General features: G+C 40.1%; 6 protein-coding genes across 29 annotated transcripts; 4 read left to right on the top strand and 2 right to left on the bottom strand.

Moving 5' to 3' along the window:
- The first annotated feature begins 23,390 nt into the window (after positions 1–23,390).
- On the top strand, positions 23,391–50,421 carry GPR137B (G protein-coupled receptor 137B). Its single transcript, XM_030034640.2, has 7 exons — positions 23,391–23,837; positions 32,583–32,632; positions 38,815–39,037; positions 42,897–43,046; positions 45,097–45,225; positions 48,115–48,239; positions 49,822–50,421. The coding sequence occupies exons 1-7, from the start codon at positions 23,469–23,471 to the stop codon at positions 49,931–49,933; spliced, it is 1,158 nt and encodes a 385-aa protein (XP_029890500.1). The 5' UTR covers positions 23,391–23,468; the 3' UTR covers positions 49,934–50,421.
- A 2,090-nt stretch (positions 50,422–52,511) lies between these two features.
- On the bottom strand, positions 52,512–85,329 carry ERO1B (endoplasmic reticulum oxidoreductase 1 beta). Its single transcript, XM_030034639.2, has 16 exons — positions 84,935–85,329; positions 80,088–80,207; positions 74,825–74,908; positions 74,395–74,436; positions 69,833–69,915; positions 67,796–67,869; positions 65,018–65,138; positions 64,881–64,927; positions 63,790–63,801; positions 62,913–62,939; positions 61,364–61,456; positions 60,963–61,209; positions 59,982–60,051; positions 58,714–58,800; positions 57,105–57,238; positions 52,512–56,219 (listed from the first exon to the last, which is right to left on the bottom strand). The coding sequence occupies exons 1-16, from the start codon at positions 85,031–85,033 to the stop codon at positions 56,159–56,161; spliced, it is 1,401 nt and encodes a 466-aa protein (XP_029890499.1). The 5' UTR covers positions 85,034–85,329; the 3' UTR covers positions 52,512–56,158.
- A 272-nt stretch (positions 85,330–85,601) lies between these two features.
- Positions 85,602–113,344, top strand: EDARADD (EDAR associated death domain). 6 transcript variants are annotated; one of them, XM_041128177.1, is made up of 7 exons: positions 85,602–86,138; positions 86,337–86,420; positions 100,238–100,296; positions 101,935–101,974; positions 104,947–105,047; positions 107,883–107,928; positions 110,477–113,344. In XM_041128177.1, the coding sequence occupies exons 3-7, from the start codon at positions 100,294–100,296 to the stop codon at positions 110,851–110,853; spliced, it is 567 nt and encodes a 188-aa protein (XP_040984111.1). In that variant the 5' UTR covers positions 85,602–86,138; positions 86,337–86,420; positions 100,238–100,293; the 3' UTR covers positions 110,854–113,344. The 6 variants fall into 6 exon arrangements, with proteins under 6 accessions (XP_040984111.1, XP_040984112.1, XP_029891794.1 ...); XM_041128178.1 differs by having other exon boundaries at positions 100,235–100,296; XM_030035934.2 differs by lacking the exons at positions 85,602–86,138; positions 86,337–86,420 and adding an exon at positions 94,410–94,528.
- Positions 113,345–120,566: 7,222 nt separating this feature from the next.
- On the top strand, positions 120,567–135,398 carry LGALS8 (galectin 8). Of its 8 annotated transcripts, none has more exons than XM_030035929.1 (10): positions 120,567–120,674; positions 121,956–122,093; positions 126,699–126,787; positions 127,516–127,726; positions 128,384–128,500; positions 130,058–130,114; positions 130,194–130,220; positions 131,463–131,551; positions 133,477–133,642; positions 134,105–135,398. In XM_030035929.1, exons 2-10 carry the CDS (start codon positions 122,052–122,054, stop codon positions 134,252–134,254), a joined length of 948 nt encoding a protein of 315 aa, XP_029891789.1. In that variant the 5' UTR covers positions 120,567–120,674; positions 121,956–122,051; the 3' UTR covers positions 134,255–135,398. The 8 variants fall into 8 exon arrangements, with proteins under 8 accessions (XP_029891789.1, XP_029891788.1, XP_029891792.1 ...); XM_030035928.1 differs by having other exon boundaries at positions 120,604–120,674; positions 121,940–122,093; XM_041128231.1 differs by having other exon boundaries at positions 120,657–120,878; positions 121,940–122,093.
- A 1,087-nt stretch (positions 135,399–136,485) lies between these two features.
- HEATR1 (HEAT repeat containing 1) lies at positions 136,486–176,435 on the bottom strand. 5 transcript variants are annotated; one of them, XM_030035925.2, is made up of 45 exons: positions 176,364–176,435; positions 175,934–176,112; positions 173,728–173,944; positions 172,062–172,203; positions 171,432–171,533; positions 170,603–170,743; positions 169,811–170,022; positions 168,918–169,051; positions 167,985–168,093; positions 167,523–167,633; positions 166,952–167,069; positions 165,050–165,157; positions 164,537–164,632; positions 163,427–163,515; positions 162,917–163,128; positions 162,526–162,647; positions 161,790–161,987; positions 159,958–160,141; positions 159,539–159,687; positions 157,390–157,582; positions 156,681–156,853; positions 156,213–156,380; positions 155,116–155,358; positions 154,222–154,353; positions 153,701–153,807; positions 152,452–152,595; positions 151,558–151,676; positions 151,168–151,289; positions 149,590–149,718; positions 147,823–148,053; positions 146,946–147,072; positions 145,682–145,851; positions 144,995–145,041; positions 144,033–144,156; positions 143,040–143,180; positions 142,534–142,823; positions 141,599–141,749; positions 140,920–141,078; positions 140,045–140,179; positions 139,681–139,785; positions 139,418–139,586; positions 138,503–138,657; positions 137,969–138,127; positions 137,143–137,251; positions 136,486–136,705 (listed from the first exon to the last, which is right to left on the bottom strand). In XM_030035925.2, the coding sequence occupies exons 2-45, from the start codon at positions 176,073–176,075 to the stop codon at positions 136,617–136,619; spliced, it is 6,477 nt and encodes a 2,158-aa protein (XP_029891785.1). In that variant the 5' UTR covers positions 176,076–176,112; positions 176,364–176,435; the 3' UTR covers positions 136,486–136,616. The 5 variants fall into 5 exon arrangements, 4 of the variants coding, with proteins under 4 accessions (XP_029891785.1, XP_029891786.1, XP_040984164.1 ...); XM_030035926.2 differs by having other exon boundaries at positions 145,682–145,848; XR_005933795.1 differs by lacking the exons at positions 136,486–136,705; positions 137,143–137,251 and adding an exon at positions 139,160–139,263 and having other exon boundaries at positions 138,033–138,127.
- A 15,603-nt stretch (positions 176,436–192,038) lies between these two features.
- Positions 192,039–263,799, top strand: ACTN2 (actinin alpha 2). Of its 8 annotated transcripts, none has more exons than XM_030034957.1 (22): positions 192,039–192,447; positions 218,201–218,315; positions 219,613–219,732; positions 225,875–225,961; positions 227,012–227,099; positions 229,175–229,253; positions 232,697–232,778; positions 234,945–235,030; positions 237,739–237,831; positions 238,841–239,071; positions 240,845–240,992; positions 242,562–242,712; positions 248,401–248,509; positions 249,341–249,481; positions 249,876–250,058; positions 251,215–251,349; positions 251,855–252,034; positions 252,401–252,547; positions 258,728–258,805; positions 259,959–260,024; positions 260,929–261,087; positions 262,443–263,799. In XM_030034957.1, exons 1-22 carry the CDS (start codon positions 192,322–192,324, stop codon positions 262,599–262,601), a joined length of 2,763 nt encoding a protein of 920 aa, XP_029890817.1. In that variant the 5' UTR covers positions 192,039–192,321; the 3' UTR covers positions 262,602–263,799. The 8 variants fall into 8 exon arrangements, with proteins under 8 accessions (XP_029890817.1, XP_029890815.1, XP_029890812.1 ...); XM_030034956.1 differs by lacking the exons at positions 192,039–192,447; positions 234,945–235,030; positions 259,959–260,024 and adding exons at positions 198,731–198,736; positions 214,413–214,417; positions 236,169–236,254 and having other exon boundaries at positions 218,199–218,315; XM_030034955.1 differs by lacking the exons at positions 229,175–229,253; positions 258,728–258,805 and adding an exon at positions 230,913–230,991.
- Positions 263,800–264,737: the final 938 nt, after the last annotated feature.

Here is a 264,737-nt window from a genome sequence, read left to right as displayed (position 1 = left end):
GCGGGGCGGAGCTCGCTCCCGGCTCGGGGCTTCGCCCGCCGCCTCCGAGCCTGCGAGAGCAAAGCGGCGTTAGCTGCGGGACGGGGCGGGGAACGTCCCTCGGGAGCGCGGGGCCGGCGAGACTCGACGGCTTACGGGATCAGAGCGTGTCGCTCGTGGGGGGAGCAACTCGGGAAGCCAAATCGGTGCGGGCTTGTAGGCGCCGGACAGATGCTTTCAAAGGTATGGCTCTCTCCCAGGGCCGGTGGGGTCTCCGCGTTAGTTTGGGAAACGCGGACTCAAGGTTACTCCAGCAGCTGCAGCACCTTCCGCCAGTACGCCAACGGCTAACGCACTGAACCCAAGTACCGAAATCAACCTGAAACAACGACGTGAAACCCTGTGCCGTCCGCTGAAATAATTTTGCCACCAGGTGCCTGTTTATCGGGGGGGAGGGGGGATGAAGAAATACACAGGAATGCGTTTCATAAATTAACACCATCAATGTCAGAGCTGCGTTTGGTTGTAAAATAAAACTAAACAAACACGGGATATCTAAATACATTCTTTCTGGCTATGTCTTCTTGTTTTATAGCCTACTTCAGCTCCCAAGAAACACTCAGAAGCAACTGAAGAATGGGTATATTTCATATATTTTTCCTAAAGCTTCCAAGTGAAGACAGCAGTGTTTAAAGTTTAAATCTTGTCCAGTAAAGTGTACACTGTGATATTTCCACAGAACGTTTACAGCAGAAAATCACCTGAGTGAAGGCTGCTGAAATGCTACCCACATGCTTTTTCACATGGCTTTTTACTTTTCTTTAAACACCTGCTCATTTTTTTTGGTAAGAAAACATAATTTTGCATTTGGCAAACTGCAAGAGCACAAGACATTCCAGGCTAGAGCTACAACCATGCCTACCTACAAGACAGAAACACACCTGTATATCTAATCACCATTATTATCACTAGCAACTATTTACAATTGACTTCTGTATTTCAGTGAAGACAGCCACTGAGACAAGTGGCACAGTGGTCTGGGAGGAAGACAGGTCTCTCCGCACAATTCAGTTCTCGCTGTACTGTGACCTGCAACTTCGCTCCATATTTTCAGAGCCTGTAAGACAGTAACTTGGATTCAGGGATATCTGGCTAATCACTGCTACAAAAGCAGTCTTGGCTGGATCACCACCATATCTGATCATAGTCATATCCACAAAGATACCTCAAGATACCCAGCTGAGGCGTCTTTCTCCTCATTTGACAAATGGATACTCGAACTACAAGCAGTTAAGCAAACTGTAACTTCTTACCCACATTAAATGCGTACACTGGAACACTACCAACTGCCTTCACCACAAAAGCATCCTCCCATTACAACCTCTCCTCTCCAGCATAAGCCTATTTCCAAACCTGCAGAACCTAAAGGCAAGATGTGCAATGTAGCAATGCAGCTCCATAGCAAAGAGAAAGCCTATATTAAACCCCATAACACCTCCAGAACTCCATATATGCATTCACAACATAAAAGTGTCATTCCTGTTAGGCTTGAAGTTTTCCATAGCCACATTTTCCCTCAGTACGAAAGTCAACCTCAACAAGAAGAAGATATAAGCACAACAAGAAGAAGATATAAGCACAAGAAGAAAACTCTGAGAGGGTAATGTTTTCCTGACAGATCCACATGATTTCCTAGCATTATGTCCAGATTTTGGAGGATGAGGACCACTGGGAAGCCAGAAACCTACTGTAGTAAATTTGAAATTTATTTGAAGGCTGAAGAGTTAAATATCTACATCTGCATGCTTAAAACACAGAGTAAGAGCCATGTTATGGTAAATCCTTTGCCCATTAGTCAGTATACTGTGATTGTTTAGTCTGGTTTTTTACCTTAAGAGGATTGCAGTGTTTCTGCTGTAGTTCAGTAAGTTTACTTTGTATGCAACTCCCACTATGAGGAGCAATGAGAACTGTTAGTTCTAAGACTAAAAAAATATTTTCAGCTGTCCTTTCTAGCATCTTCAACAATGACCTGAAAAAGGGAAAGAAAAGCATGCTTACACACGATGCAATTAATTGGGAGAGATTAATTGCTAACATCAACCAGAATGGAGAACACAAAAGACTAGCAAGAATTAAGAAGGGAAGAAATGTATTCACATGCAAACTGGAATATCACCAGCTAACACACCATCGAGAAAAATCTTCCAGAACATAGCTAGTAAATGTCAAGAAGAACACTACCTTTTCAATGGACCATAAATCAGATATGACAGCAGTTTACAAAGCAACAGCATCCCCAGAGCAGCCACTGAGATCCTGTACAACAAATGAGCAGGTTTTATTGTGTTACAAGCGGGTAAAATGATATTTTCTAAAGGGACATAATGACACTGCTTTTCCAGAGGTTGCTTGTGAGATCAGGGTCTCACAGAAAATTCACCAGTAGAGAGAATTCAGAGTAAAACTATAAAAAAGATCAGAGGACCAGAGGGAGTGACGTACAGGGAATTGTTAAAGAACCAAACACATGTACTTGGCTAAATGATAATGGGGAGGAGTTTTGATTAACGTCTTCCGTCAAAGATATGGAGTGTCTTCAAGTCAAATATCTGAAGAGTGCTACCAAACAGACGGAGGAATTATATGGGTGAGTTTGAAGAGTACAGATAACTAGGAGATCAAAATAACTAAAAGAAACCATGAAACCAAGTATCAGAAAATGCTTCCTTACCATGGGGTCTATTTTCAGAAAAATCATAGATTATGTATAGTGGAAACAGAATGACAGAAAGCTTTGAGTAGTCCAACAGATTTTGACCTGAGTTTCTAAGTTCACACAGTACTAAAATAGCTCACAGGTATACATGCACATGTATTTGAAAAATTCCACTACCTGCAGGTGAGGAGATTTGGAAGAGGGGATTGCAGATACTGTGACTCTCCTGACCTTCTCAAGCTCCTCCCCAGGTTCTATTAACAGAGAAAAGGGAGTTAGTGTCCCTTTGCTGGCATGACTGGAGGAAGGAAAGCAATGCCCTGGGCCCCTCATGATGATCTTCTGCTGTCCAAAGATGACAAAGCACTCTAGTGGATGGATCATCAAAGGACAGAGCAACTATGTGGTAATAAACTGGAGACAATTGAGCATTTGGGATAATGACAGGAAAGAATAGGACTGAGGTCTGCTGAGAAGGAGCATTTTTTAGAGAGACAGGGTCATGGGAATCAGAGGGTCACAAGCAAAGGCAAGGCTTGCAGGAAGATCATGGAGTGAGCATCATAAATTTAAATCACTGTCTTGGAACTTAATGTTCATTGTTCATTAGAGTGGAACACGATGAGATTCCCTCTATAACTCTACATGAGCCTGTATCACTGTGGAGGTCACAAGACTCAGGAACAACTTCAAAAAAAAAGTGTATTTTGCAGCAGAACTCTCTAGAGAAAGAGACTAATTTTGAAGCACTGTTAGATGCTCTTGAGAAGAGATGCACATGGAGGGCAATATTGTATCTCGCCCTCTGCATTAGTGTAGGGTACAGACGATTGTAGAATCCTTTCTTTTTCTCTCATGCAAAGATCTTACAGGGCAACAAAAGGACAAGCTCCTTGGGAACTCATATCCTGTTCTGGAGAACAGCTGGGCAAGAATGGGGATGTGTTAACACTTGGCCAATGACCTGGTCAGTACAGAAGAGATACACTGCTGCCATATAATAGTACATAGCAGTAACAGATTAGTAACTGCCTAGAGCAGGGCAAGAAACATCGGAGAAACAGTATCTCTCAGGCCCTTCCTAGGGCTGGTGCTACAGGAAACTGTTTACATTTCTAGGGTTACCTTCATCTACTTCTGTATCTCATTTTTAGAACTGTTAACTATATTAATAAGGGACAGAAAAAAATTATCACAAAGTTATGCAGTGAAGTTATGCTTATGCAGAAGCATGAACACTTTTCTTCATCCCACTTTATACTTTGGGAAAAATGAGACGGAAAATGGAACAGAAAAATATCAGCATCACAGAAACTGGCTAGATAAAAAAAAAGCAGCCTCGCAATCCTCCCATCTGTCATGTAGCCACACGAAAATGGCCACATATCTTTTTTAATATGTTATCAAAAGATGCTTCTTGTATCCTAATGCTTGTTGTCTTTCAAGAATGGAGTCTCTAATCTGGTATGAATACTAGGAATTCTCTGTAATAACAGAGAGTTGTAATAGGGCAAGAAGGTATATAATTAGCCTTCTATTTAAATATTCAGCACAGCACTAACTACTACACCTACTCCAAGTCAGCTACTACACCTACTCCAAGTCTTACTGTTTTGTTATTATCTAAAAGTTTCAGCTTTGTGCAGCAAAAGACTCCAAGCAGACAATAACTGACCACGCTTTTAAAAAACACACAGGAGACAGGAAGACAAAATGTACGACCAGCTTCTCATATATGCAAAAAACAATTACAATATGAAGGACCATTGTTTTTTAAACAATGGGAATGGGATGTGGAAAAGCAATCTGAATGGGACAGGAAGACGGATATGGAAAAGGTATCCTTTACCTCCTATCTACTCTGAGACTAAAAAAATAACTACTCTGACCCACTGATATTTTACTGTGTCAGACTTCAGAACAGAGCTAATACACGCAGGGAAAATGCATCTCCTTGTAGTCTGGTGATGAGATGGTATTTAATGCATCTCAAGTTAAACCATCACTTTACATTGAATGTGCACCCAAACCAAAAGCATTGCTAAATGAAGTATTCTGTTTTACTTGGGATCCAGACTTTGACTGCAATGACTGTGAATTTCAGTTGTACAGAGAACACACAAAAAAGGTGTTGCACTGAGTCCCAGCAGCAAAGCTGCTAGATGATAATCAATAAGAAAAGAGAGGCCAAGCACTGGTCTGATGCTAGTGGTGGCTAGAAATTCAATAACAAATGATTACGAGAGAAGCCCAGGCTCAACTTTTCTACAAACATTCAAAAGGGCTAACAAAATCTGAAACATTGGTACAGTCTCTCCTGTGACAGCCAAGCTACTATCTCACATCTGCTCTTCGTGCCTATAGAGCCCCCAGCCTCAGGGAGCCTGGCCCTGCCTAGATTCTCTGCCTGCTAGAATAATACAACTTGCAACAATTGTTATTTAGAAAAAGAGTACATGATTTCTCAGATAAGTCTAAATAATCATGACAATTTAGAGAAGACACTTAACTAATTTTCCCCCATCATGACTGGATGATCTCTTTCACAAGGAAAAAGACTTATTTCTGAAGCTGATTTTCTGAAGTGGAATCCATTGCCTAAGCCAGTGAAATTCATCCAGGAGAATATATCATTACCTTGAGTAGCTGTGAGTAAACCAGAGAAACTGATTTTCATTCAGGGTAGATGATGCTGTGGTGCAGCCAAGGCCAATAATTTTTATTATTGGTTCTTACAACCTGACTGGCTAGGGGAAGAAATATTTAGTAAAGATAACATCTATTCTTATTAACTGTATGGTCTCAAAATTAGATTGTTTCATCTTTACATGTAGAGATAGTTGTGAAAGCCCTGCATAGAGGGAGAACAAAGTTCCCTATATAAGTCCATGCTTGGCCAGATTGAACACTAGGTATTAGTATTTCCTTTACTGAGGTTGCTCATAAACATTTTTTTTGTTGGACAATGTCTACTAAGCAAGAAAATTCCTCCATCCAAAAAAAGAAGATATAAGTGTTTCCTGACCTCTCCTGGTCAACTGCTTGAAGTTAGCTAGACCAAAGCCTTTCTGCCTTGAGGAATCCACTCAGCACACACCGAAGTTTCCTCCAAGTTACTGAAATTTATGTGTGAGCTTAAGATAATTTGCTGAGTGGGGTGGATGTAAGTGTGTGCTCAAAGGCTAAAATGTTTCTTCTCAAAAGCTTGCCTGAGGATGGCTGAATCATAACTTTACATTCCAAGAACATCATCAACAGGCAAAATTTTGGAATGACAATTCTACTGATCATTCCACACAAAATGCTAGTAAAAACCGGTGGGTAACAATTCAGTATTTTCACTGTTTTTTTTTTTCTTTGTAAGATTTCTAGTACTTTGTTGAAATTGTAGCTATGAGGTGCTATAAATATAATCATTTTTTCTTACATTAGATATGCATACGTTCAAGAACCTAATACACATTTTTAATCTGAAGGCCTAATTTGTGTGCTTGGAGATAAATTATGTTTAAAATGTTGGACAAATCCATATAGTTGGCTGTAACACATCATGCATCTATAATGCTGAAAGAAGATTTTTCTCTCCTCTTTTTTTAAAAACTGTGTAAAGACTGTGAACTTTCCCCTGGCCTGAAACAGTCCAGATCCAAAAACCCAGGAGTAATTCCATGAATTACAGCTATTTATTCTTCTTGACCCAAGGACTTATATTGCTGTTCACTTCACTTGGAATCTGCAGACTAATATAAACAGTGGCCCACTCATTTCTTCCCAAACAGAGTTTAGTGTTTTAGTCTAGGATGTAACACTGTAGTTTTGTCATAGAGCAACAATAAAACATGAGGATCTGCACTAAAGCAACTCTGCACAGAAACAATCACATTGCCCCTGGCAAAAAGAGACATTATTTGCAAACATTAGGATTGATGCAATAACTTATTCATTGGAGAAGTGACAGGGTAGGAGCAAGAAAAGCAGGAACTCTCTTTTTTTCTACAAGAGGCTGCTGAGAACAAACTCTGTGTGTAGTCTACACTCCCAATTAAGAGCGGGACAGGGTGCGATCCCTGAGGCCAAGTAGCAAGGACTGGATTGTGTCCAAACTGCTAGCCCCTAGATCTCACTGGCTGTGTCCACGCTACATAGCATGTAGCCCGTGACATCTGCTGGGTTACTGTAGCCCTAGGACAAAATTCACTCCCCCCCAGTTCATAGTGTCTGAAATAAAGTGAACCATTACACAGTGCAGCAATGGTTTAGTTACAGCACAAAACTAAGGGTATGTGTCACGTACCACTGCCTGTGACATGAGGGTATGTGCAGGTATTTGAAGTTGTAAAGCCTTTGGGCTAGCTTTGGAAGATTAGATAGGGCCAAGAATGAAGTCTTGTCCTGGCCTCTGACTGCCTTTTGAGTGTGGTCCTTGGAGCAAACTGTCCCCAGACCGCTCCTGTGCTTTGTCTTGTAAAGAGCTGTTTGGAACAGGCAGGAAATCAGCTAACACTTAAGCAGTTTGGATATTCAGGGGTCCAGTGCATGAAAGAGATCCCCAGCCCTCTCTCATTCAACAATACAGATGTACCAGTATATCTGCAGCCAAAGGTGTAAGTTTTTCAAGGAGGGGAGACAGAAAGACTGTTATAATTGAAAAAGTTACACTTGCAAATGAAAGGTTACCAAAACCCTTTTCAAGTAATTATTTGTTGCTGCTCTGCAGTCACTATTGGACTTCCACCTAAATAATCTTTCTTGTCATGGCTTCTCTCCCTTGAGCTCTCTGAACCCACCATTAACATCCTCCTCCTCTACCTTTTCCTCACAAGGGCCTTTAACTCTGTACCGGTTATGTTCATCCTAGTTTCCTTCCTTGCCTGTTTCCAGAAGAGGCTTTTTATTAACCTTTTGGGATCTTAGGGCTGACCCCCTTTATGGCTCATTGACCAGTTCTCATTCCTTGAGTTCTTTCTCAGAGAAACTCACGTCTGTTTTCCTTTAATTGCAAATCTTTTATGATTCTTTCAAACTTCCTGCATGAAAAACATTTGAATGTTTTCCAGCAGCACAGCTCTTTCAAAGCACAGTTCTGCCAGCATGCGTTATTCTCATTTACAAGTAAGGCCACAGAACTTAACGAATTACTTAAGAAAGAAAAGTATTATCCAAAATAAGACCATCTAAACCTGGTCCTTAATTCTCTATTTTTTTCTTGAAATATAATAATTCTTATTTTTGCATTTTATGTATTTAATGCATTTGTCCCTTAAAACAATGACCCGATCCAGCAATCCCACCCATCTTTAGAGCCATTAAATACAATATGAAATTGCCATTTAGGGATGCCTATTCACCATGTGTACACAGCTTATATAGTCTGAAAATATTTGGAGTTGCAATCATTGAAAACAAACAATGGGGGAAAATGTGTATTACATCGGACCTAAGTTCCAACAAAATGATTGATTTTTGTAGAGGTACTGATATTTACATTTTTATCATCTGAGGAGTGAATCTAACTTCTGAAGAATGAGCCACAACATTTGAACAAATGAGAGCATTGTGTTCTTCCTGAAGGGAATATACTGCCCTCTGCTTCTTCCATATTAGTAAATACAATTCAGTTATTCAAGTACTCAGAACAGGACTTTGCCTCATCCAAAATGTAATTATTTTCTGCAGCTTATTCCCTGCAGCAGTGCTAAAGCACAAAGCAGATTTTCATACAGCAATCATGCTATAATAGTCTCAACAGCATTTTCTGTTACTACTCTGACAAATCTCAAAACCTTTCCTGGTGATTTAAGAACATTTATTGTTATTCCACTTCAGAAATAGAAAAATGAAGGCACCAAAGAAATACAGCTTGTCCACCTGGCAAATCAGAAGACACACAGGAAACTCAGTGGAGATTTCCTGACAACCAGAAGTATCTTTCTGAAGTGGAGCAGATCATGTTTCTTCCCGAGACAAATGCCAGTTTCAACTAATAACTGTCTCTGTGGGTATCCAGAGTGTGAAGCTGTGTAGTTATTCCTAATGCTCACAAGCCTCAGGAAAGCTCACCAACTTGAGATATTCGGTGGGCTACCACATGGCAGAAATGAATAAAAAAATCACAAGGAAAAATTAAGAGTCAGGTTTTTAAGGTGAATATGTAACAAAGAATTCCGTTGCTGGCTGCCAAATTCAGCCTTATTGGGGGGCATATGACTGACAAATTACAATTCAGTAAGCAGAGAAAGATAGAAAACTTTTGCAACAATTTCCATTCTGTGTGGTGGAGGAATTAAAAGGTTGGTCTTAAATATCTGCAAGCTGTTTCTGATCTCCATAAATTGTGCCGTCACTTTGAAAACAGGATGTATGCTTCAAAGTAAAACAAACAGACTGATTTAACACAACAGCAGCAGAAAATCACCCCTGACAGTGCAGTGTTTTTCAAATAACCCTCTATCCAAAGACAGCAAAGTACAAAGATAGGAGGATTAGAGAGGAACTTCTGTTTGGAATGATTCTTGCTTGAGTAACACCTTACCTTTAAAGTTTCCACAGCATCATGTCAATTTTACATGGCAAACTATAACCAAGACTAACTTAATTTTCTTCTTTGCCGATGCTCATTTCCACATATTCATCAGCATGCCCTGCATGTTTCATGCATCTCGGTGTTCTCCAGAACTTGGGAACACTTCTGCCTGAGCATTTGCAACCTTGGGGCTTATATTTAGTATCATATATATTATACATACAGAAGAACTTACAAGTACATTACCCGTATTATTTCACTGCCACCAACTATGATAATTTTTCTAGTTTCTATGATTTCTAAACATTCCCTACAGTGTACTATAGTTTTCTCATGCTTTTCAGACTGAATTAAACAGAAATCCCCCCATAGTGCTCAGCCTTGCCTAAGGACACAACCTTTCTCATCTCCAAAGAGCCCATCTTCACCAAACATGCTTTATGCCTGTTGGTACCAGATATAAACAGTTGTTGCATGTGTTGCTTCAGCAGAGTAACAATTCAGTTACTGTCCCAGCATGCAAACCAGTTGCTTTCAGCTGCTCCTGGCTGTGGCGGAGCCAGACCCAGAACTGAGAAGCAGCAGCCTGCTGGACTTCCACTGGCCTCAGTAACCTCACTCCTTACTTGGAGGATGTCTTTTTTTCAATTGAGAAGGAATAACCAGGGAGGGAAAAAACTGGATTTCAAAAAGGAGTCAGATGAGAGAAGGATGGTGGGAAAGACAAAGAGAACCTGAGTCTTTTAAGTCAGAGGATACAAATACAAGCCCTGACATTACCAGCATTTGTGCATGCAAGTTGTCCCATTCACTTTAAGGGGAGTGATCACATAATAAAGGCAACCGGAAAAGAACAACTTGGGCTATCCAATTCTGCAGGCAAAGAAGTAAGAGGTGTACTGCTGCCTAACCATGCCTACACTCCCAGCCTTACCAAATGAAACCCAAGGTCTGCCGATCCTGCTGGTCTTGGCACCCTGCAAGAAAAAAAGGATGTCTTCTTTGACTGAAGATCTCCCTTATCTTCAGTAATGCTCAGCTAAGATGAGTGAATTCTCTAAATGAGTGCCTGCTGTGTTTGAATAAAGGAGAAATGCTGCCACTTAGTAATAAGGAAGGATGCTTAGAGAAAGGAAAGGAATAGGCACACCTGACTTGCTAGACACAAGAAAGGCACTGGTACTGGTCCAAAGAGCAAAAACTGGGTAAAGTTAGTGCCAACCAAAAAGACAGAGCAGCACACAGACTGTGTTTTTAGAAGTTACTTCTTGTTGAGATTGACTCCTGCTTCCTACGTCTAATAGTTCATTTCTGTCTTCAGACTCTATTCAGTGAGTATTAAAGACTTCTTGGCCTTGCAGGCTTTCTCTTTAGCATATCTGGTAAACTGCAGATACAATGAAGCAGAAACTGAAGGCTCCAGCAGGTTTTTCCCTGTCAGAGGTCCCATACCTGTGAAGTCAACCAGCAAAGATCCAAGCATATGCTATTCAACATGCGTGGGCTACAATACACAATTACTTTTAATACTGTGTACCTTGCAACCTCTAACAGGTGACTTTTCAAAGCTGGCATCAGGATTGCTTGAAAACAGCCAAGAAGCTACAATATCACAAGGGAAGCAAAACCTCACCAAAAAGGATGCACCTATTGCAGCCAAAGCTTCTGCTAAGGGAGGTAAACCTATGCTGCGCAGCTCCAGAGATATTTCAAAACAGAAATGGAGCTCAGATAAACTCGAACACCTAGCATGACAGACTAAGTCCAGTGACTGATGAGAACCTCTTGCCTGCCAATGTGTCAAGCCTTACACACTGAAAGTGAGACAAACAACTGACTCCTACGACAGAGCTTTTTGCAGCACCCTGCTGCAGGCTCCTCAAAGGAAGCTGTTCCCTTCCTGCTCCCCCACCTCTCCCCCTCACACTGTAGCTAACACACCCTGTCTTTCAGACTGGAGATGGTGCTCACTGTCAACCATTGTTAACGATTTCGTAGATTTTCGAGGCTGTGGTGGGTGGGAGTTTGCACAGGCCATGCTGGGAGGGGAACCGGAGGACCCCACGCTGGCACACTGTACTTCTCCCAGTATAACGTTACTCTGCTTTTTTCCACCACGCTCCGGTACAGAAAAGCAACAACAGCACCCTCCGCTGGCCCCTGCCAGGAAGACACGTGCAGCAAAGGGGCTGATTGGAGCTGCTGCTAGATCTGTTACATTTACAGAAATACATCTTTTTACTAAACATACTAATAGGTCTGTAAGTGACCTCCAGCTGCCTCCAGTCACTACACACATACATATCTTAAAAGCAGGGGCAATGACTATAAAGCTCATGCACAGAAAAAGCACTTAATTTTAGTGTTAATAACAAGATTCATAAACTATGTTACCATGTACAAAAAGATGTATTTCCCAAACAGACTAATCTTAATTAGCACTTTAGTTATAGTACCAACCTTACTTGGGAGCTTGTAATGAAAAGTCAAATTGGGTATTATCATCATCACATTTTTTCCTCCAAGATTTCTGGCCATTGGATATGTGCAAAAGTCAAGCAAAAAAAGGACAATCTAAGCCACTGTGCATGAGGAAGACAGGGTGTCTGTGTGCATGAGAGCTTGCAAAAAATGTCTTTCATTTGATCCAGAAGTAGTAAATAGTGACTCTCTGTGACTAAGCACATTCAGCATATTTTAACTTGTTCTTTTCTTTGAAGATTGCCTGTAATTTATTGATCTAAAAATCTTTATTTTGTTTAGTTATAGAAACTCTTTAGCCATATTGAGGTATCCAATAATAAAAACACAAAGGTCCATACTGAAAATAACGGTCTACCTATACCAGTTCATGATCTGACTACATATTTATTGGCAGGGATATTTTCTTTCTTTTTAGCATATGTGCATTCATGCAGATTAATACGGTTTATTTTCATTTTAGTGGCTGCTCCTGCAGAGTAGCAGTGATTCCAAGAGCTGGCTGATATGTATATTTGATTCTGATTACTCTTACCAATTACCTAACCAAAAATACCTAGACTGAAACAGGGAAAGGTCATTTATAGCCATAATGTTTGCTTACTGTAACTACATGGAATCTGGATATTTATGTGGAATTTAAATGGATAGGCTGCATTTGAAATATGCTCTCCAAGATCATGTGAGCCGGTAAGATACAGAATATATATGCGGTGACTAGATTAATTCTTACCACAAATTCCTGGACACCCTGACCATGTGTAAGAATTCACAGTGGATTAGATCTTCAGCCAGTATATTATACAAACTTGAGTGTAATCAATACGTACAGTGACTTCAACTAAGAAAGCAATCATAGTTTCTGAGACAGAAATATGGCCCTGAGCTGGGGGATAAAATCAACATTATCTGTCTCTGCCCAAAAAGACAAGTGGTGGCACTGTTGGGAAATTTACCTATTCCAATTCTGGTGACACTCAAGCTTCTTTCTAAGAATCTGGCAGTGTGGGTCCTCACAGAATTCAGAAATGCTCAGATTTTGTATTATCAAAGTGAATAAAAAAAATTCCTCGTAAAATTGCTTAAATGTAAAAAATTATGAAAAATGAGGTTGAAGGTAATGAAAGCAAAAAATAAATAATGAAAGTAACACACTCAGTCAGACTGTGAAGTCTGTATCAGTGGAATCCTCCTGAAAGGATGGAATTTGTTACTGCTGAGTTTTCAGGGTTTTTAACTGCTTTGCATACACAAGTATCTATCACAAAATGTGACCAAAACATTTGCATCTTCTCCTTATTAACCTCTGTATTTTACAGTGAATTAAAAAGCGTGAGAATTTTCCATGGTCTCTGTCAGTCACTGCGTTTTTAATAGAAAGCACAGAAGGAGAGGTAGTTGCTTTACTTTTTAATGAAAAGATTTTTTTTTTCCAAAATACACCTCATTTTTTCTAACATTAAATTCACTTTTGATATACCACTATAAGGCTTTTATAAAGAAGATATACTGTGCAAATAAACTAGCTTCATGTTTTCACATTTTTTTAATAAAAATCACTTTCTTTTTCCAAAGTCCTGCAAACTGAACAAATGAAAATTTACATTTAGTGTGTCTCATGAAAACATTTGGAAGACAGAATTTTTCCTGTGCAACTCATTTTTATAGAGCACTATGGGGGAAAATTACTGCCCCTTCTCTACTGACTTCTGACTACCAGATCACACTGTCTTTTATTGCAAACTTTCTCTGACATGACTATTTTGCTTCTCTTAATTAAAAATTATTGATAGGCATAAACACAATAAAATAGGTAGGCCATTAGAATAGATTTGATAAGATCCTAACTAAATTATAACCAAAGCTGTCTGAAGATACAGGTAACTTTGCATATCCTTGTATATCCTACCTTTGAAGACAGAATTTCCAGGACTGTTTCTCCTTCATATCTTTATATAACTTTATACTCTTTTGCCATGTCTTTGAACACAGGACACACTTTTAGCAAGATGCAATAAATGGCCTAGTGTTGTAGGCCTTGTAAGACTACAATTTTATACTTGCGGTTCTCAAAAAAACCCAGTACTTAGCATGACATATGTAATGGACAACTGATGTCACCAACCTGAGAAACAATTGTGACAAGCAGCCCCAAAACATGACAATCCCAACAAGCATTGTCAATTAGTTAAAATCACTTTTGATTTTAGCTTTGTCATTGATGCCACTGACTGAGGTCTCTTTAGTACATCTCTCACATTTAAACCGACAAATTAGGTTACGCATATCTCAAAACGTTTCATGCTGATTAATCAGACTCAAATTCAGCTCAGTTTCTTTCATTAAGGTAGTTTGAAATTCTGTATGTTTTTTCTATTCATTAATCAAGTGGCTGTACCACCTTTGCCTAGCTGAGATTCAGACACTCATTACTTTTTTAAAAAATCTGGGCCAACAAAATGTGAAAAATAAAACAAAAGACAGTAGTTTCTGATTAAACATTCTCTGCAATGGCATAGTTAGGACGAGGCAAATACAGCTGCACACAGGAACACACCTCTTAGAACGTTTTAATAGCAAAAATGATTGAAGTCTTTTCACTGCAACGTTGTCTGTTCTGTAAGAGGATTGGAAATCTGCCATTGTATTATACTGGACTTTGCTCCAAAATAAACTACAGCCAGCACAGCTGGAGGTGACAGAAGTATTTCCAGGATAAATACCTACTCCCTGCCCTCCATCCCAGCTGTTAAATCATTCTATCCCTTTTCCTTTCACAGCATGTAGCACTGGACAGTTTCTACCCTCTCCTCTCTGCAAAGCTTCTGAGCTCTCCTCATCCTGTTGTTACAAAGACCTGATATGCCCTTATGCAAACCCTTATTTTACCATACCCCAATTCACATATACCTTACACCTGACAACCAACCACATCACTTCCTAACAACTCTGATTCCTCCTAGAACACTTGTTGCACTACCACTCTGTCCTCTGAATGAAGCAAGGATCCTGGGGAAAAAAAACAATCACTAAAGGTAACACCAAAAAGCACCTGCAAAGGGGTTCAGAACGAACTTGCACTGACAACCTTAGTTCCACCATTTCCTAATCTTTAAATAGTTAATATCTTATTGCTTAATAATTATACATTATAATTTATTATCTAGTTAAAATTTAAATAATATTTATATTGAATACCATATTAACGTATAATATTAATATAGCTATATAGTGTATTTGTTTATTTTCACAATTATTATTTATTATAAATGTATGTCAAATATTAAGGAATTATAATTGCAGCTAACATGCTTATTTAATATAATAAACTTACATAGACACAGGTTTATGAAAAGAAATGAGAAAAGCAAAGTTTTTGCTATCCACATGATGATATCATCAAACAACTTGCTTGTGAGAATTTTGCAAAAATCCCCCAGAGGTTAAGAGATCTGTACAGTACTTACTTTCTCCAAGCAGAGTTTCTCTTTAATGTAGTTCCTGTAATAACATCTCCAGCCCTGTTTCTTCAACTGTTCTCCTTTCCTCCTTTTTCAGTATTCTCTTTTTTTACACTTTTACAGTTCTCTGCTGCTCCACCCACTAGGGCAATTTATTCAGCTGGGCCATTTGAAGTCTAATGCATTGAATGTTCTGTCACAGCATAAACAAACATAAAGTTGGCATGATTATTAAACTCATGAAACGATCATCTTTTCTTTTACTGTGTTAGAAGCAAAAGCAGTTCCATTTACAAACATACAATATATTCTTGGCACTTTCCCCCCAATAAACCCAACATTTTGTAAAGCCAGCTACTACTATTTTTCACATGAATGTATTTTAATGATGTTAAGGAGGAGGAGATAAAGCTCAGTTGATTTCCTCCACTGAGCCACAGTTCACGAATAAATACAATCCTGCAGAAGCAATCAGAACAAAGAGCGGGACAATGCCGGTTACTGCTTTGCAACAGGGGTAAATCTGGAAAAGCTGCTGGTCAGGACAGGAAACCGCCTGGCTCAGTGCAGCTGGCTGAAGGACACGAACCTACACAACACCTTCTGTTTCTCTTCCAGGGGAGTTTTATGAAGAAAACAGGCATCGTCACAGGCAGGCATTACAGAAGAGCAGATGCCCTCAGGACACACAGAGCTGGAGGGGAAAGAAAGCAGCTGCAACTTCTCCTCAGCCCGTCCTTCTCAGTTGGTCAGCAGAAAGGAGTCAATTGCCTGCCGAGCCTCCCCGGCTCCTACAGAACTGTGAATGCTGTACACACGCGAGTGGCAGCCTGAACAAATAACAAAATGAACCCCCCGCAGCACACGGGTTAGGTCCCCGCCACCCCCGGGCTCGGAGGCGGCCGCCGCACCACACGCTGAGGCAACTGCGCGGCACCGACCCTCGCGTGCCCGGGCGGACCCTCTGCCGCGCCGCCGCCTGCACCCAGCCCTGCTCTGCTTCTGCCCTACGGTTCCTAACTGGAAGCTGTTGCGAGTCTTACAATGATAACTTAAAAAACAAAACTAAACAACCAAAAAACCCCTAGAATGTAAACCCATCAACGAGCAGCTGGTAAAACCTTTCCCATTTCTCATTTTCTTCTCACAGAGCCGTGCCCAGCCTGCAGCACACAAAGCCACTCCGCCTGCAGAGCGGCAAGGCCGCAGCCAAGCCCCGCTTCCCCCGGCGGGCCCGCGCCGCCGCCCGCCGCCGGTTCCAGCCGGTCCCTGCCGGCGCTGCGGTCACGGCGCCGCGCCGCTAGGGGGCGCGGTGGTGCCGAAGAGACGGGGCCGGGCGGGGGCAGCCACGGCGCGGCCCGGCCCGCCCGGAGTGAGGGGAGCGGGCTGGTGTGGGCCCGCGTCGGTTGAGGGGAAGGGTCGCGCAGAACCCGCCTCCCTCTGACATTTCCTCGTCCTCCTCAGGGCCTGGGGCTGCCTTCGTGCCCCCACCTCCCCCCGGGCACTGCGCCTCGGGGAGAGAGGGGTGTCGGGTGGTGGTCGCTCCCGGAGCAGGGCAGCTGGGGGAGGCAATGATGAGCCCTACCTGTCCCTTGCTGTAGGCGGACAGGGATGGAGAGCCGGTGGCTGGAGGCAAGGGGTCCCAGACCACGTTGGCCTCCTTTCTGCTGACGGAGAGGCACCTCGGAGGGGGTGAGGACACAGCCCAGCCCGGTGGCTGTAGTTGATGACCTTCTGCCCCGCCAGGTCAGGCGCCAGCTCTCTCCCGTTCCTCTGCTTGAACCTGGAGGAGCTACCAGAGTTATTTGCCCTCAGGTGTAGGCTAACAGCTTGTAGAAGTCATAGCAGCAGGAAAGTAACGCCACAAATACACAGGTGCAAACATAGGATACAACATAGAAACGACACACACATAAAGGGCAAGGAAGGGTGCTGTTGGCTGAATCTTGTGTGTTAAATGTTGAATGCAAATTTGCTGTAAAGGTTTGTTTACTGTTTGGTTTTAGCCCAGGAGTTACATTTGTCTCTCAGGTCTTTGCAGGTGTCTTAAGTACAGATTCACTAATGATCAAAGAAACCTCATCCTGTGGGAATTCATCCCTAAGCCGGTGATTTGACATGTAGCTCAGGAATTTGCTGTTCCTCTGCAGAGCTACATCACCTTGCAGTCCCAGTCACAATCCTTTGCTTCCAACCACACTGGCTGCCCCTTTCCACCCTGTTTTTATATCCCAGAAAGGCTAGACTGGGGTTCTGTAGGCCCCTCACCAACAAAGATGTCTTCATCACTACTCCAAGGATGACCCTACAGCTGAAAAGTTTCTGCAGCGACCATTCAGAGGGCAGCCTTGCCAAATGGAGTTTAGGAAAAGTGAGGAAACATCAAGCTGCTCAGACTGTGAGCCCACTTCCTCACATTGCACAGTCCTCTGAATTAGTATGGATGTCAGCACCAACTGGAGTAGATTTAAGACACTGGAGTTAAAAACTCTCTCCAGGCCTTAACTTGGGAAGGATTCAGCAAGATTCAGGACTTTCTGCTTCCACAGCTGAATTCTCAGCTGCTCGAGCAAGCAGATAATCAGGGCTGAAGCAGATGATTTCTAACACATGGGGCTTTTATAGCTGTGAACGAGATTCTACCTATTGTCTAAGTATCAGAAGCCAAGGGAAGAAAATGAATTAACTCCCTTTACTGGATGTGGCTAAAATCATCCCTATTTAAATGGGCTTTTATTCTTTACTCATCAAGGTTCTTGTGAAGAGAAGACACGTTCCCTGCCAGGATGTGTCATAGATGATATGAAGCACCAGACAGTGGGACAAGTGATCTTTAGCACTCAAATCCACCTCCCTCTGTTGTCAGTCCACATCTAGTCCACCTCCTTTTCCAGTCAGCTCATGCCCAGCTGACTGATATATGTAAGGGAATCCCCACTGAAGGGAAATACCTAACTGCTTTAGTTCCTCTTTCATGGGTTTTTCCAGTGGGGGGTGGGGAGGGGTGGAAGGAAGGGGTAAACCCTAAGTCAAAGGAAGCAGAGAAGGCTAGCAAAGGAGAGAATATATTCTGCTTGAGCTAACATGGATTTAAAGTATCCTTTTGGGTTATGGAGGCATCTGGGAAACTGAAGGCTGCAAAGAACCATTTGAACAGTGAAAAGCAACAAATCCTTTTCAGTGCTTTTTACCCTTAGATCCACAGATTGCTGAGTCTTGTTTTAAACCCCAAGGAACGTGCAGCATGGACAGAAATTTCAGGGTGTTCAAGGCTTTCTTACCAGTCTGGAATGCAGACTGCATCTCCAAGCTTGAGTCTGCTCCTATTGCGCATTGTGCAATGGGGAAGTCTGCAGGAGAGCCTGAAATCTATGTATAAACACCCTAATAGAGGCAAAACTCCAAAATGAAACAAAGGCACTGATGTTCTGATGCTTCTGTTGCACAGAATCTGTCTCTTTCCATCTTCTATTAACTGAGTAACATACTTAATTCTTCTAGAAAATTTTCTTCTGGTCAAGTATTGGCTGGAATTATGAAACCACAATTTTCTTGCTTTAAAGCTACTTGCATTACTCCGATTAGTTTTTATGGCTGAGTTCCTGCCCTTGATGCATAGGCATTACTTTATTTGAAGCCAATGGAAGCTTTGGCTACCTTAAGGATTATGGGTTAAGGCCTTACATTCGTACTGTTGTACGCCACTATATGACCTAAATGAGATTACAATAATAAATCCTGATTTATTATGAGGGCTTTATTTAGACATGTTTTGAGTATGAGGTCTGTGTCAGGATTAATAGTGAAATCTAACATGCCCAGGCACAGAGAAAGCCCAACAATGAAAGGACATTTTTTCCCTTGAGAAAACTGGTTCCCAGCCCGCTGTTTGGCTTTTGCCAGAGTTGCTAAATGTTGAATGGCACAGAGACGCTGGATCCCAAAGATGGTGACGTAGTCCATGACTTGGAGATGAGCCCACACTGAGTGAAGGATGGAAGTGTCCCATCAGCAGTATTTTCCAAGGCTAAGTACTCATGCTCTGCAACGCAGTAGCATTCAAAACCTTCAACTATAAGGTTTTCAGAATCCAAAGACAAATGAAAAATTACAGTTTCATGATTTACTGGCTAATTCATTCATCATGTTGAGCAGGCACTAGTTTGGGTGCCTGCCCTGTAGTTAAATAAGATTCCTGAACTTGTTGCAAGGGAATGTCCATTCTTTTCAGCATCCTGGCCACCATGTCTCATCAGGAAACCTGCTATCTTGTCATGTAATGCACCAAATTGCAATGGCCTAAGTATTAGACGCAGAAGGTATGTGCTTACATTGCGTAGTTAAATTTCTCTTTTCTAATAGCCACATTACTAAAGGCTTCAGAGGAATTTGCCTTTCCAAAAAATTACTTAAATTGAAAAGAGTGGACTGCAAGGACGTGAGCTGGTATTTCTATGGGTCACAAAATGAAGAAAGAGTAGGTGTAAGTGTTGTGACAAACTCGGGTGAATTAAATCATCATGAATTCCACAGGATCTCTACCTTTTGTCTAATTCAAAGAGTCTTAATACTCCCACTCTCCACCAGCTAGTTGATGGATCTTGTTCAACAGCAGATTTCTGTCCCACTTGTTTTTTGAGTAGAAATAGCAAGAATTATTTCCTTCAAGATGTTGTGGAGTTTCGTAATTGTAGGCTTCATGGAGTGCAGAGCAAAAGAAAATCTTGAATCAGTACACCATTTTCTTTTTCTTTGGTTTGGCAAGCAGCCTGCCTACCTGGCAGCCTCTGCTTGTATGTCTCAGGTGGGGTGGAACTGGCCTCTCACAATTTTTCAGGTAACTTTAGGGAGAAGCAACTTTTGAAGGATAGACTTTAAGGTCCAGCTATGATACTTTACTCAGTACTTGAGGTTTAAACCATGAGAGCCAGGTATTTCTAAGAAACACAATCCAAGAAATCATGAAACCTCAAAAGAATGAAAAACCTGCCAGTGTAACTGAGGACAAACTCTTTGGACTACCATAGTATAAAATCAAATATGAAGATGGTTCGGTATCTAACAAAATCTTAAATTACTTTATTTTCTTCACTTTCTAGAAGTGTTCCTTTCTGCAAAACCCTTTCTAAAAGACTTTTTGAACTACACACTAGATACTGCAGGGTGCTTTAGCACACAGTGATTTGCTAACAGTCTTGCCAGCAAATTCATTAACTGCAAGTGACATCAAAGATGAGAACTGTAGACGTCTCCGCTCAGGAGCCGGGCAGCAGTTCAACTTGCAGAATCCAGATACTTTATGTTATCTACTTTAGTTCACTTCAAGTCAAATAGCAGTGGGACAGCCTAGCTAAGCAACTATTTGAACCCTCGAGCTCCACTGAAGTTTATTCCTTTGGACAATGACCTTTAGAAAGAAAACAGTAACACAAACAGATCTCCTGGAATTGTCCAACATCCCTAGACAGCAGCAGGAGTGTGCTGAAGGCCAAGCAGTGGCTGAACTTCTTAAGCACTGGAGAGCTGCATGGGAAGTTTGATCTATTAAGAAGTTTCTTGTAATGCTGCAATGCAGAGTTTCCCAACCAACCTTTGCTCACCTACTGGCAAGGACACATGTCTGTGATGCAGTCTGTGCTACCACTGTTCTTTGCTGTCCCTTGGCAACACCTGACCAAGGGAGCAGCAGCTTTTTTTGGCTGTTTACGACATGCTGCCCACAAAGTGTGAGTGGGCAATCACATCCACAGGGGCAGTAAGGGAAACCAGGAGTTTTCTGAGTAGAAATGGATTCCTGCTTCTCTGTACATTTTATAGTATACTTCAGGCATGTGGCAGTGGCCAAAATCCTGGTGTTTTTGCTGATGGCGTGTCATGGAAGCCTTTACCCTCATTTAACAGGTTAAAGTCTTATAGCACAAGCTGTGAAGAGTTGTTATAGGTCACTGAAAAAAACCAATAGAGTGCTTATGGCCACTGTGGGTTAATGTTAGCCACAAGCATAATCAGAAAGTTGTGCTGAGAGCAGAGAGGTGGTGTGCAACCCACTGAATTTATTATCACTGTACTCTGGCCTCTAGATAGTGCATGTGTGCACTGGGGTTGTGGAGATCGAGGGATGTATAAGGCAGGCGTATTAGTGGAACTGGGAAAGGCTAGGAAGAGGTTTTCCCTGTCTGCTAGAAGGAAGTATGTATCAATCTAGGGGAGACATTTTCCTGATCCGGGAGACGGAGCCTTCTGTAGTATGTATTGAAATATATTTTGTTGTATCTATTCTATTTGTTATACATATTGTCTAAACTCCTGTTCAGGGCCTTTATATTCCCCATCTTTGCCTAATGAATGTGATGGCCTGAGTACAGACAGCTTCTCTGATAAACTGCTTCAGCAACTGCTCAGTTTTCCATGTTCTACCCTGTATCACATAAATTTTACTTTTTTCCAGGAAATACGCAGGGTCTAGGAGCAGGTGCTAATTTAAAACTAGGTCCAAGTTTATTTGTGTTGCAGCCATAAAATTGTCTTTCTGTGCAAGCTATAACATACGTCCGTACATGTACATGATTTTTAGTGCTTGGACATTTCTTATCCTCTCTCTTCTTTCCCATCATTCGTTGTGTGTTCTGTGTATTTCGATACGTAGCCAAATTGACACAGCTACTTGGTGGTGTGTATCACCCTGCTTCTGTAAGCTGTTTATCCAGGATTTGCAAAGCTGACTGCTCCTGGTAAGGGTCTTAAAATCATATCTAGACACCTTAATACAAGTGACCTGATTTACAGAAGAACCCTGAGATCCCACAGATCCCTTTCCAGTCAGTGGGAGCTGAGTTTGCTTAGCACCTTAAAATCAAACTGCTTATGTTTCAGTACCTGAACATGGATTTTGGAACATAGCTTCAAGTGTTCAGTGGGTATTTTTAGGGCAGGATGGGCTTCACTTAGAGATCCTTTTAAGGAACTATCCAGACTTATGCTGTATTTATATTAATAGGCACAATTATAACAATTTTCTTTTTCAACAAAATAATAGCTCTGAACTCCTCTTGGGGTGAGGCATTAATAATGGAAATCATTATTTTAGTTCGTACTCTGTGTCAGTATCTGCATACCCTGAACACTATGTTAGTTCACTTACATGGACTCTTTCACTAAAGGAATCTTTTTTCATGCCTCACCAGACATGTGGGGTCCTCCCTCGGGATTATTCCATAATCAGCTTACTATAAACGATAGAACAAAACATGGCAGTGCTCAAGCCATAATCAAGGTATCTTTTAAAAACCGTGTTATTTGATGGTATATGACGCTATACATGACCTAAAGATATATGAAGCATTTCCACCACGCTACAAATGTCTAAACCACTCAGTTTCAGTTCTCACTTCTCACCCCCGTGAGTCAAACCCAGCAGCCTGCCATAGTACCTATTAATTTATAGATTTAATCCCAAGGGCACATCTGCACACTTGTGAGAAGGTGTGTCTGGTCAGCTGTTGCTACAGTGATGGCACAAATAGACAACAACCAAGAAGAAAAGAACCTGTAGCTGCATGTATGCATTGGTGAATTTGGGTATTTAGGGGGTTTTATTTGTTCCTGTATATGCTACGTTTGGAAGCCTTGATGTGCCTTTTCTCCCATTCTAATGAAATGTCTTATATTAGAAGAAAAAGAAGATACTGAATGTGTTAGATTTGCTGTGCAAATTGTGTATTTCCTTATAAACACAAAAGTTTCTGCAGTGCAGAGCTGAGCTGTTACGGCTTATTACAGTGGTTTGAATTTCATGAGAACTTTAAGGTGCTTAAAATTATTCCTAACAAAATGCAGCTAAATAAAGTACTTGCTAAATGGGAAAAAAGACAAAAAAAATCCTTCAAAGATACGATGTGGCTGCCACTGGGAGAATGTCAGGTACTTGCTTCTTGTAGAAAATAGAACATTACTTAACTGATTTAAAATCCAGATAATTTTCCTTAGGAAAAAAATCAGAAGTAAACCGTTTAGGGGCTGGTGGATTTCTTTGTTTCTTGTGGATGGTAAAGATTCGTGCACAAACATCAGCGAAGGGCAGCTTTCTGAGCTGTTCCCTGCCAATTGCTGACAAAGGCAGTCCTAATGAATCATTCTGAATTGTGATCATGTGCTACCAGCCCACAGTGAGCTGCCAAAGAGGAAGTGCAGCTTGTTTTCTTTCATTTTCTTGATTCCTATGCTGTAGGAAGATGAAAGGAGAAGGAGGAGGAGGCAACAGCGGCAGCCAAACTTAATAAATAATTCTGACGATTCCTGATATCAAATGGAGGCCTCTGAGTGGGACCCACTGAAAAATGACACCCTTCCGCCGACCCTGACGCCAGCTGTCCCTCCGTATGTGAAGTTGGGCCTGACCATTGTATATACTGTTTTTTATTCACTGCTTTTTGTGTTCATCTATGTCCAGCTCTGGCTGGTCCTTCACTACAGGCACAAGAGGTTCAGTTACCAAACTGTCTTTCTGTTTCTGTGCTTGTTTTGGGCCTCTCTTAGGACTGTGCTCTTTTCATTTTACTTCAAAGACTTTGTCACAGCAAATTCTCTCAGCCCCTTCATCTTCTGGCTTCTCTATTGCTTCCCAGTCTGCCTCCAGTTTTTTACCCTGACCCTGATGAATCTTTACTTCACACAGGTAAGCAACAAATATTTGATTGATTAAATCTGACAATGGTACAGCATTATTTTGTAAGAACCATGAGAAAAAATGTAATTAACAAATGTACCTTGGCAATGCAAAAAGCAAATTTCAGTTATTTAGTTGCGAATTTTAACTTTTGATGTATATGCAAGTGATCAGTGTTACAATGAAACTGGAGCCTGAAGTGGTCATTTCAGGAATGGCAAATAATATATCTACTGTCTATTAAATGGGTGTCATTTAATTTAAAGGTTGGGGAAAAATGTATAGAAGAGCTTGAAAGCTGGACACCCAAAATGCCATTCTATTATTATTCTTTATATTATTGTTGTTGTTGTTATTAGACTTCATAAACCTCCTGGCTTAGCAGACTTGATCTGTGTGTGTGTGCAGTCAGAATTGTAATTTCTAATTTTGCTGGCAAACACCCCCCCCCCAGTTTTTCATAAGTTGGCTGACATGTTTCTGAGTGAGATTTCTATTCTGTGTATCACAATCAAAACTGTTGATCGGGTCCTATGCGGACCCAATTCCTATAATCTGTATTAAAAATAGCAGTGACTCTGGACCCCACTAAGTGCTGTACAGAAATACATCCTCTATTTCAAGCACACTGTGATGTAAAGGTAAATTAGAAGTGCAGTGGGGTAAAGGAAATAGTATCTGCATTTCAGAAAGAGGTCTTAAGCGTGTATCTGTGCTACAGACAGCTAAGAAGCCAGATGAGTTAGGCTGAACAGCGCTCCAGGTTGCTGCAGTTAGACTTGCTTGGAAGTATTTATGGTGAGCTTGGGTATCTTGGCACTGGGCTGCAGGATGGGATATTGGCATGCTGAGGCAAAGAAAGGCTGCTGGGTTTGCCTAAGATCTCACAGGAAGCTTGCGGGAGGGCAGGGACTGGATTCTCTGTCTCCTCAATCCCACTACCATGCCTGGAGCAGGAAGCCAAGCCTGCACTCAGATGACCCTTGTCGAAGTCTGCTTTCCCAGTGCAGGAGTGGTTGGCCAGGAGAGCACCAGCCGGGCCTGGAGCACCCCCGGCGGCGCTCAGGATGCTTTGGGTGTTGCTGTGTGTCCCACTTGGAACCAGCTTGGTGCCTGGTTCTGGGTGCTTCTGTAGTGCCTACGGTGTTTAACAGTGCTCTGTAGTGGTTACAGGCCTGTCAATTCTGAACAGCCTGGCTGGAGAGATCAGGCTGCTTGTGAGAGCTGCCATCCCAGAGCTGAAAAAGCAGCAGTGGTAAGCATGACAGCTGTAAGAGGATCACTTGAGTTGTAGAGGGTATTACTTAGAACCACATACACAGTTTTGTGCTTAGGTTTACTTTTCTGGATTCAGTGTCTGAAACACTTGCTAACTCATCCTGCTCCACTCCCTGGGACTTGAGATATATTAAGGGATTACAGGAACCTTTCATCTACATGCTACTCAGGTCCAGCTCAGGCATATGGTGACCTATGCTTTATCCCATAGCTATTGCGAGAGTCATTTGATAATGGTGCGGCTCCCCAGGGGCAAACGTCCATCATTGCACAGTCCATGCCCATCACAGCAGCTGCGACTAAGTCATAGCCCCAGGTAAGATTCTTCCCTCAGACATACACGTAGGGCTGCCGTGGAAGTCTGGAGGCAGAATGCAGCATCCTGGCTCTTCGCCAAGAGAAGCTGAGGCTGGTGTGAGCACAGAGGGGGCACAGCAGCCTGCACTCTGTGCATTAGAGTGCCAGCACTCGGGAGCTTAGTGTTGCGGGTAACTGATTCCTTTAATCTAAGGAAGATCTAGGAAGAGAGCATACAGAATGCACACATGTGTCCTTTTAATTTATTTTTGGCATTGCTGTCTGATATAATTCAGGAAATACAAGTCAGTGGTTGGAAACAGAAAAAATGCTAAGGCTATTGGTTCTGCCTTTGAGAGAATTTCTGCTCTGTCATCATGAGTCCTCATGATCTTCCTCTGAGCCCCTCTGTAAAGGATTGTAATAGTTACCTGTCTTGAAGGGTGTTGTGAGGCTTTTGAAACAATATTTGCAAGGGACTTTCAGAGTTTGTGATGTGTGTCATAATCTTTAAAGATTGTGGGCCACTGTAGACAGGCATGTTATTAGTATTTTTTGCTTTCGAGCTGGTTGCTCCCAGTGAAATCTCATGTCAAATTTATCTCCCCAGCCAAAACAAAGCCTTAAGAAATACAAGCACAGCCATTGTATGAATATAACGTAAGACACAGAATAAGTGCACATATTTTTAATTCACTGTTATTAATTCTTTACTTCTAACCATTAAAAGGTGGTTTGGCTTGAAATTCAGCATCTTCTTGAGACTGTATATTTAATGCGCATCTAGCTTTCCACAGTAGGCAAGCAAGAACTAGTGTGAAAGGGGTGGGGAGAGAGAATTTTGTTTTCAGTAATGGCTTATAACTTCACAGACCTGTTCAGAAACAACTTGTAATCCTTTTTTCTCTAGAAGGCAGGCAAGAAGGGTCTGCAGCAGTGTCTCATTGCATGAAAACCATGCTACTGGTGCTTAGTTAGAGGGGAAGAAATGATCTATATATAGTATAGGGACAGAGGACTGGAAGAGACCTTATGGGTCTCTGGAATTTGCAGTTGTTTATTATCTGCTGTACAGCACCCACCATTTCTAAATGTGGCACTGCTAGGAAAACTTTTAGACATAGATGTGAGAAGACAAAAAAACTAATTTGGCAAGTGCCTGAGGGCATTTTTCAGAATAATAAGCACCTTTGAACTTGACAGAAAGTTACCCACAACTATTCACTTTTTAATAGGTATCCCAAAGCAATGGGGACGCAAATTTCTACTGTATTTTGTGTGTAGCAAGACAAATAAGCCATGATGATGTCGGCACAGCAGAGGTTGTTCCCAGACTTGAGCATCACCATCAGCAGATACAGCAGAAGGAGCTGTACTGTGTTGGGGCAGGTTCCTAAAGCAGGTGACCTGTGGGTGAAAGGGAAGTTAAAATCAAAATAGTTTTGACCCAGAACAAGGGATCTTTGGAATAAGAGTCAAGTTCGGGGTCCTTTGCTACGGTCTTGATGCCCTACTTAGGGCAGAATAGAAAGGGTGCTGCAGATAAGGCTTATATAATATTAGCTCCTCTCAGAAATCCCATACTGGAGAAAATACATGTGATTTTTAATGAAAACAATTTATTAGAATTTATTAATCCTGTGTCTGTATTAATTCTCTTCTAAAGAAAAAAATGTGACCTATACTCTCAGGATAAGCCTCTGTCTACTTAGAAATCATTAAAATAAATCTCAAGTGAAGATGAGATCCAGTAGCACTTCTGTAAAACAATAGTGCAACACTGGCAAATAACTGCATTGTACCAAGCCAGAGCAGATCCCTGATCCTCATCCATCAGATAGGGAGCTGAAGCGTGCATTTCCACCTACGAAGACCAAAAAGCCCATAGATATGTTTGCCTCACACCTGCAGCTCCCACGGGTTTATTTTGCTGCGTGATAAAGCAAAGATTGCAAATCAGCAAGTAACATATTTTCCCCTTTAAATGGTTCCAGACAGTGAGGATCCCAGGACTTGGGCACTCTTTTATTTATGTCCTGCCTAGCCAAATCTTCCCAGCCCCTGACAAGGGGAGACTGAGATGAGTCCTCAGGCTTTACAGTTAGTGCTGTGGGCAAAAGCGTAAAGAGGCTCAGCAAAATAAGATAAGAAGTTGCCTTTTTTGGTGTGTGAGAGGGGTGGGCAGAGAAGGGCTTGCTTCACTTTGTCCTGTTTGCTCAGACTTCACATTTCCCTGGGGAACAGGATAGAAATTAAGCAGGAGGCAGGCTAGGATGGAGGGTTACAGACTCAAAGAACAAGGTCAGGGCCAAAGACCGTGAGCCATAGGGGATGCTGGAAATCCCAGGCCTCCCCTGTGGCCAGGCACAGCAAACAATTTGGTGGGCTGTAGGTTTAATCGTCAGGTTGGGAACTCCTGCAGGACCTAGGGAACGTGGTGCTGAGCTAAAGAACTGTGAGGCTGTATGGGTGGAGAAGGGCTGGTAGACAGATTTACCTCTCCTTCCTCCTCCCTAACCATCTTCCCTTTTCTCTGGCATCCAGATTGAGAAGTTTACCCTGCCTCCCAGGCAGGACTGATAAAATCAGGGACTTTCAAATGAAGAGAAAATGTACAGAGTAAGACAGTTTAGAGGTGAGCTGGCCATGCTGGAAGTGCCTGGCAGGGTGGGGTAAAACCAGTACCAGGCTTTCAGAGAAGTTACGTGTATCTCAGTGGAACTGGGGTCTGTGTTAGCTCTGGGAGGAAAATGAAGAGAACTTCTCAGCCTCTAATTACTGGGGATAGCATTTCAAAAGTAATACCACCAGTGAGAGAACAGAGAGGGCTTTTTGTTTAGGAGAAATATTTATTTTTTAGTAGAAATGAATACACCATGTATTATAAAGCTTATTATTAATTTAAAGTGTGCTTTAGATGTACATAGAACTACACAGGACTCTAACTATGGATGGTAAAGCATCAGCAAATATGTTTGGCATAAATCATTGCCCTCAGTATTGGATCTATATGAGACAAATTGCGACTGGAGACTGGCTGGCTGTCAGCATCTGACATGAAGAATAGGGTCATTTAACTTAGAAAATAATTTGACAAGAAAGCTACACATGCAAGTTTACTGTGGCTGCCAGCCCCGCAATGGTCCCTGTCCTTTAAAGACTATTTTTACCAATTTACACAAGTCTGAGTATGGTAGTGAGTCATGTTGCCCATATCTGTAGGCCTTACAAACCATGTAGAGTTTAGAGAGTAGATGGAAAACTTGCATATTTTGAGGGAATCTGATCCAACTGAAAGTATGAACATGGGAGAAAGAGAGAAAGAGGAAGGTGGACCTGGGACTGGAAGATACACAGAAGAGGAAAGGTATATGTGCTGATGGTGAGGGGCTCTGGGCCTGCATGATGTTGTGGCATATTTTCAGGGTGCAAAGAGAAGTTTGCACAGAGTGTGACAGAGGAGGAGAGGGGCTGTAGTGAAAGGAACCGGGAAGGAAAAGTACACTCTCTGCTCCTTATAAAGATTTTGAAATGAGAACTGGTAAATAAAGCTGAACTTCATTCCTGTACAGAGGGCCAGCTTGAGACATATGCAAGCACTTAACACATACCTGAGGCTTTTTGGTAAGCTGGGCTGTGGCTCCTGTAAAAGTGAATTGATCAGGTAGTAGTAGAGGTACACTGGAGGTTTGTGCCATCCATTACACATCAGTTCAGCTAAATCAGAGCATGGACTGAAAGTTGCTCCAGTGAGATTTTCTTTTTCTTTTGCTCTGGGAATATGTGACTTGGCTTTAACACCTGATTCATTGATACTTGTAGGGTCAGAGTGGCTCCTGATTTAACTTTCATTAACTGTAGCTGGAATCCCCTTAAGCTACAGCAGCCTAACTCTGCCTTCTCTGCTGCCCAGCAGCCCTGCAGAACTCTCTGCAGCCGAGCTCTGATGGATTCCCATGCCATCCTCACTGCTTCTCTGCTGGGACCTGGTAAAATGTCTTTAAGGCCAGCTGTTTACATCAGTTCCTGCAACAGAAATTTTCCTTGGCTGTATGAAGGGCTTTTTGGACTCCTTTTGTACTGCTTCAGTTTTATATGCCAGACATATACCTCAGGGGAGTGGAGGAGGGAGTGTGAGAATCTCATTTGAGGTTTCCAGTCCTTCAGCAAAAACAAGGAGTCAAAACAGGATATTTCTCATTTAAAGAACAAGCAAAAGGGGAAATACTTTTAAGAAGAAAAAGTAACCCTTTAGACATTAGAAAATTAGCAAGGAGTTTCACTGAGTTTTCTGTGTTGCTGTTCATCTTGGGGCTCTCTGAAAGGTCTTTTTTAAAAAGTCTGCCTTCTGCTTGCTGTTTAGTCTATTCTTAGGAATAGCCTGGTTTGCTCTGGTTTGCTGGAAGACTTGCTTAGATGACTCAGATATTGACTGGAAGCTTTCTCAACACTGTTGCGGGGAGGGGCCATTGAGCAACCAGTCTCTTGAGCTAAATGACTGTTAAAAGCAAAAGCTGCACCCACGCATATAAGGTATATTGAGATCAGCTTCTGACATCCTTACTCCCACTGAACAGCCCTTTATTCTGTGACAATCACATTGCTTCCAGCAAGGCTACTCGTGAACTAAGGCCCCATCGGTGTTTAAGCAAAGATGGCAGAACTTGGCTGCCTGTATTTCTGTCTAGCAGTGAATTTTTAAGAGTGTCCATGCCTTATAGTGTAGCTTTCATTCTATGTAGCATCCATTTTTTATGCAGTGTTCATTTTCTTTCTTAATGGCCATTTTGCTCTGATACAATTCAGAAGCATTTATCAGCTGGGAGAGGCCCACCAAATGTGGAATCACAATAACAGCTGTTTTGGTGATCTCGCATCCGGAGATCCTGTTGGATCTGCAGCAGGAACGTCATGTTTGGTTTTAGCTAAGTTACCCATAGAGCTTTTGCTAGGTAGGGCAGCCTTGGACTGGTTTATGTGACAGGAGTGCTCTGTGACATTATAGCGGTGAGTGGATCCTTTCTGGGGAACCACAGGAGATGGTATTCAGGAACTTGTGAATTTTCTAGGTTTTGTGGATCCGGCACAACTCATTGCCCACTGCAAATTTCTTGTCTTTTGTATTTCTTTGCACAGACTCTGAATGATTCTGTTCAGTGCGACTCTGAAAGCTGTCAAAATTAACGGTACAATATGTGTGAGTAAGTGCTACTCAGAACAGGTGAGGATTGTGGAATGGCCCTAGAGACAAGTTTTACTTGTTTAGTTTCATTGAGGTCAGGAGTCTGTTCCTTCCCGCTGGCCCACAGTGTCTTTCAGAATAAGAAAAGTAAGCAACAAGTCTAGTGCAAAAAGTGTACAGGAGGTATTTTGAAGCCCATCTCTTCTCTAAAAACTGACAGCCCCTCTTTGTGCACCACAGAAACACAGAACATTCACAAGCATCTTGTACGTCTCCGTTCAGTAGCAAGTAAGTAAATTACCATAAAACTTCTTCCTGAACTCTTGTGAGAATTCATGATCCAGGAATTTGGAGAATCTTTGGATGAATCACAAATATCTTGTCTAAGGGATACTGCCAGAGATGTTAACTATTTGAAAACAGTATCAATGGTTGCAGAATATTTTTAGAGGTTTTTTCCCCCAACATTTTCAATTTTGTTCTCAGCTATTATTTTTCTAGGGCCTGCTGAAAAGCTCAGTGTTCTCTGCTGGTTCAGCTAGTGCTAAGCAGGCTGATGCGTCACAAAAATAATTTCCATGTCAAGGCAGCTGTTTATGGTGAATAGGAGTTAAATGACAAGTTGTTCCAGGAGTGCTGGAACAAGTGAAGCCTGATTTTCTCCAGATCTATGTCTCATGCTTGACTTCGAGCTGTTTCCATAACTGGGGCATTTCTTGTGATACTTTGCTATGCTGGGTCTCTCACACTGGGTGATGTGTAGGATCATTATGCAGGGTTCTTCTCACAGAGGTCACGTATCAGATGCATTTATAGGGTTCCTTACTTCTGTTGGGTCACTAATTTTTAGGAGGGTGATAAAGGATCATGTCTTTGATGCTTCAATTATTTTTCCATCAGTCCTCTGATTGGACTATTTTAGGATTAGTGTGGGGACAGATAAACAGGTTGACAGGCAGACATAGGCCTACACATACATAGTGCTCATGTAAGTCCTGTTTCCTTGGGAAAGCATGATAATCATAGCAAATATTATGCAAGCTATACTAAAGAGCATGCAAAACCAAGTGAAATGGATAAGGCTGGATAACTTGAGGAGAAAACAATTAGGAAACAACCCAGAATGAGTCATAGAGCATGGGGTTTTTTTTTGTAAAAATAGCAATCAGCATGGTTCTATGTTGGTTTAAATGAACATTTGTAAACTGAGTGTGTTTGGAAACCATGTTAGCTTATGAAAAAGCAGTGATGCTTCCCTGTAATTTTTTTAATAAATAAGATATAAAATATGCTAATGTATTTTTATATAATTTCTGATGGTGGTTAAACACCTGTGATTAATATTATCTAGCTACATTGCAGAAAACATGCCAGTATTTTGTCGTTTCCATTACAGCAAGGTAACTACTGGGCCTGAGCTATATCTCTGTAAAAATACATATTGTTGTAGAGTGAACAGACAGTCAGCAGAAGCCAAATATTCCTCAGAGTAAAACTTTGAGTTTGGTTCTTGATGGCATCCTTTTGGCAGTGTAACATGGATACAAACATATATATCCAATCTGAGGCCAGGGTACTATGATGGGCTCTTCATGGGAAGAGAGCATCTGACCCAATATGGTGGTATGAGCTGGTGTATGTGAGAGACATGTACTGTTAGGTCATGTAAGAGCCTAATAATTACTTGCCTCTATGATTATACTGGCATTGGTCCTTTTGTGAATACTGGTATAAAGGACCTTATTCCTGAGCCAGAGTAAGTGAAAATAATGGTGTAGACAATTTGTATAGAAGTACATCATGATCGCCTGCTGGGTGGTTTTAATACTTTGCTTAGAGCTTGCCTGCCATGGATAAGCAATAAATGCAAATCTGTTATGTAATGAAACCTATCATTACATTTCTTGTGACCTGTGAGACAGGATTCCTGTGGATCACAGTGACTTTCTCTGCTTACATGTATCCTATGTTTGATGCAATACTCTTCTGTTTTGCAGGTGATTTTCAAAGCTAAGTCAAAGTATTCCCCAGAGCTACTGAAATACAGGTAAGAACTATGCAAACGTTTAATGTGGTAAAGAAGAGTTGCCATGCTCTTTGAGAAACACTACATCTTTTATAATTTGTGATACTTATATCTCAACTATTCATATTTATATACCAGTGTTTTATGATGATGGTTCTGAGGCCAGCTTCTTCCAATGACATTTAGAAGTCTGTGTCATTTCCCAACACATGCACCATTTTTAGACATTCACATATTTCAAAGGCAAATATTTCAAATACAAGCAGAAAACACTCACCCTGGTAATTTGTTTGCAAGTTCCGAACATTTGTATTGCTAGCTGAATTCAGATCCGGTGCTTTGATAGAGGTAGCAGAGTGATGTATTTATTTTGACAGGAATGAGTGGGACTGGGTATGTATTAATCAGTGAGGTCAGTGGTAATAAAAACTCAAAAGTTTTGGGAAGGTGAAAGAAGAGTTGTGAAGGGAAGGAGCTAGAGAGAATGGATTCAACTTGGTGATGTGTTTGGGAGCTCACCAATAACCTCCCATGACATGTTGAGGTTATGGTAGCTTTGCATTTAGGTGGAGAGATTTGTTTAGGATCTTGTTGAGCAGGAGGAATTGTCAGGAACTACTTGAAAGCTCCCCAAAGGGCAGTAATGTCCAGAAAGCTGAGGAAGAGCTCAATAAATTACTGTTTATTGTGGCAATGCCTAAAAGCCTCAGTTGAGCAATGTTTTTTAGATGGGGTGAGAGAGAGAGAGGTTGTCTCCATTCTAAAGAAAGAACTTACAGTCTGAATTCAGGATAGGAAAACAGAGTAATCTGAAACTGAAATCTGACCTGTTACTTGCTGACTGTTAGGAGAACATAGTACTGTATCAACAGGTCAAATATTAACATTCTCTTTGCTGGGTGAAAAACTGGCTGGATGGAGGAGGCCAGAGGGTTGTGGTGAATGGAGTTAAATCCAGTTGGCGGCAGGTCACAAGTGGTGTTCCCCAGGGCTTGGAGTTGGGCCCCGTTCTGTTTAATATCTTTATCAATGATTTGGATGAGGGGATTGAGTGCACCCTCAGCAAGTTTGCAGATGACACCAAGTTGGGAGGCAGGGTCGATCTGCTCGAGGCTAGGGAGGCTCTACAGAGAGATCTGGACAGGCTGGATCGATGGGCTGAGGCCAATCATATGAAGTTCAACAAGGCCAAGTGCCGGGTCCTGCACTTGGGTCACAGCAACCCCATGCAGCGCTACAGGCTTGGGGAAGAGTGGCTGGAAAGCTGCCCAGCAGAAAAGGACCTGGGGATATTGGTCAATAGCTGGCTGAACATGAGCCGGCAGTGTGCCCAGGTGGCCAAGAAGGCCAATGGCATCCTAGCCTGTATCAGAAATAGTGTGGCCAGCAGGAGCAGGGAGGTGATTGTTCCCCTGTATTCGGCACTGGTGAGGCCGCGCCTCGAGTGCTGTGTTCAGTTTTGGGCCCCTCACTGCAGGAAAGACACTGAGTTGCTGGAGCGTGTCCAGAGAAGGGCAACCAAGTTGGTGAGGGGCCTGGAGCACAAGTCTGATGAGGAGCGGCTGAGGGAGCTGGGGCTGTTTAGTCTGGAGAAAAGGTGGCTGAGGGGAGACCTTATCGCTCTCTACAACTACCTGAAGGGGGGTTGTAGTGAGGTGGGTGTTGGTCTCTTCTGTCAGGTGGCTGGAGATAGAACGAGAGGAAATGGCCTCAAGTTGCTGCAAGGGAGGTTTAGGTTAGATATTAGGAAAAATTTTTTTACTGAGTGGGTTGTCAGACATTGGAATAGGCTGCCCAGGGAAGTGGTTGAGTCACCATCCCTGGAGGTATTCAAAAAGCACGTAGATGGGGTACTCCAGAACATGATTTAGTGGGCATGATTGATGGTTGGACTCGATGATCTTGAAGGTCTTTTCCAACCTAAATGATTCTATGATTGTCCTTGCCCTGGAAAGTTTGTCATCCAATTGGGTTTCAATACAGCTAGAGAGGCGATCATCTGGAGCAAGTGCTTCAGAAACCATGTTTGGTAGAATGGCAGTACAGTGAGAGCAGTCTTGGGGTGGGCTGTGCTTGGGCTGATGAGGGTATGGGACACGCAGGGTGTGATGGCTGACTGAGGGATGTGGACTCCATGCTGAACCACAGCTGATGCAGAAATTGTCAGGATGGGAACAGAGAGGCTGCATCTATTTTGGTGGCCTCAGGAATGCTTTCAAGTTAGTGTGTCTGTGTGCATACCTTAGCCACATCCCAAACTAGAAGGGGCAGGAGCTGGATGCTCCCTGGTAAACACCATGGCATACAAATACATTCGCCTCCCTTTGCACTCTGGTTTCTGTGGGAAGGAAATCCAGAAGTATGGGCTGGTAGACAAACACAGCACACACCAGTCAGGTCCCCAGCCAGCCCCCAATGCAAGTGTGCCTGCCTCTGATGGTACACATAGGCAAGAGGAACAGAGGATGGCTTTGCACAAAGCCTGGGCTGCAGGTCAGGGTGGTAAAGGGCGGGTCTGCGGGTCTATGAACATGTTCCTGGCTGGCTTTAAAGGTGAGAGGTAGAAGCTTTGAACCTCATCTGTTACTGATGTTTGTGGCAAGGCTTTATTGCTGAAAACTGCTTGAAAATGTCTTCCATCAAGCGAAGGGAGCTTGTGATATTTAGTCAATGGCTGTGGAGTGACTACATTAGCACCCTGCATGTAGCTCTTGGGGCGTTTCCGTTCCTAAACACTTTTGTATTGTGACTGGAATTACTCATGTACAGACTACCCTTCCCACAACAGCTCCATGTCCACCCTGACTCTTGCCTACTACACTTCTAACACAGATCAGTCTTGGATCTGGTCTAGCCTTTTCTCTCTTATTCAGCCCTGTTGGTAAATGACTTCAGTAGTATTTTGTTTTAATATCTAGATCTCTTAGCACAAATGTGGTTAGCCTGTGTAAGAGCCATATAAATAAAGCTGACCTAATTTCCTATCTTATACAGGGCAATTGAAGTGGTGCAATATGTGTACACCCACAGCTGAGCTCCTGAATCTTAATTGTAACAGGCTACTCAAAGACATAGAATGACAGAGTGGTTTGGGTTGGAAGGGACCTTTAAAGATCATCTAGCCCAACCCCTGTCCCATGGGCAGGGACGTCTTTCATTAGATCAGGTTGCTGAAATCCTGATGGAGAGATGGATGATGGATGGTAGAAAGATGGATGGCCTACAGACAGGGGCTGGAGTCTGCACTTACTGAATTTGATTTTTCTTCATTGCTGAATGTTCACTTTTTGATCCCCCCCGCCCCCCCCATTTTCTTTAATAAGTGTCAGACCTTATTGCCTGCTATTAGCATTTCTGCACTAGATAATGGCAACTTAAACAGGGCAACAGAGAGGTAGGAGTGTGGTCTGTGTATTGGCACAGGTCTCAGAAATCAGAATCATTTCAGATATGGAAAAAATTGATAAAATCCTATCAGAGATCCAGAATCTTAAGCAAACTTTACTCAGCACAGCCTTCATGATGTTAGTCACTGTAGCAAAAGAGCTCAAGGCGAAGCCCGTGCCAGCCCAACTTCATATTTAAACAGTCCTTCTGCACGTCTCCCTGGACTTGGGGATTTCTTACAGTCACTGGGTTTGGATGAGGCTTGCTGTGCTGTGTGTGCATGCCTTGTTACACACAAGCTTCAGACACTGTATGGTTTCTGAGGAAACCACGTACAAAATGCAGTAGTTTCAAACGCATTTTCCTGTTAAACAAGGCAAAGCTCACTGCATTCATCTGAAGTTTGATTTTAAGCTCAAAGAAAAACTTAGGGGTGCATTCAGCCTGACACAGAAAGAACAGAACACCCTGGCACATGCCTTCCCTGGCCAAGCCAGATTACACACAGCTCCTTTAAGGGACGAGACCCAAAGTGGGGATTAGGCACAATAGGCTTTTGAACAGTCGCTGGTGCAATCTGGAAGGACCTCTCCTGCCCTGCTTTTCTATTTTCTAAAAAACCCCATATGCTTATTCATGCCTAGTAGGTGCCCTTGTAGTTGAGATGTAAGGATACATTCTGCCTTTAAGTGAGTTAGGAACGCTTTCTGCAGCTGCAGAGACCCTAAAACTGCCCTGAGAGACACAGCCTGCATCTCCATCAGTGCTTATTCAGAAGCTCAGCAACAATGCTTCTATTGTCAAAACAGGCAGCCTTTTCCCCAGCCACATCATGTTAATAAGGGGGATGGAAGATCATTATGTGAAGAGCTGCACAACTGACTGGCCATGACAGCTCACCCTGGCACATATGGGAGTGTGTGGGCATGAGAGCATGACAGTGCTTTTTCTTTTTTTTTTTTTTTTTTTTTGCTGAACTCCATCAAGGAGGAGCCTGGCCTTGGAAGCCTCTAAGCCTTGCTGGTTGCAAGCCAGCATCAAGGGCATGCAGGCCGTGCTGAAGCAGAAGGTCCCTCTGACTAAGAGGAGCAAAAAGAGAGCATGTACTTACTGTCCTGCAAGCAGGCAGCACGTAAGAGCATACCTTTCCTTGTAAGCCCGAACACCACAAGAATATTTTACCTGCACTACAGTAGGGGAGCAGAGATGAGACTATTAAATAGACTTTGGGAGGAGAAGGAAAGGAAGACACGTGATCACCACTTTTGAGATATTAGTAAAAGCTGTAAATGTACCACCACTACAACTGGGAACTACATTCTCCAGAGGAAGCCATGTGAGAGAGGAGCTTCAGGACTGCAGTGCTTCTAGCATCAGACTGTGAGGTTTAAAGGAACTACCTCTAGCTGCTTATCCTAAAAACAGAGGCCTGCCCTGGAGGGTTAAGAATGAGCACAGTCTTCCCCGTGAGAAGGAATTTCCATGACTGGCAAGGAAAAGACAGCATCCTCGCTCACTGCCAGATATAGCTGGAAAGAAGGGCATTGATTCACAAGCAGGGACTTTTAGGCTTTCATATCTCCCTGTTACACATTTAAAAGGTCTCAAAGGTATACCCCTTCCTTTCTTGCCCTCTGAAAAGAAGCCAGCTATGCTTCAGCATTGTAGCTGTGTTGATGCTATCCCAAAAGGATATGAATGTGTGAAGGAAGATGATCACCATTGGGTAAAGTATTTTTAAACAATCAGAATTGGATTCCTCAGGGACAGTCTGGATGTTTGTTGTCAGTCAAATTCAAAGTTCCCAGCATGAAAAGCTTGGCCAAAACCTCTTGTTCAGTGACTGCAGATTATGACCCTTATCAGTAATTGCCTTGGTCAGCAATGATAATGAAGTAAGCAAACATCTGAAATGGAAAAATTACCTTTTTTTTTTTTTTTTTTTTTTAAACTGAAAAGCTCCACAGCTGTGTGTAGGAGTAAAGAGGAATTAGAAGCAGCTTTCCCTGAGTATGTGGTATACTTAGATTGCAGGTATGAGTGCTGGGTAGGTGGGAAAAAACACATGGAGAAAACTAGTCCAGCTCCTGGGCTTCTGTCTGTCACATTTGTGTTCCAGCTCTGCTTCTGTGGTTGTGCAAATGAACCTTTTGCCTGGCATAGGTGGCAAAATGCCAATCCAGAATCAATATGCATATTTACATTTCTTGATGTTTCTTTCAAGAGGTTGCCCATGACCAAGTTATTTAGGAAAAGGGACAGAGAAAGATGCTGGGGAACCAGTAACTCAGAGATTTTTCCTACTGTTGGACACCCCCCTAATTTAACATGAAATCTGATGGCAAACAACAGCAGTCAGTGATGCTTCTCATGGCAGTGGTGGTGTAGTAAAACCAGGGTCAAAACCAGTCCATTCCAGGCAACTCAATCTTTTGTGAAGTTTCTCCTGTCAGTGAGTAGTCAGAGGGTTTGTGCGGTATATGAAGTGCACACTCTAAGAAAGTACATGTGTATTCTAAGTAGTTTTTAAGAACTGTACTGTTGTATTTCTGCTGCAAAGTCTTCCATGTTTTGCTGCTTGATATTAGTTTCTTTACTTACAGCTTGTTGTGTAACTGTAAAAACAGGTTTGAAATGATCTGAGTTAATCTCTCCAGCAATCTGGAGCACTTTGATTTGGGCTCAGGCAGCTGGTCACTCTATCAGCTGTGGCAGCCCAACACATGCAGCTTTCATTGCTCAGAGTGCAACTTCCATCTCATGACTGACACTTGCTGAACGATGTCGTTAAAACTGTTTTCTCCTCACTCTCCCAGGTTGCCCCTCTACCTGGCTTCTCTTTTCATAAGTCTGCTCTTCCTCTTGGTGAATTTAACATGTGCAGTATTGGTGAGGACACAGAATTCAGAGAGAAAAGTCATTGTCTCTGTCCGGGTGGCAATTAATGACACGTTGTTTGTGCTGTGCGCTGTTTCACTCTCCATCTGCCTGTATAAGATTTCCAAGATGTCTTTAGCCAACATTTACTTGGAGTCCAAGGTAAGGTACATTTTCAGTTCTTTTCGAGTACCTTCTGAGAGACAAGGGCAGTGCGAGGCAAAGCCACAGTTCTTTAGATCCCCTGAGAGCTGGAGGCCTTGAACTTCACAGCTTGTGTTTGGCTGGCCATCCTGCTCAATATATGAATTAAATACTAAGTGCTAGCAAGGGTGCTTTTGGCTAACACCAGTGACCCCAAAATATGTATTTTTGAGGCAGAGTTTACAGAACTTATTGGCTGGAGTTTCTCACAGCTGTTTTTCAAGTGAATACTGCTTTCTCCAGATCCCCTTCTGAAGACCACCTCATTTCAGTACTGCTGCATAGAAGTGGTCTATACTTTGGGATCCTTCAGCTTGTCAAATTATTGACTGATTAAGTTAAATGTTTAAGGTAGCAGCATGCTGAAGATAAGCCCGGCAGAAGAATATGAATCTCCCTTTATACATTTGCATACTGTCCTATAGGTAATGAGAATGTGTTTTAAAAGACTTAATGCATTATAAATTCAGCCAAGTGGGGAGAAGGGTTAAAAGTCTCTCATATTACTCTACAAAATGTTCTTTAAAGAAATATTGTTAGGTTTACAGCTTTGGACACATTCAGTGGTCAAGGCGCTGGGTGGCATAATGTAAGCCTGCAGTGTTTATTATAAAATCAGTGAAGGCGTTTTGTATTTATAAATAATGAAACAAGGCTTTCAAAGGTCCTTGCATTTGCAGTAGATAGTTGAATCTTAAAGTAAATTATTAGTTTAACCAATAGCACATTACCTTTACCACAACAAACCTTTCCAAAATGTAAGTTTCAGCTACTATTTAGAAAATCTTATAATAAAATTCCTCTCTCTGTTTACTTAATCAGATGAAAGGAGTGCTTTTCCTGTTTAATCAAATCTGGCCATACTGCACAACAACGGAAAGTTCAGGGCTGCATAGAAGATTTAAAAACACAGCTTAGTTTTTGTTTCTTTCAAGCCTGTCACTTGCTGACCAAAGGGCATGGGGCAATGGATTATTTTTACTAGTAAGAAGAGTTTTTCTACTGCTGCAAATCACAGAAGCGTAAATCTCTGTAACAAAGCAGTGTTAACCTAAGGGAGGCTTTGGTAGATTACTTTGTTCCGTTTCCTCCTCCTGTAGGAAACCTGATCTTCTTCACTTCAAGCTATTTCACAAAACCACAACAAACTAACATTATTGCAGACAGGAAGGGACAGGACACTCAGCTGATGAAAGTTTGAATGTGGAAATGAGAATTAAAGAGCGCTTTGCTCCCTTGTGCTGACCTGAAATGGGAGTTCCTCTGGGGGCTTTCAGTAGGATTTGACTGCACATACGTAGGGATACAGATGGCTGGAGCTGGCAGTGAAAAAACATCCTGGTTTAATCTGCTACTGTTGGGCTGAAAAAGGTAGCTAAAGAAGAAAAACCCACTCTCTATAGTGATGTGATAGAAGCAACGTTGGAGATAATGCGTGCTCTGCGGTGCATGTAGATAGGCATCAGTACTGGCAGCCTTTTATTTGCATCGCCCATCTGCTGGCACGTACCTTCTGTGAAGGAAGCACACACCAGTGAAAGTGCACATGTGAAAAGGCATTCACCTCCATGACCTGGCGTGGAGGACCGGCCTGCTTCTCTGCACCAAGGCTACGGCAGCACCAAGGCGGTGCACAGCCCTGCCCGTAGGTGCTGACTTGGGCCAGTTCTGTGCTGGCCAGAAGCATCAGGCAGTGGGACATGCTACGAACTCAGGGCTCCCCCTCTCTTCCGTAGGGGCCTGTGACTGGAAAAGCATTCTTCTGGCTTTACTTTTACTGCTGTGCTCTCCCTTCACCAAGCCACTAAGTATATTTGACTGGCAGCAAAACCAGGACACTTTTACCCCCTTTTTTTGTATTGGGATTGAAGTTTGTTAAATCTCTAGCATATTTAACTATCAACTATTAAAGAATGACAGCTATGTAGGGAGACCTATATAGGGAAATACCGACCCCATTCTGCTCTTCACTTCTGCTATCCCCAGTCTGTAAATGCTACTGAGCTGGGATATGGTGTGTGCGAGTCAGCAGCTTCCTCTGCTCTCTCACCCTTGGTTTCCATGACAGCATCACTGACTTGCTAGTACCGAAGGAGAATAGAGAAGAGCCTAGCAACATTTCCTCTCTGTGGCATTTCCTGCTTGCTGGTCTCGCCACAGCTTTCACCACTGCCTACTATGTATCTGGCTTCAGTTCCTGTATAGCAGCAGGTTCTTGGCTCGCTCCTGACATGGCTGCAGGTTATGGCCTGGTGAACGGTGGTAGTTCCAGCGTGTTGTAAGCAAGAATTCGGTCAGAGAGGTTAACTGTACTGGGGATTTTGTAATACTCCTGAGCCTGACCGTTCCCTGAATCAATGTTATTTTGCTGGGAAAACAGGCAAGCTAGTTTTCTGCAAGCTTTTGTGACTACTCCCTGAGCTCCTCTTTACTGACACTCACCAGGGAGTGCAGACCGAGGAGCTGGGTTGACAGAGCCGCAGGGACAATAGCCACCAGCGTGGGTGAGCAGGAGAGGGGCCCTGGTAGTCTCCTGAAGGCCAGGGGTTCAGGACATGGTGACTTGGTGACTTTCCCTGATACTTCACTAGCTATTCTGTTATGCCTGTGCTCTACCTGCCACAGTGCTTCGGACCTCTGCTCCTTGGCTGCAAACCTGGAAGCAGAGTGTGTGAGTGGAGGGAACAGGGTGCAGACCTTCCTGTCTCCTGCATTGGTATGAAAGGTCCTGTGAGGGGAGGACCAGCTTCCCTTTTGGCCTCTCTCTCTCTCACGTAGATGAGAGGAGCCCATCCTCGCGGTGGGGTCTCTGCCAGGACGGGCAGAGGGCAGGGCTAGTGAAGCAAATGACTGCAAGGTATCTTGCTCTTCCAAAAGCACACAGAGCTTTAACCCATCTTTCCTCCTTCGGCTGTGCAAAGCACTGTTCCAGAGCCAAGTGCACGGAATTTGCTTTGAGCTCCCTTCAAAGGCAGTCCTGCTTTTGTACATCTGCCTGCCTCTGTGATCAGACTCACACTGATCCCTGTAGCCATGGCTCCTGGATTCCTTCCTTTCTTGCAGCTACAGCTCCTGTGCTGGTGTCCCAGCTGCCCACAGTGACCCTCCCCACCTGATACAGTGGTCAGGCATCCCACTTATTCCTCATGCTGGATTAGGCTCTTTCCCCTGCTCTGTCCTTTTTTTCTCTCTAGGGCTTAGGAACTGTTGTGATTTCACACATTCCTCCCCTTGTGCCCAAACTCCCACCGACAGACTGCCCTGCCACAGTCACTCTGCCCGTAAGCCATGCTTCCACTTTGTCTTCTCTGTGTTGACATTAGGTAAGGCAGGATGTTCTGTTCCTGTCTGTGCTGTGTTTAACTGCTGACTGTTATGACCTTCTCTGTACTTAGGAAATAGGTGCAGAGCAAGCAGTTGTAAAAAGATGCAAGGTTGCATCATGCTAGCTAGCCAGCATCTGATGCAGGATGCTCTATAGCTAATGCACAGCTGAAGGCTGAATCCTCTTGCTCCATCTGATACCAAATTTAGTTCTAATGTGTTTTCATTGCTCTGAAAATAGCACTTGTACAATAAGTTGTAGGAATTAGTCACAGCCATCTTGGTAAGGGCTGGAACTGCTACCATTGCCTGGAAACCACTGTACTGATAAAATACAGGAATAGACGTAGTGTAGGATATACTGATCAAAGAAGGAAAGAGAAAAAGTCAGTCACATTAGACAGAGTAGCATGACAACCCTCTAAGTCCATGCAAAGCAATGTTCTTCTCAGCTTCCCTTATGAATAATAACCTGTGCTTAAATCTCTTCCAGGGCTCATCTGTCTGTCAGGTGACAAGTATAGGAGTGACTGTTATACTACTTTATACCTCACGAGCCTGTTACAACTTGTTCATCTTATCGTTTTCCCAAACCAAGAAAGTAAATTCCTTTGATTATGATTGGTACAACGTATCAGATCAGGCAAGTATGAAAATATTTGCTAATGAGAAACACCCGTTCTGTATATGATGGCTGATTTCTTAAATGCTATGACAAGAGGAATTAATATATTAAAATCCCGTTATTTTTTTCTTTTATTCAATGCACTAAGATTGTTTTGCTCCAGGAATACAAATTTCTGGTAATTTCAGCATAAGGAACAGCTAAAAGAAAGAAGTAACCACTAGCCAAATAATTTAAAAAAAAAAAAATCAATCTTTTATTTACCATGATTTTATTGTTCAAAAAAAAAAAGTGCCTTTTATGAAAAAAGACAGGTGTTTTGTCCATTAGAAAGAATGTATTGTACTTGGAGAACCAGAAAACCAATACTTGATTCCACTGAAATGCAGTTATTTACCTTAATTCTGTCATTAGTGTGATAACTTCTGTAGTGTGAGCATAAGACTAAGATTCTTCCCAACCTTTAATTCCAAGGGACAATTCCAATTGAAAACTAACAATGATAAAAACACTAAAGGAAATAGCAGGGGATTCTTCATTGAATTTTATGAAATTTGGGCATCCAGCTCCTTTCTCTGCTTTGAAGCATGTAGTTAGGTCCCACTAGTTTTCCAGTTCTCTCAAGGCTAGGCAAAATGGCAGGCCTGGGTCTGGACCATGAGTACATTTTGTTTGGCCTCAAAATCCCAGACACTTGATGTCTCCCCACCCCCTCAGCAAGCACCTACAGACCAAAAGCAATGTTCCCAGCCGCGCAAGGGCTTTTGTATTGCTGGGGTGGCCAAGCAAACCTGGAGCCATTAACAATTTTCTGTTGAGCAGTAGATAAAACTGTAAATAAGAAGCAGGTAAACAGTAGGGTAGGATTACCCAGAGGACCTCATTATGAGTTAGTTGTGTAGGGTCTGTCAAGGGACCACTAATCAACCCTGCTGCGGTGCAGAGAAGAGGAGTGCAGCTAGGTGTTGCTGCTCCATGTAATTAGAACACACAGATTTAGGCAGAAGGGCACTAGTTTGTGACTCATCTCCCAGATCAAACATTTTCCCGCTTGTTGCTGGGGCCTGGAGTGTTGCTGCTGCTCCTGCTGACCCCTTGCAGGGGGCACTTCTTGTGCTGACTCCTACAGTCTGCAGTAACAGGGGCTGGAACTTTAGGGCCAGAATATTGGGTCCCGTTTTCCCCTGTGGAGGCAGAGGTTGTTCACAGGGAAGCTCACTGGAAAGCTTTAGGCCTGAGGTCTCTGTGACTGATTTTTGAACATCTCATCTGACTTGTGACATTGGGGTTGCCTGGGTTTTGGGGTAAATGATTTGAGCCGTATGTAAAGGGCCTGGAACTGAGGAGCGGGTAATCAATTTGGTACCAGAATCAAAAGTCACTTTTAAAAATATAGCCCAATGTTTGTACTGTGGTACTGCCTCAGGTCACTTGTCAGAAACATTACCCTTTTCTCTTCTGTACAAAACACATGAAAGGACAGGATTTGCCCTCTGTGACTGTGGTGAACGGTGGAGGGGAAATCTAGAGAGAAGTTCAAAGCTAATGCTAGAGTAACAGCATGGTTATTCAAGCTAACAATCTGCACTAATTTGAAGGGATCCAAGCCTTAATTTTTAAAAGCCAGATTGCCAGCAATGCTGTTGGAAGACCTGGGCATTGATTGTTCCTCTACATGTTATTCCCAGCTGGAAAAGGACTGGAAAACTAGTTTCTCATTATCTGGATTTGATCACTTGATCAAATGGTTGCTTGCCAGGATCTTAGACTAGGAAGACCCTTGCATTAAACTTTGCTTTTGCTGGAGGAAAGATAGCAGGAGGAGGAGGAGGGAGGGGGAAAGGTGGAAATAAAGGGAAGTCATGTACCCAATGAGATAGCCTATTGATTTTTTTTTTTACTATGCCTTTAATCATTAGCCAGGTTAATCTGGCTTTACTGAATGGAATTGCTGGCCGTGTTGTCAAGCATTTCAGCCACTTAAATATAGGTCTTCATAAGAAGACACATTGCGTCCTGCACCTGCCATCTTTATTTTTAAACACTTTTCTCTTTGACTTTTCAACAGGCAGATCTGAAATGTCAGCTGGGAGATGCAGGTTACATAGTGTTTGGAGTGATCCTTTTCATCTGGGAGCTCTTGCCTACTTCCTTGGTGGTGTATTTCTTCCGTGTCCGAAACCCTACAAAAGATCTAGTAAGTGGAATTTGTTAGTGTTTTTGTTAGTGTAATGTCCAGGCAGGTCTGGAGGGCTCACCTTCTGAAGGAGCTTTTGCTTCTTTACATTTTGACTTCTCTTTTTCAATATGTCCTTGGCAGAATAAAAGCAACCCAAACTTTCCACTTTTTATATTAACTCCTTGTGAAAGAAACGCATCATGTTTACCCAGAAGGAAGACAAGGTGTTTCTCAGGCAGTTTACCTTAAAAATCAGGAACCTTCTTAAATTTAAGGACATCTTCCCTTTGAGTTAATACAGTACTTTACTGGAGTCAATGCAAAATGAGTTTGCTATCCAAACTTGGGATCTTTCATCACATAGCAGTGAAAATGGTTGTGTGCTAACAGTTCAACGGCATGTATGAAATAACAGAGTGAATTCTTTCAGCTCTGTACCCATTGAATTGTTTCCATGTCAAAGATCAATAACCACAATAAGCACTTGCTGACATTTTTGTTTGCTATTTCAGCAGAGCCGAGATTAAGGTCTGAGTTGTAAGGATAATTCCCCATAAGCATCCTTAATATCTAGGTAGTTAATAGATGGACAAGCATCTTTTTATAGCTGTAGGCAACATCTCCGGGTTAGCAGAGGATGTGCTGGTTGACAGGCACATGGGGAGTATCAGCCCTGCGCTAGGATTACCGAAGTAATGTCTCTGTTTCTGTAGGCCAAACCAAACCAAAGCTAATATTCCCCAAGAAGGATGTGAATGGTAAATTCACAAGTAAGAGAAGCAATTAATAGAATCACTTTTTAGAGAAGGCAATGGTTTTTATTCTAACATGCAGATTTCAGAGACAATGATAAAGCCAAGCTGAACAAGGAAGTAATACCTGACATCACACTAAGAAACCCCAGGAACCGCAGTGTCCATCACAAAAAAAATCGCAGCCCCACTCCTGCTTAGGAGTTAGCCAGGATAACTGCAAAGAGAAGAAATGTTTTAAAGTACAGTCCGGTGGTGCTGCCCTTCTAAAAAGTGACCACAGAGAGATCTCATTTTATCTGAAGTGAGTTTAGTAAGGCTAGACCTGGTGGTCACATTCGGATAGTGTGGGAGAGATTCACAAGAGAATGAAAATAAGGGATGTGGTCTAATCTCTCCTTTCAAAAAGCTGATCACATGAAGACTTGGAATCCTACTCAAACAAGAGCTCAAATAGAGTCAAACAGGCAGTATTCTCTCACAAGTCACAGAGCACTTCAGTAACACATATAAGATTATATTTTTGCATTGTGATTTGCAGAAAGCCTTAAATCTCCAACTTCATAAAGATACAGTTCAGAAGAGCCAATCAGTGATATCACTTCTTTTATGAGTACCTTTTTTAGGGTAGACATTATCTGTCATAGTGGATAGGTCATGTATGGATTTTTTCTACAGAAGACAAATATTTATGCTAAACAATATCATGGTAAGAGGAAAACTGGAAACAACATTGTTAGAAAAAAGATGAAGAGACTGTAGCGAGGCAAAACTGAACTTCAGTGCAAGTATGCCACAAGAGGGAGACCAAGGGCCACAGGACTTTAATGTGTTCAGTAGGCTGCCAGAGCAGTTAAGTATCAAATGGTCCAGTGATTGAAAATACTCGGCCAGAAAGCATGGGATTAGAATTAAAACAAACCCTCTTTTAGTTAAAAAACCTTAACAACAACTCTGATTTAGTAAAAATCCAAAATGTTCTTTATTTTTAATAAGGAACAATCCCAAGAAATAGCTGTTCTTTGGTTGTACATTTCATTCAGGACTTCAGAAACAAAAAGTTTGAGTAGAGGCAGCCTGTGTTCAGCACTGTTGAAACGTAAAGCTCCACTCCACAGACGATTATAGCCTGGAACGAGCTGTCTGTCTGCTTTGGGGCTGACACAGTGTAACTGCATGCAGTGCGTGGTCCTTTGCCTGGCCATATCTTCAGCCAGACAAATGTTGGAAATGGGGAGATGACAGAGGTGGACCTATTTTTAGTTCATCTTTGTCAAAGTTATTTAACATTTAAAACATAGGGGGAGATTAAACTGCTCTCCTGCTTAAGGCCAAGGAGAAGATGTCATCCTGGCTTATCCACAGGTGCAGGGAACCCTGTTCCCTGGGGATGGAACCAGTGGATCAGTGGAAGAGGGTCAGCTGGGTCCTAGATGTCCCTCTGCACTGTTTCCAGAATCAAACTGACCTTTTGAATCTTGTATGTTTTCTGTTTTGATTCATAGAGAAATAAAAGCAAAATGCTTTGTAAATAAAGGAGTTACATGTACACCCCTTTCCCTCTTTTATCAAAGGACGTTTCCTTGGGATTTGACCTTCACAGCACTGTAGGGTAGATACTGAAATTGCTCAGAGAGGTCCTAAGGGGCTTTTCAGCTGTGGTTTCATTAAGCAGGGTGCCAAGGTTGATCAGCATGATCAATTCCTGAGGCAAGCGAGGTAACGCACCAGACAGGAGGGTTACAAATGTGGGAAGTAAAACCAAATCTCTTTAGGTGTCTCATGTCCTTCAGCTCCTCAGCCGCTTCCTTACTGCTCACTTCAAGTCAGCTGGCTAAAAGTGTAAAGTGTCCAGGATGGACAGGAATTCAGCAGACAGGTTAAATGCATGCTGGAGGGTGGTTTCAGAAATGGGTCATGTCTGTTAGCTAGAAGGAAGGAAAAGGAAAAGCCGTTGAGATCACTGGACTATGACTATGCTGGTAGAGAAAAACAGAAAAATGCAAAAAGATTTCTATTGTCTACAGCAAATGTAAAATTGCCTATTTTATTTTGGAAGGTAGGAAGTAAGTCTGCAGTGACTCCTTCTAGAAGTCAGGCACCAAGCAGTTTATCTATCTGTTGCAAGCACTGACTGAGGTTTCCCTTCCCTCAGGCCAACGCAGGAATGGTCCCAAGCCACGGCTTCAGTCCCAGATCTTACTTCTTTGACAACCCTCGCAGATACGACAGTGATGACGACCTAGCATGGAATATTGCACCCCAGGGGGCACAGGGCAGGTAAGATACAAGAAGGAACTGCTTGCTTCCCCTAAAAGAAACTGGAGGAGGAAGAACTCTCACACACTGTGGAAGAGTAATGTAAATTGTCTGGCTCCAATTGTTGCATAAATTCCAGGGGGCGAGGGGAAGCAAAGGGGGAAGCTGAAGTGGAAAGGCAGCGCTGTGTGACTGTAGGGATCGGAGAGCCCCATAGAGACTACAAAGACACAAGAATGCAAACGGTTATATAATTTCAGAATTGTAACAGTATGCCACTCTTTGAAAAACTCAGGTCAGACCTTTGGGTCGCATGTTTCACCCTCTGTTTCTTCCAAGAGTGGCTTAAGAAGTGCCATTTACTAGTTTTAAGTGTGTGAGCAAGGCAACCTAGAAAACCAGCTGTCTCCCTGCCTTCAGGGAGAGCAGGGAGAAGCCCGACAGAGCAGGGAGCAGCTTGCGATGGTGGTAGCGAGAAGCCTCTCGACTTCAGTTGCCCTGTAACATGGCTAAATGTCTTGGGGTTTACATGAAATAAAGGGGACTTTTGCTTTCCCACTTGCTGAAAGCTTATGCGAATCCACCCAACTGCCGAAATCCCACACAACCCACAACTGGGACAAAAAGCCTGTTTTCTCTGTGTAACTGCGAGCTTTAGGTAGGGATTCCCTTCCAGGAAGGAGCAGTTCACAGCAAGGATGATAGCACCCAATTTGGAGAAGGAAAGACAGAGCCGGGACACTATCCTGCCCTGAAAGGAGGCTCAGTCTTGTCTTACTCCTTTGCTGTTCCTGTATCTACACTAGGCTAGTAGTAGATAAGTGTAATCACTCATCTTAAAATGAAGACTAACTTGCTAATAGTCGCTAACATACCTTAACTCTAGTTCTTGTCAGTCATTTAGCTAAGATTGCGTAGTCACTGTCTCTGAGCCCAAACCACCTTTTAAGTGAAGTTGGACATTTGCTCTTCACAGTTATTAGTCATCCTCCCCCTGCGTTAGTTTCTTCACATAGTAACTGAACCCACTGCAGATGCTGGAGGTGGTGCGTGCCAGGCCGGTATGCAGCCTACAGCTAGAAGCACCCTCCCCTCCGCGCAGGGGCATAAGGGAACCAGCCGCACTGGTAATTCAGGCACGCTTCCCAGTGCAAACCAAACCAGCCACGCATGTTGTCTCACGCTGCTCGTGGGAGAAAAACCACCGTGCCAGAGCTGCTAACCAAGTACCTGTCCCTTGTACGTGGACACAGGAGGTTTAGGTCTGTCCCTGAGAGGCCCTTGCAGTGACAGGACTTGGCAGGGATTAGAAGCACCGCTTCTAGGATTTTCAAACGCCTTCTGGAATAGTGAATCGGAAAGGGGAGGGTCTCCGGTGAACTAGAAGAATCAGGAAACAGATGATGAGTTGAGAACACTTGGGCCAAAATAATTGACAGATCAGAAAAATAGTAGCTGCCTGAACCCTTGGTTGGGGTTTTATTTTATTTTTGCGCTTCAGGGTGAGAACTACCTCTCTGCGATTGCATTTTGCCCACATTCGCCAACCAGCTGTCTACAGAACCAACCTGCCAGTCGCTAATGCTTCTGTTTTCTTTTTAAGTTTCTCTCCAGACTACTACGACTGGGGCCATCAGAACAACAGCTTCATGGCTTACATAGGATCCCTCCAACAAGATCCAGCACTGGACACAGACCGGCCAAGCCCTATGTAACTTCAGTCAACTACAGCGTTCTAGGACATTCCACTATTAAAACAAATGTTCTGAAAAACAGCGCTTAGCAATTTTTCTTCACCTTTTGGTTTTTAGAAGTGTTCCTATACACAGATAAATGAAGAACTTGGCTTTGCCACGAGCTTTTCATAGTTCAAGGAGAAGTATAAGCTAATGATTTAAACTTTGAAGAATTCTAATTAATACCTTGTTCTAAGCCATGGTCTTTTTGGCTTTGAATAGAGTTGTTGGTATAATTTAATCATTTTATGCTCATTTTAAAAGAGCAAACTTCATGAAGTGAAATGGCATAATTATTTTCTAAGTATTTTTATTTTTACACTGTGTATTACGTTAGAAACACGATTATGATGAATATACTGTAAACACACAAATGGGTTGTTCAAATGCATGACAGTAGCGATTCTTACATGCACATAAAAGCCTGTAAGGGAAAAATTTCAACCCGATTAAATACTGTCAAGTTATTGCTGTATTCTCAGAGCACAATTTACTCTTTGGATGATCACAGCTTATTCAATGTGGCAAGATGGTTGGAGGCTAGAAGTCATCTATACCCTAGTTACAATCTCAAAACACATTTCATTCTTCTAAGTAAGAAAATCATATCTTCTCAGTGGCTATAGGGACAGTCTCAGAACAGTAGAGATGGGCATCTGCTCCGGCTGCTGGGGCATTGTGAACTGCAAAACAGGCTGAAAAGATGTAAGTTTGAAAAATTAAAGTTGTGTGATCATCTCTGTCAATCAGTTCTAGGTAAAGCATGTAAAAGAGCAAGTTGAATACTGAGCCAGGCAGATGGATACATACAACCGTACTTACTTTTTACTTATTTATTAAAAACTGAGGAAGTGCAGTCTGGGAATAGAACAAGAGCCAGGAATACATAACACAGAAAAACCTCAAGTGGACCTAGAGGATAAACTCTGCGTAACTAGCAGAAGGTCAGCAAAGCCGTGCTTCAGCCTTGTATGTTCAGGGATAAATTGGATGGTTTGTGGTGGAAATGGTGGATAAATACCATTCTAATATATGACATTTGCACATAGTAAGCCTAAAAATAATTATTACTAATCTAAGGTGAGCAGGAACCCTAACTCTTCTTCAGGTCTTTTTATTGTGCCCAGTACTGACTGGTATGGTCTACTCTGAAGAGCTCTGCACCCCCAGCCTTTCTTTCTCCTTCCCCCCATGAAGCACCGTAATTCAATCCACATTTCCCTAGAAGAAAAACATATTTGTTACAGTAATCTTTACTTCTAGAAAAGTAGTTCATTTTGAAGTGTACTACAGCATCCCCAGATGGTGGACAGCCTTGATGTTTTCCTTGTGTTTAACTTCAGGAAGTACAAGAGGTAGAGAATGCTTGTATACGTTTCACAGAGGACATACAGCAAAAAAAAAGGAGGGAAGGGAGTAGGTCTGATCAGGACTGCTTGGGAGTCAAAAGCATAGTAGTGCCACACACATATGCCAGGTCTTCCACAGGCTCTTTGGGTTTTGGGACCTTTGTGGTAAAATCAGAGCACAAGCCCTGCCTCTGGCAGAAGCACCCTGCCAAGTGTTTGCCCTCCAGAGCTTCCATTAGTTTCTTCACATCTTCCCAAATGTTCATTGAAGAAAAAGAGCCAGTTCAACTATCAGAGATTAAGAAAAGGTGCCACAGGGCTGGGAAACAAACAGAAATTTTATTAAACCCTTTGGAGTTCTACAATCATGTTTGTACAAAACTGCCTGAAGACCTAGTGCAAGAAAAGGCTGCAGGAATTACATTTTCTTCACAGTAGATAGAGCTGCACAGCACAAATTTAATTATGAGAATTCTGCGCCTAAAACAAGTTTAATCCCTGTGCCACAGTATGCGTGCAAAAGAGTTGGAATGACAAGTGACTATGACCAATCACAGTAATGAATTAAATACTTTCAAACACAGGAAGTTTAAACAATGGGAAAGGTAAGATCTTAAATTTAAATTAAATCACTATAATTATCATCACCTGGGTAACAGGTACTTACCTACCTAAACTGGGGATGAAATACATGTATCAAATTTCTAGTAAGGTAATTTGTTAAAAATGCATACAAGGAACGAAACAGAGCTGCAGAAACCCTTTAAGGGAAATAATTTCACATGAAGAGCCCCACTGGGTGAACCAACCAGAAAAAATATTTACAAAATTGATTTTATAAGCTATTCTGAGAAAGGAACAAAACAGACCAAGCTTCATTTCAAAATAAGCCTTTTTGCTTTTTAAAACAATTGGACTTAAACAGTGGCTAAATTTGGCTATATTCATACAGAAACATATTGTAATTCTGCCACATGAATTTCTGATGTGCTAACACACAACAAAGCACTGTAAACAGCAACAGATACACAGGTTTAATTCCATTCAAAAGATGAATGTAAGTGAGAATGAAAGCCTGCTCATAAGCTTAAATGACTGATGTGTAAATAATTCAAGTTACATAATCTCTACCAAGCGTAGCTGAAAGGTAAATGAAAAGTAAAAGATATTTCAAGTGAAACCCCAAAAATTACATTCACAAAAAGAAGTTGTAGCAGAAAATACTTTAATTCGCATTTCATAGATTCAAACATAGCAAAGATTCAGAAGTGTTTAGATCTCAGTAAGCAGTTCCAATATTGGTTTTGATTTTAATAAATATTATATCTTTAATAGGCTAGGTATATGGAGGAATTGTAGAGTGAGGAATTGCCGATTGCTACTTTATAAACATAAGCATTTAGATTATTTACAACATATTACAGGTCATTTCCCAGAAAAGCACAAAGCAAGGTCAGATAGTCGACCCAACCATCAAAACACAACTCAAGAAAGTGTGGCACAGTGTATTTCATGCACATACAATGACTGACAGCACAAGTCATCAGCTGAAGTAGGAAAACGCTTTTGTTGTTCCAGCTTACACAAGTCTCTGTATTTCACTGTTTTAAATCTGCATTCTCACCTCCCTCCTCAGGCACTGAAGAGCAAGTTGTTCAGCAACAGTGCCCTACATTTGACCCATGCAGTTTGCACCAAGTCTCCTTTACCATTTCACCTAAGTCTTCATGACTTGGGAAAAATGAAACATTTTTGTCTTTGTCTTCTCACTACCTCTGGGATTACAATCATTGTGTCATTTGTACAAGGAAATGCACTTTCTGAAATGAACAACAGACAGTGTTGACAAGCTGATCTCCCAACAGGGAGCTGGATTTTAAAATAGTTTACAGGTCGTGGACAGTGTAACTAACCTTATTCTTTAGTATAAAAATGGATCTGTAAATTTCTAAAGTTTAATTTAACATATAAAGAACTAAGTCATCCAACTCACATGGAAAAACTTCATAGGCAGCATAGTCACAGAATGTACATCAAATACAGTAAGAAAAATGGCGACAGGAAAATTGTTTCAACCAGATTTGTAACAGGAAAAAAATTTTATGTCCTATTTCTACAATGATAGTGAAGTGAAACGCCTTCCATATTTGATCACCAAACGAGATGTACCTTCAAATGCAACAGAACTTCCCCACACACGGAATTTGCTGTTCTGTTGCACTCCTGTGTTTTCATGAAACAAAGGAAAAGAAGAAAAGCTTCCCATCTTTTTACGTCCTTACCCAACAGTATTAACCTTGCCTGCATTGTGCCCATGAGGGTTGCAAGGAGCAGATGTCCAGGATCTGCGTGCCTGAATCTCTCACCTGTCCCATGAGCAAGTGCATGATGCTAGTATGTGACGCTCCTTCAGTGTCCATAGATCTTAGCCAGGCACAGGTGGAAAAAAAGAAAAAAAAGCAAGTTGCATCCCCAGGAGAAGGCTGGAAGCGATTCACTTTCCCCACAAAGCAAGGGGAAAAAGGGAAGAAACAATTCTGAGACTCAGGTCCTTCCTGGGGCAGCGCAGACAACACCATTTTAATTTTTTTTTTCAACTAGAAAATCCTGCCTAAAGCTTTAGGCACTGTAATATATAACAATACAGATAAATCCCAGCTACACAGCATTCTTCACACAGTAAGCCTACAGGTTCCGCCCTTGCAGGTCAATCCAAAAAGCAAGGAATTAATGGCCAACTGAAAACCACACTCTTTCAATATATACAATTATTCAGAAGAGTTAGATAGTCAGGGTGTAACTCATGTACCAAACACAGCTGTTCACATCTGGGCTAGTTACCTAGATTCCCACTTCAACTTAATGGAGAAAAATAAACTCTAGGGTGCAAATACAGAGCTTGGAATAGGCCAGATGAATCCACCTAGAAATCACCTGCTCTTCTCCATTAACTAGAAAAAGGAAGCCTGTGGTGACTTGCTCAGACATGGGTGCCCCCAGGCAAGAGAGGCTGCTAGGTAAGAATGTAACATCCCCAGACTAGCATCAGCTTTCTCTAACACCACATTAAATTATCTACTGGCTTAAACCAGAACTTCTGACTGGATACCAGTTCATTGCCAATTTGTGCAACTATCACCAAAACTCAGGGGGTGGGGGTGGTTTTGTTGTTGGTTTCCCCCCCCTTTTTTTTCTTTTCTTTCATTTAGCTTATCCCAGTTTGACTCAAGAGGGTTTACTTGAGAAACAGTATTTTTTTATAATAGGAAGTGTCAGCAGGATAGTCTATCTCATTTCCAGTCAGGTAGAAACTTGAGGCTAGTCTGGAAACAAAGGACATAGAGCGTATTCCAGCTTTCAGAAAATCTCAGCTGTAAAGGACCACATTATGGAAGCCGATACAGTTACAATCAATTATATAAACAGGTCACTAAATATCTGGTAGGCTGAAAAATGTTTAAGAGCACTTCATTTTGTGAAGACTTATTTTTAAAAACAAGAGATGTATCTACACTGTACCAGCACTTCCTACATTCATAACTCCTAACTTCATTTTGAAACAGGCTGGTTTAAAAAAAAAAAAAAAAAAATATTACTTCATTTTAAATTTAAACCAATATTTGGTTGCTACTAATCAGTAGTGCTGTTTCTGAATTCTTTTTTGGACAATGGTCAGTTATCATTGACATTTGTGGACAATGATACATGAGTAATTTCTTATTTCATGAAAGTTATGTTATTAACATACCCGTTTTTTTTTACATTGAATATGCTTTTAAAGGAGATACAGTTAGGGATTGCATAGATAGAGTATGCAGTATTAAATGTCAGTGTGATAATGAATTTTAAAAAGCATCTTTTTTTAAAAGCGACTATAAAACCAAGTTCTTATTTTTTTACACTGACCTTTTAACATAGCACTAAAACACAACCCATAAAGAACAAATCTATTTCCAGGGGTCAGAGATTGAAGTGTGCTATTTTAACATTTTAGACATTAAAAAGATGATTTCTGGAAACTGAACTTGTGATTACAATCTAGAAAATAAAATGGGGTACATGCAAATTTGATTGACTGAGGCTTTTCAGCTAGCAGCACTCCAGCACCACCTCACCCTACCCTGACCCCCACCCCCAAGCAAATGCAGGTCACCAAGGGGCTGCAGAAAAGTCACTTCCAACTGTGCTGCATCAGAGACAAAGTAGTTATTTCAAAGAAAAAAGAAAATTCTGAAAAGCAGCACAGAAGGAAAAAAATGTTGGTATCAGCATGATGCAAAGGAGCTCGGTATGAAATAAAATTTTCTGCTCAGTAAATTTCCTATTTTTAAGTAAGTTTCATTATCACAGTAAGAAGTCAGAATTCAACAAGTCCATTATTTCCTTTTCTGTTGGTTTGTTTGGGGTTTGTTAGTTTGTTTGTTTTTCTTTTAGACAGCCAGAATCAGCATACCCAATCCTCAGAATATACTGAAGCTCAGTACTGGGGAGAGGCAAGAGGTGAACCACCTCTCTCAGGACAGGCCAAGTCAGGGTGGAGGTACATATGTTTTCATATAAAACAACTGTCTCAGAAAGAGAAGGAAATAAAGAAAGTTTATGAAGCTTCAGTACAACAGAACTGTGAGCAGAGAAAAAATAAACAGATCAGCATAATTTACACATTTAAAAACTCTATATTTCATTCATAAATATCTTTTCTAATTAATAACCATTCCTAGTTTAAACATAAATATTCAAGTTGGTATTTGATTTTACTTTTTATCAGTTCATGTGAGTCCTGTAAGGATCAGTTCCTTCTGCTCAATGCAGCCACGTAAATGGTCTTCACTAATGGATTGTGCAAAGGCCTTCATTACCTAGTTTGTTGTAATAAAACTTTAAAATTCTGCAACTCTCTTATACTTGTGGAAAGCCTGTAAAACAAAAACCCCTTAGGTGTTAGTAAGTCAACTGCGAAAGAGAAGTACAAATCATCATCTTCCATGGGGGCTTTTTGTCTCGTGTTTTTTTCAAACACAATTCTGTTCCAAAGATGAACACGCTTAAGATACGACTTTCTCTCAAAAGATCTACTATCTGACTCTCCATTATACTTACATAACATATTACAGGGATTAAAGTTTACATATATGTTTAATTGTCCTGACTTCATTAAACATCTAAAAATCTCTAACCAGAGGTAATAATGTTTATTACATTCTTTTAAACAGGAACAGATTGTTATATTCAAGATCTGAAGAACTAGCATGATGAACAAAGCAAGTTCTACACATCTTTTAAAGCTGTTAAAACATTTTATTTCATCACTTGATTGGGCTAAATTTTCAAAAAATTAATCAAAACTAAAATCGTAACAAAAATAATCACATCATACACAAAAATCCAAAAGCCTAAGGGCTAAATGACAGTTAAGTGTTCAAAAAATCTCCAAGTATTTTTCTTCCTTTTCACTACTTTTTACATAGACACATTTAAAACAGAAATACCAAATGTAGAACAGCTGTAGTCAGTGTTCAAAAAGGAGACACACTCAAAGTCTAATGCTTACATCTGTTTAAGAGAAAGATGGAATTTATGAGATTTGAGATAAAGAGATGAATTAGATCCAAACACAGAATGATGACCAAGGCCAATAATCAACACTCCACATACTCAGTTTGATGGCATTAAGTTTATCAGTATCACTCATAGTAATTCAGCCTCTAAAAAGCTACAGCTACATGTACATCTTTCCACAGACCTTGAGTGTTGACACTGAAGTTGTACAGTTTTTCTACTACACAAATGATAACACTTACCTTCCAAAGGCATTTACAAGAGCAACTATTTCTTGACGCGTGAGTTGAAAACCTTTTGATGGGCTATTCTCAGGAAGGCTCTGTATTTCTTTCTCAGAAAACAAGATCTTCAGAGCAGTTCCTAAGCCTTGAGTCTACAAAAAAAGTCCAGTGTTTTAACATCAATAAGATTACTCCTCCGAACACTCAGAAAACTGTAAAAAAGTTTAAAAATTATCTAATCCAGGCAAACTGTAGTACCAATTCTTATATATTGACACTCCCTTAACCCAAAGAGCTGCACACAAACCAAGACACTAATGCAAATGCATGCCATCAATTGTGTATCAGGTTCAGTCACTTAAATAAGAACATTTACTTCCTCAGCTATACTTGCTCTTCATCCTCATGTTTTTCATCTCTTACTTTTCCATCTCTTTTCTTCTGAGCCACAGCACATACATATGAAAACATGCCTATTACAACACTTCCATCTCCATCCTGCCCCTTACCTTACAGATGCCTCACTGCTGCAGGAGCTGCAGTTGGATCAGGTCTCCCCTTTTCCTCTCCCCTCACCCCCCATTCAAAGTGAAACTAAGTTTTATTACAAGGTATCACAACACTTCTGCTTTTTTCATCTCCATCCCAATGGCAGACATGGCAGTTTCCGTTTCAACCCCTATTTTCTATTCAGAAATAGAACAGAAGAAGCTATTCTTATTTTCCCTTTTAATTGGGCTACAGAAACAACCACTGGATTTTGACAAAAAGTGGTTGAGGCTGGCTGCCAGTGACTTTTGTAGGTCAGGAAATCTGGCCCTATTTCATTTTGTGTGAGAAGGAAAAAACAGCAGTAGATCAGAAGCATTAACTAGGACAGGGCAGGCAGAACTCTGGAAATTCAGCAGAGACCACCAAATTTTTGATGTTATAAATTTCTTTGAAAACTGAACTCTGATAAGCTTAATGCTATGCAGCAGTATAGTATAGTAGGCACCCCAAAGTAACAACTATTCTCAGTCTGGACTTAACGTTAGTCTTGAGGTTTAAAATCTTGTTCTCGATAAAATAAAAATAGTAAGTGTCCAGAAACTGAAACTGTTTTTCAACTTTCAGCTTTACCATGCACCTTTGCATTCATTTGCTGCCTTCTGCATAAATTGTGAAAATCTGAATTACTTCTTTCTCTTATGCCTCAATTTGTGGAGTTAAATCTCATGCTGGATTTTCTAACAATTAAGCAAGTGCTGTACTTCCAGGAAGGCTTCCGACAGGTGATTCTACAAGGCTCATCTGATCACTGAATACAGATAAGATATTGATTGTCCGTAAGACTGACATAAAGCATCTGCTTTAAATACATTTTTTTCAGAGAATACAAACTATACCTTTTAGTAAACTAAACAGCTGTTGACTAAACAAAATAAAGATTTTTTTTAACAATTTTTTAAAAAAATTGTTTAACAGTGAATTAAACATAAGTCTATTTTTAATATATAGGTAAGGATATCAGAAACCAACCATATGCAAAAAGTCTGAATGCTAATGTAAGAGGCATCCTGCCAAACTGAAATAGACGCTTATCTTCTAACCCCCGCCCCGCCACACACACACACACAAACCGTACCTGCAGTTTGCCCCACAGCCTGCATTTGTCACATCCAACACAATCCATTATGCGGGATATGTTCTTGAAATGCAATCTGAATTCTTCCTATCAGTTAAACACAAAATAAAAAAGGTTTACTTAAAGTACCTCTTAGCTTTACAAAACCAGAAGGTTAACTAATATATACCACTAGAATATCAATTCTCTATTACTAAAACTGAGCAAAACCACTACCTTACGTGGTCAGGCCATAACAAAGGTCCACGTAAACCCAGAATCTTGTTTCCAAGCCACTGTTAACAGTGAATTCCTCGAAAAAAACCCCAAAAATACAGGACATGCAGGGTAACGCTTGGATTCTGTACACTGAGTTTCTACCAACCTTCTCAATATTTTCTGAGCTGTAAGTACTGTATCTGTGTCCCTGCCCAATTTTTCTTCCATTATTCAAATCCCTTTTGAACTAACCTACCTTTTTGACAAACAGGCAAACAAGTTACAACTCACAAAAGACATTTCCTGTCTAAAGCTACGGGTAGATTGTTGCTTTGCAGCTTCAGCGAGAGTGGAAGCAAGCGCAACACAGAACTAATTCAGATGATCTCAAATATTTAAGGTCAGAAAAACACTAGCTGGGCTGATAAACTACTGGCACCTTTGTAACAGCATTCTTTCTAATGCTAGTGAAATTACATACTACTACTGAAGTAAGTATTAAAAGTGTTAACAAGTATTAAAACAGACCTTTATTACTGAGCCACACTCTAACTGTGGAATTGTAGCACATACCAATCTGAACACCAGCATGTTAGCACTGGAGGTTGCTAGGTAGTAACAGCATTCGCATTAGGTTCCCATGTCTAGGAACTATGCTTTTCTAATGTTAAGTGTAATATTGTATTACATTATATTGTATCATACTATATAAGGCATCTGTTTCTTTAAGCAAACCACTTTTTTCAGATGCTTATGTGAAACAGATACTCTATTTAAAAACACTGTTACATCTACCGGTAATACCAATTCAACTCATTTGCCTAACCACAGTCCTGACAGCAGACCCAAGGCACTAAACCAGAGATTTCGGTCTGCTTGGCTCAGGACAACACCTTGCATTCATTTACTATAAAGTAGATTAAGAGGCCTCAGATACAATTGTGTAAGTTTTTATCCCTGCCTTTTCTACGCTCAGCAGTATGCTTCTGGTAGGTAGAGAGGTTTTCTACAATAACACAACTTAATTCCAAAATGAGTATTTTGGATGTCATTCAGAAAACTAGCTTTACCTTTAATGACTTGGCTCCTTTTTTATCTCCAGCAAACATGGACTTTTCATCAAAGTGCATATGGAAGGACCTAATAAAGACAAAATGCAAAGAAAAAAACCAAACACTGGCATAAACTACAGTGGAAGCATAAACTTCCATCAAGCTTGGTGAGCATGCCATCAGTGTAAAATACTTTTCAGAGTTCCTAGTCTTTGCAGAACAGCTCTTAGAAAAATTTACTGATTGTTATCAGTTTTACTATTCAATCACTGTAACATGAAATGTAATTTACAGTTTTGTTGAGAGTTTTCTTCACTCCATTTCCAATTATCAAGATTTCTTTCTAATATATATTTGAAATTATCTTAATTTGCCTTTCAGTTGACTGTTGTCTCACATCTCAAATACCTAGCAAGATTATGATTAGGGACAGCAATGAAGCCACACAGCACATCACCAATCACAAAAAATAGTGAGAAGGTGAGCAAAGGGACTGGACTAAATAACCTTACAGAGTAAACAGAAGGAAGAAGGGATGGCTAAAACCCCAGAGGTTAAGTCTATGATAAAAGCTGGATTACTCACTGGATTGTTAAAAGACTACATGTACTATTTTCCATTTCAAAATAGATCATGTGCATCTTACACTGAAGAATCAGAAAAAGCAACAAATAAGGAGTAGCCCAGGGTGTTGTGGGTGTGGGTGTTTTGTTTTGGTTTTTCTTTTTTTGTTGGGGGGGGGGGGGTGGGGTGGGGTGTGTGTGTGTGTGTGTATGTGTGTGTGTGTTTGTTTTTTAAAGATCGGTATATTCAAACCTCAAAAATATTCATTTCTTCCTGTCAAATGTACAAATGACTCTTGTTCTCTCCCATTACTTAATTTTATTTCTTCATTCCATTCTCCTCCTTGTGCTATACTATCAAGGAGTCATCTAGTCTCACTTGCGAATATAACTGAGAATTTCAAACTGTTGATAAAAAAAAATTCCTATGCCTTACTTTGTATCCCTGAAGATATCTAGTAAGAGAGCTTTAGATTCAGCATCCTCATGGCCATTTCCAGTGTAAAGGTCAACAACTGAACGCTCAAAGTACGGTGCAACCTTTGACAAAGCACGCAGCTCTATCAAATATAAGAAATACAAATTTTTGAGCCTCCTTGGTCCTTCTCCTTTTGTTTCAATAGGGTCAAAGCGGTGAGTGAACTCTTTCACATTTGGTCCCCAGCGAGGCTTCCCCCAGGTTTCTACACAGAGGAAAAAAAAAGGCAGGGGGAGTGAAACATACATATTTAGAAAAAGAAAGCAACTAAGTATACATCAAAAATTTTCAGAAAAAAACCAAACACGTTACAGATATTGTAGAATTCCATCTAGCAATTTTACCTAGACTTAAATTACCTTCAAGAAGATAATTTGCACACAGATGCAAGTTGATGCTAGCATGAAGTCCAGAAATGAGTTTATAAAACACTCTTTTCTCAAGGCAAAGACCTGTCCAGGAAAAAAGACAAACAGACCCCAAACTAAATACTGGAAATAATGTATTAAAATGAATATACCTTGACATTTCAGTGATGCAAGTCTGCACCGCTTACGTTTCAAGAGTTACAATTATAGTACTTCAGCATTGTTAATAAGCCCTTATATCCATCACAGGAAGAGTTTACCTCTTAATTTTTATATAAAGAAGTACTAAGAATGAAGCTTGACATTTCTTGGTATTTTAAGTGTTCTAATACATTCAGTCAAATAAGTACCTGGTCAATTAGTATAGATAAACTGCCACACAAAAATAAGATGCTTACATTGTTTGAGCAATAAATTTGAAATAGTCTTGAATTTTGACAGTCTGGAAACCAGAACTATACTCTGACCCATCCTAATTAGAATTAAAGCTACTACTGAATTAGAGAGCAGTGACCTTACAGAAAAACATCAAAAACCCCAGAAAACCTTATGGCATTGGAAAACAGCAAAAATATTTCTTCCCAGCTCTACTGTAAATTCACTGAAGATTTAAATGCGCAGAGCAAAACCTTGAAAAATATTACTTTGATAGATACAGACTTCTACAGTGTAAACAGAAATGCAATGGCATTGGGTGGCTAAAATATAAAATTTAAATGTAGAAATTACTTACAAAACCACTTAGACCCAGAGACAGAGACTACACTTGGAATTCAGGAGTTTGCTCCTTTCTCAAAGATAAGTTTGGGTGACTTCCCTGCCACTCCAATTTCCACAAACAGAAGCAGGAAGAGGTGATGGTGACGCCTATCTGTGAGGCTGAGATCTCGCCTCATTTACAGACATCACATCTTAAAAAGCATGTAAATTTGCATGCTTTCCTACAACAGCACCAGTTAGAGATTTCCAACTAGACAAGTAAAGGCTTATGAAAGTCAGAGTGAACTAAGTTTGAAATTAGGTACATTTAGCTCATTTACTTTTCTGCACACCTCCAAAATGCAATTTTGATTGCTACCACCATAATAATAATTTCCATTTAAATATTAATAAAAAGCAAATTGCCTTCTGAACACACATTACACTTATGTTAGCTTATATACTGGGAACAGAACCATCAAAAACTTTAATGTTTTTTAAAGCTGTTTTCAAATAAAAATGCTTAGCAATGTTACTAATAGTAATATCCCTGCTTAAATGCCTAAAATGAGCAGAAAATTCCAAGTAACTGGTTTGAAGTGAACTCCCCCTTTATAAAAGATGAAACACTGAAGGGTTTAAGGAGTATACCATCTAAGTGAATGAGAAGATTTCCAAAGACCCTCAAGAAAAAAAAATATTCTTTGAATGACACTCAGAAGTTCTGCACAACTTATTAAAAAGCCTACACTATGAAAAATACTTGGGGAGATGAAAAAAAGTACTACAGTGTTTCTTCTAGTGAATTTAACATTATATTAACCTATCCAAGAGCCTTTACCTTCTAGCCATGTGTAGAAAGATTCTCCTGTAAATACAAAGTATATAGTTAAATGAAGAGTATTCATTTTCAACATTACAGTATCTTTATATTACTATGCATACTAACATTAGCTGCCATCTGGACATAAAGCTAAATAATTTAGCTATTAAAGTAAGAATAGGCACTGAAGTGGCTGAACTTTGCAGTTAGTTTAAATCTGTTGGCGTCAGAACAGGAGAAATACAAGAACGAGCATGACTAAGCTACTGGTCAGGGCATTCAGAAGTGTACAGGAGCACAAGCCTGATTACATTGACTAGTGGTGAAAGATGTGACGGAAGAATGTAATTATATCTGATAGCCTTTAACTTGGCTGCTACTGTCTGAAGGTTTCCTGTAGGCTTAGATCTTTTGCCTGAGAGCTTTCAGTTGACTGAAAAACCTTAAAGTCTGTCTCACTGTAGACAGACCAAATGCTTTTTCTCCCCACTCTCTCCCCACCTTCCCAAAAATCAAGGATATTCAAGAAAGTACCCAAAAACCTGTCCCTCTTCTTTTAAGGGATCTGACATCACTATCAATGGGGCTCTAGAGGAGACCCAAGAATCTTTTAATTTATGCATCTCCAGTTATCTTGCCAATAACATTACCACAAGACATATTCTGTTACAAGGATAAGAACCAACAACAGAACTGTATTTTGCTCTTACCCACTCCTTCCCCTACTCCAAATGAAAGAATTATCCCAATAAAAACATTTTCTGATCAATCATCTGCATAAAAACATAGCCTTCCTGCCCTCTAATGCAACAGCAATAAAATGAATAAATCAGATGTCCAAAACTCCTTAATGCTTACTTCATTTCTGCAAGTCAAGCAAAATAAGATGACTTACCATCATCTCCTCCTGGCAGGGGGGGGAGAAAAAAAATCCATAAGCATTAAAAAGATAATTTCCACAGCAAAGTAGTAATAAAAGACAGGCTTTACTACAAACATTGAAAAAGTGCAAGAAACCTTACTTAAGCTACAAAAAAATAGGCTACTTCCCATCCTCTTCCTCAAGACCACCTGAGACTAAATACATTATAATAATGAAAGCCACAAAGAATTTGAAATCTTAGTAGCAGCTGATTTACACATTCTTGAAAGCTATGTTTTAGCTTCAGAAAGATAGTTAGGAAGTCTTCTTCAGTTCACATTATTCAACAATCTGACCAGTGTTCCTTTCTGAAATTCTGATCCCTGAGTTAAACTGCTCTTACAATTCTTTTTATTTGTGTGTACCAGCAATATATTATCTCAATATTTATAATTACTAAAAGCTATCTTGATTTTCTAATGAGTGGTGATGTTTTCCAACTCAATCTATTGGCTAATAGTTAATTTTTAAGGGAAATGAGACACACTGACAGGGGAAAGCTGATTAATTTGGAACACCAGGCTATAGTTTTCAGTTTAAATTTGAAAACTTAAAACCCAAGCCATTGGCATACTCTTTTTTTTTTTTTTTAACACTCTTGCAGATAACAGCCTTCCTAAGTATCCATTCTTTCTTCAAATAATGCAATTATTTGTACATTTGTAATACCCTAAACATTATGGATGGAAAATGTACAGCTACATTACACTAGGATGACTATGAGCTAAGGTGATTAAATTAAATGCTCTAGGAAAAAAAAAAAACAAAACACAAAGGAAGAATACACAAGTGCTAAAGTTTTTGTTGAACTTTAACTCCTTTCTATCCACATTGGAAAATTACTGTAACACTTACTAAACAGTTTGAGACTTACTTTAGTTTTCACGTTAGCTCCCCTGACATTAATAAGCCCACTCATGTGCATAAGATTAAGCATGTATGTAATCAAGTATCACAAAGCTTGCTCTAAATATTGAAATCGGACAACTACTTCTACAGAGGAAATTTTAAAAAGTCACTATGTTAAAAGAACTGCATTAGAAAATAAAACAGGCAAGACCCACCCCTACTAGGTGCCAGTGGATTTAAAGGACGATAGACAGATCGAGGCCTAGAAAATAAGTTAGAAAACACAAGAATCAGTTTTAAGCTAAATTGAAGCACAAGTATAAGAAATAGGCTTCCTCTCCCTCCAAATTACTTGAAGCAGTTTTCTTCGTAGATGCTGTTCCACACTCTCCAAGCAGAAGGCCCCTTGTATCCAGTGTAACGTTCTGGATTCAGCAGCAAATCCACATACTGTGCATCTGGAGATCTCTCATCTAAATAGGAAACCTTTTGTTACATTTTCTAACCAATCAGTTAAAAAAAGATTTAAAAACAGTCACGCAGAATTAAATACAAATAAAAGGTCTCATATAATACTATTCTGTCTTCCAGTTGGATTATAAATGCCTTGTACATAAAAATACAGCAATATACATACTAAATAGAAAGCTCAAAAGTATGCAATTTATTCCAAAGTCTCTCGTGTGGCCATAATTTCTACAATGTCTGACCACCTTCTATGTGGCTTCTTCAACTCCACCATAAACACTTGTCATACAATGTGTTCTCTCACCCTATGTTAAGAAATGAACAGTGTTTTGTTTTAAATGGGCTTCAAATTCAGGGTTTATTTGTCCAGCAGTATTTAGCTGGGGGAGTTGCTTTTTTGAAATGCATATACTGCTACAGGGGCTTCTTAATAAAGACAAGGTCAAAGAAGTACATCTTGTAGTTGGTACATATTGTATATTTATTAGCTAAATCCCTTTTTAACTAGATACCCTTGTATGCTGGCAGAAAGTCTAGATCACATTGCTTAATTGAACAAACTTTCAGCATAGTGCAGAACGCTCTGTTGGTTATGGCAAGACACAGGTTATTTAAGCAGCATTTCAACAAGTTATACCCTCATCTCTAAAGTTCACTACTAATTCAGGCAACATATCCAAAGAAAACTGTGAAACAGTACTCTTTCTGCTTAAAAACTCTGTACGAATAGAACACTTGAGTTTCAAGCTACAGCCAGTAAAAAGCAGGAAGAATTCCCTCCTCTGAAATTCTAGGTCAAGAGCAACTCATGCTTAAAAAAACCCACATACAATACAAGCCAGTAGTCCAGAGACTTATTCATAGGAATAGGCCAAGCAATGCCACTGAGTATTTCCTCAGATGTCGAAAAAAGCCACAGAAACAGAGAGTGAAAACTGCTCTAAAAAGAAGAGATGATTCTGCATGAGCAGTTAAGCATCGCTTCAGCAGTAGTAGCAAAAACAAAGAAAAGAGACAGACACAAGACGCACAACAACACAGTGAGTGCCAGATGAGACAAAGTCAAATTACAGCTTGCTTTATTTCTTTGACAGCATGGCTAACCTAAGCAGTTCCTACACTTCTGGTCACTTCTGGTCTCCACTTTTTCTTCTCATTATCCACATACAACTGAGTCTGTGGGGCAGTGCAACAGAAAGATGGAAAGCTGACCTGGGTTATGAAGTTTTTTTCAGCTAGATCAATTCCCTTATCTAGATTATCATTCAGCCCAACAAAAAGCTAGTAAAAAGTAAAACTGATGATATGGTTTTATGCTACAGTTGGGTGAATTAAGAGCTCTCTCACCACCAGGAAGAGAGAAGAGGAAGAGAAAAAGAGTTTCTACCTCCTCCCAGTCGTTATTCTCTCTCACCTCTCCCTGCTCCAGCTCACAAACTCACCTGATAAGCCAGTTCATCACAACAATCTGGGAGATGGGAGGAAGATGTCAACTTACCTTCCCGCTATTCAAGTAAGCTGAATCAGCTTACCATGCAGAAAGATGCACGCCAGAGCCAGTGCAAAAAAAGCACTGGAAGAACACAGCTGGGGGCAGTACATCGTCCTTCAGCAGGGCATGATGTAAGGAGAGATGGAGGTAGAATCAGGAACTACTTAAGTTAGTATTACTTCTAAAAGAAATGCTCCTAAACCATACCTTTCCCAACTGAGTCCTCTTAAAAATGTAAGTAGGCAGCTTGAAGATAGCAGAGACAACAGCAGCTTATTGCACATAACAGCTCAGATCTACAGTAATGCTCACCGACTGTTTATTACAGAAACAGCTTATATAGAAAATTTTCACAGATAAGATGCAGCAGAAATGCTGAAAGAGAACTGCAGTTGGTAAGTCCATTACAGCTGCTACTTTTCAGGTGACACCAAACATTAGCCTAAAGGTAGATTAAAACATCTTGCATTTTGCCCTAAGTCTTCCTAGCATAGAAAGCTTTCTAATGTATTTATTAAAAAGGCCTTTAGCAGTCATTCCTGAACTTGGCAATTCTCACGTTTATCTGAAAAAACACTCCTTTGAGCTTTGAATGTTACAAGCAAATAAAAAGACTCACATATGTGGAGCAGAGGGAAGACACAATCTAGTATCCTAATGTTTTAACAATAAGAAAGTCCTTACAATAAAGGGTGAATTTAGTGCAGAGATCATTTGGAAACATAGCAAGGCTGGAAGAGGAACAAACTTGGTCCAAGCATAAACAGTAGAGTGGCAACAAAAATAATACAGTAGTAAGAAACTGAATCAGCTGCAAGTAATGTGTCTTATATTTGTGCTAGATGCAACTCTTTTGTGAGAAGAAGCTTTTTAAAAAAAAGTATATATATGCTAACCCCCTCCCATTTACCTTCTTTTTTATTTCCATAAAAGTCGCCTGTTCACTATACTAATGGGAGGTAACAGTGAACGTGCCCTGTGTAGACTACCAAATGCTCATTGTAAAAAATTGCATTCTTTGCACGTAAGATGATATGAACCGTCACATCTCCATTTAGCACAAAATTAAAGCTTCTTAAAAATGGTTATTTGCAGAGAAACTATAATCTTCTGTGTTTTTTAAGAGACAGCAAATAAAACAAACACTCTGAAAAAGCTTAAACATTTTACCATCAAGTTCACAAAAATGATCCTGTGAATCATCGTATCTTGCCCAGTCAATGAAAGCCTCCTTACTTTGGTTACTGAGGGGGAAAAAAATACATTTGATTTTAAACTTTTAAATAAACAACATCGATAAGAGCTACCAAAAGAAATACAATCCACATATAGTAGTTAACTTGGAATGGAATTCTGAATTACTGTGTCTGAAACTCAAGAATATATGGAGTTACCGCTTGTTAGCTGCACAGAGATTAAAGCAGGCATCAACTGCGATACTTTAAAAAGTCATCTTAACGTCAGACAGCAAGAAAGATTTCACCATCATTATTTGAACAAACTGTGCAGCGACAGTGACTTCTCTTCCTTCAATAAGAGCTTGGCAAAATATTTTCATAGCATACATTTTAAACACTTTTCAAAGTACTACTTTAGCAGCTGTCAGTTGGGGGGGGGGCGGGGGTAAGGAATCATCATGTTTTTGTAACCTGTACTTTCAGTGAGATCTACAATAGTTAGCCTTGCTTTTTAGTGGGAGACTGGATGTCTAAACACCCCTTCCAAGCTAAATTACACTATGAATATGATTTGTCTTAAGCCTTTTAAATAATAATGGTATTCCACTCACCCTAGCATTTTCAAATGTGTACTGTACCAGACAAAGTACTTTGAAGTTCCCATACTATGAAACACAAACAGTGCCAAAAGCTGAATGCTTTCTTCTATGCATATGTGCAGCACAGAACTATTGATGCCACACTACTGACAGCAAAACATAAGCAAAGTTAAGACTGGGAACTCTGCTCCAGGGTGCAGTGAAGCACCTTGAAATAATGAAAACAACCTATTCTGTTTGATCAAATTACTACTAGCTCAATTCTACAAACAGAGGCAATTCTATAACAAGATCCATTTCTAACCTTCTGCCAAATCACAACAGGAGACTTTATACTTGGCATTAGGTGAGGAACTTCTCCAGTAATTACTAGCAGGCAAGATTTAATAATCACAAGAAATACAGTTGGTAAAGGAAAATAACCCAAAACCACGAGCATGATGCACTGCTAGGTAGAGAACATGGAGGTTTGCCTACAAAGCACAAACTCTTCCTGAACTCACAGGATACATTACCTGCCCTCTCCCAACTTTGTCTATCCTACTCTCACAAAAGGCACTCTCTTTAGCTTTCCATATGTGTACTCAATCTCATATTCTTTTGCCCTACAGGAGTGGATGAGAGTTAATAGTTTCTTATTTCCCCTAAAAAACCTTGGATAAGGGCTCTGCCCAGTTTGGTTTAAAATACTGCACACCAGGCAGAAGCAGTCGCTTTTTCATGGCAGTCCCATTTTGTCAGATGACAGGGAAGAGTTTCAACATCTCTATCAGGTAGAACGGCTGAAATCCAAGGCCAAAGACACCACACCTCTCCATCAACAGTGAAGAACTGATTTTTCTACTTCTGCTTTTTAAAGGTGGGGAATCTAGTAGAATGCAGGTTTTTCTAACTGCTGTTCCACACACTTTCCTACTCAGGGGCAACACCATTCTGCAGAATTCCTCCCACCCAACCTTGACTGTGCCATGCAATAAGCAAGATCAGGGAATTGATCCAAGCTAAAAATAACTTTGGCAACAAAAAAAGTAACTCACAAGCTCCCTGATCTGGTTCACTGAATTATCACAAACAGGCACATCAGTGTAACAGAGGGACAGAGCAGGACAGAATCCCTTAATCCAGCACAGTCATCAAGAACAAAGACTGATACTGGTAAAAGTAGAAAAAAGGTGGGTTTATTTGCAAGTTTCCTCCGACTTTTGAAGCTGTAAGATACCTCTTTCAAATAATATCAAAGCGTAATTAAAAAAAAAAAAAAAAGGAAAAAAGAAAGTCTACTTAACATCTTTACCTTCAGATGTTCTTGCATCATTTCACATTTACTTTCTAATGGGCTATGGAAAGAATGAAGAACAAAAACCAGCACATAGCAAAAACAAGACAGACAAAATGCTCCTTTGTTACTATTTTTGTAAATCACAGCATACCTTAAGGTACTGTTAACTGCTCCCAGTTTGCTAGCTTGCTCACAGTCTTCCAATTCTTTGGAATTATTTGCTGCTTTTGAATACTGTAAGAAAGTTCATATTAACATACAAATGAATTACCTAAAATTCTCTGAGAACAGGTGCTGTGAAAGGTATTTCTAGGTTTAGCAGTGAATTGGCTAGTATCAGGGAAAATCCTCAAATTCTAGAAGCAGTAATTCTGGAACATTTCTTATTTCTATTTTTCTTTACTTAATTTCATCAGGCCAATTCTGCTCTGTGGATTTAGCTACCATAGAAAATTCAGCTAAATATGTCAAAATTTTGTTTGTTTTGCCTTTTTTATTTTTGTTTGTTTCTTTAAGTTAAATGGAGTTCTGAAGTGTTTCAGATACTTATTTACATTTTTGTAAAAGGACCTTGGAAGACAAGCAGTGTCATACCTATAAACATACCTTGTCTTTTGCAAGCATAATCATATCTCAAGTTTCATTGGTCATTTCAGTAGGAAAAATGTATGTTTTGGCCATTTCCCCCTCCTGTTTCATTTAATTCTATTCATTGGCATGCTTTAGATGTGCACAGGACTGGGAGAGGATTTTCAAGCTGAACTCAAATTTTAATTATTTTAAAGCAAAAATTGAAGTACTTAAGCTGAATTCTGATTCTACAATATTTTAAAAAAGCAATCCACTAAAATAGACTTACTATTAGGGTACTTCTAAGGAAAACATTTGAAGAATTGAAGATTCAATTCCACTATTCTACAATAATATGGTTATGTCAGCAGAGAATTTGTGCAGTCTGTCAGTTTAAAGCTCAAAAAGTCCTTCTAACAGTTTTGGAACATAATAGATAGTATCAGTGCACTCTTAAAAGATAAACAAACCCAATTTCCTCTTTTGGGGGGGGTTTGGGTTGTGTTTTTTTTTTTGTGTGTGTGTGTGTTTTCTTTTGCAGACTGAGCCTTAGGTTTACACAGATTTCGACCTTATCACAGTCCTTAAGAAATACAGAAACTGATTTAATGTTGAGTAACCGATAGCTTATATAAAGCTAAACTGCTGGCTTTCCTTCACTTCAGGGCACATACATACTGACATGAAGGATTACTATCCAAAACCAGCTCAAAATAAAAACATAAGCTAAAGGCTTTGGTCAACCCTCCAGAAATAGCAAACAACAATAATAATTTGATAAATTTTAAAAGAAAAGCATAGTTCATTTCTGAGGACAGACTTGTGGTCAAGATGCCACAGGCAAAGTACCACCACAATACATATCACCATACTTCTCAAAAAAGAAAGGATTTAATTAAAAATGTTCAGATAAGTAAGCAAGACAACTTACTTGAAAAATGCATTTGCTAGAACCAAGACAAGGAAAAAATAGCAGAACCCACTGAAGACCAAAGTGAAGAAGATTAAAAAACCCAAATAATTTAAGCTTTGTTAGGGGCTTTGCCCATAACAAATATTTACTTGAGAAGGAACTTCTCACTCAATTTTCTTGGATTTGCCAGGTGTGTGGGCTCATTCTTTAGCATCATATGGACGTTAAATGGAAAGATCTGAACAAGGAATGGATCTGACCTAGAATGAAACAGATACTGCTGATGAAATAACATACTGAGATGCTGAAGTAAACATTCTGCATGTCTAGAGTTGCAAACCAATCCCTACCCTGAAGTGAAAAAAAATTACTGCCAAGAATATAATCCTAAATTTAAGGTTTCAAACAGAATAAACATTCAAGTCTCAAAACATGTTTCCAGGCTTCACTAGTCTCCAGTGTTTAACAGCAACAGCTATATCAGATCAGTGCTCTGTGACCACTGACTAGCTCAGAACAAAGTACCCATTCCTGCCAAAGCAGGATCTCCTAAGAGCAGTTTCTGGAAAACAGAAAAGAGGTGGGCAGGAAGTAAAATATTAAGTTAAATATTGGAACCTTGAGTTACTGCAACCTGTCCCTTGCTCCAAAGATCAACACAGCAACTGTCATGACAGTTCTTTAATGTCTAGCCCCCCAAAATGAGTTCACTACTCAAATGAAACAGGACTGTAGAAAGGGAAACTACTTTGTGCCTCTCCAGCACCATTTCAAAAAAAGCTTATGTTGGTGCCAAGAATTAAAAAGAGATCCTCTATTGCTAACTGCACTTCTGTGGGGAAGCAGTGCAAGTGTAACCCTGGTCTTTGTGGCTAGATGAGCTTTCAAAAGAAGAACTCTTCTCTCTATGGTTCAGCAAACAAACAAAAAATCCCCCATGAAAGCCTAAATAAAGCTAGACGTTTACAAGCTCATCTACATTAGGAGAGAAGGGCAACAGGAAACTGCACAGAAGCCAAGTGCTTAGACCACAGAAAACTTCACAGGATTCCATCCTGACTATATCTACTCAAAGATTATAGCTCTCATTATTAAAAAGATGCCTTCAGTTGTTTTCACCTTTCCAAGGCAGACACTATCAGGATGAAAGAGAAAAACTGGATACGTATGTCCCCAAAGGAAAAAAAAAAAATCCCTTTTTTTTTTTAAACCAATACTTTAAGGATAATCCATAAGATGCAGGACTTTTCCAAATGGACCAAGCACAGGATAATAGCACAGTACTTGCATAGTCCTTGAAACAAAACATTCATACTAAGATGAGTTTGTTGTTTCCTTAAAAGGGACATTAAATGAGATTGTCAGTTTTTAATTGGCTCCAAGAAAGATATTTAACTGAATCCTGAGAAGTAAGAAAATGGTGTAGGTAAGATTCACGTCAGTCCCGATGACAACTTTCCTGCAGAAGTATTTCATTTTCTGACAGGGAAGCAGCAGATATTAGTGACTTTGTTCTACTACAGATTAAAGGTGCAGAATTGCCCAACTTTCACTACTGTAGCTGGTTGCAACAACCCACAAGGCAATTCAAAGGAAACAACTGCAGCAAATATACCAGCAAGAGATAGCTTCCCAAAGAAGCTATCCCATTTTCTTTATTGTGGTGAAAGCAGAAGGTGGCTGATTTTCCACTTCCGAATTCTAATTCAATATGTTCATGTGAAGTATCTTAACAACATCTTACTTATGGCTCTCAAGATTAATCAATCAGGAAGCTCAAAGGCCTACTAGAAGAATCCTTTCTAAAACAGTCTTTAAAGTCTTAAAATGCCTCTTTAGGAGACTTTATGGCATTACCAGGAGTCAGTTTCTGAACAATCAAGCTTGTAAGATAACAGAGTCAATGAAAAAGAACTGGCAGCAGATTATCCAGCTAAAACTCAAGATCTTCTACCCAGAGATAGTGCCAAAGTTTTCCCAGAACAACTACTGCTGCTTGTGCTGAAACGGTGAATGACTGACATTAAAGTCATGTTAGTGAGAAACATGTTTCTTCTCTGATCACCAGAAACCTTTAAATGAAGTGGCACGCTTTACTTCAGAGTAAACTTAATGACATATTTATAAACAGGATGCAAGACTTCCTCTCGGAACCAAGCTAAATCTTGGACAGACTTGTCTGCACTGTTAACGCCAGCAGTACACAGAAGTCATAAATTCACGATGGAGTATTCCCCTCAGCTATCGTTGGTAATCTTTCTTGGCATAAAGTCTAAACCTAATGCCAATGGTCATTTATGATGTGGTGAACTACACTCAGGTGAGGCAAGCAGCAACTATGGCTGCCCTGTGAGTTGGAAAGTACTGGGGAAGATGGAGGTATGATAGTTAAGTAAGAGTAAGTATGAGTCTACAACAGAGCCAAGGCACTCAAGAGGAAGGTCTCTCATTTGGGCATCATTATCCCACCAACTGCTAAAAATCCTTATTCTTGGCCACTGTGTTTGGGATTTGGGGGTGGGGGAAGGTTGTTTGTCTTTCTGCTCTGACCTCTCTTCTAGGCATATATACCCTCTTTACTTTTTTGGCTTTGCTAAGATCACTTGCTGATCTAGGAAGGATGGCTTGGATAGAAGCAAGCAAAAGCCAACAGCACAGACTGACTACTTAAGCTTGCACTGACCACTTCAGCCTAAATTGTCTTTAGGCTAATGACCAAATCATCTTTAGACTCATGACCTGTTCAAGATTAGACATGGCAAAACTACATGTAATCATTCAGGTTCTTTTAATATTAGAGGTTGTGGTTATACATGATTCTTACAAAAGACTGTACTGCTACTGCATTTGTGCATCTTAGCCTATGGCTTTATAGAAGGTGGCCTGTACTCAGAAATGAACAAAGAATTTTGCATCAGGCATTCTAGGGCCAGGTACTGCTGTTCCTGGTCATTCACTGATTCAGTCTGCACCAGCTCTCAAGCTATGACAGATTCAGAATGATATGACTGTACCAGCTATGTCAGAAACACTATTATACATGAAAGTAAAAATGTAAAGCCACATACAGGAACTGATTAGTCACGTTAACAATTTCATCACTATGCCAAGACTGAGGGTTTGTAATAAAGAGTCACACAGCTACTGTAATGTTAAGACTTAAAAAAAGAGAAAAAAACAACAAAAACCAAAAACCCCAGAAATAACTTAGAAAATAAATAACTACTTACTTTATTAGAGCTCCCAGCCTTAATTCCAACAGGTATTTTGCTCTAAAAACAAGAAATAAAACACAGTTTTTACACTGTTCATAGAAATGATTATGCTTGATTAAAATCTACAAGTTAAATATAATTCCTACAGAGGTCAAAGCAAACTTATTTTTAAATAATTAACTTGCTCCTTTACCTTCTCAACATGTTATATCCAAAACAGTGGCAGAGGTTAGAAAAGTTATTTGTTTTATTTGTAAAATGACTAAGAACTTAAAACACTTTGGTTCTATTTCTGCTTTTGAAATGGAAAATAATTTTATCGTCACTCTTTTATTTAAATTTAAGTTCTCATTAGGAAATATTGTTAGTATAGTATTAGCCACTGCAAATTAGCAAACTTTTGAACCAAACAACCTTTTTCTATTTTATATTATTTGATCCATACCTCAGGACAAGGCTCTACATGACAATCTTTGATAGAACAATGGCCATCATCAGCCCAAAATGGGCATGGTCTCTTCAGGTTGACCTAAAATACAAACCCAAAAGTTATCAATCAACGCTTAGATAAGGCAACTTTAAAAGAAAGAGCTGTCAGTATCAGGAAATCATTTCAAATTAAAGGGGAGAGGATACGAAGGAAAAAGGGTTAAATTTAGTACTTTAAGTTTGAGGGGCTTTTGTCAGTCAGTTGGTTTCTTTTAACTACTCTCCTTCTGAGTATATAAGCTAAAGCTTGCTGCAGTGGAATTGTTAGTGATAATGGTCTCCAGTGGACATAAACACGTAGTGTATTAAAGCACAAATTAAATCTCTCACTACTCATACAACTTCAAAGCAGTAAATAAACTACCAAAAAGAAGGCAAATCAGACATATGCAGCTCTAAAATGGTTGTACTTACAGTTGTACTATACTGATCAAGAAAATACATTTGATGGAGGGCAGAGTAGTGCACAAGTTTACTAATTCAAGTAACTGCCTGGATGATTTCGGATTTCAAGCAATAAAAACAGGCAATCATTACTACACATCATAGCTAGCCAAGGAAGAATGAGTATCATAATGGCCTCAAATTAGAGAGCTGATATAGTACAAATATAAATAGTGAGAAAACCCACTTCAGAAACATGTACCAGCAAATCCTGGGATGATTAGTGCTCCTGTTTGTCATCAAATGACACAATAAAGGCAGGGAGTACCACATATATCGGTATACAGTACATGGCAAGAGATTCAAACATTTTACTACACTTCCCTTGGATTGTCAATGTGAAAGTCAGTGAAGAAAAACAATAAAAATCCTAGCTTTCCTTTACATTAGCCTTATACATACTAACAAACATTAGTGATAAAAACCACTCTGATCTCATCACTCCTAAACTGAAGACTACAGACTAAAGGTTTTCCTGCATGATTAACCAGAAATACTGCATAAGTACACCATCTTTGAAGTCTAACATTACAAATAAAATATGAAGCATTTATCCTCAGTAGCAACCACTATTTTCCAGATAAAAAGTCAGTTTTAAAAAAAACTTTCAAAGTAAAAAAAAAAACCACACAAACCAAAAATTACTTCTATTCTTTTACTTTGTTTTCCTTTAGCACAGCTTGTACTAGTTTTCTTCAGTTGATAAATACTACTCATGAAGATATTAAACTGAAGTCACTACTTATATCCAACAAAGTACACCTTGAATGGTCTGATGTATCACTACTTAGTTGAAACTGTTGCAGATACTGAATTTGATTCTGTAGTCAGACACAGCAAGAGTTCTATAAAATGCACTGTAATATTAAGCCTAATACCCCAAGGATGGCATCAGGCCTTAGAGCAGTTTCAACACAAAAATTTAAGAATTATAAATGTGCTTATAAAAATTATTTAAATCTATAAATCTTAAGTCAGAAAAATAATTCTTATGCTAGCTTATGGTAAAAAATACATACAAGCTGTACAGTAAATTAATAGTCACACATTATAAAGAACAGTATTCTTACCCAATAGCTTAAAAGATTGAGACTAAACACTTCAATTTAGTGTTCAGAAAAACATGTTTCCCCCTTATATGTAGGAACTTTTTTCCAATTCATTTGATTTATATCCTATACTTTCACTTTACAGAAGGAGAAACATAGACAGGAAACAAAGCTTAAGCACCTAGTACAGTAGTGCCAGAGCAGCCCCTTAGGCAAAGAATTGGCAACCGGACTCCTAAATCCCACGCTCTGATGAACTCGGAGTCCACTGCATGTGGTACCTGAAGGGTTCCTGCTATGATAAAAGAAACCTACTACTCAATCTTTTAATCTGGAGAAAACCCGAAATCACTGAGCCATCTTGAACAATTATTCCATTAAAAAAAGCCTTTATGCTTTGAACACATTTAACTGGCAGAATACATTTATACTGGATCAGTGATTTGCTTTAAGTGGCCTGTTTTTTGGGGGAATACAGTAATAGAAGCCCAATGGCTACATTCATTGAATGTCAAACCAGAGCCTCAGCAATAAAAAAAATTAATAAAATTCAATTTTTTTCCCCAGTTTTACACATAATATACTAAGCATAAGGAAAACTAGATCAATATGCCTCTGACACAAAGCAGGCACAATATGAAGAATCTGAGATGAATTATAGCCAGATTTTACTATCCCTCCAATCTATTCTCTTGATTTTGACAGCTAAGAAAAATCAAAACTATGTACCAGAAGTAAAGAAACAACCTTTAATACATGAAGGATAAATTGTTCTGTGGCACTACGTACCCAAATTAAAGCAAAACAAAAAGAATTCCCTCTTCAAATGTTCTGTCAATACCATAAAAGATCCCCAAAGAGAAAAACTTAATGTTTGACTTGCTCAACTGCCCTTTATTACACTAAATTCCACTACCAAACCTTTCAGCAAGTAAGTTCTTTCTGTATTTTCAAAACACACATACAAAGTTAACTGCTATATAACTTCCGAAGGAAAGACTGTTTTCCAGGTTTCCATTTTGATGTACTTATTCAGCATGACTGGGAATTATAAATTCAGCTTTAAAATGTTAGAGAGATTCCTCAGTCAAAAAAACTTAACAAGACATTAAGCAGATGGTATGACTTCTTAGGAGTGATGACAACTATCTTCCAGTTACAGTTCAAGCCATGCTAGCACAGATACATTAAAACCAGAGATTTTAGGTTGCCTTTACCCCCCCATTTCCTCTATTCAATCCACAAACACCATCCCTAGAAAAAGTGAAATTTTAGGGTCTTTTGTACTAGCTCACTCCTCCTTTTTTTTTTTTTTTTTTTTTTTTTTTAAATAAAGCACAGGGAAGGGTTACATTTTACATCACCTTCACAATAACACCTAGTATATAAAACATGCCCCTCCCACCAATTTCTACCAAAAAAAAGACCAGCTAACATAGTTAGATTACAAAGGTGGATTACTTAAAAGTAAACTCTAACAACAAAAAATGCTAACACACTTAGGAAGATACAAGTAACTAGGCAGTCACTGTTCTTACACAGAAGAACACTAAATAAAAGAATACTGCTGTCTAAACTGCAGATTAATTCAGAAAAAACATCTGCAAATCAAGATATGCTAGTCCCAGAATGATTCAAGAGCACTAAAAACCAGCACGCACACACACTTCTGCAACAAACTGAGGTTGTATTGCACTTGTACTTTAATCAATACCAATCATGCACTGACTACATAGAACATCCTTCTACTTTCTTCAGGGTCTGATGTATTAGATTTCATTATTATCGTTTAGAGTATTGAATAATACTCTAAACGACAGAGTTACAGATTAGAAGTTAGATTCCTTATCATGAAGCTTCCACAGTTTGTGTGTTTTGATGTATAAAACTATACAGAGACAAAACTTTTTATTCCTTTATTTCTTTCATTAAGAAGTGTTCCACTAGCCACCTAGAAACCACCTAGCACAATTTCAGCAAGACTTTAAAAAGACAGTTTTCTTTGGCCTTTAAATAAAAACTCTCTAATCCATTCAGTATTACACATTAAAGTTTGAGTTCTTTTATGGTCGTTGAACTAGTAACACAATGGGAATACTGCGACTGTAGTTACAAAAGTTCATGATCCAAATTCCTATTACAAATTAAATTACTTCAGAGTAGGAGTGTTTTCACTCCCAGAACAATTATACCCCCCCCCCCATGCTTATTCAGTATTTAGCTACACTGTAGTTGACCTAGATGATCATTGCCTACTCTCACAATTTTCATATCCATCTATGAGCTTAATAGCACTTCCATGATTCTGTGCAGGGACATCAGAAAAACTCTGTTGCTTTTTCAGAGGGTAAAGGGTGAAAAATATTCTGACTTATTCAGTTTGCTTGTTCAACACAAATTCTTCCCTGTCACAACTGGAAGTACTAAATAATGTGTGGTGATAGGTGGACTGCACACTGGCCTTTGTAATTACCCATCTATTGGGAAGATAAGTATTAAAGATGAGGTAGGATTGCAACACACCATTAAAGTATGATCTGCAGAACTGCTGTTGAAGATTAGCTCTAAATTTGCAGGATGAAATTACTGTTGTATAAAACCTTGTATACCTGTTGCTCCTCCTCTTCAAATACTTTGTTTTGTATCTTTCTGCTGCCTCTGGAGAATCTAATTACTGCTACTATGTGATGTATTATCACTGAAGTTGTAGGTATGTTGTTTCTCCTGAAAAGTGAAGCTACAACTGTATCATGTAGCAGGAGGAGATTCAGGGTGAAGTTACACATTACTGCTTGCTTAGACTAGAAAGGGAAGATTCTAGCGCTTTTTTTCTCCTTCCTCATATTCATAACCCCATCTTCCATGAGTTTAATACTTGTCTGATTCTAGGTCAGCTAGATAACTTACTACATCATGGGGAAAAACAAACAAAAAAATGCCACCCAAATCCAGCAACCAAACCCAAACATCCAAACTAAATATCTACCAGGTTAAAGAGATGCATTGGCCTAATGCACAGTCGGACAAGCCCAAGAGCTAAAAGTAGGGAAGGGGCAGGACAGTCTGCCCTAAAGGAGTACAACCTCCTTTTTCCAGTGGCAGGCAACCATCTGATTAGTTCAGTCACAATGCAACCTCATTTTCAAGCTAAGCATATCTGAAAACAGAAGTATCAGGCTTCCAAGTCTTATTTTGCTCCTCAGATTCTAACACAGAGAAAAAAGTGTTTAAAGTCATAAAAAAAGTGATATTACATACTACTTGAAAATTGAATATTTTTACCTATTTTTCAAAGGAATAATGGTTCTCTACATGGCAAACACTAAAATCAGAACTAAGACAGCAACTTGTAAGGAAATCATTGCAATATTTCCATTTCAAATTACGCACATTTCTTAGAAGACAAGTACTGCACGCTGTCAGAAAGTTGCTAATATACAATCCTTTTCTAGATGCAGCAGTACAAAGATACTGCCTTTAAAATTACCACTTATCAGTTGAATGAAAGCAGTCATGATTTACTGTCACTGACTCCAGGATTAACACAGCAAACATGACTTATTACTAACATATCTGTCAGGGACTGAAAACTTGCTACAACCAAATTAAAGAGCTGTGGACTTCTAAAAGACAACTTAATATACACAAGTTGAAGTGATATGTAATCCTCCCTATATTTTCTAGATTTTATTTAAATTATTCAGGAAAATACCATTCTAATTGTACCTTGTAATATCTGAAGTAATCACGTTCTTGCAGTTTCTGTATTTTGGGGAAGATCTTGAAAGTATTGAAGTCATCGATGCTTTCTATGTCACATAAACAATCATCTAGGACTCCTGTGAGCTATTAAAAAAATACATTAAAAATTTATTTTTAATCAAGAAATGCAATATTAACTACAGAAAAATCCTCTAAAGAGAAAAAGATGGCAGTCAAAAGAAATACTAGTGAAATGCAGTTCCATAGCAAATAATTTCTCTCATCATTAAAATACTCTACAACATACCTTACACACTCAGAGTTAGAAAATAACAGACCTTAGCACTCTTTTTGGGCGCAAGTCCACTTCCAAATGCAATGCTGTATCAATGTTAGCCAGATTAACACTTTCAGCCCTGAAATTTGTTGACAGATTCAGCATATAGAACTTTCTGCAGAATGAGCAGCAAGACTTTCCAAACTACGAACACATGGTATATTTGTACATTAGAGTTGCATACCAAGTATTCTCCCATCAAACACTCATTAGCTGAATTGCCTAAAAACCCCCACAATCATGCATTGTCAACTTATTTTTATAATTCTTCTCAAAGTGTAGGAACACTTCCACCTAGTTTCTTTAGAGGTGTGGAAGAAAGGGGAATAGGTACTTTTATGCCCAAGAAGTTAGTAACTTCACAGTTAAATTCTACAAATCAATACTAGGAACATCAGGTGCAGTCACTTATATTGTAAGACTGTAAATCTATTGCGAAACCAAGTCTGAACTTTCCAGGTCTCATCCCTCTTCTTGCACCAGGACAGCAAGCTGGTTCAAGGTACCGTGCTAGCTTAAGACCACCTCTACGAAAAGGAGTGCACACAAGTGCAGGAGCACTACTGCCAGCACAGGAGAGGAAAGCAGGACTGTCTGTGCAAGTAGCAGAGAGGCCAGGCCCAACTAACTTGGCAGACTAAGCTACGGCAACACTTTTGCTGAGACCCTGACGGCATCTTAGTGAAGGGTGGAAACACTGAAAGTGTGATTCTATGAACACTTGTATGATAGATTTCATTAAATGTAAACTACCTACTCCTAAGCATAGCTCCTTAAACAACTACAAACATGTTTGAAAGGCCTTTCAAAACTAAGTTTGAAGGCTTCAGACCATATCTAAGGGAATGGAACCAAACACTGCTGTTAACTACCAGGAAATTCATCGACATACATGATGGCCTTAGAAAGCATACAAAATAAGAAAGCCCGCACATCTTGTATCTCGCATGGGCTTAGAAGAACTTCTAACTACTAAAAGGTTATGTGCAAAAGCAGACAAAAAATATTTTGTGGCTTCTTTTTTTTCTCCACAGATTTCATGCAGATGAGATTATGAAATCATCTAATCTGTTTTATGCATGATAAATCACTCCACTACTTTACAGAACAGATACCCTTATATAACCAAGCTTGATGTAAAAGAGTAACTAGAAACCGAATTGTAGGCTTCTGCTCTTTTATGAAGCATAAAGGAGGCCTGGAAAATGGATTTCCTCCACCCCCCTGTGAGAATAAAGAGGTTAGGGTATGGCAATAAAGCATTTAAAGAGAAAATTCACTTTATGTACATCCTACTTTTCCTGAGGCACTAAAGAGACTGTCACAATTCTGCAGACTAGATATGGCAATGAAGTAAAACTCAAGGGAAGTTACTTTACCCTAAGTCTTCCATGCAGTTATGCTTGCCTTGTTAATGTTATCCAACTTCAAACCTGGGCGAACAGCTATGAAAGAGCCTATGTGCAATTACAGGTTTTTCACAACGCCAAGAAAGCTCACAGCCCACATGGCTGCCATTTCAAAGTCAGAAGACAAAAGTTGTCATTACTGATACTTACAGAAATAAAACCCCCATGCATTTTAATCTATAACTATTTCATTAAAAATTTCAAATTTTCTTATCGGTCACACATAGGCAGAAATTAATTTTGCAGTCTTTACAGGTAACACCATACCACAAAACAAACAGCAGTACACTTCATTATAATATAAAAAGGCAAAAAGATAACTCTGAACATTTTGCTCAAATATTATTAAACTGTATAAACAGGATAAACATTATGTGAAGAGCAATAATTTATCAAGCTGAAAGCGGTACGAAAGATCCAAGAAATTTTCTTTGTACTCAGAAAATAAAGTGTAGGAAACTATTTTGGTGACCACCTCATGAAGCTATCCACTGCTTACAAAAATACTTTTACCACCTATGCAGAACTGAAAGGGCTTTTTCGGGGGAAAATGTTCGAAATAAACACGCAGTAGTTACACTCAGTGTCAAATCCCCATGGAAAAATAAAAAGCTGCAGTCTCTATTCAACTAAGATGGCAAACTAACGGAGGTCACACCTTTGCCAGATGTCTCTGATAAAAATCTCGATTCTAAGAACATCTTTCAAAATGCAGTACAGTTTACTTAGAACATGAGGAAGTTTCAGAAATAAACCCTCCCCAAAAACTAGAGCTAGTCTAAGAAATTAAGAGAAAAATTAATATAGAGTAACAAGAGCAAGCAAATGAAATTCTCTATCTCTTTCTCACAACTTCTTTGAAACTGGAATGGTTAGCTCCCTGTATACATAAAATAGCAAAATCAATGTCTCCTTGGAAAGCATGCTCTAAAATTAAACTATGCTATATCTGTACCAAACCACAATTTATAAAATGGTTTGACAGCATGTATGAAACGCCAATACTGCACATCAGTGGAATCAGTTCATAGCACACTAATGCAACAGCAACACAGGCTTCAAGTACACCAGTTAGAGTTTTTTAATAAGTCCAGGTGTAATCTTCAGTGCTCTCACTTGTGTAATGATGAAACACTCTAAGAACATGCAGAAAATTCTTTCATTTTTATCAACACCTGGATCTTCCAGTAAATTCTTTTTCAAACTGGAGACATCAAAATAAGAACAGTGTTTTACACAGTTAAAATTGTATTGCAAGACCTACTTTCTTATTCACACAACAGGTATTCTGCCTTTTTTTAATTGAACTATACTAGTTATCTTAGTCTGCAAATATAGAGGCAAACTGTACTGTAAGTTATCACAACTTTTATTACAATGGCCAAGTATCAAGATTTCTTTTCATCTGTTAATTACTTTGAACTCTACGATAAACTCTAAGAGCATTAGCCTCCTATCATTTGTGTTCAAGAAGTCATCTGACATTGAATAGCTACTATTTCTTCTGTATTTCCAATATGCTTACCAAAGTATTTCCATCTATCGACAAACCTAGTTTAGTTCTTGTACAGATATCAGAGCTGTACTGGAGTTGTTAAACTTCTAACTTTTCTTCTCCAAGATAAATCAGCCTTTCAGAAGAAAAGGTCAATGTCCAACCTGCATCAATTTCTCCTTATGAAATCCGGAGAGAAATGTATTCAGCACTTAAGCATTAAGAAAAACCTGAATAAATGCATATACTAACAAGCAGTCTATTCATACAAACAACCTTATTAGTGTTATCAGGTTGTTGTACTTTAATTGCTTCAACAATTAGAAGACCACCTGGGACACCTTCTTTTGTTCCTTAATGTTTTACTTTGCCATAGCTACAGAATGAGAGAAGAACTATAGGTAATATGACTCCAAGAACTAATGGCTAGCTTATCTTTTCCCTGCCCACGTCAAACTGTAGGTATTTAAACTCCAAATACAACATGTTAACAATTTTATGAAACAGCAACAACCAATCTCTCTGCCAAGCGTCATAAGAAAACCATGCCAGTTTGTTAATGGCTTCTTTAAGAGTCCCAATTCAGTTAGCATTTAGTTACGCTAAAATGGCTACTAAAATAATGGCTTTTTAAACCTGAGAAAACCTCAACTTACAACAAAAAAAACCCCTGCAATAACAGCTATCTATGCTAGACTACTCTAGTCACTGCCTTGAACGGTCACTTACAATATAGCACGTTATACAAAGCAGAAATTCAGAAAATATAAGAAAAATAATAATCAGATACAGAAGACAAACTTTGCTTCATGTGGACATCATATTTCCATATAAACTCACTCTAATGTCTTTGGCCCAGCTGAAATCCTTCCCTACTTGACACCAGCTGTTACTTCAGTCACGGTCATACTGCTGATGAACAGCAAACTCCCAACTACAGACACTTGTCCTTCTGAAGCTGTGAAGGCAGTTTACAGAAAGAAGGAGCATTCTCATCCTTCTCTGTAATGTGGGCAAACAGACACCACCTAAACGCAAGCCAAGCCCGGGCAGCGATACTGCCATTCGAACATATGGCTTCTCATCGACTTCGTAAGGACACCGAAGTTTCTGCCTACAGCCAAGGGTACGATCCAGCCAGGAGCTCCTCAACGCGACACCCTACAGACACCAAGCAGTGTTACCTGGATTAAACAACTGCTCCGTGAGGCTGGACCGTTATATAAGGGTCCTACCGGTGGTTCCCAGGTCAAACAACTTCTCCCCTCACAGACCGGAGGCACCGGGCCCCGGGCCGGATCCCGGCAAGCAGCAACCGCAGGGTTCCGAATAGGCAGGACGCGGGCTACGGACTTCAGCGAGGGATCCCCAGACCTCCCCGCCGGGAAGGCTGCACAGGACACGGCCCGAAGCTGCCCTCGCTCTCCCCCACGACCCTCCGAAGCGCCCTCACCGCCTCCTCCAGCCCGCGACAGGGAGGTCCTCCGCTCTCCTTCCCCTCAGGCGGGGGTCCGAAGCCCTACCCGAAGCCGCTGGGGCATCCCTGCCCGGCCACCCTCTTCCCTCCCCACGCCTCCCCCGCGCCATGTGGGGAGCCAGCCGCATCGTCCCATCCGCCGCTGGCTCCTACCTGGGCCTCCGCTGTCAGGACGCAGCCGAGCACCGCCAGCAGCCGCGCCGCCAACCGTGCCCTCGCCGCGGTGCTCCGGCCGGCACCGCCGCCGCTCATGCTGCTGCTGCTGCCGCCGCTCCGCCCGCCGCGGCTGACGGGGGAGGGCGGCCCTCGCCCCGCCGCTCCGCCGCCGCCACAGGAAGGAGAGGGACGAATCGAGGGTCGGCGGCGGTGGCAGCGTCTCCTCCCGGCGCGGCCGCTCCTGCCTGCGGCGGGAGCCGTCGGGCGGGGGCGCCGCGCTCACCTCAACCTGCCCGCGCGCTGCCGCCGCCACAGCACCGACAAGGCGCGCGCGCGCACGGTCCTCTCTCGCGCAGCCGCCGCCCCCCCGCCCAAACGCCCGCTCCTCCGGCAGCCGCGCGGCATCCCGGGAGCCGTAGTCCGCGCGCGCGCCCAATGGGAGAAGACCACGCGCGCCTCCAAAACAAGCGGCGAGGGAGGGGCTGCTGGGCGCGTGCGCGCGGCGCCGGGGCGGGGCGGGGCGGGGGGGGGGAAGGGAGGTGGGCGCTGTAGTTGCGCGCCGACGCGTGAGGGGAGGCGCGAAGCTGTGTGAGGGGAGGCAGGAGCGGGGCGATGGCGGCCATGGGTCCTGCGGGGGGGGGGGGGGGGTGTCACCCGTGCAAGGCCGCCGTTGGGCAGGAGGGGGCTGCAGCCGGGAAGTTGAAGTGTCCGCTGTTTACCGGCGCCCGCCTCCAGCCTTCGGCCGGGTGTCTCACAGAAACCAAAAGTTCTTCTAGAGACTTCTCTTCCTGCTGCTGTGAAGTGCTGGGAGGTGCCTTAGAGGTGAATCGTGTTGGGTGTTTAGAAGTGGCCTTTTTTTTTGTCAGGTTAAACTGCCCTTTTCTGTCAGCATAGCTTCTTTTTATGAGAAGCTATTTATATGAAGGTGGGTACACCGATTTTTTTTTTTTTTTTCTACAGCAAGAACTACAGGAAAAATGGAAATATGGCTTTGCCTTGTCTGATTCTCTTCCCTGTTCCCTTTGAGAGCAAGGCTGAAAGTTAACGGAAAAGCGATAGATTCTCCATCCACTGACCTTTTTTCTTTTTTTAAATTCGTTTTCTTAGTTGTAAAGTCACACACCCCCCCCCCCCCCCCGTTTTTTTTCAGTGGAGCACAAACTACTGTGTAGCCAATTGAAGCCTACCAGACGGGAAGAAGGTGCTTTCAGATGTGGTTTCACATTACAGCTAAGATAATGAAGTACTGAGTTGTGTGGAAACAGGCAGTCCTATTTCTCCCTCTCATTCCTCCTCCAGGTTCCCCATCCCATGTATCTGAGCTAGCAGTCCTGATGTTGCATGTTAAATCCATTCAGCTACTTAAGGGATTTCCCCCCCCCCGCCCCCCCCCCCCCAGGGATATTTTCTGCCGGAGCAGCCAGCTGAACTGACTCACTATGCCTGCTTCATCACTCAACCTGATCCAGGGGAAGAGGCAAGGGTACATATCCTGGTAGGAATAATAGAGGGTAGGACCATCCCTTCCAGTGGCTGCTTGCTGTTAGATCAGTTTAGCTCCACCTAATTTTATTTTATTGTTTATTAATTTTTTACTGACCCTTTAGGGACACTGTTTGGCACCCAAGAGGTTGAAAGTTACAGTATAACATCAGTTGAATTTGTCTAGCTGTGCTTTGCCAATAGCTGTTGGAACTGGTCTAAGACTGTTCCTGCTGCTGCTTTTCAGTTCCTTTCAAAATCTTAAAAAAAAACCCAAAAACCAACAACAAAACAAAACCCCCAAAACAAAAACCAAGCAGCTCAGAAACAATCTTTTGCTCCCAACAGTTAAACATATATCTGTAATTCACTTCCAGAATTGCAAAAATTCATATTCCTGTGGGAAAACATGAGTGTTGCACTGATTTTATGTGCAGGGTTGCTGGAATTAGGATTTTACTTTCAATCCATCTGCTAACCCAGGTTCTTCTTACACTCTTTCAGTTAGAGGAGAATACTCCTTTACTGGAGTATGGTGACAAGCTTTAAGGTCGAGGTAACAATTTCAGAGAGCTTAAAAGTTTTTAGATTGGCCATTGTTATTTGCTTACAGCTTAATTCAAATTAGTTTTCCATTATATTTGTCCTTAAGTGTCAGTATGTCACAGATTTTGCATTGCTGAAAATGGCTTGAAAAGATGAAGGATTGATAGCTATGAATTACAGAGACCATGAAATGGAGTAGGCAGTAGTTTTATAGTTTGGTCCCAGAGAGATGATGCAATTGCTCCTTCCTTTCCTCTCTGGAGTACAGGCAGTACACCTATCATTTCGGAAGGATTAAATGAGAATCTGTTCCTACTTTCAGCATCAGTGGACCAATAAATTTGCTAGATATTTGAGAAGAAATGCAGAACAGCTAATGCTAATGTTTACATTGCCATGGTTTGCTCTCACTATCAGTATGCCATACTTTATCGCAAGTGGTTTGTACTTCTCACAAAGGAACTGTTTCTGTTCAGCAGATTCAGGTGAATTCACTGTATTTGTTTGCATTTTGTAGCTTTGATTCTGGAGCACAGTTTCTATCATGAGTGTTTAAAAAAGCCCCAAAACCTTGGAAGAATCAAGCACTTGCACTGCCACGCACTTGCACTGCATAAAGGGCTATGCAAATTAGATGTAAACTATCGTATTTTCTAAGTCAGTTGTCAGTTCTGAACATTCTGTGCTAGTTACAGAAAGTACTTTTTCTTCACCTCTGACAGTCTTATCCTGCTTGCATCAAAAGTCAGTAGCAGTTTAGTTTCTGACTGCCATGTTAGAAACATAAGGAATTGGCTGTAGAATTGTATAATGAATAATTCTAAGAGGAAAAAAAAAGAAATTAATTCCTTGTATACATAAGTATTATCTGCTGTACCAGAGCTGAATTTAGCTTAATACAGTTTTCTAAACTTTACGGTACTTTCAGTCTTATTTTATGTTTTAATGTTGACTTCAACCTATAAATGCTACTTTGGTAGTGGTATTAAAATGTTTAAAAAATGTAAAAATCCTAATATAGGATTTCTTTGTGAAATCAATTTCAGGAAGTAGCTGCAGAAGAAACAGTCCTACAATTGCAAACAAAACCTAACAGCATGTTACGAAGCTGGGAGTATCTACTAAGTCTGGTTTTTTTAAGGAAATTTGCCATGATATAATATTTTATCAGGGGCTGAGGACAAAGCCTTTACTGGGCAGAGGGATAATCATAGTTTACAGCTTGCTGGCATCATGAAAAGAGTCTGGCATATATATTTAATTTTTCAATGTACACGTACATTGTACCATGTACATGCTTGGCATAAAGAATAAATATTTTCTGTGATTTCATAATATGCATTGCTGTTAAAAACATTGACAGTTTTATTTGCAAGCCCTAACATTTTCTTTCTATGTGCAAGCAAAGCAAGCCTTGAACATGAGAACTAAAAACATTATTCTGTATTGGTAAATAAGAGTTAAATAATGCACATCAGAGTCACCTCTTCCCCATCACAACGTTGTTCTGTAGAGTGGACAGAGATCTGGGTGCACCGGAGAGTCACAGATGGTCTTTTAATGGATATAACAAATCTGCAGTTACCAAACTTGCCTCTGGCCTGCAGTGAGGACACAGTGGGAAGTGAAACTGATAAAGTCCTGCTACTTTTCTTGTCCTAGCTCCATCCATGCTTTTTAGCCAGCTCTTACTTGCCAGAACTGAGCTTATGCACTCTGGTTGTTGTCCTGGTTTCAACTGGGACAGAGTTAATTGTCTTCCTAGTAGCTGGTGCAGTGCTATGTTTTGAGTTCAGTATGCGAAGAATGTTGGTAACACTGATGTTTTTAGTTGTTGCTAAGTAGTGTTTAGTCTAAAGTCAAGGATTTTTCAGCTTCTCAAGCCCAGCCAGCAAGAAAGCTGGAGGGGCACAAGAAGTTGGCACTGGACACAGCCAGGGCAGCTGACCCAAACTGGCCAACGGGGTATTCCATACCATGTGACATCACATCTACTATAGGAACAGGGGGGAGTGGGGGCAGGGGGGATCACGGCTCAGGGACTAAGTGGGTGTCGATCGGCAGGTGATGAGCAATGGCACTGCGCATCATTTGTACATTCCAATCCTTTTATTATTGCTGTTGTCATTTTATTAGTGTTATCATTATCTTTATTAGTTTCTTCTTTTCTGTTCTATTAAACCGTTCTTATCTCAACCCACGAGTTTTACTTCTTTTCCCGATTTTCTCCCCCGTCCCACTGGGTTGAGGGGGACTGAGTGAGTGGCTGCGTGCTGCTTAGTTGCTGGCTGGGGTTAAACCATGACAGTTGTACACAGAAATAATGGTCTGTGGTCATCAACCATGTAAAAATGTATCTTAGAAGTTATTACAGACTAATTTAAGTGAACAAACAGGCAAAACAGGGTGGCTTCACATTTCATGTTAGGAAGCTGCTTTGCCAAGTTCATGAACTAGATTTCAGTAATCTGGAACGTGGATTTTTTGAAATTTTTTGCCCTTGAAACTTTTGCCTTTATTTATTTTTCCAGATTAACATTTGCATGAGTCCTCTCTAAACTTAGGAGAGTAAACCAGAGGAATCAATATGTCACAAACTTCTGTTTAAGTCTGGCAAACGGCAGTGGTGGGAGTGCAGTGCCTGTTGAGCAATGGAACATCTTGTGGTAGCCTAGTTGCAAAGATTTGATGATACAGCAAGGCAAAGCTTGGGTAAGAACTTTTAGTAAACCACCTGGCATTAAGTACAAAAAGCAGACAAGCAGTGGGACACGTGAGTTCTGTGGTCTGTCAGGCCTGCTACAACTGGAGAACTTGTATGCCCAAACTCCTGTTTTATTTTATCCAGCTGTCATTAGGCCTGATAAAAGTTATGTTTCCTTGCAAGTCATGCTTCACTGACATCCTGTTCTCACCTACTGATACCTGCTTTAAAACCACCATATATGCTCAAGTCTGAGGCAACTGTTGCAAAAAACTTTTGAAAAGCACCCACCCATGTCTAAACAAACAAGAGAAATGGCAGTGAGTATGGCCTGCAAATGGCAGAACAATAGGTCAAATTCAGTATAGTGAAAAAAAGGAAAATTTTTAATATGAAAATTGCATACAGCAATATCTTCACAATGAATATCAGGGAAAAGAGGACAAAGAAAGATAGAATGCAATAAAAAAATAAAGAATAGCAAAGTACAAGGGGGGAGTACATTTTTTAAAAAGTTTTTGTAGGTGGTGAAAAATTAACTACAAATATTAGCTATACACCTGTATCCTCATTCCTATGTTTTGTGTGTGTTATGGTTTAATGTTAACAAACTGCATTGTGTAGTGTATGACAGCATGGTCTGAATCAAGAGTACAGAAACAATCTAACCTCTGGAGTCTTACTGTCATTCCTGTAGTACCTATAATTTTTGAAGAAGGAATGCTAACAAAGAAATGAGTCTACTAACTCTGTCAAACTTCTGAATATAGCAGGTGCAGTTGAACATAAGTAATCTTGTTTAAAAAAAAAACCCAAGATTTATGCACTTGCACTTTCTGTGGGTGTGCTTATCTGTCAACAAATGTGATTGCGAGGTAGAGATCTCAACTAAATTATTATATGTTTAGGGAAACAAGCAGCCAGGCAGGGGGACCCTGCTAATGCCCCTGCAGAGGGATAAGCTGCAGCCTGAAACCAATCGTATTAGGCTCAGTTTCAAAATGTCAATCTAGAGAAAGCAAGGCTTCACTGTTTTTGTGGCGCATGTTTGACTTGGACACAGCACAGCTCCCGGAGTGGTGGGAACATTCCCATATCATGCAGTCCTATAAGGCAAACAAATTACCCACTGTCTTACGTAAGATGGTCTAGGTGTGTGTCATTTCTTATATTTTCTCCATATAATGTTGTTTCCGTCAAATAAATGTCAAAATTGTGACATTCCTGTACAACTGTAAAAGAACAGACCAATATCGTTATTGGCAAAGAAAGTAGTTTTAACTTTTTAGCTGCTGGTTAATTATTCCTACTCCAAAACAGTCTCAGAATTTTAAAGAACTGGTCTAGCAAGACACTGAAGCTGCCGACAGCTGAAAGCTATCATAGGATACCTGGGAAAGAAAATGCAGGAGGTGTTTCCTAACTCTGCTGAAAACATTAGAGCTGAAAAGCTATGTTGAAACAGAAGTATTTTACTCAATATGAACTTCTTTAAATAAAGATGTTTGAAATGTATAAAGCAAATGAACGAGGAAGCATAAACAAGGTTGCCAAGTGATACTGGCAGGCCCACAGTTACCGCGACTATTAGCAAGCCCTGTCATGGAGGGGAAGATTACTCTTCCACTGTGTTAGTGGCATTTGTGATCTGGAACAGAAGTTCTTTATTTCCATGGGGAAAAGACATAGATGATCAGTTAGAAAAAAAGTTTTCTATTTTTTTTGAGGGGAGATAGCAATAATAGTTTGCTGGACAGGAATATATCGTCCATGGGAGGAAAAAGGTTTCATCTGCAGCCTTGTGCTCAGAAGGTGGGAAACCTGTTGAGACTCTGGGTTAATTGCTATTTCAAACAATAAACTAACTGGCTATGTATTACGAGATAGTTTGTAGATCTTTGGGAAAAGTCTCTGTCTTCATAAAAAATTGCTGTTTTTTTGATGGGGCCAATAAAGGGGTGAGAAGAGGCAAGTGTAGACTTGATTTGTAAAAACTATTTGAAAATATTAATTCTGTATTTGAGTGGAAATTTACAAAGTCCTGAACTCTTCACATTATCATTAGTTACACTGAATTTAGCAGCTGGCAGGGTTACAGCAAGATAAGATACAGATTGTACTTAAGTATAGCAATTTGATGAGAAAGTTAATCCACTGTTTTAGAGAATGCCATTGCTTAAAGTTATCTTCTGGATTTAATTTTTATGATACAGTTATATTTAGTTTTGCCAAAATAATTGCTGGCTTTCTGGACTGGTCAGTTACTTAAGTAACAAAAGAAAGATTTCTATATCACTCGTTAAAGATTGGTACAAGAACAGGCATGCAACAGCCAAATTAATCTCTACTGTTGACAGTGCTCTAGAGATATTTATGTATAATTGCAGGCTCCTCCTTCAGTACTAGGAAAAAAATATTAAATTATGATGACTAACCTAAGTTTTGAGGCAGTAATGTTATCTAGAATATTTGCTTCTATTATTAAATTCCATTATTTTAAAGAGTTTTTTATGAATAATTTGTTTTAAAAAAAATCTTTCAGTTTGAAAAGCCAATGTAATTTACAGATACACTTTTAAAAATACATGATTTTTAACACCATTAACCAGTTCTGGCTGCTGGCACAGGTGTTGGTCCGCTAAAATTATTTTGTCATTGTTTACTAAAATAATTTTTTAATCCTAATGTAGGAAGATTTCAGGTTGTAAGTTATCAGAAGAGTAAATGCCACATTGATGGTAAAACCTGGCTTAGCCCCCAACACCAATGCTTTGTATGTTTCTGTAGGTTACAGCCACCTGTGTAACAACAGTACACTAGGGATATTTTGAAGGATGTTAATGGATACATTTTTACATAGATTATACATATATTTATCCAAAGTTTTTGTAGTCACTGTCTATATCTACTTCTGGAGTTAAACCCAGTAGTCTTCAAACAGCACATGGAGGCAATACACATGCACGTCCTCAGGGCAGATACAACATTCCTTTCATTGAGGCATAAATTTGGCAGTTTTAAAATCCAGAAAATTTTTAGCTCTGCTGTGGTTTTGTCATTCCTTACAGTTACAGGAGAGGCTCTAATTATTACTCTAGCATTTGTGCATATCTGCTTTGGTAAGAATACACTTTCTCCGCCCTCTTACTCTCAGCCTGATTACCCATCACCAAAAACATTGTGCCTCTAAGGAAATCTAGGGAAGCATAAAGAATCAGCAATTTTATTTCTAATTAGCCTTGGCATTACCCTTTTAAACTAAGAAATGCCTCCATTCTTTGAGAATGAGTTTCAATATTGATGTGGAAGCAATCAGAATCAACCCATACCTCAAACAGCTGGACTCCAATGATATGCCTAAAACCCCAATTCTTTGGTTTTTACACATCACGAATTACAGAAATGTTAGTGATCTGTTAGCTCTACCTTGGAGATTAAGATATAAAGAGATGTATGTATGTGTTTTTCTGTGTGTATAACTCAATGGAAAAACCTCTATTCATCTCAGGTGAAATAAGGGAGATGCTCTGAATCTTCTAAATACCATATCAGTACTCTTGCTGGTAGGATGATTTAGGGGTACACTGTAAGAGCTCTCCTCGCAAAGATGTGCTTTTTTACAAGAATTCACAAATTCAATAACAGAATAATTGAAAAACATTAATATTACTGATATTAAGGAAAAGCCAAATAGCAGGATGAGCCACTGTAGTCAATCTAAATTCTGAAAATAAGAGCAATTTAATAATTTTTTTTTTTAAGATTTGTAACATGCATAAGAGATGGAAAATAATCTGTGGAAAAGCACTCAATTTTTAATGCTTTATGGACCAAAGGCTACTTCTAGTTACTCCAGTGTAAGCCAGTTGACCGAATTGGAGCTCTCCCTGTGTAACAGAGTAGAATTTGGCCGTAAAGTTACCTCGTTAATAAATGAGTAAGGTGGCTAACACACAAGTGTGGTCTTTATAACAGCAAATTCAGTTATGCTGGTTTCTTTTGTTTGTGTTGTGCAATAAATAGCAATACATGGTATTTCTTATTCAGAAAGTGACTTCGTGCAGGGACCCCATTTAAGAAATCTGTATTACTTTAAGTCCATTGAAACCTTAAGTGAGAGAATTTGCAAGAGGTGACAGTGGGGACCCAAAGCAATTACATGCAAAGATTTGACATCATCGTGGTATTGGAAGTGCCTGTAGCGTAAGAGGATGGATTTTAAACATTTGGGGAAAACCAGGGTCGCATATGATGGTTGCTCTGCAATACTTGCGTCCTTAAACTCCGTCCCTGCAGCGTGAGCCATCTGCAGGTGCACCTTAGACGCTAACGGAGACCACCCCTCTGCACCTGAGGGCAGCTATTTACGCGCCTCAGTATCTGTAAGAGCAGGAGAGCGAGCACTTGATTTCGTATTGCTGAAGTAACTTACTTTAGGTCCACACTAGTCTTAGTTGAGGAGCCGTAACACGCATCCAGTGTCCGTGTTGCTGCTGAAACACGGAGCTTGCGGAGCGCCCCCCCGCCCGGAGCCGCTAACCCGGCGTAGCCGCGGGAGAACGGTATTTCCCGCTGAGAAAGGCGAGCTCCCGGGCGGCGGACGCGCTTTCTACCCCGGCGAGAGTCTCGCCGGGAATGAGACCTCCCCTCCGGCGGAGGGGAAGGCGAAGCCCCGCGCCCGGCCGTACCTGCGGCGGGGCTGCGGGCGGGGCGGCGGCAGCGGCAGGAAGGGGGCGGCGCGGCGGGGCGGCGGTTCCGGGCACGTCGGCGGGCGCCGCTCGTTCCTCGCGCTGGGACCCCGCCGCCGCCGCCGCCCCCACCCGCCCCCATGGCCGCTCCGCAGGACCCGCTGCCCCCAGGTGAGGACGCCGCCGCGGGAAGCTGCGCGGGCGGGCGGGGTGCCGGCAGGGGCGGCGGCGGCTGCTCCCTGGTCCCCCCCGCGGGTCCGGGGCGGGCGCTGGGCGGGGTGCGGCCCGCGGCGCCCTGCCGCCCCGCTACCCTCGCCGGGGGAGGGTATCTGTGTGTCTGCGTGACCCGCGGCCGTGGCTCGGAGGAGCCGGGTGAGGAGCCGAGCCCCGGCCGAGATGAAAAGGGTTTGTTAGTTGCTCCCTTCCCCCGCCGCACGCGCTAATTAAGCATGGTAATAATTTATCATGTGCTCTGCTGATGTGATTTCGCGCGACTTGTCTTGTCAAGCCTGCTGCAGTGTTTAGCGTCTAAGTTAGCTTGTGCTTGCTAACAGCACATTAAAAAGCCATTTTCTTAAAACCCCAGACTCCGGGTGCTTAGGAACCCCACGCTCTTTAACTTACAGGGCTAATGGTGCAAATGACTTTTGAGTACCTCATCTCAGGTGTGTCAGCATCACAGTTTTTCCCTGCCTGTCTGCTCAGACCATGACAAAGTTTTGAGTAGTTAACAGTAAACAAAAATGCACAAGTGCTCATGGACTTAGATTTTTCAGAGGACTGAACATTCTAATGTGATTTGCTGTATTTTCTCCTCTTACTCAAATCTGAATTACATGTGCCTCTGGTCAAAGCACCATTGTTGATTTGGGTTTAATCAAAGGATTAACCTCTATGAACAACATTAGTATTAGGGTGACCACTTTGTTTGAGTTGTACAAAGTTGTACTATTAATATGTATGCCCAGCCTTGCCGTGAAAGAGGTCTTATTATGTGTATGGATGAACTACATAGCCTCAGTAGACCTTACCTGCTTCACTCACTACTGGTGGTGTCAAGGCTATCTTGCAGGGAAAAAACTGTAACAGAGATGAATACCATCTCTGCTACATGTTGCTTTATAAGCCCCCTCCTGCTTAAAGGCCAAAACGTGGAGGTTTCCAAAACTCACCTTCAGACTTCCTTCTAACGCAAGGAAGAAGAGCAGATGTAGGATTAGAAGTTTGAATGTGTGTATACATATATACATTTGTGTATATATAAGATCGATAAACTGTTCGCACTGGTAAGTGCACAGCATTGCATCCCATTTAGAATAGCAGTATTGAACAGAGAGAAACGGTGGTGATGGGTACAAGTCTACTGCTCCTGCTGCAGACTGGTTATACTGGACAGGCTCAGGCAGAAGAGCCATGGCAGCTGCTAAGCAGTGTGCAGGTGCTGGGTGGCAGAAAGGAACTTTGGGAGCAACCATTGAACCTGACTTATGTCTGTCTGAGTCAATTTGCACGTGCTGATTATGTCCATCTGAGTCAACTCACGTGTGGTTCCTGGCAGAAGTGTGGGGAAGTAAATGTAGGCCAGTGGCTGTATGCTGTCAGTGGGGAATATGGTGATAGTGATTTTTTGAGGGATCCCAGATAATGTTATCAAGCTGTCTGTCAAAGTAACTGTGAAATCAGATGGTCTGCACTGAATAGTCAGTCAGATGATACCTGTACTTCCTGTCAGCCTTTCAACATGCAAAACTGGGTGTTTTACATTTGAGATAAACAGAACTTTCCTCCCTACTGTTTTGTGCACCTGCATGCAGCTGTATGACATGAGCTGCAGAATGCTGTGGGAGATACATGTGGGAAAGAGAGAGGGGACATGGTGGTTTAATTGCCTTATTCACAATTATATATTAAGTCTGTGGTTTTCAAATTATCTGCCTACTACCAGGGGTCAACAAGACCATGGTGAATCATCTGCAGCCAGTATGTGGAGCCTTTATTCTTAGGTACAAATATTTATACACATACATGCCGCTTACAGAAAACGTTGGGACTTGGTAGTGCTCTGCAACCTAAAAAACATGGAAATCACTGTTCTTTATAAAGAACTAGAAAAACAAAAGGGAAGAAATTGAGGTATAGGAAAAGAAATACAGTTTAAAAATATTTTTCAGGATGGATGCTAAGCAAGAAAGATGCAGAGTCACAGATGCACAGTGACTGTGTTTCTGTGTGAGACCTAGAAAGTAGGAGTCAAAGGCACCACCCTGTACCTGTCACCTCTTGTAGAGTCACCCTGAGGTCTGTCAAGTCCTTATTTCAAATGCCTGTATTCCTGGAGCTTCTCTCATTTTTTCAGTGGTTCCCTCTGGATTGTGGAAAGTAAATTACCTGTGTTGCAACGTACCTTGGCTGTATCTTGGAGATGTAACAGAAGATAGGGGATGAAGCCCTTACCGTAGCTACAGTAGCCACCAAGGTTCACCAGGGCTTGGAGCTTCTGTGGGGTTTGCTTTCATCTACCTCAAGGCTTCTTTTATATTACAAGGGCAAAAGAAAGAAAGACCATTTTTTAAATGCATCTAAGAATCCATAAGGAGGAGCTGTAAGGCCTCCAGAATAAACTGACGATAAGTTCAATGCTTTGCCACTGGGTTTGTTGGGTCTTTGCTGACAGTGGAGAAACAGTGCGACTAGGAATGCCTGGGCTGACTTTCTTCCATGGAGCCTTTCTTTGGCTCCCAGTACCTCCTTCTTTTTCAGCTTTCCTTTACAGGGTGGGCTTCTCTCCTTGCCCCTTTGCAGTTCCTTTGCAGCTCTCCACTACTGTTCCCACCTGGATCCTCCATTTTTGGCCCTACTCTCATGTAATGCAAACACCAGCTTACTGTATTTTCTCATATCCCAGTATGATTATCAGCCTCTCTGCGTTTGAGTTGGGAAGCTTATGGCAGTTTGTGCTCACCCTTGCCATCAGGGCAGGCTTTATCCAGAACATTCTGTTAATACCATGTTTCTGGAGCAGGGATTTCATATTTACCAAAAAGGGCATGTGACAACAATATGGGGGTTTGGTTTGGGTTTTCTTCCTCTTCTACATATGTATTCCTAAACTTTGTACTGCGGTGCGAACATGCTGATCTGAAATTTCATAGACCTCTGCCTTTTTAAAATATTCAGTGTGTCTGTGTGCCGAGGCTGCGCTCAAGCCTCGTAGATGTGACCCCTCTGATCATGTGCCACCTGCCTGGACAATGCGTGTGGTTTTCCTGTGGGCACTAGTGCTGAGAAAGGCTCTGCCTGACATTGCAGAGAGGGGCTGGGCACCACACTGGACACCCAGGAACTGCTGCTGATGGGGCTGCCTCACGAAGCAGGAGGAGAACAGGAGGGAGAAGGCTCTGTCCCGGAGCCCTGGGGCTGCTTCTATCCCACTGCTGCCACCTTTTTTGTGTTCAGGCTTGTTTGTTGTCCTGTCTTGCATTGTCTTACGCTTTAGAACATAGAATCATTTAGGTTGGAAAAGACCTTTAAGATCGAGTCCAACCGTTAACCTAGCACTGCCAAGTCCACCACTAAACCGTGTCCCTAAGCACCACATCTACACGTCTTTTAAATACCTCCAGGGATGGTGACTCAACCACTTCCCTGGGCAGCCTGTTCCGATGCTTGACAACCCTTTTGGTGAAGAGTTTTTTCCTAATATCCAATCTAAACCTCCCCTGGCACAACCTGAGGCCATTTCCTCTCACGATATCACTAGTTACCTGGGAGAAGAGACCGACCCCACCTCACTACAACCTCCTTTCAGGTAGTTGTAGAGAGCGATAAGCTCTCCCCCGAGTCTCCTTTTCTCCAGGCTAAGCAACCCCAGTTCCCTCAGCCACTCCTCATCAGATTTGTGCTCTAGGCCCTTCACCGGCTTTGTTGCCCTTCTCTGGACACGCTCCAGCACCTCAATGTCTTTCCTGCAGTGAGGGGCCCAAAACTGAACACAGTATTTGAGGTGTGGCCTCACCAGTGCCAAGTACAGGGGGACTATCGCTTCCCTGCTCCTGCTGGCCACACTATTTCTGATACAGGCCAGGATGCCATTGGCCTGCTTGGCCACCTGGGCACACTGCCGGCTCATGTTCAGCCAGCTATTGACCAATATCCCCAGGTCCTTTTCTGCTGGGCAGCTTTCCAGCTACTCTTCCCCAAGCCTGTAGTGTTGTGTGGGATTGCTGTGACCCAAGTGCAGGACCCGGCACTTGGCCTTGTTGAATCTCATACAACTGGCCTCAGCCCATCGATCCAGCATGTCCAGATCCCTCTGTAGAGCCTTCCTTTCCTCAAGCAGATCAAGACTCCCACCCAACTTGGTGTCATCTGCAAACTTACTGAGGGCTCACTCAATCCCCTCATCCAGGTCACTGATAAAGATATTAAAGAGAACTGACCCCAATACTGAGCCCTGAGGAACACCACTTGTGACCAGCCACCAACTGGATTTAACTCCATTCACCACAACTCTTCAGGCCTGGCCATCCAGCCAGTTTTTTACCCAGCAAAGAGTATGCCTGCCCAAGCCACGAGCAGCCAGTTTCTCCAGGAGAATGCTGTGGGAAACAGTGTCAAAGGCTTTACTAAAGTCTAGGTAGGCAACATCCATAGCCTTTCCCTCATCCACTAAGCGGGTCACCTTGTCATAGAAGGAGATCAAGTTAGTCAAGAAGGACCTGCCTTTCGTAAACCCATGCTGACTAGGCCTGATCACCTTATAGCTTGTTGTTCTATTGTATTGAGTAGATTTGTTAGAGTAGGTCCCAAAATAAACCATTATGCTACATTTGAGTTGGTTAGAATAGTGTCTGTGTAACTTCTGTGCTATTTTGGGGCTCAGTGTTTATACTGTGCATTTTGTAATTCATTTCTGGGACTGTGTTCTAATTGCACTGATTTCTATATTTGGGAGAAGGAAACCACCAAATATTGATTCCAATCACCTCTTACTGGTTGCAGCTGAAAACATTTAATGTGTGCTTGTAGTAAGTATAAAGACTTTTAGAATGAGAGTGACAAGAATGGAGTGAAAATCCTACTATATAATTTAAAATGCTTTTCACTTTTTGAAAACATGATACTTATCAACAGAAGAGATTCCTTGAGGAAATGTCAGGACAATGTTAAATTACAGGAGTGGTTTTGTGAATCCTGACTTCTTTATGAGATTTGTTTCAGATTCTCTGTGGACTTTTGGTCAGTATCCCACTATTATTTGTCAATTTAGCCATTGATGCAGAGGGGTTGACATTTAATGATTCACCTGCAAGTACTTTGAAGATTTATTTTTTTATCCTTTGATGTTAATATAATTGACGTTTATGATTCTACTGTATACAAATAATTAATGTTTACCTCAAATATGTTTTTTTATTAGGTTTTGTACTACAATCTGCTGTTTATTATAGTATTAATTTTTGTTGTAGTGGGTATGTTTGCTGTTTGAATTATTGCTTTGAGGAAGAAACAGAGTGCTGTTGCTAGGAGAACAAAACTTATCTTTTAGCAGATATGCTGGATTTTACTCTTTATTGCAGAATTGCTTTGTGATTTTTTTTTTTTTTTTTTACTAAAAATAATTTAGAATTTTCGTTTAAGTCTATCTTTTGTTTGCTTAGAACTGGATTTCCTTGTTGCATGTAGTTTCTCATCTATGTGCTAGTAGCTCTGACATTTTCTAGTTTGTCATATTTTCTTGTGAAAATGTAATTTAACATAATGCATGTAATGGCTGTATAGTTGTGCTTTATCTTGGTCAGACAAAGAAGCAAAATATGAATTGCCAGATAGAAATATTGTGAGGATTATGCAGTAATAACGCTTTCTTATTCTCAGCAGATCATGCAGCAAAAGAGCCAGTGGAGGATACAGATCCAAGCACTCTTTCCTTAACAATGGTATGTATTTCTGGTCTAATGCAGTTAAAATCATTATAGCTCTCTACAGTTATGTCGTGCAGAAGTGAAGTAAAACATTCAAGAATGTCAGTTCAAACCGTGCATATATATAGGGGTTTGCTTATCCCTATGATTGTATAAATAAATTTCAATTTACTAACCCTGTTCAATTAAAGTGTGAATAAAAATACCAATAGGTACTTAAGCTGAATTGGATGCTATCAGCTGAGCTGTCCATGGGAGAGCCTCTAGAGGCTGACATTCTTCTGTCCATATGGGTTGGAGGGATAAGGAATCCTACCTGAGGCTAAAAATTTCAATTGTACTAAGTTATTACTCCTTCCTGTACCTATGTTTGATGAGTTAAAGTCATGGAAAGGTAAGACCAAACAGCAGTGACTTACAGCAGGCATGGATGAACCTAGGGAGAGACCAAACAGCGCTCTCTAGTGCTTGCTGGCAAACAGAGTAACACTTGTTTATGACAAGTTTTTGTGTCTTTGGGTATTAAACATGCCAGTCTTACACTGAGACAAGGCGTATATCAGGTAAAAGTAATATGAAATTCTGTGAAGTCTTTTAAGAGTTTTTAATGTTGCTATGGATTGCTTACTCTGGGGAAAAGCTACAGTGCCATGTAGCCCAGAGAGGACTGTTGTCTAATGTAGTTATGTAAACAGCTTGAAATGCGTTGGTTTATTTTATGCATGGCAAGTGAGCAAGCTATTGCTTTGCCTTGGTGTTTTCATCCCATTTTGAAGCTTTGCAACAGGGAGTAGGAAATTGAAAATTTCACTCGTACTTTAAATGCTGATCCTTCACTGGCATCCATTATTGCAGCCTGTGTACCTGCATTTGTGTTAGCAGGTTTTAATAAAAGATACAGACTTTGTGATTGTTTTCGTGGACTGACTAAATTGGGTGCTGTGTTTTGCTAAGGGGGAGTTTTTTTAAAAGGTGAGGGAAAGTTGCTATGTCTGAGATGAATGAAAGTTTGTTTACCCCCTCCCCCCCTTAAATTAAGATGTCTTTAATCTGTTTGCTTGGTTACACGCTTCTATAAAAGCCACACCTACTTTTACATAAGGGTAGGGGTCATAGGGAAGGAGGTAGATTTCAGGTAAAATAAGTTATAACATGCCTGGAAATCAGCAGTTATCCCCTTAAACTCAGTAATAATAGTTTTCTATTGCATCTTAATCAGCTTCTTAATTTTAGAGCAGAAGGGAAAAATATTTTTTTCTTTCAGTACAGTAACGTTTTAGTAAAAGCTTATATCTGCTAAAAGAACTTCTGAAGTCATCTCTGTTCCTCCTGGTATGCATTACCTTTTCTAGATTATCTTACTACTTAAATGCAAAATTTCTTTCCCAATCTCTGCTTTTTCACTAAAAAGTAATACCTTTAAAAATACTGCAGCAAAGCAGCAATCTCTATTACTTTTGCATGTGCTAATCAGTAGTGTTAGTAGCATCTCAATTCCCACATAAGAAGAGTGTTACTGTATCTGATTGTAGACAGATCAACTAGTTGCAATTTAAGAGATGCAACTATAATTATGCAGTTTTATATACTCTTTCTCCAGCACAATTACATGCAAAATAATAAGCATCTGTTTCTCTTGCCTTTTTGTGACAGACTGAAAAATATCCTGTCCAAGACACAGGAGTACCTAAAGGTAAGTACTGTGAATTCTGTCTATTCAGGTGTCATAGATCTGTGTTGTTACGTGCAATAAAACCATTGGTGTTATCCAACAAACTGAAATACTCTTACTTTTTCCTAGATGTTTATGTTTTAAATGTAGTCTCGTCTTCTTTATATTTTTAAGGTCAATTTGGTGTGTATATATAACTTTTGAGATTTCCTTCCAAAGTTTAGTTTTGATCTAAAAGTCAGTCTAAAACTATCATCAGAAGATCTTGGGTCTCAATCTGGAAGGAAAATACAGTGGTGCCATTGAAAAACAGTGTTCAGAGAACAGATGGTAGAGACATGATAATGTTAGAAGGTGGCTTTGAAGAGATTACCAGTGCTTTCAGGTTGTCAGAAATATAATCCAGAAATACTTCCCAGGTCTCTTGCCTCTGATTGTATTCTCAGCCCTATAACCAATTAACTCTTCATGCCATCTTTTACCTTCAGCAGGTATTAATACCATCTACTTGGGAACCTAATATAGGTCCCCTCTGAACAAGTTCCTGCCTCTCCTCACTGAAAATGGAGTGAGTGCAGGTTCTGTATTGCACTGAAGTCAAATACTTGGATTGCTCAGTGTGAATATCCCCTTTATGGTTTCCTTGACATGTGGGGTGGGGTTTTTTGTTATCCCAGGCTTCACCGTTGGCTTTTGTCCAGGGAATGCACTGGCAGGGGCTTAGTTGAGGAGTGCTCTGCAGGCAGTGTATTCTCCATCCTGTGTGGCACAGCAGGTCTGGCACGGGGACAGACACAGGAAACTATGCAGAAGTTAGTCACAATGGAAACTTTTGCTGAGGAGTGTTAGCAATATACCCCTACGGTTAAAGAAAGGTTAGAGGCTGTTTTGGGGGCTTGAGGCAGCCAGCCAGAAGTGCTGCTCAGTAGGGAAGGAGAATGCAGGATGAAAACTATTTGAAATCGTAAACTACCTTCTGTTTATTTGCAGGCAAGTGGTTTGTTCCTTCAGAATTGTTTATTAACACTAAAGCAATTTCTCTAACATTCTTTTCCATGTCCTGTTTTTTATTTCACCCATGACATTAGGTCCTTCTCAAAATTAATTAGATGAATTCCTAAATTTCAAATTTGTCAAAATTGTTTGAAATCTGAGATTGCTTGTTTTAAATGCATTTAATTTAAAAATGAAGGCTGAGAGGAAGTAGAAATTTCATCACTTTTTGTAGAAGGGAAATGAACTTGGTTTATTTTTAATTTTAGTTTCTGCTTCCTCTTGCTAAGTGTAAAAAGATGTAAGTACTAATATAGCTTGACATTTCCCCTTTGGAGTTGAAAGTGATACAAATACCTCATAATATTCTGTTTGTTTCTGTGATTTGAATTTTTTTCAGCGAATGACTTTTCATAACTGTTTCTATAAGAATACAGACTTAGAAATATGAATCTGTGAGCTAAAAAGTGTTACAGATGTGCAGGTCTGATTCTGTGTAACACAAAATTATGTTTGCTTCAGATTCAATGTTTGAATAGACAGTACATTGGCTGGGGGAGGGCTGTTATGTTGCTTTTATAGGTCAATTAATGGACCATTTTGGGGCCATAACTTATTAAACTCCTTAGTACCCTCTACCAATTATGAATTAAAGGTGAGTTGAGGAAACTTTTCATCTTGCAGAACTACGCTTAATGTTTACATCATGTTTTGATTATAATTCTACCTCCACTTAAATATAGAACAAATTTCACACATAATGTTTCCACACAAATGAAGTGGAATTTTGATGCTCATACTCTGCATTTTCAGCCTGACTTTTTTTGGTTGTGGTTGGTTTTTTTTTTTTTTCCTTTCCTGTCTCTGGACCTACAGTCGTAAAGAATAAAGATGGTCCATATTAAACATTTACCCTGCTGGGGGTGGAATACTACTTCGCTTTAACAGTCTTATAAAACCAGAAAAAGAGGAAAATCATGATTTTGTTGTTTTTTTATTGCAAGTGTAAGGATGAAGTCTTTGATTCAGATCATTTTCTTGAGTGAGATAAGGAAATATGTCTTCTTTCTGTTATCTGATGATTCATAAAGATAATAGCTGTTCTTTAATGAGATCTTACCACTAAACAAACAGCAAATGGAAATGTACCAGCACTACAAACATAGGTACCACCATGGAGAGTTCTTGTGTGTAAAAATGTGGAGAATATAACCCCTTTTAAGCTTGTGTTAATGCTTGGTCAGCACCTGACCCAGAGGAGTTATGCAAATGGTTTGAGGATGAGGACCTTATTAATCATGCAAAGTGAAATTTGGCTGTTTGCACAAGGTTCACAAAGGGCTTATGTATCCCTTGTACCCCATTTTGAGGGCTGAGGTGAAGCTTGAAAGGTCAATAGAGTTTGTGCTGTACTGAGGAATGTTGTGCTTTTCAGTGGACTCCTGGGGCAGTTGATAAACAGACTTTGAAATGGATTATTTCAGTGCTTCAGAAAACTCCTGTGTAGTAGAGATAAGTAGGATGAGCCTAATTCACCAAGGGGCAGCATAAAAGGTAAATATTTGTGTAGTACATCTTTCAACAATTATCAGTGTAAGTGTGATGAGAAAAGCAAAGCAGAAATTAGTGACTTGCGAAAATTATAGTGACTTGCGACAGTCGTCTTCAGCCTACTTTGATGTATTGGTTCAGTTAATATTCTCTGGTCAGCTTTCTGAAAGAAGAACCTGACTCTTACTTCAAAAATAGTGTGGTGGTTGTTTAAAAAACAACTGCTACACTAATAGCTAAGTTCTGCAGGGATTATTTTTCTTCACACGGTCGTGCTCTGCTTGATTGTTGCAGTCTCTGCCAATTTAATATTTGGGGCTTTTAATCCAGCACTTCCCAGTGACTGATCATGTTATGGAGTTAAATTTTGTATGCTAGACACCAATAATTTATGTTTGATAGTCTTACTATTTAAATTTGTATTTGGGTGGAAGACTAGTGTTTCACAGTCTTTGTCTTAGATGAGGAATACCTAACAGATCAAGTTACATTGGAAATTGCATCTGTGAACATCAAGACCCTTACGTCAGATTCTGGCCTAATTCAACAGGTAAGAAAAATGATAACTGAATGTGAACTAAGTTATCGTTGTTGATTAAATAAGAACGTTAACAAATAAATATATTTTCAGACTATATCTGGAGAGCATGGAATTACTCAGTAAAACAGACCAGAAATAGGCTCTCTTTCCAGGAGTTCAATGAATTGAGCTTTTGTGGAGAAGAGCTGAAGAAAGGTCATTTCATCATTAATGTGTACTTTGTAATTTAAATAGGTTTTGATCAGTGTGTAGATGCTCTGAAGAAGAGCTGACAAAGAGTTAAGGCTTTGTCATGCATCAATAAGTGAAGAAGTAAGGAGTTCTAGGTTTTGGACTCCTTGTGTTTTGCCCTTAGGGAGGCATTTGGCTGTTCTGCTTTGACTCTGGGACACTGCTCTTCCTGTAGTGGAAGCACTCTCCACTGTTTGTGAAATCTCACATTGCCGTAGGGTGGGCAATGCTGAGCAACCCCCATGCTTCATGGTTACCATCTTTCAAGTGAATGTTATTTGCTGAATTTCAAATTGATTCTCTTTGGGTTGAGCGGAAAACTTGGAGAAGAGAAATGAATGGGCATTTTCCAGCCAGATGAAGAATTAAAAGGAGTTCCTTATGCCAGAGTCTGAGCTGAATTTCATCAGAAACAAACATGGGTTTGGTACGCATTTCACAGATGATGGAGGTAACAGTCTCATTCCCATCATCAAGAAGAGAGCATTTATTGCTAGCTTAGAATCAGTATAGTTATTTCAGTGTATTAGGGTGTTAATGGTTCTACAGAGCTGGAAAACTTTCTGCTTATCTTCTCACTGCATAGGCTTTGAAAAGACCTGTAGAGGTTGATTGCATTTTAGTTGTGGGCAAAAACCATTCTTGCTTAATGCCTTCATTTCATGGGGAGTAATACTGCATTGTCTTATTGCAATTACAATACAAGAAAATGATCTTGAATAAACCTAAGTGCATCTGACTTGATAAAAGTGGATAATAACTGATCAGTAAAAATACGAATTTTGAACACAGATGTATGGCACAGGTAAGTATCCCTGGTTTTCTTTGTACTTTTTGCAGTACTAGCCACTCTTGTTATTTTTTATCACAAGACATGAGTATAATGACATCTCTTAAAGGCATTTAGGTATTAGCTTTCACAATACAGTTTGAACTTTCATGAATTCATAAAGCCTGAGAAATATTACTAAGTTCAGGACAGCAACTTAGCTATTGCAAACTAAGTGAACAGTATCTACTTTCCCCCCCACCCCACCCCACCCCCCCCCACCCCCATTTTTATTTGTTTGTTTGTTTCTTTTGAAACTTATCTCTGGGGAGGCTGAGCTGTGATGGGCAGCTCCTCATTCTCCCAATGAGCTACCCTTCTGGGGATTTGCTCCTCAGGGCTCAGTAATAATGTTCTACCTTTTTAAGGAATTTGTGGGAATGGAGACTGATTACTATAATCAGGATATCCAGATTTAATTTTTCTTAAGCTTTAGGTGCTCACATGTTGCCATGAAGGCCAAGTTCATGTTTAAAAAGCTCTGTCCAGAGAAAGCTTACGTGGTGCCAGTGGAAAAGTAAACTACTAGAAAAGTAAACTACTACTAAAATGGCAAGGATTATTCTGTTGCAAGTGGCATGTGCAGTGTTAGATTTCTCTTGAGCAGAGAGCAGACATTTTGTGGGGTGAATTGATGTTGCATGTGCGATCTTGCAGTTTTCAGGGAATAAAGAAATGCTGAAAACAGCATGCAAATTTTTCCTTTCCTAACAAAGTCTTTAAATATTTTGGGGATAGTTTACCTTCTTTATAATTGGACTGTGAATGTATGCATGTTCATCACATCAACTGAAACTACCTATATTCTATTTTTAGTGGATTTCTTAGTATAGAAGGTCTAGCACGTTGGAATAGAGTATCTTATTACACTATATTGTTACTCAGTTGACTTGTGTTTGCATGCACAGCCTGCAAAACGTTAAGAAGCCTGCTGTGATAGTTTTGGAAGAATGACGCAATACAAAAAAATCAACAATACTTTATTGCAGCTATCTAAGGGGAAAATCCCCTTCTGCTTTCATCTTTAAATCCTCAGCAGAAGAAAGCTATTTCACCTGGCTGCACACCCGTGTAGTTAAAGGAAGGGCAGCTGCAGTTTCCCGCAGTTCTAGGATCAAGGTGCTGTCCTTCCAGTTTTTAGATGTTACTCTCTAAATAGTAGAATTGAAATGGTACAATGTGTGTTGCAGTCTCAAGCTGCTAAGTAATTTAATTATGTTTAATTAGCAGGCAAAAAGCCACTGAGGGAATGTTTACTTCAAACAGGAGGAGAGTTAGACGTGAACCAGCAGAAATGTTCAAGTCCACCTGTTGTCTAGAAAAGCTTCCTATGTATGTAAAGAAATTTGCAAAAAAAAGCTCATTCACTTTTCCTAGATCAATGAAACAGTCCCTTACTGCATGTTGTAGGCAAAATTCTAATTTTTTTCATTACAAAGCATTTAAAAAATCTTTTTAATCAAGCCATATAAATTGTTGAACAGCTGTTGAGGGATTAAGAACAAATTATTCAAAAGATGTAACCCCATAGCATGTCATTAATAAAGATGACATTGTTCAGTGGATACAACCAACAGGGCAGTTTTGTGAGCCAAAGCATGAAAATGCTGCCTGAAAAGACTGCAGATTGTCACTATTTCCTCAAAACCAGATATATTCCCTGTCTGACTTTACAGGTAGCTTGGGATTCTTCTGCAGTCTCCTGCTACTTGTAAATTAGCCACGTAGTTATTCTGGTGTTCAAATAACATTGTTTTGATTTATATTTGTTTTTTGCTTTGTAGCCAGAAGACAAAGACACGCAAAACCATAATGACAAATCACTTTCAGGTAATATGTCAGCTTTACTGTTCTACATATTTTATTCCTAGATTTTCTTTAAAGTACTTTATTAAAAACTGCTATTTGTCATAACCAAGAACTGTCTGGGTAGTCAATGGTTGTGCTCATTTAATTACCAGTGTCATTTACAGCTTCCTTTTTGTTCTAAAAGGGGCGGTGATCCATAATGCAGACCACGCTAAATGTGTAGATTGGGCTTTCCAAATACATCTAGTACATCCACCTTTGGAAGAAATCTGTAAACAGCTACCTGGAGAGAGTAGAAGCTGGCAGTGGGCTATGGGCAGGGGGCTTACCCCATAATTGTATGAGCTCACCTGGGGGTGGGGGGTGTGTGGATGATATACAGCCCTGTTAATCTAACAGTGAACAACTGAGAATTTCCTGTTAGTAAAGAAACTTGTCCTATCATGTAGCATTAGGATCATGCAATTAGGTGGGTAGATCATCATTTGCCCATCAGTATCTAACACAAGGCATCTTAGAAAAGCAGGATTCTTTATAATGCTTTTGATAGTCTGCACACGGTATAGCATAAGAAGCAGGTTGGTTTAGTTTTGTTTACCTATAACTGTGCCCTGTGTTTTCTTTACCCCTTCTTCCCTGCTTCTATTGGAGGACAAAACTTACTCTGGCATCCTTGCAAAGCAAAATAAGATGAAATTCAGATAAGGTGCTCTCCTGCCCTTTGAGCTCAGCCAGAACTTTGATTGGATTACGTTCATTTTGCCTTGTTTCTATAACTAAATCTTCATATAAGTGCAAATTTTGTCTCTCTTCAGCAAGAGTTTAGGGTGCACAAGAACAACAGAATATTTCACATACATATTTCTGTAGAGAACAGCTGCAAGGCCTGTGGAATACCTGTAAGCAAAGATGTCACCAGAACATGTTTCCCTTTAACAGGGAACCTAAGCATTTGTATGAAGTTATGTGTCTGTAGCAGTGTTGTTGCTGCACGTCCTAACTTGTTGAAAACTTCAGAAGATGTCTTTAGCCTGCTAAAAAAGCAAGCCGATGAGCAATGTTACAAAAATAACAATAGCCTGTTCTTCCCTTAAAAACAAGAAGCAAAGTGCATGCAGAAGCTACATTCAGCTGAGTTGCTTTTATCAGCACTAATATTCAGAATAAAAAAATCACAATTTGATGGACTTTCTGGAATTTTCACACAATCTGACAATAATTACTGCAAATAAAAAAAAAAAACAAAACCCAAAACCCAAAAAAAACCCCTTAACAAATGCTGTTGTCTGTATGAGTAGGTGGCACTGAGTACCAGATTTGCCCTTTGCCAGAGATACAGTTCAGGTCTTTTAGACCAGCACTGATCCAGCACTTGTAAATTGTGTGTCACTGTTTTCTGTTGTTGTTTTTAATCACTCTCTTGATTAATATCAGTTTTCTTATTGTAGTGTCCCTTTTTCAAAGAGTTTTACCCCAAATAGGACCAGTTACTTCCCTATTTCAAGCTGTACTATGACGCTGGAGGGCAGAAGCTTTAGAAAGTGCTTCTAGGCTGTGTCCATTATCTACTACTCTTTGGACATACCAAATTCTCCCTGCCTTCAAAAACGAGTAGGGAGTGTTAAGGTTCTATCTGCAGCCAAAATGCTCAAACAATGCCCTATACCACTGCAATGTTAAAGGTCTTAGCATTAGTATTTAACTAGAAACATGACTAGAACTGGTTCTACATGCTTTTACACGTTATTAATATATCATATAGTCTGATAGCACCACATTGTTCACAATGCTGGGGAGATATTGACTGTTGTGTGTGGGAGACCTCTAAATGGCAATTTTCAGTATTTGCTGCAGATTTTAGAACGTATCACCACCTACTTCCAGCAATTTGGTATTTTTATTTTTCTCACACATGGAGGAGTATGCACTTTATTCCTTTCTATAATGTACCTTAAACAGGCTTGCTTGGTAGAACAGGGACAGCTTTTATTGTAAGAGCCCTTACAAAGCAAAGGAACATTTCCACTTTTTCATTGTGTTAAAGTACTAGATGTTAGTTGTGTTTGCAGCTGTCAGCAGAGATTCTCCTGGTGCAAATATTTCACGTTGTTATGAAGGCAGCAGCCCAGAAGTGCAAAACCTTTTCCTTTGTGCTACACATATGTATACAAAATGCACATAATGCGCACATAATCCTGTTGGTGATGTAAGCTGGGGTTATGACAGATTCAAGGAAGCAACGTAGTTCCCAAAAACAAAAAAGGGGAATATCCCTGCTCACACACTGGATTGAATTGCATGCCTTTTCTATAAAAGTATGAATATGGTACTTTCAAAATTACTGTCCTTTTGATTATAGCCACTGAGTGTAGTGAAGAGAGAAGTCTTAGAAAGTTAATTTCATGAGTACTTCATAAGGAAAGGTATTATATCTCACTATTCTGACTTTTTCAGAAACGATTCACAGGAACATAATACTCGTCAACCCTTTGTGCTTTTAACTTTTTGTTCCTGGTGAAACCACAGCAATAGATCCTAACTTCTCCCCATGTAATGGTTTTCACTGCAGATCTCAAGAAAACCTGCAAGGAAAATGGCACCTGCTCCTTGTGCTTATTCCGTGCACCGACCATCAGTGATATGCTCAATGATGAGGACTTGTTGTACACAGTGAGGCTAAAGCTGGATCCCTGCCACCCAACAGTGAAAAACTGGAGAAATTTAGCAAGCAAGTGGGGGATGACTTATGATGAATTGTGTTTCCTTGAACAGAAGCCCCAAAGTCCCACCTTGGAGTTCTTGCTGCGGAATAGTGACAGGACTGTGGAGCAGCTGATTGATCTCTGTAAATTTTATAAGAGAATTGATGTTGTGAAAGTGCTGCTGAAATGGGTGGAGGAGGAATGGCCGAAGAGAGGGAACAGAACTTACCAGAATGACTTCTAGGTCAAAGAAAGTTGTTAGTTCATACACGTGAAACGCTGGAACTAGCTGCCACTAGTACATGGGAAGTTTCCCTTGCAAGAGGGAGAGAGCCTGTACTGATGGTTTGTATACTGTGTAAGCTTTATGTACTGTATACACATATATATGTTCTGTGCCCTCAGGGTTGCAAAGATAACCTTCCAAAAATGGATGGAGTAATGCAGGTTGTGTTCTAGAGTCTACAAATGCCTTCAGTTTCTTTGCTGCTGTTTGTAGCCTTCCTAAGCAGAAGAGGAATGAAAAAGCCAGACCACTGGTTTTACTGCAGCAGTTGTGAACCATGTCAGTTGTGTGCTGTTGCTATTGGGAAAGCCACAAGTAGAAGGCAAGTCTCTTGGCCTTTCTGGCAGCCCTTCCACAATTTTGTATGTTCTACCTTATAGAAGATGAGAGGGTTTTTTTTTTCTTTCTTTTTTTTTTTTTTTAATTTTTTTAAGCTTTATGACACTGTTTTTGGCACAGAAACACCTCAGTGTTCCAAGCAGCAGTTTGGACTTGCATGTTACAACTAATTCAATGTTTCAACATCACATTCAGGCAATTTAAGCTTTCAATCTCTTTTATGAGCAAGAATAGATGTTAAACAAAATAATTGCTTGCATAATTCTACGTCATAGGGCATATATTTGCTATAGAAGAAATCATGCAATTCAGAGAGACTTTCCAGCCCATAACCACTAGGGACCAAAAAAACCAATTCAAATGCTTTATACTTAAAATTACTTTCCAAAGTTTTGAAGACAATACACACTCTGAGTGCACTTATCTGTTCATCTCAAATGCCTCTCGCTTCGCAGTGTGAGGTGACGGCTAATGCCTCACGCACAGTATATTAGTAGTATTGAGTATAACTTCCCTTTTCACAGGCTGTGGTTTTCTTTACAGTTCTGTGTGTTGACCTACTTTCTGTCTCACACCAAAGTAGTTGCACACTTCTGTGAAACTAGCAAAAGTTTATGTATTGATTAAAGCCACTCCAATGGGAAATTAACAGGTGAATTCATCTACAGTCCAGGTGGATGGTTATTAAAGCACTTACAGTGGTTTAGACTGATATTTCTCAAAGAATTTTGATACTCTGAATTACACTGTTTACATTTTAAATACTCTAGAAATTGGTCTTTTTCCTACCATTCTTCTGTGTTCTAACGTTTTAAAAAAACTTCTGAAAAATCAGTTATACAATATGACCTATAAAGTTACTTACAGCTATAATGCCACACACAAAAATGTTGTGAGTTAAAAATACTTCTAGTTGTTACCCTTACTAAAAGTATCTCAGGCAATACTAGTATGTACATAGGTGTATATACCAAAGTACTGGTGAACAGTATGTCAAGACGTTGGGCAAAACTAGAATGGGGTACAGGTTGATGCACTGTTTACTTTTCTCAAGTAGAAATGACTAAGAATTAGTGGCAAAGCTGAGGGAAGTCTAATGCTGTATGCTGAGTTTCTTCCTGTAAGAGAATGAAAAGGGACCTCGAGTAATACTATGCTATAGATACCGAGCAATATGGTTACAGAGAAGCTAGAAGTAAAGACTAAAATTTTCAATGTCAGGCACTAGTTCTGGGGTGGCATAAATTAGCTTTAGTTTAGTGACTTCAGAAAGCTGAAGATCTAGTTTCAAGGTGAAAAGACTGACCTAAATTTGAGGTTTGAATTTTTTATTTTTTTTAAATCTTGTGGAAGACTGGAATTTTTAATAACTTTTTTTTTTTAACCATTCCTCAAACAAGCTGCTACTCTTTAGAACAGTAAGTTTTCTAGCCATATTTTAAAGAGGAAATTGTACTGCTGTATCTTGTTGGGGCTGCAGTTCAAATGTTTTGTGTTCCTCTTCTAGGAACAGGGGTTTCCCGATAGATGTCTGTCAAATCTAACTTTTGCAAATAATCTTCTGTCTTTAGTTAGGAGCTCTAGAATCAGCTTTGAGGACTACTGCTACAGCTGGGCTGCCTGCTATTTTCAATTTCTACAGAGGCATCCACTGTGTATGTGCAAATAGCTCATAATGTAGCTTGTCCAACATAATCCCCATACCTTGGGCCTACTATATGCACAATTTAGGATTATGTGTCTGTGTGTTAAATTGTTATGAGTGATGAGTGCTGGCATGTGTGCCAACAGCTTTTCTCTCCTATAACATACCACAGGTATATGTGTGTGGTGGTAGAGTATGCTCTGCTTTGGTAGATCCAGTCCAGCAAGGAGCTGGAGCCCTCACCTAAGACTCACAATGGGAACGTGAAATGATGCAGCAGCATTTCTGAATCAAGATGCTCAACTGAAATCTACCCCTTTTCCTGTTTTCTGGCTAAAACTTGTAAAATTTAGAAGAAACACTGTTGTCTTGTGGAAATGAGTTCTGATCCCTTGAAGCTCTTGAAAAGTCAATGTCAGCTGCAAGGATTCATGTCTGATGGAAATAAAGCTGCTTCTGAGAGTTCATATGTGGATTCTATATAAATTCAACGCTGAAGGTTGAAAATGTTAGCCTTAAACTTCATCACACACTGGATTACTCATTAGTATACTTGAAATATTTTTTTCCTCTTTGTATGGCATGAATTGAGATGTACACACTTTTTTTAGTTTTATATCTGTTTACAAGACACTGGGTCTAAGTGTTCAGTTTATTCTTATATCTTCTGTTATGATGTATACTATTTTTAGAAGAAATATAGATTGTCAATGTTTGACTTTATTGTATTTGTTTTTATTACAGCTAGGAAAACAACTGTTTTCCTTCTCATCAGTCACCTTGGAACCACTGAGCTATCAACTAGTTCTGCTGTGTAAAAAAAACATCTTGTATACAAAATTCATGGTGTCTTAAAGCACCTATGCTTGCGACAGATACTGCTGTTCAAGGAAGGAAGATGCACTTTTTTTAAATCTTTTCCATACGAAAAATGAGTTAATTTTGATAAGATGATGAACAAAGATGTTTATCTAGAAACTTGCAGTGGAATTACTAACTATAGGGAGGTATGAAACCTACACTGGGTGAACTCTTCCTGAATTAATAACCAATATGGTAATGAAGGTTAGAGTATCACATGGACACTGAAAATGCTCCACTAGACTATCAGTTTTGTTCCATTATATCTTTCTCCTATTCACATACAAGACCCACTTTCCCTTGAGGGATTTCCAGTTCTTTGGCTGCCATCTCTATGCCTGCAGGATAATCAGTGGCCCTTCCTACCCACTTCAGCTTCTATGAAGATGTCCAAACCAATACATTCTTTCATTCCTGCAGCTTTATCTACGACATGGTGAGCTTAATAACTGTTCTTCAACAGCAAAGGTACAGTCCTGTGCTCTAGGAGCCCCTAGTTTTGCTGTAAGGTCAACTACGGGGCATCCCCAACAGAATGGTGACAGTATCCAGTTGCCTTACTCGCTGCATGCACTTCCCTTTGATCTGTGGAGAGGAATGCAAGATGGATTTGTGGCTGCCCTTTGGAAGCCTACCATGAAGGATAGGGTAGACAGCATGGCCCCAGGTGCTTGCTTGGAAGTAAGGTGTACAGAAACTGCAAACCATACTTCTTCCTGAATCGCTGCTGAATAATGGAGAGTGGCAGCTCAGTCTGGGCTGTGCTTCATGCAAAAGACTGCATGTTTTTCACTGTCTCAAACTGACTGCCTCCCACAGTTCCAAGTCAAGCTGTTAGCAAGTGGAAAAAAATGTAAATTCTGCCTTATGGTGGTTTCAGTTAGGGTAACACTGTTGACTCGTGGCCAGACATAATTGGAAATTATTTGTAGGACAGCAGAATTGTTTAAAACAAGGTCAAAGAAAGTGCATGGCATTTATAATAATATAAAGAGCAGCCTACTTCTGTAATTTTTGCAGCATATCATGTGCTTTCTCCATGAAGGAAAAGCAATTAGTTATTCATAACTAATTTCAATATATCTTATAAGTGTTAAGTTTTGTGTCAGTTTTGGACAGTAGAGCAGAGTGGCATTAAATGAGGACTTGGGCTTGTTGCGTGTTTTGACAGAAAAGTGCTTTTCCTTGCCCCTGAGCTCAGCTAGTCCTGACTGCATGGTTATGGTCAGTTGCTAGCCTTAGCTGGGTAGGGAAGGTATGGATTTACTGGTCAGACAGGCTGAATATGAGGAGCACTAAGAAGAATTTATTTGGAAAGGTGGAGTCTGTAGTACTTGTAAGCCTGTACCTTGGCCAGGAACTGGGACTGGGTCATCTTAGAAGAAACTGGTGGCAAAGAGGAACTGACAGACCTGGGAAAGGGTTGCCTGTACCTTCTGTTGGGGCAGGGGCAATTAAAACAGCCAGGCAGACTTACTAGTTGGTTTGATCTCTGTATTTTGCCTTTGTAGGGTGGTGATTCTTGATTTCAAAGGCAGGTCATTGGGGTAAATGTATATTTGTTACTGTGGTAATCAGAGTTGCATCAAAGAATCTTAAATGTCAGAAAGATAAAGCAGTGCAAGTCTTGTTAGGATGGGATCAGCAAGGTCGGCTTTGGCCTTTTTGAACTCCGACAAGAAAATGTATTGGTGTGCTGGGTTTGTTCAGGCTTTGTTTACTGGCCCTCACAGTGCTATGAAGATGAGGATTAAAATTGGAGAAGAAATGAGAAAGAAGTAGCTTCTGTCAGAAATAATCAGTAAGACGTAATGTCTATGGTGTTAACTTTCTCTTTCCTCTGATTTATGTATAAAACAGTTTCCTTGACTGAAAATCTTAGTTACTTACAGCTGCATCTTTCTACTTTTTTTGAGAAAATTCCAAACAAAAGGCCAGATGTGCTAGTAACTTGGAGAATAATTGTGTTCTATGTATCTGTGTACAGCATGAGATGGCGTCGTGGTTTAGGCCCAGCCAGCAACAAAGCACCACCCAGGTGCTTGCTCACTCCTACCCCTGTGGGATGGGGAGGAGAAAATGTAACGAAAGGCTTGTGGGTTGAGACAAGGGCAGGCAGGGATCACTCACCAGTTATGGGTACGGGCAAAACAGACTCAACTTGGGGAAAAAAACCAAAATCAATTTAATTTGTTACCAGTCAAATCAGAGTAGGATAATGAGAAATAAAACCAAATCTTAAAAATGCCTTCCCCCCACCCCTCCCTCCTTCCCAGCTCAACTTCACTCCCGATTTTCTCTACTGGCTCCCCCCCAGCAGCGCAGGGCGATGGGGAATGGGGGTTGGGGTCAGTTCATCACACGTCGTCTCTGCCGTTCCTTCCTCCTCAGGGGGAGGACTCCTCACACTCTTCCCTGCTCCAGCGTGGGGTCCCTCCCACGGGAGACAGTTCTCCACAAACTTCTCCAATGTGAGTCCTTCCCATGGGCTGCAGTTCTTCTCGAACTTCTCCAGCGTGGGTCCCTTCTGTGCGCTGCAGTCCTTCAGGCACAGCCTGCTCCAGCGCGGGCTTTCCCATGGAGTCATGGCCATCTTCGGGGGCATCTGTTCCCCCGTTCACCTCCACGGGCTGGGGGGGGACAGCCTGCCATCTCACCACGGGCTGCAGGGGTATCCCCTGCTCCGGCACACCTCTTCCCCCTCCTTCTTCAGCGACCTTGCTGTCTGCAGAGTTGTTGCTCTTACCTCCCCCTCCTCTGTTTGCTGCAGGTTTTCCAGAAGTTTTTTTCTTCCTTCGCCAGCAGTGGGTCTGACTTGGACCTCGGGAAGATTCTAGCAGCTTCTCACAGGAGCCACCCCTGTAGCCCCCCTCTCCTGCTACCAAAACCCACCACACAAACCCAATACAGATAGATAACACAACCTTATGTATCCGCATAAAGGTGCTTTTTTTTTATTATGAGTTTGCTTCAGAATTACCCAATATTTAGTTTGGGGATGTTTTTTGCCTGTAAAAATAACCAAAGTTTCATGTTGTTGATGACATAAAACACATTTACACAACTAAAAAGTTTCTTAACAGGAAGAGCTAGGATAAGAATAAGAAAGGGGCACCCAAATCTTTACACTAGTATCTCGAGTCTAAGCTGAGGGTTTTTTTCATGTTTGTGCCCAGTATATGTGAGCTTCCCCCACTCCTCTCAAGCTTCAGTTCATTCACGATCCCATAAATAGTTTATTAGATTTTTTTTGTCCTAATTTACTTTTGTCTTTACTTTTCTCTGAAGCTGAGTTCACCAACTCAAAGGTCTATTAAAAGCCTGTTGCCGTCTAACCATCAGAAAACACCTACCATCTCGTGGTGAGAGGTGATACTACAGCCGTCTCATTTCTCCCTTGAAAATGGAGCAATGCTGAGGGCAAGAGAGCCCACCTGTAACTGCAGAGACACAACCGGGAGATCCAAAGGCAACTGCAGTGAGAATGACGGTGTAGCTAAGGCGTGAAGGTGTAGTCCTAAGGATCTTGGGTTTGGTCACAGTCTCTAGTTTGGAGAACATCACACAGTTTTTTGGTTTGCACAGATGCATGGTGTTTCTTGCTTTTTATCTCCATAGGTAGGTAGGGACTGAGGCACTATGTTTGTGTAGACTGTGGCATGATCATCTTTGGGGGGGGCAGACAGGGCAGGCATAGCACAGGTTTGCTCTGGTATCTGTTGCAATGAAAATGGAAAGTGATCCTGACTACTTTCAGAATCCTAGAGCATTGTATCACCGATTTAAAAAAGAAGGGGTGAGTTATGTTTTACGGGTTATATGGCCTATAATTGGTTTTCAAAAGGACCAGTGACTTCTTGTAACTCGTTTGTCCTTTGGCCCTCATACCTAATCTGTATCTTGTTTGCTTCTATGCTTCTCCTCAACCTTTTGATTTAAAAAGCAGGCATTGCAACAAAAAAATAGACTACTTACTAGTTTCTGAAGTAGCAGTAGCATTTTAAGCTTTTGAATGGGTAAGCCCATTATAAAAAAAAAAAAAAAGACTTTTTATTTTGTTCCCTGTGATTTGTAAGATTTGTGCATTTAGGCTTTAAAGTGAAAACTGGAAGATCTGAATGATCTCAGGCTAAATATTGACATATCAAGGAAGAGTTATAGAAGGCCACTGATTAACTTGTAACTAATTAAGAGCTATGGAAGACACAACACTGTCAGGTTTTTGAGGTCGTATGAAGTCCTTACACATAAAATTTCTGCTGAACAGTACGGTGTGTGAGAGGCTTTACTCCTGTGGCCTGTAGTACTGTATTAACTAAGGGAAGAAATTACAGTTATTCTGGTACCACACAACAATATAAAAAAGATTAGCTGAGAGTAACTTTCACTGGGCAGGTTTCTTAATGAGGACTAGCAGCCTACTTTGACTGCCTTGCTGCAACGCAGGCCAGTGCAGTGGAAGTTTGTAGAGCAATTGAATAGCAGGCTTTTTGCTATGACCCGACTATAGACAATAGTTCTTGGTCCTCTCTCAAAACCATGCCTGATTCTAAGGGATTGTGGTGGGTTGACCCTGGCTGGACACCAGGTGCCCACCAAAGCTGTTCTATCACTCCCCCTCCTCAGCTGGACAGGGGAGAGAAAATATAACAAAGGGCTTGTGGGTCGAGATAGGGGCAGGGGGAGATCACTCAACCAGTTACCGTCACGGGCAAAACAGACTCAACGTGGGGAGAATTAACTTAATTTATTGCCAATCAACCAGAGTAAGGTAATGTGAAATAAAACCAAAGCTCAAACACCTTCCCTCCACCCCTCCCTTCTTCCTGGGCACAGCTTCACTCTCAGATTCTCTACCTATCCCCCAGCAGCGCAGAGGGACGGGGAATGGGGTTTACGGTCAGTTCATCACACATTGTTTCTGCTGCTTCATCCTCTTCAGGGGCAGGACTCCTCACACTCTTCCCCTGCTCCAGCGTGGGGTCCCTCCCACAGGAGACAGTCCTCCACAAATTTCTCCAGTGTGGGTCCTTCCCACAGGCTGCAGTTCTTCACAAACTGCTCCAGCGTGGGTCCCTTCCATGGGCTGCAGTCTTTCAGGAGCACACTGCTCCAGTGTGGGTCCCCCATGGGGTCACAACTCCTGCCAGAAAACCTGCTCCAGCGTGGGCTCCTCTCTTGATGGGGCCACAGGTCCTGCCAGGAGCCTGCTCCAGCGCGGGCTTCCCACGGGGTCACAGCCTCCTTCGGGCATCCACCTGCTCCGGCGTGGGGTCCTCCCCGGGCTGCAGGTGGATATCTGCTCCACCGTGGACCTCCCTGGGCTGCAGGGGGACAGCCTGCCTCACCATGGTCTTCCCCACGGGCTGCAGGGGAATCTCTGCTCTGGCGCCTGGAGCATCTCCTCCCCCTCCTTCTGCACTGACCTTGGTGTCCGCAGGGTTGTTTCTCTTACATGTTCTCACTCCTCTCTCCGGCTAATGTTTCTGTGCCCCCTGCAACTTTTTTTCCTTCTTAAATATGTTATCCCAGCGGCGCTACCACTATCAGTGATGGGCTTGGCCTTGGCCAGTGGTGGGTCCGTCTTAGAGCTGGCTGGTATTGGCTCTGTCGGACATGGGGGAAGCTTCTAGCAGCTTCTCACAGAAGCCACCCCTGTAGCCCCCCCACTACCAAAACCTTGCCACACAAACCCAATACAGGTATCTTTCCCCAAGCAATCTGCTCTGCTGCTCTTTAATCTGAATAGCTCTTCTGCAGTTCTCCTCAAAAGAGATGTTATCATACCTTTCTGTGAATGAATCCTTCAAGTCCGATACAGCTAAGCTGATGTACCCTTTAAAGCAGCAATCCTACAACTATTAGCAGAACTCTAGCAACTAGATATGATTTGGTATGGGGGTTTTGTGCTGGTTCAATGTAGAATAGGAGACTGGGTATTATTTAGCCAAGATATTAAAATGGTCTTTGTGACGAGTGGCTGAGTGCCATTCTAACTTTGCTATAGCCATGTGCACTGCTTCCTGCAAGGCAAAGAAATACTGTAATGCCTGTAATTGAATGGGATACAGTGATGCAATTTTGTGGGCCTTTTCTATTGCAACCTTTATTTTTGTCCTCATCTTTTCCCATCCAGCGTATCTACAGGGGAGCTTTAAGTAGTTCCTCTCCGAGCAGCTTATTGCTACACATCGCAAGCAGTGAAACTACGAGGGACTTCATTGCCCTATCTGCTTACTAGCCCCAGACAGCCAAAACCACACTCGGTGAAGCCTGTGAGGGAAGGGGACGGTAAAAGCACAGCCTGGGGTCACCGGGTGTAAGATTTCCAGGTTTCAGAAACGCAACAAATGACGCAGTCGGCTTTGAAAACCGCGTGTGGGTCTGGTCCCCGGGGACGGGTCTCGCTGGGAGGAGACGGGGTTAGGCTGTAGCGAGGGACCTACGGAGGAAACACCGAGCACCGAGGAAGCGAAGGGTTCGCAGGGGAAGCCTGCGGTAGCGTTAAGGAGCTGAATGAACTTGGCGGCCAAGTCGCTCCTTCACCGCCGGTACATCGCAGCCGGCGGGGGACGTGCCGGAGCAGCGGGTCAGGGCCCCGCGGCTCCCGGACGGGCCCTGGCCGCGGGTGGGGAGCAGGCCCAGAAGCGGTGCGCTCCCCGCGCAGCCCTCGGCCACGGCAGGCGGGGACCGGCTGCTGGGGAGGGACTGAAGGACGGGCGGACGGACGGACGGACGGACGGGCGAGCAGACGGGCGGGCGAGCGGGCGGGCGGGCGGGCGCGGAGGAGCCCCCGGGGGCGGGGCGGGCGCGGGGGGCTCGCCGTGCGCGGTGACGTCGGCGGCGGCCGGAAGCCGCTGGGCGGGGCCGGGGCGGAGCGGGGGAGGATGGCAGCGGCGGCAGGCCTCAGCCCGCGGGGCTGCTAGTCACGGAGGTACGTTGTGCCGGTAAAGGGGGAGCGGGTAACGGCATCGGTAACCTTCCTCCCCACCCTCCCCATCCCCCCGCGTGTGTCTGCCTGTCGGGGAGGAGGGGCTGCTGCGGGGCGGGCCCGGCTGAGGGAGGCTCTCTGTGGAGCCGGGGCTTCCTCGGAGCACGTTACGGCTGAAGCGGTCGCGGTTTCGTGTTTTACTGCTTGGTGAGACTAGTCCCGTGTCCTTCTAGCGTGTTGTAGTGTTGGGTTTATAGCCCGGGGCGGGGGGACGCCGCTGGTGTTTTGTACTTTTAATTGCTTGCGGATACCCGGGAGGGACCTTGCTTATTGTCTTTGCGGGAGTCTTGTTTGCCTTGGTGTAAAATCTAGCTTTGATTATAAAGTCTAACCTCAGTTACCTTCGTGAAGGATATTTTCTGCCTGCCACAGTGGGACAGTGCAATAGCTGGTTGTTGGCCTTTCTGTTTTCGTGGGTTTTTATTGAAGAGGTTTTTCCGCTGTTTTGCAACGTGTGAGGTAACAGGAAAGCATACATACCTGTTTCAGTTCTACAAGTATAGTCAGGAAACCTTAACTTAACAGTGTTGCAGACTTAAGATTTGGCGCAACGTGTACTGGCAGTGGTTCTTCTGACAAGGTTACGGGAGAACCTTGCAGTTGCATGGCCATCTTCCGTCTTGTCAAACAGAGCCTGAATTGCAGCTTTCCTTTGTATTGTGACTTTTTCAATAAAAAACTAATAACCAAACAAAAAACCCCTCAACCTGTCACTTTGCCATAGTGCCACCTGGTCTGCCAAGACTGACAGTCGGCTCTGTTCCAGGATCCTCTTTCAGCAGGATCTAGGTTGCTGTTGCACACCCAGAGAAGTTCAGTTGGCAGGCTGCTGGACACTGGGTTGTAGGTCTGGGTTTCATTTTTTTGGGTCTGCTATTGGACTTTCTGATGCTAAAGGCAGAATTATTGTTTGCTTTGGTCTCGATTTCCCGTCAGTGTTCCCCTGTACAATGATGATTTTTATGTGGGTTTCTGTCTCAGTATATGTAATATCAGGAAGCTGCTGCTGACATTGTGTACCCTAGTGCACTGTCCCTTGTTAGAGTGGCACGTTATTTCTTTAAGCAAGCCTTTAATTTTCGTATTTCAAAACTCCAGCAAATTTCTTGGAAAGGAAAGATGTTTGCATTCTGTCTTGTGCTGTTTAAAGTTATACCTTGGATGGTTTCACTTCATGTAGTTTCACTTTCGTTTCTTTCTCATTAAAGTTTTGTTTTTCCAAAGGGATCCCTCCTTTGGTGCTGCCTAACCAGTGAGTCCTTTAAATACGCTCCAGCAGTGGTCACACAGAACTGACAAACTTAAACTGAAGGAGGGAAGATGATGTCCTTGGATGGACCACGGAAGACAATCAGTAACCCGGTAACTCCCCTATCACGTCAACAACTTCTTCCTTGGGAAATGGGACCCTGCTGTTTTATGTTGATAGTTAGGACTCGTACTGTTTTGCACAGTGAGGGATGTTACTGAGAACATGTTGTATCTATCGCTCAGGCATTTGAGGGAGAATGTCACAGGTGACACTAGGAGCTGGTGGTGTTCAGAAATTGTGCTGTAAGCAAATGGACACTCCCACAACACGACGAAGTTCTGTCGGCCTTGGAGGGTCCTCCTTTTTCATACAGCTCATGTGGATGTCTGGCACTTTTGCAGAATGTGCTGGATCAAAGGTGAAAATATGATAAGCAGTGTTTTCACTCCTGATTCTCTGTAAACACGAGTGGTGCCTGGCAGCCCTTGTGAAATGTTTTTTTTTTGTTGTGCTTGTACCTTCAGTCTGAGCAATTAAACTTGGAATCTTTTTCAATAGTTGATATCTTACCCTACAATAAATCCTGTTTTGTAGGAAAGACTTGAGCTAACGTGATTCAGCAATTGCAGAGAGCGGGTTTGGCGGAATGTTGTTTGCCTAGCTTAGAGTCTGGAGACTTTCTCGGAAAAACTCTAGTATTCTCATGATCTGGGGCAGCGGCCTGAAACTGGCGTGCGGCTAAAGGGGTGGGCTGGAGCTGTGTTTTTTGTTTTATCTTTAAAAAGGTGGTTCCTTTGAGTTTGCAGAAAATAGTATTTTTAACATTCTGTGCTAGAACTCTTTAAAAATATTAAAGTCTGTAGAGTATCTATGTGGATTGTACAGTAGCGCAGATCTGCACAGGACTTCCTTATCTCTTGCGACTTTGCACTGATACACACCTGTGCCCTCAGTGAATCTGATTGTTCAATCACACTATATGGTCACTGCTTGCAAAGTGGATAGAGTTAGGGATGATGGGGGAATAGCTTCAGCTTTCTTCACCAGAAAGAACCCAGCTGGGAGAGGAAGGAAAGCTGTGTGGAGATTAACTAGAAGGTGGAAGGACTGAACTGTAAAAGGAAAGGGAGGATGAAAGTTGGTAGGTGGGGATTTTGGTGGGAGAGGAGATGTGAAGAGGAGGATTAGGAGGTGTTTAGGACAAATAATCTGTGTAAGGGAGAGAGTAAGAGTTCGGCAAAACTGGGTGGCTGCAAGGGGACTGATGAGTATGATGGGTGACAAAACCAGGCTGGAGAATATAAAGGGGTAAACTAGGGCTTAGGCGTCAAGAGCCTAAGGTGGGAATATGAGCGAGTATTTGGGGTTGGAATATGGAGGCAGAGTTGGGAAAGATTGTGCTGATGACCTCAGGACAGCCTCCAGACAAGGCCATGAGCAACCTGTTCTATCTGACATTGCTTTGATCAAGGCACTGGGCTAGAGACACCAGAGGTGTCTTCCAACCTCAGCCCTTCTGTGATTCTATCACCTGGATGGAGGAGGGCAGGCTATGAAGATTTCACTGTTTCAGTGAATTGTTCCATGAGCAGTAAAACTTAAGAGCTTTATTACAGGTTTGAGTCTGAGATGTCCTGGTTTTGGCTGGGATAGAGTTACTTTTCTTTCTAGTAGCTGGTATAGTGTTATGTCTTGGATTTAGTATGAGAAGAATGTTGATAACACACTGATGTTTTCAGTTGCTGCTCAGTAGTGTTTAGACTAAGTCAAGGAGTTTTCAGCTTCTCATGCCCAGCCAGCGAGAAGGCTGGAGGGGCACAAGAAGTTGGGAAGGGACACAGCCAGGGCATCTGACCCAAACTGGCCAAAGGGGTATTCCATACCGTGTGATGTCATGCCCAGTATGTAAACTGGGGATGTTGGTTGGGTAGGGGGACGGATCACTGCTCGGGAACTAACTAGGCATTGGTTGGTGAGTGGTGAGCAATTGCATTGTTCATCACTTGTTTTGGATATTCCAATTCTGTAATTTTTATTATTGTCATTTTATTATTGTTATAATTATTATTTTCTTCCTTTCTGTCCTATTAAACTGTTCTTATCTCAACCCACAAGTTTTACTTTTTTTTCCCTGATTCTCTCCCCCATCCCACTGCGGGGTGGGGGGGAAGTGAGTGAGCGGCTGTGTGGTGCTTAGTTGCTGGCTGGGGTTAAACCACGACAGATGTGTTTCTTCATTACTGTACTGTTCTGAATCATCCATAAAATCCTGCTTCCCTCTTCATGCCCTTTACTCCACCCATCTGGCAAGAAATATTGTCATGCCCCACCTGATGGGGCAGCTGTCCGCTACCCAGCAAGCTGGATGAAAGCTGTGTTATCACAGTCCTTTCCTCTACAAGACTGTAATCTGTCCTCTTGTTTTATGAAAACTAGCAGATATTAGAAAGAACTTGGGTCTTCGAGACCTCTCAAATTCAGTTTGACATTGACCAATTGGCTTCAGAGGTAATTTTTGGAGGTCTGGAAGAGAGCTGGGATGCTTATAGATCATATGATGTCACAAGCATGACTCTTAATAAACGAGGAAAAATTAGTAGAAGAATGTCTTGAGATGGGAGGAAATTATAGGCACATTCTGTGATGACAAAACCTCATTAAGTCTGTAGTATTGCACCCAGGAAATGCTCTATTATGGCCTTGCAGATTCCATGTCTGAGCCTTTGAAGAGTTGATCTCAGAAGGCCAACCTTCTTTTCTCTTAAATAAATGCATCCTTTTGAATGTAAAGAAGTGTTTTTGCCACAGCTTCTCTTCCAGGGGTAAATAACTTTGATCCACTAGAGTGGTTAAGTCCCAGCGTCCCTGGCCTGTGTCTGTATGTTTCTCTGGTTTATCTTTGGAGACCAAACCTGTGATTTATTACTCTACTGCATTACTCAGAGCTACTACCCCTTAGGAGCAGTGTGTTAAAACTAAAATCAAGGTACATTTTTTCTAACTTATTATTACTGTTCTTATTCTTTGAATAAAAATGAGCCTCTTGTGTACAGCTTGTATATTAAGGAACCAAGCTACTACCAGTAAGCAAAGGGATTTCACCCTATTTATTCTTTCACTTTTAACACTTAATTTCACATTTTGGTCCTCCTCTACTGCAACTGCTTAAGCCAATAAAAATATATGAGACTTAAAACAACTCGACCATTTGTGAGCTTATGCTTGAGAAGCAAGTTCTTTAAGTCTGTTTTGCCTGATGTAGAAGACGACTGCAAATCAGGTTTTGTGCAATGTGTGGGTAGCTGAGAAGGGAATTGGTAAGAGGGCAGAAAAGGATGTGTATCTACTGGCAGAAATGATCAACACTGTGGATTTAGACAATTTTTGCTGTCATTCCCCCTTCCCTCCTCACAAATTCACAAGGTGTCAGCAAACACATCCCCTTTTTACATCTTCCTGTTTTGCATGATGATACATATATATTTAAAAAATAAAAATCTCAACTTGTCCTTTTATGGTCCATTATTCCATTTAAGAGTTGTATTTCCAGTCTGTTCATTTTTTGTTGTTAAATTACTGGAACTCTTGTTTGCAATTGATGTTTCATTTCAAAGGTGTCCTAAAATCTTATATGCAGTTCCATAGATCAGGGATTTTTGGGGAAAAAAAAAACAACAAAACAACCTTGGCAGAAATTTTTGTCTGTTAACCAGAGCAAATGTTGCATTTGCTACCATTTACTTCCTTTTTCAATCTAAAGCACATGTGATCAGATGCAGACTTATAGCTTTGCTTTCAGATCAGTCTCCTGTGAACTTCCACAGTTTTCTTTTAAGGTGCTCCCCTTCCCTCCCTGAAATGCTGGGTGTACCAGCTGATGGTCAGGGTAGGTCTTTTGTCAGCATATCTGAGCCTTTGTCAGAGAGCTGTGCTGGGGTGTTTGGGGCTTTTGTTTTAACTGACATGTCCCCTTATATAGTTTAACAACTCCTACCGTGTTGCCGTTTCAGTTTAGCATACCGTGCATGTGTTATCTTCTCCAGCTATTGATACGGAAAAAAAAATAGGCAGGCTTTGAGCCAGACTGCATACCATAGATACCATGAAGACCAAGACCACTGAACAGGGCTATTTCAGTGCACCTTGCAGTTCTTAGCACATTAGGATAAAGTATTTTGTGGCGTTTGTTGTGTAGTTTTTACTAACAAGACACTCTGTGACATAGTCTCTTCCCATCACCGTTTTCCAAAATGGAGCAAGAACAAGCAAAAAGGCAGCGGCTGTGATCTGGGGTTAGAAGGGTTGTGGAAGGTGCCTCCTGCTACCAGCAAAGGGCTGATAATAGTCAGCCCTTCGCAATGACCTAATTTGAAGTGAATCTTCTTTATACTCTATTAAAAGTGAGACAATAAGATATTACCACTCCTTGAGAGATAGGAATGGAGGCTGGAAATTTCAGTATTAATTTTGTCTGAGAAGCTTGGTTTTCATAGGTGAAAATCTGCTGGGTTTTTTCTTTCTGTTGTGGTGGGTATTTAGTGCTTTTCTACTCTTTCGTTTAAATGGAATGCTAGTTGTGTTTCTTTTAATGTGCTAGAGCACCACATAATTAAGTATTAGAATGTTATTTTTAGAACTGTTGTGGGCTTTTTTGCCTCCATCACAAAATGTTATTTGAATCTTTTTTTATTTCTTTTTTTTTTCCCCTCTTCTAGATTATTCCATATGTTGGCACAATACTTGGTGGCCTTGTACCTGGAGAGCTGATTATGATACATGGGACTGTTCCTGATGATGCAGACAGGTAGTGGCTACCGTGTCACTTTTTGCAGCGTCACCATGTGAACAAGAATGTAATGGATAAAATGTTTCCAGGGGTCCTGCTTAAGATGGCACACAAAGGCTTAATCTAAATCCTTGTGATAGTGTCAGAGTGAAGACAGGCTTAAGTGGTTAATGAAAGCTTTGTGATGAGCAGCAAAGGATGAATGGATTTTTTGCTTTCTGCGGATCCTTTCTTCTTCCTTTTTGCTTTGCCTGCTTTGGCAATTTTTTTCCCCTGTCATAGCGTATGTCTGCTTGTCTAAAGAGGTTATCTGAGACTAACAAAATTGATAACTGAACGTGTTGCATGAAGGAATTAACTTAGACAGGGATAAGGAGGTATGAACTAGTGCATATGCCCAGTATGGGGGTTCTGTTCCCTGACTGCCCAAGATTCATTTGGTTGTTCTACTAAAGATGCTGGGAAGGAAGGTGGTGAACACAGTAGGTGAGGAGCTTATATGATATGAATGATGGCCATTAAATAAATACTTAAATATTTTAATTCATTGCAATAAGTCATGGAAGAACCTTTCACAAATGTGTAGGAGTTGGACAAATACGTGTTTGGTTTTTTTTGCTTATCCAACAACAGGATAATTTGTCTGCCTGTTCTGAGGCTCCACAGTAAAACACAAGTGTATCAAACTTTTAGGTGATTTCTTAACAGACTGAGCTGAATGTGGTTTGTCTTATTTTTATGATTAGGTTCCAGGTGGATTTACAGTGTGGCAGCAGCACAAAGCCTCGAGCTGATGTAGCATTTCATTTCAACCCCCGCTTCAAAAGGTCTGGCTGCATTGTTTGCAACACACTGGAGAGGGAAAAATGGGGCTGGGAGGAGATCACTTACGAGATGCCCTTTCAAAAAGGGAAGTCATTTGAGATTGTCATCATGATTTTAAAGGATAAATTCCAGGTGAGTCTGAGTTGATTTGATTCTTTATCTGTAGCCAGTTGTCAGGCCAATAAAAGAGAGAGATTTTGTATACTTACAATAAATAGTTGGAAGCCTTGGTTTCTGTGTTACCTAAGTATAGTCTAACTACAGAAAAGTTTAGAAGTTTTCTTTAAAGAAGTGCTAAGTAAATCAGACCTTTAATTTTGTATTGCCATCCTCTAAGTTGGATGAGTAGGCAAGTAACTTCCTGCCATGGCTAATGGCTACTCCACCCTTCCCTTCCTAGTACAAAGGGCTGACCTTAGGGTGAACCTGTTGTGTGACTAGTGTAGGACAGTCCTCTTGGAGGAAACATGTGAGGTGTATTTGTCTTGCTCTGTTAGACTGCAATAATAGATTCTATTAGATTGGTAATACCACACTGGTAAATGATCAGGTGATAGAAACAAAAGGTGTGGAATGTGAATTTTATTGTAGGCAAATAAATCTCCCTCGTAGTGATGGAAAGAGACTGGATCATGGATGAGCTGAACTTAGTTGCTCTGAAATTGCTAGGACACTCCCTGCATGTGTACCAAAGCAGTGTAAACCAGAGTTACACGCATACAATTTGATACACAGCTGGTGTAGTGTATGTTTAATACAATTTTCCTATTTTGTTCCCTGTCTCTTTAGGTGACTGTAAACAAGAAGCACTTGCTGCTCTACAACCACAGAATTAGCCTTGGAAGAATAGATACTCTTGGAATATATGGCAAAGTGCAGATCAAAACAATAGATTTTGTTTCTAATGTAAGTTATATAGACAGCCGACTTGTTCAATTCCTTTTCTCTGTCTTAATAAAATACAGAGTAGGATTTATGGTTAAAAGGAAGTAAAGAAAAGCAGCTACACAGCCTAACGTCAGTAACAAGATTTTTTTCCCCACATTTCAATATGCGAGTCTCATGTGAGGATCTCTGTGTTTTATTCTTCAGGTACGGGCAAAAGGGTGACAAAGTTTACAGCTTACAAAATTAACAGGATAGATGGTATAAGAATTGATGGATACTGGATCTAGGAATGGATTAGACTTTTTCAAATATTGTAGGAGCTCCAAACTGAACTCTCAGTATTCCGTGCTTCTAAGTGACAAGTTCAACCACAGCTGTAACTTGTTGCTTGGCTTCCAAATGACAAGTTCAGCCACAGCTACAACTGCATAACCCTGTTTTTCCTGCTAAAATGACTGAATTGTTGGATGAAGTGATACGTAGAAGTATGTTTATTTCTGGGGGGTGAGAAGAGGTGTCCTTTCTTGAAGACTTTGTGGCTTGACTTGCACTTGGAGCAAACTGCAGTGAATTTAAAGCAAAGGCAGTGCTGTGCTCTCTCTCAGCTGCCAGCTCTGCTAGAGAAAGTAAACCAACAGGGAGGAGTTGAACAATGTTTTCCCCTGTACAGACAGAGATATCCTTCTGCTCTGAAAGGGTAGGACTTTTAGAGCAGAAACAGAAGGTGATAAATTCCAGGGAGATACAGAAGTTGAATGCCTTTTCCTTTCTTCCTGCCACTCGCTAAAGCAGCCTACCTACTCTGATGTAAGATTCTGGGTCTCTTCTGCCCCATCCTCACTACTCTGGGCAGAGCTTGGGTCTCTTGCTGCCAAAGGTCAGGTCTAACTCAGGTCAGCAGAGTAATTACTGTGTTGATAGAAGGTGGAGGTTTGGGCCTGAACGAAATGGGGTCTAAGCTTTTAAAAACACATCTAGTCACTGATCATTTGCAAAGCCTATGGACAGACTTTTATGGGCCCCATCACTTGGCCTTGGGCATGTTGCCAGAATAGTGTTACTTCCGAGCTGTCTGAGTCCTGGTCTTGGAGGACTGACTCCGAGAAGAGCTTGGGGGCAAGCAGGTGCTGTAGGTTGTTTTCTGTCCCAAACACAAACCAGAACAGAGTTGCTTTAGTATGTGGCTGCTGGTGCTGTATCTTTTGGGGAAGAAAGGAATGGAGAAGGGCGATTGTTTTCTTCTTGTCTTTGCTTCTAATATGCGCTTCTGAGGAGGAAGATGGAGGCTGGTATTGAAATAAACAAGCTGGAGACACAATCTGCCAGGGCTAGGCTGGAACTGTATTCCTGCATGGCCATGTTGCTCATCTGTCCTTCCCCTGAGAAGGGGCAGGGATGCAGGGGACTGCTTAGAATGCCAAGGCCCCCTGCATGGCTGTCTTTTTCTTTACCATAGCCCTAGATTTCCATGTTAACTGTTCACCCTTCAAAGCAGCGCAGATTCTTACATGGTTCTAAACCAACTTTATGTTCTATGATGTTAGCAATGACACCTAAATGTCTCTCTTTCTGCAGTCTTTACAAGGCTCTCAGCTATCATCTCTAGGAGTAACAAAGATAAACACAGAAAATGTACGTATGTTTGTAAAAGCTTGAATGAATCTCCCTGTTGTCTGATAAACTGGTTAATGCTGTTTGTTTTCTCTTGTAGGGGGAAATGCCAGATGGTTCACAATTTGTAAGTGTCTCGTGTAGACTTGTGGCAAATGCGAAGAGTAAAAAAAAATCAAAATAAAAACATCTCAGTTATTCATGAAAAAACATGCACAGAACAAGGGAATCGAGAATCTACTGGGAGATGATCATCAGTGAGGTTTTGTAGAGAGTAATCCTCTTTTCTGCTGCTAGTAAAAGTGAGGCTATTGTTAAATCATTTAGAAAACCCAAAAGACAAATACAGCATCCACAGCCATAAACAGAGAAATAAAAAGTGAGGTACCTGAAGTTTTAAAGGACCAATTCACATTAAAAACTTTTTTCAAATAAGCATACTTAGTTTTCTCCACCTTAGGGAATACCTACAAAACAAAAGTATTCTGCAGTGATATTATGCCAAATGGCCTTAGGTTCATGTGCGTATCTCAGAACCTATCTGGCTACATCTTCCTCTTGCTGACAGATGCATGCTTACCCTCTGTACACTTCAGGTGGCTGGGTGCAAGCATCGTACCTTAGGGTTGGAATTCGCACCCAGCTAGCATGAAGCATAGACAGAGTGAGTGCTCATCTTTTTGCAAAAAGCTCTAGAGGTGGACAGTATCCAGACTGGAATAAGGACCACGCTCAAACTGAAAAGGGGTTGGAAGCCAGGAATATATACAAATAGAATATGTGGACTTCATCGGTCTTCTTTTCAAAACCAAGTAACATGCAATATTGTCATTTGCAAGTGGTGAACTTCAACAAAAAAATAAAGGCGAAGTACTTCTCTGTTCACTGCTTTTCCCCAATCAAAATAACTTCTAACAATGAAAAAAAGGCAAAATACTTGCACTATCTATCATTATGAACGGTGTGTCAGGAGGACAGAATACTCAGTGACCCTTCTTCTAGTACTTATGCAACTGTGAGACTATACACCTAGCATGAGTCTTAGTTCTTTAAACCATAACTGAAGCTTTCAGAGGAGACGTTGGGATGTCTGTATCTGAATAATTATATGATATAAATTTAAATTAGTGCAGGGAGTTTTGTGCTTACCTTTTTTTTTTTTTTTTTTTTTATGTGCTCACCTTTTTTTTACCTTTATAGCTTTTCTCCTATAGTATTAGTATCCCAGAACATGTCGGTAGGAATAACTTTAGCTATAAGTGCAGATTAGCAATTGTAGGCCAAATTTCTTCCTGCCATAGTAACGCTCAGCTTGTATATTGAAAAAAGTAAGTCACAGTCAAAATTTTTATTGGTGGTGTACTTCCAGGGAGTTCCTTACGTTGGGAAACTTGATACTGCGCTTCGTCCAGGATGCACAGTTGCCATTAAAGGAGAAGTGAATAAAAACTCAAAGAGGTAAGTGTTACTGATTTTTTTCTGCTGTGTAACTGAGCTACTCTTGAGAATGAGTAGGCTTTTACATTGCCTCAGTATATTCTTACTTGCAACTTTGCATCTGGAATAATCTGAAACTACAGTGCAGTTTTCTCAGAAACCTGCAGCATACCGCTTTAGAGAGGACTTAAAAGAGCATCTTCATTGTGAAAAGCGAAGATAAAACCTGAGTGTCTTACCTACTAATCTGCATCATTCAGAATGTTGTGTGTCTGTTCAGGGTTTCCATTGTGCAAGGCATGTGACCATACATATTGTACAAAGACAGCTTTTATTCTGAAGAGGTCCAAGAGTAAGGGAACTGGCAGTAGTAGATGGAAAATGAGTGAGTTAGATGAGTTGCGGGTGTGCTCAAATCCTGCCTGTTACAACGTTAATCTGAATACTTCTGAGACAGCCTTCTTGCAGACTGTATAAGCTTGAAGGTGCCTAACTGATAACAACTGAGTGATGAAAGCTGGTAGGGGACTATGAGCTATAATTTTGATAGGAAATTAGGAACAATGGGTTGCAAAGCAGGCATTTATTTTCCCAACGTGATTTGAACGGGGGGAGGCGGAAAGGGAAGTGCAACACAGTCAAAATGGAGCTAAGGAAATGTCTGTGCTTCAGCATGCTCTTTGCTTGAAGGGTGGTTTTGGTTCTGCAGAAACATGCCTAAAAATGAAGCAATTAGCGCAAATGATGAGAAGCATGCTTTTTACGCTGTGTGAATGCATTGCACTCCTGCTTCCTCAGAGCCCATGCCTTCCCTGCAGCTGAACAGCACTTGGAGTTCACGTTAGTACCAGAACCCAAGGTTTTGACATCTCATAAATAAAGTTTGAATGCACTTTGAATTGGGTAGGATAATTAATACTTGGATAGTAGCATTTGTTTTCCTTCTTTTGGCTTGAAAAGCTTATAGCACATTTCAAGTGCTAGATGCACTGCTTAAGAGTGAAGAGGCTTTTGGGTATTAGTTAAAGCATTGCAGGTTGCCTGCTGTTTGTGCTTTTAAACGTGTAGATTTTTATAGAGTTTGTAACTCATTTAATGTCTTTCACTCAGTTCACACAGTTGTAGGTGTTCCTTTTTCTTGGTGAAAAAGAAGACTTCACACAGTTTGGAAGTGTGGCTGTTGCTGTATTTCGTTGCTGGACTAAGCAATTCTAGGCTTCTCAAAAGAGGGAAATAATCTGACAGCTGGAGCTGATTTGGGGGGAGGAATATTTCCTCAAATGCAGTGAGGTCTTTGCCACAGGTTGAAGCATTCATTCGAATTTGGATGAGTCTTGCCTCTCATGACTCTTCTCCAGAGCTCCCCTTTAGGAACCCTGTGCTGCGGACATGTCTGGAGATTGCAGAGTATTTGTTCAGCCTGGGCCAAGCTGCACTGCCTACAAAGCAACACTTTGTATGCGTGGTGTCCCACCAATCTTAAATGTAGGGAGGGAATCCTCAAACTTTTCCTTAGGGTCTAACCAGTTTGTTGGCAGAAAGAATAGGTAAAACAAAGCCTCCCACTCTCCACTGCCCGAGTTCAGAGAAAGAGATGGTGGAGCAAGTAGCACTGTCTGTTTCTGTGAGAACGCTGCTTCCTAGTGCTGTAGGGGAGCAGCACTTGGCCCACTTGGCTCAATACCTCCTTGCTGAGACATGAACAGAAAGGTGTGAGTGATGAAGCAGATCTAGCAGGGTCATGTCCTACATTTGCTGCCTCCAGCAAAGGTTTCTGTGCGAAGGAGACAAATGGATGTTAACTGCCTGCTTGGTCCTTCAGGTGAGTCATGGCCCTGGCTCCAGAACAGTTCTGAGTATTGGCTAAGGGCATGGTAAATAGCATGGACTACTGCATCACATTTATAAACCCTTGGTATAATGAACTTTTAAAAAATATCTTCCAGCTTTGTGATAAATCTGAAATCAAGTGACTCAAAGGACATTGCGTTACATCTGAATCCCCGAATGAAAAATAAAGTTTTTGTGAGAAACTCATACCTTCATGACAGCTGGGGAGAAGAAGAAAAGGAAGTTGCCAACTTCCCTTTCAGTCCAGGGATGTACTTTGAGGTAAGATTAACAGAAACATAGCATCAAACTGCTAATTCTGCCAAAAGGATTAGCAGTGGTGCTTAAATGTCATATCACTAATACAGGTTTAAATAAAACTGCCATTCCTGCATTTCAATGTCTTGAGAATATTTAGGATTAAATGAGACCATAGGGAGCAGAGATTTGACTTGGTTTTAATGACAGTTTTCTTTTTAAATAGTTGCAAGAATTCAGCCTGTGCTCAGAATGAACTTTAATTGAATTGAGTTGGACTCTATGATCCTTATTGGTCCCTTCCAACTTGAGTTATTCTATGATTCTATGAATTTTATTGAAGTTCCACTTTTTAAAATGTTTCTTTTGCATGAAACATTCTTTGTAACAGAAGCAGGGCTTGCCCAAGTCTAGGCTAGATCATCAGGTTGTATTTCATGTCTTACCTAAGCTTAAAACTTAACTGTTTCTCTTCTTGGTTTTCAGCTGATCATTTTCTGTGAGGCCCACCAGTTCAAAGTTGCTGTTAATGGTGTTCACACTCTGGAGTACAAGCATCGTTTTAAACAACTTGAAAAGATCAATGTAGTGGAAGTCATGGGAGATGTTCAATTGTTAGATGCGAGGAGCTGGTAGTTCTTTTCGATCCCTACTAAAAGAATTAAACCTCTTCTAATGACAGTGCCTCCTTGTCAAGTACAAACAGGCGCTGACTTGCGCTGAGCCTGCCTTTATCTATCTAGGCTTCTGCATCTGCCTCTCTGAGTTAGGTGAGTACCAGAACTGCTAACTGTGAGATTAAATCCTCCTCTAGTTTACAGTATCCTGGCAAGCTAAGTAAGTCTTTGCTCAGCTAAATCTCCTAGCAATATGAAAATGCTGCATCATACTGTGTTTAACAATTGCACTCAATATGTTTAACTACTCAGCATTTCTTGATAGCGTACATTCAGTATTGTGAAGTAGAAACAAGGCTGAAAGAGGATCTGAAGATATGGTTATCTACCCCAAAAGGGAAATTGATAGTTCATTAAAATTATGAAATACACTCTTCTGCTTCTTAGTTTATATTAGCAACTATAACCTTTTTACTGAGGCTGGATTAAGCAAACAGTGGATCCATCAGTTCTAGCAAAAAACAAGGAGGAATTTGATCTTGCTTCTTAGCCTGCAGCTGCAGCACTATCTTCTCTGACACTCATGTCACCTCCTGCTTATAAGTGGTTTAAATCAAACATACAGCAGCACTTCTAGCTTTTAGTTTTCCGAAGTGAAACAAATGAAAATAATTTAGCTGGTTCCAATTGTGTGAACTTTTGAAAGGTTGTATGATCTCAAACGGCTTCTAACCGAGTTGAGATTGCTCAGGGACTGAAGTAGATGTTTGTGTTTTTCTTTCTTTCTTTTTTTTTTTTTTTAAATCTGTGAACCCAGGTAGTCCAGGCAGGGTTTCAGCCAAGATGAGACTCGGATACTTACCAGTGGAATATAGAATGGATCCTTTTTCAGTCTTGTCTTGTATTAAAATACTACCTATCTGAAACAAGCTGTTCCTATTCAATGTTTTCCATACAAATGTCAGTCTTAATTTTTATACTCATTTTAAAAAATAAGTTGCTACTGGCTGTCAATACATGCCTGAGTGATGTTCCTGTTTATCTTAACAGCTGCTAAAAGAGTGAAGCAATTTCAAGAATAAGCTGTACCCTAAAAGACTGTTTAAGATAAATTACCAGATTTAATGTATAAAAAGCATAAATAAAAACATTTGTGAACTCTGCTTTTCTCCAGGTGTAACTAAGTAGCTATAATGCCTTTCTGGTCTATATTTTGTCTTGTTTTGCTTATTATCTTACCAGTATCTCCAAGGTGGCATAGTGAGCCTGACTGCAGGACCAGTTCTACATCAAGGAGTTAGCGATCCACAGACCAGTTAACCTGAGTAGGCCTATGCCTCGGCTGTGCTGGTGTGGCCTTCAGGACAGTATTGTGCTGTACATAGCCCTTGGCCACAGGATAAACTTAGCTGGCCAGTTGTAACAGAGGAGCTGGTAGGCAGCTCCCACTCAGTAATGGCAATTACACCACTTGTGTATCCTTGCCTTTACCTAAGAGTTCAGCAGGAAGTTCTCATGTGAACACCCTTTTTTTTTTTGACAGCAGCAGACAAGATTAATAGTTGTTTTCGTTTAAGAAAATCTTGTAAGAGCACGAATGAGCATGATGGGGTAACCTTTCTGCAGATGGGATCTGTGTGGCATGCTGCACCCTGAATAGAGGCCTGTTCCTAGCACCTGAGGGGACGTAAGATCATCCTCTTTATAGTGTTAACTCTAACCAGTTGCATTTTAAAACCATCGTTTACAGAGTCTGAGTGCCTTTCTTGCTAGCAGTGTAATGAACCAGCATCTCCTGGTGCAAAACAGGTGGTGAGTTTTTTGGTAAATTCATTAACATAGCAAAGAATTTATTCTTGATCTTCAGGTGAATAAGAAGCTAATCAGTAGCAGTCTTTAAAGACTAAAAACCAGCTTTAGCTCCTATAAGAATCCTAGTTTTTGTAACTTCCTTTTCAGTATCTTCAGTGAGTTTACTTTTACTTCCCTAAAAATGACAGAAAAGCAGACTGTCAGGATTGTGGTGCATGGGTCCAGTGAGTACCATGCTTACATTGTAGCATGACAGCCCTTCCTTGGGGACAGTAACTGCATACTCCAAGCACAGTGGAATTCAGCAAGTCTTGCATGTTGTCACTCTGTTTGTGCTCAGCTATCAGACTTTGCTTATAGCTTGCTCCAGTTTTGCACTGTTAAGAAAAGAGCAGTTAAGGAAAAGTCCCCTAACTATCCAGAAATGATAAAGCCAGATTCTTACAATATTTTATTAAAAAGTTAAGATCTTAGCTCTGATAAAAATTAGTATGACACAGTTTGCCTGTAACACTTGCATGTGTGAAGCTAACACAATCGGACAAAATACGAAAACAAAGGGGATAAATTTAGAAGTAGCTTTGGAGTGGTTCTCCCAAAATGACTTCCAGTTGTTGAATTGTCTTTTGACATTGCTGTTCAACTTCTTCACATTCATCTAGAAAAAGATTAGAAAGCAGGAATTAAGTGGAATAGTAATTACAAAGCTACTCTAAGAAGGCTTCATCACTTGTCAAGGCTAGAACTGTCTTCAAACACCAGGTATGAAATGGTTATTAAAAATATTTTGGCACTGACTCAGGACTTAGGCAAATTATTTCTACTGTAATACTGATCTAAAACATGCAACTGGGGAGATGTGCACAGGCTATAACACTGAAGAAACTACCATAATTTAACTGAACTTTAGGAGTGTGTTGGATACAATCCATTTCAGTTTGCATCCTGCACAGTTTAAGCTACCATATGCCAATTTGTAAGATTTATAGCAATTATAGCAATCATCCTCTCTGAATCTTTGAAATAAGTGCCCTTTCTTCTTTTTTGGTCATAGGCCAGTTGTCTGCCTTCACTAATGCCACTTTAGAACATTACCTTCCATGAGCTCAGCTAAGAACGGAATAGATTCTGGTAGCAGGACCAGGTAGTTCTCCTTCAGTTTCTGTGCAACTTCTACCAAAGCAAGCAGAGCAGCAAATCGGACCTAAACCAAAACAATAATCTTTTTAAGGAAATGAACATTACAGTATAGTTCCCTGTTTTCTCCCCGCTCCTGCCTTCTTTCCATATAAGTTTGTAAACTAGCTTTCCCTACTGAAGGGAACTAGTTTTAAGCTAATTTAAATCTCAACATCTGGGTTAAGGTAATATCAAAGCAAAAATAGGTTGGAAGAAGCAGGTATGTTGCTGGAAGTTACTTGATTATAACGGTCTTTTTAACTTCCTGTTACAATGCCACTCTGTTCTACTGTATCAGAAGGACTTAGCTCAGTACAATGAAAAACCAAGTACTCCCCCTGAATACATACAACCTGTCAAATAGGAGAGTCTTGACAAAACTCTATATAATAAACAGGTCTGAAGGTTGACAAAAAACCTAATCTTCCAGTTCCCCCTCTAAAGTGCCCCTTTCTTATTAATAAGTTTTTCTTATTCCAACAGCTACCAAATCTTTAAAAAACCCAAACCACACAGTATGGAAGATATCCACATGTGGAATATTGACTGCTTACAGTAAGAGCAGAAGGCCATGTAGTATACATCTCTCTAGAACTTGGGAGTAGCATATTACAATATCAGTATTTTAATTTAGGCTAGTATTTTAGCAATGACTTGGCTAATCCACTTCTGGTTTTTGAGGCACTGTTCCCATTTTCTAATGCAACAAAGAAAACCAGTTCAAATTCTCATAGTTCCCAACCTTAGGAGAGGTGTGCCTCATTTTCAGCAGGATGTGGTAGTTCAGTGGTTTCCAAAGAGAATCATCTGCCATTGCCACTGAAAACTGAGCTATGCAGGGTATCAGGCGTGCTGTCACTCTTTCCTGGAACTTCTCATCTCCTCCAAGCATATTTTCTAGCTGTGGAAGTAAAAAGCTTGTCAAACAGATCCAGGCTCAGATAAACCCAGCCAAAAGCACTTCTTCTAGCTTTGGCTTTCAGGTACTCAACAGTTACGTCAAAGAGCATCAGTGGGAGTGCACTGGCGCGCAAGAGCTCAACAACATGCATGAACCTTATGGAATGAAGATGTTTTAGAAAGAGGATAAAAAAATCAGTAATTCAGTGCCTTAGGCAAAGCAGTTAATACTGTCTGTAGGCCAAGGACAATGAATTAATTCCGCCCTTTTTGTTACGGTAGAGGATTGAGGCCTGATAGTTAAAAAAAAAAAAAAAATCTTTCAGATGAGGAAAAAAAAAATCAGCTATGAATTGTTTTTTGTGTTTGTCAATACCTGATCAACCAGAGGCATCATCAAGGTTTCTGCTCTTTCCTTACTGAGGAACTTCTGGGTGTCAAACAGGAAAAGCTTGTGCAGACAGTCTATGGTGAACTGCAACAGTAGACAGCTCTTTTCTGTGCTATTCTCAGAGTCAAAGAAAGCTTCATCTAAATATGAATCAAGAAGGAAAAAAAAAAAAAATTAAAAAAAAAAGAAAATACAAAGCTTCCCCACAAGACAGAAACATTGTTAGTTTGTGAATATAGCTAAAGGATGTACTACATAGCAGTTATGTACTCATCAGTCAGAAGAATAAAGTGGATGCAATATGTTATCTGGCTTTTAGCTAATGCCCTCACAGGTCGGCCACTGCTGTTCACAGTCAGCTAGGGACAAAAGAGAACAGCCACAGGCTATAGGAAAAGTGCTTGGCCATACCTGTGGATATGGAGAATTTCTTCAGGTCACTACAAATGGGATGGGCAAATAGTTCCCCATACAAAAAAGTAATACCTATTGTTGCTAAGAAAGCAGAGGAGTCTGAATACACTGGCAGCATATAAGAGAAGTCAGTGAATGGAAAAAAAAAAAAAAAAAGAAAAAAAGAAAAAAGCCCCAACAGAAACAAGTCACTCTCTTTCCACACAATTTCATTCTCATGGAACTCACTGGGACTGACATTGAAAATTTGCATGTGGTCTCAACTTTGTACTGGCAGCCCAGAGCCCATGGATGAAAAATGTCCTTTGGTTCCATCAGAATAAGAAAGATGCCTTATTTATGAGAGAAAAAGAAAGAGAGAAATGAGAGGTATGTGCTGTGAAGTAAATCCTGTAAGACTAAACTTTCAGCAATTATAATTAACCTCTTTCAGCAATTAGAGTTAGTCTGCCAGTGCCTCTCTGTAGTTCGTAATTAAAAACTTACCAGTTTTAGAAATGTTGACCTGGTTCAATGTCTCAGCAAATGGCTTCACTAAGTGACCAGCAAACAGGTTGAAGAGACCCTTGAGCTTGTCTGCAATGCAATCTGCTATTCGGTGGAATGTCAGCAGTCTGTCTTTTAGGGTAGACTCTGTTTTGGACCAATCAAAGAGCTGAAAGTGAAAGGCAGATTAGCTCTTTCCTGTGTCTGTGCACTGGAAAATACAAAATATGCTGATGCAGATGAATTATAGTTAAATTTCTTACCTTGAAGAAGAGGGGTCTAAAAGAAGCCTCGGAAAGTTTCATAATCATACTTATTAGACAATCAATAACATAAGCCTCTGTCTTACCAACTTCCTCTAAATCATCCTAGAAAAATGAGAAAACATAATTCCAAGTTTGAAATGTAAGAATTTGAGCTTTCAAAGCACATTTTCATTTTGTCTGTTTCAGACTAAATACCTAACCATAATGTTTTCTACACCAAGAACAATTCCAGAACAGAATATTTGATACCCAGAATTTCAGAGCACATGTGCAATGGAAACTACTAATATTTTTTAAAACAACAGACAGAATTAGCATGTAGCGGTTGAGCTGCTGCTGTTCATCCCCCTAAACAAGCCACCTCGGCATGCTCTGTTCGGAAGTCCAGGGCTTTCATGAAAAATGCCGTCAGCTCAGACTGATGGGAGATCAGGTGCTCCTTCTCCATACCAACAATGTGCTCCTTCAAAATGTTCATAAGGGGACGCAGGCAGTTCTGCCAAAACAAAAGCAAAGCAATGCAAAGGCAACTGTGATATTGACAGTAACCGAGAAACAGAAGGGAATTGGATTTTTGCACTTCACACATTCACTCATTAAAATATTGTCGATAAAATAAATAAACTTTTTCCTGTACTTTTTGGGGGCTTAAGTTAGTAGCATTCCTGAGAAGAGCTTGGTCTCACCTCTCCAATACTGGAGATACCAGTTAAGTCTGAAAGGTTTATGCCTATGAGACAGGAGCAAAGCCCAGATGAAAATTATGACTCAACTTGTGTTCCTAGCAGATAAATCAAGGCCTTTATGAATGGGATGATCTCTCAAGCATTCATCATCTAACACGCTAAGGACATTAAACTGGTGCATTCCTCCCAGGTCAACTTTCCTGAGCCACCACTGTGGTACAAAAGAAAACAGAGATAATATAAAGACTGTGCTAGGTTTGGCTGGGATGGAGTTAATTTTCTTCATAGCTGCTCAGAAGGTGCTGTTCTAGATTTGTGAACAAAACAATGCTGATAACACACCGGTGTTTTAGTTATTGCTGAACAGTGCTTGCACAGTGTAAGACTTTCTTTGTTTCTCACTCTGCTGCCCCAGTGAGTAGGCTGGCGGTGGGCAAGAGGTTGGGAGGGGACACAGCCGGGACAGTTGAGCCAGATTTTGCACTGCTTGTTTCTTTTTTTCCTTCCTTTCTTTTTAATCACAATGCAAACGAATGAATAAAATCCTTACCTTCCGGGTATTTGCCACTTCACTGTAACACTTTGTAATTGCAGGCAAGAGTATTCGAGGAGCCAGCCTTGTAGCTAGGATAGTTTTCAATGATGTTACGCGTAAGCTTATCTGGGAAGAAGGACCAAACTCGACCACAATCTTTTCCAAGCGGACAACCTATCAGGAAATCCAACACAAGTTAGGCATACTTAAAACAACTCAAGAACTTATTATACAGTAGTTGTCTGTTGCAAGTGTCAGATGAGAGTTTTGCTGTTTGCACCACTTGGAACACCTTACAATTAAGATGTCTGTGTACAGAGCTTCGCTGTCTTCAGAAGAAAAACACTGAAAAAATGCACATGTCAGCGGCAGGGGGTTAGAATTACCCTAACTAGAGCTGTTAGGTACACATTTGATGAGATCATGGATATTACAGAATGATCCTTCAGGATTCATCTCCCTTTTCAAAGAGGCAAACTAGAACCTATCAGAGGGAGGAGTAGGAGACAGCTCTTCTATTCTGTATCTTAGTTATCTGTGTAAGAAGGTGAGTAGAAGGGTAATACGTTACGACCTTCCACATGAACGGCACACACTCCTACTTGTTTGAGAGAGAAAAAACTACGTCTGTAGCTTCTAGGAACTGGGCAGATCCTGTTCCCCTTTCCATATCTGTAGGAGTCAGAGAGCTCACCTGCAGCAAGCAATCCAAAAGATAAGGACTAAGGAAGTGTGGTAATGTTTCTGCAACCTTCAGCAGAGCAGTGACAGCACTCAGCAAGTAAATCTCATTGGAGACCAGCTCCTTCTTATTTTTTAAAGTCTTCAACAGTGCTGGCATCAGCCTGTGAATAACCAAGCATAAATAGAGAAAGGTGAAACCACTGACCATTAGGAGGCACTTCTCCAATCACACAAATCCACCTGTTAAGCCTGCCCGGACAATTTTCACATCAATTTTTACATGTGTATTTGAGAAGACTCAGTATTCTGGGCTCTTCTGCTACATTTCGTTTTTTCGAAGCTAATGAAGGGTATTAGGTTTAGAATCACAGAATCATAGAATGATTTGGGTCAGAACGGATCTTTAAAGATCATCTAGTCCAACCACCCTGCCACAGGCAGGGACATCTTTCACTAGACCAGGTTGCTCAAAGCCTAGTAGTTTAAAGATTTAATGACAATAAGAAACTTGTATTTGTAATGAGATAAAGCAATCTTAAAAGCAACAAGTAAGATGCTTGAATTCTTGCATAGGGAGAATAAAATAATGTAGCATGCAGGGTTTCCAACTGTAGTGTTACAATGTTTTTACATGCAATCTATTCTACAGTAAAAACAGAGAACATGGTCTGACTTCCCTAAAGCCATCAAGATTGCCTCTCTGTTCACAGTAGCAGACTCCATAGGGAACTCTACTGATTATAAAACTTACAATTTCCGCACTAGCTTCTTTGTTCTACAACCAGGAAACACCTTCAAGCACAGCAAATACCATTATTCTTATCTACACGAAACACACACATGGGCAGAGTTCCACTGGGCCTTCATCACCATTCCTTCAGCAACGTACTTTAGTATAACTAATGCCTGCTGCAGCTGGTTCTGTTAAAAAGAACCCAACAGTACCTTGGAAGCTGAGGTATTGCTTGGGCTTTCAGTGTACAGGTGACCTCAGCTATACAAAGCAAAGCACTTCCCATCACATTCTTTTCCTCCTTCTCTGAAGAAATTAGATCGATGGCAGTTTTCAGAACAGGTACAAATGGCACTGGATTTTCCGTGCCAAAACCTTTGCAGAGTAGCTTGAGGCTGAACAAAGCAGTCTGCCTGTTGATAGCTTGCTCCTCCTCTTCCTCCTTTCTTTTACACTGCACAATAGCAATAAGCTCAGGAACTAGCTCCAAGAGCTGCAGGATCTAAGAGGTCAAGAGAACGCACACATTAGACATACAATTAGAAACTCAGAACCTGCAAGGTAACTAGGGGCAGGTAGCCTACGTCTCACAACTCAAGAGCTGCCTGCCAGGCTTGGCACCGGTACTTGACATCTTTACATAGAGCAAACCACTTCTACATCAATCTCTCTCCGGGTACTTCTGCTAAAGGAACCGTGTTTAACCACTTCGCCTCACCTGGCTCTTCTGCCACTTTGTGCGCTGCTGCACCTTATTGTTCAAAAGGTCCATTGCCTTACGTCTCACAGATGGGAGCTGATTCATCATTAGTCCCCTAATTACAGGGATGAAGGTTTCTGTTGGCAGTAAGGCATTGACCTACAAGAAAACGCAAACAAAACAATACTGTAAATGCTCTTCCATGCACTGTGACATAGTAGGCTCCAAATAAGACAGGCAAACTCTCTTCAACTTCCTACGTGGGTTTCAGGATCAAAGAAGAGAGGACAGGCTAGCAATGCTTTATCTGAGGCAAGCAAAAGAACGAAGCAGGTTCCAGTTACAGTACTTAATGTATGTCCACTGGCTGCTAACCAGCCATTATCCACTTGCTTTGAGATTTCCTCAGCAATTCCTTTTGTCTACACTGGTGAGCTATCCCTCCTTACCCTAAAATACTTCTGGTAGTGCCTGGTGCATGTACATCATGACAACTGGAATATGCTTCACAGGCACAAAAAAAAAACCCCAAACCAAGCTGTGAAAAGACGTCTGCTCCACAGCATGCAATGAGATAGCCAGTCCAGTTCTAGAAATATACTTCTGATCAGAAAGTGATTAGAAAGAAAAGCATCAGGGTTTTTTTTCTCCATGTAGAAATATACAACAGTTCCATTAGCATTATTTAAATCATTTTATGAGTTAACAGTGAGAAATGCTGCCAAGAGCCATTCTTCTCCACCAGACAGACAGTGAAATGACTGCTTCCAGCCAGCAGAATACTGACTAGAAGAAACAAGCATTCCTGACTTTTTTTTTCCCTCTGGTTGTTCTGTCTAAACTGTTAGCTGTATAAGTCATTAGATGAGTTAAAACAATGATGCACCAGGTTGCAGACCATCCAATAAAGATTAGTCCTAATCCAAGAAGAAATCCTACAAAGGTTATAATCATATTAATAAGCAAAAGCAGAAATGTCCCACTGCTAACATGACGGCTAATGAGACATACTTTATCCAGCATATCATAGGACTTGTTAAGCAGAACCCTCCAAAATTTGGCTGTTGGCTTGTCCACGTTTCCTTCCACTGAAGATGCCACAGTGTTTATATAGTGAAGAACTTCTTCTAATAGCCTAGATGGAAGGAAGCATCTTTTAGTAAGTAACAAGGACACTAAAGAAGTTGACTGTTACTGGAAAGCATAAAATTTCATGAAACAGCAACAATAAAAGAAAATGAAACACCTAATGGCGAGACTAGCAGATCACATCTACATACTAACAAAAAGCTATGGCAATAAGGACAATTGTGCACATTAAAGAAGTCTACCTGGTACCCCCAAAATTAGCATCTACATACAACAGTAGTTCTACTTAAGAACTCTACTTCACAACAAAAACAATCTGTAAAAATGAGCATTTAAGGAACACAAAATAAATCCTACACCCTTTTTCACTTAGAGCAAACATAAAAGTTAAGCCTCTGCAAAAGAAACCCTCATTTTTGCATCATTGGCTGTTATAGCCCAATGACTACAACTGTGATCTGTGATTACTGGTAATTTTCTTACACCAGTACAGGGGCACCTGTGAATAACGATTTTTTTTTCCTACAAATGAAGCGATATGTTTTTCTAAAAATCTGGAATTCTTTGAGAGACTTCTTCATCAATATCGTAATAGTTATGGCCACGTATGTAAATAAGCACTATCAGAAATACAGAAGGAGTGGATATTGGTTAGAGCAATCTTTCAGAAATAAAAAACTACATCATATATATATATATATATAAAAAAAAAAGCCAAACCATAACAAAACGCAAATAACTTGCATATAATAAATACAGCTTCTTGCCAAGGACTACGTTAAAAGTAACCTTGGCAAAAATACTCTAATGGGACTACACTTAAAAAATGTTCCCAGGTTGCAGTAAAGCTAGAAATAGGAGGAGTGAGCAGATGTAAATCATACCTCTGTTCCAACTTCTGCAGCTCTTCTGTTTTTTCACATTCAACTATCTGGTTTGAAAAGGAAGAATGAAAACTCTAAGTGTGAAACTTACATCCCCTCATTAAGTTAATATCCCAGTACACACAAATTTGTTTGTTCTGAATGAAAGTGTCCACTAACATGGTAATGATGAGTTCCCTGCAGTTGCACTTAAGCCATCATTCTAGAAGAAAATCCGAGAATCTTAGGCAATGCAGTAACAGTAGTGAACACATTTTATGCTGGTGGATGATGTTCAGTTGAAAAACTGGGAACTACTTCCAGCTAGACCTGCAGCCTGAAATTGGTAACATTTATTTTGTCTTTTCAGAGTTAACAGTATGAGTCCCACACCAAACTTGGAGTTATACAGACTGCGAGTGAAATCCCAGACTCCATAAAGCCAGTGGGAATCCACTGGGACCAGAATTTCAGTTTGTTACCTATTCATTGATCACACAAACAGAGTCTATCTGGAAAAGCCTTATTAAAAAATAATTAACATTACTGAGAGGTTTCAAAACTGTGTCAATAAAGGTGTCAGCAAGATACACTGGACAGATCCCCTTTGAATATAAAGCTGTACTAAAAAGCAAATTAAACCTCATCTATTACAGTATGGCACAATAACTTAATGTGATCAGTTTAAAAGCAATCTGCCATTATTACCTTTTTCACAAAACTCTGAGAAGATAAAAGTTGTGACATGAAGGAGACTGACAAGAATTTGAAATGCCGAAGTTGTTTGTCTGAGTGAGACTCCACATTAAAGAGCTGCCCATCCTGATTTTTTAGCTTTGTCTTGCATATTCTTGATGTTTTTGGCCCAGGATCATCTGTTGAAAACATTCACAAAACAAATTTGTAGCCAAGAGAAAAAGACATTTGATTTCTGATGACAGAAACAAAGGAAAATTACAGTCAGATGCCTATCAAGGATAGTCATTCTGCAGTATCCAAAATTGTGTCAAAGTTCCAAAAAAGATGCTCTGACATACCACAGGAAATAAATTTTTGATTTCAGCAGCCTCAAAAGAAGTAGTGCCATTTCACTGCCATTCCATCTGATCATTTTAATGTGAAGAATCTTCCTTTTTCTTGGTGCTAAAGCTATGGTGGTACACTGGCTACAAACACAAGAGACTTTTGAGGCAGGACCACATACACTGTGCGTCACATATTTGGGAAAACTGCTTTCAGTGTCATGACATGGTCCTTCCTGGCTGAGAAAATGTATTCAAACAACAAATACGGCAAGTCCTAACTTAAAAAGAAACAAACAACCCTCACACACCTTCCCCAATGCTCTTTGAAATAACAGACTGGGAAAGTATTAAAACATATTGTTTAATTATTGCTCCACTATACTGTAGTAGAAAGAAATGAAACCTTGAAAAAAAACCAGAAATGACTGGTAGTCCCTGTGATCTTGTCTGCTTTTTATTTCAACTAAATGATTTACTGTACCTTCTGAGAACTACTGTTTGATTCTAAGTGCTCAAATTAATCTATAATTAAAAGGATTTAAAAAAAAGTAATCACATATCTTAGCCATTTTATTAAAAAAAATATTCATTGGAGTAATTTGGTATCCCTTAGTCTTCTGTCTAGAGGAGTAATAGAATCACAGAATGGTTTGGGTTGGAAGTGACCTTTAGAGGTCATCTAGTCCAACCTTCCTGCAATGAGCAGGGACATCTTCAACTAGATCAGGTTGCTCAGAGCCCTGTCCAACCTCACCTTGAATATTTCCAGGGATGGGGCATCTACCACCTCTCCGGGCAACCTGTGCCAGAGTTTCACCACCCTCATCGTAAAAAATGTTTTCCTTATATCTTGTCTAAATCTACCTTCTTTTAGTTTAAAACCATTACCCCTTGTCCCTTGTAATAGGAAGGTTTACATGCATTTGCTGACTCTGTTTTGTGGTTACCTTCTTTGTTCTCTGGCAGCTCTGTCAAGTACTGGATTATTTTCATCATGCTCTGGAACTGAGAATGTACATTAAATTCACAACAGATGGAAATCCAAAATTCAGTGTCTGCTTCCAGAACAGCATCCTGTTTACGGTTTAGGAAAAAAAAAAAAAAAAATATCAAGAATTAAAAAAAATATAACTAGTAATGATAAAAAGACTCAAAAACTCCTTAGTGATTTTGTGAAAATGCTATGGTGAGCTGGATACTGCCAGGATTAACACCAAAGGTAATAGCAGCAAGCTCTTGGAGAGAACCTAGTTCCAAAGGGGTGTAGAAAGAGATTAAATTGCTACAGCAAAGACTGTGTCTTCTCACCAATGTTCCTTTAATAATTCTTCTAGTTTTCCCCATAAACCATGCTTTCACCTAATCCGAGGGCCTGTCTACACAAAAACATAATACGGTTTTTATCCTGGTCTGTACAGGAAGACCAGTATCATAGAATCACAGAATCGTTTACATTGGAAAAGACCTTTAAGATCATCGAGTCCAACCGTCAACCCAACACCACCATGCCCACTAAACCATGTCGTGTTTCACAAACAGTTAAAGGAAAGAAAAAACCAACCAACTTTAAAAATATTGAAGCACTTCATAATGAGATTATCAGCTCTTCAGGTCAAGGATTGCTGTACAATATGATCTCATTTATTGTTCAGGCTCTAGGACAAACCAGTATTGTATCTGCAATGCCAATCATAGTCGACATCACCATCAGGTTCTGCTGTAGTACAAGTTCAGAGCTCATTACTTTTTTTAGCATAACCTAGGGGCTTATCTTGCACCTTCTTAAAGGCAAGACCATGAAGTTGACCCCACTAGTCTTCTAACCTTGTCTGTGCTTGATGTCGCAGTCACAGTTTTGGTCACATACTGCTCAAACAGCAGCACCAGGAGAACCCAGAGGAACTTGTCTCCTCCCACCGTAGTGATCAGCTGGGCCAGGATCGGCAGGCGGCGGTGCTCCGGCACATGGGGCAAGGCATCCACAAACACACGGATGATCTTTATCACCACCTCTTCCACACTTCCCGAGGACTCTGACAAATCACTGTCTTCAGCCTGTGTACAAACAGGTACAGCAGTTCAAACAGATTATTGCAGATGGGTGTAAGTTCTTTCTTGTAAATTCAGAAAATGAGAGAAAGCACTACGTGCCTGATAACAGCATTACCAAAACATCATCTCAAGGAAAATATAAGTGCTCCAAAATAAACAGTTTTCAATCACACAGTTCCTTTTCAGTGTTTAAGGAAGATACTTCAAATAAAATTTAACAAAAAAAAGGAAAAAATAAAAGAAGAAAAAAATGAAAAAAGAAAAGAGAAAAAAGAGAAAAAAGAAAAAAGAAAAAGGCAAAAAGAAAAAGGCAAAAAGAAAAAGGCAAAAAGAAAAAGGCAAAAAGAAAAAGGCAAAAAGAAAAAGAAAAAGAAAAAAGAAAAAAGAAAAAAAAGAAAAAAAAAAAAAAAAAAGAAAAGGAAAAAAAAGAAAAAAAAAAAAAGAAAAAGAAAAGGAAAAAAGAAAAAAAGAAAAAAGAAAAAAAGAAAAAAGAAGAAAAGAAAAAAGTTACTTGGCATCAGCTGAAACAAGGAGGACATTTTCAAGGGAAAGCAATGCCACATCCTTCTGAAAACTTTGCCTGTAAGCCTGATAGTTAGGGTCTTGGATTCAAGGGCCTGGTAAAAATAAGACAAGTAGGCTACATGATCTCAGGTAAGTAACATTAGGCTCTCCTCACATGTAATGACTGTGTGTGCCAGAAATAATTTGTCACAGAAACTTATGATAGCTGCTATGAAAGGTTTTAAATAAAGAAAAAAAAGGAGAGAGAGACAACAACCTGGTTTCTCTAACAGAGATCTGCAAGAAGATATAAAATGTGTATACATATCATTAAAAAATCCCCAGCCCACTGTTAGAAGAAGAATTTTTTTTCCCCCCAATTCATTTTTATATAGGAAATCTGTATGGCATTTTTCATGTTTAAATCTACGAATGACTCTAGAATTTAAGATTTATTAGGTCCAAGTGAAATCTGACTGAAGAAAAAATGTCCCCTTTGAAAAACAATGATGTATTTTTATTTTGATTTATAACCATTTATCTAAGATGTCCAGACAAAAACAAGAAAACCCACACAAACACCAGCTGGAAGAATAAAAGCATTTGTCAAATATTTATTTTACCTTTCCACTTCCTTCAGACCATGTCTACTATGGATATGACCGTGACATACTATTATAGGACTAATAACCTCCTTCGTATTTCCAGTGGTGGTTCTACTGAACTTGCCTACTATTTTTATGATGAAAAACCTGAACTTAAAGTATGCTTCAGGTCCTCTTTAGGTCCAGTTGTGATACTGTTTTGGCTAAACCATTTATCAAGTGCAGAAGCTCATAAGATTAAAAAGAAGCAGTAGTGTGATGAACTCGGAGTTGGTCAGATGAGGAGTAGTCTGTTAATATAGTTATATATAATATAATATCCTAGAATAGGCTACAACTTATTCTACCACTGATATTCTACACCATTTACTCTACTTAATTAATAATCTTATTGTTCACTTGTTCCTTTCCATTAAGTAGACAAATTTACCTGTATAAGAGCAGGAATAACCATCTGCACTGTCTTATTAATTACTTGGAACGTGTAAGTATCATCCAGACGCAACACGTTTGCTCCCATGAATGTAAAAATGGGCATAATGTTATGGAGAACCTTATCCTGGGAAAAGAAGACAGATTAGATTAGTTTATTTTTTGAACTGTGCTGCTCTGCATATTACACCTTAAGGCATTTCTCCTTCCCACAAATGCCACTAGATTCCTATAAAAGAAAATGAGAATCATTAGTATCTTCCAAAATCTCCACTAAGCTAATTTTAAATGTATAGTGTCCTGTAGAGCTACTTACTATGGGATTGTTAGAGTTCTAAGTATTATTTAGAAACCAAGATACACTTCTAAGCAAGTAATTAAAGAGTGGAAATTGAGAGTTTAGTCTGATGAAGTACCTTGTATTCTTCAACTCAGTGCCATAGTAATATGACAAGTAAAATCAGCCATGGGGAGATTTGCAGAAACACAAATTTGAGCGTGGCAGATTCCAGTGATTTTCGTAACTTTCCCACCCACCCTTCTTATATCTGTAAAACATCTGCAATATCTACAATCATACAATGGAAACCAACCATGGTCATTTTAATTTGGGGCTTTTTTGGGGGCTAGACTGTAATCACAGTAATTAAGAGGGCTGGATTAGAGGTGTCACCTAGCTCAAGAGTTAGTTTCCTAGATTTTGCCAGAACTTAGAGCAAGAAGTTATGGGCACATTTTTTATTCAGTTTTAGTGAAGTGATGGAGTGTTCTAGATTTAAAAAGAGAGATGAGACTCATACAAAATATTTCCTTGTATTCTGACCTTGAAAATCTTGTAAGAACCAATATTAATGTAGAATAAAAGCTGAGTTCTATAGCAGGTGATGGCAGTAAGATGGCAACAAAGAAAAACAACCCCAACATTAAACAAGCCAAATCCTCCACAGATTTGTCAAAAAACATTCCAGTTTTGCCTTTTGGGAAAAATGCTATCTTTCCAAACATGAGGAGAAAGTACTGAGTTTGATACATCTGGATACATTTTGCAGCTTTTATAGTTTCAAAGCAAAATGATCTTAGAAGAGTGTGCATACAGTCAAATTTCAATCCATAGCAGAAAAGGTCTGTTTCTTGGTCGATTAAAATCAGACCAATCTCGTTTTATCATCAACTACAACTACACTTCTCAGTGTTGTACAAGATAGGAACTCGTAAGAATACATGTGCTATCGGGCTAGATGTTTTCTCTCATGTATATAAAAAAGCAGGGGAAAGAAGAAACAATGCATGAGAACTTTGACCACAGCGGGGAGGCGAGGCACGGCTGTTGTCAGAAAGCTTCTTTGGTTTCTAATACACTTCATTGCAAGTCATAAATGACTAGTGACCAAAGCATCAAGATAGAGGTTTGTTTTCAAGTAAAACAGAATAGAAAGCCCTAAAAGAGCAGGGAACCTATAAATTTTGCCTCTTGCTCCTTTCAGAAAGTTTCTCCTCACAGAAAGCTCTGTACGTTCTTCACAATATTTGGGACCTGAAGAGAAGAGCCGACACATACATTTCAGGTACTACTTACGGGAAACATGCCAGCAACAGCACCAAGGAGAAGCAGTGCATGGTGGTGTGTCTGGGGCATTTTAGAAATCCTGATGCACTGAACTATCACTTCCACGTTGAATTTTTCTTTGTCAAGGATATCTGCAAGTAAAAAATATTCGCTGCTTAACACTTTAACGGTCAACCATGTAGGAATAAACAGTACACTCAAGCACTGGTTTCAATTTGCAAACCATACCTAAGGGATTGACAAAAAATGATTAAGAAGGCAAACTTTTATACCCTATAGAGGAACGTATCTCTCCGCAACAATACAGCGTAGACTGAGAGAGAGAAAAAAGTTAAAGACCAGTGTTTTAATGCTGTACTGGTGACAGAAGTACCAAGAAACGAGTCTGGTAATTTTTACCTGCTGGGATCTTGCTACCACCTGAAGACAATTTCTGACAGATGCTTAGCAGGCAGCTGAGGATTAGCTGCTTTGTATATTCCATATTTTCTTCTTCTGATGCCGTAGGTTCCAGACACCTATACATTCAGGAAAAAAAATAGAGAATGAAAAAGGAGACAGAAAAACAAGTGACCAAACTGCATTTTAAGATACAAATAAAAAACTGCAATCTTCATTCTACAGAAGTTCTAAATTGAGGCTTCTAAAAAGCATTTGCCAAAAATTGTCTCTTCTTTTTTGTTTTCAAATACATCACCTGGTCTAATAAGAAACACTTATCAAAGCACTGTCAAAAGTATAAGATGATTACATGAAATATGATTGCCAGTCTATGTAAAGGCAAGTCATACGGAAAAAAGGAAAAATACCCAATCTATATGTAAACTTCCCTAAGTGCCTGCAGACAGGGCTGGCAGGAAAAGCGATAGTTTTCTTAGGTTGCACTGGATGAAGGCTGTTCCACAATGTTTTGGGAGGAATTTTAAAGCTTAGAGTATTATTATAATAGCTCTGCAGAAGACACAAGTCCTGTCAATTGTGCCAGTTTTAGCACAGGTGTCATCCTTCTTAGCAATCTCAAGCCCTCCACCTGAGAAACAAAGTCTTCACATAAGCTACACATCAGGTAATAATCTTAAAAAGCCCATCACATTGTTTAAAGGGCCAAAAAGTCGTAACAGCTTCCTGTTCCCCTCATCTGATTTACCTAAAAGAAGTTCAAGTAAAAAAGGCAAGCTAAGCTACAAAACGTGGCAACAAAGCAGAGAGAAAGTAGCCCCTATTTTAACGCTTTACAGTGTCTGCTGCTGAAGAGAACGCTCAAGGACTCATGTGTTATGGAGGCACGATTACCGGCTCAGCAGGTTAAAAAGCGCAGGTACCAATGCCTGTGGTCGTCTAAGTTTCTTCTTATGCTGCAGTAATTCCAGAATAAGCATAACCCTCTGCCAGCTGAATTGGCTTGTTTCCGGTGCCAATTCTGCATCTTGAGGCTTTCTGAAAAGATAAGACGAATAAACAGGATATGCATTTGCGAAGAAAATAGTACAGTGTTTCAAGGAACAAACACACACATAAGTAAAAAAAAGAAAAATTTTCTTCCACATAGTAGGATCTTTTACTGCTTCTCCTGGGAAAGATGGCAACGTGTGGGCTTTTGATTGAAGCAGCAACACATTTTAAGCAACCAACAGAAAATCCAGACCAAACTTGAAAAAACAAACAAGTATAGCATGCCTTCGGTGTATACAAAAATTCTACACAATGAAGCAGACTTCTGTGGAAAAATAATAAGATCTATTACCAAATAACTGTCCAAATGCTGATCTCCTTGCCATCCAGGAAACTTGCATCTTCAGAACTACTCATTGTCTAACCACTGACTATGCAGGTGATGGGGGGGGTGTGCAAGCATGTGTGTTTATAAACTCTGACAGACACAGTTTACAGATGGATCGATCTAATGGGTGATGATTGTTAAAAATGGTCAAGTGAAGGAAAATAAGAACAGCTATTCTAGGTCAAACCAAGAAAACCAACTCAATAACCTGTTTCAACAACGGCTGACAGCCGATGCTTAAAGAGAATAAGTAGACGACAAAACAGCTCCTTCCTTAGGAGAGTGGAGAGAAGAAACAAGATGAAGAGATCTAAAAATTAATTATTATATCAACATTTTAACTGAAAGAAAATACTGTTTATCAGTCAACTAACAGGAACATTTTGATGAGCATCTGTAGGCTTCAGCCACGTGTATGTAATTTGTCCATACATCTTTATTACTAACCAAGTTTAATACCTACAAAAATGAATCTTGTTCAACTGTGTCAAGGCAGATTCTATAAAAGCAAATGTCAACATTAACGCTACTGGGTTTTTTTTGTTGTTGTTGTGTTTTTTAAATTTTGACTATAGTTCCATCAGTTCTCAAACAGCAATATGAGCCGGCTTTCTCTTGCCAAAGTAGCTCAGAGTTATTTTACTGTGCAGGGGAAAAGAAGAAATAAATGCTTATGCTTTCAATACAAACTATGCAATGTAGTAAAACAAGTGGCGTTTTCCAGCTGTACAGATAATGTTTTTGGGTTTCTAGTTATTTTACCTCTGTTGCTGCATTTTCTGCCTTCTAGTTTGCTGAACAGTGGCCAGACTTTTGGTCTTCTCAGGAGGCTCCAGTTCTCTGACAATCTGCTCAGCACACACTGAAATCTGAAACAAAGAACAATAATGCAAGTACCAATAAAAAAAGTGTCATATCGCACATCTATGCACCCTCCTTTCTTTTAAAACGCATCCCTTTCATGCACATACGAGTACATAATCCACATATTCAAGTCATATCTCAGAAAATGAAAATCAGTGCAGCAGAAAGAAGTGACTTCTGCTGAATTCATTCACATAGTATAGTAAACAACTGATGCATGGCTTTTAAAGAAATACCTTCTAAAAGCAGTCATTTAACAAACTTTTCATGCCATTAGCACAATTATATTACATGACAAATAGTTTCCAATTCCTTTCATGCTACGAATGGTACAAATGACGAGTGTTACTGAATGTAGCAACATAGAACCACCGCAACAGGTTTGAAGATATTTCTGTGTTTTGGAGTTTGTTACTTACCCCTTTAAACACACTGCTAATTGTCTGGGCACAAAGTGGGTTCTTACAGTTTAACAGTAAGTCAAACAGTACTTTTAATAGCTTCTGTTGCACCATTCCATCTGACACAGCTGCAAAGAATGGTTTAGTAATCTACAAAAGGGAAAAAAGAAAGGATGCAGAGAGGTTTACTGTAAAAGGTTAACAAAATCACAAGCTATGGAACTTAGGTATGTCAGATTATGTGTGACACACCCAATCACACACACATGTTAGTATGAACATATATTGTAAAAATTTGCATGTTAACTATGTATTTGTAGATATCCAGGAATCCTTAGATGCAAAGCACATACTTCTGAAATATCCGTCAGACATACCAATTCCCAAAATTTTTCACACAGCTTGCCTGGTGGGGGGGACAAACTTGCTGTTGCTAGCCTTCGGTAAGTATATGCTAATACCTGGCTAATAGAAGGCCTGAATTTGTAGCCTCCTTCAGATGAGACTATTTCTCACCTGCTCTATTTTCTTGACAATTTTCCCTCAGAAGAAAAACATGAAGTAAAGCTCCTGCCTGACTGACAAAAACTAAGGACAGTGGAACAGTAGTATCTGCAGGTAATGATACAAGTATTCATCTGCATGCAAATACAACAATATTTCTATTCTGTACTTGTCAAAATGCAAAACCAAAGCAAGCAGCAATTTCTGCTTCTGGTAAGTTTAAGAAAGTTTTGCAGCCTGTTTAGATGTTTCAAAGACACTACAGAGACCTTGAAAACTTGTACTAAAAGAAAGACAGGTGAAAAGCTATGGGCTCCTTAACACAGAGAGTCCTTTTAAATCCAATCTTAAACACTGCTATTTGCTTTAAGCATAAAAATAAATTAAAGATCTTTCCTAAAGCCATACCTGCCCGAGTGCGGTGATCTGAAATGGTGGAATTTCTTCATAGATTTTCTTGGCAGCATGCAGACTTTTGATAAATAAATCTAGACTCTGCTGATTCTTGCACAAGAGGGTTGCTGAATATTCATTAAACTTTCCAAGGATGAGATGCAGGAGAACAACTTCATCTTTCAACATTGCCTCAGGTTTCTTAAAGACCTTCTCTAGCAACCGGTCTAGTACAGGCAAGAGGTGAGAAAGAATCATCTGCAAACAGAGGAAATCCATAACAGAAGTTTTTATCCATTCTCATTTTAACAAAATTCCAATAGCACAACTTCATTTCACTGCAACATCCCCTCTCTGGTAACATACTGCATACAGTATTTTATGCAATGACTATTCAAGAGGAAAAATACAAGACTTATTGTGAGATTGGCACGAGTACATGCTCATCCGCTGCCTTGCTATTCTCCTTTGCAGAGTAGTATTTCATATTTTTAAAGTACAGAAACAAGACAATTTTTTTCGCCAATTTATGACTACTGTCTTCTACAAAACCCAAATGTGGGGCAAGAACGCTCATCCTCTATGCAGTTCACAATCCTTTCAAGACACATACAACTGAACAGAGCATTATCATTCATAATTTCATTCATTTTTTGAACATTGAACTCATGTATTTTCCAGCATTTAGACAATTCTGAATATACTAGATAAGAGGAGGTTAATACATACAAATAAAATTGATAGTACTACCTAATACGTTACAATTCTGTACAGAAAACTCTATATTCACTGATACCTAACCAAGGTAATAAATTTCTTCTGGAAGAATCTTCTTCTGAAGCAGCCTTTTCAGTAACATCAAGGGAGTTTCCTTAAGAACTCCAGTGCAAAATTCTGCAGCCCTTACATTCCTGGATGGAGCATGCAAATATTTTGTGTTTCATTAAGTCATACTTTGCAGCACTACTGCATATTATTAGAGGTGTCAACTTAATGCCTAATAGTCTAAGACATTATGAAGTTATTTAACAGCATTATTACTAAATTAAATTTGATTTCAGCATTTCAATCAAGCGCAGAACCCATGAAACAACTAGAAAGGTGGCACTTACCTCACCATGGACTTCATGAAGAATTTTCATTAAGTTTCTTGCAATATATGATGGGAAAATAGGGTTCTGTACACAATCAAGTATGCTTTCCAAAGCTTCCAACAATTTCTTCTTCTGGGATTTCTGTTTTGGTTGTGTCTCAAGCTCCTCAAATAGAGTTTCCATAATCTAGTTCATTAACAAAGCAGAAATTAAGTTCTCTCCCTGCAATAAAAATGCTTTAAGTGCAAACAGAATTCTTCATCTGTAATTAAACCAGAAGTTAATACCTCTAATTTGACTGATATTCTCAATTCTCTGTATGTAATAAATCACTCGAATGTTTTTAGTCCTTTAAAAAAAAAAAAGTCTCCTATAGTATACAAAGACAATGAACTTTCCCAGTTAACTTGATTTCTTTTAGAAAAGATGGGAGCCCACAGCAGCAGACAAAACATGTATTAATGTACACCTTAATAACAAAAATACCTGTGTTATGTATGTAGGGTCAGATACTATCTCTTCTGTCTTTTGCTCCAAATGCTGAAGAACAGGATGAAATAGGGACTCCTTTATCCCTCTCAAGGAATGGAGGCAGTTGAGAGCAGCCCTTCGAACTTCACTCACAGGACTACCCAAGTTAATTAGCAAAGATATCACCACTGCAAAAAGAGGGAAGGAAGGAAGAAAAGATAACCGAATAAAGCGAGTGGTTAGAATTTTAGCATATCCGTCCCTGAAGAGGCATCAACTTTCCTTTGGAATTAAAAAGTCATCTATTTTCACTATAAACCTCTAGACGACACAAAACCAACATGAATCTCATAGATCCATGGCTCTGAACTTCACCACAGTCCTTGTATTTGTGTTTAAGCACAGAGAGTTCCTGTATCGCTACTGACTGCCATATCCTTATACTGCACAGAAAGTAAGGTGCTGTAACTGACTGACTTCTTCAGCATAGGAGCGTGTTTCTTCAAGACTTCTAAGATTTTAAAAAAGTGGTTTCACCTACTTTCAAGCTTGGGCTAGTAACTGCAACAGTGAATCAGCAAGAAAGACAGCTGTCAGCCTAGTGCAGCTGAACATAAATAACTATAGATACCCTTCATGGTATGAAGTATAGTAAAATTGCACAAAATTAAAAAATACTGTGATTTAAGTCTTAAGATGTAAGATAGATACTGATTTACTTTACCTGGAGATGATGGTGATAGCAGCTGTTTCTTTTTTTGGCACGTCTGTGATTCAAGCAGTGCATAGCCAATATATAGAGATTGAGTCTGTAGCATTGCATTGACTTCATAGTTCAGATGATTTGAAAGGTTATAACTGTAAGTCCATAAAATTGAAAGGAATTTGAAGAGAACCTCTGAATCTTTTAGATGTACCTTGAATTTAACAAAAAAAAAAAAAGAAAAAAACCACTTGTTTAATAACTGTCATTTGTTTGGCAAACTACTACTCACAACATCTGATAAACCACCCAAATCAAAGGAGTACACAGAAAGAGAACTAAAGAGTCAGAAACAGTGTCTTTTGGGACAAAAAAGTTACTGAGTAGATGCTTTTGAGTAAACAGTACTTGCATGTGTATACAAGTCCACATGTTGCTTAACAGTTGGCTTATTTAGTTTAATAGATAACTTGTCACCCAGAGGTAGGTAAATAAAAGGGATTTTTTTTTTAATCATAACAGACTGAAAACACATCTGTATGAACATTTGCATAGTATGTCAACTGCGCAAGAAAACTGTTATATGAAAAATAACGAACTTCTATTTCCTGTTTTGTGCAGCAGTAATCTTAACATTAAAAGTGCTCGAAGTAATCCCTGACTTTTTCATCAATCATACAAAGTAATTTTCAGAAGTCTATAAACTAGCATCTCAGAAGAGCTAGGCATCCGATTTCCTTGTACAGCACAGCTTTCTGTGATGAATATTCACGCTAAACTTTATTCTTAGAATTTGTCCCTGGATTGGCTGTATAGGCTTTATAATAGAGCATGGACCAAAATTAACAAACTCTGAATCATAAATGCATCACTGACCATCATAGACACAGGTCAGAGTGCCTTCTCCCACCCCCAGTAGTAATCAATTTAAAGTTCTTGCTTACTACATGGTCTGGCAATAGCTAGCATGCTTTCTGTCTGCAAGATGCTCTCCGGAATCCTAAGAGCTCTTCGTTCATCAAACAGGAGTGCCCACTCAACATCCCACAGACTGAACACAGCTTGCCAGAACAACTGATACAGCTTCTGACATACTCTTGTCTATTCTCTTTTCCACAAGTCCACCAAGATCTAGGTCTAGTTATATTAACTGTTCTGGACCTGGCAAAAATAACTGTCTTGTCCCTTTCAAATTAAACACCCTCAAAATTGCAGACCAGCAGTACTCCACAAGTGAAAGAAGCAAATTATTACTGCAGCTGTTGCCTTCACTAGGTCCTAGAACATTACTAACCCCATTCCACAAACTTTCTGTAGTCCCTCCTCCAACCTTCTTCTCTTCTTCTGTGCAGTACGACCCAGCTTGCTCAGTCACAAATCCCACCACAATAACATCCTTCCTCCCCTGCTGACAACCTTTAACTAGCCAAGCACTGAATCAATCTCTTTAACAGCTCAGCATCAGTACAATTTCACTAGATCTTGGAGTGACTTATAATTAGACAAAGTTATACACAAGAATTAACAGCAGAAACAAGTTTTGTTATGAAATCGTTGATATTCTTTTCTTCCCCTGTTTGTGTTTGTCATGTGCTGTGTTCTTGATGAAACAGCATCAAATTTCCAGTAGCAGTGGCTTTGTATCAATTACTTGCTTCTCTTCTCCTGAGAATGTGAAGTCACTACTCCCTGCCATCTAAAATCCAGACTGCCAAAGTCCCTTCTTCTCTTCACAACAATGTACCACTTGATGTGGGTGAGAGAACATGAGATGATGTTATAAGGAAACATGCAATGTCTTCTAAAAGTCTTCCTTTCAATTTTTGTATTTAAAAACTAAAAAATTTTACAGAGCAACTATTTGCTTTGCTCCCAGATAAGACCAAAACTTTTAGCTCAAACTTCCAAGCTCTTATCCTGCAAATCAGTGTTATGTTTTCACCTTTGCCTCAACTGGTCCATTTATTGTTTTTTTACTTTAGTTTTCTATTACATTTAATTAGGGTTAACTAACCAGCTGAAGCTTAGACTTTCATCTGCCTACAGTACTAGCATGCCACAAGCAGTGCTGCATGATCAGTTCTCCATTTTTCTCAGGTTTCCTTAAAATTATGTAACTGTGTAATAGTGGATGACTAATAATTCAGAGCAACAAATGCAAAGATAATACCTTGAGTAAGAGATTCATCAATGCTCTGTACTGAACAGCACTGCTTCCCTCACTTGCTCCACAGACAAGTAGGTCAAATAGCCCCAAAAGGAGGTGCAGGTAGTCTTGGCTATCTTGGTTCAGAGATTCGGGATTCCACCAAGTTTCCTCTAAAAAATAGAGGTTATAAATAAGACACAGTGGATGTATATGAACACCTTTGGAAACCAAGAGAAAACAGACATCTCTAGTTAAAAGAAGACAATACATGTGGCTGATTTCATGTTCACAAGTAAGTAATCTTTACAGACCCTCAACAACAAAAGGAAGAAGGTTAGGGAAACAAGGCTTGCTTGTTTCCAACAACTTCTGAAGACAGAAGAATTAACCTTTTGTCTTCACTTCATTGATATAAAGACAGTCAAAACCTTAACACCTACCTTTGGAAAAGGACAGAGGAGGTTTTAGGCCATTAATGAAGTTTTTCAATAAGAACAGGAACATAGCTGACTCCTCTGCATGAGCACTCTGATCACTGTTGAGCTTATCTATACATGCAGTTAACAAGTCCTTAGGCACCAAAGTGTCCTCTATTGTTTCAACAGACCAATTGAGGGGAGTCTCCTGTGAATGAAAATTCATTTTAATGTATACTGTCACAATTTCATGCAACAGAAGACAGAAAATTAGCACTAAAATTCAGCAATATTTAATTTCCAGCCTCAAAAGAGGTATCCTTATGAAGTGAATTACATTTCTGATTTTACACTTGCATCTGCAGTTTTAAAACCTATGCCAGCTCTTAGTACCATAACTAACAGTGTACCTAAGTAAGGTAACAGAAGAGTAAAATACCATTCTCTCTAAAATATCTCTTCAAAGGGATTAGGAGTTACTCACAGCACTTTGTGGATATTCAGTTTAATATCCCTTCATCTAGCTCTGTTCCAGCAACATAATCCATATCTTTCAGATATTTGTACATATAAAAACTCTTTAATGGAATAATCTGAGGTCTGAGTAACTAATTACCATGTATTGCTATGTGTGTGTGTGAGGGAATGCACGCACAGAAACACAGCCCTGCTCACGTGGGTTTCTTATGCGTGAAAAAAAGAACAAACTGTTTCAACAACAAAATAAATCAAGAAAATCCCAATGGGAAATATGCATAAAAGTAAAGCAAAAAAAGGTAGCAGAAAGATGCAGAAATACTCTTTCTGAACATTGTTCCTGCCCCTGTGATGGCTCCTCCTTCTGCCTCCATGTTACCCCGCTCAACAAGTCTCAATACAACTGCTTATGGAGCTGCACAATAAACCAAAACCCATCAAATTCAGGAACAACACTTTCAATATTGTTGCAAGGATTTGCTTGAGGTTGCAATTCATAGAATCATAGGATCACAGAATGGTTTGGATTGGAAGGGATCTTCAAAGCTCATCTAGTCCAACCCCCCTGCCATGGGCAGGGACACCTTTCACTAGACCAGGTTGCTCAAAACCTTGCTGAATCTGACCATGAACACTTCCAGGGATGGAGCATGCCACAACTTCTCTGGGCAACCTGTTCCAGTGCCTCACCACCCTCATAGTATAGAATTTCTTCCTTCTATCCAAGCTAAATTTACCCTCTTTTAGTTTAAAACCATTGGCCCTTGTCCTATCACTATAGCCCTCGGTAAAAAGTCTCTCTCCTTCTTTCTTATAGGCCCCCTGTAAGTACTGGAAGACTGCACTAAAGTCTCCCTGAAGCCTTCTCTTCACCAGGCTGAACAACCCCAATTCAGCCTTTCTTCATAGGAGAGGTGTTCCAGCTCTCTGACCATTTTCCTAGCCCTGCTCTGGAACTGCTCTTAGCATACTCAGCTGCATTTCTTCTTTCCCCTACTAAACAAGCCAGTGAAACCTTTACTCAATGAGTAAAAACCCTGATACTCCTAAGCCAAACAATGACACATGATGGCACAGGGTAGCTGGCAGAAAGGCTCCAAACTTTGTGCCAAGGCCACAGCACTGAAACATTGCATCAGTTGGTGGGATGCTAGCCTAAAGCTCTGGAATTCTTAATTTTTTAATGCAGACTCACTACAGTGGTAAAATGCTAATCTTAATGGCAGCTTCTAGTACTGCTGCCAAGTGTGTGGTTTTGCTCTGAAAAGAAATGAAGGCAAGATTCTCAGTCCTCAAGGTTTCTGAACTTCTTGTTCTCCAGTAAAACAAGATTTCTCTATTACAAAGAAAATGCCCCCTCCAAACTGTTTACATCTTACCTCTGCAGGATCACAAGCTCTGAGATTTTTTATTTTTTTATCCAAGAAACAGAAGACTTTGATAGCCACTGAAAAATAACTTTCCTTCATCTGTGTATTGCAGCAGCACTGAACAAGCACTGAACCAATTATATGAGTAGTTACTTTCTGTCTCACACTGTCAGATTCTGTTTCAGCAACGAGTATCAGCCCATCAACCTTAGAGAAGTGAATGGAGGAAAAACAACAACAAAAAGTCTGTAAGACAGTGGGACTTCACTATGACTTTACACCGTTTTTCATTTGCATATCCAGTTAAATCCTTGTTACCTTCTATCATCGGTAACAAGTTACTGTCTGCTGTAATGGTGCTCTTTGGAACCTGGGAACGCACAGACATCTGTTTCTATGAACTACCCACAGGTAAACTTGTTTATTCTCCAGAATTTTTTTTCAGTAAACTAAAAATTCCTGGAATTTAGTTACACCAATCATTTGTCCACGTAATAGTTTCACTTCTTTTCGTTATGTTAAGGTAGAAACCTGTTTTATCTAGATTGTATTGGGGTTTGTTATTCAATATATACATATTTGCCTAGCAGCTTGATGATAGCATACTAATGCTAAGAAGAACATATACAAAGTTTTTCTGTATCAGGTTCTTTTATTCTTCTATATCACATACCTACATCACAGCACTACAGTGACTGCCTGGAAAGTAAGATGTCTTAAGGTTAGGGTAGCATGGTACACATACCATTTGCAATAGTAAGGAAGGGTCCCCTGAAGTCATATTTTTAGAAAACAGCAGAATCATTTTCTTGTTGGCCACTCCAATCAACTCTGCAGACCTGCTAGATTTAATTGCCTCTTCAAGAGCTATTCCAAGAAAAAAAATAATCAGACAATTTAGGTATACAAATCACATATTAAAACACTGGTGGCTCAATAATATTTAGAAACAGTCAGAAACATACTAGACAATTTCTTCATCTTTTCAAAGAGATTTTTAAAGAACTCCATTCACACTCAAAGCACGATAGTTTGTTAATAACAGCCAGTCTCCTTCAATAAGTGTTTAGGTTCAATAAGGATGACGTCCTAAATTGTCACAATTTTTATCAAATTAGTTACGATTAATGCTTTACCTTCTGGCCAACCTTTCAGTAAAGGGTGTAAGGAGCAGAGATCAGATTCTGACAGACAAACAGCCATTTTCCAGTCTGAAGACTTTGAATTTGCATTAGTGATTACCATAAAAGGTAACAACTGCATTACTGCTTCATCTAGTAGTTCTTTTTTCTCTTTCAAAATCTCCTCTTTGACTATAATTTTTATTGCTCGCTCCAGAACCTTGTACCTAAAAGAGAACAAGTCATGCTGAAAACCCGTTGCTCAATGATACCAGCAACATTTCTTCCGATTTGTTCTCCATTTTCCATGGTGATTTTCCGAATCCAAATAGCAGCGAGAACAAATAAGAAATTCATGGGAAATGGTATGCAAATAATTGAACCTTTCTCTTGTAACTCAGCATAGATATAGCATAACAAAAAGTATTGAAGGGACAAGCAGTTTTGAAAGTATTCTTTAGAGTTACTTTTAAAAAATTTAATTTATACAGAAAGAATGTAGACTGAAAAAAGGCACAAACATACCACTTTCCATCCTTTGAAAGATCAACTCTCTGGAAGATGTTCAAAAGACTTGATACTACTACTTCTGGATTGACTTGTTTCCTGAAAATCTAAAAAGTAATCAAGAAAAAGAAATGAGAGCATAATAAAATACAATATAATTTACCATATCATAATGGAAAATGCAAATGCTATACCAAGTGGAAATGGGGATCAAACATCACTAATTGCATTCCTATTGATAATCATGTAATAAAAAGGTAATAAAAAATTATCAGAGGAAACAGAAGTTATAAGGCTGCCCAGTATGCCCTCTTCATATGCTGAAGTACGGAGAATTTATTGAATGCAGAAATATTTGGTAGAATTGATAACAATAAGCAAAACACTTTATAATTAAGTAAGAATTGCTTTTACTTTACATAGCATCTGTATGACAAAGATATAAGGCACATTAACAAAAGTTACTAAAGTTTAAAGAAGCACTCACGTGCTTCTATTCCTAATTTTTAGTGATTGAGAATGAATGAACACGCAAGACAAATTATACTACTGCTAATAATATTCTCCACTACTACTAGCAGAAGCAATAAAGAAAGACTGTTACTCTAGCTGGAAACAATCAGTACAATGCATACCAGAGCCCTATCCAGTAAACCTGAGCTGGAGTTTAGGACTTGGCCACTATCAACTGACCAAGTGACTCTCATACGGAAAAACTCAACTGAGCACTTCTCACTAGCGTAATGACTTGTCACTGCACCATTTTCCATCCAAAAGGCAGATAACATGGCTTGTGTTTTTATAGAAAAATGTACAGGATAAGCAGAAAGCACACTTCAAATAATAATCAAAGATTAAAATATGCTTTAGTAGCTACATAAAAAAACATCAGTAAGCTAGGGTTAACTGCAAACACTTTGGGAAAGATTAGGAAGCAGAAATCTGGGGAGGAATTGTGAGGTGGTAAACAATACAAGCCTCCTAAATTTGTGTTACTTCATCCTGTTAAAGGACAAAAGCCGTACACAAAGGACATGAGTAGAAGAAGGACAATTACAAACAATATGTTCCAGACACATATTCAAGACCAGCTAAAATCTCACCTAACATATCAAGATGCAGACTTACCTCCAAAGAACTGAGAGCAGACATTACAACATCTCTGTTGTCATCCCTGAGCCGACCAAAAATTGCTTCTTCTATGAAAGACTGATCAAAGCCTTCCTGAAAAAACAAAGGAAAAGAGCCAAAGGGAAAAGAAAAAAATAATTTGTTGGTAGCACAATTTACAGGCTTTTAATGAAATATCTGAATCGTAGTACAAGAAAAGCAGTTAACATCATCTAAATTAAACCTCACAGGCAGACTAACTTTCAACAACAAAAGAAGGAAAACCAGAAGAATCCATTAACTTAGATTTTATCTTAGACTACAAGCAGCTTAATAAACAAGAACTATATCCAGGCTCCAGAATACAGGAAAATGGTGACAGAAGCCTACTGAAAACACCATGAAAAACAGTGAGGATGACATAAATAGTTCAATGTACCACTCATCTTCAACTGATATGTCTGGCAAACAGCTTTTTGAAGACATTATGTGTTAAGTCAGTTCTGTAAGTGAGAGATTCAGGACACAAACCTTTGATGTTTCAATAACATCTTTCAAATGCTGAAGAGCCAGAACCCGCACAGCTGGCTGAGGATGATTCAAACTAAGCAGTAGGGAGGTATCAGAATCTTCCAGAAACTGAAATACAGATTTCAGAGTGACTCACTGCATGTTAAAAATACTTTAAGTATATATAAGGATAATGGGAGAAATTCTTTCAGCAATTTTTTGTACCAGAAGAAAATCTGTATAATTGAGACCCAAAAAGCATCAATTACAGAACAATGATGTTTTTTAACTGTTTCAAATTTGGTCATCTTCAATTTAGCAGACAGTTTTTGGAATATAGCTTGAAAAGTACAGTAAGCCACAGACACCTTTTTGTCCTAGAAAAGCACTACACTTATCTAAGGATTCTGAGAAAGCTCTAGTGACAATGTCAGTGTGACAGAGCACAGACAGAAACTGTTAAAAAGGCATCCCTGCCAGTCCAACTGTGTGCACTTATCTCAGGAACCTTAAAGGCTAGAAGAGTCATATGCCTTTGTTCTGCATGCCTTCTTTTTCTGGTAATCCACTTGTTATTCAGTCACAGAATCTGTGCCGTTGTTAAATCAGTACAAAAACACATGAAGCACTTCTTTATGTAGTTTATCATCTCCTAAGTGCTTTCGGTCTTTCGATCATTGCAAACAACAGCCATAATACTAACCATCTCTTAATAATAAATTCCTTGGACAGATCTGTTGCACTCATGGTTATTCTGTGTTAGGCTGAGTTTCAATTGCTCTTCAGAAATGGCACAGGAAGAACTCTGCAGTCACTCTATTCTTCCATGTTACCAACTGTAAACATTCATAAAATCAATGCAACAAAAACGACCAAGTCACCTTCACTCAACAGTGATAAAGTTGTTTGTCAACTTTCCTAAAACAGATGCCTCTGACACTGACAAAATCTTTAAGTAAGATGAGACCTTGCTGGGCACCACCATGTTGTCACTATCAACCACTACAGTATATGTAGTGGCCATGTTCCTAAGGAAAAAACGTATTGATAGAAATCGGGGCAGGTGGAAATGCATAAAATTTAACCATGAAAGAAAGCTCACAGTCATGACCCTTCATGATAAACATGAACTTGAAAGATCTGACAGCTTTTGATTTTACCACTGTTTTGATCAAGCCCCCCCCCCCCCCAATCACATTTACATAAGTTGGGTTGTTTTGGTTTGTTGGGGGTTTTTTTTTGTTTGTGGTTCAGGTGTTTTTTTTTGGTGGGAATGGTAGATATTTTGTTCATGTTGTGAGCTGGCAACTAAGCACCACACAGCCACTCACTCACTCCCTCTCTACCCAATGGGATGGGGGAGAGAATTGGTAAAAAGTAAAACTTATAGGTTGAAATAAAGACAGTTTATAAGGACAGAAAGGAAGAAACAAATAATGCTAATGCTAATGCTAGTAATAGAATTGGAATATACAAAACAAGTGATGCACAATGCAGTTGCTCACCACCCACTGACCGATGCCCAGTTAGTTCCCAAGCAGCGATCCCTCCCAGCCTCACTCCCCCCAGTTTATATACCAGGCATGACATCCCATGGTATGGAATATCCCTTTGGCCAGTTTGGGTCAGCTGTCCTGGCTGTGTCCCCTTCTTGCTGGCTGGGCAAGAGAGGCTGAAAACTCCTTGACTTAGTCTAAACACTACTTAGCAACAACTGAAAACATCAGTGTGTTATCAACATTCTTCTCATACTGAACGCAAAACATAACACTACACCAACTACTAGAAGGAAAAGTAACTCTATCCCAGCCAAAACCAGGACAGTTTAGAAAGAGGAAGAGAGAGCAGAATTTTCCCAAAATATCAGCCTTCTGACAGTATAACCAGGTAAGAGCTAGGATCACGGGCTGAGCTTCTACCTACCTTGTATTTGCCACAGCTTAATGAAAGAGAAATAAATTGGTGAAAAAGATTTTGGTCAGCCTCATCTGTGCAATCTTCCAGGTGCTTCTCCAACACAGAGTCTAAGGCTTTAGGATACCTGCCAACAGACAAAACCCCCAACGTTTTCCACAGAGCGTTACAGAAGAGCATGTATTTACTAGAGAAATACAGGGAAATACAAGGAAGGTGAATGCACACGCACTCATCTGAACCAGCTATTTTAAGTAGCTTTACAAAGGCAATCAACGATTATGTCTTAACACAGATGAACAATATGCAGACCACTAGGATAAATAATGAGCAGAAAAGGTCATGCTACACAGCAAACACCTGTACAAAGCCAGTAGGTCTGTGTCCATGTGTTACAGTCATAACAAAATATGTAAGGACAGATCAGTAAAATAAAATTTGCACAAAGATTAGGAGTCAGTTATTTTTACTCTATTTATTTGGGCAAGAATATTGTGCTTACTACACCCAATAAGCCAAGATCATAGTAAACATCATCACTCTACAGACTGTGGGTCTGTCATAGAAAAATGGAACTTACTTTCTTTCAAGAAGTCTGATAAGAGGAAGCATCTTTTGATTGAGTGCAGCCATTTTGGTGGGATTAGATTCAATCTCTGTACCACAGGAGATAAACTCTTCAAGAAACTTGCTAAAATTACAAACAATAGAAAAAGCCACCATTTTTTGGATAGTACAGTTTCCATTAACGTTACAAAGCACACTGCTAAACAGGTTAGGATTAATATGCATTACTTATTGCAAGTACAGATTTGCTCCCAGCCTGAAGTTTCACTCTGTCCCACAAGTACTCCCACAAGTGCTAAAAGCATGGCTCTTCTAGATTACTGAATGTTTCACTTTCAAAGTCCAGGTTTGGAGCTAACTTAGGAACTCAGAAAAAAATGCTCATACAATGCTAATACCATTGTCAGGAATTAGTTGTTATTAAACCAGAAATGACAGTAGTACTGCAGAAGAAAAATAATCAAAGTTAACTCACGAAGCCAACAGGTGCTCTAAATCCTTTTCCAGTGGTATACTCTGAAGAATAGCTTCAAGATGTTGGATGTAAATCTGATTCTGTGTCTCCTCAGGTTCTTCTTGTTCATCTAAGGACAACACATAATCATAAAAAATGAGCAATAGTTTGAGAATAACTCCTTCATACTGATTAAAGCTAATAGCTTGTACAGGCACCATCATTTGGTGAACCAAGCACATAACCTGAAGACCACAATGTTCATTGATTACTAGCACTAACTGTCTGTGAGCTGCTAGCAATGCTTTATACCAATGCCATTTAAATGCCAAAGGCTGTATTGCTACCAGTAAATTCAAGAATGCTTTGGAATGTTCCAGATGTGCTACCACAACCTGTGCCAGCAACTCCCTACAGCATTTCTTGGCGTGAATCCAGACCTTTTCAACAACAGAGCTTTCCCAGTCATGATTTGGCAGTTACAAGTCCACAGTGCAAACAGACTCAGTAGTGCAGACACAGGCTACTGCTGCATGCCAGTCAGCCTTGCTGTCCCAGACTGTTCCCAGGCACATTTAATTCCTCAGGTAAACACAGATCTCCACTACTTAAACTACATACAGAGTACACGTAATCTACCTAAAAATGATTTTGCAGTACTACAATACATCTCTAAGAGCCAGAAATTTCCTACATGAAAATTAAGTTACTGCTGAAATACAGCAAATCAACATTTAAATCAAAGCGATATAGATATAACAATGCCTAAAATATCCTCCTCTGTAGCGTCTGGGAAAAGAAAAAAAGCAACACACACACAAAAGCTCAATCAGGTCTTCACATGTATTGGCGCAGTTTTAATGGCAGAAGCAACTAAAACTACACAGCTACAACACTTATCACAGCCATTTGTCCTTAAGACTCAACAAAATTGTAAAAACGATGCTAACTTACCCGTATCACTTTTCATGACAGTGCAAACAAGGTGAGGCAACAGGTAACGCAGAAGAGGAGAGATATCATAGTCTGCTGAAAGGCCTTGCAAAAGTGTTACCAGTTCTGGGGTTTTGCACAGATAATTAAACGGCCTGCACAATGGAACAAGGAAATAATAATAAAAAAAATAAGTATGTATGTTCATCTGGGTTACCAACACTTTCAAACCACACAGACTTGATAAGAATTCAGCTGTCAGCATCAGGTAACAGCCACATTGTAAACAAATGCTGAAAAGATTCAAGGGTTTCCACTTCCTTATTGCCAGACGTTTATTGGTACATTTAATGTCCAAGAAGAAAAAGCACTAACTGTATCAGAGCAAGGCAGACAGATTGATGGGAACGAAATACTACATATACTTCCAGAAGAACACCTGACTTGTGAGACCAAAGAATTGGTGGTATAAAACCACTTATACTTCAAGTGTCAAACTATATGAACTCAAACCCCTTCCACTGAAGGAACAGAACTTCTTTTTTCCAAGCTATTCAAATAACCTCAAATTTGCACTACCATTATTACGCCAGCTTCTCTTCCAGGATTCCCACTTTCAAGAAAACCTCTTACTGGCAGGGTTCAGTTTTGCACAATGACAGCAATCCTTTACTGAGGGAAGTGGCAGGAGAGGCACCAAAAGATGACAGACTCACACCACTGAGACTCCTTAGCTGTAGTGAGCACACAAATTTTCGAAGTAAGCCAAAGAAACTTGGGAGCCCTTTGAAACGTCAAGTACCAAAATTTCAAATAAGAAAGTATCCCTTCAGTGAGAAGGATAAAAAAATCCAAACTATCAAAGTGTAGCCTGAGCTTTTAAAAAGTGGGAAACCCAATTCATGCAGACTTACTTCTTCCCAAGTTTGTCTCCTTTCTGAGTTTGTAGAAGTAGGTTCAAGCATGCCACGCCGTCCCTGACTAATGAGGGCACTTTAGATAATGTCTTGCTTATCTGTAACATCAAGGAATGCACCAAGGAAGTCTCCACTGTCACTTTTACTGTCATCTGGCAGATTATCATGTATGTTGCAGCTCTATAATCCTGTATAGAAGATTTCAAGCCCTAGGAAAAGAGATAAAGGTGGATTTTTAACACACACGAATTAAAAAAAAAAGTCCATTAACTTAAAAATAATTTCTTTCTCACATCCATGGAATTACACCACCTTCTTCTCCATGTGTTAATTTTTAAGGGATCTATAAATTCAACTTTGAAAAAGAAAAAGCTGTCATGCAGGGTGCACACACACAAAAGACACATTCACTAACTGTTGCTCTGACTGTTAACAGAGCAACAATCCTGGAGGAAAGAGGATATTAAAGCAGGCTGTACACCCTGACTCCATTTCCTCATTGTTTAGCACGACAAGTCTCTAAGGCAAAGAGGTTCATTCAAACTGTGTATCCAATTCTCACAGCTCCATTCCTCATGCAGAGTAGGAAACAGAGTTCTTAAAGTGCTCATCTGAGGTGTGAAAAATCATCATTATTCATGGACCTTCACCTGCCTGATGTTTCTAAGCATGCTAAGAGCGGTACAATACATTGCACATACAACGTCCCTCTTAAATGTTATCTGAAGACGCATGTCCGCAGAACACAGTACACTTCATCACACAGAAGGAAAACAAAGCTTCACGTACCTTTTGGATGTAAGGGAGCAGCATAGAGACTATACTGTCTGTTATCTTCTCTGCAGCTCCAAGAGCTGATACAATGGTGGAGGCATAAAACACAAGAAGAACTCTCAATTGAGCTGAGTTGCCAGGACACTCTGAAAAGACCTGGACCACAGAAAAATCAGTTGTTCAGACATCAGGAAAAGTGGAAACGCACATACGGCGTCCCCCCAAACCAGCAAAATCTCAGAACTCCAGCATGTAAGCTCTACCAGCTCCTGCTGGCACAACTCAAGTCATCACCTCCTCCTAGAAGCAACCCTCAGAGGTTACTGCTCCCCCTTGCAGACAAGGTAGAAGGAAATGGGTGCTGCTCCTCAGCTACTGTAGTTAATCATAATAAGGTAATCTAAATCACTTGTGATTCTGGTGTAATGCTCAAGACTGAGAACCGGACAGCCGAGAAGCTGACTGGTATATGTTTAATACCCCCCACTACATCTGTGAACAAACCCTGTTATTGTGCGTGCTTTGCTTAGTTTGACAGTACATGCATTCTAGTTCTCTAATGAAGTACTTTGAAGCAATACAGTATCTTTAAGTAATACAGTATTGCCAAATTGTTCTGTCATAGCTCATTGGTTCTCAGCCACTTCCTTGCAAGAATTTCTGACAGACTGTCATCTATACAAATAATAAGAAAAGAAATTGTCATTGTTTACTAATAAATTACTCCTTTTACTATTTGATATGTAATTCAAAATATTAGTAAATAGCATAATACTACACAAATACAAAGATGGGGAATACCAAGTGACAACAAACAAATAATTTTCTAGAATAAATGAACAACCTTCACGGATTTTGCCACCAGCCTGCAGATGAAATCCATGAAATCCAGGTCTTTGTAGCAGTGTGTAATGACAGTACCCCTTGCCAGTGGGACTCCAGGTTTCTTTACACGGTAAAAAAAAGTAAAATTAGAACACTCAAGGATAAAGTGAAGCACCCAAAGTAAAAATTAATATAATCTCTAAATTAATCCTACCGATCAGTTAACATCATTTAAACTGAAATAAGTAATGGAAACCCACACACTTCTCTGGAATTTTTTGTATCTACACCAAGACAGGCGATAAAGAGCATTACATATAATCTATATTCAAATAAACATATATTTTAGTAATTGACATATCTTCTCAGCAGTAGCAAATACTTGCACGTTAAAAGCATACTTTAACTTTGCCAAAACAAAGAGTAATTACAATCAAAGCTTTTTATAATTAGCTTTATATTTAAAGAAAGATGGCAGAAACAACAGGTGGGCATCCAGGCTCCACCCCTGCAATTAAATCTTTCAGTACAGTTCTACAACTAACCACATGAACAGGTGGGCCATATTCATAAACCTAGCAACAGAGTCAAGATATTATTAATAAAGTCCCTCATGTTTCTCCCAGCTTGCATCTGTTAAATACTTCACCCTTATTGGATCCATCCAATGCCATTTATGAGTTGGGCTGCTTATATTTAAAAGTTGAATAACTCTCACAAAGAGTTTAGTCTCATGATACGGCAGAACACAACCAATCAAACTATCTTGATTGTAGAGATGGATGTGAAATCTAAGGAAAAAGCATATATATACCGTTAAAAATTATCTGCAAGTCCAAAAAAAAGACCCAGCCATGTTGTCGTGGTTTAACCCCAGCCAGCAACTAAGCACCACGCAGCCGCTCACTCACTCCCCCCCACCCAGTGGGATGGGGGAGAAAATCGGGGAAAAAGAAGCAAAACCCACGGGTTGAGATAAGAACAGTTTAATAGAACAGAAAAGAAGAAACAAATAATGATAATGATAACACTATTAAAATGACAACAGCAATAATGAAAGGATTGGAATGTACAAATGATGCACAGTGCAATTGCTCACCACCCGCCGACCGGCACCCAGCTAGTCCCCCGAGCGGCGATTCCCCGCCCCCACTCCCCAGTTCCTATACTAGATGGGACGTCCCATGGTATGGAATACCCTGTTGGCCAGTTTGGGTCAGGTGCCCTGGCTGTGTCCTGTGCCAACTTCTTGTGCCCCTCCAGCTTTCTCGCTGGCTGGGCTTGAGAAGCTGAAAAATCCTTGACATTAGTCTAAACACTACTTAGCAACAACTGAAAACATCAGTGTTATCAACATTCTTCTCATACTGAACTCAAAACATAGCACCGTACCAGCTACTAGGAAGACAGTTAACTCTGTCCCAGCTGAAACTAGGACACACGTTCTTCTTAGAACACCTGGTTTACTTGCTTTTAAGCAAGATGAGATGATTGTCATACTGACTCAGACATACGGTCCACCTACAGTCGAGAATCCCAAGGTGGCTTCTAGCCTATATGTACTAGAGGAAAGAAACAGTGCTAGCTATTTTTTTCCTCACTCTCAATAATTTTAGGTCCCTATAGGACTTAAGATTATCTTAGTTTCTTCTGCATAGATTTCAATACTAAACCAGACATTACAATAATCTAGTATGAATTTCAGTATAATACATATATTAAAAAAATTTGATTCAAAGGTTTTATCAACAAAATCACCCACTCCTTCATGACATGAAATATTACACTTTCTGCATCTGGATAGGTTAATTTATATAAATAAATACAACATCATTTCACAAAATACTTCGTTTGTTTTTTCCTCACACCTTCCTACATAACCCTGAAATAAGAATACTCAGCTCATGTTATAATACAAGGGCATGCTATTCAAGGTTCACAGCTAATATTGAAAATTAGCTATTTTACACGGCCCATTTCTAAAAGCATATTACATAAATGTCTCTCTAGGTCCTCTGCAAGATGGCTAGAGCTGGGCAAACTTGGTGAAAGCCAGGCAAGGAAATAATTGCTTTTATACAGAATATCATGACAGATCAAATTTTTCACAGAAATTTATCAAAAGACAAAAATCTAATTGACAAAAAGGAACATCTGGCCCCATAAAGACTAAGCCCAAATGGATGTTTTTAACATTTTAACCTGTATTTTCAGAAAACTAAAGTAAAATTATTCAAAATGTCTTTCATTGGGGAAAAAAATCTGGCATTTCTAGTAGCCTTATCTATTGACATGTAGGATATTCAGTGGATTACCTGTGAATCAGCCATTCAAGGCACTTCTGGGCTGGCTTAAGCATAAAGTAAGGGGACAGGTGAATCAGGAACAATGAAATATTCTTATTCAGCTGCTGATTTACTGCTTTAGACTGAACACTGCGTTCCAGGCCTTTGGATGTGGAACTAAACAAACTGGACTGGAACACTTCAAATGAAGGATCAATCCCCATCAGCTCTTCTAAGCCAGTGCATCCTATGGAAAAAAATGGAAGAATGCTTTAAACGCAGCAGTTTTATTCAGCAGTCCTACTCATCTACCTCGTCACTGGCATATCCAACTTCTTTGCTGTACTGGTATATGTCATCCTCATTAAGCAAACCAAACCAAATAGTAAACAGGTCTAAGTCCAAAACTTTTGCTACACTTAAAGTATTTCTTCAGTGATGAAGAAAAAGAACATTAACAAGGATCAGCAGTGCGCTCTTGCAGCAATGAAGGCCAGCAGCATCCTGGGCTGTATTAGCGAGAGCGTAGCCAGCAGGCTGAGGGGAGGTGAGCTGTCCCCTCCATTTGTGAAATTGCATCTGGAGTACTGTGTACAATTTTGAGCTCATCAGTAGAAGAAAAACATTGCCATCTGGGTGTGAGTCCAGCAGAGGAACACCAAGACGTTCAGGGGACTTGAAAATAACATACAAGGAAAAGGAGGAACTGGGTTTGTTCCGTCTGGAGAAGAGAGAGTCAAAAGGAAATATTACTGCTGTCTGCAAGTACTTAATGGGACATAGTGTAGGTTACGAAGAAGATGGAGCCAGACTCTTCTCCGAGATGCACAATAGAAGGATGGGAAGCAACAGATGCAGTATGGATAGTTTTTTTTTTTTTTTTTTTTTGAACACTGGGGTGGTCAAACACTGGATCAGAGGCCCAATATTGGATCAGAGACCATAAAACCTCCATTCTCAAACTCAGCCGAACAAAGGCCTGAACAACCTGCGCTAACTAGCCCTGTGCTCAGCTGGGTTAGCACCAAATGACCTTCAGAGGTCCCTTCCAGCCAAAATTATTCTGTGATTTTACACAGATGAAGCAAGCAAAGGTACCTCTTTGAATAAATTAAAATACAATATTCCATGTACACCACTGGAAAACCATTGGAATGATTTCTTTCTTTTATACAAGCTTGTAAATATTAATGGCTAAGCACAAAGCAGACAAACTCAGCTGAAATAAAGAAACCAGGCAGCTGGCTGAAATATGGGAGAAATAAATGATTACAGGCAGCACTTCTATAGTAACTACTTGAGAAACTAAAAAATACTCTGTGTTGCATCAAAGACATATATATCTACAATCTTGTTACTTAAAACCGATATACGATATCAATCTTTCTGTTTTTAGAAAACAGCTTTCTTATTCAAGAAGTATCACATTCCTGGGTAAAGTTCTCTATCACAAACGGACAGAAATAAGCACAAAGGCTATGAAGTGTGCAAACACAGCAATGGTTTCTGCCACTTTACATTATTTGTGGCCATAATGTTACCAAAGAACGGGGTGTCAGCACATTTTCATTAAATCACAGCATTCAGGCTGGAAGGGACGTTGGGAGACCCTTTAGTCCAAGGGTCTGCTCAAAGCAGGGTTAGCCCTGAAATCAGACCAGGTTGCTCAGGGCATTATCCAACTGGGGTTTTCAAAAGGACAGAGAGCACAACCTCCCTGGACAACCTGTTCAACTGCTTGACTGTCCTCATGGTGAAAAAGCTTTTCCTTATATCCAGTTTGAACCTCTATTGTGTTAACCTATGTCCACTGTCTCCCATCCTCCAGCCATGCATTCCTCTGGACAGCGTGACCCATCTTCTTGAAACCTCCTCAGAGGTATTGGCAGGCTGCTGTTAGACCCCTCAAAACCATCTCTGCTCCAGACTGAAGGAGACCAGAGACATTCCTCCCACCAACCCCCTCTTACGGGGCAAATTCTCCAGCCCTTGACCACCTTGGGGCCCTCAACTCTTCCCAATCACCTGACCCTTCACGTGCCCAGAAATGGGCTCCAGCAGGACCTGCTCCCCGATTTTCCCATGGACTGGGGTGAGGCTGACCAGCCTGCAATTTCTTTAATTACCTTTTTGGCCTTTTTTTGCATACGGGTTTGCCTTTCCCGCCGATCTTTCTCCAGCAGTTTTTTGGATAGACGATTTTTAAAACCGCTGGCGTCTGAACGGCCAAACTCACCGATGGCAAAAAACGTGTCCCTGTCGATGCCAGCAGCCTCCTTGCCGCTGAAGAGCAGTGACGCGACCTCGCTGCGGTTGAGGAGGCTGGCATCGCTCTGGGGAAGCGCCAGCCGCTTCAGCTGCTCCGCCAGAGACGTCATAGCTTCGTGCTTCCAGGGAAGGAGCCTCCAAAGAAACCTAACGGAAGAAAACCAACGCAGGCCCGCGGATAAAGCAGTCGCACGGAGACACGCCGTCTCTCTCTCCGCCCCCGCTCCCGGTGCAGGCCCCGCTGCCAGCTGCCCCTCGGGGGTGCACACACGCGGGGATGGGCCGGACCCAGCCGAGCCGGGGAAGAAGAGGGAGAGCGGCAGGCGGTGGCACGGGCCCCCATCCCGATCCCGATCCCGATCCCGATCCCGATCCCGGTCCCGGTCCCGGACACCGACCTGCCTCCGCGCCGCTCCCCGCCGGGCCCCACGTGGGCTGCGCGCGCCGCTAACCCGGAAGCAGCGTCTCCAGCGGAACGGGAAGTTCCCGCCCCCTCTCCTCAGGGCGGTGAGGCGGGAGCGCCCCTGAGCCGGCGCCGCCTGCAGGCGGGTCTCCGTGAGGGAGGCGGGCGTTGGGGCCGGGGTCGGGCGTCCGGGCGGGTGCCTCGGAGCTCAGCCTCCGTGTGGAGGCTCGGTGCCGGTGTGGGGCGGGGGCCAGCCTGTCGGTGCCGGGGAAGCAACCGGTGGAGGCGAGCAGTCGAGGTGTGAAGGCCCGCGGCGCCGGCGGGAGAAGCCTCAGTGAGGTGTCTGTGGCGAGGCGTGCTGCTGGCTGTGTGCTGAGCCCAGCGAGGCAACAGCCCGGGCTGCGGGTGGGGGATCCACTGAACACGGTCAGCGTGTCTTAACAGTAAGGGCGCGCACAACTGGAGTTGTTCCACCTTGGGATTTTTCCCCATCTGGAATGAGTGGTGCTAGGGGAAGTGCAGGACTGCCATGACTTGAAAGCTACTGTGGTGTGTATGAGCTAGATGCCAGTTGCAGAACCACAGAACTATGTAGGTTGGAAGAGTCCTCTAAAAGTTGTCTGATCTAGCCCCAGAGCAGGGCCAGCTTAGAGCAAGTTGCCCAGAGTTTTGTCCAGTTGCGCTTGGAGTATCTCCAAGGATGGAAATTCCACAGCTTCACTGAGCCTCTCATCCAAGGTTTGCTTATTCTCAGATTAAAAAGAAATTCCCAGTATTAAAAACCATGATGTCTCCCACCAGTTTGCATTGAAGGCTGCAGGGTTCTGCACCTGGAAGTCGGTGCACAAAAGCCAGAAAGGGAACATGGCTTGTGACAAACCAGGAGGAGCCTCGGGGGAGCGGAAATATGATTTCAGTTGATGTCAGTGGATGGACAAGATAATACCAAATATAACAATTCCAGCACCAGATCCATAAAATTATTTCCATATATTGTTGAGAAGCTGTATGGCTATGGCAGAAATAACAAAATTGTTCACATAGTAAAGGTGCCTTATTTGACAATCATTTAGCATAAAGTAGAAATACAAAAAGCTGGCAAAAGCTTAGGGTTGCAGAGAATTGTTTGATTGCTTAATTTTATCCGTGAGGAGTATCCACTGATTTCAACAAGACTCTTTGCTTGTATTAAGTTAAAGATTTGTAGGAGTGGGAGCAGAGAGAGGAAATGAAGCTGGATGTCTGACTTTGTGCCTGATTATATTTGCTGGTGACTTGTCAGAGAGCATGTATTAACTATATATCGTGTTACTTGTGACATGGTATTATCTGGTTGTAATGATGGCAATTGCTGAGCTGTTAAGGGTTGCTACCACTGCAGTTACAACAGTGTTAAGGTGTTTGGAGGATATTACTGATTTAATGGGTTTGCTATTATTTTTCTGGTTGTTCTAATGCTGAGATTCTGATCATCTAGCAAATGAGCAGGCTAGGGGTGGTGCAGACCAATTTATTACACTTTTTTCACATTCCCCATGGCTTCTGTGCATCTTTTTGCTTTATGAAGCCTTCATGTGACCTTATTTTTAGCATAGTTTAAACCTGCATAGATATGCATGTTTGCATGTCTAAAAATACCTAACATTAAAATCTGTAGACTTTGGAAAGGACAGAAAGCTGTTTCTGAAAAAGAAAACTAGTCATTTTTTAGAAATGTGGTTCATTATTTGAATACTCTAGCTAGAAAGATAAACTAGAAGTTGTAAATGCTGAAATGTGTTCAGGTTTTCTAGTACTCCTATCCCACTCTATTCTTTCCCATGGAGAGCTGCAAGACAGAGGTTTTATACCTTTGTGCTTTTTGTTCCATCCTTGTTTGGTTTCAGAGTAAAGCTGGGATTCCCTCTTGAGGTTAATTGGAGGAACAGAGACACCTTCTGCAGAGGGAAAAATATTTCTTCTCAATTTAATTCTAAAAAAGCGTTTCCTGGGAAAAATATAAAAACAGAAAGTCTATTAGGAAATATGCTTAGTTGGCTTTGTGATTCCCCAGAGGTAAGGCTGAATATCACAGAGATTTGCTCCATGCTGGACTACAAAGAGAAGCTTTCCTGAACTTAAATCCAAGCCTGTTTCAACCAGTCCCTTTAGCTTCTCAATGCCTACATCATCACATAGCTAGTCTGTATGGGTGGAATTCTCATAGCTGTACTACAGCTGAGATCACCTCTGCTGATGGCTGCTGTTAAAACTGCATTTGACAGATTAGACTGTCTGTTAAAAAATCTTGAAGTCTTAGAATATAAATTGTCATTTGCTAATTTTTTTTTATTATTATTTATTATCTATATATGGAAAAAAGTGCTTTGTTTCAAGTGTTTTCTGAAAGCCTATTCACTCGTAAGCATTGGTGTATTTGAAAAGATTTGATTGAGAAATGCAAACGCTATTAAACTTTTCATGTTCTTTATGTCTGGGTAAATTTGTGCTACTGCTGGAGCAAATACAACTGATGTCTTTGTATAAATACAGATCTGCTCTTTATATTCCTTTCCTTCCAGCTCACGTCACCAGCTGTGATATATACAGCTATATCTACCTTGGTAAGTAATGCAACCCACTAGGAGGAAATTTGTTGAATGAAGTGGTGCTGAGGAACCCTCGTCACACTGTGTGCATTTCAGAGGTTTTATGCAGACTAGATCTTGTTCTGCCCTGGAGACCAAATTCCCATTAGGTGCGTTCCTGGAATGCATGTTCTGGTTTGGTTTCATGTGTAGGCAACAGATGGGGAGGAATTTCATTTAAAGAGGAAAAGGGAATCACTTCTGAAACAAAAAAGGAGTGTTTGGTAGCATTCAATTGTAATATATGAAGATGAAGGTAAGGAATTGAGTACTACCTGTACAATTTACTGTTTACATACAAAGTTAGAGAGTGTATGTATTAAGTACTCTTAAGTACTCTCAAAAGCTTGTTAATTCATTTGCTAAGATGATGCTTCTTTTTCTGTCTTGTACCACCTCCCATAATCTAGTGAGCCACCATGATTTTGGATTGCTAAAACAGTTCTGAAGGAGATGAAAGAGAGCCACCTTCTGTGTGCTTCACCATCGCTTGCTAATAGTCTTTGTATGTTCGCTGACATTTCCCCATGCCATTTCTAATAGGGAATGTGACAGTGCCTGACATCTAAAATATGATCTGATTGCAGCATAATGAAGTAATATTAAAACCTTTCTAGGATATGCAAAGGAGACTGTAACTTCCTTAGAGTGTATCAAGTTCTCTAACTTTTTAAGTAAAAGTAGGTGTTAAGAGATGTGTGTGTTTAATGTGGGTATGTGCATGCTAAATGGCCTGTAAACTGATCTGTGTTCTGGAGCACTGGCTTGAACACCTTGTAAGCCAAGGTAGTCTTATTTTCAAGGGATATATTTTGTTTTGCTATTGGTTGTAGGAGGCATGCCAAAGTTTTGTAGTTTTGGAGGCTGTGCAGTTAAATCTGCTACTCTGAGCTAATCTGTGTCCTTTGTTCTTAATTAATGTACGTATCTGCTCCCTATTGGAAGTTTATAAGAATACATCTGTGGTCTCTGAATTTATAAAGTTACTGTAATTATCAGGAAGAACAGTGCTTGTTGTGTATTTTAAGGCTGCAGTAATGTATTTTTCTCTGTTTTCAATTCTTTCTGCTCTCTGTGACAATGCAGCAGTCACTGTTCACCTGTGGACATTGTGCAATAATGAGACAGTACTGTTCTGCAGTGTATACATTGATAAGGCCTTGAGGCCATTATTCCCTTGGCTAGGCTTTTGTTAGAAGCAAAGAGATTGGAGCCATTGTATCATGTCGCAACGCAAGAGAGTTAAGATTTGTTTTCCCTATCTACCCTTCCTCCCCTAAGGGCTTGATCTTTTTATGCTTACATTAGTGAAACTCAGGAGTAATTCTGATGAGGTCAGTGGAGTTACATGAGTGCACGGCTGATGTAACTGGAGGCAGAAACAATCAAGCATAATTCGGTGGTGGTTGATATTACAGAGAATTGCAGTTCTTATTGCTGGAACAGGACTGAAGAGGGAATAATTCTTCAGTTGAACTGAAGGGCTAGAAGAACCTTCCTTGCTAGGCAGTGTATCAAGCACATCATCAACTTACTGACCACTGTGGCAGGCAGTATCATGTTTCCTTGGCTTTTCTTGGAAAATCTATTGCAGCTTCCCCCAGCCATAAATTCTCATGTGTAGCTGCATTCCAGATCTAATAATAAATAGAAACCCTCTGGATGGGGTGGCAGGAAGCTATTTTGGGGGTTTTACTGTATTAAAGGCTTTCTGATGTGGTAATATAAACTGAGGACTTTTGAATCAAAATTGTTGTAAAGGAAGCTTTTTAATATATATTCTAGATAAGAAGAAATAAACCCCGAATAAACAAACTAGCTTCAGCTAGGCACATGCAGAGAAAGCATCGGCTTGAAAAGGGTAGGCAATAGTCATCTCTGTAATTCCATTTGTATCGTCTCAAGGTAGGTCTAGTTTGTCCCAAAAGCATCAGAGAGAGTAAGGAAGACAAATGGAGATGGTGAAAAATGGAAGAAAAAAGCAGTCCTTTCAGTGCTGAGCTACTTGATGAATTGTGATTTTGTTTATTGTATAAAAAGTCAACTAGAAAGTTGGATTTTAACAACTGCACAATTGTTGCAGTGAAAAATAGGAAACTGTCTCTCATGATTGCTGTGACTGTGATAGTCCTTTGTCATGATTTGATATTTATTAGGCTGGGAAATATGATACTGTGTGTATATGTTAGCTGTTTATTATTATGAAAAGATAGCTGTGCCAGACAATCTACTGAGAGAGTAGGTGTCATAGATCTACTGTGTGGTAGTTGTGAGTCACATTGTTTAATGCATTGGGAGAACTTGGTAATCGGAGTGTAGCAATGTCGCCATTAGGGACTTGGATGTAATAAGCAATAAGGAGAGTGTTGTGTACTAGACATGTCTCATCTTTCATAGCAGTGCTCTAAACAGTAAAAGAGACAATAAACTGAAGGATGGGGAGAAGGAAAAAGTGATCAATATGGAACATGGTTAACACAGCATGCTTTTCTTACTACAGTATACCGTCTTGCTATCGCCTCCCTCAATTGCCTGTTATTCAAGCAACTGACAGGCGTTGGAGTAGCAGTAGATCTCATATGGTGCAACTACCCATTCCTGACCTGCAGCTGTTCAAAAATCTATTTGTTTGTCAGCCAGCCATTTGCTGTTTTTTTTTTTTTAAATGCCGAGATGAATCGCAGCTCTTTCCCTGAAGGAGAAATAGTGTCATTCCTATCCAGATGCACTAAATACAAATTTCAGCCATTTGCCAGGCTGGCCGTTGAAGGCAGCGCTGCTTTCATTTTTTCATTTGCCCCAGTCACTGCCAGTCCATGGGCCTTTTCCATACCTGGTGAATACCTGGTTTGAACTAGAATGAGCTCACAACTTTATATGATAATGCCTGAAAACAGTATGATCCACATTCAGTAGCAGAGGGGAGAAAATATATCTGCCAGTTTTGCTGTTCAGTTATATTCAGTTACATATTTTTATTTATCCACTTTCTGAAGTTTATTGATTTTACATATTTTTGTGTAGGAATGAGTTATGCATTCATGTAATGCCTAGCACAGTGGCACTGTGAACACTGGGAACAACTGAACATATCTTAATGTATGTATATATGCATATATATGTGAGAGATATTAATACTATAATATTTAAAACGTATTAGGCTTTTGGATTTGCTTTCATTGTGCATTGGAAACTGTTCATGCTGTTATGTTGTTATGTATCTTGGGAATTCCTGGGGAAAAAAACTGTTATTAGAAGAAATAGTGTGTTTGATTTAGATGGTGAGGGCATGCAGCTGAGTTTTACTGATAAGCCTAGATCTCCAGCTTTGCTGATTTACTAGAGGTGCCATGTTTTCAGAGTTAAAATAGTGGCCCTGCTCCCTCAAGATGATGTAAAGACTCTGCTGCCTTTCATAAGACAGTCTTGACAACTGGAAATGTTCTTGATAACAGCTAATAACTCTTACTGACAAAAGTATATGTCAATGTTTTCTCCAGTGCATTTCTTACTCCCTGTCATTCTGCATGTATTGTGTATGCCAGTGACTTAAGAGAGTTCCCTGCAGAGAAATTACTGGAGAGAGACTTAGAGGCCCAGTGACATCAGAGGCAATTCCTTGGACACACTGAGAGGAGGGTGTGATTTCTGCAGAAGGCTTGACAGGCACTTAGTGTAGTGGGTAGGAAGGCAGTCTTGAACATGTGGTGAAGGGGAGTGTGTGGTGCTAAGAATCAGGTGATTCTGCCACTGATGCTGATACACCTCTTTTAAATAAGCCCGGTGGCCAGAGACAAAACAGTTCCTGCTGCGATGCTCTCAAATACTGCACAGGAAAGGTTACACTTCAAAATCTTTCTCCCTTTACTTGTGGTAGGATCCCTTTGGTTTGCAATACCTGCTGATTCTTAACAGTATGGTCATGTATGTGCCTTGTTTTAGTCTGTAGAGGGGAACAAAACATTTTAAACAATTTATGACTCATTTAATCTTTCCAATGTGCCCAGTCTGTCTGTGTCACTGTAACACATTTAAGACTCTTTTGTGTGAACCTACAACAGACAGATCTAAGATGCAAAACATGATGATCTTTTTTGAGCAGAAGCTGTAGTGGTTATGTAACTGTTAGGCTGCACTGGAAACCATTAGTGCTTTCCTTAACATTTTGTATGAACTGCCTTCCAATTCAGAACTCATTTATAATTACTTAATTCATAATGTATTTATAATTAGTTGCAGAGCAGATATCTTAGAAGGACATCGAGTTCACAAGTCAATTAATGGTGGACCGTGCCAGAGTTAAGTTTTCCAAGCAGTCTTAATTCAGCTGCTTTGTATGTATCACAATGCAGACTTTAATTGCATAGTCACAAGCTACTTTTTCTCCAGAAATCCTGCTTTGTTCAGTGTATTGTATAAGCAGTGCTCTACAACATTGATTTCTCTTTTTTATTCAATGCAGGTCTGTTGCACTCAGTTGAAGCATGTTCCCAAATACATAATTTATTATTTTCAGCTCTGGTCATCACACTATTTGTACTTGTCTTCAAATATTCCAAATCTGTTGGGTATTTGATTTTCACATACTTCCTTATACTTCACAGCATTAGTATTATTCCTGGTCTACAGAAAGAAAACTGAGGCACATGTTCCAAACTGTCCATAGTTCCATTTCCCCATCCAGTGGATAGTTTTAGGATAATGAATGCTGGTACTATGGAATTTGTCTTTTCCCTAAAGTGCTTTACAGAGTACAATTACATACTGTCTTTTTGCCCACTGAGTAGACCTGGTGGTTTGAACATTTAGGCCCAGCAGAATCCTATATTTGCCTGATATTTCCATCATGCATTGTTTTAAATATTCTCTTCTGCAATTGAAAGTGCAGTCTATGACCCTCCTGACTTCCACCACTGGTACTTCAACAGTAAAAAAATCAGGCCGTACAAATTTAGGGCCCAACCAGCCTCATTTTCCATAGGTCATCTGTGTGCCAGGGTTACTGATGAAGGAGGTATAAGGGGGATTGCTGAGCCATGGGGAACAAAGAAAAAGTGTCTTGGTGTTCTAGAAGCACATTCATAACTGAATAGTCTCCTGTAGAGAAGTCCAAGATATATTTGAATCCATCCGTTTGAACAGCAAAATAAACTTTCTGCCGAATACCTGTGGAGCCTTACAGCCTATAAGAGTTGGCTCACTTTGTCCTAGTTGCTGACTCTACCTCCAGTAACTATTGTCCATATGAACTGGAGAAATACCTAGAACAGCATCTGGCTTGGAAAAAAAACCCAAACAACACCCTCTTGAATTTGGTTCAGTTATGAAATTCTGGAAGATAACAGCTATTCCAGATTTAACTATGGGACACAACAGAGATCTAGACCGTACATTATCACAACTTGACTGCATTTATCCTGTAGACAAACTGGTTTCAAAGTGAAGAAACATGAAAATACTCTCCTCTCCTTCTTTGCTTATGCTAAACTGGACTTATGCAGGGAGAGAGGTGAGCCAATTAAGAAACAAAGGACTTGTCCACATTCAGAGGGATTGAGAGTATACAAGAGCCTTCACCATGGTAGGTTATTGCTGGTAGATCTCAAGAGCAACCAGTCTCGTACTGGAAAGTATGTCATGTAAAACTGATACCCGTTGCTCCTGAGATGAGAATACAGCCAAAGTTAGTGAGAGAGATCATAGTTGGACAGGGAACAACTGTCTTCAGAACAGGAATTGGAAAGTTCAGGCCTTGCTGCTTTCATGTCAGGCATGGCAGGAACATTGCTCATTTTCTCAGTGCTGATTCTTAGTACAGCTAAGTGTCAGAGTAAAGCTTTGTTGGACAGGATGTAAGGACAACAGTTCTGGAAAAGGAAAACTTGCACTATACATGTTGCAAAAAGAACATGTTATCCCTGTTTGGCAGTAATTCAGGCTGCACCTAACGCTGCCTTATACAGGGATGAATTTGCCCCTTTTACTAATCTTTGTATTGCTCCTGTGGCATGAATAATAAGTAGCTAGTATTCATTTTTACAGATTGGCAATTTATTCAAGCAGGTAGCCTTCTTGAGTGTGTAATTTCATTGATGTTAGTGAAATTACATTGGTGTATATGGAAAGAGAAATGAGGGGATTGAGACTGCAACTTGTCTAAGGTCATTCAGTCAATCTGTACAAATGCTGAGTTTAGAACACAGCAGTGTCTGGTATCTAGTGCCCATATCCTGTGCCTGTAATCTCTATCTCATACCTCAGTGATTTAAAACCTGCCAGGTCTCATCTGTGCCCCTTAGATAATTATTGTCTGGAAACTCTGACTTAGTTGATGGTGTATGTTTCTAGATAAATAAAGGCTATGCATTCCTTATCTCACACACACATCTCTGTTCTCTTTTCTCAGTGTGACCAAAACTATTGCTGAATAATGTTGTGCTTTTTTAGACAAGTAGTCTCAGGTAAATCAGTTATGGGTCACAGGCTGGCTCACTAAGGGATTCTTTTAACTGGTTGTATTCATGAAGTACAAATTGTATAGTCAGTTGCAGGCTTTCTCATTGCCCTAGTTGCACAGTTTCTTCCTTGCTTAGTATCTTTGCGTGATAAGGCTAAGCCAACATAAAACAGGAAGATGGCCAGGATTCTGAGAACACATGATGGTGTGCAGGTTTCTTCAGAAGGTTTGTAATAGGCCATGCTATATCCCTAGTCCTGCCCCTTGCATTCTCATGACTGAACCATTTTTAAAATCCTGAATCCGTCTCACCATTTTTTCCGATCTTATGCCAGCACTATTTGTAGTTTCCCCACCTGTTACTGTGTGTTATTACGTTGTAACTGTCTGTGTATTGCTCTACAATTTCAGTGTGCTAACAGACTGACTGCAGTGTTGTATATAAATTACGATATACATTTCCCAGTTTTTCCTTTGATGTTACATTTCTAACCTGCGCGAAGCACCTATCAAAGCTTCTGATATTATTTAGGTCCTGATCTAATCTGTCTTCATGAGTTGCATCTACCCAGACAAGAACCATTAAACACAAAAGGCACCCTCAAGAGGCTCAAGGGATAAAGGAGTTCGGGTATCATGGTTTCTTCTGAAATATTTAGTAGAAATATGTCAGAATGTGAGGTCTGAGGGCTCTTCTCATTCATGAAAGCTGTGATCTTGTGCAGTGCTGCCTGGCAGCAGCCATCCCTGGAGGGTTTGCCCTCTGCTACCCTACATCTTTCAGCGCTCACATTGCAGTTTGTGATTGTTATGTATCACGGTACTGCCTAGTGATACTGTGGCAGAGACCAGATGTTCAATGTTTCCTACTGATACCTGCCTTGAAGCCTCTCTGAGAACCAGGACCATCTGCTGTGCAGGCTACAAGGCTGCAAGTGTGGCCCTAAAAACAGTAGGGACATCCCCTCCAGACTATGAGGGACCCTGAATGCCTGAGCAAGCCTGACGTGCTAGAATAATGCTAGGCATTTTTGGGTGCAGGCTACATACAGACCTGAGAGACAAACATGGAGGTGAAGGGCGTATGGTAGGTAGGCTCCTCAGGGCTTTTAGACAGAAAAAGCCTCTGCTCCAGAGGATTTATGTTCTAGGTGGACATCAAGGATCAAAGGAAACACTGCTGACACTGTTTTAAAGACGGGAGAGTGCAGCACCACAAGCTTGTTTCTCTCAGTGAGAGTAGACTAATAGACCAACTTTTAGCTTTTGGGGAAAATTTTATCTGAACTGACTTGCTTAAGGTCACATAGGGCATCTTAAGCTGGTATGGATCACCCCATGTCTCAGCCCCGTGATTTTCCTTCCCCACAAAGGGTTGGCAAAAGCCAGTGATCTCAGTGCAGTCAGCATTTTCTCCATACTCCTGAAGCCCAAGCTATGCTTTGGTAGTATTTGTCTGTCCTATAAATGTTTCTTGCTACACTTCATCCATGGCTGAATTTCAGGGACAGAGTAAGTCGTCTCTATATATAGCTGATGATACACTTTGGGATCTTCTGACAATGTCAGTTGTTACTATGAAGCCAGTAATGCACTTTTTCAGCTCTTTCTCCATTTTTATTTCCAAACCTGTCATTTGAAATGGTATACTTTAAAAAAAAAAATTATAATGTATACTTAGCTTCTGTATAATTAATATCACCATGCATGAGTAGCATGGGGATTTTTCAGAGTCAAAGTTTGTGCCTCTTGGTGCTAGATGTGGGAGGGCTAATATGCTCAATGCCCATGGTGCTTTTCCTTAGCTCAGACAAAATCAGAATTTTGGTTCCCAGATGTATGCTTCTCTTTCTCTGCTCTCTTTCTGCCTCCCTTCTGTATGTGTTCATTTTGGGAATATGAAGCAAGTGTAATGTCTGTTCATTATTATCTTTACATATTGAATTTAATTCCTTGGCTTTTTCCTGAACTTACAAAATAGTGTGTTTCTAACATTGGAGAAGGTCAGTTGTGTTTATTGTATTGGAAAAAAAAAAGGGTTATTTCTCCCAAACTTTAATAAAAAATAAATACATTTTATAACACACTCTACCTTTCTGCTTAGCTTTGTTTGGGAAATTTCTGCATAATTTTTAACAGAATCCAAGATTTCGGCCCCAATCTATATTATCAATGTCTGCTTTAAATAATTCAAAATTTTGTTGGTTAAGCTTTAAAATAGTGGATATTTGCTACAAGCAAAAATACATATTAAGCAACAGTTATGACACACTTTGAAAATAAAAGGTCTTTTTATCCCCCTTTTAAGATTATGTTAACAGTATACACAAGGGAACAATCACTTTGAATTTATTTTCTTTGATCTTTCATTGACTTCTTTCTTGTGAAACCATCCTACTGTTTCTTTTTCACAAAGAAACAGGCTATGCCTATGGAAAGATGATTGCTTAAAGACTGACTTACTGAGCTCTCATAAGGTTCTTTATCTTCTGTGGCCTTTCTGAGGCAGTGTTGGGAGATGTGAACTATTGTGTTCCTACACAGAAGTGTCACAGCTGAAAACTAATGGTAATCATTTTCACATCAGTTGATTGTTTCACAGGAGATTATTTAAGTAGAGAAGTCTGGCTAATTTCTTCTAAATCTCACTAAGTTCAAATAGAAGAATGGTCTGGGGAAACATTGTTGCAGTGTTCCACATTTTTGAAGTTTTATTAAAAAGTTGGGGTTTTATTCTCATTCTAAGATTTTGTGAAAGGGAAGACTAAGAAGCAGGTTGAAGGGATTGAAAGTCTGATGAACGGTGAAAATACGGAGGAGTGAGTTCTTGAGGGAATGATATGACGGCTTTTGGGGAGCGAATGGATGTTAAATATAAACTGTGTGAAGCAATTTCCATTTCATTAAAAAAATGATAAAGGTTGACACAGGAGGTGAAAACTGTGCTTCCTTTAGTTAGAAAAGCTCTTTGATTCTCAAGGAGCTTAATGCAAAGTGTGCCAGGAGGCTTTTGCTTGGGTGGTATTAGATTCAAAGATCCTTCATAAGTTGGAACTGTGATAAGAAATTCTGAGTGAGTTCACCCACAGATCTGCTGCTCCTGTTAGGAAAGTTCCGGCCTTCTTTGGTGCTCCTCATGCATGGGAAATGGTATCTTGTTTCCACAGTGTTCTCCTGAGGTAAAGGCATTCTCCTGGGTAGGCCCTTACTAGCATTTATGTTAGCATGAACTACAACTGCACACATTTTGCGAAATAGAAGATAAAAATAGTTGACAAATCAGCTCTGCCATCTCCATTTCTGATCTCCCTGTGCCACCTTATTTCTTCTAATCTGTTTGGCAATCATGAGTATCAATCTGTTTGGCAATCATGAGTATCAGTCATGAATGAGTTTTTGTCTTACCACATTGTAAGCCATCTGTGTCATTTCTACCTCAAATATACCTGCTGGCTCTAAGGTATCTTGCCATGTCAGCTTAAAATTCTGTTTCTATATGGTTCACTCTGTTTCTTCCTCTTTCTGTGCTTGGGACTGTTGTCCTTTCTTTCCTGCTCAGCTTGCTTATTTCTGTTTTGATTTTATTTTCTTTCTCCTTAGGCACACATAGTTTGTAGCTGTGCAACTCTGCCAGCTTTAGTGGAGATAGTCCTAACCTACCTCTGATGTGGGAATAAGCTGATTAAAGCATACAGCTTTATTCACGCTACTCTGTTGGGCACAGCTTTCCTTTTCTCTAGGTGAGCTGGAAGAGGCAGCTCCCTTTCCACTTCAAGTTTGGCGTCAGAGTTCCATTTTGGCTCTCTTTCCACTACAGACCTCCATTCATATGCTTCTCATTACCATCTGCACAGTTCGTTTATAAAATTAAATTAAAGTAGTAAACAAAATACCAGATACTCCTCCTAAAGCTCCATCTATAAATATCTCCCCTGCCTACTCATGCTGTCTGATTAAGGGGCAGTAAGCACTTATTTAGAGAACCTAAAACAGGTCAGATTCCATCAAGATAGGCAGTTATTTTAAAATAGGGGTGTTCCATTTAGCTTCCTGTTTCATTGGTAAAAAGCCCAGCTCTCTCAAAGTGCACACTGACGAAGTTGAAGGCCCCTATTTTGACATTTTCAGAATTAAAAAATCAGATTTTTCATTCTGAAATATTTTTTTCATCCAAAATGAACTAACATAACCTACCCAAAGTAGATTCTGAAATACTTGCCCTTTATAGAAAAATGTGGGTTTATTCCTATTTGGAATTAACTTAAATGTTTTTGATCTCTTGGACTAGCTGAGAGATACTATGGTTCTAGCTGTTGGTTCCTTGGAACAATGATGGCATTTTTGTTTTATATGTTTTGTTATGACAGTACTAAGTTTACCTATGTACCAAGTAAACATGAAAAAATAAAAAGTACCTTTGCAGCAGTGGCTAGCTATGTTTTGAGCAAATCCAGTTATTTTATGAAAAAACTTAATAACCTTCTTTCAGAATTCTAGAAAATCTGGGTAGATTTCCCTTTGATTTTCAGAAATATAGGCATGACTGCATGACTCCGGTCCTAATCCGCAGTGTGATCGGATACTCTTTGTCATCCTAGTGCCTCAGTTTTTATATCATGACACAGGCACTTTGGCCCGTGTTACAGGATGAGGGCCAACAAATAAAATGTGGCTTTTAACTAATACCTCCCTGTATGAAGCCATCAGTACCCTTAAGGCTCACCTACCCTGCACAGCGGGGAGTGGTGCAGTTGCATCTGATTTGATCCACGTAGATCCCCAGACAAGGCAGTGCTGAGAAAAGGCACGAAGCTGGTTGCAATGGCTCACCTCAAATCAGGTGGTGCACAAAAGTTCACAGGTCTTGTCAGTGCAGGAGAGCTCTTTGCGCTGGAGACAGCTCTGGTTCAGAGCGTTACAGCTTTACATGTATACTTCTGGGACTTCTCTGACTTCTTCCTGCTTTTCCTCTAGAAACTTCTCCTGTGCTGTGTATAGTGAATAAGAAGAAATGGTTTTACTGACTTCAGAGGCTAAATAGTCATTCAGGTGATTGAAATTGGACATGTATCACAAACCACAGATGACTACCCAGCTATAAAAATAAACCACACAAATCACACCAGCATACACAGAATGTGTACATACATGAAATATTTTGTTTTGTAATTGCTGTTTGATATTGTTTGAGAGTATCCTAAGAGAATGCTCATCTGCACTTGAACAAAAAAAGTCTAGGCATAGCGTTCATCAACATTTGCTTCATTATATAGATGGAAGTGTAGCAACCTTGAGAATATTTGCATTGAGCAGGTGAAAAGCCCGTGGTTCTGACTTTGCTGCTTAGATTTGGAATTTGATTTTTAGACCGTTTGTCTTACAGCATGTACATCAGTCTTTGGAAGTTCAGCTTGCTTTGTCTGCATGAAACGTTGCAATCCTCTTCTGAATTCCAATTTGGAACCTTAGTGCTGCATTTATGAAGTTTTTTTGAGCTGATGGGTAGGTGTTAGCTGTGCATATATGCACGTTCCTCTAAATTGCATAGATATATGGCGTAGAAGGCGACTTGGCAGAAAGCAGAGCTTTAGTTAGCAATACAAAGCGGAGGACATACGCTGTGTAGCTGTTACTTGTTCTGGTTATTCATTCACGTTGGCTTAGAGACCTATGGCTGCCTTTAGTGAGCATAGGTCTCCCTTATATCTGAGTTTGGCTTTTATGGCTTCCAAAAGCGCAGCTTTGGTGAGCATTTTCTAAGTAAGGTTTGAATTGTACCCAGTGTGGACACTGCTAGAGAGGATGACCTTGGCTGATGAGAGGTGCGGGCATTAATGACAGGCTACATGAAGAACATAGTAAACTTGCCAATTCCCAGAAGAAACATTGTCACCAGAGCAACTGACATGATGTGACATGGGAGATAGGGGATGTGCTTGCCAGGATGCTCGATCTCAGTACTCTCTTTTCAGATTTTACCCTGTGGAAAGCACGGGTAAATGGTTCCTGTCACACGTTTATAAAGTTATTGGTTCCACAGACCTTTGTATGTGCTTCTTGGTGCCTGCTTTTGGGATGTACTGAGGGTGTTTCCTGGACGAAAAAGATACATGTGGCTTTTCTAAGTTGTGCTTCTATACCTTCTGGTTTAACTCCAGACCTGATCTCCACTGGAAGTTGTTTAATCTCTTGGGTCTGCGCTGGCTCTTGCGATCCTTAATCTGGAAAGCGTGAAGCGACTCGAGGGTCCGCACAGGCTTCAGACTAATGCTAGACAATGTCAAACCCCACTAGCAAGTCGCAGATGGGTCTTGAGAAGTGGGGGGGGGGGGAAGGCGCGGTATTTTATCAAGTTGGCAGGAAGGACAGGCACCCGGGCGAGCCGCGGTGGTTTTTGGCCGGACCTCTGGCGGGCGGTGAGCTCCCCCCGCCCGGCCTTACCCCGCGGCGGGCAGAACCGCTGCCCCCGCGCGGAAACGGCCCGGCGCCGCGCTCGCGCCGCCCTCCTGCCCCGCCCGCCCGAGGGCGCCGCGCCGCCGCCACGTGACAGCCCGGCGGGGATAATAAGCCGCAGCGATGAGCCGCGCCGGGCTTCTCCGGAGGGTCCGCCGCGGGGACCTGCAGCAGCAGAGAGCGAGAGAGAGGGGGAAGGAGGGTCACCACAGGTCAGCGCCTACCCGGCAGTTTCAGCCTCTGCTCTCGGCAACACGCTCGCTCCCTGACACCTTGGAAAAAGAAAAAAAAAAAAAAGAAAAAGACGCTGCTACCTACAACCCATCAGCAAGTAAACTAAGCTTAAAAATATATATCCGTTTAAAGGTAGTAGAAGCCACAGCAGCCGACGCTGATCCCCGGGTAGCGTGAACAGCATGAATCAGATAGACACAAACATGCAGTACACCTACAACTATGAAGAAGATGAGTACATGACCCAGGAGGAAGAATGGGACAGGGACCTGCTCCTGGACCCGGCATGGGAGAAACAGCAAAGGAAGGTCTGGAAATAGAGTAATGTGTGTCCGTCTATGTGCTTCTGTGTGGAATGATGTCCTCTCTTACTGCCACGCTGCATCTGGAATTGCCAGGGCTGTGCAGTAAGGGGCTCTGATTTTGTAAGAGGATCTACTTTACATCGTATAAAGCACATATATCATATATATATATTAGCTGTGCCATATCTTGAGGATAAAGCATTCACTTTTTGGATTCTTAAGTGAAACCTATGTAAGATGAAACTCATGAGAGTCAGGAGTTTCTTTTTATATTGCACTGGAAATACTCTGTCAATACCTCTAGATTTACGTATTAGCATTTCAGTAATTTTTTACTTCACTTCTTGGGTCTTCCTGTCGGAAAGCAGACTCTGGATTGATGCGTGTGCCTGATTGCTTTTCGAAAACAGTAAAATGGAATTATAAACAGGGAGATGAATGAGAAGGTTCAAAATCGGTGTGCAGAAAAAAGTTTGCAATATCTCTGAGAGCAGACTGAGAAATCTCTTTTGAAATTGTGATCTTGTGAGTCAGCTCTTATTAAAATTTACTTTTAATTCTCACTGAATCATCTGACAAGGAAAATATTGCCTAGAAATATATCCAGGCTAGTTTTGGAAAACTGTATTTCATGATTAGGTTCCCACATGCCAATTCACTGTCTGGGAAAAACGGCGTTTGTAAACTCCTTGGAGTATACCATTGTAGAGAAATGCTTCTTGCCTTTTAGGCATAAGAAAACTATTATGCCAGCAAGTACTGCCCATGCTCTTTTTCTGAACATAGTCAGAGATTATAATCCCATCAGCAGTCCTGTCAATGGTTTGGTACTTTAGTAATATTTGCAATATCTAATTTCAGAACACTGAGTTTCAAGCAGCATATGGGAAAGAGAAAGATGAAATATTGTAAAGGATTTGTTACTTCCTAATGTAAAAGCTGATGTTAAAGTCACAGCTAACAGATCTGGGATTAAAAGGTTATCTGCCGGTTACAGGAATGAAAAAAAAAGGCAGGGGACAGAGAGAAATGGCGCTCTGGACAATAAGGTTGAGTATACTTTGTGCTATAGGTGAGCAGCTCGCTTCAAAAATTTAAGTAGAAGTTGCCAATTTATATCTGATGACAGACTGGCCCACTCTTACAGTCGCAGCTTCTATAAAAGCTGTACTATAAAAGTATAGCTATAAAAGTAAGAGCTGTTAGAATCATTGGGGCCAATGGGTTTGCTTTTCCATTAGAACTGTAGAGTCAATAGTTTCCTCTCAGTTTTTATTTGTAGCTTTCCTCCTTCTGTGAGTTTTAGCTGGTTTTATTCATTTTGCTACATTCACACCTGTTCAGATCCTGCTGTATGAGTATAGTGGGAGAAGTCCTGGACTAAGTAGAAGTTCACTTTTCTTGATCTACCAGCTGCTGCAACTCCTAACCAATTATTAAGCTGTACTTATCAACACTGACATTTGTTTTTATTTGACACTCTTTAGATGGTGAACTATTCTTCTATGTTTTATAATGAGAATGGAAATTATTGTAGTGCTTAAGTGCTTCAGTGATTTGAAACTCCTCAGCTCTAACAGGTTGTGGTTCCATCTGATTAGGATTCAATTGTCCAGCGTTTCAGAGAATGTTGCTTTCAAAATAGAGAAATAATGGACAGGTTACTAGATAGTCAGCACTCTAAGGCAGTTTTCCTACAATGCAGATAAATGATAAAAAATAAAGAGAAACTGGATTCTGTAGGCTTTCTTATGTTTACAGTTAAGTCTCTTGACTTTTACAGAAGAGCAGGGAGTAGTTAGTATAAGACCCCACAGCAAATTGCTTGTTTCCATTCCTCCAAACAGACAGTGCTTCAGCAGAAAGTCAGGTTTCCACATCGATAAATTAAAGCAGACTCTGCTTTACTTCCATAGAGTAGAGAGATTGTGGTTTTGCTACTTTATGTTGCTAGTTCCCTGGGGCTTAGTTTTAATATTAAAGTGGTACCACATTTAAATAAAATTTAGGAGAGGGGATCTTCTTTCCTTGTCTTGGAAAGGAGTCTGAATTTATTATTACATGAAAAATAAGTACCCTTATGATAAAGGGCCTGATAAACTTTATAAAATTTCAAGGCTTCTATCTTTCTCTAATTGGTGCTAAGACAGTTGCAGAAAGTGCTTCCTTTATTTCCTTATTTATTAGGAGAAGATTGCAGATACATGGGCACAGATCTTTGTTCTAACTGGTAATATAATATTGAAAAGTGATCTCAGTGCAGCCTTGGCAGTTGGCAGCATGTATTTTCTATTAGACAGTCTTGGAACAAACCAAAAATAAATGCCATTGTTTCTATTGTGGGCTGCCCTCTCCAGACTTGCCATTTCAGTGATATGCCTGGTATGAGATCTGTCAACAGATGCTGGTAACACATGATGACGTCCATAGGATTACAATGGATGTGATGCCTAATTATAACCATGGTTCATAGAGTATTATGGTCTGCTGTAATCCAGGCTCCTTGGTGGTTGCAGGTGTCAGAATAAATATGAAGTACACTATAGGAAAAGAAGCTGAGTTGTAGCTTAGCTCTGTCTCTCTGAATGTGAACAACGATTTAAATGCTTTAGTTTGTGTAACATTTAGCCCCTGTCAAATCAGGAAATCAAGAAAATACGACAATTTGACTATTTGCTGCTTTAGACAGTATTGCTAAGAACTTAAACAGGATCATATGGTTGGAAATTTCAGGCAGCAACTTTAAAGAAAGACTAACAAAAGAAATTTTGGATGGGCATGCTTACTGGTCTTCAGTAAGAACTAATAAGAGAACTACAGCCACAGGTGCTGTGGCTACTCAAATCCCAGTGAAGGGTGAGCGAGTGGCTGTGTGGTGCTTAGTTTTCAGCTGGGCTTAAAACGACAATAGTCCCTTTTGAATGTATAGATGGGAACCATGAGATTGGAAACTTCTGAAATCTGCTCCTTGACCCAGTACACTTCTACTGGCCATGTGCGCTTAAACAGCATTTGAAAAATATATGAAAGTCACCCCTTGTTTCTTCAGTACTATGTGGAAATAAGAAAGTATTGGAAATCAAAAAGTCTGGCCAGAGCGGGTGGGATTCTCTTCTTCACCCTGCTCTGTAACTTTAGGCAAGTCAGCTCACCTCAGACCTTGGGTTTTCCCCCTGGTAAAAAGAGGACAGCAGTGATATTTGTAACAACTGGTAGGAGTGGTTGGTTCTATTGTATTGTGAGACTAGGTGGTGATTAGCTGTCTTTTGGTCCCTACCCTGCAGACTGGAGTGAAAGTAAAAATCATACTAGCTCATAGTGGAAGACTTAAAACCTGATTTTGCTTCTCTCCATGATAAATTTATTTCTTGAGTTTCCAAAAAAAGTTCAACAAACTTCACAAACGTTTTAGTTTTCACTAGCCTGTATCTCAATATAACTAAAAGGAACATAGGAAAATGCAGTGTCCCTTAGTTTAGGAACCAAGCACAACAATGCCACTCAAAATGCAAACATGTTGTTGTGATGGGTTGACCCTGGCTGGTTGCCAGGTGCCCACCAAAGCCGTTCTATCACTCCCCCTCCTCAACTGGACAGGGGAGAGAAAATATAACAAAGAGCTTGTGGGTCGAGATAAGGACAGGAGAGATCACTCACCAGTTACCGTCACGGGCAAAACAGACTCAACTTGGGGAAAATTAACTCACTTTATTACAAATCAACCAGAGTAGGGTAATGAGAAAGAAAACCGAATCTCAGAACACCTTCCCTCCACCCCTCCCTTCTTCCCGGGCACAACTTTACTCCCGGCTTCTCTACCAACCCCCCCCAGTGGCACAGAGGGACGGGGAATGGGGTTTACGGTCAGTTCATCACACGTTGTCTTCTGCCGCTTCATCCTCCTCAGGGGGAGGACTCATCACACTCTTCCCTGCTCCAGCGTGGGGTCCCACCCACAGGAGACAGTCCTCCACGAACTTCTCCAATGTGGGCCCTTCCCACGGGCTGCAGTTCTTCACGAACTGCTCCAGCATGGGTCCTTTCCACGGTGTGCAGTCCTTCAGGAGCACACTGCTCTAGCGTGGGTCCCCCACGGGGTCACAAGTCCTGCCAGAAAACCTGCTCCGTGGGCTCCTCTCTCCACAGATCCGCAGGTCCTGCCAGGAGCCTGCTCCAGCGCAGGGTTCCCACGGGGTCACAGCCTCCTTCGGGAAACCCACCTGCTCCGGCGTGGGGTCCTCCACGGGCTACAGGTGGAAATCTGCTCCACCGTGGACCTCCCTGGGCTGCAGGGGGACAGCCTGCCTCACCATGGTCTTCCCCACGGGCTGCAGGAGAATCTCTGCTCCGGCGCCTGGAGCATCTCCTCCCCCTCCTTCTGCACTGACCTTGGTGTCCACAGGGTTGTTTCTCTTACATATTCTCACTCCTCTCTCCGGCTGCCGAATCTGCCTGTCCCAACCTTTTTTTCCTTCTTAAAAATGTTATCACAGAGGCGTTACCACTATCACTGATTGGCTCGGCCTTGGCCAGCGGCGGGTCTATCTTAGAGCCGGCTGGTATTGGCTCTCTCTCTCTCGAACATAGGGGAAGCTTCCAGCAACTTCTTACAGAAGCCACCCCTGTAACACCCCCCCCACTACCAAAACCTTGCCACACAAAACCAATACAGTTGTATTGTTTGCAATGTGTTTGAACTACCAACACTACTTAGTGAGCTGTGTGTTAAATGGTGCTCTTTCTTATTTGTAACTTTTGCTATAAATACTTTATTATAGGAGTGTGCTTTTTTTAAACTTTGACATGAAATGTGGTTTGTTAGTTTTTCAAGGAAGTCTTAAGCCTTCAGGATAAAGATCTGAAGGTTGTGAAACAGGTGTGATCCTTTCTTCAGGACAGTTGTATCGTATTGTAAAGCACTAAACTGGCTCCACATATTTCATATGTGTCTTCTCCAGTCATTCACACATGTCTGACACTGTCGCACTAACACATGTAAGGCAAGAACTAGAAATGTACTCCTTGCTTTACTGGTATTATTATAGATGAATGATCATTCTAGCTTGCTGTATGGTTCTGATACCACCATGTTGTTAATGCAGAAAGGTTTTAATGTAGGTGTCAACGCAATTTCTGACCATGTTGATGGTTTTTTTTACAGTATAGAATAAACAGGAAGACTTAGAATGTTTATTTACCTTGATATTGCACTCTGTGAATGCAAATCTTCTTGATGACACTGAATGCTGTGCATGAGTGAGGACTTTGGAAAAGGTTCTTTAGGAAAGAAGCTGTGTCTTTCCAGTCTTCAGCAGTACATATCAGATTACATTTTCGGTGTGGTCTATAAGGAGTTATCTGCATTACCTCCTTTGGCTGGTAATACAACTCCTGTTGTCCTTGCAAATAAAAAAAAAAATGCATTTGGAAGCCACATGTATGGCAAGTTATTTGAAAGAAGCTACCAGGACTATGAATTATGGACAGCATCCTTCTTTTTCTAGTGTTGCTGCAACTTCATTAAGTTCAGCAGATTTGAGAGGTTCATTGCAGCCTGAAAGAGAAACTGACCTTGTGTTCAGTCTGACTTCAATGTCTATAAATAGAGTTACAGTCAGTGTCCCAGATTCACTCTGAAGTTTGTGTGGTCTTCTATGGATGGAATCTAATTTGATTTCTTATCAGAAACCTCTTCTGGAAGAAGTCTACTGGTGAGTGAGAAGACAGATGAAGTAGTGGAAGGAAACAGCTTCATTCTTCAACCAGGAATAGAAAGAGAGAAATAACCAAGCCTCAATGAATGAAAAAGAAATGCAAGGCAGAAAAACATTGCCAGGAGAGGCTGGATGCCACCAGCAAAATGCAGTACTGCAGAACCACTCCTCATGAATTTACAGGCTCCAGATTGAAATCCTTGTCATGGAGAATATGGCAATATCTACAGTGTGTACAGGGCATTCCGGCCTAGGTCTTGCTCTTTTACAGACATTATCTGGAAATATTCAAAGTTGGGGATTTGGGGGGGAAGTTGTTTTTTTCCCCCGTTTTGTTTGTTTTGTGGTTTTTGGGGGGGGTGGTTTTGGGGTTTTTTTGACAGTGCAAAATTCTTTCCATGAATTATCAGCCTTGGGGTTAAGCTCCCGTAGCACACAGAGAAACCATCCATCTCTTGAGAGTTTTTAATGAGGTAACACTTTTTACCCACGTGGAATACCAGTGGGATTGTTGAGGAGGCGTAGAGATTCCCCTCTGCAAGTGAGCAACATGAACAGGGTCTGGATGAGAACCAGCAGTGAGGCAAAAGGTACACTCCTTTCTAAGAGAGTATCGGCCTTCTCATTACTCATTCCTAATACTTACCTGTTAACAGTTGGATATTTCTTATAAAGGCAGGTGTCCTGGGTTGAGTAGCTTTAGGACTAATTTCAGGAGGGGATTTAATTTGTTGGGAGGAAAATCCTCTGGAGTTGAAAGCAGAATGATAGTCAGTGGAAAAATCATGTGCTATACTGAGTCCTACACTGCAATTCTCTGCCTCCCTTACCTTTTATGCACAGAATTAGGATGACATAGGTGTCTTGGGAATTCTGTAGGTTGAAATGCAGGACTTTCTATTACTGTTAGTAGTTAGAAAAGCAAACAATTTCACCTTCATAGACTTTTTTTTTTTCTAGTATTCAGCCAGTACTATGACTGTCTTCTATAGAAGAACAATGTCTTGCCAAATGATATATGCCACTATAGATGCAGAGCATGCCTTATGGTAAGATGAAGTTTCAGCACTCCAAGGCCAAATGCTTCTCCTCCAGGTGCATCAAGAATTTTCTTTTCAAACAGTGGATGACAAAACCTCTAGTATTAAGAACACACACATAAAAAAATCTCTCATTTACTTTTAAGTCCTGGGTGCTCTTTAAGTGACCTTCTCAGTGGTAAATGGCCCCATACAGGGTCTGACTCAGAACTTGGTAGTCAATGGACGGACTTCATTTTTTTTCTGCCGCAGCGTGTCTTGATTTTTCAGCATATACTATAACTGTCCTAAATATTAGACACTGATGCAATAGAAGGACATGGAGTTGCAGTTTCTCTAGTCCTGTGAAGAGTTGCCATGAGGGTAGAGGGACTCTGTATGGAAATATGGGATGTGTTTATGGCTTGTCCTGTACAATTGGCCTCTTAGAGATTAGTGCTTGTTAAAATAGTAACATGTTAAATTCCTCTTGCTGAAGTTACTTGCATGGAATGGTGCTTGAGAGGAGCATGCTGAAAGGATAGTGGAACCATCATATTTTGTCAGTGCTTCATATTCTGTCTTGGAAGCTGTCAATAAGGTGTACAGCTGAGGAGGGCCCTGAATACCGTGATGGTGGTGTATGAAGGAAAATTCAAAGAAAGCTATTATGAAATTCACTTAACTAGAAATGGTTATGGAGGTAATTTTTTTGAATGGGAGGGTTTTCTTTATCAATACTAAGTGCGAGAAATCAATATCTTACTCAATAGTGTGTTTTCTATTTAAACTCAAACGGCCCTCTCAATGTTGACCTATTCCAGGCTCTGTATGCTCTTGTTAGTGTTGTCAAATGGATAATTCCTACAGTCCCAATTCAGCTGTTAATTGCCACTCATCCCCAAATATCTGCCAGCAAAAGAAGTGTATGGTTATGAAAAGAAATTATAAGAACCATTTTCTAATGGGAAGCAAAGGTTACCTCCTACCTGCACCCACAGATACGCACCATGGCCTACCCTGACATTCGTATAGTAAAATGTCTGTAGACACGCTGATCCAATTAGTAAGACAATAAGGATTGGAAGAAAGTATGGATCTAAGTGGGTTTCCATAAGCTGCAACCGAGGTGCTTAAGAGCTAGAGAAAAGCTGTGTGTTAAGCAGTGGACTTTGCTATAATCTCTTGGGGGTGGGAGGTCTGCGTCTTGCTGTGGATCTGTGTTTGGGTCACTGGAGAGCTGAAGAGAGAGGCATGGGAGGTGTTTGCCTGGAAGAGCAATGAGGGTCTTCAGCCCTGAGACTGCAGTAAATAGGGAATCCATGCTCTTACAATCTGTAGCACTGTGCAAGCAAAAGCAGGGCTCAGGTATATTCTGTAAACTAATGAATCCCAGTAAGAAAGTATCATGATTATGTCACCAATTTCCAAATCAAACCAAGACAGCTCTGCAAGCTGGATTTTGACTGCTTTTTGCCAATGGGGTAACACAGTTCAAAATCTTCCACCAAAGCCCTTCCATTCTCTTACAAGTAAGACAAAAGGGGTTTCATCATTATGATAGAAAAATCAGATACCAAATGCCCAACATAAATTTAGTCACTGTTGCATAAATTCTGATCCATTTAATGATGTTTAGTTTAGGTAGTAATTTCTGTATTGCACTGTACAGTTCTACTGAATTAATTTCAGTGAGACTGAGCATTAGTATTTTCTTTAGTTGTGGATGGTGAATACTATATAGAATTATATTAGAAGTTGTACTGCAGAACCTTCTTACAGAAGAATGTGTTGGATTTGTATCTGGAATGTATCTGTAGGTGGACATGATGCACGAAGAAGCATGTCAGTGAAATAGAATTAGATGGGAATTTGTGCTGCTTAGCTTTGTCCCAAGTCAAAAGACGTCCCTCCTGCATGTTATATCCTTGCAAGCAAACAAAATGCTTACACAGTTGGCAAAGTTGACTTGTTTTGGATGGCTTTACTGCCAAGCATAATTTCTTCTGAGCCTTAATTGTACGGATAAACAATGTGTAACTGATGTGGTATTCCTCTACTGTGAGCAGTGAAAAGTTGCTGACTCTGAGTGAATATGTCTTTTATGGCTAGGCATTCTTTACTCTCACCTGATACCAGAAGGGGAATGTATTCACATCAGGCACTCCATTTCCTCCTAGATTAAATTTCATTCCTAGTAGTTTGGGGTGATTTTCAAGTCTTCAATGTATGAAGAATATCATTTAATGAAATGCTATGATAAGTGTGTGTGACATTTGTTCTTATTATATCACTGGATTTGTTGGTTTTAAATATGCGACATGTTGAGACACTTGAGGCTTAAAGCTGATTGTAACTATACAGCTGCTATACAATGCTCTTTTTCTACCTGATAAAATTGGGCATGTATTTAAAGGTAGAAGTTACCTCTTTCCACATCATTGAACCAGCAAACACAACGTTATGATCCCCTTCTGTGACTGTTTCTGTACAAATTCTCTAGTAGCTCTTCCTGCTGGCAGTGTAAATAACTCTTCATCACAGATCAAGATAGCATGGTCCTAATAATCATCAAACTACTGGTGTGAAGGGATTGCAGGGCAGGTGTTACTACTCTGCAGGAACAGAGCCTCTGCAGAGGTAAGAGGTAGAAGACTTTGAAATGCAATGTTCTCCTTTTAGGAAAGTGTCCCACTTGAAATGGTAGCTTGTAGAAATACACTTCATTCTTTAGAAGGCCTGTCCAGAGGGAAGCAGAAGCTGACAGTTGTCTAGCTAATGTTTAGTTAGTTTCTATATTTGGGCCTTAAATTTCCATGTGTACACACAGGTGAGAAAATTAGTCCTGAATTTGTGTCTTAAGTGCAAGAATGGGCACTGTGGCTCCTATGTCTGGTCCCAGTTTTCCCTGCTTTTGAGTTATAAGGACATATCACTTTGTCCACATCTTCATCTCCAAAATAGTGGTTGTAATACCTATATGCTGACTTTACAGATGAAAGTGCCAAGTGTTTACTGTACTTGGTACGAGTAAGATTTTCCATTTACTTCAAATGCTTCCTCTCAACTGCTCTTAACTGTCAGAATCCCTTCAACTTGAAATCTGATGCTTGTTCTTCTTTCTCTTCAAAAACCTGTGAGCAAAATCAGTCCAGCCATCCATTACTTCGATAACTAGCAGAACCTAGTTTAGAGCAGATGGCTTCTGCTCTGAACTGTCCTCTAGAAAAGCCTTGCTCAGCCTTGTTCACCCCCACTACCACAGCAGGAGTCTGCGAAAAGTGACTACCCTGGTCTAAAATTAGCATCTGTGGTTATTCCTTAAGTGTCTAAGGAAACACTCATATTTTTTATAGGTGTTGAACACCCAGGCATTTCCACTGACGTCAGGAGGAACTTCTGTCTATTTTGCACCTCTGAAAATCAGCCTGCTATTTTGGCACTCACAGAAAGGCTTAACCATCTAGCATTAAGCAGTATTTTTTTTTTAACTCCGGTTTATGTTTAAACTTGGCACCAGTGTAGCTTTTTACTGCTGCAAGACTTACGGCATTGCACTCTTTAATATGAAGAAAACTGGTACCCACCTGCACTAAATACAAATAAAAAAATACATAAATGATTGTGTAGCTCTGGGGTATTATTTCATCTAGAGGAGTTTCTTTAGGCTATGGAAAACCTCTGTAGTCCAAGTTCATCTCCAGCTGTACTCTGGAGCGTAGTTCCACCACACATTTTCTTTGGCAGAGCAGCTGACCACCTTTGACTCTACTCCTATCCATAGACTTCCAGTCCCCTTCATTTGCTGGTACAATGATCTTCTGCTATATACTAGATCATTGAAGAAATTTGAAGCAACCCTCCCTCTTCTAACCACTTCTTAATCCCAAGTCATTTCAGTAATGTAGTTTGCAGTGGAGCCCCACAAGCAGCTGTATCTGTACATGTACATATTATGTGTAATGCACTTATTATCCCTCTGGCATTAATATTAAAAGACAAACAAAACACCATACATGAAACTGAAGTTTGCTTGCTTTCCTTTTATCTGTGGCCTTCATTTCCATGACCAAGCACAGGTCCCAGCATGGCTCCTGTTAAGAATAGGTATGCTATAAACAAAGAACTGTGTGTTTAATTGACAAAGCAGTTTGCTTATCACAAACACTGTACTGTCTAAAACACAGGTGTTTATTCTTTCAGCAGTTACAGCCATCATTATTTGTTATTTACCCATCTATTCCTAGCTAAGTGCTTGAGAACAGGTTATTTAGTTAAATTTCGTATTTGTATATAATCAAGCCATCCAGAGATCCCAAGTACTGTTTTGCTTTTTATTCTGTTTTTAAGAAAAGCTCAGTAATTTAGGAACCTGACCGTCACTAAAAATTATTCAGGAACTCTGGAATTTTTCTGAAAGTCTGCTGGCTTACAGGATATTTTAAATGTTTTGAAAAATGTTACTCTATAGCTAATGCCTCATAAAACAACATTAGAGCTTAAAAAAGTCAATCCAATATGTTTAAGTAGTATCTTTAACGGTAGAAGTTACCAAATTCCTTAAAAAACAGATTCTTAAAACAGGCATGAAATCAAAATTGAATTTTTTATTTTTTATTCATCAGTTACAATAGTGAAGACATTAACATGGACAGATTATATGCTTTGTGTACTGAGAAATATTGCATTGAGTAACCTGGCATATATGCCACAGAGGAGCTTTTTGTTGCATAATTGGGAATTAATACATGAGGTTTTCCTTTCTCTGTAAGAATCTCAACTGAAACCTTAGTTTATATTACAAGTGAAACTAGGTGTAGTGATATTCAAATGTACTACATATCAGAGTGCAAAGACTGTGTAAATATCTCGGGGTCTGACTATTGACATACTTTTCCCATCATTCATTGGTGTCGGGGTCTTAAAAATCTGTATGTTAGTGTGTGTAGAATTGAAAAAACTTTCAAAATCTGTTTTAGCGTTATCAGTCAGAAGACATGCTTTTCTCATTGTGGAAGTGTTTTAAAGAATGTTGATAAATTGGGTAGGAACATACTTTTATCCCACTCTGACTATATTGACCGATGTATAATATATTTACTTACTCACCTGGCCATGTAGTGTATAATTACTGGATAAAGATAGCATGGTGAAGAAAATCAACAGAGAAAGCAAGGGAAAGACATTTGGAAATCCAGTCAACTAAATCCTAGATTAGCCTACTTCAATTAATCCTTCTATTTCCAGAGGGCATACCTTTAGTTCCTTGATACTATAACGTGTGAATGTTTCTTTCATCTCATCCTAAATAGTAGTTGGTCATTCAAATGCGTATCTACTGAAATAACGTTAGCCAGCACTATCTGTGATGGTTCAGGAGGTCTTGGGAAACCAGGAGGAGCGCTGTAGGGCACAGCTGGTGGAAGAAGGACCCGAGATTGGAAAGAAGAATAGGAGATAGGATCTCTTTATAAGAACGTTCCTTTGGCACTGATAGGGTAGTGGTAATGCATGTTCTTTGTTTAATACACTTGAGAGAAAGCTCCAGACGGTATAAAGGGCATAGACTTCACCTTTAAAGCACACCTGCAGATTTGTCCCTTGCAGACAGTATTCAAGACCCTTTTTGGATTACCTATACTTTGTTTTCAACTTTCCACAGGGGGAGGCAAATATAACAGGGATTATGCTTTTGTTCTGTAATAGCGAAGAAGTGGCTGGTTGGAAAAGAATACAGAGGGAGAGAAAAACAAGAAAAATGTCAGGTCTCAAACCTTTTTTCATTGCTGAAACAGTTCCCTCCAAACCTGTTGGCATTTTTACTATGAATCCTTTTCTGAAGATGCCTTCTAGTTTGTTGACACTCTTGTGAAGTAGAAATGCTGAGCATGGAGGGTGGTGCTCCAGAATTAACTCCGTCTGAGCCATGTAGAAATGAGGGAATTTCTTTTGACCCTATAACAGTTCAACATTTTGTTGGATATTTTGGCCCCATGGCATACTAAATAGCTTTTTTTTGTCCTTGTGTTTCTTAGTTTTTCAGTAGTTAGATCCAAAAAGTGTGCCTTAAATATAGCTCTCTGTCTAACTGGTGCTTACAGTGAGACCTCCCAAATATCACCTTGGTCAAAAGTGATCCAGAAAGCACCAGAATGCAAATAGCTCACTGTTCCATTAATTGAGTATGCCTTCAAAAGTATCAGGAGTTGCTCTTGTTCACCCAAGATCTGTATCTAAAAAGTTGCAGAGAGCAAGAGAGAGGGTGCAAGAAAGAGAGATGTTTGGGAGCATGCATCAGTACATTGGAGTTTCTAACAGAACCTACACACTTCATGCTCTGCAAGCTCTCTGCTTAGGACCCTAGTGTCCTACCTGATTGGTTGGGGAGAGGTATCTTTTGGACAGCACTTTGAGATATGAATATATATTTCTATATAAATGCAAAGATGCAATCCTTATTGCATGGGTGATAGAGTCCATTAAAGCTTTTATAAAAATGTGTACAACATCTCTTTTCTGCCCTCAACTTTGTGCAGTGTAGTGGCAAATCTATTTTAATGCTCTGACAGCTGGGCGTGAACTGATTTATTTGTAGGTATGTGCTGTAAAGTTTTGTGGTGTAAAGCGAACAGGAATGCTGTGTAAGATAGTAGTTGCTATAACCATACTGCTTCAGGTTGCAATGTCAGAATTACTTGTTTTTGTAGTGTAAATTCAAGCTCTGCAAAGTGGAGTGTATTGGAACAGAGAATGTTTGGTTAGTGTGCCTTAAAGTTAGGTTACCCTGTTAGAGGAAAATAGTGTTGTGCCATGCAAATAGTTCACAGTCCTCAGAGGTTCAGTCTGGATGCTGTACACTCCCAGTCATGCTGTGTGGGAGTACTGTGTCTCTGTCAAAACAGCACGGGTCCTTGTGGGCGATGCTTCTCTATTTCTGCAGATTTCAGGAGGAGACATTTTGAGGGGCAAAATTTGGCAGTGTTGTATGTGGGAAAAAAAAAAAAAAACAACAAACCCAAACCATGATCTATTAATTGTTAAATTATTAAATGCTAGAAAAAATATGGCCTATTGAAAGAGATCAACATGTCCATCAACTTTTCCTTTGAGGGAAATACAAAATCAATATCTGAAAATAAAACAAAAGCCACTGATGAAAAATAGATTATTCTAAACTTCACATTTCTGTTGTTACATTAGTCTCTTGTTTGTTTGTTTTTGTTTTGTTTTTAAAGCTTTATTCCCGTTTAAGAACTGTGTTCTGAATATGCTTGATTCACAGATACCTTTTTCACCAATATTTGTTTTTTGAGCCTTGTGAAATAAAAGTTCTTTCACTTGCTACAGCATTTTAAATTTGCAAAATGTACATGAGACTGTAAAATACGGCACAGTCACTCAATTTTAGAGATGAACAGAGCCCTCCTAATTCTGCATTTAGAACTCAGTCTGTGGGGCATATTTACATTTCACCTCTACTGAGGGGTGAAGATTTTGGACACACGTGTAAAGAGGTTTCACTGCTTGAAGTTGTACAAAAAGCTGTGGAAGAGCAAGGACTCAAATGCTGAGTCTTTACTTACTGTCTGTCTTTTCACTCTCATTGGAGAAAGCAATTTAATATGGGGGCTATTATAACTCAGAAATTTGTTAGTAATCTGAGAACTTAATGTTTACTTCACAGATTATACCATTTATTTACCATTCTGTAGTGCTAATCTTGTACCTTGAGCATTTTAATGCATGGAATAATGGTACGTAATAAAAAAAATTCAGAGGTATTAATTCTGTTACGACAAGGTATTAACATACTTGTTTTACATAAAAGGCAAAGAGAGTAGAATCATCAGAAAGGTAGTGTATAACTGTAAATGATGTCATGCATAGTGTTATTGAAGTAGAAGGGAAGATGAAGAAGTAAGATCATTGCAGACAGCAAGGGATTGCTCCCCATTACTCCATCTAGCTAGAATGAATTATCCAGGGCTGCTGTAAGACAGCCAGCTGGACATTGCCATTTGGACAAAGGGTTCTCAAAGAGTATTGCCTGGATGCTGTTTGTGACCATCTTTTTTCAAGGATTCATGCATATGATGTGAAAGAACAAACTATACTGCAAAAACAGTCATTCACATCCAAGAGAAAGCTGACTTGCAAAACCCTGAGCTCTGTCACCACTTAGCAAGGTGGTGACAATATTAATTAAAAGTCTCAGTATTGCAAAGCCTTCCGAGTGGAATATTCTAATAGCTCCTACACTCCAATTCACGATGAAAGATAACCTTGTACTGAAGATGGACTTTTAATTTATTGGTTGGGAATGCGTGGCTGGGGGGAACCTTTCACTTTTAGGTCAGTGTTTTGAACCCAGGCCAGGTGAATAAGTGTCAAGGTTGCTAACACATGCAGGCTGTTTGGTAATGTCTATGAAGTGAGTTGTACTCTCAGTTTAGCTCTTGGGGGGACAGGTGTCCCCATCACTTAAGCCACCAGAAATGGCAGCTTCGTTGGAGGTGCCCAAAACTGACCTTATTAGTGAGAGGTAGGGACAGTGACTTTTCATCCTAGAGGTGAAAGCTAAAACAATTTCTGTATGCGAAAATTCTTTCTCAGATTGCATCTGTGGGGTTATTCACAGTCATTGCTATTCTTAACAGTTCCCTGAGAGACTTCTTTCTCCATTCCTAAGTGGCTGGCACATTTCGTAATTCACTGAGTTTAAGGAGGGAAGGATAGCTAGCATGCAACTAGCTTTACAGTAGTAGGTAACTGGTTTATGCTAAACAGCTAACTTTGATTTTTAAATGTAGAGTTAACTTTGGATGACTGAGAACAGATGCTGAAGATGTTGGTAATTGTTATGTGTTGTTTTCCATCTGTTCACAGTAGGTTCTGGGTTTGATCAGTTTTACAGTTCTTTATTTATAGTTTTGTCAACTTTCTAATCTTTCTTGCTTCTATTTCTTTATTGGGCTTTTTTTCAGGGTAGAGTTTGAGCACCTCAAAAGCAATGGTTAATTTTCCCCCTCAATAGTGCTGTGGGATATGGTGCGTTTTTTATTCTCATTATCCTTGAATACAGAAGTGGGACACTTAAAAGTACTCAGCTATGGCTAACATCTGCTCCCATTGTTGTTGAAAGGCTTATAGTCCCATATGAGGAATCACGGGTCATAAAATGCTCAGCATTTAGGACAATAAAAACATTTTTTAAATTCCTGTCTTAAATGACTTAAAGGCTGTCGCAAAGTTGGGGAGAAAACACAAGCATCAGGATCTCTTCTCCAAGAACATAATACGGACCTTGGGAAATGTATGTACCCATAGAACAGATCATTGAATCCACTTTCATTTTAATTTGGTTTATGTTTAACTTTCTGTGAACACTCTTCTGCCTATTGACTTTGAATCTTCTTTCCCCTCCTGTTACGTTTCTTCAGCTTTGTTTCTTTATTATTCTCTGTCTTGACCCTTCTACTTTCTTTTTCTCTAATATCCCTGACAAATCTCCTCCAGTATTATATTTCATTTTGCTAAGGGAAATTAGGGGGTCATATGAAAGTAGGAGAGGGAAATGGGGATCATCACAGAAAGAACACGCTGACAGAAACAAAATTTACAGCTGTCTGTTGCATACGCAGTGCTTGGATTCCTAAAAGGGAGTTTTTTTCCGCTGAATGACTTCTTATTTTGTAGTCTTTGGATAACATATATACCTAAGCTTTAGGGCTTCTCAGCCACAGAATCTGGAAGGAAAAAGAGTTGTCTTGCCTATTCTCCCTTTTCAAGGCTGCAGCATAGATGTCAATTAGGGAATATGGGAATCTTCCATGAACATCATAGAAAGCATGACTGGGAGGATGTGGGAAATCATTTAGTCCATTCCTCTACTTTTGGGCAGAAGCAAATATGTTCATGCTGTTCTCGACACATTTATCCAACTTGTTCGTGATGATGTCCAAGAAGAAGGGTTCCACATTTACCCTGCCAATCTCTTCCAGTGCTTCACTGCTTCTAGAGTTAAAAATTAATCTAAATCTTCCTCATTGTTTAAGCTCATGACTATCTATCTTATTGAGAATAATCTACTGATTTATTCTCTTCTCTGTTGTGACTTCTTAAATGGTTGAGACAAGTATTGCTCTCTTTTCAAACTTCTCATGATTAAACCTGCCCAATGGATCTATATTTTTCATAGATGAAGTTTCCTAGACTTTTTTTCTTTTCATGGCTGTTTTGTGGATTCTCTCCAACTGGTCCATATTGTTCTTTAATTTTGTGCCCCAAAGAGGGGAAGATATTACAGCTAATCCCTTTCCAGCACTGAGGAGATTGGAAGAAATACTTCAGATATTAATACACCATTCTTCTGCTTAGACATCCCAATATTGTAGTTGCCTTTTATAACAGCACAATATTTTTTAATCAGGTTACGTTGTGATCCACTGTTGTTCCCAGATCCTTTTCTTCAGTGCTACTGCCCTGGCAGCTGTTCTCCATCCTGTGTTTTTGCAGTTGTGTATTACGGGAGGAAGGCCGTACTTCAGACTTCCTGCTAATCTGCATCCAGCTTTCTTCAAGTCATTTCACTGATTTGTCGAGATTAGTTTGAATTGTAGCTCTGTCATGAAACATGCTTACAGACCCATCATTTTGCTGTCATATTCAAATGTTATAAGCATACACTCTGTCATCTAAATGAGTAGTATAGGAAATGGTTCAGTGCAGATTCCTACAGAAGTATTCTTAAGCCCTTCCACTTAACAGTGAGCCATTACTCACCATTAGTAGGAATAAACTGACTTGCTAAACACTATTTTTTTTTTTTAAATTATTCTCATATGGTTTTGTGTTTAGTTTTCCTCTTAGATAAATAGCTCTCTGCTGTTGCAACCAGCTTAGCTATGTGACATAAAAGAGATCTGCTTCTGTAAAGTCCTGGTGGGAGGACCTTTAAAATACTCTAGCTTAACTAGTGGAACTAGGATGAATGTCTAGAGTTTAGATAGGCAAAATCATGAGGGGAGGACATGCATATATCTAAATGCAGGCTTAGAACGGTAGCACAACAGAAGTTTTCACTTTCTTGTCCTTGGAAGTTTAATTTTTTAAATATAAAATTGGGTTCTGCAAAAGTTGATGCTACTTGCTCCCTTTATTATTAAATTTGCCACATGTAAATTTACCACAGACCACTCTGGTCTGCTTAGTGATAGGAACGTGTTAAAAAATACTCAGAATTAAAAGAACATACCAGAAGTAGACCATAGTGTTGTTTTTTTTTTCCTGACAGTTTCTTTGTCTTTCTAGTCCTTCAACTTAACAAATTGAGTAGGTTGCAGTTACAATGTAAAGATAAGAATGGGTAAAGATATCTTGCAGTTTTTATAATGCAAGGTAAAACCATGCCCATGCTTTTACTGAAGATTTTTATTGGATTCTTGCCTCTTTTATTTCTGCATTATTTTTCTGAGCAGGGTTCTCTTATTTGAGTGAGTCTTGAAATTCCAAAAATGAAAAGTAGATTTAGACCAGAATTGTCCTACAGATCCTGAACACTTTTTGGTTTCAAATGGGATTTTAAACATTGCATGTGCTCCTACTTCTAAAATATCGATGTTTCTGATTGAAAATACATTTAAAATAGGCTGAATTATTTTAAACTGATAAACAAGCGGACAACCCTATGGTACTGCGTGTGTTTTGAGAAGTCACACATTTGGATCACACAGATGCCCGCTGCTGTAAAACTTTCATAAATGGGTGTCACCAACAATAATGAAAAAGGAAGGAGCTTCCTTCAGGAAACAGAGCTGTTGTAGCATTATACTGATGGTCTATCAAAATCTTGAGTTGTCTGAAGACTTACCTAAATTTTCATGCTCAAGAGTCTCTCATGATGGTTCTCTCTCACATGTAAAGATGGGCTTATGTGCCTGAAAACTTCTTTGTCTTTTCCAGCCATCTCAGGTGATCCAATAAAGATATTATCTGCCTGCTCCTAATAAACCTTGCAATATTTTAACTGGTTTAGCCCCTCCAAAGACCTTGTGAAATCTCTTATATCCTTCTATTCCTTCCTGATCTTCCCTTAAGAAAAAAAGGCTGAGGTGAGGACAGTGCATGCAGTGACCCATATTGAATTTCCCATACATCTTGCTGCCTCCTGAGTTTTCTTCCATTTTAGACCAATGGCACAACAGTCTCCTCTGAAAGAAAGAACTAATGTCACTCACTTTGTAACAAAAGGCTCAATAATCTTTCTGACATTTCTTGGGGTTCAGCCTTGCCAAGTCATTCTTGAAGGAATATTTACATGCTCTGTATTTTTTATTAATCGTGAGCACTGTAAAACAGACATGCAATCATTCAGTGCTGGAAGGAGGTTGCACATTTTACAGGAAACCCTAGACTTGCATAGGATTAAGCCATCTGCTTTGTAAGGACTGAGGTCTCCCCAGGCTCTTCCATGTAAGCAAAATGCGAAATGCTAGCAAGACATGTGCAATGTCCTGTGTGATGAATGCAACCCTTTGACGACGTCTCCTGTGAATGATAAAATTAAGGAACTGGGGTGAAGTTCCCTTGGTTACTAGAGCAGATCTGCTGACAGTGCAAAGTACGCTAGTGTATCATCTCTGACACCATCTGTTCAGCTATATGACTCTGCTGGAGCAGGGAGGGCTTTCCCCAACTTTGGATTTGGGGACCTTGTGATGGAACTTCTACTCACTTCCTTTGTAAGACGGTTCTATGCCATCCTTTCTGTTGTTCCCAGGCATTTGGCTTTGACATACTGCCTATGATTTGAGGGTTTCCTTTTAATGACCTTTAGGAACATGCTAAACATTTCCCCTACCTTAGCCATCATGATGTCCTTTATGGTGCCTTCACTGTGCTTCATTTGAGTTGTTGCTGTGCTCTGGTGTGTTTAGTGTTAAAATCCCACTTTGCCTACCAAGTCTTTTGGCATGATCGAGTTGTACTGGTGAACCACCTTTCCTATTATAATTACTCTAGTTATTTTACTAACATATACCAATGCATTTAGGCTTCCACTGCAAGGGGAAATAAGAGCAAGGGGATAGTTAATAATAATTCAACAAGTAAGATGTAAGATTTTATTTATTTTCAGTTCATAAAAATATACTCGTGCACCTAATATACTAAAATTACAGCTGATCTAGATGTTTTAGGAACATCTAAAAGATGCCATGTGTAGTCAATGGTTTACATCAAGCTAGTTTATAAAGGCTTTGCAATTTTCTGCTGTGTTTCACCTTCATGCCCCTTCTTTTGGGAGCAGAATTAAATAGTTAAGAGAACGAGGGCCAACACAGACTGTATCCCAAGCCCAGAGAAAAGCCCTGATCCTGCACTCATTAGAACACTGTGTGGACACAGGAGCTAGGAGATCATGTTGCAGGTTCACAACTTACCTTTTAAAACATGGATAACAGACAGATGGGAAATTCTTCAGGGGGAAACCTCAGTCTGGCCTAGTGGGAATGTTCTGGCAGAGCTCTTTCTGTAACACCCTTGCCATGAGCTCAGAGCCCAGTAATGTTCTGTATAACTACAGAGTGAATCACTGCATCCCATTTAGCCTAGAAGTAATGAAGACCCTCAGCTAGCAGAAATAGAGAGGAAGAATACTTCAGAAGAAGGGCTATAAAGCTGAGTTTTAAGAAACAGCTCTGTTAGACTGAGATAATTAAGTATAACACATATGTATATAAACAAATGTGTTGAATGTTTGTATTTGAAGTTCATTTTCTTCAGGTGTGTTCTCCTGCTCTGGGTATTAGAATTTAAGGTCCACTTAAAATGGGTTGTGCTTCTGCTTTAGTTAACAGACACAGGAAGTATTAAGTTTCCTATTAATGCAATATTTTTCACAACTCATAGGTTAAAATTGGATTTTGTCTATATTATCTTCTGTAAATGTTACAGAAAGGCTAGAAACTCAACAAACATGACGCTGGGCCAGTAGCCTTTCTGGTAGGAGTACAGACAAGCAGACATATGCCTTTTAAAATCAATAGTAGTTTTTAAAACTTGTAAATATTACAGCAGACAGAAATTGATTTGAGTTGGAGAGAGTGAAAGGCAGTGTTAACCTTTGTTATGAGATATACATACTAAATAGGATACAGCTCTCTAATCCTTTATTCGGCTGGATCCACTTCTCAATTCCAATTCTGAGTGCAAGTAAATAAATCTTCCTGAACTTGTGGAGTGTACCGCCTATACATGTCCCCATACAAGTTATGCTGCTGTTTTGGTGATGTACATTTTGGACTTACTGTCAGTGCCAAACTAGAAATTTAACCTGTATCTTCAGCAGGTGGAACAAGTTGTTTTGTGACCCACTGATGGGTAACAGTATTGGAAAGGGTGGTAACTGGTGCTTTCTCAATTCTCTTTGTCCCTATTATCACATGTACATATGAAACTGGCTTTGAAGCACTATCAAAAGAAAGTTGTCATTACACTCACATAAAAGGACATGTGGGCTTTCTTGGGAGTGTAGGACAATTCAGGTCTCAGAGATACCACTTTTTCCATCAAAGCATGACCTTTATTGTGCATGTGTAAAAAATATTTGCACAGAGTGGGCATGCCCTATTATTTTTCAGCATTAGCTGCAGTTGATATCTCCTTTTTCTGCCCTTGTTGCAATTCTACTTGTCAAGGGCTTGTAAAATTAAGTGGCCTGAGTAAATTATCAGGCAAGGGTTTTTTTTTCCTCAGGCACACACTTTGCCATCACAGATCTATGAATCCAAATTATAGACAACACACTATCGGCAGTTTTCACAAGCAGGCTAAGTGGGCATAGAATGTAAACTGCACTCCGTTTTCTGGAGTTAGCTTTTCCAAAATAGACCTGTGACAGCAGTAGGCAATTAATACTGCATTAAGAGAACATTTATCTGTGCGACTGCAAATTGTTTGGCTTCCTGGCCTGCACCCCTCTTCTGTGGTCTCTCATCTAAGACTGTCAGCAAAGTTTCTTTTGTAGTAACAGCTTCAGAAAGGAAAAATGTTTTGTTGTTTTTTTTTTTTTTTTAATTTGTAGAGCCACCTATGGTAAATAAATTCTAAAAAGAAATGTCTAGCTTTCTAGGCACTTACTTGTATTCCTGCTGGTATTCGGCTTGGTGCCTTCAGTCCTGCCTTGTTTCTCTGGGCAACCTGATACTCTGAAATGTGCTGTACAGCTCAGCAGAAGAAGGAATTTGCTTTGTCTAAGTCATTTAATAGCTTTTAAATCCCAGTGGATTACAAATTTGCAGGGTACTATATGCTGGCTGTATCTTGATCTCTAGGACTTAAACGTGCTTTGAATTGTTTCTTAATAACTATGAATAGAACTGTTAGTTAAAGCCAAAGCAGTGAGAACAAGTGGTATCACAATAAGAATAGCAGGACGAGGGTTAAGTAAAATGTAGACTGTGGAACCTGTTAAAATTTGCAAGTTAAGTTTTGCAGTAGCTTTAATATAGTCACTTATGGATTGCATCACTGAAACATAGCAAACACTTCCTTAAGTAGCATTCCTAACCATGTTTAGTCCTAGGAAAATAAGCCAATTTGGAAGGCATCAGGCTATGAGGCCACATGCTGAGAGTCTGCTGTAATGTACTGCAGCAATACTTTCCATGAGGGACAAGACAACTGTCATAAGGGGATAGCACCATTTCATTAACTGGTGTACTGGTAAAACAGAAAGCTCTGAGAAACTGTAGTTTAGATAAAAGATCTAAATCTCTTCTTCTAGATATAGAAGATAATCCAAACTATCTAGATACAGATAGTCTAAATAAAGAATCCACACATAGTAGAGTGCTTCAGCAGAACTTGTTATCTCATGAATGGACACTTTGTAGGTAATTTCAAGTTTATCCTTCAGAATGGTACAATGTCAATGACAAACCCCAATACTACTGGAAAGAATCTTAAATAACCTACAGATATAAAAAGGCAGCCCATAAAACCAGTGACTGTCATCAAATGATTTCTTGAAAACAACTTGACTCAGCAGTAGTAGCATCGTTTCCTTGTTTATATCATAGCAACATTGGCTGCTTAGTGTCTTCATAAAATGAACAAGATTGAGAAGAGATTTTGTCTCTCAGCAAATTCAGTGCTGTAAAAATGTCTGTTTTCAAGATAAGCTATCTAGATTATTTGAAAACTTTGGGATCTTCGGATAAAAATTATGTTTTGTGTCTATCAGTGCGGCATCCAGTAAGTTGAGTCAGCTGTTGTAGAGGTTAAGTGGAGGACCACAGTGAGATTAGAGGTGGACAAAATTCTATATTGCTTTTATACATGTATATTTATATATGCATATATGAGATAAGAAGTGCCAGGTTCTATTTCTTCTTAAGAAACTAAGTTAGTAGCTTTCTTCACAGTAGGAATCAGATTTGTATTTAAGACTGCTCAACGAGTGGGGTCGTTGCCATTAAATCCTTAATTAAATGAAAAATGGGGAAAAACTCACTTACTTGAGTGGTACAAGGTCAGAACGTTCACCATAAACATCTAAAAGAGATGGAAATGGCTGAGGTTTTTCTCCAAATTCCTCTTTGAGGTTAGCATGGTGTGCTTGGAACAATTCTACAAACTGCAATAGCATCTGCAGATAAGCACATGTCCATCACATAAACTTAATTCATGAAAGGCTTATTCATTTACTGGTTAAGCTTTCTAATATTTATTGCCCAATTGCCATGCAAGGTTCATGTGCATTTACCCTTGAGTGCTTTCAGCTGTTTTTTCTGTATTACCATAATGTTGTTCCTTCCAAGGATGCTGCTTGTAATATTTAATATTTGCAAATGACTTAATGTGATGCTAAGCCTTTTTAGATACATATCACTAGAACAAGATACTGCTTGAGGCAGACAAATTAGTCTTATAAACTAGATCCTAACCCTATAATAATCCAAACCAAATACCATCCTAAGACTCTATCATGTTGAGCCCTGAGGGTAGAGGTGCCTAGTATCTGTTGTGATGCTTGATACACTCTGGTTTCAGGTCTCCCATGAGCTCAGTAAAGCTAGTTACCTTAAAATGAGGGACGTTTTACCTTGCTGAATGACTGCTTTTCAAGCTAACATCCCTTTATTCAAACATGTATTTGCAGAGATGCTTCAGCTGCAGCCATACTTATCTCCATCTGCATACAGAATGACTTTGTTATGCCTCTACCTGCAACTTATCCTCTGCAGATCAACAGGACCCCTGCCCAGAACCACTTACAATGCTGTCTTCTCTCTCGTCCTTTCTCTGGGTATCTAGAATTAGGGATTTCACTGCACAGCTCCCACACATACATAGCACTTCTTGCTTCTTCCTTTCAATTGGAGAGAAGTTGATAAATCTAAAGTTTAGCAAGCTGCTCCTTGTCACCGTAGGAGCTCTAAGAGCTCAGCAAGCTGCACATAAATTCTTCACATAAATTGAGTCAAACCCAACAACAATGAAAATATTATTCTTTAACAGAAAGGTGCATTTTTAAGAATAGACCATTTTTGAAAAGTCAGTCTGTATCTTCTTAAGGTGTCAAGTGTGTCTAGAATTTACAAGATTCAATTCTCACGAAAGTTTTTGCCTTCATCTACTGGCCTTTCTTATTCTGTTTCTGAGAGATCAGATATTAAATAGTCTAAAAGAAAGGCAAGAAAAAAGAAAGCCAAAGGAAATTTCATATTGACAATGGGGATTTAGGGTATATTTTATTTTTAAACTATTTACATTATATGTTTTTAAAACTATGGTAATTTGAAATAGCAAAAGAAGGGGAATTCCAAATATCTGACAATTTTAAGTAGCTAAAGTCTAACTTACCAAAATGTATGGCCTTGTTATATACCTAGAGTTAAATACCTGGTGAAATACCTAGTAAATACAAACTTGCTTTGTATACCTTAACAGACACTGAAAAGCAAGGAGAATTTGTCAGAATGCTGAGAAGTAACGGAGATTTGAAAACAGATTGATTTTAACTACTAAATTTTATAGTAGCCCATGTTTTGATTTCATTCATACAAAAGGTAATGTGTGTACGACCTCTGTAGATCAATGGAGTTAGTTCTGCTTTTCATCTCTGCAAGTAAAAGCAGACTTTGTTATTCTCCACGGAGCGAGAAATGCTCATGGTTGCTTTTGTGATCGTTTTGCCCTGCAAACTTAAGTATCTGCATTTGTGTGTTTCATGAAGTTGTGGTAGTTTTCTGAAAATTATATAATACAGTTTAAAAATAAAACTCTTGGTAAGGCAGGCCATATCTGCAGGGTCTGAATATGAAATGTCTGTGGTTGAATTATTGTAAACTTTCGAAATCCATTCTAATTGTCCATGTTTTCAAAAGGCATTCTGTTTCTTACTGCAGTTACAAGTAGGAACAAATGCAATTTTGCTGGTATCCTTGCTGTATAAAGTCTCTTCAGTTACTTCATCCTGAAGAGTGTTCTCACAACTTCCTGCCTGTGAGAAATGCATGTTACTTGTCCCTGGCATAGATAATCTGTGTAAGAACTGTTTATCATGGCATGAATTCAAGTAGTAGCAATTTTTGCTTCTGTGCTTGGTATTGCCTACATTTTACTGTCACACAGCTTTCTTTATACTATATCAATATTTCTTTTCAGGAAGAATGTATAACAGATAAGTCCCAACAAAATATTATGAGCTCATAAAATGTTAAGTGTAGTAATAAGCGTTAGACAAATTTTGCCTTTATGTGTAGATCTTTTTTTGGGACACATTTACGAGCAGAATCTAGCACAGTTTTCCTTCAAATCAAGCAATTCTTTGCAGCTTCATGAACATCTGGGATAAGAATTTTGAACTCAGCAACATGTATAAAATGAATAGGAGCTGGACATCCAAATTTCTAAGGCAGTAGTGAAAATCTCAGATGCAGTGTTTACTCAGATGGCTTAGTAGTTGTTTTGGAAAATGTGTTGTTGATAAGTTTTTTTTTTTTTTAATTGCTATTACAGACGTTTACAGCCTGGTGCAATTCCCACCTCAGGAAAGCAGGCACACAGATTGAGAACATTGAGGAGGACTTCAGAAACGGCCTCAAACTGATGCTCCTTTTGGAAGTTATCTCAGGTTGGCTAAAATAAAGTTTGCTATGTATTTACAGCATGCTAACTGAAACACTCTTAAAAGAACAAAAATTGTTAACTATTCAAAACAGTGAACACAAACTCTAAGTAGGATGAAAAGTGAGAGATGAAACACACTTTGAAACAAAAGGGAGGAGGAAAAAAAGCACCAAAATCTTCTGTTTTGTGCTTGTGTTCCAGGATATCACAGTGTATCAGGCTATCACTGACATCACAGCGTTGTTGGACAAACCACAAACATTGAGGACCTGGTCTTAGCCCCTAACAATTAAAAAGCCTTTACACTTAGGTTACAAATTCATTTTATTCCACTTTTAGTATAAAAGTTTTTCTTTGCTTTTAATGACTTCATTGGATGGACCAATGCTTTCAAAAGTGAGTGCCTGAAATAAAACTACATCAATATTTAGTCACAAGTAAAAGGTCTCATTTTTCAGAAGGGTGGAACATGCAAGAACTCCTTTTGACTAACTGATGTAAACTCACTCTGTCACCTGTTTTATGTGTTATTCAGAGGGGCAGTCCCCAAGGTACACTCAGAATACCCCTGAATGGGAAGGGAATAGCTCCAGTTACAGACACAAAATAAAGGTGAAAAAGGGCAACAAGATTTTTAAGACATCTTTATGGAAAAGACAGTCTACATTTTTGCTGGAGATTTCAGTGGGGAAAGAAGATCTTCAAATGATCACTCTTCATGAAATGGAGAGTCATATTTTCAGAAATTATTCTTCTTTGCGATCATTTGAAAAGATAAGTTCATTCAAACACATCAGCCTATGCTCTGAAATTAGCTGCTCTGCTGTACTGGATTAGGTTGTTAAAAGCCATTGTTCTTGGTCAGATGTGGAAGGATGCTATGGCTAATCTGCTGGATGGAGTCCAGTCTCTCTTTACAGTCCAGCAGGTAGGGAGGATGAGCTCTGAGAACATCCTGACTTCTTAATATTCAGCTACTCTAATACAGACAGTAGCAATGAACCAGAAGTTGAGTAGGAGGAAGCACTCACATATCTTCCAGATGTTTAGGGCAAACATAAAAATTTTACTCTGGTTTTACTGCTATATTAGAAAGATCCAAGTCGGATGTTTCAACATTTGAATTTTCTCTTCGGGGTTTTGTTCAAAGCCATTTGACATTCTTTCAGAAAAATACCTGTTAAAATACCTGCTAACTTTTAGACAGTGTTCAGGGCACATTCACTCTTGAGTTCTAATCACTAGGGTATCTGTAGCCAGGTGTATGTAACAATAAACGCATTAAATTTGTTATTCTGCAGGGGAAAGACTACCGAAACCAGACAGAGGGAAGATGCGCTTCCATAAAATTGCTAATGTCAACAAAGCTCTGGATTATATCGCCAGCAAAGGAGTGAAACTTGTGTCAATTGGTGCAGAAGGTATGTGACAAAGCTTGACAATGCACCTTGCTTAGATCCAAGACATTCACATTGCAAAGAAGTCTGACCAAGACCCTTGGCCAAATTGCGCGGGCTGTTCTTTTTATATGGGTACCTCAAAAATGTCTTAATATTGATTGCTGACCTATATCTGTGAAAGGTCAAGAGATGGAAATTTGTGGACACCTGGAGAGGGATAGGGGTATAAATGGGCTGTAAGATTAGTTTATCTCAAAGGTTAAACTGAATTGTCTGTGTTTCAGTGGGTGTTCAGATAATGATTTCTTCTTTCAGAGCATTACGTTTTTCCTATACATTATTAGAAATAAGGAACTCCTTTAGAAATCAGGTTGGATTCTAGGGTGTGCTTTATCCAATCTGGGATCTTTTTTTATTTTTAGGAGGTATTATTCAGACAAGACAATGGCTGACATCACTACCAGGTGGCTGGGACCTACTCCCATTTTATTATGAGACTGACTGTGGATGGCAGCTGTGTTTCTAAAATTCAGATGTAGAGATAAGGGAGCGATCAAAAGAAATTATGGTAGCTGGAGAGAGACTGAACATACGAAGAAAGTGGGGCAGGATGTTATTTACTGAAGTTATTACTTTGTTATTGTTCTGTTGTTCAGGTAGTTAAATAAAAACAGGCAGTTAGCTAGCTAAATGCTGACAGGTGTAAACTCTGAGCAAAAGAAGGCAGGTTCTCACTGCAAGTGAACCTATGCCTCCTATGAGATTCAATTAATTGTTTAAAAAGGACAAAGGTCTGTCTAGAACTAGCTACTCCATGGAGTTATTTGCATAATGCTTTGCATAGCCATTACCATACAGAGGAGTGGTGTGGCAAGCATGATATTCAACTACTTTTGATTCCATAGCCTCAGTGATATGCTGTCCATTCTGGGGGCAGCCTCTAACATGTCCTTAGAGCAAAACTCTAGCTATAACCTCAGTATCACAGTGAGAAGCACTACCTATATTCTATTCACATTGCTAGGCCTTTTTAGATTGATTTATGAGCCTTTTCTTCCTGTTTTCTGATTTCTCCAGGCTTATATATGTCCTTATTCTGGCTTCCAAACCTTGATTGCAGGGAGCTTACTGTAATTGTGGCTGGAGCAGGAAGATTCATTAGGTGGTATAGGGGCATCTGTAGAAGTAATGGAGAGACCTATCAGTATTCATTGATTCCACAATGGTTTGACCTAGCCTGCTTGGTTCCTCAAGTATCATTCACCAAATGTGTTCAGTTTCTAGAGCTAGAACTCCAAAATTCCAAGAAATGGGTGTTCTCTGGGCAGAGTGTTTGTTTGAACTCACCCTTTATTCATTTGAGACTGAACTGGGTGGGCCATCTGAGTCCAAATCCATACCATCTATCTTTAGGCATATAACAAGGACCTTTTTTGGGGAAGATATCATCTGTGGGGAGAAATGGGAAATTCCCAAAGGCACTTCAGATCTCAGAAGAGCTCTACTGCATTTCAGAGGTGCCTGGCTCCCTCCATCCATTGTACAGGCAGTCAGGGGCAGCTGGGCCCTTTGCTCAATTAAATGAAGTGGGATGGAAAAATATGCTACTACCCTAAGCCTCTGCAGTTAAGGTTATTCTGGGAGCAACATGGCATTGAACAGACAGCAGAGGGTACTGAAGAGACGATTTATGTGTGGAAATGAAAATTAAGAATACAGAAGCCTGTTTGATAGCTGGTGCAGAAATACTGAGAGTACAGTGTGGAGCAAATGAATGGTAGTTTCTGTCATGTCATGTTGAGACTCTGAGGCTTCCTGACCGAAAGCAAGTGTGTAGCAAAAGGGGTATCTTGTGGGACAGAGTGGTTGTTCTCTCTGATCACAGTTTGCACAATGTACTAATGTTTTCACACCTAGGTCCTTCAAGCAAGGCTGGAGTATTTAAACTGAGATACATCAGCTCATATCTGCTCCTGAAAGGAGCAAGCCAGCCCGCTGCACTCCCCTCTCCCTCATTTTGCCCTGCTTATTGCAGCTTATTACTGACAGGGTGGTCAGACTAGGGAGCAGCGCTTGAGCAATTTCTATATCACCTGAAGGCAAAGCATCTGGGATAGCTCAGATCAGCCATTAAAACCATTTAAACTAACCCTGCTGTTCTCCTTGGCTGCAACTGGCATGAATTTAGATGCTCTGTGATAATAGGTGATTCCCTCTGGGAGAGAGGCAGGAACAAGAGGCAGTAACCTCTTCCAGCTTCTCAGCCAGTTGCTGCAAGGTGATGTCTGTCCATGCACTCAATATTTCTTCCTGCGTGTAACAGCAGGCCGTAGTCCGTAAGCCAGGAGATTAAGGTGATGTTCTTGGCTGTGCTGCAGGGTTTTATTGCCTGTTTCTGGAATTCTTGATCTGTAAAATGGAGGGATAAGAAGCAAAAATTCATTCATTAGCATTAAAAAAACTGTCTTGGATGGAAGCACAGGAGAAAAATCCATTGCTACTGTCATAGCTTAGATGCAAAGAGGAACCTGTCATTGTAAGACATTGCACTATGTCAAGTATGGCTACTAACACACATTAGATTACATCCATGTGGGCAGGAGCAGATAGACTCGTGTGCCTTCCACTCCTACTCTAAACAGGCTGAACACAAACCCAGCTCTGGCCCAGACATGCTTAGTGCCCTGTTAAGTTTACCACATCCCCTCTATTAAATTTGTTACCTAAGTCACAGTGCTGTGCTGATGCAGCAATGCAGTATCACAACTGACTGGGTATAGTTTCACAGTGTGGGACCTCTGGCACCAGTATGTGTTTAAAGAGTCCCTGTGCCCCCTTGTCCTGCATACTTGCTCCCACTCTTCACAGCCCTACCCTATCACTTGGGCTGACAACTGTTTCTGTAGCTATGCTGGAGACTGGATCAGCAATCTGATCTGGTTTTAAAACACACTTTGCCTCTTCTTTTTTCTTTTGTTGCATTTTTCAGCATTGTTGACTGGGCAGTCATTATAGCATGAAGAGGGAATGAATGCCAGCAAGGAGGCAGAACACAGGCTCCTTAAGCTTGTATTGTTATCAAAGTCCTTAACCCCTTAACTTGCTGCCCCTATGTGTGAGCTTGGGGCATATGGGCTTGTCTGTACCCATCTGTTTTGGCATTCTCAGAGTTACATGGATGCTTGGAATACTTTTTAATTTCCAAAGCATGAAAGTTTTGTATCTAAATCTGCTGCGGATCATGTTTTATTATCTGACATGCTGAGTGGTGAAGAGCATGTAGGCCCAAGGGGACCAACTGGCATTTAAAATGGGGCCTCAAAACAAAGATTAAACTGTGATTCCTGTGGGCCATCAGTACAAAGTTAAATTTAGTATTTTTAAGGGGCCAGGGATATTCTTTAAAGCCATCATTACTGTTCTGAGGCTGACTTCCTTGGGCTGTCTGTGGGGTGGGAAGAGAGAGGTGATCACCTTTAACTGTGATGCTGAGCAGAAGCCCAGTTTAGCTACTCTGATCTGTCTTGTGGAAGAGTCTTTCTCTCCATTGGTGCTGAAGTGAGACTAGAGAGTCAAGCTAAAGCAAAAGCCGTGAAAGTAGTCCTTATGAGCCATTCGCAGTTCAGGAGTTAGAAGTTTTCCCTTAAGTTTAAAAAAAATGCAATAACTCCATTTGGAAGGTAATTGCACCCTGAATGAAATGAACTGAGATACGGAGAACCACAAAAGGTAAGTATCCTGTTAATAGGAAACACTTCTGTATTGCTTTTCTGGGGAGTGGGAGGAATATTAAAGACCAAATGATCTGGGAATCTGCTACAAGAAAGTTAGAATAAAAAAAAAAAAAAAAGCCAAAGCAGAATAAAAAAAAAAACAAAGACCTTCGAGAACTTGCCACACTGCTTTGCTTAGTTTTTTCCCTAGGCAGTTTTTATTGTTTCCCCTTCCCTTTCCCTTCTCTCCTTTCCTGTCTTCATAGGCCAGCAAGACCTTTTTCCCCAGAAAGCTGTAGCTTTGCATATGTAAGGTGTAGCAACTATATTCCTGGAGTAAAGAGGCAGTGTGAAGAAAATAATGAAGTCTGCTATTGACCTGTAGAGGAAAATTATAGGAATTAATTGGAATTTTTTTGTCACTGGTACTTTTTGACATTTAGCAACTTTGTTTTCCTTCTGTTTAGATATTTTTCCTTGTCTTTTATACATGTCTTTTTTGTGTTTTATGCTAGTAGTAGATAATGAGAAACCAAAGCTGGCAAATCGCTTGAAAATTCTCCTGAGGCACAGCATAGAAAATTCCCTCTCCTGCTCTTTGATTCTGCCTGTGTGTACATATGGATATGTAAATCAAAACAACGATGTAGTGATTATGCAAATCCATGAATTGATTGCCTGACAATCAGCAATGCCTCCTGAGTATCTAAATTCATTTATTTTACATTTGAGGAAATTCTCCTTTACTGTATATACATATCAGACATCTGATCAAAATACAGTGAAATACTTGACCGAGGAGGAGGGAGGACAGAAAAGTAGCTACATGCCCTAATTGCCATTCAGTCTTTTTTGCCTGAAAGAGTTCAGTTTTGAGATTTGAAGAGACATGGGGTCTTTCAGGGCCAATAAGATAGTAATAATGCATGGAAGGCAGGCAAAGTGAAGTAAGAATTCTGGAAAATTAGTGTAGAACCCAAAGGGGAAAGAAGAAAAATAGCCATTCATATATAAACTTGGATTATCACACTAGAAAAGTAAGTATCGACTAGTGATGGGTGACATATCTCCTACCACATTTGTTAATTCCATAGGTTCAAATGACAGCTTGTGTCACATAATACTGCAATTTAACACGTATCTCAAGTCTTGGAGCTAGCAGCTGCTTTGTTCTGTGAAAGTTGCTCTGGATTCAGGCAACTTCAAAGTAGCAGAGTGACTGCATTTTCTGCTGGCACCTCTGTTGGCATTTGATGTTAAACTGAGGAAATTCCTCCTGCTGCAAGTTCCTCCTGCTCCTTCCCCAGAACACCAGTGGGCCCCCAGGCAGCCACAGCTGCTCTGCTTTTTGAGGAAGGCTGGAGGTCACTTTCAAGTAGGGGAGCAGCTGGTGCCTTCCCCGCTCCACTGCGCTTTTGGTGTGAGGAGGCTGGAAAGGCAGTCTGCTGTTCCCTTCTCTCCTTGTCCCACCTCCTCCCCTGCCAGTGCTGGACCCTCCTATGGTCTCACTATGTTCTCCTGAGTCCCATGCCATGCTTTTCAGATTGATTTAACATTATCACCACACTGAAGTGGTCTGGCAGTACCTTTTTTGGTGTTGAGAAATTTAAGTGGTATCACTGTTCATATTACAATGTAGGAGCATTGGATTCTGACTTGGCTTGTGGAAGGGGACTCCCATGTATGTGTGAGAAGGGTTGGAGAAAGCACCTTCCTAGTGCCCTATGTTGTAGGTAGACTCAAGCAGTCTTGAAACAAATTGAAACTCCAGAGGTAAAAAATCCCATTTTATATTGAAGATACATAAATGTGCATAGGCATCAGAGCTGTAAGACATTACAACCTCGTGGCCATATTTCTGAACTGCTTGGCAGCAATCTGTGTAGCTTAGTCTCAGGAGGTGCTGTGTCTCTTGAGCTGTTCTTCATATCTAATCTGTGCTGGCACTATAGGCAAAATTCTCAAAAAGGTCTAAATAGTATAGGGGAATTTCTGAGTACCATTTTATTAAAAAATAATACTGTTAATGTCCTGTAGTTTCTCAAAATTTGGGGTAAGACCATATTTTTTTCAGTTCCTTTGTATTTGAAAACAGTAAGGCTGATATTGTTCAAACTTTAAATAAGTGTTTCCCCTCAGGCTCTCTCTAAAAAAGTCAGCCTAAAAGGTAAAAGATTTGAGAAAGTTACAACTACCCGGAGAGAAGCCTTTTAGCATGGAAGGGCTGAAGTGACCTTAACCTCAGTAATCTTCAGTCCTACTGCCAGGGTAGCACAAGCATAAGTTTGTTGAGAAATGAACCCAGATGAACTCTGTGTAGATAAAGAATTATGGTAGAAATATAATGAATTTATTAGATACAATATATTATTTATAGAAATATATGATTAAAATAAGAGAAAATGGAAAACACATTCTAAATACTACTACTATATCTTTTTTCACCTTAGAAATTGTTGATGGCAATGTGAAAATGACGCTGGGTATGATCTGGACTATCATCCTTCGCTTTGCTATTCAAGATATTTCAGTGGAAGGTAATAGTAATGCGACTATGTTAAATAGTTAGTAAATTTGTTTAAACACATTTTTATATGAATTGTGCATAAGTGAGATGAGTGTTTTAAAAATGAATTATTTTTTCGCAGAAAATGATACTGCAAGTTCCCTACCTGGTGACAAAATCAAATTCTGGAGGGAAAAAGTAATTACTCTCCTTATCCTGACAGAGACCTCGAGCCAGCATTTTCTAAATGCAGAAGTTCTGGGCATGTCTCTCAGTTATAGAGATAGAAACATGCCTGTGTTCCTGAGCTTTGGTGGCCTGAAACTATGCTGTACCCTGCACGGTGGTCCTATTTCCGACATACTTTTTTAGTCCTGTCCATTTCTCACATTCTTTGAAAATATTATCTGATTATATCCTCCTTCTTTCTATCACTTTTTTTTTCTCCCTACTGTTTCAGAATTTTTTTTCTTAACTTTCACTTGGTAACTGGCTCCAGAAAGTGTGTTGTAGTTACAATACTCTTTTTAAGTCAAGTCTATGCTGTGAAAAGTCTAGAATTCTAGAAACTAATCTCAGTTTTCAACAAAAGTATAGTCAGTTCAAGCTCTGCATGCTGTCCTGCCCATAATTTCTGGGACGTTAAATGTGGACCTAATGGTCTATTTGATTTTTTCTGTCCTTTACTTATGCATTCAGATACCCATAGGGTTCAGATGGTGAAGGTATTTTTTCAGCACTTATACCAACACAATCTTTTATGTCTAGTTCTATTATATTTGTATGGGGTATTTTTCTCCAAATAGACATTCTGCTGTCCAAACAATATAATTTCTTAAACTTCTAATATCCCAGAATTATTGTGCAGGCTGAGACTCTAGTCTGAGTTGTTCCAGTTGAGCTGACCTCTGTGTCCTAATGGAGCCCCATTAGTCCACTTGTATGAGTATCTTTTAGGATTAAATGTTGGCTTATGCCAACCTGTTTCAGGTGGGTGATGACATTTAAGGTGACAAGAAATTAATTACTTGAGCACTTCTTACATTTTTCCTTTTTTTTTACTCCCTGGTGTCTTTTACAGAGACCTCTGCCAAAGAAGGGCTGCTGCTGTGGTGTCAAAGAAAAACTGCTCCTTACAGAAATGTGAACATTCAGAACTTCCATCTTAGGTAAACTTCCATTGTTTCAAGGGGTAGAAGCAGTCTAAAATATTTTAGGTCAAATTTTTCCCACCATTGAGTAGGTCTATATTTGACAGGAGAATTTCACTCTTCACTGTTAACTAGACTTTTTTCATATTCTCATGCTCTATCTTCAGAGTCTTATTTTGCTTAGCCTTTGGCATTATTTACCATGGCTTCCATAATTACTATTTAAAAGAAAAAAATCCCTACCACATACAGAATGATCATGTTACATTATTAGAGGTCCTTGGTATATGGGAATACCTGAGTACTGCAGCATAGTAACTTGGCAAATGACTGCTTTCGGATGAGAGCCACTGTAGGTATGGATTGTTCTTGGCAAAAATACTAATGTGTTGAGCATGCAAATATCTCATTATGATGAATTGGTCTTTATTATTTTGTAACATAACTATAAATAAGGAGCCAAAAATGCACTCAGTACAGACCAGCAGCACTTTAAACACGTTTGTTTTCAGAATCAGGATCATTACCTAAGTTGGAAAATTTAGTGAGGCTCCAGCCTTATGGTTCTGTGTTTTCATCAAGGGCTAGAAAGGGAGTTCCAGGCCATATGCAGGCTGACTGGTTTTGAGATTTTACTGGGCTAGTTCCTGTAGCTCTGCCGGTGACCCACCTCATTAAACTACATGACTTGCCATTTGCACTGTTTAACCATGTGATCTTGCCTTCCCTGAAGTCTTTATAGTACTTACAAGAGCTTTGCATTACAGTGTTTTGGTGTTTTGAATTTATTCGTAATGTGCAGCACCTAAAGCACATGTAGTGATACGACAAGATACAGTTCACACATGCATCCACAGATAAAAAGAATTTGTTTGAGTTACAGTCCCTGTATTGCCTTTAAGAGATTTGAAATTTGTTACATATTATTTTCCTTGGATATATAGAGGTATATTTCAGTAGAGCTTTATATGGATGCAGGGTATACTGTAAGTTACAGTATCAGAATCTTTGTATATATACATATGCTGGTCTAATATGTGGTATGGGGAAAAGATCTTGAATGGAAGTAGCTTGACTAATGTTTGGGTTGATGGGCTGTTACGGAACTACTTTACAATGAGCTGTCCAGACCATTTTAGTCTATACCTTTTGGAAAAAAGCTTTTTGTTAGATTGGTGCTCATTTTGATTCAGTTTTACCTTCTGGATGATTTTATATGACACTATGTATGTATATTCTGCTTAATTGTATTACATTTTTATTGGAGATGGTTCTGTTATTTGATGGATCTACGCAGACATCTCAGTGACAGCAATTCTAACAGTCTTAACATGTTTAGTATCACACACTTACTGCACAGGATAAGACCTCAAACCCACAGCCCCACTGATTGCATAAAGTGTTTACATAAAGTGTCTTTCAGAATAATTGCTTCTGGCTGAAAGGAACTTACCATAATCTTTCCAAATAGATGTTATTTGTAGCTCTGTTCATCGCCTATTCTTGCCTCGGAAGGTGGTAGGCCCGAAGTCACACTGAAGTGTAAGACCTCAGATTGAAGCTGCCATATGTGTGAAGTGTTTAAAGTAAACTAAGCTGATTTATGACTTCTTACTTCTATGAGCACAACATGGTTGTGCGATTAAAGTTGTCTGAAATAACTGACACAGAAAAAGCCAATTGCTTCATCAAATTCAAGTAACTGCAGGTTTGCTGTCCTTTTATTTTTTCACAAACATGCTGTAGGTGTAATAGGAGATTATGCACTTTCATTGATGAATGTGTACTCTGAGCTATCCTAGAACTCTGCACAAATTAAGCACGTGAAATTGAGGACTGTTGCACATAATGTACACTGCCTAGAAAAGTATTATGGAGTCCTTAAGCATGTATGGACTGTAGAGTAAGATATGTACTACAGGAAAAAGAGTACAGTAACAGAAAAGCTTAGAGACATGAGAGTTGACAGAACATAGGTGTCAGGATTTAACAGGAGAGTTCCTGCTTGGTTTTAAGCCTTGAGCAAGGATCAAACTGTAAAATGCCATGACTTTGTTAACTCATTTTTTTCCATTCTATTTTTTGTTGTAAAGCTGGAAAGATGGCCTTGGATTATGTGCACTTATCCACAGACACCGACCTGATCTTATTGACTACTCCAAGCTAAATAAGGTCATCAGTCTGGGTGGTACAGCATGCTGTCCTGCAGTGATTTGGCTCACTTCTGGTTTGCTTAGCATGTTTTCTAAAAGACAAACTGAGGAGTGCATACTAATTCTGACTGGCTTTCTAAGCTCCCTCCAAAAAAACCCAGTGACATGGAGGAAAGGACCTCATGACTGTCCTGTGTCCTTCTTTCCTTCCCATTACAATGATTTCAGCATTTTATTGCAAATAATCTGGTCCTCAGCTGCCAGGCAGGTGATGAAGTCTTTTACACTGCCCAATATGGATGTTAAATACATTGGAATTCTCCATTCACCACTGACAGTATTGTACAGTCCATCCTGGTTTTTATCTGGTGTAAATGACTGTAGATAGCAGAGCAGTAAACAATGAGATGATAATTAATCCTAAAATTCTTTGGAACAAACACTACCCTTGGTAATCAGGAGTACGCAGTAAATTACTAGTCTTACATAGAAAATATTCACTAATTCTTAGATTATACGTCTACCTATACTTCCAGACAAGTGAAAACAAAACTGATATCCTAACTTCCTTAGGTAGTACCTCATGGGGATTACAAAACTATTTTATTACAGTGTGCTACTCATGGCAAAATGCATGTTTTCTAAAAGATACCAGCCACTTTGGTTTGAGAGGGAGGAATGAGGAGCAAGTAATAATGTCAGTATTTCTGGGTATCGTTACTGAAGAATAAAACCTAGAAAGAAAGTGGAATGTTGTCATTTTACATTAGCTCTCAATACATAAGTACCATTTTCTGCTCTCTGGAATGAATGCATCTTGAGGTCTCACATAAACACCAGCAAAACAGAAAACTTAATCATGGTTTTAATTTGTTGAGTGCAACTTTTCATTGATGAGAGAGACTGGTAAATCGTAGACTATATTTTCCATTCCGTGCCCCTCCATTACAAACTGATTTTACTAGTGGAATCAACAGTTGTCAAAAAGCCTTTGATGAGGGAAAAGATAAATAAGTGAAATGAAATTACTTGAAAACTTAGTCTGCTTTATATATATGTTAAATTTATGCTGGAGTCCCCAAGGTGTGCAGTGATGACAATTAAATGAACTTATTCCTAAACACATAGGATTTTAACTTAGGCAGTTAAGACAACTGCAGATCTGAACCAAAGGACAAAATACTAGCCATGAACACCAGCTTGTTCTCTAATTCTGTATACAACCTTTCCTATGGATAAACAGTTTCATGGAATGACTAAGCTACCTGCCTCTGTGTACATGTGCTTAAGCGTGGCACAAACAGAAATTAGTTTGATTGAGTCTATGCTTTGAAAAGTGGTACACAGTACTAAAGAACTTCACAGTATAACCATACTATATATGAATGCTGAGAAAAGGGAATAGAACATAAGCAGATCTGCTTCAGCATTACTATTTCCCTCTTAGAGGTTTCCAAAATAAGAACAGGTCAGATTTCAAACTGAGGCTGAGCTGTGGCACGTAAAGCACATGCAGAAAAATCCTAAAATAGATCTTGCTTTTCTGACCTGGCTGTGTTTGATTGACTGCTCATTTTGGTTACATTAACAGCTGTCTTGGTGTCTTGTTTCTTGGTTTCTTATCTCCTGCATGCTGTCCTTTCCTTTTCTCACCAATGTGTTTTGTGTGAACTTGTAGCTGGAAAGATGGCCTTGCTTTCAGTGCCCTTATCCATAGACACAGGCCTGACCTTCTTGACTATGAGAAGTTAGATGAGGTATTTCTTTAGCTGTAGCAGAGATTTTTAGTCACTGTGGCTTGTAGTTTTGTTTAAAAGGATGGGTGATGGAGATCTCCAATTATTCAGAAGTTGCTGTGATTTTAAATAAATCCTTTACCAGTGGAGCACTATTTACTCATGGTCTTAGTACCAAGCACACAAATAGGAGGTGCTCATCACTCATCCATAAGCAAAGTGTTTTAACCTAGTAAATAGGTCTCTCTTAGATTTAGTGTAGTTTTGTCCCATTTAATTTGAGTAAGAGTTTTTGTATACATATTTAGTAAATGTTGTATTACACATGGTGTCTTGTGTAATAGCAAAAGTAAGTTCATGGGTTTTAAATATTGTCTACATTTTAAGTTTCTTTTAATGTCAATGATGCACAAAACTGCTAAATGATGATAGAGTAAGAGCTTATGATTAGAGACACTGTATTCTATTATACCCAATTTCTTAGGTTTCAAAACGTACACTGTTCTTCGTAGTACATTTTATTGAACATGCAGCTTTTAAAGGAAAGGCTATCTAGTATGGTATGTTTATAGAAAGACGTCATGGGTGTTACTACTTATGATACCTGGCATATGTATGTGCATGAGGAACAGACTTCTGTGAAACTTAAATAATTGCTGTGATTCCATACTAAGTAATCTTACTAAGTTCATTTCAAAGTAGACAAAGAAGCATTCTTGAGACTGGGTCCCTTTATAGGAAGTATCTGTATTCAAATGGAAGCCCTGGAAATTCCCTACAGAAAACCTGTTAACATTTTTCCAGTGCCCTCCAGCATCTCTAACTTTGCTCTTCTGTGTCCTATTTTCCCAACCTCTCTCTGTAGACATTGGCATTGTTCAGAGGGGCTATGATCATTTAGCAGTTTGTGAATACGTGAAAATAATAATAGCATTAATGGCATGAACTGCCATTTCACATAGGGTGTTTTCTCTCCAAGTTGATACAGGGAGGCTGCCTTAAGAGCAGCCCTAATCTGACGCACTCTTCTGTTGTCACCAATAGTTGTCTGTAGCGTAAGACATGAAATGTGTGCTGTTTATCTGAACTGTGCTCATTGCTTCCTTTCTCTTTCCTTCAAAAACCAAAATCAGAATCAAAACCAGAAGTTCTTGAATTTCCACAGCTCTCAAATTCAGTTTATAGAGGCATTACGGATTTGTCTGTCCAAGCCAAAACTGGGGAGTTTTGCTCCTTCTGGAGAACTGTTCTTCTGTCTGTGCTTGCTTCTTCTCATGCATGCACCTGACCAACAGAGAACTCAGTAGAACTCCTATTACTGTAATATAACGTATAGTAGGTATAAAACATGCAGGACTAACTTTGTGATGAACAGTCTAGTACAGTATACTGGACCAGTGGCCTTGACTGTATGTATTACTGCTGTACTTCATTCAGAATTAGCTCACAATTATGAATGTACACTGCATACATTATCTGTGTTCCCCTTCAGAATATATTTGCAGCAGAGTCGTAGTGGTACATAATAGCTTATTAATGTTTTCTTTTGAAAGTATAGCAGTAGGTAGACCAAAAGTTCATATACCTAGACTTTGCTATTTGAAGAACAGTAGTTGTGACTCCAGTTTACAGTTTGGAAAAACAGAGTAAGTTTTAGTGTACCTACTGTAGTCTTGCTTCAAGGAAAAACTTCTGTCTTTGACTAGTATTTTCTTCTTTAATGCAGGATGACCCCATAGGAAATATCAACCTTGCCATGGAAATTGCTGAAAAGCATTTGGATATCCCTAAGATGTTGGATGCAGAAGGTGAGAGTTATATCTTACTGAAGTTTGTGTTACTCACAAGCAGGAGTCAGTAAAACTTGTTTTGTATCTAGCAAGTTTTCAACATTTGCTCCACATGAACCATAATGGAGCAACCTGCTTTGTTTTCAAACAGTGTTTTCCTTCTTGTGCCCCATGTATTGGATAATTTAACTCACTTTTTGCTTCATTGCTTATTGTTTGTTATTGTTTGCATTTATTATAGTACTTTGGACCCTAACCTCAGCACATGGCCCCACTGTGGTAACTGAGGTAAAATGCAGGATCAAAAGATAATCCTTGCCTTTAAGAAATTAAAATCTAAGTCTAATAAAGGGAAATACCACTGTCAGCAGCTTAAAGCATATTCACTTTTTTAAATGTTTAAGTGAGAGGGCCAGAAATAGAAATAGAAGTACAGAACTTTCAAAATATACTAACAACATGCCTCCTATGAAAGAGAGCTAGGTTGAAGGAAGCATTTTTCTTGTTTATTTTAATTGTAAACTTTTTGCAGTGATAGTTTTAACAAACAGTTTTGTGTTTGGTTTCTCCAACGATCTTTAGAGTTTGTTGACGAATAACAAGGAAATATTTATTAAAGTTACCTGAATTTCTTCAAGATAACCGAACTTTTGTACTCCAGGCAAAAAATGGTGCCAAAATACTGGAATTTACCTACACTAGTTCAAAGCATTCTTCTCCTATTATGCAGACTTTGCTCTGGTGGCTTGTCAGTAGAGCAGTGATAGCATGGGAATTATCCGGAGCACTCGAACTGTGTCTGCTCCTCTTGAAGTCTTTGGTAGGAAAGTTAGGCCAACACAGGATGATTTGGAAAATCCAGGTTGTTGTGATATCTTCGTTGAAGAGGTTTCTTGTTTTCATCTTCATGCTTCAAAACTAATTGTTTTCATCTTTTGAATTGCAATTCCCCTTTCAAGCACCACTTAATTATTTTACTCTGAAATGCTGTGCAAGGAATAAACAGAAGTGCTACCTCCTTACCATTGAACATCTCCTACTATCATTCTCCTTTCCCCATTTTTTTTCTCTTCACATACAATGTAAGAAACCTTTTTTTTTTTTTCCCCTCACCAGATTTTCTGCACGTTCTAGCCCTTATCTTACTATTCTCCTTCTTGGCAGGGGAGGGGGAAATGAAATCATGCTGCTTCTAACACCCACTAAGTATTCACCATCACTTTTTACTCTCCTTACTTCCACTGTGTTCTCAGTGGAAACTTAGGAAAGTTTTGTTCACAACTATGTGAAGTAGATGCAAAATCAGTAAATACATTGGTCCTGAACTTAGAAATCCCACTGTTAATATTAGAAATTGTCACCTCATTCCTGGGTCTTTTCACACCAGTATCTTCCCACTCCTTACACTGGCAGGAATCCTTGCTGCTTGCACTAGTGTAATTCATCACTCAGCCATAATTGGTGTAAAACCACCTTTTCCTGCCTTTCTCTGTTAAGTATTGAAAAGGTCCATTTTTACCAATGTACCCATACCTTGATTGCACCCTCTCTGTACTTTTACTCTTTCCTGCCATAATAGGGACAAAGCTATCAACCAGCGAAGCCAAAGTCTCCTGTGATTTATGCTGTTAACTAAAAAGACAGACTGGTGCAGGGATTGCAAAACTGTTACTATCCGAGCTTTTCTTAGCGCAAAATGCATTTCTGGACTGCAGGAGTTCTACAGGTTTCCAATATATGTCAATATCCTGTCAGTCACGGGGACCCTGTGCTAATATACACTGTATGCAATCCTATTTTGTGACTGTCAGTGGCTGTGTTTAACTCTGGAATAATTCTAGTGATTTAGGTGAAGTTGCTTTGGAGCGACAGTGAAGCTGAACCCAGTAGATCTGCCAGCCGTGCCATCTGCTTGGAAGCTTCCACAAACCAGAAGGTAGCAATACCCTTCTGTAAAGTCTCAGCCTTCAGATGTTTTGCCATTTCAGGGAGAGTTATATCTTTTCCATTTACTGATGCCTAAAGCTTAGGTAGCTTTGCACTGATATCAGTAAACAGATGCAACCTGAATAATGCTGTATTTATTTTGAATCCTTACAGCACTGAGGTGGCATCATCAGCATAATCTGATGGAAGTACCTTGTGAAGAATTTCTGAGCAGTTAACCCTCTTCTCTCTACACAGATGTAGTAAACACTGCCAGACCTGATGAAAGAGCCATTATGACTTATGTTTCCTGTTACTACCATGCATTTGCTGGTGCTCAGAAGGTGAGACTGTAGAAGATGGATCAGATCTCATCCTTCACCTTCTGTCTTGTTTCTTTCAGCAGTTATTCCTCTTCCGATCTTTTCCTCACTAGTTGCTAGGACAGCGTCTTAGAGCTGAGCTCATTTCCTTTTGCCTGATTTTCTCTGTGAGCCGCTGTCTCAGTAGAGCCAGTAGTAGTCTATCCATTTGTTCCATAGGAACAAACCTTCCTGTCTCATCTTTCTGTATATTTACTAGTAATATCCAGTAGGTTTTTGACACCTGGTTACTGAATGGGATAGAGGACATTATTCTCTTTAATTGAACTTGTGTGCATTCATTTGAAGCACCTTTAAAAATGCAAGGTGAAAATAAGCTCATAGTGAAAAAACAATTTCAATAGCAGAATGCCATCTTTTTTCTCCCTGCTGGATATTATTCCTGCTACAGATGTCAAATCATCATAACAGATGCTCAGAGAATAAACCCTTCTCTTATGCTTTCAGGATTGTTTTTAAAATGTTAAATGCTTAATGGTAAGTACAAACAGCAACATAAAATGTTGCTACTATGCAAAACAGACGCAGAAACATACACAGACATCTCAGAACAGCTCTGGAATCATGTCCTAATGAAAAGAAGGAAAATTTTAAAAAGCAAGGCAGTTCAGAGTTGGACATACTTCAGGTATTAGTAACATAAAGAATACAGATGTATAATGCTAAGGTTATAACTAATCCACATGCAACTTCCAGAGAACATCTCCCCAGATCAAAACGTAGTCTGTCTTTCCTGTGTCTTAGTCAAAAAAACCCCATGTTTTAAGTCACCAGACATATGTGTGCCAGTTCTTAAGCAGATAGTCCTGGTAATATTAAGGTCACTCGCCCTGTGACAGTACTGCAGGATCAAGCTTATTAAAAAATTTCCACCTCTTTGTAAGAGCTTATGTTGAATTTCTAGTGTACGTTTTATTCTGTCAGCACCCATCAATCTAACACTAAATTTATTACAGCTTTGTAGAGTTTCCAGAGTACAGAGCTATGGACAAGAAAACAATCAGAATGACACTATGTTGTGCTTTTATTTATTCATTCTGTTTTCTACTCCTCGATTCTTTTGTTTTGTTTTGTTTTCATTTCTCCCCCCCTTTTGTAGATATTGTGAACACTCCCAAACCTGATGAGAGAGCTATCATGACATATGTGTCCTGCTTCTACCATGCTTTTGCTGGAGCAGAGCAGGTATTAATCAACTGTCCCTTCAGGTTGCTGTGTTTTTGATTGGTTGTTTCACATTTCCACTGGTTTATTAAAAAAAACTAATTTAGTACTTCGTGGTTTTAATTAACAATTGCAAGTATTACTTGAGCACTAATACTTGTTTTTAACCACCACTTGAACCTGTTTTAGTTAATGTTCTGTAGCAAGTTGAACTTCTTTAATACCAATGGACATTCCTGTTTCTAATTTTGGGTCTTTATGTGGTGATTATAAAGACTATTTCAGAAAAACTGTATTTGAAGATACTGTGAAATGGAGTTGTTATTTGTTGCTACGTCAAAATCTTATACATTTTCTGCATCAAAGAATATTTGACTTTTGGAGATTTGAGACTATTCTATACTTACTCATGGTGAGTAGTAATTTAGGGGTAGATTTTCAAAGATGCCTAAAGATGCAGAAGGGCACAGAAGACATCCAACACAGTATTTGTGCCTGGTTCCCACTGAAGCCAACGGAATTATTGGTGGATCAAAGTACTAGTATAAGAGGCAAGAACATCAGCAGCAGATCTGTCCTACAGGCTGGGATTCTCACAAATGTGGCATTTCCCACAGTTCTGCTTCATACATTTGTAGCGTACAAATGGACGTAACCCAACTTATGTGAAAAAAATAATAAACCCCCCCTTAAAGTAGTTGATATTTCTCCTTCCTCCTCAGGATTTCATTTCCTTTCCTGTCTGGTAGGCCCCCTACACCTTATCAGAGCACAGCGATGCTGTTGTGCCCTCTTGCTTCTGGGTTTGAAGGGTTTGCTATTCAGGCAAAAGGGGGATTCCACATACTCGGTCACACAGGAGTCTACACAGATATTTATTTTATTAGATATACTCCAGACTCACATTTGTATGAAAGTATAGATCTGTTATGTCAAACTGTTAAGGTAAATTTTAAATATGGCAGAGCTACACGGTGCCTTCACAAATAAATTTGGTAGGAGGCATGAAAAGATTTGCTGTCAATGGTTGAGCTGCATATATTGTCAAGGGTGTATGTACATATGATGTGCAAATACAGAGTGGTCTGGGACTCCTGAATCACATGAGGTGTCTTTCCAGTGTGGCTAACAAATCTAATACTTTGTTGGTGTGATTTAAAAAAATTAGCCTAATAGGATAACTTTAAGAATGGCCTAAGTCATCTTTGAAAATAAAAGGTTTATTAGACAACTATAATGGCAGTGTGAAATACTCCCTTGTATAATAAGGCTTCATTGTACAGCCAGGTGGTTCTGTGCTGATCTGTGCCTTATTCAGGCCATTAGAATCTATGACTAAAGAAGGAGGGTAAACATATATCTAAGTAACCCAGGAGCACAAATCAACAACTATTAAACAATGTGATTTTTATTTGCAGCAGCCACGTTCTCTCTCTTTCTCCAAGCCTGTACCTTTCTCAGAATGTGTTTATGAATATGTCCTGTTTATTTGCTGTGTTTTGCAGGCTGAGACTGCAGCTAACCGGATCTGTAAGGTGCTTGCTGTGAATCAGGAAAATGAGAGGTTGATGGAGGAGTATGAGAGACTAGCAAGTGAGGTAAAGACAGCTGTATTCGTAACATGGTGATAATTATGTTCATGAAATACTGAAAGCTGAAAGATTCATGCACTGTCTGCAAGATAGGAAACTGAAGACACTATAAGGGTAAATCTCACAGTGGTAGGGTACAAAGCTCAGTTGCCCAAGATGTCAAGGTTCAGGTGACTCCTTTGCCACAGACTTCCTGTGTGATCCCCAGCAAGTCACTCAGTCTCATTAATGTGCAAAAAAGGGTGTTTTGAGGCCTGTCATTGGTCTGTCCCAAGACCAGGCTTGCTGTCTCTCTAATCTGCAAAGATAGCCATCCTTGACTGCATGTGGAACATACAGGATCCTGTCACTCCAAGCAAGCCCGTTGGCTTTGTGTACTGCAAAGCACACCTGGACAGGGTCTCTCAGGGTGTTCACAATGCACCTGTGAACACAGGGAGCAAATGAATGAAGAAGGGGGCACATTGTACTCCTCCCGTCCTTTCTTAGTAAATGGCAAATTTGTTGACTCAGGACTACAAATGTGTAGTGCACAAGTGAGAGCTCCCTTGTCTTTAATGCATAACCTGCAAAAACATACTGAGATCATAGATACAGAGTCAGTAGTGCTACATTGGCACTAACGGACTTCTGAGTGATGGTTTTTATATGACTTGAGTTACTTGGCTAGTGTCTGTCCTGATCTCATAACTATGACTCCTTGAAATATCAAGACCAATACTTTTGAAAGTGGCAAGTGATTTTGGGTAACTCAGGTTACACCTTACATGTGTGTTCATCTATCTGAAAATCAGGGTATTTCTAGAAATACCTAGAATATCTGGGCAAATCAGTAAAAAAAGTATTGTGCAGCTTTGAAAAATCTTGTGCTTACTTGCCATTAAGGCACTGATACCAACTGAAGTCAATAATATTAAAATGGAGCAAACTTGATTAGGATTTGTGCATTTAATATGATCTTTTTTTGGTTGCTTTTCCGTTGCCTTTATTTCAACTGTTTGTGTTGGTTTGAAAGCTTTTAGAATGGATTCGCCGGACAATTCCTTGGCTGGAAAACAGGACCCCAGAAAAAACAATGCAGGCTATGCAGAAGAAATTAGAGGATTTCCGGGACTACCGCCGCAAACACAAACCTCCCAAAGTCCAAGAGAAATGTCAACTGGAGATCAATTTCAACACCCTGCAGACAAAACTGAGAATCAGCAATCGGCCAGCTTTCATGCCATCAGAGGGAAAAATGGTTTCAGTAAGTAAAGGAGGCATCAATATTCCACTCTCCTTTTTATCAACCTTCTCACAAAAATTTCAATGTGAAGGATTGAAATGCCACTTTATCAATATCAAACCACTGTTTTTACATGTTCCCTTTCATTGTAGAATCTTGCTTTCTCTTAAGCATGCTCCTGCCTCTTTGAAAGCTTTCCCTAAGAGCAAATAGTCTTAAGACATGAGATGATACAGAGCTTGCTTTGGGAGCGTTACCAATACTTCTCTATCAGTGAGGCCAGATAGTGTTTATTTAAGCAAAACTCACAGTGGTTTCACTGACAGTTTGGTCATCAGACTTACAGAAACAGACATTGTTCAATATATGTTTCTGCTTCTGCTTTTTTCTACTTTTTAAAATTAAATTTTGTTTTTTCTTATGACCGTGAAGATAAGAATAGTCAGTACCAAGAATTCTCATCTGCTGATAATTATTGTGAGTTGACTGTGGGTCAAAACATTTCCTGTTGAATGTAGCAAACCTGTTCTGTACTCTGTTCTGTCATTGCGTTTTGGTTGCTTGGATTTGATAAACAGACGATTGCACTATCTGGAAGAGGCCATTGTCCACTCCCCATACACAAAAAATACTTCAGTTTCCTACTCGTGCCTTTGAGTTTCCGAGGAAGCTCACAAAACTTGTCTAGAGATTTTGTTTATGTTGTGATTTAACCCCAGCCAGTGACTAAGCACCACGCAGCCGCTCACTCGCTCTCCCCCGCCCAGTGGGATGGGGGAGAGAATCTGAAAAAAAGTAAAACTTGTGGATTGAGATAAGAACAGTTTAATAGAACAGAAAGGAAGAAACTAATAATGATAATAATAACAATAATAAAATGACAATACTAATAAAAGGATTGGAATATACAAAACAAGTGATGTACAGTGCAATTGCTCACTACTCACTGACTGATGCCCAGTTATTTCCCAAGCAGCGATCCCCCCCCAGGCCAATTCCCCCCCGCTTTATATACTGGGCATGATGTCACATGGTATGGAATATCCCCTTGGCCAGTTTGGGTCAGCTGTCCTGGCTGTGTCCCCTCCCAACTTCTTGTGCCCCTCCAGCCTTCTTGCTGGCTGGGCATGAGAAGCTGAAAACTCCTTGACTTAGTCTAAACACTACTTGGCAACAACTGAAAACATCAGTGTGTTATCAACATTCTTCTCATACTGAACCCAAACCATAACACTATACCAGCTACTAGAAAGAAAATCAACTCTATCCCAGCCAAAACCAGGACAGCCTGTCACTTCAGTTTCCTACTCATGCCTTTGAGTTTCTAAGGAAGCTCACAAAACTTTGTGCACCACAAAGTGAAATGAGTTTGTGTTCCACATAAAATACACACCAAATCCTCTTGACACTAATAATTTTGCTATTGTCAACTTCCGAAAGCAAAGCACTTTGATAAGATAGGTATGTCAGAACAGAACACGCACATTGTAAAATGGGAGGTAAAAGCAATATATTGTGAAGACACTGAATGTATAGCTATGCTTGGAAGCCGTTTGTATAGGAGTTCCTTTCATGAACCCACCTGAATAGGGCACACTATTAGGAGCAGATGTCTGGACTACAAGACTTCTTGAGCTGCCTGACAACATTTTCTATGGTTCTGTGATTTTACAAAAAGTGGACATAAAAATTTTTCTTTTTTCGAGCAAAATTGTGAATGAATCGGAAATCTGCAAATTTGGACAAAAAGAGATTATAGTTTCATCCCCTATCTCCCTTGTATTCTCTTCACAGGATATTGCCGGCGCTTGGCAGAGACTTGAACAAGCTGAGAAAGGCTATGAAGAGTGGCTGCTGAATGAAATAAGAAGACTGGAGAGACTTGAACACTTGGCTGAGAAATTCAGGCAGAAGGCTTCCACTCATGAACAATGGGCATATGGTGAGCAGAGATGGCTTTTAACATTTTTAATGTTCTAATGTTCAAGGTTGAACTGTCAGTGCTGAATATTTGCTAGCCAGAGACTCACTCGTAAGTAGTTTGGACAGTTTTAGAAACCTAAAATAATAAGAGATAAAATTGCAGGTTTTGTTGACTGTAGTCATGTTCCTAACTTGTAGGCACGTTGCTAATGAAATGTAACTGTAAAAATCATAATCTTGAGGTAGTGAGTCAAACTTAATGGGAATATTCAGCATCTTAATAGAGGCCATTACTGCTAATGCATGCTTATGTATTTGTACACCAGCAATCCAACCAGGAATGCAGACACACCATGGGTTAAATGTGAAATTATTAACTGAGTTATTCTGAGTTGATTATCATTTGGCCATCATGATGTTTTGAACAGTCCACGTAAACTCCATGATAATGGACTCATTTCTGCTTTGCTCCATACCTGGATAACACCCCATTTATAGTTCTGTTTTTGAATGGTAACCTAACCTAGGTGTAGTTGTAACAGCTATAGGAGCATACACTGGCATACAGTTTTGTTGGGGACCATTAAACGTAGATCTGCTCTATCATCCTCTTGTTTGCCCCGACAACAGTCTTCCTGCTTCTGCCATGCTTCTGGCTTTTTCCAGCTAGAATCTTTTCACACTGTGAAAGTAAACCGGAGTCCATCCCGTAACACGGTTGCTGGAAGCATACAAGGCTGTAAATGGCTGCCAAGCAGATACTAGAAGGGAAACAACAGTGTTTATCAGCCCTGAGAGCCTATTTTCTGAGCATAAACTACTCATGGTGACGTGTTATGGCTGTTAGGCAGGGAAAACTTCACATAAGCTGGTACATAGCAAGTGAAACAATAGTCCCTTCTGGCTCTAGAATTCACAGAGCTCTGTAATGCCATGTGGTGAGCTGCAGTTGTAGGGTCTGTCTGTATGGATTCAGTTGTCCAGCGCAGGAGCTACTGAGGAGTAATATTTCAGTTTCTGATTTCCTCTTTGCTTCTCTAGCCTTTTGTAAATAGGTTGGCATTTTCCACTGAATATTAAGTGTTTGATACAAAAGGCAGCCACACATCTCAATTTTTTTTTTTTTTTTTTTTTTTTTTTTTTTTTGGAAGTGCTGCAATGAGTAATGAATTGAAGGCAGAACACGAAAAAGAGTAACATCATTAGTAAGAGGGAAGCTGAGTGTAGCAGTGTGATTTCTGGTTTTGTAAGTCTACTCTACAAAAGACTTATCACAATAGTTTAGAGTCCCAGTTTTTGCCAATATACCATTTTTATGCCAGTTTCTCAAGCAATGTAATACTTGCTATTTTAGACCAGTATAAACAGCCTGTGCAAAAATCAAGGAATTACTGAGAGATCTTTAAAAATATATATTTCTGAGTAACACTGTTGTGCTGACAATTTGCTGCTGATTTCAGTGGGGGCAGGACTTCATCTCATACATGTGATTTTCACCATGCCTCAGTTTAAAAAGTTGACTAAATTTGCAATTGTTCTAACCAATAAATTTGTAAAAAATTACTAATACTTTAATTTCCTCTTTCAGGCAAAGAGCAGATCTTGCTTCAGAAGGATTATGAATCTGCTTCTCTGACAGAAGTCCGCGCCATGTTAAGGAAACATGAAGCTTTTGAGAGTGATTTGGCTGCTCACCAGGACAGGGTGGAACAGATCGCTGCCATTGCGCAGGAGCTGAAGTATGTTCCATTTAAAGGCTTGCAGCTGCTGACATTTAACTTTGCGATAAACTCTTTCCAATGAATTTGATAGTGTCATAGGTACCAACGTAAGAATTCCAGAGATAGCTTCGTAAGTATATTATCTGAGCTGGTCACTGAGACCTTTCCCTCATCTCCCCGTTACCCCCAACCAAATATAGATACTCAACTGACTAAAATTATTTGAAATCAAACATTTTAAAATTGACTTAACAGTAATATTTTAGCATGAGCTCTGCTGATGAGTCCATTGTGTGTTGATGGGAATCCTGGAGGTGTTTATTTCTCAGTTCATATGGTCTGCTGAGAGGTACTGGCTATGAGTTGTTTAACTTAGAAAATAATTTCGCTTACACAAATTACAGATCAAGCATCTTCACTTTAAAATCAAGTATTTTCCCACAAGCATATTGATCCTTTCAAAGGGCTTCATATCCCTAAATTATCCCCACAGTATTGGGTAATGCATGGACTTTTCTGAAGATTTAATTGTCTCTAGTATACTTATTTTCACAATCTCTTCGTATTATATTTGGAAGCGTCATTGTCTCCATTTTACAGAAGGGCACTGGGGCATATGAAAACTAAATAACTTGCTCAGGGTCACACAAGCAATCAAGCACACAAGCTTTCCTAAAGGAGAGCAGGAGTTCTCACCCACAGTGCCATCAACTTAGCCAGAGGACCAACACTTGCTCACTCAGCGTACTATGCCCAGAGCAAACACAGCGAAAGCTGGGAACAATTCTACAACACATTTAGGCTACATCTGTATTGTTGACATCAGCTGCATAGGTCAGGGATGTGAAAAGTCAAGGCCCCTGACTGACAGACACCCTTATGGCAGCAGAAGTCCTGAGTGTTGATGCAGTTACTCTGGCTAAACTCTGTCTTTATCGGTGGAGCTTGCTTTTGGTTTTGGGAAGACTGTTAATTTACCTGTGTGAAGCACAGTTTTGTTGGCAAAGTTCTGCCCACACAAACAGGAATGTAGTGTTACATACTGATGTCCCTATTCTGGTAAAGTCTTGGTGTGTACACAAAGATAAGCACATTTGATTTTATAATCTTCTGCAGTTAATTGCAGCAGTTTTGTACAGTAAATCAGTGGCATTACTCCTGATCTTAGCAATTTGGCACATACTTAAATTCATTGCTCACCTGCATTATAAATCCATAAAGCCAACACGAACAAATGTGCGGTAGTGGTCAAAACAGGAGCCAACATCAAAATTTTCAAGATTCGTGCCCTTGGCTTCATCTCTCCAAGTTTCAGTTTCTCAGCTTCTTGAATAGGCAAAACAGTTACTACTCAAAACTCAAGTGTTAAAAGCATGCCCTCTTTTCACTATGAAGGACCATGACTCATAAACAGCTCCACATTCATTAACAATTTAAAAATCAGAGAGTTGTCTAAAGATGTAGTTCATACCTGATAGCAACAGCACTTACAGTAATTGTATAATTCAAATGGATTTAGAAGAAAAGTCCTATTTTTCAAGATTATTTAAAGGAGGAAAAGTAAAGCACGGTGGGCAGAGTAAGCACTGGTTTTTAGTTAGTGTGAAAGAAGTCTGAAAAACACAGAGAATGGAGATTTCACTGAGTATGTGAGCTTATGAAAAACCTTCTGGCATGCCATGATCTCTGTTGTGGAGTTACTTGTTCCTCTTTGTACTAAAGAAAGTTTCTGAAACACCTAATCATTGTTAATTCAGCTTCAGCTATACAAGTGATGAGAAACTTCGGGAATGTAGTATACATAGCACAGCATCTGCATACCAGCGTTTTGAACCCTGTGTCCTTTACCGCTGGTGAGGCCAGTGAACACTGTATCCTGTCTATTTTAGGATTGTCTTTTCTCAGTTGTTTCAGTAATTTGCTGTGTGAAGTTAAACGAGTTATTTGTGGCCTGGGCTGCAAAGATGCTGAAAACCCATTGCTTTTAGAGATGCTCAACGTCGACTTCTCTGCTTCTTCATAAAATGGGGCTATCAGTGCCTGATTTTTCACTGAGACTCAGTAGCTCAGTTATGCTTAATGCCCTTGGAGAACACTTAATAAAAAGTCATAAAGGTCAAGTGTTATCATTAGCTGCAAGAAAATGGACAGCTTCTATTTAAATATTGATTTTAATTATTTATACATAATTCCTCACACAATGAAATTATGGAGGAAAATGCCAATTTCTTTCTCCATTCATATTTTTAAAGAAGGATTGACTAATGTCTGGATGCGAAGAAATGTGGATTGGCACCTGGTACAAAGCCTATCAGTCAATGTGGGTATTTTTTTCTTAGTTTTTTTCATCACTTGCTCAGGCCCTTATAGAAATCGTTATCATCATCTGTGTCTGAATTCCAAGTCAGTACACCTCCATGTTTTGTTTTAGTCAATCTCTTGGCTGTCTAATGTCGCTATTTCAAAGGAGAGCAATTTCTGTGTGACCTTGAACTCTACCAGTTACAGTTTCCTGTCTGTTCTGGTATTTTCTGCTGCAGCAGCTCGGTCCACTGTGTGGTTAAGGTTAAAGGTGCTACAAGCTTGTTGATTGGTGCTGTTTAGATAAAGGATTTGTGCATGTGTGCAAGCAGGTGATTCCAGCCAGGATGCTGCAGTAAGATTGTTGTGTTCCAGCCTGTATAGACTTGGATATTCCTTGGCAATGAAGCATGACGAGGCTTGGACAGGGCTATGTACAAAGCTGGAAAAAGTCAGGCATTTCTAAAATGGAATTTGCCATTTATGACATAGCAAATGCTAAATAGAACTTCAGTGAGCTGTACTATGAAATGCCATATTCATTTATGATCTTGTGTGCTCATTTCAATGTTTTCAATCATCAAGATAAAATTTTTTGAATGTAGTTTCTTGTATATCCATCACTTCTAGTATAGCCACTTATTTTCAGCCAAGAAGAGCACTATCTGTAACACTGATTTGCAGAGTCTTTTTGCTTCTGGAAACCTGGGCTCGAATTGTGCTTACGTGCATGATTAACATGAGCCTGGTTCTGAAGCAGTGCTAAAGCATGTTGCTCAGCAGGTTATTTTTGTGACACTATCACGGTTCCTAAAGTGAGCTCGTACGTAAGTTTTGTTCTTCTCTGGATCAGGACAAAATTTGACTGAATTTTTGATTCTTTACAGATAAGATTGAATTACTTGTAAGATCAATAGGAATAGCTTGATGATTTTTAGTTTCTAAAGGCTGTAGATTTCAAATAACCAAATGAATAGAAATGGCTGTGCTCTTAGAAGATCTGTAACACGTGCAGCACTACTTTGTGTATGTATGATAAGCAAAAGTTTTTATAAGATGTGAAATCTAGTCTCTTCACAGCTTCAATGTTGAGAGAGATATAAAAACTAACAGGACAAGGAATGTAAACCTGTGTTTTATTTCCAAGTAAATAATCTCCTATGAGTTGTTATTTTTACCTCTGCTCCTGCTTTGAGCAGAAAAATGTTCTTTGACACATATAATACACTTATTTGAAGTAAACTACAGCAGACCCACAAAGGCAGTGGAGCTACACTGTGTAATGCCATTTGGTAATCTGACTTATGATTTTTGACCCACGGGTGCCCTTTTTAAAAGTTGTTTTGATAATATTATTCTCCTACCTATTTGTCCACAGCACATACCCCTGGAAGAAATAGGATAGCAGAGATCTTATGGGGAATGACTGAACCTCCCTGGCAGAGCTGGTGGAGGAACGTTGCACATTACCTTCCAGGACTTTGACCAGAGCTGGTACAATCAGTCCCTCACTTTCATGGAAGGACACCTGCCCTTATCCTAATCGACAAAAGGAGATAAGTGATCCATTGAAGCAAAAATGAAATTTGGAGTACTCTCAGGGATGTGACCTGGAGTATCTGGAAAAATACCCTGTCCATATTCTGGTATATTAGATTTGGTATGCGAAGAGACCAGAATATGAATCTCCACATCCCATCCACTTGGTGAGCTCACAGCTCACACAGGAACATCATCTAATAATCTCAATATGCTGTAACGAAAAAAACCAGCTTCCAGCCAAAAACTCATAGCAGCAAAATATATCTCAGCCTGTTTCATCCAAAACTCCATGCTTCCAACTTAAAATTTCTTAATAGATAGATGGCTTTTCCCTTGAGAGCAAGCCTTTTTCTTAGCCTTCAAGGAGGTAGCAAGTTTTCGAGTTAAGAAGCCCTTGTATATTGTGACTTGCTGGCAGCTTCCTCCTTACATGTAACAGTTCTACTTTCACAATTTGGGGTTGGTTTTGTTATTTTTTAAAAATTGTTACGGCATTTTATTTTTTACTTGTTTTACCATTCTTCACTTTCAACAGTCGATTGATTGCAGCACATGTGAAGCCTCTTTAAACAGAATAGTTGACATACTTCTCCACTTTATCCTGAACCAGATTGCTCTGACTGAGCTTAGAGGAGGAAGCATGAACACTGCCCCTGGCCTACAGTGTGGCCTCACAGAGGAAAGCTACCTCTGTTCTCATTTTGTCCTCTGATTCTCTAAGTTACTGGCGGAGTGATCTGTACATTCCTCTTACCAATTGCCTAGAGAAGAATTCTCAAAAGAAGGAAACAAATTCTATCTGCATTTAAAGTCTTGTTCAAGCCTTAAAGTAAATCTTAGCTTCATACTGCTATGCTGTCACATAATCACACTCTGCAATGTTTAGTACTGGGCAAAGTGTCCTCAAGGAGCAGCCAAGAGCTAAATTCAGTGGATGATGATACACCAATAAAAGTGAGCTTCCAAAGTGCCAAACACATGTATTTTATTATGGTCATGGTGGCTGCAGCAGAACCAAGGGGATTATCTGTCACTGAGATAAAAAATTCAATTTGAGACAGACTCAGTGCAGAATCTCAGGACAGAGCCTTAAAAAGTTATTCCAGTCTTAGGCAGAATAGTAAGTTGCTTTCTGGCAGGATAATATAAGCCTATTAAGCAGGTGAAAAAGCAATGCTAACTGCTACATCCTTTGTGGGTGCACTGATTCATGCTGGTGGCATACGTGGGTCTGGAGATCCCTGTTCTCTCACCCAGCCAGTTCTAGCGTGTAGCTCTGTGAGGAGTTTCTGGAGAGGAAGATGAAAATTTTTCTCTGTGCCCCATATCTGGGCAGCCCCTATTAGTATTGCCAGGCCTGTGAGAGAGAGATTATGCTTTGAATGCAACCTGAGGTCTCTTTCTCAGTTAAATAATTTCAGACCATATGAAGCTGGAAAGGATCATTAGATTATTTAAAATGAAACGTATATTTCAGGCTAATTAATTTTAAACTGTACCAATCTTCAGAAACTTAATAAAGCCCCAGACTGAAGCATTCTGGTCTTCAGGAGATCAAATTGCTTGTGCCACAGGAATAGCCGAGGCAAAGGTGGTTAGACATCTTATTTGTCTTTAATACCTGGATGTCACAGATGGATACTTGATTTTTCTCACAACAGAGGAGGTTGATCCTGTTCCTGTACTGTGCTGCTTGAAATGTCTAGATCACACATGTCTGTACTGCAACACTTGCTTACCTAGAGGAGAAGTATTGCAAAAAAGAGGGGAAGAATTACTGAGGGCCAGTGGAAGAGTGTGGACAATGCAACTGCTCCTGTCTTTCAGAAAGTCACACAGATTTTTGTCTTTATTCTTTCTTAGTGAACTGGACTACCATGATGCTGCAAGTGTCAATGATAGATGCCAAAAGATATGTGACCAATGGGACAGCCTGGGAACACTTACTCAGAAAAGGAGAGAGGCACTGGAGGTAAACCATATAACAATGATCAGCAGCTCAGCTGAGGCAGGAAGTGGGGAATGAACCATTTGTTTCAGATCTAGAAACAGTGCCATTGAGCATCCACTTTGGAATCCAAACAGCAACAAACCCTTTCCTCAGATCTCCTTTTCATTTTAGTGTGGTTTCATTTGCAGAGAGATTGAATTGCTCAGAGCAGACTTGACAGTACTCAGCTGCCAAGGACAGTTCTAAAGCAGCAACAAATGGCATGTGGTTTATAGTACCACTCTTTGGGAATTTGATGTCCAGCAAGAATAACAAAAGCCATTAGGCGCTTACCTTTTCATACTTGTCTGAGCTTAATCAGGTGAGGTACAGGATAATGGCCAGCACTGGGTTAATTTTTTGGTAGCGAGTATTCCAAAGCACTGAGATACTTTCCAAAACCTTGTTCCTTAAGAAAAGAGGAAGTCGCACCCATGTATGCCAAGGTGGAAAACATATGTCTAACTCTTCCTTTTTATACTTAAAAGAAATTATTAAAGCAAGATTAGCAGATTTTAATTGATTTGCAATAGATCACAATAACAAAAATACTTAAAATATCAGTAATGAGCAATTTCACTTGTTAGTCTTCAAAGGCATACACTTCTTTTAACATGTTGGATATGAGTATCTTTACTGCAGTTAGTCCTGTTGCCTTGAGTAAGAACCCTTAAAGCAGGTGGTGAAATCAGTCAACCATACAATCAATTGCTTTTGAAAAGATGAGGCATGACTTTGTGCATGGGTGGGTATGTATGTACAGTTAGGTCTTGCCCTAGTAACGAAGGAATGTGCCTTTCCCAACCTGTACAGAGGACAGAGAAATTGCTCGAAACGATTGATCAGCTTCACCTGGAGTTTGCCAAAAGAGCTGCTCCTTTCAACAACTGGATGGAAGGTGCTATGGAAGACCTACAGGACATGTTTATTGTTCATAGCATAGAGGAAATTCAGGTAAATCATTGTCTATTTTTTGGCTTACAGTCATAGGGAAAACAAGAAAGGAAGCTTTTCCTTCTTAGAGAGTAGAACATGTGTAACGAAAAAACCTCCCATATCTGTCTTGACGTTTTCTTTGTGATAGGCAATGTCTGCTCTATTATAAATAGGCTTTCTCATTGGTATGAAAGCATATTCCAGACATCATGGAAGAAGCAATGGACCTGATAAAGTCAATGAGGCTGTTTCATGAATGTATCTACATGTATTATTTCCTGTATCTACAGATACATGTAGGCAGGGTGTTTGAGAGGCTGAGAGAGGAGCTGTGCTTATTTACAGCAGATGTTCCAGATGTTGGAAGAAACATTAAAGTTTTCATGCTTTCCCTCTCTGTTTCTGATTTTAGAGTTTAATCTCTGCACATGATCAATTTAAAGCTACTTTGCCAGAGGCAGATGGTGAAAGACAGGCCATACTGTCAATCCAGAATGAAGTTGAAAAAGTTATTCAGAGTTACAGCATGAGAATAAGCGCAAGCAATCCTTACAGCACTGTTACTGTGGAAGAGATTCGTAGCAAGTGGGAAAAGGTAATGTGTGCTAAATACATAAAGGACGTGGTAACGTAGTATTCAAGTTTAGGATTACTGAGAATATTCAGAGAACTTTACAATAAATCTGTAAATTAATCTAGATAACCAGATGCCAGAATGAACTTTCTACAGTATCTAATGCTCTCTCTTATGTTGCTGGGCTCGCTTCACAATATACCTTGCTCCCATCACTCAACATTATCTAAGTCCTTTTTGGCAGGGCAAGAGAAGCATGTGTTGGGGCTACTGCAGAGCTGGTGTCTGGCCAGTGGATGGGCCAGGGGGTGCCATGAGAAGAAGAGAAAATGATTGCATTCTTTCTCTCAATATAAACAGTAGTTTGTGTGTCTTTTCTACCCAGCTGCTGCTTTTCACAAATGTTGTAAAAAATTAGCATCTTTGGGACCATTAATGTTCTGTCCAGTTACACTGAAATTGGCAATTACCTTATTGAAATTACTGAGGAGGGATTAAAGAGAGGCTCCTAGAGCAATCACACAAACTTTATTTCATTAGGAACCAAGACAGATACTATGTTGAAGGTAAATGATTGTGTAGAATGTACGAATTTACCAAATAGATAAACGTACATGGAAAAGAAAACACCCTCAATGGGTTATAAAAACCAAGCAATAAGGACTAAATTCAGAATCTCCCAGGGCAATCCAGAAGGGTAAGCAAAAAAAAAGCATTTGCAGTGTATTAGAGACCTTCAGATATACATGATGGACAGAACATGTCTCATGTTATCCTACCATAATGGCTGTGCTTGAATGAAATGTTTTGCCCCAACTATTCTTAGCACAATTACTTAGAGATTGAAAAAATCACCTGTGTTTCAAAAGAAAAACAAAGTAAGTGTTCTAATAGCAGTTCAAGTTAAATAATTGTCTTGCACTTGAATCCATTCAGAGGTGAGAATTTCTTCTCTCTCCATGTCAGTCTCTCTGGTCAGGCTGCCCAAGACCATATTAGCAATTTCTTATGTTAGCACAGAATTGGTAAATAGTGATCATGTTTCTGGCTTGTCCTTCTGATATCAACCTTCAGACCAATAAGAAAAATTAGTAATTAGTGTAGATTTATTTCTTCCATTTGTTTTTAAACTATTCCATTGTGCCTACTCACACTCAGCGCTTTCCCACTGTAACAGGTGAAGCAGCTGGTGCCTCAGAGGGATCAATCCTTGCAGGAGGAGCTAGCCCGCCAGCATGCCAACGAGCGCCTGCGTCGCCAGTTTGCTGCTCAGGCCAACGTCATTGGGCCATGGATCCAGACCAAGATGGAGGTGAGTGTCAGACCCTCACGCAGAAGCTGATGAACAAAGTGGTTTAAAATTTTTTCTCTCAGCTTTATATAGAGGACAACAGCAATCTCCATGATAGTTCACCAGCTGTTTGATCCTGAAGTATTTAGCACCTGTTAAGATGATTTTTAAAACTGTGGAAGCTTGTACAAGTGCTACCTTGATGGTGAGGAGGAGATGTGGCTTTGAAAAATCAATCACTAAACAATTTCTATTTAGCTTCTGATTTCTGTAAAGGAAAGATACCAGGATCACTGGGTATTAATTCCAGAATCACCAGTACTAATTCCAGAAATAAATATGCCACATTTCTTTTGAAATGTGTTTTCTGTAGTAAAATTTCTTGTCTCCACTGTATGAAAGTTTTATTACTATTGCTTCTTAGTATGAAAATATTACATACTTATCTGAATGTTGGTCAAATTAGCAAATTTGAATGTTAAATTTTGCGGGGCTGGGGGGTGTGTGTCTTTGTTTCTTTTGACAGGAAATTGCCCGCAGCTCTATTGAAATGACAGGGCCTTTGGAGGACCAGATGAATCAGCTGAAGCAATATGAGCACAATATCATTAATTATAAACACAACATTGACAAACTGGAAGGAGATCATCAGCTTATACAAGAAGCCCTGGTGTTTGACAACAAGCACACCAACTATACTATGGAGGTAGCCATTTACTCCCTTTTGCACTTGTTAGTTTATTCTGCCCTCTTCTGCCATATAACTATCTTCCCTGAACTGAAGAGACAGCAACAGAGGATGGAATTTGGCAGACTTTCTAATAATCTCATAAGACTTGTTTTATTTTCACTTATTTTTACTTTTGGTGAAGAAGTACCCATTTAGAAACCAGTTCCATATTTTTCTGAAGGTAATTTTTATTTTTAATGATCCTTGGTCATAATATAGAGTTAGTGGTATGGAAAAGGCATCACATAAATATTTAGAGCTGATTTTTTGCTTACTGTACTTTTTATACTCCTAGAAGAATGTATCTGGTTCTTTAATAAATCAGTATTTTCTCTCTCATAGCACATCCGTGTTGGATGGGAGCTCCTACTTACCACCATTGCTCGAACTATCAATGAGGTTGAGACTCAGATCCTCACAAGAGATGCCAAGGGTATCACCCAGGAACAAATGAATGACTTCAGAGCATCATTCAATCATTTTGACAGGGTACAGTACTCCTGCTTTTTCTCAACTAGCAATATTTATTGTTCCCAAAACCAAGTTCTTTTCATTCCAAATGTAAGCCTTTTAAAAAACTATGAATGCAGTAGCAATGAGCTCTTTTTAAACCAGCAAAAAAGATCTGTTAACAAAGAATTTACAGCCTTATGAAATCATAGCATTGTACAGATACATTAAAGATTAATATTTACTCTTTAAATGTAATGCAGAATTATAGTTCTGCTAGTATGGTTGAGTATTTGTTCAAATAACAGGCAGAACTGGATAAATCTGTGTGTTTTGGAAAATAATGTGCCCCTTTATTTTAAAGCAGTGCAGGATGTTCTATGTACTTGCCAGCCGCTTCCATCTCATTAAATTTAGCTGTAATCTGGATTACAGGTTTGGTTTTTGTAGTTTGATTCACAACTTGTCCCCCTAGAAATAGATTTGTAGGGAATATAGCTGTCAAGGAAAATCCTTTATTTTTCTGGCTGTATGTGGGAAATAAGAGGCTGGTTTTTTCAGTTGTTTAATCATGGATGAATAAAAAAGTAGGAATGAAAACACTGTTGTGAAGAAACTTAACTCACTCCTTCTGTGAGTGACACAGTATTCATGGATAGAAGGTTAAAAAGATAGCTATTAGTAGACACAATAGCAAAATACATGCAGACAGGAATCTGACATTCCCGGTTGGAGAACATGAGTTAGCTCTGCTGGCTCTGTGCTCACATGAACCCACCTTCAAAACCAAGTTCACATTTCAAATACTGAAAAAAGATTATCATAATGCAGCACCAGGCTGTTATCTTTTTCCCAGGACAGATTCCTGTAGTTAGGAGACTGTGCTTAACCCCCGACTTATATTCTGTTATCACATAAGTCAGCTCCTTCAAATCATTTCAGCCTATAGCAAAATGCCACTTTCTTTTCACTGCCATCCTGTTTGTCCAGCTCTACTCAAAATGGTTACCCATACCTGGGCTTATACTTGTTGTGCATTGGATGCTGACAGCCATAGTTTGCTAAATATTCTGTAGAATATCCTTAATTGTTTAGAAGAAAAAGCAGAACTGCCAAACCTCTGCTTTCTGAAGAAACACACAAGCATAGGAAAGGTTAGCTACACAGGAACCAGGAACAGATTTTATGGAAAATCTTAATGTGATTCTAGTGCAGCATAATTCCTTTTTGTATTTTCTAAGGAAGCAGAAGATAACATCACAGAAGCAGAGATAAATATCCTGGGGTGGAAGGAAGTAGCATACTAAATGTCTTTCCCAATGCACTGGAGCAGATAACTGAGCAATTAGAGCTATTAAAAGCAGACAGAGTACCAGGCCTGGATAAATTACACGCCAGGATTTGAGAGACCCTATTAAGGGAAACCGGGGACTTTGCACAAAGATTTGACAGCTCCCTAATGATAAGCAAGCAAGGTGACTGAATCCTAGTATGTCTTAGACTAGATGGCCGTTTCTAGCATCCCTGTTTCTTTGTGGTTCATAGATGATTTCTCTGCCACACTCGCAGCAGGGCTGGTTCAGTGGCTGAGGAGGTATTACGGGCATCTCTTCGTGCCTCAGAAGGTCTTGAGGGGAGAAGCTAAATCCTACACTAACCAGCCCTTTTGTTATGGATCTTTAGGCTTTGCAGATGCAGTAAGACTTTGAGATACCGAAGGATACAACAGAGCAAGGCCTTAGGAAATGTTGTATGGCCTGGAAAAGGGTACTCATGTCACACAGCTGCAGGCAGGTTGGAGATGGGCTATGACAATAACGTGCAACACAGAAGTGCTTCCCAGCTCCTAGATCCTTGCCTATCCTTGGCTGTCTGCTTTCTTCAGGCTGTAATGAGTCACGGCTCCTGGCAGTGTCCCTTCTGCCCTTGCTTCAGTTGCAGGAAGCCCGAGTGGCTGGGTCAGTAGTGGAAGGAGATAGATGCTTCATCAGTTTCTATGGCCTCAACAACCTGGGCCTGGGCTGCAAGTTTAGCTGCAGACCTTACCTTCCCCCATGACAGATATAATCCAAAGGCCCTAAAAAAGAGGCGTGGAAGGATCACGTTAAGGGAAGGACCGTTTTCCATATGCCCCCTTTAGTATACTCCTTCCCTTAGCATCAGACATGGGAAATTGGTCTAGGAGCGCTTTTGCACTGACACAGTGCAACTATTATGTTCTTAGTAGCATAATGCAAGTTAAAGAAAGGAAGAAGGTTAAGATCTAAAACCACTCAGCCATCCAGCCAGGCTTTCTGGAGGGGACAGATAGTAGAAACACTGATAAAAGAGGAGCTTATACTGATTAAATTACGCTGTAATTTAATGGACAGATGCGACTCAATCTACACAGGCTAGAAGGAGACATTGGACAAACATGTTTGAGAGAGGCAGGCTTGTTTTTCATTTTTATGTCCTTCCTATGTCCTTGCACACTCGAATATTTAGTGTTGGTGAATAAAGGAAACCCAGAGTGCTTCAGGGTTACTTCGGGGTACACAAAATAATGAAGACTCTAAAGTTGGAATTTAGATAGAGAAGGCAGTAATGGATTCTTTTATGGTCTCGATTACCTTAAATAGAAATGAAGATGAAATTTGATCATCTGAACGTAAGCACTAACATGAAAAATACTGGCTTCTCCATGTCAGACAGAATTAGCAGTATATGTAATAATTTTGTTGTGCTTAGCAGCATTTCCAAATGCCTGACATAGTTTAAAAAATACACTGAAAGAATTGGACTGCTATTCACAATGATGAATAGCCAGAAAAGATCCCCAAAATTAATACTGTCCCTGATGAGTAGGCTTTAAATACCTAACCACAACAGAATCATTTATGCATGCTATAGCTCGGACTTCTGTGGCATTTCTCCAATTTAAGACATATCTTAATGTTTGACTCTTAGTGTGTCTTGAGGATGTCAGCATAGTACTAATATGCAGAGTAGCTCCCTTCCCCATTTTAAAGAATGTATTTTGGTACACATAAACCTAACAACTTTTTATGGAGTGCTTCTAGAAACAACTTTCTTTGCTTATAAATCTGAGGAAGGAACCCCTACCTTCCTGCCCAGGAAGAATATATAAAAAAATAAAAATCTTACAGTTCATAATCCATTATGGGGCTTAATTCTGCAGTTGTTAATCCTCTGAAACAGAGCTAAATAATTGGGTGAATTCTTTTAAATGGCTTCTACATGTTGAATATTTGAAAGAAAACTATTTGGTATTTTACAAGGTTTTGGGGGGGTGGGGGGCTACGTGCCCTGATTCTCAAACTGCAGTGAGTAAGTGAGCACCATGCATGTACGAATTAGAAGGGCAGGAAGAGCTGCGTTTCTTTCCGTGCATCCACCAGCAGAGATGTGCTAGCACAGAAAGCGTTACAAGTCATCCTCGTTGAAGGCAGTGGTAATACACTATCTCCCTTGGGGCAAGGGGGCAGCCCTCTAGGCTCCTGTGTTTCCAACAGGCATGTACGCACGCACGCTGGTACCCCACAGGTTATTCCTGAGGATGCTGCTGCTTACCCACTCCTCCTTGCTGGAGGCTGTGCCTGAAGGCACAGTCTAGTTGTAGGTATAAATATAAATCTTTAGCAATGCTGGTATATTTCCTTCCTTAAGGTGACTGCATAGAGGAAAAAAGAGAAAGTGGGACACAATGTCTGAATCACAGAAGCAGTTTAGAACTGTTCCAAACGGTGCATAGCTGAATTATGGTATGCAGACAAATTGGGACACCAACACAGATATGTTGTCAGTCACTGGTTTTGAAGTCTTTTTATGCAGGGATTCCTTTTTCAGATTCAGTATATTTACTAAATTCTAAATAAGACTGCAAAGTATGTGATAAAATATCCGCAGCCACTCTGCATGTAATATCCTAATGGCTGTTAATATATTCTACTATGGATTTTTGTGCAAACTACAGATTTTAAGTAGGAGCTGTGCAGAACAATAGCATCATGCCACCCTATATTTTCCTAACAGAAAAACAACAGCTCCCTGTTAAAGTAACATGATCAGGCTTATGCAGGTCAATTAGCATTCAGGAAACTGAAGGACATATTTAAGAATGGATTACTTTGACTCAGAAGCTCACTTGTTTTATAAGGCCACGTATAAATCACAAAGGGGAAGGATAAGATTTCTGGGGACTAATAATGAAAGATGGAGGGGGATTTCAGTGTTTTACTTTGTATTGACAGGAAAAGATGAACAAAGCAAAGTTATTTATATGCTTTATAAAACTAATTTCAGTGCTTAATGTTGGTCTGCAAAAAATAAAGAACAATTTCCCAATGAGAAAGCCCTTGCATGGGCTTGATCTATGCATTAATTGCAAAATACCATTGTATCCCATGAAACTCTCATATACTGCAAAGGCAAAGATGCCTTTTTAGGCCATATATGATGCAGATTAAAAAAAAACACTATGAGAATATGAGAACCTGCTATAGCACGTGGCACAATTACTTGGACCTTACTGGGGAGTCCCACTTAACCAGATGATGGTTGTGAGCTCCAGCACAACCATTGTGCTCCTCTCCTAAAGAAAATGGTTTCTTGGTAGATGTGCTGGCCTCTGTCACTCCCATCTGCCCTTCGCTACCTGTTGCACAACTACCGCTGCCATGCGTGCCTGGTTAGGGAGCTTGTGCACATACTGACCACGCACCCTCCTGGTGTAGTCAAGTAACTAATAGTCCTCTACCAATGCCTGGTAGAGGAGATGGAGGCACAGGATTTGGCTCCTAGCTCCCATTTTTATATCATTTTATTTGCAGTCACACAGTAATATCTTTGGCTTTAGAAATAAGGTAAAATGAGCTGACTTCGCTCCTGGTGGGACCTGCTGTAGCCTGTCTCCAGGATGTTTTTTGAAAGTTTCAAGCCAGCCTGGATTAACATTTTCGGAATGATAAAATAAACCATTTTGAATGCTTTATAGCAGGAATGATCCTGTAAAATGGAAATATTAAAGGAAAAAAACTTCACAGTCATGATGGCTTTTAACTAAATGCTGCTCCAGCTTTGGAGCTTTGCTTTATCTCTTGTCATTGACTTTCCGCTGTTATTTTTCATCTTCCCTTTATGGAGCTGGTGGAGGTTGATGCGGAGGGAGTCAGTACAACAACAGCATGATATGTCAAAAATGCATGGCATTATGAACTTAATAAAGCACCACTTTATCCTATTACTATATTAAATAAACCCAGTGCATTTTTTAAAACTCCTATAATTTTAGTTATGCATAACTATACAGAAATTTTAAAAAATAAATTAGTCATCTAGCAGGCAAATATGTAGCAGGCAGAAAACCTTGGATCTTCTCCAAACTGTCAGTCTGTAAAATCAATAAGGGTAATAATTTTTTATCTTAGAACATCTCTTTAATTGTATTCATGTTAAACTCAATCTGAAGTACACCTCTGATAGGACACATTTTGTACAAACGGGAAGAAAAAGACGAGCCAGTCTGTTTTTAAGAAGTTAGTGTGAATTTCTTGACCTGCAAAATGGAAAAAAATATTGGTTCAAAACAATGATCCAGTTTGATGTGGTGTTACTAGGAGCCATTTAACCTGGAATTCAATGGGGCTTTCTTAAAGTCAGTTTTCAAAGCAAAACCTTACTGGATAGATTATTAAAGAAGACAGATAACTGAAAATAAGTTATGTCAGTTATAAATTCATTTTGGATCTAGACAAGAAATGAATTGTTTTGTTCTACTCTCTCTTGAGGTATGCATATGCAGTTGTTAAGTAATATTATCAGATCAAGAGTGAAATAACAGTAATTGAGTGGGGAAAAAATGTTTTACCCAGGTTCAGTGATCTTTTTACTGCATCTCACACACACTGTATGACAATAGAAAATGAAGGAAGCAAAAATGTTAAAAAAGTACCTGTAGAGGAAGCACAGTTTTAACTCTGTAGTTGAAGTAAGGACCCTCTTCTACTAAGAAAAAAACTTAAAGCATGAAACTGCAAAAGTTGTACACTTTTAGGTAATTAATTCCAATAAGTTGACATTACATTTCCATGAACTTCTGTAAAAACATGGTTATTAATACAAGAGTAGAATGTTCTGTACTAACCAACTAACCTGATCTGTGATTTTTCTTTCTTTCCTTTCACCTTCCCAAATGCATGACCTGTGATGGGATGCTAGGATGAATCTGACAATCTACATTCTGATGAATTTAAAGCCTGTCTCATCAGTCTAGGACAGGTTGGAAATGACCTGCAGGTAGAGGAAACTGATATTGTTCTGTTTTCGGATAGGCCAATATAATAATAGCCAAAGAGGTTGTGGATTTAAACTCCAATGCATTGATCATAATGCTTTAAAAACATGCTGCCTCTGGGAAGACAATTGGATTAGATGGACTGTCAGCATCACTTGGAACCATATATTTCTATGCGTTTTCCAAAGATTTTTCAGGTTGTTTCTTTTACTTGGTTTGAGATGTTTTATTTGGACTTTACTAGATAACTATGGGGAGCTCCTATGCTTCTTGCACTCAGACTCTTGCTAATTTTTGTTTCCTCAGACTCAATACAAGCTCTCTACTGCGCTCTCCTGATTTAGGATGACACAATTCTCTCCTACATTGTATCACAACACAGAGGAAACATTTATTTACCTTCTTACTATCATGCCATTTAATGTTTATGCAGCTTTGAGTCAGGGATGCCACAGATACGTTACTGCCTGGAAAATGAGCAACCTCCTTATATACAAGGTCTTCAACCGACCTCCTTCTAAGTCTTGCAAGTCTCATCCTTTAAGCCAGTATGCACATCTCTTTGCTGTAGTCCAGGTCTTGATAGCCTGCAGCCAGAAGGAAAATCCCTGTACTTATTTCCCATATGTCAGCAGACAGCTCTCATATTGTACCTACCTTAGCCTTGGAGTGGAGTATTTGAAATAGTCAGTGATACGCTATTTTCAGACTGTTTTTAACTATACTTTTAGTCACTACAGCACCCAATGCAGAACCTTTCAAAGACATTTCATATCAGGGAGGCAGCTTGAGCATCTCCTGAGTTTGACTAGTGTAGTAACAAACTTTTCTCCTTGCCCTTCTCTTTGTCTTCTCTGGTTGTGTTCCCTGTATTCTTGTCTCATGCACCTCCTCTTCTCCCTTATCTCTCCCCTGACCTTTCCTGATGTTACTTTTTGTGGTGAAAATGTCTGTTTCTTGTGTGTAATATGTTAGTTACTTCTTCCTCCTTTAAAACTGATGATGGTTCTGGTGACCTGCTTGGGCAATATCAATGAATACCGTTCATACACTGGATCCAATATGCCAATGGTCTAAACTCGTCATCTCTCTGGAAATTACCTTGGATTCTTCAAACCTTCCCTTCTGTATTTCTTACATTGTTTTGGTCAATAGAGGAAGAATGGATTGATGGACCATGATGATTTCAGAGCTTGCTTAATTTCAATGGGTTATGATTTGGTATGAATTTTAAGAAATTATGGCAACTGATTCTGCTTACAGCTTATAACATTAACCACAGCAACACTAAAGCTTATTTAGATAGACAGAATACTAATAATATAATTTACACTAGAGATACTAGTTTGGTTTTTTTGCTTTTTTCTGTTTTCAAATCATTAAAAAGGAAGTTAAAAGTAAAACTAGACACTTGAGAATCATATTCTATGGTCGCTGCATTGCCCTTTGAATTAAGGAAACTTTAAAAGTTGAAATTAACAGTTATTAAATATTTTTTTTTCTTTCTCCTTTTTTATCTGCATGAAGAATAATGAGTTTGATGCTGTTTAATTCTCATAAACTAGCTTTGGGGGTTGCATTTTCTTTCCTTCACTACTTTATTCTAAAAATTTCCCCCCAAATTCACCGTTTAGTGGAAAAAAGGACTAGCCTTAGTTGAACTGTCCTATATTTGACATGAAATTTTCAGAATTGTTTCCCTTACTTCTTAGTTCACTGGGTCTGCAAGTACACCACTTCTTGGACTATTGTTTCACCTCCCTGTGCGGTACCTAAATTACAGTGGTTTTAGGATGGGGTGGAAAACAAAGTGTTAAGTTAAAACAAGTTAAACAGGCATTGAGGAAGGGTGGGTGGAGGGAGAGGTTGCAGAAAATTAATCGAAAGGTACATGCTATGTATTTAAGAGAAAGAATACATTTTTCAAAAGCACCAAGTCCTTTTGACAAAAGAGGCATGGGCGTTTAAGATCCCAGATTTGATTGTCTCTGACATTAATGATCCTAAGTCAGGCAGATGCTTTAAAGACTTTGTAACCACTGGTCCCTACTGGTTCATGAGAGACACAGGCTGTTGGCGATTGATATTACGGTGACCATTTTTTTTGTTTCGGATTCTGTGAAAGGGTGAAGCTGAGTTTGCCCGAATCATGTCTCTGGTTGACCCCAATGGGCAAGGAACCGTCACTTTCCAGTCCTTCATTGACTTCATGACCAGAGAAACAGCAGACACAGACACGGCTGAGCAAGTGATAGCTTCCTTCAGAATCCTGGCTTCAGATAAGGTCAGTCATCATGCTGCTGGCTGTAAGGATTCAACAACTCTCCTATTTAGCCCTTCTTTGCTGAAAGTCTTGCACAAGCCTTTTAGTAATAGTGAAGCTTTGTTTTCAGTCTGTAAGACTTCAGAGAAAGCACTTGCCTTTGGAACCAAGACTCTTAGCTGAAATGGGTGCAGAATTCAAGACTTGGTCTGTATACCCCCATATCACAAAGAGCCAACACAAAATTACACATCTTAGACAAGACAGTTTGTCTGTATAATGGATATGTTGTACATCAGGTTATTTCCACACAACAGCCTTGATTAGAGAGGCAATCATTCTGCCTTTCATGCTGTTGTCTGGATGTTTCAATGCAGAGTTTGGCCCTCTAGAACATAGCCTGGGTCAGTTGCACAAGACTACACCAAAATGCGAGCCATGTTGTGACCTGACAGCTCATTCCACAGGGCGATGCAATGTGGTGTGCCCCTATCCTAGGAGCAGCAGGAGGAGGAAGCCTCCTCTAGTTACTGGGTTTGTGGAGGAAGCTCCTGAATTTGGCATACTTTCCTCCCCATAGCCAGATCCACTGGTGAGTGAGTGGTATATGAAGATGAAAGGGAGGATAATGGCAACACAGGAGCTTCTGGAGGAGTCAGGGCCGTAAACAGTGCTGCCAGGAAACCAGTCCTGTGCTGTGGAGAAAGGAGAGATCACAGCAGTACAGGTCTATTTGCCCAAGCTTGCTCTATTGATTTTCTCATTCTGGCTGTTTATATTGATTTTGTGATCTCAGTTGCTGTGGACCACGTTTTGAATTCCAGACATGTTCCTAGTAGGAATTCATGTGGAAGGTGAAAGCCAAGGTCTCAGGAAAAAATGGTTTTCATTATGTTGCTATTTTGAGTAATGTCAGGTCTGTTAACAGAGGGTATCCTTCATATCATAAATGCAAACCATTAAGAGCAATAATGCATCCTTCATTACAAAGGTATTAGGACCTTGAAACTAATAGGATCTAACTGAAAATGTGTCTGTCCTGTCACTGCAGAAGGGGAAGAAGTGCACTTTAGAGATAGTGACCATGAGATATCCATGGATGAGCTGTATCAGTAGCCATCTACCCATGGCTGCACAGTGCTCAGTAGCTAACACACACAGTCACATATCCTGAGACTGGATTTTGACCTACCAGTTTGTTGGTAGGATTGTCCCTTTCAAATCATCATTAGGGATGGAATTTACTGTGGAAAATATTTAGTCTCAGAAAAATAGGCAGGATGTCCAAGTTTATTAGTCACAGCTAGAGAAAATAAATATACTTTGTGTCTTTGAAGAATACATACTGAATTTGTCAATCCTTTCCCCCCTCCCAGCCTTATATCCTGGCAGATGAGTTACGTCGAGAGCTGCCTCCTGAGCAGGCTCAGTACTGCATCAAGAGAATGCCTCCGTACACTGGCCCAGGTTCTGTTCCTGGGGCTCTGGATTACACCTCGTTTTCATCAGCACTGTATGGAGAGAGCGACCTCTGATTCTGTAATTGGCCGTATTCATGGTAGACACTAAAAATACCCCCCTTATTGCCCAGATTGCTTCTCAAAAGCTTTGACAAGCTGATTTAAAAATGAGTTTTACAAATACAGTAGGTACCGTCAGTGTAAAGTGCTAATAACTAAAGTAACTAGTGTATATTAAAGTGTGTGGCACGCTAGATTTCTGCATTGTTGGCTTTAGGTTGTCTGTCCTATGTAATGCTAGAAAATATATTAAAAAAAAAATCTCAAGATACTAACTTTGGAAATATCCATTCAGAAAATAGAATGTAAAACATAAGAACATTGAAACTCACAAAATATTTCTGCATTTTCAAAATGTTTCAATGCCATATGCGCTTCTTTTACAATCTTCATAAAACTATGTTAGAAGTCATGCTTTTTTCTTTTGTAGAGCAATATTATTTTCTCTAATGATTTCTGATTTTGTATGCTTCTACTGGTGGAATTTAATAAAATATTAAAATACAGTTTTTCAGGGAAGAAATATATCAACCAAGTAAACTACTTAATTACAAAAATAATCAGAATGCTATGCTTTTGTCTCTTAAAGATAGTTTTATCTTACCACAAGGAGTTGTAATATAGGGGGGAAAAGCTGAGAAGCTGATTAAATTGCAGGTTTAGAGTTCTGTAAGCAGTACTTTTTTTTTTAGGCCTTTAACTTTTACAGCTGAGGGAGTACAACTTTTATAATCAGAAATAATAAGGAATCTAATTTCATGTGAGCTGTTTTGTTTTGAAACCCTCATTCTTGTCTGTGTTGGACAGTCTTTGTTTCTCAGTATAAGAAAGCCACTCCCTTGTATTAGTGAGCAATGTTCATCTCTATCTTGCATAATGCAAAATCCCATCTGAGCAAATGTAGTGTGGTTGTCTTGCAGCTTTAACTGTTCAGTACTCAAATCTCAGTTTGTCTTGACTTCTGCTGGATCGCAGGCAGTTCTGTCTGTATTGTGCTCCTGTGTGCTAGTTGTTTATTGTTTGTTTTTTTTTTCCATCTTGAGAAGCGATAGAGAAGTAAAAGCAGTAACTTTTTTACTTGAATCCTACTGACACTGAGGAAATGCAATGTGATCAAACAAAACCATTTACAAATGGTGAAGTGAGCTGTGCAGCCCAGTGCTATTAAAGCAATGATGTGCCTATTAAATAAAGTCTGCTTTTCAAAACCTTATGAGACTCTGTCATTGGCAATCATCTAGCGGTTCCCTCTAAGAACTGGAAACATTTCTGAACATTAAAGGAGGTTTCAGTCTGCTAACAGTTCAAAAAAGTATGTCATGCATTTCTATACACTGTGTCTGCCTGAAAAACATTCCCTACGTGCTGGAGGGACAGGTATGGCTTCATGAAGTGAGATGGAGCTCAGAATGAGTGGGACAGAATTTCCATTTACATCACCTGAGCACAGATGTCCATAGCCTGTTAGACTCCTAGTTTAGATTGATTTCAGTGAGACTTAGGCACTAATGCTTTTGAAGATGTTGGCCTTACCATTTCTGTATCTCTCCTTTTCCTCATGTGCAAAAAAGCAGATGTTAAGTATGCAATGATGCTTTTACTGGCCTTTGCTTTGAAATCTATGAATGGGAAGCATTAAAAATCTGTGTGTGATTTCAGTCCTAAAGCAGGCATCCTGCAGGTAAGGTACATGTGGTGGGAGCAATTTCAAAACAATCCCAGAGGAGACGGATAGGCAGTGACCAAATACCTCTTCCTCCTCCACCTTGTGTACAAAGGCCAGCAGAGGACTTAAAGAAATGCTAGGGCTAGAATCACATCTCCTACAGCGCATGTGCAGCCTTGCACACAGCCAGAAGCTGCTACTGCCACTGCTGATACTGACGTGGTGCAGTGCCATCTCTTTTTGTGATGGCAGCGCCCGTACAAACTAAGTCGGGAAGCTCTGCCTTAAAGCAATGGCATTTCCACCTAAATGACTGCTGGGCAGGCTGAATCCTATTAAAAAAGAAATCTGTGTATCTCTCATTGTCACAGTTTAATGCAACTGGAAGAATAAAACATTGAGCTTCCAAACGTGGCACAAAAGCAAAATCTCAGCGCTACAGGCAGGATTATGCTAAGAATTGGCACAGAGACAGTTTATATCCG

This window comes from Aquila chrysaetos, chromosome 13, assembly GCF_900496995.4.
Source record: "Aquila chrysaetos chrysaetos chromosome 13, bAquChr1.4, whole genome shotgun sequence".
NCBI lineage: Eukaryota > Metazoa > Chordata > Aves > Accipitriformes > Accipitridae > Aquila > Aquila chrysaetos.
This window is presented reverse-complemented; position numbering and strand designations above follow the sequence as displayed.

Excerpts from the sequence above, each read along its gene's own strand:
- HEATR1 (XM_030035925.2), bottom strand. The coding sequence starts at position 176,075 with ATGACGTCTCTGGCGGAGCAGCTGAAGCGGCTGGCGCTTCCCCAGAGC. Across the intron at positions 149,719-151,167 it reads CTGTTGCTGGCATGTTTCCC|GATAAGGTTCTCCATAACAT; the intron begins GTAAGTAGTACC and ends TTCTTTTCCCAG. Across the intron at positions 145,852-146,945 it reads GCTGCCAGAGAACAAAGAAG|CAGATGATCCTGGGCCAAAA; the intron begins GTAACCACAAAA and ends GAATGTTTTCAA.
- EDARADD (XM_030035933.2), top strand. The coding sequence starts at position 94,498 with ATGGCCGCTCCGCAGGACCCGCTGCCCCCAG. Across the intron at positions 105,048-107,882 it reads ATTCTGGCCTAATTCAACAG|CCAGAAGACAAAGACACGCA; the intron begins GTAAGAAAAATG and ends TTTGCTTTGTAG. Across the intron at positions 107,929-110,476 it reads TAATGACAAATCACTTTCAG|ATCTCAAGAAAACCTGCAAG; the intron begins GTAATATGTCAG and ends TTTTCACTGCAG.
- ERO1B (XM_030034639.2), bottom strand. The coding sequence starts at position 85,033 with ATGAGCGGCGGCGGTGCCGGCCGGAGCACCGCGGCGAGGGCACGGTTG. Across the intron at positions 58,801-59,981 it reads AAGGAGCCAAGTCATTAAAG|GAAGAATTCAGATTGCATTT; the intron begins GTAAAGCTAGTT and ends TTTAACTGATAG. Across the intron at positions 56,220-57,104 it reads CTTGTAAATGCCTTTGGAAG|GCTTTCCACAAGTATAAGAG; the intron begins GTAAGTGTTATC and ends TTTGTTTTACAG.
- ACTN2 (XM_030034957.1), top strand. The coding sequence starts at position 192,322 with ATGAATCAGATAGACACAAACATGCAGTACACCTACAACTATGAAGAA. Across the intron at positions 227,100-229,174 it reads ATTCAGAACTTCCATCTTAG|CTGGAAAGATGGCCTTGGAT; the intron begins GTAAACTTCCAT and ends TTTGTTGTAAAG. Across the intron at positions 240,993-242,561 it reads TCATGAACAATGGGCATATG|GCAAAGAGCAGATCTTGCTT; the intron begins GTGAGCAGAGAT and ends TTCCTCTTTCAG.
- LGALS8 (XM_030035929.1), top strand. The coding sequence starts at position 122,052 with ATGATGTCCTTGGATGGACCACGGAAGACAATCAGTAACCCG. Across the intron at positions 130,115-130,193 it reads CAAAGATAAACACAGAAAAT|GGGGAAATGCCAGATGGTTC; the intron begins GTACGTATGTTT and ends TTTCTCTTGTAG. Across the intron at positions 130,221-131,462 it reads TGCCAGATGGTTCACAATTT|GGAGTTCCTTACGTTGGGAA; the intron begins GTAAGTGTCTCG and ends GTGTACTTCCAG.
- GPR137B (XM_030034640.2), top strand. The coding sequence starts at position 23,469 with ATGGAGGCCTCTGAGTGGGACCCACTGAAAAATGACACCCTTCCGCCG. Across the intron at positions 39,038-42,896 it reads ACATTTACTTGGAGTCCAAG|GGCTCATCTGTCTGTCAGGT; the intron begins GTAAGGTACATT and ends AATCTCTTCCAG. Across the intron at positions 43,047-45,096 it reads GGTACAACGTATCAGATCAG|GCAGATCTGAAATGTCAGCT; the intron begins GCAAGTATGAAA and ends ACTTTTCAACAG.